Source organism: Schistocerca cancellata, chromosome 2 (assembly GCF_023864275.1).
Source record: "Schistocerca cancellata isolate TAMUIC-IGC-003103 chromosome 2, iqSchCanc2.1, whole genome shotgun sequence".
Taxonomy (NCBI): Eukaryota; Metazoa; Arthropoda; class Insecta; order Orthoptera; family Acrididae; genus Schistocerca; species Schistocerca cancellata.
This window is the reverse complement of record NC_064627.1, coordinates 866,814,982-867,103,339: the sequence shown is the minus strand read 5'-3', so window position 1 is coordinate 867,103,339 and position 288,358 is coordinate 866,814,982. Positions and strand designations below refer to the sequence as shown.

The window sequence follows — 288,358 nt, the reverse complement described above, 5'->3', positions numbered from 1 at the left end:
AACTTTTCAAGATTATGGTAACAACTTTTCCCCTTTATATATTATATATATCTTTATGAACCGCATATATTAAAAATTTTCTGCCCATGTCCATCCGAATGTTTATTAATCTTGTAAAAGTCTGGAGTAAATCGGTAATCTACTTTTTGGGATTTTTGGTAACAATGTTAAACAACGACTTGTCTTCATATATTAGTATAGATAAGCACACGTTGAGAAGGAATATGGGATCGCTAGCATTACGAACATTGGCAAACATATTCACCAATCACAAACTAAAGAAAAACTAAAATAAGCTGAGGACACAAGCACCACAAAACTCTACAACAAATACAGCCACTACAGTACACAGAAAGAACGGAAACACTTGTGACATTATTAAAAAAATAAATGATACACATTAACATACAAATACCATCAACTCAGAAGACAATAAATACACTGAAGAAACAAGGATTACATAAGCGTACAGAATAATAAAAATACAGTCACGTTTATAAACAAAAATAAAACTATCAGACAAATTTCAAGTGATATATCAGTCAGAATGTCAAGGAAAATCAAATTAATATGAAGGAATGTACTAGTTAGAGTGCCAAGACTCCAAATCAGTGTGTCTGGGGATGACAGACAGAAATCTTTAAAAAAGGTACAAAGAACATTTAATAAGCCGAACGTACGAAAATAGCCGTTCTACCTTCGCTGGGCACCTAATTAAGTGTGTGCATGACCTGTGTAACATGGAACAAGCAATGAAAATTATTTAATGAACAATCACAACAGAAAACTCTTAACATTATCGCAAACTTTTTTCATACAAACAGACGTTGAAATGATCAATAAGGTGAGAAATGAGGAAATGAACGTAAGAGACAACTCACTGATAACGTTAGCCACCAAAACAATAACAAGCTGAGGTGTCCATTAGAACAAAATCAGACCAAATATGAATTTACTTAGTCCCCCCACCACTGTCACTTCCATCTACATTACATCTACACACACACACACACACACACACACACACACACACACACACACACGCACGCACACACATACTCACATTCACACACACACAGACACTTGCGATTCCTTCTACTCAGATTCCTCTTTCCCCAGAGTATTACTCTCCACACACAATAACACAGAGACACTCTCACAATACACAAGTACTGTGCTGCATAAATCCACCACAACACAAATCAGAGACGACCACGACACCCAAAACGACAGTTGGCGATACTATAACTCCAAGGCAACACATATGTGATAATATGAGCTCAAAAAATCGTAAATCGAACAAATTTGTAAATTGTTTCTTACACAACAATAAGATAACAACGAAAAACTGTAATATAGCAACATATCTTGTGAGTTTACATTAAACTTTTTATATACATTTACAGAACAAATATGTAGAACAGGCTACTAAGGGTGGTTTGAAAATAAAAAGAAGCGAATCATGTATAGCATAAATTTTTATTCCTTAGGACCGCAGTGCAAAATGTCTGGTAGTGACGTGATTACTATAATGGTATACCAGTTACACAGCTCTTTATATGTATGTTAATGCGTAAATCACAATGAGCTTATTTTCACATATCACCATGTGACAAACCGGCAAAAACTTCAACATTAGATGCAAAGAAAACATCAAAGACAATGAAAACAACCAAGCTACATTGTTTCAACATCTGAAAATAGAAAAACACGACGTAAAATCCGTAAACCAAGCGCTGGACATCCTCCATATTACGCAAAAGAGAGCAATCATGACTACCCTTGAAGAAATAGACATATCATTCACGCGTAGACAATAACCCTCCAAATTTACTGACCAAACAAACCGATCTCAAGCACAAAACTGTATTGAAAACTTTATTGATATTATAAAGTAGGAAAACGGATAAAATAAACAAACCAAAGATACTAACTAACATAGCTCGTAGTAAGAGCATAAACACCGAACTACAGAGGTAGAACACTAAGAAAAAAATCACAAATCATAAACCACAAGAAAATTGTTACGTAAAAATAAAACATAAAAGTAGAACTTTATAATGTCAAAGCAAATCAGAAGAAATTTCAGGTAAAAATCATAATCAGAACCAATTCTAAGAAAATAATAATAACATAACGGAATTTCCACACATCATGTACTTCCAATGATAACTATGTAAACATGTAATCTCACTCATCCACAGTCAGCCAAGTTGTCACGAGGGAAAATAACGCACAAAAACTGAGTAAACTATACCTGAAAATCAGATATAACAGTACGCCTACAACGAAGGTCCAAGTAAGGTCTGAACACAAAGGCCAGCAAAGAGAGCTTATGGCAGCATGTTACATGTAAGGTATAAACACCAGTCGAATGTATAACACCTTTATGATCATAGTTACAGTTTACAATATCAAGAATATCGTCTCTTAATGTATTTACGGAACACCTGACGATGGCAATACGCCGAGGTGAGCTCACTGTAATTTATACAATAAAACTCATGTAAAGAGCGGTGTAACTAGTATAACGTTATCATATAGCACAAAAGCAAACAGCCTTTCCTTTATCTTCATAGACTGACTATCTCTCCAACTAGATGATAGTAATAATAGTACGTAAATTACCACATGGCTGATTCGGATGTGAGAGGAACACAGGCATTTGTTGGTCTTATAAAACTTGCGTCTATAAAATTTAAGAAATTGGATTGGAACTTACATCCTGAAAATAGCAAAATCAACTAAGCAATACCGCATCGCTATAATGAAAGAAAATACCACTACCCAGTGAAATAAAATCGTATACCCCTCAAAACATTTCAACTGGATTCGACCGTATAGTGAGGCGTGAGACACAGTATGAAAAGTACAAAAAATCTTGATAACATTCGTCGTATATTTGACGTGCTTTCTGGAAAAGCTCGATGCAACATAACGAAATTGTAGAAATCTCGCATTTCGTGAACCAGCAGGGTAGTGGGTTTGACAGAATTACGTCGGAGGGTCGGTACGGGAAAATCCTGGAAATGAATTAGAGGACAGGCGAGTGTTTCGGCGGTCTGTTTGCCAACAGGGGAAAAGAGCCGGCCGGAGCGGCGCACTCGCAGACAAATTTAATTATAAGAGATGACTTCCGTAGCTTCCGCCGCTGCGTAAAGTTTTACGCGCGGCAGTGGAGTGGTGCTCCCGGATCTGGCCGCTTTCTCCACGTCGCTGCGCGAACTAGCAGGACCCGTCTTCTCGGCACGCAGTGGATTCAGCCACGCTACGGCAATCCGTGACACAGGACTCCCCCACCGGAACACTGGGAAAGCTACTCAGAATCAGCCTCAACGGCTCCCTCAAAACACAGTAGCTGTTTAGAGCAGTAATGGTAAACACTCTAGTTCATTTGAAGTGATCTCTGATGATTCTGTAGCATGATTGATTAAATATGTGTTTTACGGCTATACAGCAGTGTGGGAGTAGGTTTTGATATATCTTTGAGTCAGCAGTAGAGTTGCGCTCTACCTAAACTATGGTAGGGTAGCAAACGGTAGGATTACCAGTAGTATTGCTAGCACTGCTAGAAACTAGGAGAGGCGACGAGTTCTCTTCGTTTTTGTATTTGTTTGTTGTTCGCCTTGCACATATTAGAACAGCAGATCATTCACCGTCAGCCCACAGAGTATTATATATCCTTACTGAATAGAAATTGCGTTTTATAAGCAATAAATATTAGTTAAGCGGGTAACGTCTGCGCTTTTATGTAACCAAAGCAAATTACTTTTGATGCAAATTCATTTTACATGCACAAACTTACAAAATATATATAATTATTATTGCTTTTTTATGCTCAGTAGAACGTTTTTCATCGTAATCAAAGGCAAGGGTTCCCTGTTATTATTTACAAATTCGAAAGTTGTTTGTTAATAACCGCAACATGTTTTATGTAAGTTCGACGAAGCACTGAAGCGACTGTTTTTTTTATTTTTTATTTTTTTTATTTAATTTTCTTTTATTTTACTTTTTTGACGAAATGCTATATATTATAAGGCTGTATTTTATCTTTTTTTTTCTTTTTCATTACTACATTCCTCTGTTTGACGTTACAAATTCGAATAACATCTGCATTGAAAGTCGAAAATTTCAATTTTGCTATAAATACTGTTAGTTTTAAGTAACAGATAGGAGGATATCTACGTAGAACATAAATGTTCCGCAGGTTACATAGCCCTTTCTATATTCTCAGTTTCTAGACTACTCACTGCTTCCGGTGTTTAGGAGAATCCAGAAAGACACTGATCGCATACGTAAAGAAAGCTGTCGATATGAAGTAAATGCCGATAGGCAACACACCAAACATACATATAAAACAGGTATGATCTTAACTGAAGGAAACTACCTGAGAAGCTACCGTAGCCTACGCTTACTTCTGACAGTCAGTGGTAGCCTACAGGCTACACAACTCTAATCACCAGTCTTCTGACTGGTTCGATGTGGCACGCTACGAATTCTTGTCCTTTGCCAAACTTTTCACCTCATATTAGCACGTGCAGCCATTTCCTCAATTATTTGTTGGATGTAATTCAATCTCTATCTTTCCCCATAGTCTTACCCTCTACAGCTCATCCTCAGCCCCATCAACATTTCCCTTCTTCTTGTCAGCATTTTTTGCGACGGTTCTGTGGAGAAGCCCCTCGTCCCTTATCTTAAGTCCTTTTTCAGCATCTTTCTACAGTTCCACAGCTCGAGAACTTCGATTCTCTTCTTTTCCGGTTTTTCCACCGACCATGATTCACTATCACACGATGCTGTGCTCCAAACGTACTTTCTCAGAATTTTTTCCCTAAGATTTAGGGCGATGCTTGATACTTAAGTTTTGCACATCAGTGTGCAATTGGATGCTGTATGGTTTGAAACACGAAAGTCACTTTATAACTTGCCACATAGAAACATTAAGAATATTTAACTCACAGGTGGTATGCCTTGTGGACTTCTCTTTAGTATGTGCAAAATTCTACTGAATTCGCTCTACGTCTTAAACAAGTACATAGGAGTTTCGGGGATGTCCTATTAGACAGCAAGTGCCTTGAAGCTGCTGGCTCCTTCGTCGAATGCTTTGTGCTGCGGGAGGTGCCGTACTGTACTTTCGACGAAAATCACGCCCCACAGTTGTAGTTGAATTGAACCTCTTGAAACGGAGAACGAAAGCGCCTTTTGTTATTGTTATGGTCACCCCACCTAGACGCACCTAGGGTAGTGAATGAACAGATTAGCTTTCTGCACCAGGGAAAGCACTACCAGTAATCACACGAGCCACGCAACTTATGGCTGGGGCAAGCTGAACTTCTAGTTTCGATATTGTCATGATAGTTTACATGTTATCATAGATCGATACCACCCTCACTGGCGTCTCACAGCTGGCAACAAGAAAACACATTTCTGACAGACGCCGATAGTGCTCGAGTGGGGACCCAGCGGATCCAATGATGCGTGCGCGCTGCGCCACGCCTTCAGCTGCTCTAACTACGAGCGCTCTCTAATGCTCCTGGTAGCTGCAAGCCACAGTCTTAGTCACGGTGTTCGGCACTCTTCAGTCTTAGCCTTTGACAGTTTGATCGTGCGTTAGTAACGGGAACCTCACTCTGCACGTCGCCCTGTTGCTTTTTGTACTAACTGGACTTCATTTCTGTTAGTTCTTTTCGTAGATTTTGTTTGAAACTCTTGAAGAAAGTTTAAAGCTAAGTAAAACTTCTTTGTACTGTGTTAACATGTTCGCCAATCGTTTCTGGTAGTGTCCATCTCCTGCGATGACAGATGCTGCACCACTCTGTAGCTCACCTCTCCTTACAGTTTGTGCACAAAGCAGTACAGAAGAGTTTACTCTAATTTTCTATCTTCTTTCACGTGGAAGATATACTTTTGTGAAACCGTATGCATTTTCTTTAACGTATTGTGATATGCAGTAGACTAAATAAAACTGAAAGCATCAAAGAGAGTGAAATGGAGAAATCGGCTACGCCCTATCGCAGACGACAGCAAACGATGTCGAGCTGGTCTCGACGGTTTGAGTCCACGGATGGAGAGGGAGCGTGGTTTCGGAACGGCGACGACGTTTATGGCGGGGGTGGCACCTCGGGGTGGGTCAGGGGGTGAGGCGGGGGGTGCGGGTGTGGCGGACGCGGCTATTCAGCCCCTAACGCGCTGCCATTCAGCCCTCACCTCACAAAGGTGGCGCCGCTCAATGGGGTGCTAATACGTGCCGCGGGGGCGGCAGACGCTCAAATATTAACGCCCGCACAAAGCCCGGGACTTCTTCTGGGACTCACCTGCGGCTAATGCGTCCTCCATCTGCCTCTCGGCGCTCGAGGAGGGCAGTGCAGTGTAATTAATTTGAGCTCATCAGCTGCCGTTTGCGTGTTGCACCTGGATAAATGTTGTGCTGCACAGTAGCTGGTTGGAGGCACGGAATGGTCTGACGGAGGTAGAACGAAAACACATGGACAAACAGACAAAACTAATTTTAAAAGATGTCATCGAAAATATGCCAGACGGAAGATGTGCCTTGACGAAGACTCCTCGGTTCCAAGCTATGTGTATTATTGATTCAAATATCTTGAAACAGCAGATAGTACTGTATCACTTTCGCTTACTGGATGTCCAAAGAAATATCATGCTTGTCAAATACCCGAAAGCTAAATGGAATCGAATTTAGAACAACATAATGTTGTGACCAGACGAAGCCTCAGTCGTCCGGCCACAGCTGTAGGTTTTTTGAGTGCTCGGTAAGGTGGCACATTAAACTACACTCATGCTCATAAATTAAGGATACTTGCTGAATGTGTCACACAATTTGCACTACACAAAACTGGCGCTAATAGCATTGGCTTATAGAGAACACACACGACACAGATCTGTAAGTCCACGGCATTGGCGATAAGTTGAGAAAACTGTCCCGAAACACGTTCGCTACAAAACGCCACTGTATACAGGCCGCACAACGGGTAGGCATACTCTGGATCAGGTGGTCGAGCAGCTGCTGGGGTATAGCCTCCGATTCTTGCACCAGTGCCTGTCGGAGCTCCTGAAGTGTCCTACGGGTGTGAAGACGTGCAGCGATACGTCGACCGAGAGCTTCCCACACGTGCTCGATGGGATTTAGGTCTGGAGAACAGGCAGGCCACTCCATTCGCCTGATATCTTCTGTTTCAAGGTACTCCTCCACAATGGCAGCTCGGTGGGGCCGTATGTTATCATCCATCACGAAGAAGGTGGGACCCACTGCACCCCACAAAAGGCCGACAGATTGGTGCAAAATGACGTCCCGATACAGTTGACCTGTTACAGTTCCTCTGTTAAATAAATGCTGGGGTGTACGTGCACCAATCATAATCCCACCCCACACTATCAAACCACAACCTCCATACAGGTCCCTTTCAAGGACATTAAAGGGTTGGTATCTGGTTCCTGGTTCACGCCAGATGAAAACCCGACTATACCTTGACTCGTCCGTGAACGTAACCTGGGACCACTATCCAGTGACCATGTACTGTGCTCTTGACACCAAGCTTTACGGGCTCTCCTGGGACCAGGGACCAGTTGAATGCACCTTGCAGGTCTCCAGGTGAATAAACCGTGTCTGTTCAGTCGTCTGGAGACTGTGTGTCTGGAGACAACTGTTCCTGTGGCTGCGGTAAGGTCCCGAGCAAGGCTAGCTGTAGTACTCCGTGGCCGTCTGCGGGCCCTGATGGTGAGATATCGGTCTCCTTGTGGTGTTTTACACTGTGGACGTCCCGTACTGTAGCGGCTGGACACGTTTCCTGTCTGCTGGAATCGTTGCCATAATCTTGAGATCACACTTTGTGGCACGTAGAGGGCCCGTGCTACGACCTGCCGTTTTTAACCAGCCTCCAGTCGCCCTAGTATTCTACCCCTCATAACGTCATCAATATGTGTTCTTTGAGCCATTTTCAACACACAGTCACCATTAGCACGTCTGAAAACGTCTGCACACTTACTCACTGCACCGTACTCTGACGTGCACCAACACACCTCTGCGTATGTGGGCTTCTGCCAGCGCCACCGTGCGACGACCGCAGATCATATGCACCGCATGATCATACCCCGAGGTGATTTAAACCCACAAACCGCCCACCAGATCGTTGTTTCACCATGTATCAGCATTGTCTTTAATTTATGAGCATGAGTGTAGTACACATGAAATATAACTTAACTTTATTACATAAATGAATGAAAGATTTACTTAACTTTGACACACTTCTTTGCCACAGGAGTAATGGACAATTTACAACTGCCATGGACCAGAAAAGCATCACGTGATGCACTACGTAACAAAATGTTCTCCTGAGATACAATGTTCAACATGAACAAAAGCATATGTCCATCTGAAACTTTAAATGTCACTGTCATACCCGATGATGTTGACCGCTGTAGCTTACGTCTCTAACTGTGGCGGAGCTGTTGCAAGCTCGACACTATGTTGACGTCAGCGTGAGGGTGCTGCTAACTTGAGACTGGAACCGTGGTCTTCAGGAGCACCTGCCATACGTCGTCGCGGATTGCAGTGAGCTCTCGTTAATCTCTGTGGTATCGATACGTGCAGCCAACTTTGATGCAAGACGTCTCAGTTGTTCACAGCAAATGCCAGCAGTTATAGTTACACATCAGGAAAGCAATTCGTAATACACCACAGTGTTGCTGTTCCATCACATGCTTAACATTAACTTTTGTGGTTACGTGGAGGTCTTTGTACGGTGAGTTGCTGTTGCGTTTGGGCTCAGTCATTCCTTTCTTTTCTTTGTGTTAGCATAAAGAAACCGCTTCTCTTCACCGGTAACGATACAGGATAGAAATGGTGTTGTTCATGCCAATTGATGATGAGCAAGTAGAGATGCACATATGGCCACCCTCTAATTTTTGCTATTTTGGCTTAGAGCATACGGTACCAATACACCCGATATTTGAACCTCCTCCATTCCATGCAACTATCACACGATGGTAGATTGATCACAGTTCCTCTGCCCGTTCTCGAGTCACTAACGTTGATCAATGTGATTTCATGTGTTTAAATGATATTCATCAAACCGTTAATGTCTTCCTGAATGTGAAGAGTCACTAATGTGAAAACGATCGTTCCTAAAATGAGAAAATCATTTTCTTGCCATCCTCCATCCAGTGGCGTTACCCCCCTACACAGCGAAAATGTTTCTGTGTACCTCCACTGAGTCACATCCCTAATGAACCCAGAACCATTTGTCGGACATATTCCTATTTCTCCAATTGGCACTCAATTTTCTACCGTCCACAACTTCACTCACGATAGCTGCAGGTAAACCATTCGGGATGTGAGGTCGTGGTCCAAAAACCTCTCCTGTTCCTCACGTTTCGTCCAGGACTGCTCTGGACATCCTCCGTCTTGCCGACTCAGTGGAGGAGCGCCTCTGAGGATGTACAGCGCAGTCCTGGACGAAACGTCAGGAACATAAGAGCTTTGGGGCCACGACCTCATATCCCGAAATGTCATCTGGGCCTGAAAGCCTTCATTCCACTCACTATCTCAAAATGACAAAACGACAATATGTCAGCTCAAGTAGCAACAGTGAACGACAAATAAAAATGACAATCGACATGCAAACTCAAACAGCCGGAATACCAACATGCAAAAGAAAAACGGTACGAAGTTATGTACCAAGCTAATACGTAAGTGGAATTTGTCGACGTTACAGGACCAAAAAATCCGCTGACATAAGAGACTTCGGCAAAATTACAGGCTGTTATAGTCCGGCGTCTGGGAACGAACATGTCCGAATCAGCGATGCTTGTTGGCTGTTTGCGTACTACTAATGTGAGCATATATGCTTGAATGACGATGAAACCACGAGTAGGCGACAAGGTGTTGGACGTCATCGCCTCAGCATGGAACGTAGAGGTCAGAGGCATGCTCACACTAAAAGCAAGGTTGACTATAATCTTTGGTAGATCTGACGACAGAGTACAGTGCTGGTGCAGGCACATGTGTTTCGGAACACATCGTTTAATAGACATTGTTGGACTGGCGCTTCTCAGCGGTTGACATCTACATCATCGCCAATAAGGATTGCAATGAGCACTGGATTATCAAGATTTGACAGTACATTTACGGAACGTGTCGCCTGGGCAGATGAAATATGTTGGTGTCGTGTCCGTATACACTTTTAACAAGGTGAACAGCGGCTCGAAACATACAACACGCCATATAGGCAGGTTGGTGGGTGCAACATTATCTTATGGGAAACATTCAACTGGAATTTTATAAGACATGTGGCCATAATTGAAGGCAAAAGGCCAACTGTGGAGAACGTGGACAGTATTACAGACCAAGTGCCCTCTTCGTGCTTGATATCTTCCTCGGCGGCTCTTCCAACAGGGTGACTGTCCGTGTCATAAGGCCGGAAATATGCTACCGTGTTTTAGGAAGCATAATAGTGAACACAGTGTAATGCATCTGGACACTATCGACAGCCAGCTCTGTGACTCAAATGACTGTCCAGTAATTTACGAGGATTGCGTCACCGATGCCTAGACAAACAGTGACACATGTCTCCGGGAACCTACTTAGGTCTTTTCGGATCAGAGTTCGCTGCTGTATTGCATTCCAATGACGGACCAACGGCAGTGAATCAGGTGGTCATAATGAATCGGCTCACCACCGTATTCTTATGCAAACGCCCCTTCACTGTTTGGAACTGGGACACCAAGAAGTTTTACCCAGAGGCTCCATGTACCGCCTGCTGTGGGTATCAGGTTGTCAGTGGTCCCGCGGGGATATTGCCCAGTTTTAGGGGGAATATTTGTCCGCACATATGAACTAAAACCAAGCATAGCATTACTGTTCACTACAGGAAGTAATAACAAGTTGACATATAGTGTAGCTCAAGTTTTCAAAAGCTTCGAGAACGATGTCACGAAATATTTACTTTCTTAAACCACATTATACGACGGCTGATCAACAAAGACTAGACTGATTTTTTTTAAACTTGTGTGTTAATTGATCCGTTTCAGAAGAATGTTGAAAATTAGGTGGATTGATAAGGAAAGGAGTAAGGACGTCCTCTGGAGGATCGGCGAAATTAGGAATATATTGGAAACATTGACAAAAAGAAGAGACAGGATGATAGGACATCTGTTAAGACGTCATGGAAAAACTTCCATGGAACTAGAGGCAGCTTTAGAGAGGAAATCAGAGATAGTAATACATCCAGCAAATAAGTGACGACGTAGGTTGCGTATACTACTCTGAGATGTAGAAGTTGGCACAGGAGAGGAATTCGTGGTGGGCCGCATCAAAACAGTCATAAGACTGATGACTCAAAAAAAATTATCTTTTTTGTAAGTACTTCCATCCTATTTAGATGAACTTTTTCTCAGTCCAGGCCATTCTTTGTCAGATCCTTGAGAATCGCCTCATTTTTCTCGAGCACTGCTTCAGAATTCTCAAATAGAGAGTCTCGAAGCTTTTTCTTGAGGGACGGGAATAAAAAGAATCATAGGGTGCAATATTACGGTCATGGGGCGGATGCGGTGCACAGGTAAAACTGAATGAGGTGGAAATTGCGTGACTGAATTTGCGATCTGAGGCTGCGCGTTGTCATGAGGAAGTCGCCACCATATCAGAGAAAATTCTGGTCGTTTTCATGCAGTGTGCTTCCTGAGTTCAGCCAATACCAATGCGTAGTCTGCTTCTGTAACAGTGGTGTGAGGGGGAACTGCATGTTGGTAGATCATTCCATGACAGTCAAAAAATGTGGTCGCCGGCTTTTCCCTACAAATGGAAGAACTTTCGTCTTTTTTTGTGTTGGAGAACGTAGCGATGTTCGCACAGTGCTGGCTCGTTTTCCTTCAGGATCATAATGATGCAGACATGACTCGCCACCGGTGATAATCGATCACGTAAAAGCATCTCCTACTTCAGCAAACAAACGCAGCACAGCTATGTGTTCGGGAGTCAACAGTTGTGGCAGCCAACCGGCATACGCACGGGTCGTATGGAGATCGTGAAGATACTGTCATATGAAATTCTCAACACTGAGGTTATGCAATGTTATCCGCCAGTCCTCACGGACAATCACAGCAGCTGTGTTGATGTTCACTTCAGTCACAGCAGAAGTCGAGACACCAGGTCCACCTTGCTTGACACACAAAAGTCGGCCTTGTTTTGAGTTCTAAACACTGTTGCACGAGGTATAAATTGATAGAACAATTTCATTTACATGCTGTAATCCAATATAGCATAATTTAACTTACTACGGACTTACAAGGAAATGTAATTCAAATTCTAGAAATACAGACATGCAAAAAATTGGATAAGGTCACATTTGCTCCCTCCCACTCTTTCTTACGTTGCGAAACAGAAAACTGTTAAAAGAGTGTAGGGCTCACGATTTATTGCTAAAAAAACGACTATAAGCTCAGAAAATACACAAAACAGTGAAGACGGAAATGGTGGTTGGATGCTCCCTTCCTCAATAACTGCAGGAGCCAATCCTCCGCTGCACGCTTTAAAATTTTCTGCCCATCTGTTCTGATAGGTCAGATGTAAGTAACACAAAATCTTTTAAAACGTACCCCTTCATCTTATCGTCATTTATAATTGAGCGCAGATATGCCAATAAACTTGTCTCTCGCATAATAGAAAACATATTCATATAAAATGCGACGAAATATAGTCAGTACGGGTTGGCTTGCTGACAATAAGCTACTGAAACCCTCGGTAGACAGATGGTGAAACAGTAACTCGTCCACAGCTGGTAGCCTAGAGGATGACAGTGCCACAAAGCTTGGGGCACTGTTACTGAACCGTACGACTACATTTTGGACTGCATTGGAAGCACGGCAATCGAAAAAGCTAGAGCATTTACAAATGTCTTCTTACATGAAATACTGTAAAATAAAAGAAAACTGGTGCACCGCGAATTAGAGGTCCTTTACAGGGCATTCTAATTTGTACCGTTGTTGAGTAAACCCCTTCGAATTTTTAAAAGAAATTGTGCTTTTGTTCTACGCTCGAATGAATGTTTACTCCCAGAACAATTACTTTCCACAACAAAAGCTTTATGAAGTTTCCGACCATCCAGGATCCAAGTTTCTTAATTATCTCTCTTCGTTAGCGTTTATTAGGATTTTTTCTTCCACACAAGCGACGCCGCGCCCTGAAACCGTTGTTGAGATAACTGGATGTGAACATAAATGATTTCCTTTATATTCGATTTTATTAAGAAATATGTGCTTTGTCTATTGCGTTTTTACTATCCCTGCAAGAGTCAGAGCAAAAATTATAAAACTGAGCCTGTTACACCCTATTTCCATTTATTAAAATCTTTCAGACTGAAGTAACAAAACATGCCTCAAGAATAATAGAAATACAATACCGCGTATTACATGAATTCAGTTATTACATGGTCTATAAAATTCTAATTTTGAAAGAAATTACGAATTATTTACCTGTTTCTTGTGTACTTCAACCGTACATAATACTGTAATTTTTGTATTTCTTTACTTTTTACTGAAGTAAAATGTACTCTAAAACGTAAGTTATAACGAGCGGAATTTTCTACATCATGGCTCACTTCTTTTGGATTTAAGCCGTGGTCACAGGCAGAAAAAAGGGTGTTGTACCTAGGGAGACTATTCGTCTCTACACACCTCGGTATTAAAAGTTTAATCTATTTTCTTATTCCATTTTTAAATAATGACATTCGCTTTTTATGTGCTGAGGTTTTTTTCTCAAATAAAAAAAAAATACTCCGGAAAATTAAGGTTTTCCCTAACACATGTTCCAGGGTACAACATGGTCGTGTATCTATGAACTTTCTATTGAAATATAATAGGGCTGCAATCGAGATAAATCTTCTCAGTACTGTCTTTAGTCGTCTACTTGTTAGATTACTACCACACACCAATAATCAGTAAGTGAAATCAAACTGAGCTGAAGTATTATCAAAAACCAGTTAAAATTTCAATACATTTTGAAACTAAAGCTATTGTAAACCAACAGAACTTTCCGTATTCAAGACGTAAAATTGTTAAGACATTAACGAAAACCAGTTAATTTGCAAATATCCCACGTTCCATCTTCTTCTGTTTCAACACGTACAACATGGTGCACGGCCGATGAAGTATGGCTGTACCATGCATATCTTATATAATTAACACGTATAATTTTACTTGCCACAAAATTCTGTAACTGAAGAAGTAATAATACATTTCAAATATGTAAAACTCGAATATTTACAAATGCTGCACAAAATACAACCTCACGTCTAGCCGCAACAAGAACTACAGAAAATGTCGGAAACTGCATATGGCGGATCAAGTGATTATAAACTAAGCCACTAGACCGAAGTACCGAGCAAAAAACAACATGTATCCCTAGATACAGTACCCTCTAGTTTCAACACTTTCCCCTACCGAATGCTTCGGTTACTGCTGATGAGAATATGCAAAAACTGCTGATGAGAATATGCAAAAACTATCGACCTTTAACTGTTGCATACTTCACACTGATTATGAAACGAGATTAATCAATTAAACAAACAGCAAAGAAAATAGGCGAAAGCATTCAGATAACCAAGATTTTAGAACTCATTTCGTGTAAGTAGCTTGGAAGATAAGGACTAACAACAAACGCGAGTGGTACTGTCACTAATTTATACATATAGCTAACTTGCCATTACTTCATGCTCTGTCAAAGAAACTAAGAATGCAATTAACTCTTTCAACATTGAACCCTGATACTATCTCTAATACGATACTAATATCCTCAGTTTCACTTACATGTTAGTCAGATATTAAATACCTTACTGTCATTGGCTTATCTTAGAAGATAGGTCAAGGAAAGTCAAACCTACGTTTATAGCATTTGTAGACTCAGAGAAAGCATTTGACAATGCTGACTGAAACACTCTCTTCCAAATTCTGAAGGTGGAAGGGGCAAAATACAGGGAGCGAAAGACTATTTACAATTTCTACAGAGACCAGATGGCAGTTATAAGAGTCGAGGAGCACGAAAGGGAAGCAGTGGCTGAGAAAGGAGTGAGACAGGGTTATAGCCTATCCCCGAGGTTATTCAAACTCGATGTTGAGCAAGCAGCAAAGGAAACAACAGAAAAAATTGGAGTAGGAATTAAAACCCAGGAAGAAGGAAAAAAATATTTTGAGGTTTGCCGACGACATTGTAATTCTGTCAGGGACAACAAAGGACTTGGAAGAGCAGTTGAACGGATTGGACAGTATCTTGAAAGGCGGATATAAAATGAACGCCAACAAAAGCAAAACGAGGACAATGGAATGTAGTCGAATTAAATCAGGTGATGCTGAGTGAATTAAATTAGGAAATGAGACAGTTAAAGAAGTAGGTTAGTCTTGCTATTTAGGAAGCAGAATAACTGACGATGGTCAAAGTAGAGAGGATATTAAATGTAGACTGGGTATGGCAAGGCAAACGTTTGTGAAAAAGAGAAGCTTGTTAACATCGTGTATAGATTTAAGCGTAAGGCATTTTTTTCTGAAAGTACCTGTGTGGAGTGTAACCGTGTTTGGAAGTGAAACACGGACGATAAGTAGTTTAGACAAGAAGAGAATGGAAGCTTTTGAAATTTTGTGCTACAGGAGAATGCTGGAGATTAGATGGGTAGATCACGTAAGTAATGAGGGGGTACAGAAGAGCATTGGGGAGAAAAGAAATTTTTTGGCACAACGTGACTAGGAGAAGGGATTGGCCGGTAGGACACATTCTGAGACATCAAGGGATCACGAATTTAGTACTGAAGGAAGGGTAGTGGGTAAAAATCGTAGAGGGAGACCAAGGGATGAATACATTAAGCAGATTCAGAACGATTTTTAGGTTGCAGTAGTTACTCAGAGATGAAAAGGTTTTCACAGGATAGAGTAGCGTGGAGAGCTGCATCAAACAAGTCTTTGGACTGAAGACCACAACAGTAACTGTCTTCAGCTACCGGTACCCGCCAAGATGGGTATAACAGATGCTATAGCCGGATACCTGTATATGAGAAATACACTCCTGGAAATGGAAAAAAGAACACATTGACACCGGTGTGTCAGACCCACCATACTTGCTCCGGACACTGCGAGAGGGCTGTACAAGCAATGATCACACGCACGGCACAGCGGACACACCAGGAACCGCGGTGTTGGCCGTCGAGTGGCGCTAGCTGCGCAGCATTTCTGCACCGCCGCCGTCAGTGTCAGCCAGTTTGCCGTGGCATACGGAGCTCCATCGCAGTCTTTAACACTGGTAGCATGCCGCGACAGCGTGGACGTGAACCGTATGTGCAGTTGACGGACTTTGAGCGAGGGCGTATAGTGGGCATGCGGGAGGCCGGGTGGACGTACCGCCGAATTGCTCAACACGTGGGGCGTGAGGTCTCCACAGTACATCGATGTTGTCGCCAGTGGTCGGCGGAAGGTGCACGTGCCCGTCGACCTGGAACCGGACCGCAGCGACGCACGGATGCACGCCAAGACCGTAGGATCCTACGCAGTGCCGTAGGGGACCACACCGCCACTTCCCAGCAATGGGACACTGTTGCTCCTGGGGTATCGGCGAGGACCATTCGCAACCGTCTCCATGAAGCTGGGCTACGGTCCCGCACACCGTTAGGCCGTCTTCCGCTCACGCCCCAACATCGTGCAGCCCGCCTCCAGTGGTGTCGCGACAGGCGTGAATGGAGGGACGAATGGAGACGTGTCGTCTTCAGCGATGAGAGTCGCTTCTGCCTTGATGCCAATGATGGTCGTATGCGTGTTTGGCGCCGTGCAGCTGAGCGCCACAATCAGGACTGCATACGACCGAGGCACACAGGGCCAACACCCGGCATCATGGTGTGGGGAGTGATCTCCTACACTGGCCGTACACCACTGGTGATCGTCGAGGGGACACTGAATAGTGCACGGTACATCCAAACCGTCGTCGAACCCATCGTTCTACCATTCCTAGACCGGCAAGGGAACTTGCTGTTCCAACAGGACAATGCACGTCCGCATGTATCCCGTGCCACCCAACGTGCTCTAGAAGGTGTAAGTCAACTACCCTGGCCAGCAAGATCTCCGGATCTGCCCCCATTGAGCATGTTTGGGACTGGATGAAGCGTCGTCTCACGCGGTCTGCACGTCCAGCACGAACGCTGGTCCAACTGAGGCGCCAGGTGGAAATGGCATGGCAAGCCGTTCCACAGGACTACATCCAGCATCTCTACGATCGTCTCCATGGGAGAATAGCAGCCTGCATTGCTGCGAAAGGTGGATATACACTGTACTAGTGCCGACATTGTACATGCTCTGTTGCCTGTGTCTATGTGCCTGTGGTTCTGTCAGTGTGATCATGTGATGTATCTGAACCCAGGAATGTGTCAATAAAGTTTCCCCTTCCTGGGACAATGAATTCACGGTGTTCTTATTTCAATTTCCAGGAGTGTAGTTAGGTATTGATAATTTCTGACTAGTTTCACTGCATACTTCTTCCTCGAAGACACTGGAAAATATTATGTACCCACAGACAATAACTTCTCCCCAAGGTGGATTTCCAACGATTATTCTGTTTCAAATGCCATTTTTCGGATCACAAATCAGATTACCTAAAATTTAATTAACAAACTTTTGCCATGTGGGGACGTCTGTGACTTATCAAGAGTATTTGTCTAAGCATTTCACAGTATGCCTTTAGTTTACACATCTTGGCGAATACTGATTTCCATTATGTATAATTTAAACCTGCAACTTAATATTAGAACGTTCTCGGAAAGTCTTGGAATTCCCGAGACCGATATTTTGCCAGTATCGTGAGTGACAATAGGTATAAATCGTCGAGATTTTCGATTCATTTAGACCTACACTCTAACAGTTGTAAAGCTCTAACCAGTAAATATTGGACGTGTGTCCAATGTTTTAACGCCTCTGTACGAACAAGCCTCGGAAGACCCAAAGGTACCGACCGACCGCCGTGTCATCCTTAGCCGAAAGGCGTCACCGGATGCGAATACGGAGGTACATGTGGTGGGTACAGCGCTCTCAAGCCCGATGTCAGATTTTGTGACCAGAGCCGCTACTCATCAATCAAGTAGCTCCTCAACTGGCCTCAGAAGGGCTGAGAGCACCCCGATTGGCAACAGCGCTTGGCAGTCCCGGACGGTTATCCATCCAGGTGATAGTCAAATCCGACAACGCTTAACATCGATGATCTGACAGGAACCAATGTCACCACAGTGACATGGCAGTTGGCCCAATGTTTCAACGGATATTTTATTCGAATCAGTCTATACTATCACCTCCTAAAACACACTACTGGCCATTAAAATTGCTACACCAAGAAGAAATGCAGATGATAAACGGGTATTCATTGGACTAATATATTATACTAGAACTGACTTCTGATTACATTTTCACGCAATTTGGGCGCATAGATCCTGAGAAATCAGTACCCAGAACAACCTCCTCTGGCCGTAATAATGGCCATGATACGCCTGGGCACTGAGAAAAACGGAGCTTGGATGGCGTGTACAGGTACAGCTGCCCATGCAGCTTCAACACGATACCACAGTTCATCAAGAGTAGTGACTGGCGTATTTTGACGAGCCAGTTGCTCGGCCACCATTGACCAGACGTTTTCCATTGCTGAGCGATCTGGAGAATGTGCTGGCCAGGGCAGCAGTCTAACGTTTTCTGTATCCTGAAAGTCCCGTACAGGAAGTGCAACATGCGGTCGTGCATTGTCCTGCTGAAATGTAAGGTTTCGGAGGGATCGAATGAAGGGTAGAGCCACGGGTAGTAACACATCTGAAATGTAATGTCCACTGTTCAAAGTGTCGTCAATGCGAACAAGAAGTGACGGAGACGTGTAACCAATGGCACCCCATACCATCACGCCGGGTGTTATGCCAGTATGGCGATGACGAATACACGCTTCCAATGTGCGTTCACCGCGATGTCGCCAAACACGGATGCGACCATCATGATGCTGTAAACGGAACCTAGATTCATCTGAAAAAATAACGTTTTGCCATTCGTGCACACAGGTTCGTCGTTGAGTACACCATCGTAGGCGCTCCTGTCTGTGATGGAGTGTCAAGGGTAACCGCAGTCACGGTCTCCGAGCTGATAAACCATGCTGCTGCAAACGTCGTCGAACTGTTCGTACAGATGGTTGTTGTCTTGTAAATGTCCCCATCTGTTGACTCAGGGATCGAGACGTGGCTGCACGATCATTTACAGCCATGCGGATAAGATGCCTGTCATCTCGACTGCTAGTGATACGAGGCCGTTGGGATCCAGCACGGCGTTCCGTATTACCCTCCTGAACCTACCGATTCCACATTCTGCTAACAGTCATTGGATCTCGACCAACGCGAGTAGCAATGTCGCGATACGATAAACCGCAATCGCGATAGGCTACAATCCGACCTCTATCAAAGTCGGAAACGTGATGGTACCCATTTCTTCTCCTTACACGAGGCATCACAACAACGTTTCACCAGGCAACGCCGGTCAACTGCTGTTTGCGTATGAGGAATCGGTTGGAAACTTTCCTCATGTCAGCAAGTTGTAGGTGTCGCCACCGGCGCCAACCTTGTGTGAATGCTCTGAAAAGCAAATCATTTGAATATTACAGCATCATCTTCCTGTGGGTTGAATTTCGCGTCTGTACCACGTCATCTTCGTGGTGTAGCAATTTTAATGGCTGGTAGTGTATTTACTGTCCCTCCTCAAACACCCATAATGACAAACAAATGTTGACCTTGGTCTTCGGGTCTCAATAACTCCTCACGGGATATGGACCAACGATCAGAACGACGACTGAAATCCTCTGGTGCTGCCGGAGTCGATAGCTCTCGAGGCGCGCAGGCTGCACGCAGAAAGTCATGCATTAGCAATGAGCCTTTCTGATGGGTTCCGAAATTAATGGCAGGCCTATCGGAAACAAGAGGCCTGCTGAAGGGGGAAATGGTGCCGAGCAAGTTGGCGCGCGTGTTTGCAAGGCGGCGGCGGCAGCCGCGCTATCGATTGCACATTTGTCTCGCGGCGTCCGCCTATGGTGCGCGCGGCGCCAGCGCGGCGCCACCAACAGATGTTTGCGTTTCAATAAAGCGGCCGGCGGGCCGCGGGCGCGCGCGCTCCACCCACCACACAGGGGCGCGCGCCCCGGACCGTGCCGGCTGATTCAGCGCCTGCTCCGAGCACACACTGAATAGCTGTGCTAGCTGAAATTCACAAGGAACGGTGCCAGGAATGAAGCAAGAAGGACGTATTGCGTGTTTAGTGGACATTTTGTGTGTCCCTTTCACCGATCTACCGTACGAGTATATTACTAAACGAGTATCCGGAACCTGGAACGGCCGGCCGTGGTGGCCGAGCGGTTCTAGGCGCTACAGTCAGGAACCGCGCGGCCGCTGCGGTCGCAGGTTCGAATCCTGCCTCGGACATGGATGTGTGTGATGACCTTACATTAGTTACGTTTAAGTAGTTCTAAGCTCTAGGGGACTGATGACCTCAGAAGTAAAGTCGCATAGTGCTCAGAGCCATTTGAACCTTTTTTTTTTTTTTTAACATGGAACCCTGTAGTAGTTACAGGTTGCAGATATAACAGCTTACTTTGAATATTTCACCTAATTACGGACCACATTTAAAAATTTGAAATGCTATAATAATCTACTCATTAAGAGGTACAATCTTATGCTAAAAGTTTTACATAATAAGGCATTTATTACTGTTAGAAACACTGTATTTGTCGTAAGGAAGCGTAATTGACGATGCGCAAATACCTGTGACTTCTTCATCCAGTATTTGACAATGAAAGTAATTAGCGACTATAAACAAACCGTACGCTTAATGTCAAGTCCTTAAGAAACTTTTTCTCCCTGACGCCCCCAAAAAAATGATGGAAGTAAAAAAGTGTGGTGTCACCACCAGACACCACACTTGCTACGTGGTAGCCTTTAAATCGGCCGCGGTCCGTTAGTATACGTCAGACCCGCGTGTCGCCACTATCTGCGATTGCAGACCGAGCGCCGCGACACGGCAGGTCTAGTCTAGAGAGACTCCCTAGCACTCGCCCCAGTTGTACAGCCGACTTTGCTAGCGATGGTTCACTGTATACATACGCTCTCATTTTCTGAGACGACAGTTTAGCATAGCCTTCAGCTACTTCATTTGCTACGACCTAGCAAGGCGCCCTATTCAGTTACTATAAGATCTATCTTCAAGAATGTATTATGAACAGATAATATTGTGAATCATGTACCGTCAAGAGCGACGTTCATCATTAATGGATTAAAGTTACGTATCAAACTAATTACGTCCGCTCTCTGAATTCTCATTTCTTGTCATGTTCCAGACCTCACGTCAGTATAGGTCTTCCCTCTACACGCCACTCTGCGTGAGCTAAAACGCGTGCATTTCGGCCTCCACTCGTAACACGGTGTTGGCTCTTCAGCTAACACAAAAAAAGTTAAAAAGTTTATCGCTTATTACATTTTCGCTGTTGCAGTACAACTTCAGCATCAGACATCACGTTTTAATTTACTACTTCTGTACCATAAACTTTATTCACGGTATGGTTTGCAGGCAGTATGCAGTATCCACATATACTACCGAATGTACCTCAAAAATTATGTCATTGTACAACACATAGTTCAGTAGGTACGATGCCATAGATATTTAGATGCCTTTACAACTAGCTTCAGCTTAAAATATCAAACAGACTACCCAGACTACATTCATCCCCTGTATCAAAATGAGGGAAGGTACCGACCTAAGCATAATTTCAAATGTCTTATAACTTTCTCTCGCTCATATGCTTACTTCCAAATACTTGACACATTAACTCATTTGTAAAGTAGTCTCAAGTTTGAAGCTATTTTGTACGTGAAATATCTTTTCTTCAAATTACGGGATATTACTGGTCTCTGTAAAAAACGTGTTTCAATAAAAGTGTCTTCTACGCCAATAAAGGTAGATCTACTAAGTTTTGTTTCTTAAAAGAACCATCCGTCCGGTTACACAAGTATGTATCTTTTACAAACATGCACATACAACCTTGCGGCACTTTTCTCATTTACGTTTAGGATCAAAGTTATTCATTCTCCTTTGACAAGCTTTCAATAATGTACGCTGCACCGGTCACTGGAGGAGCAACCAGGCCGTATTCATAATCGCCCCATAATTTTTGAGGCATAGCTGGGACAATCGCAATCAATGCTGTTGTTGTGGCGCGTAGCATATCACCCACAGTTGTAGAAAGGGAACACACGTACACCAAGTCTACCGAAAATTTCCTTTCAAAGTAATCACATAAATTGAAAGATGCGTACCTAGCGACTGGAAAAAAACTCAGTTCATTCCCCTTACCAAGAACGATCGCAGGACAAATGTACGAGGTCGTGTTGAAAAGTAATGGCTCCGAATTTTTATGTGAAAACGTTCTAAGCATTTAAAAAATAAATGATGTCATCTCCTCGAATGAAGCACTCGAATAACGAATTGACACACTTTATGGCTAAAGTATACCAGTACCGATACATCTGAATGTCTATGAAGTGCGTATGGGACCTGAAGACGGCATACTGATATGCCGAAAGTGTTAATAATAAAATAACTTCTCGAATAATGTTACTTAAAATCCCTGCGAGACATAAAGTTCAAGCTAGCGCTGGCTTGCTGGCTTTCACTTTTTATCTAGACTTGGTGGAATGAAGAAGGCGGAGTGATTTGCGGCCTTAGTAGTTGGTAGCGGCGATGAAACTTGTTTTTGTTCGAAAAACTTGACATTTTCTGTTTAACTTGTGAGATTTTTGTGGATATAATTACTGTGAGTCATACGTTAAAACCATCAGCGTACTACCTTCGCAACGAGGTCATAATAATAATTTTAATACCGTGTGGGGGAAATAAACCACGCAAAATTTTTCACGTATCTTAAGAGAGGCAACCCAACATTGCCTCGGTGTGGATGATGCAAGCTGAGTTCCCAGCTTAAGCCACATCTAATACACTGCCATACACCAACGCTGGAACACTCGCAAGACATGACTGTATATTACTGTAACTTCGTACAAGTACATATCATCAGTGGCTATGTAGATGATTAAAGCTACGAAGGTGAGTCAAATGAAAACTTAAATTTGTAATAACAAATCGAAATTTCGCGCCGTTATCCTGTAAGTTAGTAAGCGTGCTACAAACAGCGTGCAGAATGGCCTGTAGGTGACAGGATAGTGCAGATGCACACATACCGTCGCAGTATCAGTGTAAAGATGGCCGCCCCACTTGCGACTTGCACCAGCGAAAAACAACGTTCTGTTATTCGGTTTTTGCGTAGTGAAGGTGTGACACCTATTGAAATTCCTCGACGAATGAAGGTTCAGTACGGTGATGCATGTTTGTCACAGCAGCAAGTCTACGAATGCAGTAGGAAGTTGCAAATGGTGTGACTTCAGTGGAAGATGCTTCTCGTCCAGGTCAGGCACAACGAGTTGAATATTGCAGCAGTTGAATCCATAGTGAAGGAAAACCGCCAAGTGACACTGAATGACATTGCAGCATGTTTACAGATTAGTCATGTGGCAGCACACCACATTGTGCATGATGCGCTCCAGTTTCACAAAGTGTCTGCAAGGTGGGTGCCACAGCAGCTGACTCCTGAAATGAGAGAACGACGTGTTGATGCTTGTGAAGAACTTCTTCGGCGCTTTGAACGAGAAGGTGATGGCTTCCTTGCAAGAATCGTTACTGGCCACGAAACCTGGGTTCACTTCCACCAAAAGGAAACGAAGAGAGCGAGCAAGGAACGGCGCCAATCGTCATCACCACAACCAAAGAAGATTCGAACAGAACCATCAGCAGGGAAGGTTATGCTGACTCTCTTTTGGGACGAAACAGGCGTCATTTCGGAGGATTATATGGACAGTCATCAGTGAATCATACACAGATCTTCTAAAAAAATCATCTGCGGCCTGCAATCAAATCAAAGCGACGTGGATTGCTGCCAGCAGCCGTCCTTTTGCAATATGACAATGCAAGGCCTCACACTGCCCGTACAACAATTGCAACAACCACAAACCTGCATTTTGAGTGTCTTCCTCATCCACCATACTCACCAGACCTTGCCCCAAGTGATTTCCGCATGTCTGGACCACTCAAAGACGCAATGGCAGGAAAGAAGTTCCGTTCTGATGAAGAGGTACGCCACGCGGTGCGTGAGTGGTTGCGCGGACTACCAAAAGAATTTTTTTGTAAAGGAATTTATGCACTTTGTAAGCGCTGGAGGACTTGCTTTGAGCGTGGGGGAGATTATGTTGAAAAGTGATACAGCTTTCTACCACTTCTGCAAAGTAAATAATATTTTAAAAAATATTTAAGGTTTTCATTTCACTCACCCTCGTACAAAGAACTGTCACAATAGAATGGACACCCAAGGGCACTAGTGTTCTGTTTAGTGTCGTTACTACGCCTCGTAGGGTATGTAAGGGGATAAACAGCGTCACATGTTGAGTAATCACTGTAAAGGACATGTAGATGCCGAGTACGAGCGTGAGACAGCTTTATCAGCTTCTGGCAGAGTCTGAAAGAGGCGTCATCGTGGGTCTCCATCCTGCCGGCTGATCAAATCGTGAAATAACCAAATTTGTGAGGAATTTACACGTGACAGTGGCCTGATGTTGGACTGCATGGGAACGTAACAACCGGCACACTCGTGGTAGAGAATCCGGTCCACCACGTCTGTCCACCACAAGGTAGGATCGCAATATTGTCCACCAGACACACTGTAAGTTCTTCACATCGTCTCCCGCCATCCGAGAACACGTAATGGACTCCCCTCAATATTCTGTGTCGCCCAGCACCATTGTTCGGAGACTAGCAGCGCTCGGACTAGCGAAGTACCATCCGGTGCGTAGGGTGCCGTTAACGCCACAACACAAACGGCTGGGTTTAGAGTGGAGCAACGACCGAGAAGTAAGTACTGCTGATGAATGGCATCGCATCGTGTTCAATGATGAATAGCAGTTCTGCACTGCCACTAATGACCCCGTCTTAGAGTATGACGGTGACACGAGCAGAAGTTGGATTCTTCCAATCTTTTGGATAAACATAGCGGAGTTACTCTCCACTACTCCTGCGCTATGATTGGAAAGGCTACAGGCGACTAAGCGTTTACGCCCTGACAGCAATACCTCTAACTTATACGCCTTCCACTTGTCTACTTGGCCCAAACGTCTGCTAAATTGATTTTGCCCTTTGTCAGTGGTTGTTGCTAGCCTGCATTGGAGGTCATCACTTTTATCAGAATCTAAATAAAATTTGAATGCTAAAATAATGTAATGAAATGGTGACCCTTTCATAATTGTAGTCACTTACTGATGGGTGACAGTAAATCAACACAAGATTAATCTTTGATAAGAAATTAAGGCATGAGTTTATTGATCACAAAATTAAGACAAGCTACACAACTTAAGCGAGATGACAAATAATCATGAACTTTTGGCAGTACAAATAGAGGCAACAAACAGTTAATGCTCCACTGGGTGGCAATTGGTTGTAAAGAATAACATTTCTCTACTGAAGAGCCCAAGATACTGGTACACCTGCCTAATATCCTGTAGGGCCCCTGCGAGCACACAGAAGTGTGGCAACACGATATGGCATGGACTCAACTAACGTCTGAAGTAGTGCTGGAAGGAACTGACACGGTGAATCCTGCAGAGGTGTCCATGAATCCCCATGAGTACGAGAGGGTAGCGATCTCTTCTGAACAGCACGTTGTAAGGCATCCTAGAAGCGTTCAATAATGTTCATGTCTGGGGAGTTTGGTGGCCAGCGGAAGTATTTAGAATCAGGAGTGTGTTGCTGGAGCCACTCTGTAGCAATTCTGGACGTATGAGGAGTCGCACTGTCCTGCTGGACTGCACAATGGACATGAAGGGATGCAGGTGATCATACAGGATCCTTACGTACGTTTCACGTGTCAGAGTCGTATCGAGATGTATCGGGGATCCTTTATCGCTCCAGCTGCACACGCCCCTCATCATTGCAGAACCCTGCTGTCTTGCGGGGTCTATGGATTCATGAGGTTGTCTCCATACCCGTGCACTTCCATCCGATCGATACAATTTCAAACGATACTCGTCCGACCAGGCAACATGATTCCAGTCATCAACTGTCCAGTCTCGGTTTTGCGGGCCCAGGCGAGGCGTAAAACTTTATGTCGCGCAAAGGTACACGAGTGGACCTTCGGCTCCAATATCCCATATCGATGATGTTTCGTTGAACGGTTCGAACGCTGACACTTGTTGATGGCAGAGCATTCAAATCGGCAGAAGTTTGCGGAAGGATTGCACTTCTGCCACGCTGAACGATTCTCTTCAGTCACTCGTCAGATCTTTTTCCGGCCGCAGCGATGTCGCAGATTTGCTGTTTTACCGGAGTCCTGACATTCACGGTACACTCGTGAAATGATCGTACGAGTAAATCCCCACTTCATCGCTACCTCGGAGAGGTTGTGTCCCATCGTTCGTGCGCTGACTATAACACGACGTTCAAACTCACTTAAATCTTAATAACCTGCCATTGTAGCAGCGGAAACCGATCTAACAACTGCTCCAGATACTTGTTTTATATAGGTGTTGCCACCCGCAGCGCCATATTCTGCCTGTTTATATACTCTGTGTTTCAATATGCACGTTGATACCAGTTTCTTTGGCGCTTCAGTGTATTTACTCTAGCTCAAAACGTGGATAGCGTTGTCTGAAATTATCTAATGCTGAATAGACGTTGACGAATTTATTCTATACAGGAGTTATACTACGTTGGTGCAATTGAGAACAGTTGGTGTGATTGTGATTCTGTTGGCCCTAACAAGCTGTAGCAGCAATATTATTCACCTTTCTCGATGTGTAGTGCTGTCCCAGATGACAGTCGTGAGGTAAGCGTCTGTAGAGTAGCGATATGCGGCGCGTTTATCTCGCTATCGTGGGCACGAAATATGCAAAGTTGCAGGCTGGCGATCTTTCAGACGGATCGCAATTACTTTTTAATGCAGCCCTGAGTTCTCGGTAGATTCCACCGTGTGACACTCCCGTTTTCCAGCCATCCAATCTGATTCATTCATACGGCAGTGCGCGATAGGAGATCAAGCGTCAGGACGGCAGACCTGACACCAACTAAGACTGCCCTCGGCACAGCGTGTTGCCCGAGGTGACTGAGGCGTATACTGTCGGTTGATAATTTCCTGTCCTCTCGCAAAAGTCATGTCTATGGTGTAGTAACAACATTAAACTGTAGCCCTGAATAAGAACAACAGTGAGAGAGTGACTTGTCCTCTCTCAACTGCTGACGTCATTGTGTGGACACACCGGTTCTCGTCAGATCACTGAATCAACGCCGGTCGTGGACGGTGCATGGGTGGGTGACCGCCCTGGTACATCACGCGCTGATGGCAATTTCACATGTGGTGGAAAGACATAAGTTGACTTTGTTCCAGTATCGTGGATTACATTCCAAATCTGTCTACAGAGTCTCAGAGCTATGACATGTGATACTGTTGATGGTGATATGTCCATCATCTGGGGACATTAAGATCAGCGGCCCCATTCGTAGTATTCGAGAGGAGCAGGCTGTGTACCCCCCCCCCCTTCTCTCATTTTCAAACAATACAAACATGATAAACACACACACACACACACACACACACACACACACACACACACAAACACACACACATTACAGTCATCTACACGCATCAGATATCATACTACACGAAGGAAAGGTGCCAGTGTGTAACGAAGGATAGGAAAAACTTTTAAAATTAAGCGGCTGAACCCGACCCTTAGGATCTACCAGCCAATCATGCCAAAGGACTTTACCTTTACTTCTCATGCGACAGGATGCAGTTCATCCACACCAAGCACGTGACTCCATGAACTTCCTGCATGAAGTTGAGGTACTTTCGTGGCCTCCAAGATCTCAGAACTGTCCCTGATAGAACTTATGCGGGACCAGCTCGGACCCCAGCTCCAAAGAGATCAAGGGCTAGTTACAACAGATGCGGACCAGGTTGCCTCGGGAGAGGGTACAATGTCTTTACGAAACCCTTCCCAACCTAAGCAGTGCATCTATCTGGGCCGCAGGCAGTGCAACTTCATATTGGTAAGTAGACCCCTACTACTAAATTTTTTGTAAATTTGACTCTATTTTGAAATCACTTACCCTACCAGTCCACAAAGTTTCATTTCGTTTCCTTCTCCAGGTCTGGATGCTTCACTTTTTTTGTCAAGCAGTGTACTTTCCAGGTCAGTTTTAGTTTGGCCACCTTGTATGGGTCACATTTTTCTGGCAACTTCCTCTTGTTGCGTGTCGGCCCTCACGTTCAGGGACCAACCTAGATACAAACATATGTACTACGACCCGTCCCACAGAAGCCACGAGTTGCAGCCAAGTCTTCATAATATCCAGAGACAAATGACCCCAGTATGCCAACATCGATAGATAATCTTTGACAGCTGCGCATGGGGCCTAAAGATGGCATGCTGAATTGTGTAAACTGATAGTGAAAATAAAGTAAAGTAACTTCTCAAATTGCATTTCTGTTTAGCGAATTCCCTTGTTAAATAAAGGCGTTTCGTTTCCCTTTACAGAGCAATATGAGAACTCCGACAGTTCTTATCAGACACAACGTCAGCAAAGGCCAACGCAAAGTAGATGACACTACACTGCGCTATACAACACTGATCACTTAAACAAAAGCTGAGAACATCCATAGTGTCTCATTGTGTGCAGTTTACGTTTTATGTTCCACATAACAATTTATCAAGAACTATAAGAGATTGCTATGATCAAACGGAACGAGTAATACAATGCGCCTTTCCGGTTCAATTAATTCTGTAAATACCGCGCCAGGAACGACAGTCACACCAGCATCTGGGCCGCCCATCGGCTTGACAAATGTTTGTTACCGTGGAAAATAAATGAACCGCAAAGTGGCGACGTGGGTAGGCCGAGACAAAGCCCGCAATAGTTTGATTTAGCCACGCTTAATTTTATGACTGGCAGACTTAGGTAATTACTTGGAATCCCTCCGCCGACGTTCCGGGTGAAATATTGCCAGCGGAGAACAATGGCGGATGGAAGCGGCAGATGAATGTGGCGTTCAGCGCGACGCGGAAAAATTGCCTCGGCCGGAGAAATGGCGAGAGGTACTTTCATTAGGCCAGCCGCGGCCGCAGCTGATGAATGTAGCGCAACAAGTCGCCAAACTCATTCTTCCCGAGCTCATCCTTTACCCTACCCCCTGTGTGCCTCGATAGCTCAATATCTAAACAGGCCTCCGTCTTCCATTCGCGCCACGACACGTGATATAACTCAAAAGTGTTTAGAGTTCTAAAGAGATAATCCGACAATAGAAGATGGTTCATATTTTTGCCTGTAGGTAATTCTTGGGGATAGGTTGAATCATTAATTATGAACAATAAGTTAAAACGTTCCAGTTCCAGTCAGGTAACAGATCCTAGAAAGTTGAAGACGAGAAATGTAGAAGGACTGCCTTTTGCAGTTCAACGTGTCTGCTTGATCACAAATACACGTGCGCATAAACATAACGAAAATTCTGCAATTGTTTAATCACATTAACGTGTGGTTGATACTAAGTATATCGTTGTAGTCGTCTTCAGCCCGAATACTGGTTTTATGTACTGCTCCTCATACTCACTGGACGCTTATGCCTTTGAACTACAAAACGTATTCAGTCCTCATCCTCCCTGTACCATTTTCACCTCTCCATTACCTGACTGAATATCACTTCATGTCTTAGGTTGTATGTTATCACTCAATCATTTTTTTAGTTTGGTAATAATATGAATTTCTTTCTTCCCGATTCAGTTCAGTAACTCAATAGTTATTCAAGCTACATGGCTAATTTAGTAATCTTCTGTATCACTACATCACAAAATCTTCTCTGCTTTTCTCGTCTGAACTGTTCATTGTGCACGTTTCACTTCCTTATAAAGATACACTCCAGATCAATACTATCAGATACGCCTACCTAACACATTTATATTCGGTGTTAACAAACTAATCTTTTCCCGTAAAGGTTTTTCTTGGAATTGCAAGGCTGCATTTTCCGTCCTCTCTGCTTCGACCATCATCATTTACTTTGTTGTCCAAATGTAAAATTTCATCTAGTACTCTAGCGTCTCATTTCTTAATCTAATTCCCTCGGCGTCGTCTGATTCAATTCGATTACATTCCATTACTCTTGATTTAGTTTTGTTAATGTTCATTTTGCAACCCTTTATACCCACTCATTTCAACTGCACCACCAAGTCCTTTGGCGTCTCTGACATAATTACAGTTTATTCGTAAACCTCAAGTTTCTTGTTTCTTCTCCCTGAGCTCTCTATCCAATTTTTTTCTCATTTTCTTCCACAGATTTCCCACACTTCAGATTGAACAACATCTCAGATAAAGAAATGATTATTAGAAAGATGCAGCAGAATAGCTACTTATAGTAACGACAGACTGTTTCGTCATTTATCGCCATTATCAAATACTTGCGAATAAAATATTGGTAAGAACATATATAAATGCGAATGTCGTTTATATTAAAGTGACTATATTGTACCCACGTCTAGACTGATGTGACGTCCATATTACGTCGTTATGGAACAGCCACTGCCACTATTTTGATAAAATGGTAAATGACGTAAATATATTGAAAATAATTCGTTAATTATGGTTTTACAGTTCTACTCTTACGATGTGACTTGTTTACAAAGATTAGACAGGTGAACATCGATATTATTTTAGTAACTAAATTTTGTGACGTTATCTTTGGTTGTTACTTTTTTTATTTTCGATTTATCCATTTTCTTTTTCTAAAAGTTAACGAAAGTATTTAAGGTAGTGTTTATGTCTAAATGCTATATGCTTGTTTAATATTTCTTGCGGTTGTTGTATGTATATAGATCTCCAATTCTTCAGGAATGTCCATTGCAATAGTTTTTGGCGTTCTGTGCCGAATGTGGAGTGCCGGCCATGTGGCCGTGCGGTTCTAAGCGCTTCAGTTTGGAACCGCGTGACCGCTACCGTCGCAGGTTAGAATCCTGCCTCGGGCATGGATGTGTGTGATGTCCTTAGGTTAGTTAGGTTTAAGTAGTTCTAAGTTCTAGGTGACTGATGACCTGAGTAGTTGAGTCCCATAGTGCTCAGAGCCATTTTGAACCGAATGTGGAGTGTATTTTCGGTTGTATCAGCAGAGTAGTTTTGATTTTTCATAAGTAGAAAGAAGCTCGACAAATTATTCTCGCTGTCTCTAATTTTTTCCTTATATCTGTCATAGTTTACAAATCTATCTCAACTACTAGTTCCGTTTCATCTTCTTCGACTCTAGAAAAAGTAGATAACATTTCGCTCCCTGTTTTTTATCCCTGCTAATTTTAGTATCCATGAATGCTATAAACTTCTACTATTTTTACTGCAGTACAACTGCAACTCTACAAGTACTGAATCTGTGAATAAATTAGGTTTTGTAGCTGATCTTTTAAGCCTCTTTAGAGCTAAGGTAGCACCAAAGCGAAAGACTGGGTATAAACACTGCAGAGCGAGTGGAAGCGATTTACCAGACATGAAAGTACAGACGCTCATGCATGGCAGAAGTGTCAGTGTTGACAGGAGGGGGTGAACTGGGAGCGAACCGGCAACCGCCTCCCCGGTCTGTGGTTCCCTCCCTCCCTCCCCCAGCTCTCCGCGGCGCGACTGTGGGCAGACACTCCTCCGTCTGTGTCACCGCCAGAGCCGGTACTGTCTCTTGTCGCGAAGCTCATCGCAAGCGTTAATTACTTAATTTAGCGAACCCTTTGTGTCCCTCGGCAAGCCACGTTCTGCTAATTATAGGTGCAATTCTACTGCTATCACAAATACGGCGCAGTTTTGAATTATCATTTCACGCCGCGCGGCGAAATTACCTTTGCCTTGGATGTTTGTCGGCAAATGAATTGACGTTAGCACCAGCCCTCCTCTTATCTGTATCCATATTAAAATTTCACAGAGCCCTGGGTATTCCAGCGACACCGCAGCACAAAATCTTTTCGACAAAAGCGCTTGTGATACACTACAACAGACGCTTTTTTCCTCACTCCTTTCCGTTTGTGCCTACTTAGGATCATTTTGACTTTTTATACGGATCTTCTGTTTCTTCTTAGCCAGAAAAACATTCAGTTTCTGGTTGTGGGCAGGCTTCCCCTCCTCTGTCCACTTCGATCTGCTGGTTCCTGTGCTCTTTTTGTTCTTGAGGGACAATAAGAAAGCCTACTGTACAGTGGTCTGTCAGAATTTGGAGCGGTCCTGTATGGTTTGTAGTGGAATTTTAAGTTGCTCCGGGTCTGATTTTCCTGCGCTGATCCATCTGCTCTTGGAGGTTTTCCCTATATCACTTGTGCAGGGGTTCATGCGGCTCAAATTTCCTCAGCAGGCTAGTCGACTTTTCCTCATAGACGTGATAATGTCTTCTTGGACTTGGTACAGCTCGTTGTTGTGTCTGATGCTGTAGTTGCAATCCTCTTACTGTTTCAATCGTACTCCTCATGATTTTCCCTTCCATCAGTTATTTATCGCATTAGGAAATAAAATGGTGATACATTCAAAGCTATTGAAGCTGCTCGAAAATAATATTATTTATTATTATTATTATTATTATTATTATTATTATTATTATTATTATTATTCCGCGCTATTCACCTCCGTACATTCTTTGGAATTCTGGAGGTTGTAGAGCAAAACTACAGAGAGCGAAATGTTATCTACAACTTGAACAGAAACCAAGCTGCAGTTGTAAAGTGTCCGAGGATATGAAAGGGAAACAGTAGTTGAGAAAGGAGTTAGACAGGATGGTAACCTATCCCCGACGTTATTCATTCTGTACAATGAGCATGCATAAAAAGAAGACAGTGAGAAATTTCTAAGGGGAATTACAGTTTAGCGGGAAAATTTTTTTAAAAAAGTAAAAAAAGGGTAATGGAATCAAATCTGGTGACACTAAGGTAATTAGATTAGAAAATCAGGCACTAAAATTAGTACGTGTTTTGCTATTTGTGCGGCACTAACCGACGATTGCTTAAATAGAGAAGATAGTAAAATCAGACTACCAATAGAATCAAATAGTTTCTGGAAAATATTCTTAACATTTATATAAATTAATCTGATAGGCAGTCTTTTCTGTAGGTATTTGTCTGAACTGTAGCCTTGTAAGAAAGAGAAACGCGGACGAGAAATAGTTCAGATAGGAAGAAAATAAAAGCTTTAGAAATGTGCTGCTACAGAAGAACACAGGCGGTGAGTTGAGTAAGTGGCATAAGTAATGATGAAGAGGTACTGAATAGAAATAAAGGGAATTTTATGTCATTACTTTACTAAGAGAAAGGATCGTTTGACAGGACATATCCAGAACCAACGACGGTGTAGCGTTGGATACAATGAGAAGGTTCAAATACGAATATGTAGGCTGCTGGAGTACTTACGCAAAGATGAAGAGGCTTGTACAGGATAGACCAGCCCGAAGAACTGCATCAAACCAATGTTTGCACTTACGATCACAACAAAACATTATCACTATAGCTTGTCTTTAAAGGTGAGCAGCCTGAATACACAATGATTGTCGAACTAGCGGTGGAGTTGTTTGAGTTTGACAGTCTACGACTTTAATTCGTGGAAATGCACGATGGGAAGGTTGCGAAGTGAAACATCAGTTTCTGTGTCCTCGGCTCCATGCCGCGCCTTAAGTAGCATCTACTGTAGTTTCGTACATCGTTAGATGCATACTGAGTTAAATTTCTTCGTTTATACGACAGAACCTCTGTGGATGTTTTTACGTGATTTCCTCACTGGATTAAGAAGTTTCTATTAACATTGATGAAACCCCTAATAACACATCTTTCAAAACTGCGTTTTACAAGTTCTATAATTTTCCATTTTTTGGTGGAAATATTAACTGGAACTGTGGAACTTACGAACCAATATAGAGCGTTTTTTAAAAAAAAAATCATCCGATGTTAGAAGACGACATCTTCTACGTAAATGGAGATACAAACATGGCGTTAAATTTAACTCTCACACCAAATTTAGAATTTTATTTTAATGCCAGTTGTAACACGTCGGTTCATGAGGTTACATGGATTCCACATCATCCCCGAATTTGTACAAATCGTCCCTGAAAAGCATTTTCATAAACGAACATCGCACACGTTACTACCATTAGAAGCCATGTTTTTGGTAGATACCACAGTTTACATGCACATATCCTTACTAAGGTGCCTTTCGTGAGAATCTGAAAGTAGAGACTGAGTTGTCATTTCTTGGTTTATCTTGGAACCATCAACAATCACAAATAAAGCGCGTCACGTATCTTGTTTTGAATGCAATAGATCTGCTTCTCATTGACTGTTCTTTAGTGTTGTTTACAGCTACATCTTCAATCTTTTGTGTATATTCGGAACAATAGAGACGCTGTTACGCTTCCTTAGACACACACCTGATCTTATTTTCGTTCCTGTAGAGCATTCGGTATCCAGTATAACAAGCTGTGTTTTAATAAAACATTCATCGAGCCAGTCACATGCAGGGTGTAAACGGTATAAACTGCCAAATTTACACAGACGGTACATCTCGGTGTGCTTCACAAAATAGTCAAGTGAAATATCGTTGTATCATATTCTTTATTTTTATATTCCTAAAAGACAGATATTTGTAGCAATTATAGTAGACAACTGACGGTGCACGATCTTGCTTATGTATTACCGACATCGACGCGGCCGTCAGAGAAAAATTCAAATGGCTCTGAGCACTATGGGACTTAAAATCTGAGGTCATCAGTCACCTAGAACTTAGAACTACTTAAACCTAACTAACCTAAGGACATCACACACACCCATGCCCGAGGCAGGATTCGAACCTGCGACCGTAGTGGTAGCGCGGTTCCAGACTGTAGCGCCTATAACCGCTCGGCCACCCCGGCCGGCTTTCTAGGACAACCGTATTACCAGAATTATTAAATCAATTTCTAGATTTCTACTAATAGGATTTTTTTTTTTTTGGCAGCTGATACCGTTTACACCCAGTATATTCAAAGATAGTGTGACGTGGTTTCCGTTCATTGGAATGTTTTATTGTTCTAACAAGTCATAACTATATTTGTTCATTCAGGTTTGTATTTAATTCTTTGTGCTATCTTTACAGCATGAAATAAAATAGCAATTTAATTTTATAATTTTTTTTTTAGAAGTTGGTATGTTTCCCTAGCAAGCGAGGTGACTCAGGCAGAATTTTGGAAGGTCCGCCAGAGGATCTGTTCTTTAGCCGGCTCTTTAGCGACATCGTGTTTACACACGTCCGTCGTTGGCGCCCCGGAAAAGCGGTAGACGTCTAAAGCAAATTTCCGGGACTCGTCGATTTCTCGCCAAAGCCTATAACAACCCAATTTCCGACGAAAATTGTTTTTTTTTTACCAATAATTAATTTCCTTTCTAAGCAGTAGGGTTTACCTTGCAGAACTGCCTTAGTAAAGCACAAAGGACGCAGTAAACATGAACGCACACGACCTGTATTCCTCTAGTACATTTTTTTGCATTGAGTTTATTTATTTCGTCACCAAACCTACAGCTCCTTAACATCTACTTCATGATCACCAGTTTTGATGTTAAGTTTCTCGCTGTTCTCATTTCTGGTGCTTCTCATCACTTTCGGCTTTCTACGATTTACTCTCAGTCTGTATTCTGTACTCATTAGAATGTTCATTCCATTCGACATATCCTGTAATTCTTCTTCGCTTTCACAGAGGACAGCAGTGCCATCAGCGTACACCACCTACTGCACTCCAAATCGACCTGTGTGCTTTTTTTAGGGATAAACAATATTTTTTCCGGCGAGTGTAAGTGAAATGCCCAAAACATCCTTAGCCAGGCACAACTAAAAGACAAAAATTGCGAGAGACTACACTCCAAGAAAAGTCAGGAAACTTGTTTCTTCCTTCTGGATACATCACATGTAATGACCAAGACAAAAGAAAGTCTGTGCTAATGCAGCAAAGTGGCGAGAGATGTTCCTCGTATAATGCCATCTGAATTATGAGGCAGAGGGTTGTTACAGGTGTACGTATACATGGTACTCATGGAACTATACAAGTAAATATTGGAGAGAAATATTTTAATGATTTATTCCGATGTGATATTCGTATAAATTAATTTTTTGCTAGTCAAAAAATGTGCTACAAGCTTGAGCGTCTACCGTCCTGGGGAATGAAGACGCGCGCACTTCTGCGCAAGCGCGCCCGTGTCGCCGCTATACTTTCAGCATTAGTTCGCCGCGCCGCAATCCCGACATTCTTAATCGACAAAAGCGTTCACGCCTGCACGCTCAGCCGAGTTCAAAGAAGCGACAGCGTGAATAATCGCGTTTCGAAGCGTGTGACATCGTCAGCAGAACGCAGCCGCCGTTCGCGCCGCTGCTCTGGGCAGACGCGCAGCTGCCAGCTCGGAGCGCGGGCTCCACTAATGCTAATCCGGCACTGCCTATTCGCCTCACGCGCCGTACTCCCAACACGCCGCGTCTAATCGACTTAGAAATCGCGATGTGCCGTTGTGTTGCTTTATTCATACCGTCTGCTACCAATACCACTGATCCTGGAGGTCAATGTGCCATCAAAAAGAACAACTTCGGCTTTTTTTGCGATTACTCTGCAGTCTACGCTTTTAAGTTCAAAGGAAATATTTTTTAATCTTACAAAACAACTTTCAGTAACTTTTTATCATCATTTTCTGGCATTGTGGTTGCCCCTTGGTATCGTTAAAAACACAATGTAAGAATAAAATGCTGCTATTTGAGCATTATCAGATACTGTGACTATGTATCCCCTACTGTTACATTTTTCAGTAACGAAATGCAGTTAGTAAATCTGTACAAATGAAAAACTGTGCTCTGCACAAAAAATGCAAGAAGGGTGCATTGCATTACTTCTTTTTTATTTTCAATATACAGGGTGTCCCAGCTATCTTGTCCACCCAAAATATCTCTGGAACAATAACAGCTATTGGAAAACGACTTTCACCGGTATCAATGTAGGGCTGGGGCCCATGAATGTACATATTTGGAAACATTCTAAAACGAAAGCATTTTAACACAAACTTATGTTTTTTTTTAAATGGACCTCCTATATTTTTTCTTCAGCAATCCATAGCATGACAAAGCACGTCTGAGGCTCAGGCGTGAACCCCATGCTGCCCGTAATCGCGATGTGATTGACATGCGTAATCACGCTTCCGTACTTATCAAGAGGTCCGAAACGAATAATACAGTCTGCTGCCATCCTGCATTAACGTCGTACATTCCAGCAGGTATTTATCCCATAGGCTAGGGGTGAGGCGGTTCTGTAACATATCTGTGTACCGCAACGTTAGTCACAAAGTTAACTTCGCTCATCGTTAATCCGTTACTAAAAAGGTAATGCCGTTCAACGTTACAACTTTACTTTACTGTAGATCTAGCGCAAGTGACAGTTAATCATTCACTCGTAATAGTAAAATTCATGTTGATGGTTTTAGTGAAACGAGCAAGTGGACTAAAAGTTTTACCGTTGTTTAGGTAAAAATGTTTTGATTTGGGAAGTTCAGGTAGGACATAGAAGATGAATGTAAACATGTTTAACCAATTAGTTTTATCATCACATAATTATCAATGTTATGTTTATCTAATGTGTTAAATGACAAATTGTTGCAAACAAATGTTTCTTAACATCACTGGGTAAAATGGTCCTTTGTAGAAACTTCCACTGTGATACCAGCACTACATACTAAACATAGCGTTCACATCTCATGCTCAAAGTGATGCCCATTGGCTTGCATACATAGGGTCACTCTGCGGATGAAGGATGCCCTACTTTGTGCTACTGTTTCCTCTTTGATGGCTGTACAAGCATCAATAATGCGTTGCTTCATGTCCTCTGGTGTTGTTGGTTCATGTTGGTAAACAGCATCCTTCACTGCTCCCCAAAGAAAATAATCCAGCGGTGTAAGGTCCGGAGATCGGGCAGGCCACCTAACTGGGCCACCTCGTCCAATCCACCTACCAGAGAACTTACGGTTCAGAAGTCTTCGTGCTCTTAGGCGTTATGTGCAGGGCATCCGTCATGCTGATACCACATGACCATTCTCCGGTTCAGAGGTACGGTGTCCAAGAGAACAGGAAGATTGTGTCGTATAAATCTGGAGTATTGTCAGCCATTTTGGATGCCATATATAAAGAAAGGTCCGATAATGGTATCTCCAATAATCCCACACCAAACATTAACTTTCCACGGACGTTGATGCTCTACCTGACGGTGCCATTTTGGATTGTCTGCGGACCAATAATGCATATTCCTCATATTGACAATTCCTTTGTTGGAGTATGATGCCTCGTCGGTAAAGAGAACATCTGCAAAAAAATTTGGATTAGTCAGAAGTTTTTGCTGAGCCCACCGACAAAATGTTGCCCTATTGCGGAAGTCATTTCCATGAAGATCCTGGTGTAAAAGAACATGGTAAGGATGAAATTTATGACGTTTAAGAATACGCTGTGCACTTGATTTCGACACACCAACTTTACGTTCGATTTGACGTGTGCTGATTTGAGGATTCACAGCTATGGTAGCGGGCACAGCAACTTCAGCACGTTCATCTGTGCGTGTTCTAGGACGATGTCGAGGTGTGGGATTTAAGCTTCCCGTTTCACGTAGACGAGATGTGAGACGACCAAACATCCGCCGCGAAGGCGACGGCTTTTCAGGAAATCGTCTTCTGTACAGTCGCTCTGCCTGAACAGCATTTCGTCCACCTACAACAGGGTACAGTACAGGTATGTAGAGTAGGGTAGAAAACAGACATATAAACTTAATAATCATAATGTTCGCTAACAGTACTATCAACGAACAAGCAATCTCATAACGTATTTCCCGTCAACGTACATTCTCCATAGATCAGCAGCATTTCTATTATATCTTCATGTGTGTACATTATACTGTACAGTATAAGTTCCACAACACAACGTTTATTCACAATGTGTACTACCTCCGTGCCGTCACTAGATTACTCTGATGCACGACTACACTGTCAAGTGGTGTACTGCACGCCAAAGCAACAACAAATGGGATGCTCGGAGTACAGGAGTTTGCATGGGTTGCAAATCATAAACAAGGCTAAGTAATGGGAACTACGTTGGACACTTGACTAGGTAGAGCCAGGCCCTGCGCGACAGGCACAATGGGTCATATAACGCATTAGATAAACCTTATTTTGGGTGTGCAGGATAAATAAGACAACCTGACGTGTATACATCGATCGGTACTGGTTCATATTGTGTACGTAGATACGTAAAAGGTGCAAGAGGGAAACCATTATGTGCTTATGAGAGTTGATGGCAGCAGACCGTATTATTCGTTTCGGACCTCTTGATAAGTATGGAGGTGTGATTACGCATGTCAATCACATCGCGATTACGGGCAGCATGGAGTTCACGCCTGAGCCTCAGGACGTGCGCAAGCAGCGCATGTCGGGTGTTTCAAGCGTCAACTTCGCGTCTCAATATCTCGGGATGTAATGGGAATATTGCGATGCAATCAACGCCATTGTGTATGTGCTTAGTCACGCTATGGATTGCCGAAGAAAAAATATAGGAGGTCCATTTAAAAAAACGTAAGTTTGTGTTAAAGAACACATATGCTTTCGTTTTAGAGTGTTTCCAAATATGTACATTCATGGGCCCCAGCCCTACACTGATACCGGTGAAAGTCGTTTTCCAATAGCCGTTATTGTTCCAGAGATATTTTGGGTGGACAAGATAGCTGGGACACCATATATATATATATATATATATATATATATATATATATATAAGCTTTCGAATTGTGGTGCTACAGAAGAATGCTGAAGATTCGATGGGTAGATCACGTAACTAATGAGGAGGTTTTCAATAGAATTGGGGAGAAAAGAACTTTGTGGCACGATTTGACTAGAAGAAGGGATCAGTTGGTAGGACATGTTCTGAGGCATCAAGGGATCACCAATTTAGTATTGGAGGGAAGCATGGAGGGTAAAAATCGAAGAGCGAGACCAAGAGATGAATACACTAAGCAGATTCAGAAGGAAATGCGTTGCAGCAGGTAGAGGGTGATGAAGAACCTTGCACAGGATAGAGTAGCATGGAGAGCTGCAGCAAACCAGTCTCTGGACTGAAGATCACAACAACAACAACAAAAACAACAAAGTGGAGTAAATCCGACCTAGAAATTTCTTGTGACTATAAAACGCTTATCCGAGATCAGATCTTAACGTTATATACGTTAAATTTCCAAAAATGGTGGGGTAAATGCGACCCGCTATTTGTTTGGCAGATTGTGCACAAAAATAATTCTAAATGAATTGTTTTTTTGGGAAATAATTACAAGCAAATATGTTTTTTACATAAATGAACAAAATGTATTCAAACAAATAACAACGTTTAGAGTACTAAATGTACTGAAAGTTAAATGAATGTAAATTTCAATTGAAAAAATATGATTTCATTGCACGGCGGTGCAACAGCAATGTCGATCTCGGAATGTTAAAATCACGAGCGACAGCTCGTAAAGACATTCCCACTTGCATTGCAGCAACTACTCGGCGAATATCATTTCGATTGCGTTTTGTCGTTTTTCGTTTGTAAATTCGCACCATTTTCCTAAAAGTAAACAAAAATTCACTTTGTTTACATACATCAAAATGGTTCAAATGGCTCTGAGCATTATGGGACATCAGTCCCCTAGAACTTAGAACTACTTAAACCTAACTAACCTAAGGACATCACACACATCCATGCCCGAAGCAGGATTCAAACCTGCGACCGTAGCGGTCGCGCGGTTCCAGACTGTAGCGCCTAGAAACGCTCGGTCACCCCGGCCGGTGCTGTTTACATAAATAAATAATTCCATACACATAAACAATAAAAAACATGCGGTCGGATTTACCCCACCATTTAGCGGTCGGATTTACCCCACCATGCCATGTTTCATTTAATACACATAGCAACAATTTACACGGCATTTCCAACAAAAACGATACATACACTGAATAGGTCATTAAATGCATTACAAAAATCACTTACCGTTTTTTGCGATCGTTTTATTTAATAAGGTAAATCTAGTGATGTAATGTGCACAGAAATTAAATTGAAACAATCGAAAACACACTTGTTGTCTTCTGAGTGTCTAAATGTCAAATTCGGCAAAGCTGTCAAGGTGGCATTTTCGTTATTGCGAATGCTCTATATGGTAACACTAATGCGAAATCGCTCCGCTTTGCCGTTTCTCACAAATAGAGGGCGGCTGGGTTTACACACCCGGTCGGATTTACCCCACCTTACCCTATTTATTTATAATGCATGTAACGATATGTGGGGATATGACCTGATTACATAGCCATTTCTCACAAACAGAGGGCGATTGGGTTTGCACACCCGGTCGGATTTACCCCACCTTACCCTATTTATTTATTTGTTGATAATGCATGTAACGATATGTGGGGATATGACCTGATTACATAGCATGAACTGTAGATGGAAGGTGGCAATCTTTGATTGATTTGTAGGATACTGAAGGAATTCAAAGTCTGCAGATAACATTGTTTACAAACGTTCGTGCGGCCCATTCCATAATACCGTTCAAGCCTGCTGGACCCGTGCCAAATAAGACTAGCAGAGGCTCTTCAACGTGTAGAAAGAAGGGCAATACGAATGGTCATAGATTTGTTCGAACCATGGGAGATCGACACGAAAACGCTGAAGAACTTGTATGTGTATACATTCATACATGTAATAGGGTGATTCTTGTTAACATTTTAAAAAGCCCGAAGCACCTTAGGCGGCGCTCAGACAAGTAATTTGTTATAAGACACATGGGGCCGCAAATGACGGGAAATATCCCAAAACTGGATGAAAAATGTTGAACGTGTGACGTAAGCAGATGATAATACCTCGCCACATGAGCAACCGCTGGGCTTGTCGACCCTAGCCTCGCTGGCGGGGGGGGGGGGGCAGTGTTGCAGTTCGTTCAGCTAGGCTACTCTTGCAAAGTGGTCTGATGTAAACGTAGAAGCAAGCAAAAATTGTTCTCATTTCGTGTTTCTTTCCTTTTGTCCCTTCTTTTGTTTATGGACTTATTTAGTAAGGAAAACGTAGATCATTTACTGGTAGTGACGCAATTCAGAAGCTTATACTCATTTACTTGTGACGCAATACGCTAGGTATCTGTTTTACTGGACTTTGCAATAAGCCAGTGGAGGCCACGAAACCGGTAAAAAAAAAGTAAATCGTATGTCAATGTCAACACATAGTTGTCCAACGCAATGTAAAGAAGTACTGCCTGCTACACGGAAGATTCAAACCCTTATTCTGGAGTGCTAAATTCTCTCACGTGGGCTCAGAACCACACCGACGTGAATACTAGACTTAGATTGGGATGATCAGGAGCGACAAACCGATAGTGATGTACGTAATTTTGTGACGTCACATGTTGAGCACTTGTCATCCACTTTTGGGGTATTTACCGACGTGTGCGGCCCATGTGTCTCATACTAAATTACTTGCCACAAAGACGTGAAAATTACTTCGGTGTTTTTTAAATGTTAACAAGAATCTCCCTATATGCATACACATGTATACATATACATTTACATCTACACTGTTTTTACGGGTACAAATTCAGATATTTATGTATTTGGTGCCTTAATAGGTACACACATCAGTGTGTTTTCTGTTTTTTTTCTCTGCGTCGAAGAGCCTTTCCACAAGCTCGTCACAAACTTTACGACCTGCTGTCTTCTGCATGGCCGTAATGCACCACTAAATAGACTGTGCCCGTCTGTATAGACTAACCGTTTTGCGTCCATGCGCCCACAACAGCCGACCTGTTGCCTAAGGGAAAATAAGTACTAATAGCTTGCTCTTGCTACATGTATTTGTAAGTACTACCCAACCTAAAAGAATGCGATTTGTAATAGCTACCGTTATTAGTATGGAAATGACGTAAATACTGACGTAATGTTCTCCAGTACAACGTTCTCAGTCAATAGAAATATCTGCACTTATACCCATTACACCCTGCATAAATTCATGCACAAACAGACCAGTATTCAGTGCTAACCGATCAGTCATTGCGTTGGTCATGAACAACGGTTGCAGCAGGTCTTTGGTTACAGTTACATACTCGTGTACTCGCTGATACAGACCGCTAGTACCCGATAGCAGGCTCTAGTGACGAGATTTTTGATTAAACGAGCAGCGGTGGAGAATGGCGAGTGGAGTCACCAAGCGTACGGAGACGGCGAGTTCGGAGATGACGTCATAAAACCCACTGTGAATGTGAAGCGACTGTACTACTATAGTTCGATCCATGAACGATGGAGATTCGCGCAGGTCGAGAAACGGACGGAGATTGCATTGTTGCCGGGTCCAAGCGACAGTTGCGGTACGCGCATACACGTGCTCCGTGCTTAATACGATTGTGTATCCTGCAAATTATGTCCCTCACTTACTAGTGTGGAATTTGTCGCTTACAACAACCATCAGCCATAACAAATCGCCACAAATGGAATAAAAATTTTCCAGATAGTTCGCTACAATCACGTTTAATGCTCGCATTGGGTACGACATTCACAGCAGAGAGTACATAAATTTACTGAACCTTCAATGGCTGCCGGAGAATACGTGACAAATGTAAACGATAAAGCCATACCTTAATAACGGAAATTTTTCTCCCTCTGGAATGACATGGCAGGTCAACGCCCCGCGAGAACGGCGGGCTGTGGATGGGATCACAGAAAATATTTATTTGCAAAGCCGCAAGCAGCAGCCGACGCGATGGCAGCAGAAGCGCTCCGCACCCAGGGGACTGTCCGCGGGCGACACGTTTGCTCAGAGCGGCCGCCGGCAGCGGGCTGGCGTCGAGTTGGCCAACACAAACAGCCGCGCGACAGAATGGATGCCAGTGTCAATACGGGCCGCGCCGCAAACACGACAGTTCCTACAAACTTAAATTAACGCCGGTCCCGCGCCGCGGCCGACGCGCCCCGCCGCTCTGGCTCACACAGATCGAACGGCCGCAAAGCAGTCGCCGCCTAGCGCCGATCGCTCGCCACCCATAACACTAACACTGGCTTCTAAAATATTTATGCAACTGACATTAATTTCTTTAATCTTGCTCATGTCGTGCTTCAACAGTTGATCGATAAGAGTCATAAGAGAAAACCATAAAATCTCTAATTTTACACTACTGGCTATTAAAATTGCTACACCAAGAATATGACGTGCTACAGATGCGAAATTTAACTAACAGGAAGAAGATGCTGTGATATGCACATGATAAGCTTATCAGAGCATTCACACAAGGTTGGGGCCGGTGGCGACACCTACAACGCCCTGACATGAGGAAAGTTTCCAACCGATTTCTCATACACAGACAGCAGTTGACCGGCGTTGACTGGTGAAACGTTGCTGTCATGCCCGTGTAAGGAGGAGAAATGCGTACCATCACGTTTCCGACTTTGATAAGGGTCGGATTGTAGCCTATCGCGAATGCGGTTTATCGTATCGCGACATTGCTGCTCGCGTATGTCGAGATCCAATGACTGTTAGCAGAATATAGAATCGGGGGGGGGGGGGGGGGGGAGTTCATGAGGGTAATACGGAACGCCGTGCTGGATCCCAACGGCCTCGTATCACTAGCAGTCGAGGTGACAGGCATCTTATCCGCATGGCTGTAACGGATCGTGCACCCACGTCTCTATCCCTTAGTCAACAGATGGTGACGTTTGCAAGACAATAACAACTAGTTCGACGACGTTTGCAAGAGCTTGGACTATCAGCTCGGAGACCATGGCTGCTGTTACCCTTGACGCTGCATCACAGACAGGAGCGCCTGCGATGGTGTACTCATCGACGAACCTGGGTGCACGAATGGCAAAACGTTATTTTTTCGGATGAATCCAGGATCTTTTTACAGCATCATGATAGTCGCATCCGTGTTTGGCGTCATCGCGGGAACGCACATTGCAAGCGTATATTCCTCATCGTCATACTGGCGTATCACCTGGTGTGATGGTATGAGATGTCATTGGTTCCACGTCTCGGTCACCTCTTCTTCGCATTGACGGCACTTTGAACAGTGGACGTTATATTTCAGATGTGTTACGATCCGTGGCTCTAACCTTCATTCGATCCCTGCGAAACCCTATATTTCTGCAAGATAATGCACGACCGCATGTCGCAGGTCCTGAACGGGCTTTTCTGAACACAGAAAATGTTCGACTGCTGCCCTGGCCAGCAAATTCTCCACATGTCTCACCAACTGAAAACGTCTGGTCAATGGTGGCCGAGCAACTGGCTCGTCACAATACGCCAGTCACTACTCGAACTGTGGTATCGTGTTGAAGCTGCATGGGAAGTTGTACCTGTACACGTCATCCAAGCTCTGTTTGACTCAATGCCCAGGCGTATCAAGACCGTTATTACGGCCAGAGGTGGTTGTTCTGGGTATAGATTTCTCAGGATCTATGCACCCAAATTGCGTGAAAATGTAATCACATGTCAGTTCTAGTATAATATATTTGTCCAATGAATACCCGTTTATCATCTGCATTTCTTCTTGGTATAGCAATTTTAATGGCCAGTAGTGTAGTTGTATTTATTAGTACTACTGCACGATGTTGCCATCCGACAACAAACCGTAAATTTGCGTATAATGTTAAACAAACCACTTACATATGCATGATGTTGCCGTCTCGCAACACATAGAGTCTGGTGGCTGCCTAGAGCTAGACTCTGTGTAGTGTCATTATTTTGGTAGATTCACTTAAAAATCGATCATTTTTACTGAAGTTCGAATGTACGTAAACACACCCGAAAGCAGCTGACACAGTGAATTGTTTCTGCTACTTAGATCACATCTAGTTGGATTTCAAGATATGTAAAATGACGCTTAATGACAGCACAGATATTGTTTCCATGTCTCTGTAACAGAACGAAAAATAATTAATGGCAGTAAAGTAAAATGTTGAATAATTCAAAATTTCTATGTTCAAGCTGTAGCACAGCATTTTGTGCGAAGGACCCTATCACTAGATATTTTTTTTACTAAAACTGGTTTCCTAAAAACAAGTCATACAATAGACGGTTAAGCCTCGACGGGTTTCATTCTTACGAACATCTCACGGTACCTGCAGTCGATAAGGCCAAAGTTAGGATAAAAGACACTAAAACATGCCTATACACTGACGAAAAAAACGGCAACACCAAAAACTAATTAATGTAGAGTAACGGAATTATGGAAATACACTTGTCTAGATGACATATTCAAGTGATCAACATTGTAAGATCGGAGGTTAAAATAAGCAAGAATTAATCAATTGCCAAAGTGAAATGTTAGTACATTAATAACCGGTGTAATGGCCAGAATGCTGAATGCAAACGTGCGTGCATTGTGGTGTACAGGTTCTGGATGTCATTTTCTAGGATGGAGTTCCATGCCCGTTGCACTAGCTCGGTCGTATAGGGGCGGTTAATGCCGGTTGTGGATGACACTTTAGCTGACGTCCGAGTTTGTCCCATTTCTGCTCGATTGGAGACAGACCTGGTGATCGAGCAGGCCAAGGCAACATATCCGCATTCTGAACAGCATGTTGGGTTACAACAGCGATCTGTGGGCTAGCGTTGTCCTGTTGGGCAACACCCCCTGGAATGCTGTCCATGAATGCCAGCAAAACGGATTGAATCACCAGAATAACGTATAAATTTGCAGTCAGGGTGATCGGGATAACCACGAGAGTGCTCCTCCTGTCATAAGAAATCGCATTCCAGACCATAACTCCAGGTGTCTAACTCGCACACAGATTGGTTTTCAGGCCCTCAACTTGCCTCCTTCTAACCAAAACACGACCACCAATGGCACCGAGGCAAAACCGGCTTTTGTCAGAAAACACAACATGTCTCCACTCTACAATCCCATGAGCTCTTGATTGACGCCACTGAAGTCAAAAGTGGTAGTGATTTGGCGTTAGTGGAATGCACACTAAAGGGCGTTGTCCTTGAAGTAATAGAGTCGTAACAGTTTGTTGTGTCGCATACTGCCAACTGCCACTCAAATTGCTCCTTCGATGCCGGAGCCATACTCTGAACATGATGGGCCTTCCTCTCAGCAGTGCCGTGTGACTATTCAGAGCCTAGTCTTCTTGCACTCGTACATTATCATGACCACTGCTGCCAGCAGCCATGTACAGTGGCTACATTCCTGGCAAGTCTTTCTGCAATACCGTAGAAGGAACATCCAGTGTCTCGTAGCCCTATTACATGACCTCGTTCAAAGTCTGTGAGGCACTGATCATGGTGTCCTTGTCGCCTTAAAGACATCCTTGACTAAGATCAACTCACCATGTAACAAACGCTTACGACTGTTACAGGGTGTATTTAAAACAAACTTGATATGCATCTGCATAGTGGCGCAACTAGCGTCACTCTTACGCTACAGGCGCGAAATCTAAATAGACATCATCTTTCAGATGTGGAAACACGTCTATCGATTTTCCTTTTTGTTGCACAAGTCCTTCTTGATGTTGCGATTTTTCCGCCAGTGTAATAGCTACTCACTCTGAACCCACTGTATCGCGCCATTTGCTCTTGCCTGATTACTTGTTGCTATTTTTATTTTCATAAATGACTCATTAGCATACTGATGATTCTTTTTTGGGTAACACGTGCCATTTTGCTCTTGCCTGATTACTTTTTGCTATTTTTATTTTCATAAATGACTCATTAGCATACTAATGATTCTTTTTTGGGTAACATGCATTTTGGATCCATTTTATGTACTGCTTTTATTCCAGTGATGAAGATTATACAAACAGACCGCTAAAGAATAAAGTTGAGTGTGCACAGTTTCAAACATTAAGCAGCTGTTGCAAGTTGCCTACGTTGTTACTGTGGTCTTCAAAAAAAATCTAATGGCTCTGAGAACTATGGGACTTAACTTCTGAGGTCATGGTCATCAGTCCCCTAGAACTTAGAACTACTTAAACCTAACTAACCTAAGGACATCACACACATCCATGCCCGAGGCAGGATTCGAACCTGCGACCGTAGCGGTCGCGTGGTTCCAGACTGTAGCGCCTAGAACCGCTCGGCCACTCCGGCCGGCTGTGGTCTTCAATCCAGAAATTGGTTTGATGCAGCTCTCCATGCTACTCTATCCTGTGCGAGCTTATTCATCTCCGACTAACTACTGCAACCTACATCCTTCTGAATCTGCTTAGTATATTCATCTCTTGGTCTCCCTCTACGCTTTTTAACCTCCATGCTTCCCTCCAGTATTAAATTGGTGATCCCTTGATGCGCCAGAACGTGTCCTACCGACCGATCCCTTCTTTTAGTCAGGTTGTGCCATAGATTCCTCTTCTCCAACAATTCTATTCAGTATCTCCTCATTAGTTACGTGATCTACCGATCTAATCTTCAGCATGCTTCTGTAGCACCACATTTCAAAAACTTCGATTCTCTTCTTGTCCAAACTAATTATCGTCGATGTTTCGCTTCCATGCAATACTACGCTCCATACAAATACTTTCAGAAAAGACTTCCTGACACTTAAATCCATACTTGATGTTAACAAATTTCTTCAGAAGCGCTTTTCTTTCCAGAGTCAGTCTACATTTTATATCCTCTCTGTTGAATGGTCAGCTCGCCAGAAGGGTTCGATTTCCGGACGGGTCGGAGATTTTCTCCGCTCAAGGGTTGCATGCTGTGTTGTCTTCATCATCATTTCATCCTCATTGACATGCATCAAATAAAAAGGCTTGCACCAGGCGACGGGATTACGCGACAGGAGGCAAAAGCCACACTGACGTTTAACTTTATTCATAGGTGTTAAAAATTCGTAATCACAAATTATCGAGACTATCCTTATGTAGTTGGGATAGGAGAAAATATTTCATACGTTTTAGTACGATTTAAAAATGTATATTCAAAACTCATTTTTATTAAAATAATTCTTTTTTGTCCTTTTTGGTGAAAATAGAAAGTGTTATAGCTTGCAACTCGAGTTCAACAGTCATAAAAAAGTCAAAATATTGTTGAGACGTTAATCATATGACGGGTATTAAAGGGACAATATTTAATTTCACTAGGATATTCTGATCATCATTTCATTCGTTGGTGCAACGAACAGCGTCCGAATGTCATATTGACGATTTTTTTTTTTTTTTCGTTATGCGTGAAAGAGATGGTGTGTCAGTTCACGAAAAGTGCTGGGTGTAGGCAGGTATGGAAGTAGACACCTTCCCATCAAATCCCAGACATGCTCTATGGGTAACTAACGAGTCACGGCAGTCAAGGATCCGCAGTGTGAACTGCAGTCTTTGGTGTTGCGTCATCGTGCTGGAATACGCCATTTGTTAACCTGGTCAGGAAGAAAAAGAAACAGGTTTACCATTCTTGGCCTTTACTGGCGAGCATATAGCCTTCCTTTAACAATTATTAACACAAGTTTTTGTATGTCGATCCTTGTGACTGGAGGTCTGAGGGACTTCGGTCGTTCACTTCGGTAATAAAATGGAACACCTACAGCCGTCCTAATGATGTCATTTAATATACGGCTATCAGTTTCGGTGCTTCAGGCCTTAGCTGACGCTGATACAAATGCTGGGTGATGGCGTTGAAACTGCATACTAATTACGGGAGGCGTCGATAAACATATGCAAATTTACTCTCCAAAATTGTGAATGGGGAAACATTACTCTTAAATGAAACAATGGTTATAATTACTTCGATTTATTTCAATAAAATGATTATTAAACAAGTGGCAATCTGTGGCAGCATTAATATGATAATATTATCGATAAATAAATGACAGCCTATGGCAACATTAAATCCTTAGCATAGAGAAAATAAGTGGTCAGGGGAAAGATGCTAATACTCACAGAAGAAAATTATTTTTAACGACCGAATGAATAGTGACGGTTCCAAAGCTTATGGAAAGAGAGAGTACTACGAGAGGGAATACGTCACATCTGTGGGTATATTTGAAAGCAAGCTATTCATTAAAAATGAAAATCTTCAGAATGAAGCTTAAAGTAATCGGAATAAAAAAGTGACTCTAATTTCCTTACACCTCATCTCGCAAATGCGGCATGACCTCATCATAACATAGCAGGTGGTGGGTGAAGGGGATGCAAAACCGATCACTGGTGGGACCAATGATCCACCCCAGTTTCTGCCCAAGTTAGACCGAAATGCTTCTAAGACACAATTTACCTGTTCAGGCAGCTCTGCAGTGAGTCGCAGCTTCGAAGTCCGGAAGCAGACACTCTGGATCATGATCTTGATCCGACTTATAATCAAATGTGAATTAAAAGAACACTTTTCACTGCCACATTTGTTGTCGCTCACTGAATTCTGATTGGCTCGGCTCCAGATCTTTCGAGTGGTAACTTATCTAACTGCTCCTTATAACACACTCGCCTCTTTCCTCCGACAGATTGACCAGTGACTTGGATCCTACGATACTCTTCCGAAAAAAGTCACATCCCTCTCCATGTCTCTTTCTCTGGCCAATAAGATGTTCTGTCTGTTCATTGTCCAGTATCTCTTTCTAACTTAAAATCTATTTAGGCCAGCCAGTAATGGTAGGTTTTACACCAAGTAAGCATTCAGTTTTGCAAGGTCGAAGCGTTCGGCAGCCCTCGCGTTTACAGTGGCCCAGGATCGATCGTCCCCTATCCATCAGTTAGATGTTTATCTTTCGTTTTCTGTGCTTTTCTGGAAACAGCTAGCTTTCTACATGTTGAGTACAATGGTTTCTGCCTGGTAAATTGGAGAGTCTACCCACTCCATTTGTTGGTCATAAAAGGTTTTTGCCAGGCGTTTTCTCCATGGGTCTTACATCTGTGAGTCTATACAGTAGCCTGAAATACCACTGTGGTTCTCCACAGGAAAAGCTGTGGGGCGGTGGCCAGTTATCCATGGCCTCCTCCTGCAGCTTCCAAGAATCTGGCGCTGATGGTGGCTCTCTTTTACACCTTCTAGTGGGTTCCCGTCCGTTCTAATCATCTAAGGTGTTTGTAACTGCTGTCAGTTTGTACATGTGGGCCAAACATGCAGGAATTTCAGAACCAGGTATACAGAACATCTCAGAGCAGTGAAAAGCAGTAGCTCACACTCAACACTTGTAGACCACCTAGTAGCACACAGTCACCATCCGACAAACACTGAAACTGACTTACACATCCTGAAAACTAGTAGCAGCTTACACAAAAAATTAACTATAGAAGAAAGCCATCACATCCAAAAATCAGTATCCCGAGGTAAGAAAGTACAAAATGAATACACGTCATTGTGCAATAAAACACTCTTCGCCACAATAGAAGAACTATACAAATAACACTCACACCAAAACTACGAATGAGAAAAAAAATCTCTCTCTCTCTCTCTCTCTCTCTCTCTCTCTCTCTCTCTCTCCTCCCTCCCTCCCTCCCTCTCTGTGTCTCTTCCCCAGTCCTGAAAACACACACACACACACACACACACACACACACACACACACACACACACACACACGCAAACCAAACACCATAAACGCCTCACCCAGCCAAACACGCCACGAAACAAATGAATATTACATAGCCACAACAACACGTAAAGACGGCGAAAACTCTGCCTATGTTTTGAAAAATCGGAGAAAGTGCAGCGTCAAGGGACCATAGGCCACGAAATGAGCCTGTCCACCTCACCAACAACATTTGAGAAAGCACTAAAACATCAAAGCCGTAAGTTACACACACAAAACGTGATATATACTCATTTCCGTTTGTAAATGCATAATAAATAGAAAAATAAAAATTACGTTTTGCTCTTTGCGGATGAGAAGTTGTAGATTGTGTGGCAGACTAGCTACCAACATAAACGTTCAATAAATGTATGTAAACTATTGCATACATCCGCTCTTTTGCCAATTAAGCTATAACTCGAACTTTAGACATAATGCTATAAACAACATACAGTGCATCAGGTCGTTAATACATATCTCAACTGTGAAGTATGAACAAATGATGTATAACATTTTACAACAATTATTCATTCACAAATGTAAATATTATGTACCAAAAAGTCATTACATGTTTATATCTAACAACAACTTTACAGTAAGAAAATAAAAAATAACCCACTGAAGATAGCACAAAAAGTGTTGAAACATGTCTGGACAAAACTAAACTGAGAAAGGTGCCTTGCATAAGGCGGAATACCTCGTCCTACTGCATTAGTTAATTACCATCAGTCACCAGTGCTGTAGCGTATGATTTTCATCAGTGTGAGTATTCCGGTCAAATACACTACTGGCCATTAAAATTGCTACACCCCGAAGATGATGTGCTACAGACGCGAAATTTAACCGACAGGAAGAAGAAGCTGTGATATGCAAATTATTAGCTTTTCAGAGCATTCACACAAGCTTGGCGCCGGTGGTGACATCTACAACGTGCTGACATGAGGAAAGATTCCAACCGATTTCTCATACCCAAACAGCAGTTGACCGGCGTTGCCTGGTGAAACGTTGTGATGCCTCGTGTAAGGAGGAGAAATGCGTACCATCACGTTTCCGACTTTCATAAAGGTCGGATTGTAGCCTATCGCTATTGCGGTTCATCGTATCGCGACATTTGACTCGCGTTAGTCGAGATCCAATGACTGTTAGCAGAATATGGAATCGGTAAGTTCAGGAGGATAATACGGAACGCCGTGCTGGATCCCAACGGCCTCGTATCACTAGCAGTCGAGATGGCAGGCATCTTATCCGCATGGCTGTAACGGATCGTGCAGCCACGCCTCGATCCCTGAGTCAACAGATGGGGACGTTTGCAAGACAACAACCGTCGGTACAAACAGTTCGATGACGTTTGCAGCAGCATGGACTATCAGCTCGGAGACCATGGCTGCGGTTACCCTTGACGCTGCATCACAGACAGGAGCACCTGCGATGGTGTACTCAACGACGAATCTGGGTGCACGAATGGCACAACGTCATTTTTTCGAATGAATCTAGGTTCTGTTTACAGAATCATGATGGTCGCATCCGTGTTTGGCGACATCGCGGTGAACGCGCATTGGAAGCGTGTATTCGTCATCGCCATACTGGCGCATCACCCGGCGTGATGGTATGGGGTGCCATTGGTTACACGTCTCTGTCACCTCTTGTTCGCATTGACGGCACTTTGAACAATGGATGTTACATTTCAGATATGTTACGACCTGTGGCTCTACCCTTCATTCGATCCCTGCGAAACCGTATATTTCAGCAGTATAATGTACGACCGCATGTTGCAGGTCCTGTACGGGCCTTTCTGGATAAAGAAAATGTTCGACTGCTGCCCTGGCCAGCACATTCTCCCGACCTCTCACCAACTGAAAACGTCTGGTTGCCGAGCAACTGGCTCGTCACAATACGTCAGTCACTATTCTTGATGAACTGTGGTATCGTGTTGAAGCTGCTTGGGCAGCTGTACCTGTACACGCCATCCAAGCTCTGTTTGACTCAATGCCCAGGCATATCAAGGCCGTTATTACGGCCAGAGGTGGTTGTTCTGGGTACTGATTTCTCGGGATCTATGCACCCGAACTGCGTGAATATGTGAATATGTAATTACATGGCAATTCTAGTATAATATATTTCTCCAATGAATACCCGTTTATCATCTGAATTTCTTCTTGGTGTAGCAATTTTAATGGCCAGTAGTGTAGTTGTTTCATTACTGATTTGTATATGTTGCGAGACTTGTTCCGAAAAAACTGTCCCGTAACGCAAGATATAGGTGAAAGTGCTGCTCCACTCTTCTCAGACTTCAGTGGGCACCTGTGTCGGAAGCGGCAGAGCTTACGGCCGCGCCTGAGGACTGGGGGCCAGGTGGCTGCCTCCAGCTCCCCGCGGCGCCCTAATGAAGCGAACACAGCCGAGTGGCGTTCGTTACCGCTAACAGCCCCCCACTGCCGCCGTTCCGTGGGCGCTCTGCAGCCTCTCCCGCGTCTGCTACTGCACTCCCTACCCCCTGCTCCCAACTGCTACGTCACAATAAACATAACCTCAAGATAATGAGCAAACCCACCACTTCCAGCATCTCCAAATCTTTCCATAGAACGGTCCATGTTACTAGATTCACCAGCGTTGTCATGCAACAAACAATTCCTCCAGCATTTTCAACTGAGAGCTCCTTGCTAGTAAAAAAAAAAAAAAAAAAGATCGGTTATATTGTGCAGAGGGAAGAGTAAGGAAAAGAAGATGTGATGAGAGATACGGTAATGAGAGAAGAATTTGACAGAGGGCGGAAAGATCTATATCGAAACAAGGCCCCTCAGGATTATTGAGAAAGCAAGCCATGACGAAAATATTCCATCGGGTGTGGAAGGTGAAATCTCAGACTTCAAGAAGAACAAGACCAGTAGTTTAGAAAGGTCTTATGGGCCAAATTGCTGAGGTCATCGGTCCCTAATCTTACGCTCTAAATTAAACTAACTTACGCTAAGGACGACACACACAGAGCCATGCCCGAGGGAGGATTCGAACCTCTGACAGGGGACGCTGCGCGGACCGTGACAAGAAGCCTTAGAGCGCTCGGCTACCCCGCAAGGCTCAAGGCCAGGGCTGACAGGTACGTATGTTATCAAAATCAGCTAAATAAGTCATCGTGGCAAAATACTGACACGAGTATATCAGCAGTAGCCACCCACCTGCATAAAACTAAGCACCATGTTAATAACATGAGTATCTACATAGTCTGCCTCTTATACCATTCGAAAGAAACAACACGTATCGCACACATTATTAGACAACAAATATTTTGCATCATGTTGTCATTTATACAATGAACGGGGCGCTTTACTGGTGCTCTGTAAATTACAATTAAATCTAATGCGATTTTAAGATTAGAATAGTCAAATGCAGTACTGACTACTGAATTTTCAACACCAGGAAGGAGAGAAAATAACAAACTTTCATTAACTGTGAGTGTACTGTATGGGACTAATAATAAGTATACAAATTTTAAGGTGATTTAGAAGTGTACCGGCTCTGAAATTTATTGTAATATACAAAGCTATCGACACCGGCGGCAACATCAGCATTATGCATAGTGGGTATTGTGTCGAACTGAGCTTCGATAGCATATGCTACAACTTCAATCCATGCTGTACCAACCCTTTGCCAACAGTACAATCTTCTATCTGATGACTGAAGCCGATCGAGTCTCTCGCCAAACCATGATAAGATGATTCCAATAAATGACAGATCTGGAGAATCAGCTGGTTATGGAACAGTCGAAAACGCTCTCTGTCGAAGTAGTTCAGAACAGCATGTGGTCTTGCGTTATCTTATTGAAAGATGACGTCACGGAAACTTCAAAGATAGGGTACAGCGTCAGAAATGTGATGCCTACTGTCCAAATTGCCAACATTGCGAACAAGACGCTATCGTTTTTTGAGTCCATTGATACCTCATACGATCACGCCAGGTGCTGCACGCATATGGTGCTGCCGAATGCAGTCTGGCAATATTTGTTCTCTCAATACCTTCCACACATGGTTACGTCCATTGTGACGCCGTACGCAGCACTGTGACTCGTGTGGAAAGACGAGGTGGCGCCAGTCCTCTGTCCAGCGTCGCCGTTCGGTGCAACACTGTCTACGAGCCTTTGGCTGTTGCTGTTATTTTTTAAAATTCGCCATCATGACGTTGCAGTTTTATTGGCTAGCACTGTAGATGACAGCGACCGCAAATGAGGAGCTGGGAGTGGTAAGGTGTCAGGCCACAAAAAGCGTAATACATCAGCCCGAAATAATAAATGGATTTTACCTGACAAATTCCACAAACTGTTGTAATGATTTTTCATCACATGTAATTTGACTATCTCAAATTATTGCTATTGTTAATGGCAGTCTAAGAAAATCATTTCTTATTTCAATTCCAATCAATATTAATCTGAGATTTCAAATCTAAACACTGCGTAGAACAGTCGTTCCCAACCTTTCTGAGACCATTGTCCCAGAACGAGAACGCATGCCATCCAGTACCATAAACATTAGATTGTAAAAAAATTCGCACTCTTCTTTCTGAAATGACAAATTATATATTATATATATTTATATTACATATTATCTGTATTATATATGACAAATTACATATTATAATATTTAGTTAACGTTCGAACAGCTGAAACTCGTGCGTTTCCCATGTTTTTGGCTAAACAAAAAATAAGTCAATGAGGTATTTGATTCTGTTTAGTTCTAACAACCCCTGTTTTTATATTTGGTTTCATGTCCGCTGTTGCCTTCACAAGCCACGTACGAAGTTGATTCAGGTCTTCAATTTTGTTGTTGTTGCTACTGTATTGCAAAACCTCCTTTCACACCCGCAGGACGTGGCGAATGCAATCGGAAATCGGTATTCTTTTACGTTCTAACAGTAATAATAGCTACTAACACCAGACATTCCGCTAAAACATTGCCAGTTATGTTGTATGAAATTCTGTTAACACTGGATTGCCTTTTCAGGTTCCAAGAAGTTGTACTTTGACTGAAATTTTATTGCTTGCAAATATTCCTTCATGCACTGAAACTGATCTTAGAACCCAGGCCAATTTTCCAAATCTGAAAAAATAGTTTCTATTAAAATTTATTACTAATGACAAATGGTTACTGTAATCGGATGGACAGCAAAAGCAGTAAATAAACGAGTGAAGCTGATCTTGAGAGCTGTTGGTAAAATAAATAAATTTTCAAAATGAAACTTTCGCTGCGTATGAAAATGAACGTTAACAAACAGTTCGTATTAAGAGTTTTGACTCACGACGGTGAGACGTGACGTCGGTAGTACAAGTTATTGAAAGAGCATTGATATTGCTAGGTGTGTGCCAAAAGATATCTTCAGGTTCTGTATCATACTTACACATCAGAACCTATTTAAAAAGTATGTTGTTAATATAATTCAACAGCATTTAAAGAATTTTTTAAAATTTTTAGGGATGGGCTTAAAGTACCCCCTCCCTCCCTTCGTAACGCATGTTATGGAAATTGTATTGGTGTTGCTAGGGTTAACAGCTGTAAACATAGCAGACCTCAAACCAATGTGAAATATTTTAAAAATAGTCTTAACCACAATAAAGTATTTGTTTGCAATGGTTAATGAATTCGGTCAGAATTTGACCATCTTCAGACCATTTGCCCTAGTTCCACGATGGTAGACGATGGCGGTGAAGGGAGCAGGTGTTACGTCTCCGCGAACTTCGACTTCTTAACAGCTTATCTAGCGGTCATCTCATTAAATAGCCGAAGATTAGGAACAAACAGTCGAACATGGAATTAGGTAGAGTACTAATCTCGTCCAAGGGAATATGTGTCAATGAAGGTAGCTTGATATTAAGTTGTGATAACTCAGGCTAGTTCTACAAAAGAGTGTGTAACGTAAATTTAAGCAACAACAGTCACGTGGATTGAACTAAACCTGCAGGAAGTAAAATTGAATTTAGACTAATTGTGAATGAAAGATAAATCATACAGAACGTGAACGTGCACACATAATATTCACAAATTACCAACGTATATCAAACACAACTGAGAAGAACTAGGAAAATCCACCAACAATAACTGCTGCATAAACCAATAATTCCTTTAGGTAAACCAGGAGCTAGCTCAAATCTATACACAGTAAAACATGTCTTTTAAAGAACCTACGGCACGGTGGACCGACTGGAAGTTTGGAATAACTTTTCTAACAGTCTGCGCACTGAGATGCTTATCAAATAAGTCCAAAAAGAACTGATAACTACGGCTTTCCAGTCCTACTTCCCCGTTGAACTCTGTAGACGTAAATAGCAGACACAGTTTCAATTTCATGTTCCACAAAATCGTAACGACATGCTTCTCGGGCATGTAAGGTGGTAGAATAAAGAATCACACATCCACTGGGAGTTATATTCATATTTGGCAAATGCTCGTATCATCCACGTGCCACATGACTGACGGTACTTGTCGTTGGATGACCATCATGCAGTTATCAGTGGTAAACAAGTACAAGGCTATCAAAGATAAGACCACACTGTAGCAAAGCGGCGTGGTACGAGGCGCCGCTATTAAGCATAGAACATTTGAACTGCAGTGGCACGAAAAAACGTAGCAAATTTTGTATTTAGTAGTCCGGCAGCCTCCGAGCAAAATGGACGAAAGTGACGTGGCTGTGAGAATAATTTCTTTCTTATGTGAGAAAGAAGACTATAGATTTATATACGTAAACTTTGGTGACAGTGGAAAGAATGGCGATGCGGGGATCCTTTGACGGTCAGATTTAGCAACAAATATGGAAATATTACCTTGCATGTATAAGGCCCCAAAGAATTACCAAGCACGAGAGTTCACCTCACGTGTTTATTGGAGACGAAGCTTTTCCAATAAATGCCTATTTGACGGAACTTATTCTGGCACACAATAAGAAAATATATAGTTACAGACATAACACAGCCCGAAGAGTTTCAGAAAATGTTGCTTTTCCTTGTGCAATTCATATAATGTTGATTTTGAAGGTCATATAATTTGGATATCCACTTAGACATACAATTAACTTTTCCTCGTCTGATGCCAATTTGATAAAAAAAACCTTTGGTTTCACACGTCATTAGAGCTACGATCTGAATGATGTGCAGTGTTGCGACACTTGCTGTACCCCACTAGCGATAACTGAACTCCGCGATGCTGCGTGGTGCGTCCTAGTTGGCCAGTAGGTGAACTTCGGTCCGCAGTGCTAGGCCGCGCGCTTCCACTACCAAGTACCGCGTTCTGTCTCATACGGTTTCTTACAAACAATATTTGCGATATTGTAGTACCTGTATTATTCCGAACTACATGCATGCGTGTCCGAAGGAACTTTGCATCCTAATTCTGAATAATACAGACACAGCAATATCGTATTTATACGCCGACACTGGGCCAGAAACTTTCAAGTAAAACGTTTCTCCAGACGAGAATATACATAATATATGTACGACTCAGGCTGTACACATATGGTTGACGGCATATGGAAGCTTGTGTCTGACCGCGGGTCGTGTTCGGATAGCCTAATGGTAAGGCGACAGCGATAAGCAGGAAATCCAGGTTATTGTCCCGGTCCGGCGCAAACTCTCACTGTCGTCATTCTGTTACACACGTGATGGTAGTCAGTATTCGCAACTACGAATACACTTAATGGAAAACAGTATTTTGTGGCGTCGTGACGTGCCGCTCTGCTGCAGTGCAGTTGCGTTCAGTGCGGTCTTAAGTCGGCGCAGTGAGGAGTGCATATGCTCCCTGGCGGGATGCGAAGGAGACGGTTTCTTAGCTACACAGGTAAAGAGATTATACTACAGTTTCGAGTTCATATCGAAGCAGCACATGGAACAGTAGATAGCAGCAGAATTAATGTTGAGCCGGCCGGAGTGATCGAGCGGTTCTAGGCGCTACAGTCTGCAACCGCGCGACTGCTACGGTCGCAGGTTCAAATCGTGCCTCGGGGATGGATGTATGTGAAGTCCTTACGTTAGTTAGGTATAAGTAGTTCTAAGTTCTAGGGGACTGATGACCTCAGAAGTTAAGTCCCATAGTTCTCAGAGCCAATTAATGTTGATGATATTAAGCACAGTTTTCAATAGTGTGATTATTGCCACAACATATTTCGGGGCAACATTACACCATTTTCAAGCGCTTAAAATTTTTTTATGCCTTTAGGCCTCGTCACAAATTAAAAACAAGTACCACACGTGCGTTGTCAACTCAAAGCATAAAACAAAAATACATCACAAGCTGGCACATCCACGGTTCCCGAGGTATAGTTTCAGTTTGCAATTGTACCTCGGGATGCACCGGCTTGTGATATTTCATGTTTTACGGTTTGAGTTGACAATGCACGTGCGGTGCTTGTTTTTAAGTTGTGACGAGGCCTAATGGCACAAAATAATTTTTAAGCGCTTCAAAATTTGATAACCTTGTCCCGGAACAAGTTGTGGCAATAATCGCACGATTAACAATTGTGCTGAACATCCTTAGTATTGCTTGAATAACAGTTGTATGATGGTTTCACATCATTAGCAACATGAATGACATGATGCGGTCTTTGATAACAGCCAAAGGCCCTGTCGCAGTGGTAACACCGGTCCCCGTCAGATCACCGAAGTTAAGCGCTGTTGGGCTGGGCTAGCACTTTGATGGGTTACCATCCGGTCTGCCGAGCGCTGTTGGTAAGTGGGATCCTCTCAGCCCTTGTGAGGCGAACTGAGCAGCTACTTCATTGAGAAATGACAAAATTGCCAGGATAGTGGTTTGCTGATCATATGCCTCTCCATATCCGCATCCAGCTATGCCTGTGGGCGGAGGATGACACCGCAGCCGGCCAGTACCATTGGGCCTATATTGCCTGTTCGTGCAGTGTTAAATTTTAGTCTTTGATAACGCGTTTTTATCGGGCGTTTTGTGTCCATAAAAAGTTTAAAGCAAACCCTATGTTTATTCATGCGTTTTCTAACAGTATTTAGAGTACACTACTGGCCATTAAAATTGCTACACCAAGAAGAAATGCAGAAGATAAACGGGTATTCATTGGACAAATATATTATACTAGAACTGACATGTCATTACATTTTCACGCAGTTTGGGTGCATAGATCCTGAGAAATCAGTACCCAGAACAACCACCTCTGGCCGTAATAACAGCCTTGATACGCCTGGGCATTGAGTCAAACAGAGCTTGGATGGCGTGTACAGGTACACAGCCCATGCACCTTCAACACGATAACACATTTCATCAAGAGTAGTGACTGGCGTATTATGACGAGCCAGTTGCTCGGCTACCATTGACCAGACGTTTTCAGTTGGTGAGAGATCTGGAGAATGTGCTGGCCAGGGCAGCAGTCGAACATTTTCTGTATCCAGAAAGGCCCGTACAGGACCTGCAACATGCGGTCTTGCATTATCCTGCTGAAATATACGGTTTCGCAGGGATGGACTGAAGGGTAGAGCCACGGGTCGTAACACATCTGAAATGTAACATCCACTGCTCAAAGTGCCGTCAATGCGAACAATAGGTGACCGAGACGTGTAACCAATGGCACCCCATATCATCACGCCAGGTGATACGCCAGTATGGCGATAACGAATTCCAATGTGCGTTCACCGCGATGTCGCCAAACACGGATGCGACCATCATGATGCTGTAAACAAAACCTGTATTCTTCCGAAAGAATGACGTTTTGCCATTCGTGCACCCAGGCTACAATCGACCTTTATCAAAGTCGGAAACGTGATGGTACTCATTTCTCCTCCTTACACGAGGCATCACAACAACGTTTCACCAGGCAACGCTGGCCAACTGCTGTTTGTGTATGAGAAATCGGTCGGAAACTTTCCACATGTCAGCACGTTGTAGGTGTCGCCACCGGCGCCAACCTTGTGTGAATGCTCTGAAAAGCTAATGATTTGCATATAACAGCACTTTCTTCTTCTTGTCGGTAAAATTTCTAGTCTGTAGCACGTCATCTTCGTGGTGTAGCAATTTTAATGGCCAGTAATGTAGATATGAAAGGTTTCCAGAGATTTCAATATCTCTATTACCAGTTTCATCCTAGTTCGCTTCAGCCAAGCAGGCGACTAGTACGTGAGGGAAAAACCTGCAGCTGAGCGGTGGAGCTCTCGGAAGAGTCGCGCCCGCTTTTACTTCCTTTTTCTGAGCGCGGCAGCTGTGTGCTCCGCCCACGGCCGAGGTGTGTGACGCCGCTGGCCGTGATTCCGGCAGCGACCGGCCGGAAGCCGCTGTTTGGCGACGCGGAGGCGGAGGTGTGCGGCAACAGGTGGCTGCGCCCAATACAGTCGCGGCTGCCGCTGTCTCTGCTCCCACGTCTGCTGCCAAGCCGCCGCTGTTTAAATCACCGTCTACCAGGTCTAGTCAAACGGCCCAAACACACCTCCATTTGTATGAAGATATTAACTGTTCTCAAAAGGACAGATACCATTGATGACCGTACAGCTTCTCTAGAATAAATGATAATTAATTGAACCCTCAGCTGCCGACAGGTGTTGTTGATATATCTCGATGAGGACAGCTGAAAATGTGTGCCGCGACTGGGACTCAAACCCGGGATCTCCATCTTTCATGGCAGACGCTCTATCCATCTGAGCCACAGAGGACACAGATGAATAGCGCGACTGCAGGGACTTATCTCTTGCACGCTTCCCGTGAGACCCACTTTCCCAACTGTCCACAACCTACATACGTGATGTACCTAATAGATATTTGTCCATCCACTCAGGATGGAGACTTGGCTTTTGCAAAAGAAGACCTTACTGCGCGCTACTGAGAAGAATGCTCGCGACAAAACTTGTCGCTATTAATATACGTCTTAAAAGCACACCTATCGTTAATCTAGCATACCAGATTATGTCTCAAGCTCTTATCTTTGATGTTAGAGGGAACAGTTTCATTCGAAGTGCTTTTATTCCTTCATGTTTACATTGGTCAGATTTACGTTACCGTTTAACGAACTTAATATTTTTGCAAAGACTGTCTACTAATAACTACTGCATGTTTTACACCGAGCGACCGCTACGGTCGCAAGTTCGAATCCTGCCTCGGGCATGGATGTGTGTGATGTCCTTAGGTTAGTTAGGTTTAAGTAGTTCTAAGTTTTAGGGGACTGATGAACTCAGCAGTTAAGTCCCATAGTGCTCAGAGTCATTTGTACCATGTTTCACATATTCTCTTTGCACATCGCTTCGTGAGATTCAGTCTGTCATTTTGTGCCACTCGTTCACGTTTTTTGCCTATGACACGTTAGAGAAAGATGTGTTGACTATATTCAAAAGGATCACTACACTGAGGTGACAAAAGTCATGGGAAAACTCCTGACACCGTATCTGATCTTCTTCGGCATGCACTAAACAGGTCCTTGGAGGTTCCCTGCCTAAATATTGCACCGTGATGCGAAAGTCTTGCCGGTGCAGGATTTTGTGCACCAACTGGCATCTTGGTTATAAACGTGCGATGGGATTCATGGCGAAAGATCTCGGTGGCCAAATCAAATGGTTCAAATGGCTCTGAGCACTAAAGGACATAACATCTGAGGTCATCAGTCCCCTAGAACTTAGAACTACTTAAACCTAACTAACCTAAAGATATCACACACATCCATGCCCGAGGCAGTATTCGAACCTGCGACCACAGCAGTCACGCGGTTCCGGACTAAAGTGCCGAGAATCGTTCGGCCACAAATGCCGGCTGTGGCCAAATCATTCGCTCGAACTATTGAGGATGTTCTTCAAACCAATAGCGAACAATTGTGGCCCGGTGACATGGCGCATTGTCACCCACAAAAATTCCAACTTTCTTTGGGTACAGAAAGTCCATGGAAGGCTGCAAATGGTCTCCAGGTAGCCGAACATAATCACTTCCAGTCAGTGATCGGTTCAGCTGGACCAGATGATCCAGCCCATTACATGTAAACACAATCCACACCATTATGGAGCCATCACCAGCTTGCACAGTGTCTTGTTGACAATTTGGGCCAATGGCTTCGTGGGGCGTGCACCACAAACGAACCGTACTATCAGCTCTTGCCAACTGAAATTGGGACTCATCCGACCAGGCCATTGGGACTCATCTGACCAGGCCACGATTTTCCAGTCGTCTATCGTCCAACCAATACGGCAACGAGCCCAAGAGAGGTGCTGGAGGAGATGTGCTTTTAGCACAGGCACTTGCATTGGTCATTTGCTGCCGTAGCTAATTAACGCCAAATTTCGCAACACTCTTCTAATGCATATGTTCGTCGTACGTCCCACATTGATTTCTGCGGTTATTTAACGCACTGTTGCTTGTCTGTTACCACTGACAATCCTACGCAAACGCGACTGCTCTCGGTCTTTAAGTGAAGGTTGTCGACCACTGCGTTGTCTGTGGTGAGACATAATGCCTAAAATTTGGTATTCTCGGCAGATTTTTAACACTGCAATTGAGTTCTCTAACGATTTATGAATGTCCTATGCGTCTAGTTCCATCTACAATTCCATGTTCAAAGTCTGTTAATTCCCGTCGTGTTGCCATGATCACGTCGGAAACCTTTTGAAACGTCCCCTTAGAACAATTGTACAAGACTGTGCTTAACCTGGCACACAATAATTTTTAGCGCAACGCAATCTGACTTTCAATAACCCCTACAAAACAATGGCCCTGACTAACTTTAACCTATACCTTTTACAAATCACTTACCCCACAAAAATCTTCGCTGCTCGAACTACTGCAATACAGCGAGTGCCACTACTGCCAGCTAAATAAAAGATTCAAACTACTGGAGGCACTAACTACTGATAGGGATAGTTAGCAAATGAAAGATATTATTAGAGAACAAACAATGTATTTACCTTAATATTCATAATTGACATCCAGTCTTACAGATTATCAAAACTCGGCCATCTCTCTCCCCACGTCCACCACTGCTGGCGGCTCACCTCCAACTGCGCAACGCTACGCGCTGTTAACATCCAGCTATAGCAGTTCATGACAACAATGGCAGACAACAATGCAAACTAGCCACAGACTGCACACAGCACAGCCAGTGATTTTCATACAGAGCGCTTCGTGGCATTACCCATATAAAAATCTAAACAGCCTACTTACATAGCCCCCATGCTCCCCACAAAAAATTTTACAAAATATTTTTGGGCAGTGGCCAATAAAGATTTGATAAAATTTTTCATAATTACAATAACAAAGATATCAAATGCACACACTTATTGATACAATGTTGGTCAACAGCTAAAATTTTTTCACAGTCAATAAAGACAGTCCTGATCATTCATCATAAGAGTAAACCTGCAGTTTGTTTGCTCAAAGTCTGAGCAGTAAAATACAATGCACACAGAAGTAGTGGATTTCGATGCAGTCTTGAAGAAGTAGTATTGTCCTTCCAACGGTAAGACAGTGCTGACTCTTGACATGCTGACAGGTAATGGGCCACAACAGAGCAAACCCACAGCAGAGTCAGTCGACGTTTCGAAGAATATTGGTAGGTAGGTCATCACAGAGTAGACCCACTGTAGTCCTGGTAGAGATTGTGGTATTTGTGGGCCACCAGAGGTGCAGACCCACTGTAGTCCTTGTAGAAATTGTGGACAGGCCCACTGTAGTCCTTGTAGAGATGGCCAGCAGCCATCTGTTGCGACTGTGCAGGTGCACAATCACCATCGAAGAGTCTTGCAGAGAAGATAGCAAGTCCATATACCCCCACTTGTGCACTCACAAAGTTTGTGGAATTGTCCTTAGAACCAGCAATGCTGTTATCCAGTCCCTTGCTGAATTATCAACACACGTGCAAACACTATCAGTCCCTACTTCTCACATATTGTCCATATACTATGACCAACAGATATGTGTGCAGTGAGATGGAACTTACAAGTTACTTAATTTGATGAACTGCTGTCAATTACAATTTTATAACATAAGAATACAATGACAAAGGTACAAAATACATAATTAAAAACATAACAATACAGATAACATTTGTAGTACAGGCTTTACAAAAGAATAGAAATAAACATATACATCAGTGTTACAGAAATTATGACATGAGTACAAAAATAAAAGATCAGAATCACTTTTAGAACGTCAACTTCACACATGAGCATTAAAACAACACAGAATAAATAATGTCTAAGCATCTTTACAAAGAAAATAACAGAGTATTAGAAAAATTCTACAACATAGCTCTCATCAGCACATAAACACATCAACACATAAAGACAGGAAAACCACAAATACACAAGGGTACACAAACATATAGTGGGATAACACAAAAGGAAAGGACAGGGTTTGTTTTACTGCAGTATTTTGCATGGAGATCTCCCTTCGTTCATCATTATTTTCATGAACAATGGTTTGCAGCTCTTTTATGGCTGCTTCGTGATTCTGTAATGCATTTTCATGCCGCGAAAAAATAGGCTGAAAATGCTCACAAATTTGTGTTTTTACGTCATTACAGACTTTTTGACATTTCGATTCAATGTTATGTAATTCAGTAGTTAAATCTTCACGTGTTTGTTCAAGTGTGGTGTCTAACTTCCGAAGATTTTGTTCCATTGTGTCTAACTTTTGCTGTGTTTGTCTCTGGTGTTGTTCCATTGTGTCTAACTTTTGAAGATTTTGTTCCACTGTGTCTAATTTTTTAAGATTTTGTTCCATTGTGTCTAACTTTTGAAGATTTTGTCCCATCTGTCTCTGATTTTGTTCCATTTGTTGCATTAATTGCAATAATAATGTATTAGTGTCTGGAATCTGTTTCTCTATGCTTTTTAGCAGTGCATTTTGACCGGCAACATTCACATTTTGACAAGCAGAAAATGTGTCTTGACTCATTTGAGAAAAAGGTGAGGACCCAAAACCTGAATCTACAGTATTTGCAAAATTGTGTCCTATCATTTCGGATTCCTGAGGCGAGCTGTTGCCGACCGATCGATCGATAATGCTTCCCTGTTCACTACCTGTTTGACTGTCTACGCCATTGTTTGACGCCCGCTCCATTTCCCTATGCACAGTTACCAAATTACTACTTTGAACATTAGTTAACTCATTACACAGTGGCGCTAACACATTGCTTTCGTCTTCACTGTCGTTTCTTAGTTTACTTTGGAGCCGAGTGTTACGTTTTTCACACGCCATTATTGAGAGAATATTTCACACGATAACACACGAAAACACAATTTGAAGAGCAAAAATAAGAGAACACATTAACATAGCACTGAAAATAATATGTAGTTAATTACAAGCGCAGCTGCGAAATACTTGTTGCAAATCTACATGCATGCCACAACTGTTTTACATTACAACAATGAAAGACTGCAACTACAAAGGAGATTCTCTCTACAATTACGCGCTAGCAATAAACAAAAGCTACACTAAATACACAAACTACAAGAAAAAATCAGAAGATTCCAGTGAGGTATCCTAGGCTAAGGGTCGACATATGAAACGTCCCCTTAGAACAATTGTACAAGACTGTGCTTAACCTGGCACACAATAATTTTTAGCGCAACGCAATCTGACTTTCAATAACCCCTACAAAACAATGGCCCTGACTAACTTTAACCTATACCTTTTACAAATCACTTACCCCACAAAAATCTTCGCTGCTCGAACTACTGCAATACAGCGAGTGCCACTACTGCCAGCTAAATAAAAGATTCAAACTACTGGAGGCACTAACTACTGATAGGGATAGTTAGCAAATGAAAGATATTATTAGAGAACAAACAATGTATTTACCTTAATATTCATAATTGACATCCAGTCTTACAGATTATCAAAACTCGGCCATCTCTCTCCCCACGTCCACCACTGCTGGCGGCTCACCTCCAACTGCGCAACGCTACGCGCTGTTAACATCCAGCTATAGCAGTTCATGACAACAATGGCAGACAACAATGCAAACTAGCCACAGACTGCACACAGCACAGCCAGTGATTTTCATACAGAGCGCTTCGTGGCATTACCCATATAAAAATCTAAACAGCCTACTTACACTTTTCACATGAATCATCTGAGTACCAGTGATGTAGTGCCCTTGTATACGTTGTGTAGCGATACCACCGTCATCTGTATATGTGCACATCGCTGTCCCATGAATTTTGTCATTTAAGTGTATATCTATGAACTGTTTGGAGATTTAAACCCCTAACTGCTGTGTCTATACAAATGCGCCAGTACACGTCAAGCTATCTCGTAACGCGTCATTCTTTCATCACTGTTTTTTGAAACACATTACTCGAGAGTAAAATGTTACCACTTATTTTGACGCAGTGGATTGTCTGTTAGCGCGAATCTTTTCGACAGACATCTAAAATGAGTTGTTCACCACTCGAAACTAGCTAAGCGTTTGCAAATAAATAACAATAAAGCACAATGATTGTTTGTGGAAATAATATTATTATATAAAACTATTAATACACATGTTCTCCTCAAGCAATTGTCACGTTCAAAATAGCTTGCGGAGCAATTTTTCTGGTTTTGTAAGATTTTGCTGAGGAATAGGAAAAATTTAACGCTGATTTTTCACTTTAAACTGCGCTACACCACAGCGTGATAGCGTACCTGACTGACACAGCAGTGCTAAGAATTTTTTCTAGATGGGAATAATGGAAACGAGGTGCACTCAACCTCCTGCGGCCGACTCAAAGGATTCTTGAAGGAGATGTAGCGGCTCATGTTTAGAAAAACTAACTTTAAGTACTGAAAGAGTGGTGTGGTATCCACATTGCTTTCCATGCAAAAATATTACTGAGTATAGAATGCACTTCGGAACGCAGAAACACGGCAATATGCGAAGTAGCGCATCACGGGGTAGCCTACATCGTAGGTGATTCCAAGACCTATTCCGTTTGATGCGGTGTTCGTGAATTCTACGCATCGTTTCCTCCGAAACCGTTGTCACTATTTAAGATTAATGTACAGGTTGCGTATGATTCGTTTTATTTCTAGTTTTACCCATTAGAAGCTTCGCTCAGTATCATCGTTAACACAAATTTTATTATATTTTACAGTAAAGATCGAGAATTTATTTGGTTCAAGCAAATAATGCTCCACAATGACTAAATGAGAGAAAGAAAGATTAATAGTTAGACTTTTTTCTCTCAGCTGGTCTATTGAAGGTTGATGACACTGTTTCTTCCATTAACATTATGTTTCCTGAAAAACTTTCCTTTATTGTATCAACGCGATTGACCGCGAGCAACCGAATATGCCACTTGCACGTGCTACCAAGTAAACGAATGAGAAAGAGTTTAAAACTGCTTCCAGAATTTCAGACAACATTGTGAGTATCGGACATGTAAGGAATTCGTGTGCATTCAGACACAGGTAGAACGTTGGCACATTTTTAAAAATGGTTTACTAGACAGCAGCAGTAACAAAAACAGAAACGCTGTGCAATAGACAAACTGGTGTGGTTGTAGGGCATTCATACAACAATGAGCAGCGTTTACACTAGCGCCAAGCTCAATTAGTAAATCTTAGCGTTTATCCGCCCAAAATCAAAATCATCCCCGGGATCCAAATGGCGTCTTACTGTTGACCTGCTTCAACCCCGTCACGTCGAACTCTCGTGGCAGGCTCCGCCGTGCAGCCAGAAGATATACCTAAGCTCTTAAGATAAAATTTATTTCCTCTTGATCCTACTTTAGATACCAGAGATAGAGGCTCAGATGCTATTCTTGTGAATGGAACTATATGCCAACTTTAGCGTAACAGAAGATGCTTAGGATACTATTTCAAATAAGTTGTGCATCCTCGCGTTTAACTGAAGAGTCTTTGTGGAAACAAATATACAGTCGATAGGCTATATACATCGACGGCGCGAGAGCCTCGTTTCGCATTGTATAAACAGAAGTAGCCGATTCCGGGAGCCTTGCCTTTCAATTTTAGTACAAATTTCACATATATTTTGCGATACGTTTCACCGTTAACGTTAACAAACTCTATATCAATCTGCTTGTCTTTTCCAAAACTGTTAAAGAGTTTATCATTCCATTTAAAAGAATAAAATATACTTGTTTCATTATCTCGGTTGACTCAAGAGTATTAAACAGAACATGCTCAAAATTATGTGCCTCGCTCCCTACCGTTATTTGAGATAAACTTCGTTACGATGTATTCAACGAAAAGAGGTGTCAAATCTTATGCGACTCACTCTGTATCTATGTAAGGGACAGTCAAATGAAAGTACTGAAGATGGAGAAAAGTTAAAAAGAAACTCTTTACTCTTTCAAAAGTAAAAGCAAAGTAAAGGGAAAAATGTTTGCGGTTGTCTATGGAACCATGATTGCACCCAAGCGGACACCTCTTCGTCCGAGGTAAATCAACAGCCACCTAAATGTTCAGGGCTCGAAAAATACGGAAATCACACCAGTGGGTCCACATGTTGTGAAACTTGTTTCCACGATACTGCATCGTTTCGCTGGGAAGCCTTTACACATCCTCCATATAGTCCCGATCTCTCCCCTTGCGATTACTGTATTTTGGAGCCCTGAAGAAAGACATTCGTGGCTGTCGATTTGCTTCGGACGAAGAGGCGTACGGCTGGGGACAGTCATGGTTCAGTCGGCAACCGCGAACATTCTTCCGTGAGGGCATTGACCGTCTTGTTTCGTAGTGCTAACAGTCATGACGATTCATTTTGAATTAACAAACAATGTAATTACATTTTTCCATCTCCCTCATTGTCATGCTTTATGTATTCTCTGTAATTATAAGTGAAACTCCCAGTATAATTGAGAGTGTGTTAATGTGTATTTCTTTTGTTGAAGATTCATGTTTGCATAAGTTTCAGCATTCTCTTGATGTGTGTTTATTTTATTAGTGATTATGTTGTACACCTGCCAGTTTCTGGATTTTCCTTAACGTTTTCTCACGTGGTTCGAACGCGTCAGCATGCTGGTGATCCTGCTGAACTGCGTCACGCTGGGCATGTACAGGCCGTGCATCGACGACCCCTGCACTACCAACCGCTGCAAGATACTGCAGGTATGTATAACTCCACTTTCATCTAGTACTCATAAAACGCAATTCGTGGCACCTCTGACTTTTTGTTCACAAACTAATCACACTAAAAATGTGAAACAACTGTCACTTCTCGACGTAACACCCCTTCAGCCATACAATTTTTTCAAAACGTCGACGCCATCATCCCGCAGCCACTGCAAGAGCTTTAGGTGTCTGGGTTGACCAATGGAAAATCGCTGATGCACTAGCGGCTCAGCTAGTGCATGAGTGACCGCGAAGATTGCTTTTCATCGTCGGAAACAGCCAAAAGTGAGTAACAGGCATCAGAAATCACTTCAGAGTTGTTGTCGCGAAGAAACTGCAGCATCACGTTCGATCGATGCACTGGTGCGTTGTCTTGATGAAAGTGCGCACCTACAGCCTTTTCTAGCCGTTTTTTCGTGCAGTGCTGGAAGGAACTTGTTCTTCAGAACATCGTGGTGGGATCCACTTGTCACCGTACTGCCCTTTGGAACACAATGATCAAGGATTGCACCGCAGCAGGCCAGAACATGTACACCGCCATTTATTCAACACTGGCGCTAACCCGAAAACTTTTGGTGGCGGTGAGTGCTTGTGCCTCCACCTAGCTAACTCTTCAGAAGTGAAAAATGGCATCCATGTCTCATCCGTTGTCACAGTTCCACAGTCTCTCTCATGCCGTCATCACGCGTCAGCATTACCTGGGAACGAGCCACGCACGCATACTTGTGGTCGTCCGTCAGCATTCGTGGCACCCATCTGGAGGACACTTTTCGTATTACCAGGTCTTCATGCAGGATTGTGTACACAGATCCCACGGAAAAGCCAACTTCGGTGGCGGGGTATTTCATACTCTTTCGGCGAACATCTAAAACAACTTGTAAGTAGGCTGTTTAGGTTTTCTTATTGGTAACGCTCTATGAAAATCACTGGCTGTGCTGTGAGCAGTCTGTGGCTAGTTTGCATTGTTGTCTGCCATTGTAGTGTTGGGCAGCTGGATGTTAACAGCGCGTAGTGTTGCGCAGTTGGAGGCGAGCCGCCAGCAGTGGTGGATGTGGGGAAGTGAGATGGCCGATTTTTCAGAATGGATAATCTGGAGGTGTGTCCATCAGAAACAGTACATTTGTAAGAATGGATGTCATGAAATGCTATATATATTATGACTATTAAGGTAAATACATTGTTTGTTCTCTATCAAAATCTTTCATTTGCTATCTATGCCTATCAGTAGTTAGTGCCTTCAGTAGTTTGAATCTTTTATTTAGCTGGCAGTAGTGGCGCTCGCTGTATTGCAGTAGTTCGAGTAACGAAGATTTTTGGTGAGGTAAGTGATTTGTGAAAGGTATAGGTTAATGTTAGTCAGGGCCATTCTTTTGTAGGGATTTTTGAAAGTCAGATTGCGTTGCGCTAAAAAAATATTGTGTGTCGGTTTAAGCACTGTCATGTATAATTGTTCTAAGGGGACGTTTCAAACTTCCCGATCTGGCTCGATCATGTCGCCATACCAGCTGCTGCGAAACTGAGATTGTCGTCGTTTGTTGTCACACTACGTTCTGCCTTCTTTGAACAGTCATACCCACGAACGCACATTTGACACATCGGTGAGACCATTCTCACATACCTCACTCAGCTGGCAACAAAATTCAGTCAGTGTCACATCACGCAAACGGAGAAAACGAATGACTGCACTCTGTTTTGTAATGAAAACGTTGCCATTTTAAGTGTCGAAAACAGCCGTCACTCGCTGCTGTCCCTAGAATTGAGTGTGCCTTTCAGTCCTGGCACGTCTGCCACGCATTTACAATGAGTGCACGCGTATTTTAAAACAAACCGCATTTTTCTATCTGCTTCGAGTCCTGAGGAAAACATTGGAGGTGTTATAACTTGAATATACCTCGTGTTTCCCGACAACATGAGAACGTAGGGAGATGCTGAGCTACGTTCAGAAATCAAGAATCCGAGAAATCGGGACTTGTTAAATACAGCCTCACAAATAACAAGAGAACAATATTTAATGAAACTAATATCTTGTCGTGCGTTTCTTCATGCCGGCGTTATGTTATTACAGAAACAGTAGCAATTAGAATGTGCAAAAGCAACTTCAAATGGAACAGTGGCTGTAATCTTAGTGGAGTGTGGAAGCGAGCTGTCGACGCTAAAGCGGCACATGGAAATGTGCTGAATTGCTTACATTCCTACGAGACTTTTGAGAACACCAGTGCAAACATGGGTGCATATTCTGTCAGTATGACGTAATGGTGATATTCACCGACCTGTCACAAGCCCTCTATAAGCTAAGAATAGTCACCACAGCAGCAGTCAAGACAGACAGTCGCTCCTGATGATGACGATGGCAAGTAAAACGAAAATTTTTTACACCGGACATTGTGAGGCGTGGGTGAGCTGTTTCGTATAACTCTAAGATGCTGTAAGCCCGATCTCCGGTGACCTACAAGGAATTGGCGCTCCTCATAAGATCATACAAATTTGAGAAAAAACAATGTCACGCAATGGAAACATTTTCTCAAAGGAAAACTACTAGGGGTGGCCTAATTAGGCATGGAAGTACAGGTACCACACCACACATGATCAAAGCAATTCAGAGCAGGCTGCCAGATTTGTTACCGTCAGGTTTTAATAACATGCAAGTATTACGGAGATGATTCGGGAACTCAAATGGGAATCTTTGGAGGGAAGGCGACGTTCTTTCCGAGAAACGCTATAGAGAAACTTTAAAGAACCGGTATTTGAAGCAGAGTGCCGAATGATTCTACTGCTTCAAACATTGATTGCGCCTAAAGACCACGAAGATAAGATACGAGAAATTAGGGCTGATTCGGAGGCACATAGACAACAGTTTTTCTCTCGCTCTATTTGCGAAAGAACAGGAAAGGAAATGACAAGTAGTTGTACAGGATATCCTCCGCCAAGCACCGTACGGTGGCTTGCGGAGTATCGATGTAAATGTAGACTTATATATTAAGAAGGGACTCATCTAATTGCAAAAGAAGTCAGTACTCACTGTCACAGTTGGGTTTATTACAATAAGACATCAAATAAATGATTAAGCATGTAAACATTTAATGAGTGGATAAAAAAATTGTGATTATGAAATACAGCTTTGGGACAGGCGGGTGGACACATGAAAGAATAAAATGAAACTATGCAACAGATGTGACTGCGAAAATGATTAGTGGTTTAAACAAATAACCCAGAAAAATAAGTGCGAACACCATTAGAATCGTCAAAGTGCATAATGGAAGCAACTAAAACTGATGTAAAACGAAACTTCATGGCAGATTAAAACTGTGTGTCGGACCGAGACTCGAAATTGGGACCTTTTGCCCTTTCGGGAGAAATGCTCTACCAACTGAGCTACCCAAGCACGAATCACGACCCGTCCTCACAGCTTCAATTCTGCGAGTACCTCATCTCCTACCTTCCAAACTTCACAGAAGCTCTTCTGCGAACAGTGCAGAAATAACAATCCTGGAAGAAAGGATATTGCGGAGACATGACTTAGCCACAGCCTGGGGGATGTTTCCAGAATGAGATTTTCACTCTGCAGCGGAGTGTGCGCTGATATGAAGTTTAGAAGGTAGGAGACGAGGTACTGGCAGAAATGAAGCTGTGAGGAAGGCTCGTGAGTCGTGCTTGGGTAGCTCAGTTGGTAGAGCACTTACTGGCGAAAGTCAAAGGTCTCGATTTCGAGTCCCGGTCCGGCACACAATTTTAATCTGCCAGGAAGTTTCATATCAGCACAAACTCCGCTGCAGAGTGAAAATCTCATTCTGGAAATCTGATGTAGATCAGCCAGCCTTGAGTCTGCCTCAGTTTACTGACTGCATTGCTGGCTCATTTCTGTCTCTCTAATACAGTGTGAATGTGGAAGACGGCAGGAATAACGGCTGGAAATTTTGAGTCTAACTCGACCTCCATACTCAGTTCTAATATGGGGACGTGCTTCTGTGTGACCTTCAGCAGCAAGAGTCTACTCTTCAGTGCCCCAGCAGCATGTATGTACACAATGATGTCTTGGCAGCAAGCATATTCTGACCTAATTACTTGAAACCTGGCTGGATCTGCCAATATAGGAATCTCACCGCCAATTACAGCAGGCCTTGCGAGTTCTAATCAGTAATAATAACATAACTAAGCTTAACAATGTCCTACTCTTTCGGATTTTCTCGTGGTTAACCAGTGATAGTCTGATTTGAAGAGGGAGGCAGAAAAGCTCTCCCACTCCATGACAAGTCTCAGCCCCAGCCAACCAAAAGTCTTACAAGAGGACACCTGCAGGTTACTGTGAGCTAATTGCACTCTGTATTACTACGATTTTAAACGGATGTTCTTTCATGTTGTGGTCCACGCTCTCCTGTCCTGAGGGCTACACTTGGCTTTTAAATTTTATCTATCCTAAAAGGATTTCTCCTAGCATTTCAAACAAAGTAATTTTACAATTTACAGGCTTGTCCCCGAAGTTCTTGCTGTGCATAAATGGAAAACAGCTAATTCTTTGACATCTAATAGCTTGGGAGGGCTGCTTTCAGCTCCAAACACTTTTTTGACTGGTCAGTGTCCAGAGCCATATAGGAAGAGCTCCCAAGGCTACAGAAAATGGCAAGTTCCCCTCACCATAGTAAATGGAAAGTAGAAGAATAAATAAGGAGCTGTGCAATCATTGGTAGTAGTGAATATTGTCTGCAGTAATGATGCGGCATTAAGGATCAAATATATTGATTATCTGGATGTGCATATTACATTGTAAAATATGTTATGTGACAGTTTGGGAATAAATTGGTACGTAACACTGTCATCATGAGAAACTTTGATCTCATATCAGTTTGTAATAATACTTCTCTCACTTTCAGAAAGAAATGCATTGTTAATACACACGTAAATCATGGGTTCTTAATCCGCTTATTAGACTCTGTGAAAGACATTACAACACTTGCCAATATAAGCAGATAAGAATTATTATTCATGCATCCTCTTTTCGTAAAACTGCTGACCTCACCTTTGTCATTTTTGAGTAATAGGGTCCCCAGGAGGACTCTGAGGACAATGTGATGATACAAAGCCTTAAATCAAATTTCAGTTGCTGAACAATCATCATTAATCAGCGCATTAGATGTTTCCGCCAGTGTGTATTTAACAAATGATGGAACATCCTCGAATAAACACCTTGTTTCCAAAGAATGTTTTATGACTTACTTTACTGCACTAGAATATCACTATAAATATTTCATATTGCCAGTATGTTAATGAACGTAGCACTGAGGTGTTGATCTGGCGCTGTATCGAACTCAAAAGACTTCCAATGAAGGGAAATTTTATGTGCCACAGGTAAACTCAGTACGCCATTATTTGCTGTTGTAGTGGTTGCTGTGGCCTTTAGTCCACATACTTGTTTGCTGCACCTCTGCATGCTAGCCGGTCTGGTGCAAGTACCATCATTTCTGTGTACTTATTGCAGCCAACGTCGATTTGAACCTGCTTAGCATATTCAAGCCTTTGTCTTACCCCACAGTTTTTACCAAACCCCCACTTCCCTCCATTACCGAATTAACTAATCCTTGATGCCTCTGGAAGGGTCCTACAGAACTGCACCATAAGCAGCTTTACCCTTTGACTTAATTCAGTATATCTTCATTGGTTACCAAATCCACACATTTTGTCTTCAACATTCTTCAATGACATCACATTACAAAATTTCATCTCTTCTTGTCCGTGCTGTTGAGACAAATGTTTTCAGAAAAGTCTTCCTACTAACTATGACATCATATTACAAAAATTCATCTTTTCTTGTCCGTGCAGTTGAGACAAATGCTTTCAGAAAAGTATTCCTACTATCTCTTAAATTGCTGCTTCATTTCTTGATTTTATACACTTTTCAGTAACGCCATCATCAGTTATTTTGCTACCTAACTAGAAAACTTGTTTACTACCTCTGGTGCCTCATTTGGTAATATAATTTCCTCTGTATCACCTGACTGAGTTCGACTACAGTCCACTGCCCTTTTTTTTAAATAGTATAGTGAGCGAGAAACTGGGTGTGGTAAAGTGCCAGGTCACAAAAACCTAGCATTTAGATCAGAAAAAAAAATATTTTTAAAAGGGTACTCCACTTAATTGTTGTGGGTTCCTTTAGCAATAATAAACCCAAACTAATGCAAACAAATGAACACTTCAATTTTAGAATCAGAAATTGAACAGGTTAACTTGGGATATAAAGGCATTGAGTTCCACTTCACTCTGGTGAACCTACTTCAACACAGATTAAATAAATAGTATGCACTAAAACAGAGAGAAATACATTTCAATTAACAAATGACAACAAATCCAACATTAATCAACATTATTTTATGAGGTAGAACAGTAAGTGATCCACTAAAATACTGTGAAATAAATGGGTAACGATAAAATATGTACAAATAAAATTTAAGAACATCATCCAGTTGGCTTCAACAACAGGTAGTAGAATCAACCCTGAGAACCAGATCCAGCACAAATACACCGATATACTGCAAACCTGGCTCAGAGATGATAGACTAGAATACCTGTAACGTGGCTAGACAGAAACCTTTACCAACGTTCAAAAACTGATTTTAAACTGAAATTACTGAGACCTCTTTTTTTGTGCCATCAATCTTCTGAGTGGTTTGATGTATGCCGCCACAACTTCCTCTCCTGCACTAACTTCTTCATCTCAGAGTTGCAGTTACACATTTCTTAGATGTATTAACATCTTTGTCTTCGTCTACAGTTTTTACCTTCTATACCACGTAGGTTACTTCCTTGTGCCTTAATACGTGTCTTATCACCCCGTCCCTTCTTATTGTCAGTGTTTTCCATATGTGGCTTCCCCCAGCATTTTGCATTCATTTTCCTCAACCCTTGACGGTTCGCTATTTCCTGACGGAATGCCGTTATTTTAATCACTTACGTTCTAATTTACATTTGCCGTCTGATTTACTGGCTGCTTTAGCGAATGGCACTCGGGCTGTCGACCGCGGTTTACTTTTTATCCGTCGTAGCAATACGGCGAAGGACATTTAATCTTAAGTTCAGGACCTCCGTTGTCTCTATGCCGTATTTTATGGACCTTTCCCTAACTCTCGGTTTTTAGGTGTCTTTCCTTCCGTCGATTGGCCTTAACCCGCAGTCGATTTTAATTCGTTTTTCGTCTTCGTGTTCTACGGTTCTGACATGGGCGCATATGGCCTTAGTATTTTTTGTGCCCTAAAACAAAGCAAAATAAAACAATTCCTTATCTTATAGCCGGCAGGTGTGGCCGAGCGGTTCTAGGAGCTTCAGTCTGGAACCGCGCGACCGCTACGGTAGCAGGTTCGAATCCTGCCTCGGGCATCGATGTGTGTAATGTCCTAAGGTTAGTTAGGTTTAAATAGTTCTAAGTTCTAAGGGACTGATGACCTCAGATGTTGAGTCCCATAGAGCTCAGAGCCATTTGAACCGTTTTTGAACCTTATCTTATAAATCCACTTGATTTTCTACATCCTTCTGTAACACTACATCTCAAACGCTTTTTTTTTTCTCTTCTGTTCCAGTTTTCCTACTGACCATGATTCACTACCATACAATGCTGTGCTCTAAATGAACTTTCTCGGAAATTTCTTCCTCAAATTAAGGCTCACGTTAGATAGCAGCAAATGTGCCTAGGCTAGGGATGCCCTCTTTGCTAGTCTGCTTTATAAGTCCTCTTTGCTTGTCCGTCATGGGTTATTTTGCTGCCTAAATAGCAGAATTCATTAACTTTATCTAATTCATGATCCCCAATACTGATGTAAAATACCTCGCTGTTCTCAGTTCTGCTACTTCTCAATGGTTCCGTCTTTCTTCGATTTACTCTCAGTCCATATTCTGTACACATTATACCATTCCATTCAACAGATCCTGTAACTCCTCTTCGCATTCACCGAGAATAGCAATTGCTTTCTTGTCTTTCTCTGCGCCTTGTCCCGCGCCAACGCGGGGTCGGCGTTGTTATTACCGATTTGGCAGTGTTAGTTGCAGAGGGTACCCGGATGCCCTTCCTGCCACTACCCCGAACCTCCCGTGACGTAAGTGGTGTACCCCAGCTGTCTGCGTCTAGTGTAAGCCATGAAATAGTTCAAATAGTTCAAATTTGTGTGTCGTGTAACTGAGGCGGAACGTGTAGACCAGCCCGGTATTCACCTAGCGGGATGTGGAAAACAGCCTGAAAACCACAGCCAGGCTGGCCAGCATATCGGCCCTCGTCGTTAATCCGCTGGGCGGATTCGATCCGGGGCCGGCGCGCCTACCCGAATCCAGGAAGCAGCGCAATAGCGCTCTTCACCGAGAATAGCAATGTCATCAGCGAATCTTGTCATTGATGTCCTTTTCGGTTTGATATGTAGTCAAACTCTTGAAGTTTTCCTTTATTTCTGTCATTGCCTCTTCGATGTATAGTTTGAACAGTAGGGGTGAAACACTGCATCAGTTTCTTACGCATTTTTTTAATCCGAGGTCTTACTTCCTTGTCTTTCAGTCTTATTATTCCCTCTTGGATCTTGTACAAATTATATATTAATCGTCTATCCCTATAACTTATTCCTATTTTTCTCAGAATGTGGAACATCTCGCACCATTTTACACTGTATAACGCTTTTTCTAGTTCGACAAATGTTATGAGCGTGTCTTGATTTTTCTTTTTTTTTTTTTTTCAACCTTGCTTCCATTATTAAACGCAACGCACGTACAGTCTCTCTGGTGCTTTTACTTTCGCTAAAGCCGAGGTGATCGTCATCTAACTATTCCTCCATTTATCATTCTTGTCAACAGCATAGATGCATGAGCTGTTCAACTGATTGTGCGACAGTTTTCGCACTTATCTCCAGTGTCATCTTCGGTATTGTGTGGATCATATTTTCCGGAAGTATGGTGGTATGTCGCCCGTCTCTTAGATTCTGCACACCAACTTGAATAAACATTTTGTTGCCACTTACCCCAGTGATTTTAGAAATTCAGATGGATTGTTACCTGCCCCTTATTTTATCTAGTATTCCAGAGTTTTTTTTTTAAATTATGACTCTGATACTGGAATCCCTACGTCATCCCTACAGACACCAATTTCTTCTTATAACACGACATCAGACAAGTCCTCCTCCTCATCGAGGCCTTCAATGTACTCTTTCCACCGATCTACCCTATCTTCCGCGTTTAACAGTGGAATTCCCGTTGCATTCTTCATGTTACCACCCTTGCTTTTGATTTCAGTTAAAGCTGTTTTGACTTTCCTAGTAGCCGAAACAATCCTCTCCATTTGTTTTCCGTTGTCTTCACATCTGCTCTGCATTTGATGTTTATTTCTTTCTTAATTTATTTACTCTGCTATATTTCTGTCCTTGCGTGAACTTTTATTTTTACTTTCTTCTTTCATCGATCAACTGATGTAGTTCACCAGTTACCCAGACTTTCTTCGCAGTTATCTTCCCTGTACCTATGTTTGTCTCTCCAACATTCGAGATTGCACTTATTAGAGATGTCCACTATTTTCTACTGAGCTGCCTACTCTGGTGTTTCTTATCGCAGTATCCGCATCCTTAGCGAAATGCAAACGCGTCTCATCACTCTTCAGTACTTCAGTATTCCACTTTCTTCCACAATGATATTGTCGGACAATTCTCTTAAATTTCATTCTGCTCTTTGTCATTACTAAATTGTTATCCGAGTCCATATCCGCACCTAGGTACGATTACAATCCAATATCTGATTTTGGAACTTCTGTCTGACCAAATTGTAATCCATGTGAAACTTTTCCGTGTCTCTCCGTCTTCTACAAGTATACCTTCTCCTCTTATGCTTGCCATCTTTGTCCTCTCTCATTCATATTGCCAAGCTCATATTCTCCAACAACCTTTTATTCTTTCCCATACAACAGCGACCCAATCCCCTTGACTACCTCCCTTTATGTGTTGAATTAGCCGTTCACTGTTGTTGTTGTTGTTGTTGTTGTTGTGGTCTTCAGTCCTGTTGTTGTGGTCTTCAGTCCTGAGACTGGTTTGATGCAGATCTCCATGCTACTCTATCCTATGCAAGTTTCTTCATCGCCCAGAACCTACTGCAACCTACATCCTTCTGAATCTGCTTAGTGTATTCGTCTCTTGGTCTCCCTCTTCGATTTTTACCCTCCACACTGCCCTCCAATACTAAATTGGTGATCCCTCGATGTCTCAGAACATATCCTACCAACCGATTCCTTCTTCTAGTCAAATTGTACCACAAGCTCCTCTTCTCCCCAATTCTATTCAATACCTCCTCATTAGTTATGTGATCTACCCATCTCATCTTGAGCATTCTTCTGTAGCACCACATTTCGAAAGCTTCTAGCCTCTTCTTGTATAAACTATTTATCGCCCATGTTTCACTTCTTTACATGGCTACACTCCATACAAATAATTTTAGAAACGACTTCCAGCCATTAAAATCTATACTCGATGTTAACAAATTTTTCTTCTTCAGAAACGCTTTCCTTGCCATTGCCAGTCTACATTTTATATCCTCACTACTTCGACCATCATCAGTTATTTTGCTCACCAAATAGCAAAACTCCTTTACTACTTTAAGTGTCTCATTTCCTAATCTACTTCCCTCAGCATCACCCGTCTTAATTCGACTACATTCCATTATCCTCGTTTTGCTTTTGTTGATGTTCATCTTATATCCTCCTTTCAAGACACTGTCCATTCCATTCAACAGCTCTTCCTAGTCCTTTGCTGTCTCTCACACAATTACAATGTCATCGGCGAACCTCAAAGGTTTTATTTCTTCTCCATGGATTTTAATACCTACTCCGAATTTTTCTTTTGTTTCCTTTACTGCTTGCTCAATATACAGATTGAATAACATCGGGGAGAGGCTACAACCCTGTCTCACTCCCTTCCCAACCACTGCTTCCCTTTCATGCCCCTCGACTCTTATAACTGCCATCTGGTTTCTGTACAAATTGTAAATAGTCTTTCGCTCCCTGTATTTTACCCCTGCCACTTTTAGAATGTGAAAGAGAGTATTCCAGTCAACATTGTCAAAAGCTTTCTCTAAGTCTATAAATGCTAGAAACATAGGTTTGCCTTTCCTTAATCTGGTTTCTAAGATAAGTCGTAGGGTCAGTATTGCCTCACGTGTTCCTATATTTCTACGGAATCCAAACTGATCTTCCCCGAGGTCGGCTTCTACTAGTTTTTCCATTCGTCTGTAAAGAATTCGCGTTAGTATTTTTCAGCTGTGACTTATTAAACTGATAGTTCGGTAATTTTCACATCTGTCAACACCTGCTTTCTTTGGGATTGGAATTATTATATTCTTCTTGAAGTCTGAGGGTATTTCGCCTGTCTCATACATCTTGCTCACCAGACGGTAGAGATTTGTCAGGACTGGCTCTCCCAAGGCCGTCAGTAATTCTAATGGAATGTTGCCTACTCCCGGGGCCTTGTTTCGACTCAGGTCTTTCAGTACTTTGTCAAACTCTTCACGCAGTATCATATCTCCCATTTCATCTTCATCTACATCCTCTACCATTTCCATAATATTGTCCTCAAGTACATCGCCCTTGTATAGACCCTCTATATATTCCTTCCACCTTGGTGCTTTCCCTTCTTTGCTTAGAACTGGGTTTCCATATGAGCTCTTGATATTCATACAAGTGGTTCTCTTTTCTCCAAAGGTCTCTTTAATTTTCCTGTAGGCAGTATCTATCTTACCCCTTGTGAGATAAGCCTCTTCGTCCTTACATTTGTCCTCTAGCCATCCCTGATTAGCCATTTTGTACTTCCTGTCGATCTCATTTTTGAGACGTTTGTATTCCTTTTAGCCTGCTTCATTTACTGCATTTTTATATTTTTTCCTTTCATCAATCAATATTTCTTCTGTTACCCAAGGATGTCTACTAGCCCTCGTCTTTTTACCTACTTGATCCTCTGCTGTCTTCACTACTCCATCCCTGAAAGCTACCCATTCTTCTTCTACTGTACTTCTTTCCCCCATTCCTGTCAATTGTTCCCTTATGCTCTCCCTGAAACTCTGTACAGCCTCTGGTTTAGTCAGTTTATCCAGGTCCCATCTACTTAAATTCCCACCTTTTTTTGCAGTTCCTTTAGTTTTAATCTACAGTTCATAACCAATAGATTGTGGTCTGAGTCCACATCTGCCCCTGAAAATATTTTACGATTTAAAATCTGGTTCCTAAATCTCTGTCTTACCATTATATAATCTATCTGAAACCTGTCAGTATCTCCAGGCTTCTTCCATGTATACAACCTTCTTTTATGATTCTTGAACTAAGTGTTAGTTATGATTAAGTTGTGCTCTGTGCTTCCTCTTTCATTTCTTACCCCCTATCCATATTTACCTACTACGTTCTCTTCTCTCCCTTTTCCTACTACCGAATTCCAGTAACCCATGACTATTAAATTTTCGTCTCCCTTCACTATCTGAATAATTTATTTTATTTCATCATACATTTCTTCAATTCATCATCATCTGCAGAGCTAGTTGGCATATAAACTTGTACTACTGCAGTAGGCATGTGCTTCGTATCTATCTTGGCCACAGTAATGCGTTCACTATGCTGTTTGTAGTAGCTTACCCGCATTCCTATTTTTTTATTCATTATTAAACCTACTCCTGCATAATCCCTATTTGATTTTGTATTTATCACCCTGTATTCGCCTGACCAGAAGTATTGTTCCTCCTGGCACTGAACGTCACTAATTCCCACTATATCTAACTTTAACCTACCCATTTCCCTTTTTAAATTTTCTAACCTAATCGCCCGATTAAGGAATCTGACATTCCACGCTCCGATCCGAAGAATGCCAGTTTTCTTTCTCCTGATAACGACGTCCTCTTGAGTAGTCCCCGCCCGGAGATCCGAATGGGGGACTATTTTACCTCCGGAATATTTTACCCAAGAGGACGCCATCATCATTAACCATACAGTAAAGCTGCATGCCCTCGGGAAAAATTACGGCTGTAGTTTCCCCTTGCTTTCAACCGTTCACAGCACCAGCACAACAAGGCCGTTTTGGTTAGTGTTACAAGGCCATATCAGTCAATCATCCAGACTGTTGCCCCTGAAACTACTGAAAAGGCTGCTGCCCCTCTTCACGAACCACACGTTTGTCAGGCCTCTCAACAGATATCCCTCCGTTGTGGTTGCACCTACTGTACGGCTATCTGTATCGCTGGGGCACGCAAGCCTCCCCACCAACGGCAAGGTCCATGGTTCATGGCGGAGGCCGTTAACTATCATCGTATATTATATATATTATCTGTATCTCTTGCTTGAGACGTTGACATCTATACCTTGCTATTCATAACTCCTGTTATGCTATATTTGTTTCTGTTGATGTCACTACGTTTTTCTCATCAGAAATCCTTTTTCTCAAGGTCACCTACCCTTTGGCAGTCGCCTCCCAGATACCCGAATGGGGGTTCATCCGGAATCTTTTATCAACGGAGTGATCATCTTGATACTTTTTCAGTTACGTGCCACATGTTCTGTGAATACACATTATGTGCCTTTATGCAGTCGTCTCCTCACCGTGCTTTTGTTCACTACCAGGTCTCCGTAGACATGCTGCAAGCGCCTATGAATATCTGAGATGCACTGGTTTTCCGTCAAAAGAAACTCAATGACAGCTCCGTGCTTGGAACGCACTTCCGTTACAGACGCCATTTTGAAGGCTACGTATGTCGCCATCTATTGAAATTTCATGAAGCTAAAGTGGGAATATTCCACACTGACCCACAACAAATTATTTTTTCACCTGAAACTGGACCAGAAAAAAAGTGTTGCATTACTTACTGAGCGCCCCTCGGACAAACTGTGAATGTACGTTTGAAGTTTCTCAGTCTAACTCCTGATATCTCGCACGGGTAACACTTCCTCGCTTGATTCGAATTTTCTCTGGAACCGAAACTGATCTTCCCCCACTTCGACTTACCAGTCGTTCCTTTCTTTAGAATTGGTTCTCGATATTGTATTATAGAAAAGAAGAGCAACATTTTTCCAGGAGGTGGGGTATATTTGACAGTACAAAACTGGATGAGCCGGGGTTTTTCGAAGTTTAAAGCTAGCCTATTTGTGCAAACCAGAAAGTAACTCTCTCGAAAACGTCGTTTACTATTTCTTCTGTTGATGGGTCTTTGTTCGGCTTTGCAACAGTGCTTGTATCAACTGCACACATTTTGCCTCTTAAGCAAACAAATTGGTAGATCTTTGGCATGAAAACGATGAACGTTCCAATTAGTTAATTTTGTATTCCTTCCTAAGTCACTGATTAACATTTTCTAACATTCTCGTTTCAAAATTGTCTGTGGATGGCTCACGCGGACAGTCAGCAGCTCGTACCGCTATTGGACCACAGCTACAATTAATAGGATTCGATGCAGACGCGTACTTAGCGAGGCTATATGCTCGAATATCCAGCCCATTACGTCGCCTCCAGCAGAATGGCGGCAGCTGTTGACACACAGATACCGTCGCATGTTGACACTACTTGTCGCATTTGGAACGGCTTACTGTTCCCGTTGCATTATCGCACGTGGCTGTAATTAATGAACTTACTGACTCGAATTCAGAGCTTCGGAGTGGATATGGGAAATTTGGACGCCGTTACTGGAGATCTCCTAACGCTGTCGGCGATGTATAATAAACCCCACGAAAGTAGTTTCTAGCGTAAAAATATCTAAGTTTGGAAAACGTAGTAAGCTTTAGTCTAAGTAGAACAATTTCCAAATGTAAAGTTTTGTATTGAAAGGTAACTACAGTGTTATTTAGACGCAGTTCATTCGTAATAAAACAAGCTAATCCTATCTGTATGGAGCCAGCTAACACAATATTAGCTTTATTAAGACAACAGGTATGGGAAGAGGAGGTTGGCAAAGCTTATAGGTGACAGCATAGGTGGGGTTGGTGGGATCACTCATGGGAAAATTCCTACAGTAGTGGGTGTTAGAGCTGCACCTTTTTTAGATTGAAGTCAGCTGATAGGTATTCCTCCTTAAGGGAAGTCTCTCTAACAAGGGAATCACTTTTGACAAAGCTTAGGTATCCGAGTAATGAGGGAATTAGTATATTTCATCAAAATATACAAGGTATTAGAGATAAAGTTAGTGAACTGTTTATAGATGTTGACTCTGAAATTATTGGTATATCTGAACACTTCTTAAATAAAGAGATAATTCAGAGGCTTCCTTTACCAGGATACAGGTTGGCTGGCAGCTTTTCGAGGAGCTCTTTGCGGTGTGGGGGAGTAGCCATGTATGTGAAAAACGGCATCCCATTTGAGTCAATTGATGTTTCAAAGTACTGCACTGAAAAGGTGTTTGAATGTTGTGCAGGTGTGGTTAAATTTAACGGAGCTAAACTTCTAACTGTTGTTATTTATAGATCCCCAGACTCCGATTTCGCAACATTTTTGCTAAAGCTAGAGGAGGTTCTTGGTTCACTTTATAGGAAATATAAAAAGTTAGTTGTATGTGGTGACTTCAATTTTAATTGTATAAGTGATTGTGCAAGGAAGCGGATGCTGGTAGACCTCTTTAATTCATATAATCTTATGCAAACCGTATTCTTTCCAACGAGAGTGCAAGGGAACAGTAGGACAACCATAGACAACATTTTTATTCATTCCTCATTACTAGAAGGGCATTCTGTTAGCAAAAAGGTGAATGGCCTTTCAGATCATGATGCACAAATTTTAACTTTAAAAGATTTTTGTGCTGCAACACGTGTTAAATATAGTCATCAGCTGTTCAGGAAAGCTGATCCAGTTGCTGTAGAGACCTTTGTAAACCTTATAAAGGAACAAGAGTGGCAAGATGTTTATAGCGCTGATACAGTAGACGAAAAATATAATGCTTTTCTCAAGACTTTTCTCATGCTCTTTGAAAGTTGCTTTCCGTTAGAACGTTTAAAACAGGGTACTAGCACAAACAGGCAGCCTGGGTGGCTGACTAGAGGGATAAGAATATCTTGTAGAACAAAGTGGCAGTTATATCAATACGTTAGAAACAGTCAAAATCTAAATGCAGCAGCCCATTACAAACAGTATTGTAAGGTGCTTAAAAATGTTATTAGGAAGGCAAAAAGTATGTGGTATGCAGATAGAATAGCTAAGTCTCAGGATAAAATTAAAACCATATGGTCAGTCGTAAAGGAAGTTGCTGGTCTGCAGAGACAGGTCGAGGATATAGAATCAGTGCGTAGTGGAAATGTCCGTGTTACTGATAAGTCTCATATATGTACAGTATTTAATAATCACTTTCTGAATATAGCAGGTGAACTAAATGGAAACCTAGTCCCAACAGGGAATCATATAGCGCTCTTAGAAAAAAGTGTTCCGAGAATGTTACCTGAAATGCTCCTCCATGATACTGACAAGAGGGAGATTGAGTTAATAATTAAATCACTAAAGACCAAGAATTCTCATGGATATGACGGGGTATCTAGCAGAATACTGAAGTATTGTTCTATGTATGTTAGCTCAGTTCTTAGCCATATCTGTAACTTTTCCTTTAGGAGTGGTCGGTTTCCTGGCCGATTAAAGTACTCGGTAGTGAAGCCACTTTATAAAAAGGGAGACATTGATAATGTTGACAATTTTAGACCTATTTCTAAGCCATCGGTGTTTGCTAAAGTTATCGAGAAGGTTGTATATACAAGGTTATGGAGCATTTAAATTTACATAATTTGCTGTCAAATGTTCAGTTTGGTTTTAGAAATGGTTTAACAACTGAAAATGCTATATTCTCTTTTCTCTGTGAGGTTTTGGACGGATTAAATAGAAGGTTCCGAACGCTAGGTGTTTTCTTTGATTTAACGAAGGCTTTTGACTGTGTTGACCACAAAATATTACTGCAGAAGTTGGACCATTATGGAGTAAAGGGAGTAGCTTACAATTGGTTCGCCTCTTACTTTAAGAACAGAAAGCAGAGGGTAATTCTCCGCAATATTGAGAGTGGTAGTGATGTTCAGTCCCAATGGGGCACTGTTAAGTGGGGCGTTTCCCAAGGGTCGGTGCTGGGGCCACTGCTGTTTCTTATTTATATAAATGATATGCCTTGTAGTATTACAGGTGATTCAAAAACATTTCTGTTTGCTGATGACACCAGCTTGATAGTGAAGGATCTTGTGTGTAATATTGAAACAGTAACAAATAATGTAGTTCATGAAATAAGTTCGTGGCTTGTGGAAAGTAATTTGATGCTAAATCACAGTAAGACTCAGTTTTTACAGTTTCTAACTCACAATTCAACAAGAACCGATATTTTGATCAGACAGAATAGGCATATTATAAGCGAGACGGAACAGTTCAAATTCCTAGGCGTTCGGATAGATAGTAAGCTGTTGTGGAAAGCCCATGTCCAGGATCTTGTTCAGAAGCTAAATGCTGCTTTATTTACCATTAGAACAGTATCTGAAATAAGTGACACTTCAACACGAAAAGTAGTCTACTTCGCATATTTTCATACGCTTATGTCGTATGGTATTATTTTTTGGGGTAATTCTTCTGATTCAAAAAGGGTATTTTTGGCTCAAAAACGAGCTGTTCGAGCTATATGTGGTGTAAGTTCGAGAACCTCTTGTCGACCCCTATTCAAAAATCTGGGAATTCTGACATTGCCCTCACAGTATATATTTTCTTTAATGTCGTTTGTTGTTAGCAATATTAGCCTATTCCCAAGAGTTAGCATCTTTTACTCAGTTAATACTAGGCAGAAATCAAATCTGCATGTAGAATGCACTTCCTTGACTCTTGTGCAGAAAGGAGTGCAGCATTCTGCTGCATCCGTTTTCAATAAGCTACCACAAGAACTCAAAAATCTTAGCAGTAGCCCAAACTCTTTTAAGTCTAAACTGAAGAGTTTTCTCATGGCTCACTCCTTCTATTCTGTCGAGGAGCTCCTGGAAGAGCTAAAAAATTAAGCAAATTCCAGTGTTACATTGTTGATTTTCTTCATTTAAACTTACGACTTGTCACCTGAATATGTTTTTTTATATTTCATTTTATCTGTTTCTAATATCGTGTTATAATTTCATGTATTGACTCGTTCCATGACCTTGGAGACTTCTCCTTAATTTGGTCCCACGGAACAATAAATAAATAAAAAATAAATAAATAAAACAAGTCCTGAATAGATTTATACATTGCTTCTTCGGTGTGTAGTCTGAATAGTACGGGAAAAAGATTGCATCCCTCTCTGACTCCTTTCCTAATATTCAAATGTTCAAATGTGTGTGAGTTCCTAAGGGACCAAACTGCATAGGTCATCGGTCCCTAGACTTACACACTACTTAAACTAACTTCTGCTAAGAACAACACACACACACCCGTGCCCGACGGATGACTCGAACCTCCGGCGGAAGGGGCGCGCAGTCCATGACTTGGCGCCTCAAACCACACGGCCACTACGCACGGCCTTTGCTAATCCTATCGCCTCGTTCTTGCTCTTCCATTCTTATCAATGACTCTTGTTTCTTGTACATAACTACCTGTTCACGACAGTGCACGTTACCAGTATGTTCCAAAAAGCCGCGCAAAACTGTGATTTTTCAGAGGTCATGCCTCAGGTTTTATTAATCAAGTGGTTTGGATAGACCTAGGCCTGCCGACCATTTGTATACCTATTGGAAGAACGGACGTACTGTAGCTATCCTACAACACAGGTTTAAAATTTAAACATTACACATTTCTTCCATGCCAGACCAACTGAGCAAATTAGTCGTCTAGGATGGACCTTAGGCGGCCATAAAAGCACGATTTGTTCATGGGAAGTTCTTAAGAACATCCCGGAAAACTGATTTTTGAGCAAGAAAAGTACTATTTGTGGTGATGGGCACTTCTATAATTGCAGTTTATGGCATACCTTCTAAATTTTTGCAATATCTTTCTAAGATGATGGTCTCGGGGAACCCTGAATTTTTTTTCTATATCATTATCCATTACGGAGATACAGAGGTTCAAATTTACAGTACTTACGCTCGTGCAAGATGCTCGTAACACTCGGTATGAAGCCTAGTTCTAACTGACGTATTGAACGCATGATAAGAGTTCTAGGGTCATCGCAAGGATTTTGAGACCACTAATCTATGTTTTAATCAGCATTTTTTTTCACCAATAATACATTATGACACGCTGTCTCTGCGTAATGGTAGATTCACGCATATAAAAGAACCAGCCCACAATGGTACATCAGCGACAAAAAGTGGGCTAAAAAGTGTCTTAACATACCTGAAAAAGACTTAAAATGACCGCCAAAAATTATGTTAAACTGAAAAGACTGTTAAGTAAAATGTTTCTAATGTCACTACTACTCTTTTAAGATACTAATCCTAAGCCGGGTTTGTCGATAAATTGCGACCGATGAGCAAAGTATCCACGAAAAATCTAAAGCAAACGATTTTTTGTTAACCTTATACTATGCTTACAGAGTTGCTGTTTATATGTGTCACAGCATAAAAATAGGTTAAGTATACGAATAAACTGTCAAAACATTTTTGACCTACAGAATTCGCTTTGTATAAACAGCACACCCTATCGTGGCACGGAAAAGAAGGGAGCTAGCTGAAAAATGCCCCGAAAGGCGAATACGTTCCTCTTCTAAAAACCGTGACAGAAAAGTGGGACACTGCCAGCGTCAATTCTCATTCTGCCTACCTAACAAAAAATTTTGGCATGCGAAAACATTAGTGCTTTTTTGTGCTGACAGTAGAAGAGAGGCAGTGATGGTGGAAGAGAGAGAAAAAATGCCAGTGGGAGAGTAAGAGAGAGGGACAGTGATGATTGGAGAGAAAAAGTGGTAGTGAAAGAGAAAGAGTGACGGATGAAGACAATATCAGTGGAAACCAAAGAGAGAGAAGACATTGAAGGTAAGTGAGAGACAGTGGCAGTAAAAGAGAGAGATGGATGGAGATAGAAGCAATGGGAGCAAAAGACAGATCAGACTGTGTAAATGAAAAATGCAGCTGATTAGAGACCATAGATAGGCTTTTGGGGTTTGGTACCTCCCAGAATGGCAAACTTTAACACTTAGGCGAAACGTAGGATGCATTTTGGGTAGAAATTTTAAACACATGGGTATAGGGGGAAAAAGACGTTGTACCATTCAGAATTTTTGAGTTGCAGACATATGGTGGAGACGGTGTCAGTGGGAAATAAAGACAAAAGTAGCTATATTTTATATAAACCGGAGAAAAACGAGACCGTGAGAGACGGATAATGGCAGTGAGAGGGTGAAGTCGAGTTCGAAAGCTTATCTAGAAGAGAGTTGGCTTAATGACTTTAAAATGTTCTGTATTAAAAGAGCGCGAACACCGTAGCAGGCCAAAATTTTTGGTGAGGAGGGTGGACTGAGCATTGAGGCAGGTGGTTCCCCACTTTTCTGTCAGGGTTTTTTAAAGAGGGACATATTTGCCCATTTTTTGCTGGTCGCATATTATTTGTCTTTTCCTACAGCTTACTCCGATTTTTCTCAGTATTTCGGACATCTTGCCACATTTTACATTATCGTACACTTTTTCGATAAATCCGATGAACACGTATTGATTTTTCTTAAGTATTGCTTCCAGTAACAAGTGCAACGTCAGTAGTGCCTCTCTGTGGTGGGATTACATTACCTAAATCCGGGCTCGTCATCAAATTGATCCGTAGTTTTCTTTCCCGTTCTTCTATATATTATTTTTATTATCAACTTGTATGTATGAGCGGTTTATACCATACACTTAAACCATTACTTTCTTGTGAAGGGGACATGACAACACTCAAGAAGGAATAATAATTCAAATATATCCAAATGGTGTGATTCAGTTTGGCGGCCCGATATAAATATAATATGACTGTAACGATATTACAAGCAAGTTGTATGTTTATAGACAGATAGTTTAACATATGAAAAATAGGAACTGTAACAGGATGTTAAAATCCGTTTAACTTTTTTTTGATGATTCGTTTTTGATAAAGTGTGAGAAAAAGTTACATTTATTTCCATCGTCTCTCAGAGCAAAGAGGAAAAATGTAATCCAGTTTTCGATTAAATGTGGATGTTTCCTACAGGAAGTGTCAAAATGGGTATTAATAGAGATATTCTACTATTAACAACCGATTTATACAAGTGAAACGCAGTTGCGAACCAAGAAATCAACACAGTCTGGCATTTTTATTAAATTCCTTCTTGGTACGACCTCTACATTTTTGTGACATATTACGAAGCTTAATAACTTTAAACAGTGCTAAATGACCATCTATACCTACATCTACATACGTACGCCTCAAGTCACCGTACCGTGCGTGGCGGAGGGAACCCTTTACCACGATGATTAGTCGTTTCTTTTCCTCTCCCACTCGCAGATAGAGAGAAGGAAAAACGACTGTCTGTATGCCTCCGTATGAGTCCTAATTTCTCGTATCTTGTCTTCGTGGTCCCTACGTGAAATGTAAGTTGGTGGCAGTAGGATCGTTCTGCAGTTCTTCAATTGCCGGTTCTCTTTCTCAGAGGTGTTCTTCGAAATGAATATCTTCTTCCCTTCAGGGATTTCCACTTGAGAGCCGCGCATGATTAGCCGAGCGGTCTGAGGCGCTGCTGGCATGGACTGTGCGGCTGATCCCGGCGGAGGTTCGAGTCCTCCCACGGGCATGGGTGTGTTTGTCCTTAGGATAATTTAGGTTAAGTAGTGTGTAAGCTTAGGGACTGATGACCTTAGCAGCTAAGTTCCATAAGATTTCACACTTCGCACCCCACTTGAGCTCCCGAAGCATATCCGTAACACTTGCATGCTGATCGAACCTACAGGTAACAAATCTAGCCAGCTCGCCACTGATTTGCTTCGATGTCTTCTTTCAGTCCAACCTGATGTGGATCCCAAAACTCGAACATTATTAAAGAATGGGGCGCGCTAGTGATCTATATGCGGTCCCCTTTACAGATGAACCACACTTTCCTGAAATTCTCCCAATAAACTGAAGTCGACCATTCCCCTTCCCTACCACAATCCTCACACGCCCGTTCCATTTCATAGCGCTTCGCATGGTTACGCCCAGATATTTAAACGACATGACTGTGTCAAGCAGGGCACTACTAATGCTGTATCCACACATGACGGGTTTGTTTTATCCACATTAACTTACATTTTTCTACATTAAGAACCAGCTGCCATTCATCACACCAACTAGAAATTTTGTCTACGCCATCTTGTATCAACCTAAAGTCACTTGTCTTCGACACCGTCCTGTAGAGAACAGCATTATCAGCAAACAACCGTGAACTGCTGCCCACCCAGTCTGCCAGCTCATTTGTGTACATAGGAAATAGCTACGGTCCTGTCACACTTCCCTTGGACACTGCTCCGATGAACAATCGTCGTAGAAGACAACGTACTGTGTTCTATTACTTGAGCAGTCTGGGAGTCTATTACCTATACACGTACTTTCCTTAACATCCTGCAGTGGGATACCGTGTCGAATGCTTTTCGGAAATCTAGAAATATGGACTCAGCCGGTTGCCCTTCATCCACAGTTCGTAGTATACCATGTGAGAAAAGAGCAGGCTGGGTTTCACAAGAGCGATGCTTTCTAAAGCCGTGCTGATTCGTGGACATGAGCTTTTCAGTCTCTGTTGAATGTATTATCTTCGAACTCATTCTCTAGAACTGTGCAGCAAATCGATGTTAAGGATATTTAACTGTAATTTTTCGGGTTCATTGCTTTACCCTTGTATATACAGAAGTCACCTGCGCTTTTTTTCCAGTTGCTTGCCACATTTCTTTGGTCGAGAGACTCACTACAAATGCAAACTAAGTAAGGGGCCTATGACGTAGAGTACTCCTTGTGAAACCGAACTGGGATTCCATCCGGGTATCGCGACTTACATGTTTTCAACTCTTTCAGTTGTTTCTCTACGCCATGAATGCTTATTACTATGTTATTCATACGGGACACTGTGTGATGCTCAAACGACGTTACGTTTTTTCGATTCTTCTGCGTCAACGACTTCTTAAATATGGAATTTAAAACTTGGGCCTTTCTTTTGCTCTCTTTTGCTGCCGAACCAGACGGCCAACGAGTAGCTGGATGGAAGCCTTAGACCCGCTTAGAGATTTTACATGGGACCCGAATTTTTCGGGTTCTCCGCCAGATCTTTAGTTAAGGTATCTCTACTAACCTTTGCTTGTAGTCATTTGCGCGTCCTCTTTGGAACCGAGAGTGCAGCAGCCTTTGGTTCCTCAGCATTTTCCGAATTTCCTTATTAAATCATGGAGGGTCCCTTGGGTCTCTAATCCACTTACTAGGCACGCACTTGTCCACACCACGATTTACAACCTGTTTAAACTTTGCCCATAATTCCTCTATTCCCATCATTCTGGAACTAAATGATTGCAGTTCTAAGTGACTGCTTTTTCTAGCAGAAACACATTCCTAACCCTCTTGACTGATTTATAAACTTTCGTAACCATAATAGATGTGACAAAATGATCACTAATCTCCGACTCTATAATGACGCCGTCGGGTCCCGCCTGTTTCTAGCTATAACGTCCAAGGTTACTTCCATTGCATATGGGCTGACAAACTAGCTGCTCAAGACAGCAAAGTACGAGAGTGGTTTGAAAAGTTCTCAGCACGAAATAGAATAAAACTACTTCCATCACTGAAACTTTTTTATTTTTCAATGTAGTCTCGTTGTAGATTATTGCACTTGGTCCAACGACGTTCCAGTGCCTTGATTCCATCTGCAAATAGCTGTCAATTCCGGCTATCAATTCTTCGTTTGAAGTGAATCTTCGTCCAACAAGAAAAATTTTCAGTTTTGGGCACGGTGCCATATGAGGCGAATAAGGTGGGCGTGGAAACAATTCATACCTTAGTTCGTAGCCCCGGCACCCATCTTGCAGATATTTTTTCATTTCTAATTCTTCAGTTAAAATGTGATATACACTTTCAGATGACATCTGGTAAACGTGAGCAATTACATGCACTTTCAAATGGCGATCCTCCATGACCATCTAGTGCGCTTTTGCAATGATTTCTGGAGTAGTGACACATCTTGGCCGACCACTGCGCGGATCATCATCTGAGGTCTCCCAACCAAATTTAAATTGATTTGTCCGGTTGGCAACAGTTGAATATGAAGGAGTAGGGTCCCCCGGTGTATTCTGGAAATCAGCATGAATGTCCTTTGCTTTCATAGCTTTCTTTACGAAGTGCTTAATCACTGCTCGAATCTCGATATTTTTCTTCTTCGCAAATCACTACGTGGGTACAACAACAACAGAGCCACGTCACCGCCACAAATTTCTTCCGAGAGCACTGACGTGGCACATGTTTAAAGGCAACAGTCCAATGAATATCACGTTAACAACTCGTAGCGCAAGCGCTGACCTCTCGTGGTGATTCCAAGAACTTTACAAACCATCCTCGTACTTGACAAGATTGTCTGTCTGTACATCCCGCAATGAATCCATACATGTCCCGGTCTATACTCGGTAGGTTAAAGTCACCTCGAACTAGTCTGATCTGGGTATTTATGCCCAACTGACCATAAACTTACTTTGAATGACATTAGAACTGTCACAGCGGAGTCACAGTGGTCGGTAAAAACATCTAACAATTACCTTGGTTTCACCTAGACCTGTAATGCGCGACCAGATAACTTCACTATCACACTTAATTTCAACCTCAATAGAGACAATATTTTTGTCGACTGCAATGAACACACCCCCTCCTAAAGCGTCTAATCTGTCTTTTCGACAAACATTCAATTACTCGCTAAATATCTCAGAGCTTTTTACTTCGGCTTTTAGCCATCTCTCAGTCCCAAGAATGATTTGAGGTTGAGAACTTTCCAAGACGACGGTAAATTCCGAAACTTTTTTGCGATTTTTAGAGTCGAATTGTCTTTATCTGAACATGGTCTGATTTCCCTATATGTGTATCGACCGGCCAGTGTTCATGAGAGTACCTCAAACTAGAGCCTAGCCTAAAAATCCCCCGTATGCACTCCACAAGTACTCTAGTATAGCCGGCCGCGGTGGACGAGCGGTTCTAGGCGCTTCAGTCCGGAACCGCGCGACTGCTACGGTCGCAGGTTCGAATCCTGCCTCGGGTATGGATGTGTGTGATGTCCTTAGGTTAGTTAGGTTTAAGTAGTTCTATGTGCTAGGGGACTGATGACCTCAGATGTTAAGTCCCATAGTGCTTAGAGCCATTTAGCCAACTCTAGTATACAAGTAGCTGCTTCCTTTGTGTAGTGCATCCCTGACCCATCAAGGGAGTCCCACAAATGCCCACCCGATAACGCAGATCCAGTAATCTGCAGCCAAGACCGTCACAGAGAAGTCGAAGCTATTGGCTGAGACCATCCACTCGGGTCCAAACCAGAGGACCCCGATCAACTCTGGAAACGATGCTGCAAATTGTGAGCTCCGCTCGCACCAAGTGTGCAAGGCCAGCAGTCTTCACCACCTGAAATTTTTCTTCCTAAGGGACTCAGCCTAACGCTGGAGCTCCCAATAACTAGCAAACATGGCAAACAAATTCGCACACTGGGAAGGGAGTTTTCCGAAGACAAAATAATTCACATTTTCAATCTCATAAATTATTATCACGGTATTTGTGTAGAATTTAGTACTCATTCATACATACCTTTCACAAACAGCATAATTGTGAATGTCATCCTTGACTGGTTATGCCTCAGAATATGATGACTCAGATAATTACGTCGTATGAGGAGGGATAGCTTGTGCACAATTACGAATTTGAGATCACAACCTCCGTAAACAGTTGATAACCAGAAGGCATCTGTGCGCGCCCTGTGGATCAGAATAATAATCGGTTCAAAATCGTATTATTCCTTCTGACAGCAATATTATATTCTCAAATGTCAACAGTATATAACAAAGGAAGAACAACAACATAGTAAGATTTCAAAATACACTCCTGGAAATGGAAAAAAGAACACATTGACACCGGTGTGTCAGACCCACCATACTTGCTCCGGACACTGCGAGAGGGCTGTACAAGCAATGATCACACGCACGGCACAGCGGACACACCAGGAACCGCGGTGTTGGCCGTCGAATGGCGCTAGCTGCGCAGCATTTGTGCACCGCCGCCGTCAGTGTCAGCCAGTTTGCCGTGGCATACGGAGCTCCATCGCAGTCTTCAACACTGGTAGCATGCCGCGACAGCGTGGACGTGAACCGTATGTGCAGTTGACGGACTTTGAGCGAGGGCGTATAGTGGGCATGCGGGAGGCCGGGTGGACGTACCGCCGAATTGCTCAACACGTGGGGCGTGAGGTCTCCACAGTACATCGATGTTGTCGCCAGTGGTCGGCGGAAGGTGCACGTGCCCGTCGACCTGGGACCGGACCGCAGCGACGCACGGATGCACGCCAAAACCGTAGGATCCTACGCAGTGCCGTAGGGGACCGCACCGCCACTTCCCAGCAAATTAGGGACACTGTTGCTCCTGGGGTATCGGCGAGGACCATTCGCAACCGTCTCCATGAAGCTGGGCTACGGTCCCGCACACCGTTAGGCCGTCTTCCGCTCACGCCCCAACATCGTGCAGCCCGCCTCCAGTGGTGTCGCGACAGGCGTGAATGGAGGGACGAATGGAGACGTGTCGTCTTCAGCGATGAGAGTCGCTTCTGCCTTGGTCGTATGTGTGTTTGGCGCCGTGCAGGTGAGCGCCACAATCAGGACTGCATACGACCGAGGCACACAGGGCCAACACCCGGCATCATGGTGTGGGGAGCGATCTCCTACACTGGCCGTACACCACTGGTGATCGTCGAGGGGACACTGAATAGTGCACGGTACATCCAAACCGTCATCGAACCCATCGTTCTACCATTCCTAGACCGGCAAGGGAACTTGCTGTTCCAACAGGACAATGCACATCCGCATGGATCCCGTGCCACCCAATGTGCTCTAGAAGGTGTAAGTCAACTACCCTGGCCAGCAAGATCTCCGGATCTGTCCCCCATTGAGCATGTTTGGGACTGGATGAAGCGTCATCTCACGCGGTCTGCACGTCCAGCACGAACGCTGGTCCAACTGAGGCGCCAGGTGGAAATGGCATGGCAAGCCGTTCCACAGGACTACATCCAGCATCTCTACGATCGTCTCCATGGGAGAATAGCAGCCTGCATTGCTGCGAAAGGTGGATATACACTGTACTAGTGCCGACATTGTGCATGCTCTGTTGCCTGTGTCTATGTGCCTGTGGTTCTGTCAGTGTGCTCATGTGATGTATCTGACCCCAGGAATGTGTCAATAAAGTTTCCCCTTCCTGGGACAATGAATTCACGGTGTTCTTATTTCAATTTCCAGGAGTGTATATGGAAAACAAGTAAACAGAACAGGAGCTAAAGGAGCAGACTTTCGTAGAACGATTTTATTGAAAAATCTTGAGATCTAACATAAACTGACAAGAAAGGGAGAATCATAATGGTCAGTAACAGACCGCTGATCCAAATCACAGGTAGAATACGGTAATGGAACCAGACACAATCATAAAATTAAAATTATATTAATAGTCCCACTTCATTAGTTCTCTTAACACAACGGAATAAAATGGTAAGTGCTTAAGACGCAATCACAAAATAATTTACCGGACCATCATATTTAAGCCGAATGACGGTCACAGAAGCGGTATAAAGAAATTGTTCTGAAAGTCGAACGAAGGTCATTAGCGAAAAATACATTATTTAATTCAATTTTTAGTCTGCATTCTAATGAAAACAGAAAGTACACAAATACGAAACCGATCGCTAATTTCGAAAAATTAACATCATTCGTTTTGTTTTCCTTTTACGCCATTTTCAGGTCTCAAATAACAACACATGGTTTCCTAAATCTGTTCATTCCTCATTACACATTAATTCTATTGGAGTGCGTTCCTAAACGATTGACGATGATGACAATGTTTCAGTTTTAGTATCGTTGCCCTCGATACTCTAATCACTACAGCAATTATTTTATACACACCCTGAGGACATAATTCACAAGGGCACAAGCTGGCCACCGTTTTAAAATACGATTAATTTTCGCAGAAGTATGGAGCATCAATTATCGTTCCACATCACAAAAGCTTTCATTAAACCTACAGTTTGTGTTATTTCAGCTCCACTGTTCCGGAAGCCTGCTCACGCTTTCACATCGGGGAATATTTTTCATTCTCTGTGACAGGCGACAGCAAAACCAACATAAGTTAAAATACCAGGCGTGCCGTTAATATAAAAATACGCGGCATTTCTCTTGTACGTTTGGATAACATTTCACTCCAGCTGTTCGCTGTATGTTCTGAATTCTTCACTCATATTTTTTTCTGTATAATCGAAAACTCCGAACGATTGTATATCAGTCAGGGAAGCAAAGTATAAATAACACTTCAGTTCACCTAACAGTTTGCCTACAAAGGAAAATTCAGGACGGAAATACATGATGCTGCTGCAGGAAAGAATAGGCTAGTTCTTAATTGAGCAAAAGAGGCTTTATTAATTAATTCTTTGCGCCAAGGGATTTTATTTGTCCAGATAAATTGGTCATCATTTATGAGTGACAATGTGAGCGGTTCGGAAGCGGCAATTCTGCAGGAATAAAAGATTGGCCTTGCCGAGGCAATTTTCCTTGAGCCGGAGTTAACTTCTTTTTCTACTATAATGCCTTTTGTTCTAAACGACCGACACTAAAAAAACCACTGCTCCGTCGGGATGTTTCAACTACTATATCCTCCAAGGCTAGCCGGCCGGAGTGGCCGAGCGGTTAAAGGCGCTACAGTCTGGAACCGCACGACCGCTACGATCGCAGGTTCGAATCCTGCCTCGGGCATGGATGTGTGTGATGTCCTTAGGTTAGTTAGGTTTAAGTAGTTCTAAGTTCTAGGGGACTTATGACCACAGCAGTTGAGTCCCATAGTGCTCAGAGCCATTTGAACCATTTTTCCTCCAAGGCTTAGCGCAATCGAATTACATTCTCTCGTAAATCGTGAAGTACTGAAGTTCAAAAATTTCCCTCAGTATTTTTCTGATCAGTTTATCGTAAATTCTAGGATTCTCACAGCAGAACCCACATGTGGCTAATTAAACGGAATGAGTAGTCTAAGCAGACATGAGTTGCACATCTAATACTGAAAAAATTTTATATCCAACTAACTGCCTTGACGGAAAAGAAAGGTTAAGCAGCGGGTTTAACATTCAGGATGAAAGGATATCAGTGATTTCAGGTGATATTGCTATCCAGTGAAAGTAAAAGAGAACTACAGGACCTATTGAACGGAATGATGTAATGAATGCATAAAGAAGGTCGAAAGTAATGAGGAGCAGCAGAAATAAAATTGTCTACAAATGTAATATCAAATTTGAGGACACATGGTCGAAATAATGAAAGAATTCTGCTACTTTGGAGGCAAAATATCTGAGGACAGACTAAGCAAGGGATATGTAAGAAGCACACTAGTACAGAACCCCCCCCCCCCCCCCCAAGTCCTCACCGACCTCCAGCAACTTTAATTTACGATATCGGGGTTGAAAAGTCATACCTCCTGAAGAGGCCCCTACACTACCCTGGAGCAATGTTGTCTGACCATGAACAGTACGCCATGTGGCGCATTAAAAAGTCCGGAATGTTCTAAAAAAAGAAAGAAGCTGTATCAGCAGGAAGGGGGTCGATATCAGTAACTTCAAAAGTTTGTTGTACAGAAATTGCTCTATTATTGGCTGGATATTCTTTTCTGTCTTCTCTAAAGCCAATTGTATAGTCATGATACTGTATTTCCACTCTTACGTCGTTCGAAACCCGATTCTGTGCACGAACTGTTGGTGTCCCGTCAATGTATTATATATTCCGGAACACCACGTCTCTGGGCTATTGTAGTAGCAGCACCAAACTCCAATGACTCCGTTTATCAATGCCAGTACAACATCTCAATCTCCTAGGTTGTGACTAAGCCATTTCTCCGAAATATCCTTTCATTTCCACTGCAGAGTGAAAATTCGTTCTGGACGCACTGTTACATGCTGTAGCTAAGCCACGTCTCTACATAATTTCTCCATGGGGTGCTAGATACGCAAGATGTACATGAGAACGCCTGTGAAGTCTGGGTGGTAGAAGAGATACCTGCGGAAATGGAGTTACGAGGGTGGATCGTGAGTCTTGTTTAGATAACACAGCCGGTAGAGTCCTTGCACGGAAAATGCAAAGTTCCCAGTTTAGAATCCCGACCTGGCACACACTTTTAATGTGACGTAAAATTTCACATCTGAGGACACTCCTCTGCAAAGCGAAAATTCGTTCTACAAAGTAATCACATTGTGTGCAAGAACCAATGGCAGGTCAATACGCAGAATATTGACGACTTCCTGTATCTGAATAATCTCAGGAGAGAATGAATGTTTTATTAATAATATAACTCAACGTAGGCAGGACGTCTGTGAGGCAAGCACGACGTCTAAAATGAAAATTCGACTCCCATTCGTGTTATCATAATACAGATTACAATGTAAGGGATGTTACAATAGCGGAAGAGTGACATTTCTGTCAGCCAATAGCAGCTAATGATCAGCCAGTTGCAAACATCCCATTACTGACGAAACAACAATTATCTGAAATTTAATGAAACTTCGGACGTGGATAAATGTGGATGCTCGCGCGCCTGTGGCCGATAAGGTTAACCGTGTATTTCCTGCAAACGTTTATTGCTGTATCAGCTGTAACCACTCGGCACCTGCTTGGATGTGCTGAGCTACTGCATTATGAAACCAGGCACTGGAGCGTGCCTCCACCAGAGGCCAGCGGGCATTTTCATCACAGCGGAGACCCTGCACGCTCCAGTAATTGGATCACGCCGTATCTTAATGAAATGTATTCCGGCCATAGCATTGATCGGGCGGCATCTTATCTCCCAGGTCACCGTCCTTAGCAACGTCACAGTACTTTGCGTGCGGCTCAGGTAATGGCCTACATCTGCAGCTATAAACAAAGTAGGCCAGGAATTTTTTAATTTACTGAGTGTTCTCTCGCAAAGGAAACTATTATAACATTGTATAAGCAATAGCTACATATACATACTAACTATGAAGAGTATCGTGGATGACAATGATTAATTTTCAGGGAAAAATGTTTGCAGCCTAATTTGATGTGCCTTACAGAATGGCGAGGTGTAATTTCACAGCAAACTACAACGTGAAGAATGGACAGTCAAGTGCACAAGAAAGAGGAGTGAGAAGGCAGGACTATATCTAAGATCTACGCAATGAAGAAGAGCGAGCGCAGGATGGGCTATTAGGAGGAAAAGGTGAAACAAATGAATGATGCAGCAATGTGGCCAGAGTTTGACAAAGGACTGAATTATTTCAGTATAAACATTTCAGCAGTAGTCAGTATATGTCAGAAGCTGCTGAAGTCAATGACAGATGCGACTCCCAGTAGTTAGTTGGATGTCCTGCCAAAACACTATGAAACTAGCGACTTGCCTCTCACATTACCAGATGAACGTTACCATAACATTAACTAAGAAGCTATCAATTCATAAACGCGACACTCTCGCTGCTAGACAGATAAATATGAAAAAATAAACAGAGAAAAATTGAATAAACCAAAATTCTAGACTTGAGAGGTGATCAAGGTATCAGAGAACAAATTTTAACATCGTATTTAAAAATGAAAGGAAGAAAACAGAAAAAAACATGAATTTTTCAATATCTTTTGGAGGCCTAGAGAAAGTCTTTGCCGATGTAAAATATTCAAAATAAAATACAGTGACAGATGAGTAATTACACATCTACAACAAGCGTTACTATCACATTAACCAAGAGCTAAATGTTGAACTATGTGAAATGCATCGGTGAATCAAACTGACCACAATAATGTACAAAAAAGGAGATTTTTTCATCCATAGTAGTTTTCGCAAATATTTCTGAAGAAAAAATGCAACCAGTCGCACTTTTTGAATGAATGAATTGTTTCAGCGTGGTTATTTGAGGTCCTTGGCACATCGTCGTATGCCAGCGAGGACTTCTCGTACAAATTTCATATTTTTGTCCCATGGTGCAACACAATTCGTAATTTTCTGGTTTACAACAGTTTTTACACTACATACAAGATATTTACATTATACAAAATTTTGTGAAATATTTCTGCATACCACTGCTATACTGCAGATCGCCAGTTCAATACTAAGCACTGGAAATTATTTATTATTTAAAATTTATCATGTTTGCAAGGTTCTCGAAAGTTCTTATGTTTGTAAGTTCCTATGTTCTAGAACATAAAAAACCTTGCAAATGGCTCTGAACATTATGGGACTTAACATCTGAGGTCATCAGTCCCCTAGAACTTAGAACTACTTAAACCTAACTAATCTAAGGACATCACACACATCCATGCCCAAAGCAGGATTCGAACCTGCGACCGTAGCCGTCGCACGGTTCGAGACTGAAGCGCCTAAAGGTTTAAAGAGCAGCTTTCTCTGTAAGGATGTTTAGTTCACTTCTGTTCTGGCTGTACATTGATGTTTGTTGTAAACCCGCTTCTAGTTCTAAGTTTTATACGTCAATGACGACCCTGATTTCGGATTTGGATTTGGTACCGGTTACGAGGTGACACTGCTTGGTAGAGACGCCGGTTACTCCAAAACACTAACATCTCCGAGATTCCAATCAGGCAAAGTAAAACCCATCTCCTACACGCACAGGAGCCGGAGTACAAGCACTACATCATTCCCACGGTCCGCATATTCAGAAGACCAATGCATTCTGAAACTTAACAACTGGAATAAATTCCAGGCCTATCTGAACAGAACGTGGGACAACAATCAGTAGTAATTCCGCTTAGTGGAATAAACAACGAACAGGATCCAATGTCATATGGAAACGATAGTGGGAAACGACATAGTCCGGAATGATTTGACCGTATGTTACAGTGTGAATTCTAACAATACAGAAGCTGAGAAAATCTTACAATTGATTAAAGGAGTTGCGGAAAACAAGTAAAAACCTCTTCTGGTAAGGATGTCACAAGAACCAAGGAATTCTTAAAGCGGTGCCCAGCTGATTGCTGAAATGAAGAGAAAAAGTTCACCCGAACGAGGTGAGACGTACTCCCAAATGTGATTCCCATGGCAATTGTGGAAGAGAACCATGGTCTCACCTGTCATACTCCGTCTTGTACGGGAAGAAATACAGCACTTTATGGCAGCCAGAAATGTCGGACCGAGTAATCAAGAAATAACAGCCATGAAAGTCGACACTAACGTTAGGAGGTAATATAGAATTTTGAAGAAGAGGCGTATCAATCTTTAGCACCAATCCACAGTCGAATGCACCAGGAAGAATGGACTCTGCCAACTCGGACTTCAGTCGTCAAACGACAAATCAGCACCCATCTGAGGGTACAGCTAATTTCTGCACCAAGCATATCGCCTGCAGAAGAACAGAAATTTGGATTGGTTGGTTGATTTGAGGGAGGGGACCAAACAGCGAGGTCATCTGTCCCACCGATATTTGAAGGAAAGAGGACAACACATCGGTATGTTAGCAATGCGGACACCCTGGATAGTAATATGCTACTGCAGAAATAGAAAATAGGTTTTTGCCGATGAGTACTCCACTAGGCGTCAACCGCCACAACATCCCTATTCACGCTAGGCATCTGCTTACGGTTACGCACTGAGGTGACAAGATTCATGGCATACCTCCTAATATCGCGTCGGACCTCCTTTTGCCCGGCATAGTACAGCTGCTCGTCTTGGCGCGAACTCCACAAGTCGTTGGAAGTGCCCTGCGTAAATAATGAGGCGGGATTTTGTGCACGAACCGATCTCTCGATTATGTCCCATAAATGTTCGATGGGATTCATTTCGGGCGATCTGGATGATCAAACCGTTCGCTCGAATTGTCCAGAATGTTCTTCACACCAGTGATGAACAACTGTGGCCCTGTGACAGGATAAATAGTCATCCATTAAAATTCCATTGTTGTTTGTGAACAAGATGTCCACTAACGGCTGCAAATTGTATCCAAGTAGCCGAACATAACCATTTCCTGTGAATGATGAACACAGCCTACTCCATTATGGAGTCTCTACCAGATTGCGCAGTGCCTTCTTGACAACTTGGGTCCATGGCTTCATGCCACACTCGAACCCTACCATCAGATCTTACCAACTGAAAACGGGACTCATCTGACCAGGCCGCGAATTTACAGTCGTCTAGGCTCCAAAGGATATGTTCATGAGCCCAGGAGAGGCGCTGCGGGCGATGTCGCGTCGGTCGTCGACTTCCATAGCCCATTAACGCCAAATTTCGCCGAACCGTCTTAACAGATACATTCGTCGTACCTTTACATTAATTTTTAAGGTTATTTCATGCAGCATTGCTTGTCTGTGCCGCGCGGGGTAGCCGCACGGTCTGAGGCGCCTTGTTGCGGTTCGCGCGATTCCCCTCCTTGGAGGTTTGTGTCCTCCCTTGGGCATCGGTGTGAGTGTTGTCCTTAGTGTAAGTTAGTTTAATTTAGTAGTGTGTAAGCCTAGGGACCGATGACCTTAGCAGTTTGGTCCCATAGAACTTACCAGAAATTTCCAATTTTGCTTGTCTGTCAGCACTGACAACTCCGTTGCTCTCGGCCGTTAAGTGAAGGCTGTCAGTCACTGAATTAGTCGTGGTGAGAGGGAATGTCTGAAATTTTATATTCTCAGTAGAGTCTTGACACTGTGGATCTCGAAATATTGTATTCCTTCCTGCTCCCTGTGTCTAGCTTCAATTACCATCCCACGTTCAGTCTGCTAATTCCGTCTGTTAATTCCCTTTGTGCGTCCATAATTACATCAGAAACGATTTCGCAGGTGTCATCTAAGGGCAAATGACAGCTCTGCCAATGGACTGCAGTCCGAAAGAGAGGAGGGGTTTGGCCATGGTCAAATACAATTGCAGATGATCGCTACATTTTGCAACAGGCAAGTAGGTAACTATTTATGGAAATGAGGCCGTTACAGATAAAAATCCTCCATGAACGACTATCAGCAATATGTATGGAAATCTCATTGGTGTCTTCATCGAAGGCTAACCACTCCAAGCGCCAATCGACTCAGGGGCAATCATGTCGAATGTTTACCGTCACCAGTTAAAGAAGTATTAATTCTGTGATACGAAAGCGATTGCGCCGAAAGTCGCAAGTGGGTAAAATGTCCAACCAACCGGAACTTTTATTTCAATCATAACTATCAATGACAGAACACAACTCTTTGCTGTTTTATCAGAATGTAGCCGTAATCTTCCTCTGGAATGGAATTTCTTGCAGTAACTGCAAGAAGTCATTAACTGTGGAATAACAGAGCTCCAGACTCACAAATCTATTTCAACAATTAAGCATAATAAAGATTGCTCAAGACGGTTGTCAGTAGTCCTCCTGTTATCTGCGAGACGAGTTCCACTCATTAATCTAGAGCCTCAGTTAAACTGCGAAGCTTTTCTCGATTGCAAAAGTTACTTTCGTTCAATAGCTCTGAGCACTATTGGACTTAACTTCTGAGCTCATCAGTCCCCTATAACTAATTAAACCTAACTAACCTAAGGACATCACACACATCCATGCCCGAGGCAGACTGTAGCGCCTAGAACCGCTCGGTCACTCCGGCAGGCAAGTTACTTTGGCTCAGAGAAGACATGTACATCATACGGTGACTGCCATAAACATTGTAGCTGGTCAAGAACTTAAGATTACTAACTGTCACGAGCAACCACAACTCATTCCTAAACGTACGTGTGTCGATACAGTTAAACTAGCCCAGGAGGCGCAGCTGAAAGCCATCGGCGAAGAATGACAGCTCGCTCATATTGCAGGCAAGGTAGAGGAGGAAGCTGCTATCGAACAGCACATAGGATCGGGCCTGAGGAACAGCGTTGGTGAGTGTTATTCTTTCTGCGACAATTGCCGGATGCTTTCAGATCTGGAGTGGAGGAAAGACAGATCAAAAGGCTTATGGTAAAACACCATATCAACAGTGGCAATCATTGACCAATCAGCCAGCGCTCGTATAAGGCGTTGCTGTCTGAACAACGGATAATCCGGAAGGAATTGCTGCAGGATGATATCATTTAACCTTGAGAGAGTCCTCAGTCCTCTCCTGTGATCTTTGTGAATAAGGATGGCACATGGCCTTCTGCATTGACTACCAGTGACTGGTGAAGAGCGTGAAAGAACATGTCTACCGATTGTTTTGCATTGATAATACCCTACACTACTTGAGAGGTGCAAAGAAATACAGTCAGCCTATTGACAAATCGAGGTTGACAATTTTGTCTGGGAAAAAATCCCAAAATCATGATGGGATTTTTTCCCAGACAGACTCCATAAGTTCTAAGTTATGCCGTGTGGACTATGTAATGCTTCAAGTACGTGATAGACAAGGTACTTCGACACCTTACGTGGACGATGTGATTTTACTCTCTGAATGACTTTTATTTTTTCGAAGACATTTTAAGGAAATTTGTTGAAAAATCAGCAATCGTTGCACAAAAGAAATTTTATTTCTTGCCAGTTTCGGGCACCTAGTGCCCTTCTTCACAAGATTCGAATTATCACAAATACGATAAAAGGACACTAAGCAGCAAGTGCAGACATTATCATTGTTTCCAGTATTTGTAATGTCCCTGCACTTGTCGCTTGGTGGCCTTATACCATACTTCTACATAAACAATGTTCTGTATATCTGCCTAGTTTTGATACTCGTTAATAATGCGATAATTCTAATCTGCTGAAGAAGGGCACCAGGTAAAAAATAAGTAAAGAAATAATACTTCTTTGTAGATCTGATAGCTGATTTCTTCAAAAACTCCATTTTTACAGAAAACGGGTGAAATAATAAATCTGAAACCTTGTTGGACTGTGTGCAGACTGCGAGTCTCCAGCTAAATCTGACAAAGTGCGTCTTCACGGCCCAAGAAACAAAAGTCTTGAGGCCCTAACTAATTGTGATGGTGCCCATCCTGAATCAGAGAATATAAGAGTACTCACATATTTTCCAACTCTGTGACACAGAAACGATGTGAGAAGTTACTGGCGATTCATAAACGACTTCTGTTCTATCGCATGTCCCTTGCAAGTACTACTGCAGGAAGACGCCAGATTTTCCTGGAACAAGGGGGTTGCTTGTTGTTAGGGATGTACAAGGTGCATTCACGTTCTAAGGCCTCCGATTTTTTTTTCTCCGGACTGGAAAGAGATAGAAACATGCGCATTGTTTTAAAATGAGGCCGCGTTCATTGTCAATACATCCCAGAGATGGCAGCACAGTACGGCAGATGGAATTTTACCTCCAGAGGCGAGAATGAGAATTGTTTTAAATACTTAAAATGGCGACGTTTTCCTTACTTGAACAGCGTGCAATCATTCGTTTTCTGAACATGCGTGGTGTGAAACCAATTGAAATTCATCGACAGTTGAAGGAGACATGTGATGATGGTGTTATGGATGTGTCGAAAGTGCGTCCGTGGGTGCGACAGTTTAATGAAGGCAAAAGATCGTGTGACAACAAACCGAAACAACCTCGGACTCGCACAAGCCGGTCTGACGACATGATCGAGAAAAAGTGGAGAGAATTGTTTTGGGGGATCGCCGAATGACTGTTGAACAGATCGCCTCCAGAGTTGGCATTTCTGTGGGTTCTGTGCACACAGTCCTGCATGACGACCTGAAAATGCGAAAAGTTTCATCCAGGTGGGTGCCACGAATGCTGACAGACGACCACATGGCTGCCCGTGTGGCATGTTGCCAAGCAATGTTGACGCGAAACGACAGCATGAATGGGACTTTATTTTCGTCGGTTGTGACAACGGATGAGACGTGGATGCCATTTTTCAATCCAGAAACAAAGCGCCAGTGAGCTCAATGAAAGCACACAGATTTACCGCCACCAAAAAAATTTCGGGTAACCGCCAGTGCTGAAAAAATGATGGTGTCCATGTTCTGGGACAGCGAGGGCGTAATCCTTACCCATTGCGTTCCAAAGGGCACTACGGTAACAGGTGCATCCTACGAAAATGTTTTTAAGAACAAATTCCTTCCTGCACTGCAACAAAAACGTCCGGGAAGGGCTGCGCGTGTGCTGTTTCATCAAGACAACGCAGCCGCACATCGAGCTAACGTTACGCAACAGTTTCTTCGTGATAACAACTTTGAAGTGATTCCTCATGCTCCCTACTCACCTGACCTGGCTCCTAGTGACTTTTCGCTTTTTCCAACAATGAAAGACACTCTCCGTGGCCGCACATTCACCAGCCGTGCTGCTATTGCCTCAGCGATTTTCCAGTGGTCAAAACAGACTCCTAAAGAAGCCTTCGCCGCTGCCATGGAATCATGGCGTCAGCGTTGTGAAAAATGTGTACGTCTGCTGGGCGATTACGTCGAGAAGTAACGCCAGTTTCATCGATTTCGGGTGAGTAGTTAATTAGAAAAAAAATCGGAGGCCTTAGAACTTGAATGCACCTCGTACTAACGTCTTCTTCAGTCCTAGCTCTGCATGACGAGCATTCCGAGAAAGAATTTCATACAGATGCTAGTAGTTTCGGGAAATATACAGTTATAGTACAAATTCACAAAGTTGCTAAAAAAGTGATATCTTGTGCTTCCACAGTACATCCCACACCCCAGTGTAACAGATCTACAATCTAGAAAGAGCGTCGTACAGTTGTTTTGGCCATCAGCAATTTCCACCTACATTTATTAGATAAAGGATTCACAACTGTGAAAGGCAACCAATCCCTATGCTGGCTGACCACCCTGTAGGAATCACTGGGTCGACTGAAGAGATTCGCACTGAGGCGTCGGAAATACGACGTCACAGAGTTGTCCCAAAATGGACAGAAAAACGAGGTCGCTGCCTCCTTTCAAAGAGGTTTCCCGTGGCAGAACACCGTACCTTGAACGAAATTTCAGTTATAGGTCGATTACATTATATTGCTACAGAATAGACGGAAGGTCAAGCATTGCTGAAAACCTTAGACGCCTTGAAGAATGAGTACCCGATCAAAGGAGAATTCGAATTAATAAACAGAGTGTTGTGTAGTTGTATAAGAAGAAATACGATACGATATGGCACAAATGATTGTTCATCATCAAAGCTCGTCTATGGTCAGCTATTCTGAAGTTCTTCCGTGATCCTTCAACATGTCGTCAGTTGTAATTCTAGAAGACTCTAGACAGAATCAGATGCAGGTATCACTGAACAGGTCTCTACCGATCCGTCATACATTGTGTGAGTCACTGCAAAGAATGCCAGTGAAGCATGTGGCGAAATTACGTCTGGAGCATCAGGTCCCAACTCCACATACAGCAGAACCGTTCCACCGTATCGGAATCGACCTCTTGTGGAAGATCACACAATCGACAAACAGGATTTTACGGACAATAATCTGCACTGAGTATTTTATCTACTTCGCCATTACCAAAGCTGTACCGGCCTGAATCTCTGGAATTTTCGATGTTCGTTGTAGAAGATCATTCTGATGCACGAAGCACCCCATGTGACGATCTCTGATCGTGCAAAAGTTTTCCACGCGACACTAATATCAGAGGTAGGTTCACTTTGCGACGTCACCCAACTGCCTTTCATGCACAGATGAATGATCTCACAGAAAGCTTTAGTAAAACATTGTCGGATATGCTCTACATGTTAGATGATGTCGAACAGAGACGGGATAAACACTACCGGTCTTGCCATTTGCATACAACGAATCGAAGGAAGACACTACAGACTTCACCTCTATTTCTGCTCCACAATCGTGAGGCCAATAAAACAATGGATACACTGTTCCTGTTTCAATCACACAAAACTCACTCATCACCGACGAAGCTAGACAAGTGGTTTGTATACTGACCCCGGACGTCCAGAAAAAGCCCGAAAGCGCTATCTCGCCAACCATCTGCCAGTAAGATACATCTCGTGAGACTTGGTATGGATTTTTACACCCGTGCGGAAAGTGGCACTATCAGAAAAGTTATTAAAACGCTACTTTAGTCCTTATTTCCTTCGATTTTTGTCATATGTCATATAACGAAATCGAGGATTATGACGCTTCATCACCGAAGATAACAGCGAGATGTTGAATATATCCTTTATATGAATCCCTTGTACACCATGAGGCGCATATCGATGATGGGAGCTGAAGACTTGTTCGTTGATCTCGAAATTTCAATGACAGTGGATATATTCAGTACTTCATAACAAAGACGATGTAACAATGTGCCCAAGATGTGCGTATCTTCCATCGTTGCCATAGGACCATTGACAAGATCTAGACTGAGGGTGCGGTAGTCGGCTCCAGTGAGCTCTGAAACAACAAGTGTCTGTTTCTCCAGGAGAGGGAGCAATGCTGTGAGCTGTGTGGCGTACAGTGTGTTGAAGCGGTTATCATCGCTGGTTGGTGAGCTACAGGTCTCCATTTCAAACCCCAACGTCAGTAGTTATTGGTTACGTGCTATTTATCATTTCTGGTAGCTTCTCAAAAGTTCCTCTGGCTGTACTATTGGTATATTCTGGAACGTTCGAGGGTCGTATAAATAGCATAGGAGCTTAATTCTCTTCTGGATGTACATCGGTGATCGTAATAGAAGTACTTTCAGTGCAATGTGTGACGACCCTGCTTTCGGATTTGGGTTTGATTCTGGTTAAGGCGTGATTATCTTGTAGGGCAAAAAAGTGAAATTGTAGGAAAGATCCTTGCTGTCCTCTAACGTTGGGTGGAACCTGAAACTAGTGGAACAAATCATTTATTCAAAAAGTGTGGCTGGCTGAAATTTTCTATTCAGCGATATTTTAAAATTAAAGCGGTTCTAGGCGAAGATGGTTTGTGCCTCAGAGGAAGACAAGGTATCAGTGAAACAATTCTGATATCTCCAGCAGTAATACGAGCACGAACAAAAAAAAAAAAAAAAGAATTTCTCAGTAATATACCGAGACGAATAAAATAACAGAAACTGTGACAAATGAGTAAATACAATATTTACGAAAAGAAGTGGGAATATGTTTTTAATTAAAGTGTAAAGCAGACCTCGAATTTATTGCTTCTTGATATTTAACAGGTAAATGGAATAATGGAGGATTCGAATGAGAAGATATGAAGAGGAATATTTGAGGGGGAGCAGAAACAAGAGGTTCAGTGACGACATAATAATAATGAACAGTCTTCTTCGTCATCGTCGTCAGCCTCTTACATATCCACTCCTAGAAATAGGGCTCTTTCAAAGAGCTGGGCTATTTTGACCCATCTTTTTCCCTAATGTCGAAGAATGTCGTCTCACCATCTCACGAGAGGACGTCCGACACTTATCTCTGAGACCCGAGGATGCCACTGAACCAGTATTTTGGTACGATTCAGGTTGTTCTTGGGCACATGTCCTCCCCACGTCACTTCAGTCTCGCTATCCGCTCGACAACACCATACAACCTTGATCTTCTCCTTATCTCTTAGTTTTTTATCCTGTTTCTCAGAACCACTTCAAACATTCCTCTATTACTCTTGAACAAACCTGGAGTCAATTTCTGCTGCTTGTTGTGTCACTGTTTCGAGCCCGCAGTTTGTTGCAGGCAGGATGCATGTGACATAAAACTTCCTTTTTAAGCTTATGAGGACACCTGGTTTGCGGAGAATGTAACCAAGTTTCCCGAATGTCATTCAGGTGAGGCGTATGGGCCGAGTGAACTCTGTTGTTTGGTCATACGTTCCAAATCGGATTTTATGACCTAGACAATTTTTTTTTTTTTGTCGTCAGTCTACTGACTGGTTTGATGCGGCCCGCCACGAATTCCTTTCCTGTGCTAACCTCTTCATCTCAGAGTAGCACTTGCAACCTATGTCCTCAATTATTCGCTTGACGTATTTCAATCTCTGTCTTCCTCTACAGTTTTTGCCCTCTACGGCTCCCTGTAGTACCATGGAAGTCATTCCCTCATGTCTTAGCAGATGTCCTATCATCCTGTCCCTTCTCCTTATCAGTGTTTTCCACATATTCCTTTCCTCTCCGATTCTGCGATTCAGACAGATTTTTTCGTTTACTGCTTGCAGAACATGGTTTCCGATGGAGACCGTAACACTGAAGGGGCTCATGTTGGGTTAGTTTTTTAAGGTTAATTTTGAGGTCTACAGCTTGGGAAGCATCTTTGAGCTCTCAGATCATTGTTGACAGTTCTTTTGCGTCGTTCCTAAAGAGAGGAGTAGCATCAGATGATATCTACTCAGGACAAAACCTACTTTACGAATAAAAAGACTGAAACAAAGGTGATGAAGAACAACAGAACAGAGAATAGCCATCACCATGATTCGGAAAGACACGGTAACAGGACAACTTAAGGAATTATACACTCAAACAAACTGCACAAAGCGGTAGAAAAACCGAATACATCGAAGTCCGAGGAGGCAAAGAAACTTTTCCGCGACGAAGTATCTAGTGGTATCATGTATTGAGTTACAGATAAAGGTGAAGTTGTTTCCGGCAAATTTAGCTAACATAAAGCTCTCTGGCTCTCAACCGGGTGAGCTCGTCTAAAACGCGCAGCAGGTCGGCAGCCTCATTCTGAGAGACAGAGACACTTATCGGACTGTCACCCCTCGGCCGGCTCGGTATAAGCTTCATAACCTGCTGAACTTTTAGGTCTGGATCAAAAAATCAACACGAAATTAACTGTGAATGATAAGGAATCCAAAAAAGAATACAACGAAAGCATAAGCACTTCGTGCCAACCACCTTGCCGCAGTGGTAACATCGGTTCCCGTCAGATCACCTAAGTTAAGCGCTGTAGGGCTGGGCTAGCACTTGGATGGGTGACCATCCGGTCTGCCGAGCGCTGTTGGCAAGCGGGGTGCACTCAGCCCATGTGAGGCAAACTGAGGAGCTACCTGATTCAGAAGTAGCGGCTCTGGTCTCGGAAACTGACGTACGGCCAGGAGAGCGATGTGCTGACCACATGCCCCTCCATATCCGCATCCAGTGACGCCTGTGGGCTGAGGATGACACGGCGGCCAGTCGGTACCTTTGGGCCTTCATGGCCTGTGCGGGAGGAGTTTAGTTTCAGTTTTATAAGCACTTCGTAGAAAATGTTATCGAAATCCGACGAAAATAAAATGGATAATGTATAAAATGAAGCGTTGCTACTAGGAGACTTCAAATACGAAGTTACATATCATTATAGCAGGCCAAGAACAAGTATTTAATGGTGCACTGCCCTTAAAAGTGACAAAGATTCATGACACTATTTTTCAACGTAGGAGCCAAGCCTCTGTAAACGACAGTCCGAACCTTCCACCAATCATCCCATTCCTCGATGACAGAAATCCGTTTCTTGATTACAGGACCAGTCGATAATCGCTGCGTGAACGTCCTCATCGTTGGAAAATCTGCGATTCCTATAGATCTGTTCCTTGACTGCCCGCATATTGTCGTCTGTGGGCGATACTGGTGACCTCCACTCCCAATCAGTATTACCCATGTGTGTGCGGCCTAGGCCAAATTGTTGCACCATTTCGTTACAGATGGACGCGACATGGCATTTGGTCCGCATATCGCCGGAGTTTCACGCTAATCTACGTGAGATTTAGACATTTTGCCCACAAGAATCGTGCCCTCCCGCATACTTCAACTTTGGAGTACGTACCCAGTGCACTGTGATGCACCTGTTATCCGTTCTGCAGCAGAACTATCTCTACAATAAATTCAGAACATGTATTCACTTCTGCCGCCACTCTTGTGCAATGGTCTTACTGTGGGACGACATGCGTAACTTAATGTTTAAAGTTCCCTCGGTGAAATAAATCCAGAGGAAAGACATCGACAGGGAGAACTAATGGTTGGGAGCTTTGGTTACTGGTGAAAATCATAGGAAAGGAGATTACATTTTTATCTGCATCTATATTCCTCAAGCCAGTTTTCGGTGTGAGGTCCAAAAGATCCTTCTGGAAGCACTAAGAATTTCCCGTATCTCCTTCCTCCCTGTTTTAATCACGAATGATGTGCGGGAAGAATGAATTTCTTTGATTCTACCACCGGCGGTCTGTGCGAGATTCCCAGAGCTGTTTAATATAAGTTGTTTGTTGAGGTGTAAATATCTGCATAAGATGGGAAAAAACTCGGTATAGTATCAGAACTGCCGAAAGGCTGATTATTTCTTTGGAAAAAAATAATTTTAACGTAGACTCTGGAAATAAATTCCATTCATTAAATATTTAATTTCAGATCATTTCCAGTATCGAAATCCAAATTAACAACCAAAAGTAACCAGCAGCTTTTCAATTGATGCTCTATGTGGGTAAAATACGCAACCAGTAGCTTTTTGAATTTGTTACGATTTGATGAATCAATAGTTTTCATAGTCACTCTAGGCTGATAATCAGATAGATGTGTTACAGGAAGATTATTTTGTGGACCACGTGCAGCTAGATAATGGAGTCGTGATATCATAAAACATTACCTTCTCGTGTCTTGTTTCGGTAACTTATGCCTAAATTTCCATTATCTCCACAAGCACCAACAGATGGACCAGAAAATAATATTCCTGTAATATCTCCATATTATGATAAGACTGCAGTTACGCGGAAACTATTAATGTATTAATTTATTACATGATTATTATAATTATGATTGTTATAAACTGTGGCGTTGCAGTGTGTATTCTGAATGGTTGTAATATAGTAAATTTAAAGGTGGAAATATGTAGTCAGTTATAAATATATTTTTGTTTAGTTTGGCTAGCCTTGTTTACATGAAAAAGTTAAAATCCTTTGTACTATACTGTCCAGACAGAAATACTGTTCTTCACGGGCCATCGCCATCGGTTTTTGGTGGAGGAGTTTTGAACTTCACGTTTACGTAGAATGATACTGCCCAACGTGGTTGTGGGTGGATAACCGCACCTATTGTACGTTGTGGTGATGCTAATCTCATGAACAGAAAAACCATGGAGTTCGGTGATGTTACTCATTTTGTGGGATTCAACTTTGATGATACGCTGGTCTTCGCACAATCACTGCCTTTTATCTTTTTCCATACCCACGTTACCTATCGTGACACAAATTGCTATATCTTATTATTTAGATGGGTTCTTCATCTATAAATAGGTCGTCAAGGTATTGCTTTACACTCCAGGGAAATACTGTGACACCGTCAGCTGAGAACTTGGAGGACTCCCAAGTGCTAAGTAGGATTTGAGATCCTTGTGGGTTTCCTTCAATGTGGTAATGACGACCTATTAAGTGATATAAAGGAAACCAAATCGTATCTTTTTATTTAGATTTGCTGTATAACCTAGGACCACAAGGTATTTATGAATATTCTTTGCATTCTGTTTTTTCTCTTAATATGTCGACTGCCGTTGGGTTTTGCGACAAGCTGTTTTTTGATGCTGTGACAACTAATTATGTCACCAATTGTGGTAGTACCTAGGCCGTAAATATGCATATTATTGTACTTCGTAGGTTAATGAGTGACATTTAACTTTAAATGAAGATAGGTCCTCATATATACAAGGGGTTTCCTCATCCATAAGAATTTTATAGGACTTTGTACACATAAAAAAGAAAAGGCAACAATGACAAACTTTTGTTTCAACGGAGCTCCTGATTGTTTACTGTCTACTTTTGATCTTTTTAATGTTTTTGCATGTTCTCTTGTACGTCTTTGGAGTTAAATAGTTTTATGACTAACAAATATGTACACATGTTTTAGTCTATTGTGCAGGATGTACAGAGAGATTTGGTTTAACGTCACTACTTTCATTTTTTATCTTTATGCGCTGTTATGATTACCTGTCACTTTCTGTAAGCTTGCTTTGTACTCCCTGATGTACACTGCATGTATACTCTTATTATGCAGGGGCCTGAAGATGGCATTGTAAATGCTGAAACTGATAGCCTTCAAAATAAAATAACATGTTAAGTCTGTTGGTGAATTTCATTGACATTGACAGTTACTTAACTAGCCGATGTCCCCTGTCCATGGCGGACCAACTGAGAAATAGACACAACTTCTACAGAAAAATAAGCGTAATACATCAATGTTAGCGATCATATCCCCTCCCGGACTAATACTTTAATGAAAGTTAGTTTAAATACTACAATTACCAAGAACAATATAATCAATAAGAAATATGGCAATAAAGGGTGACGCAATCAAGCAATAACAAGACACTGTCCTGTGTGAAACTGGCAATTATTATTCTCTTTACTGATAGAATGTTTAGTAATTTTACCGTTTGCATTTCAGATATTCGACGATTTTATATTCGCCTTCTTCGCACTGGAGATGTCTGTGAAGATGATTGCGATGGGGGCCTATGGGAAGGGGACGTACCTCGCCGATACCTGGAACTGGCTGGACTTTTTCATCGTCATCGCTGGGTGAGTGAATTTGTGATTCATTTCCTTAACAAGACAATCACTCAGTTAAAGGTGTGTTTTGTACATTACTGTGTTATGTCTTCCATTGTTTTTAATGTCTTTTGGTCCACTACGGATCTTGTTGGTGCTGAGAACTTCTAAGCAATCTCTCCTCCGTTTTCGTAACATATTCCTTCTTCCACTTTCAATATAAAATGTATATGTTTCTTAGGTAACAACGTATGTGGTTCTTTGACTTTTTTTTAGATAAACAAGTATTTTATCTTTACAATAGTATAATGGACCATACAAAGAAATAATACGAGTGTCTCTACATCCCTCGTCATTCATTGGGAAGTCATCCTTAACTGGCGCATTAATTACTCGGAGAACATTAGACACGCACTTCACCAAAATGAATAGAAAGCGACAAATCGGTGGGCCTTATAGTTCCACAGATGCGTCCATGTCTTCATTGCTGGTTCATATTCGATCTCTGGCATGCTGAGTGTTTTAATTGTGTCGTTACAGTATGCATTCTGAATGGTTATAATATAGTAAATTTATAGAAGGAAATATGTAGTGAGATGTAAAGGATGTTTCCGAAATACTTTCGTATAGTTTGAGCTAGCCTTGCTCGCATAAAAAAATTAAAATCCTTCGAACTATATTGTCCAGACAGAAGTACCGTTCTTCGCGGGCCATCGGTTTTCGGTGGAGGAGTTTTGAACCTTATGTTTGGTAGAATGATACTGCCCAACATGGTTGTGGGTGGATAACCGCAGCTATTGTACTTTGTGGTGATGCTAAAGGTAAATCTGGTCTTGAAACTTTCAACGCAAGAGACATTATTGCTTATCACGATTTTCTGATATCAGAACCTTTTAATATGGACATCGGAACATCATATTTCAGTTCTAGTTATAAGCACTCGCAATGTTCTTAAGGCCAAAGAGACTGGCGATATATTGCTACAGATACGTGTTTATATTTCATATTTGTAAGATTTGGGGTTAGACTGGTCAAAAAATTTACACGTGGATTGGTGATGAGCTACATGGCAAACGTTTTGTATCCTCGTTTCGGGAACAGGCAGGTTTAATTTTATGAGCAGCCGCGCCAACGGTTTAAGACGAGAGGCCCTACAGTTGCACCCGAACACGTTTAATGACAAAAGTTAGCTGCTGACTATTGCCGAATATCACAAACGGCTAATTAAGGAAGTTTAAGACTCACTGGTACGCCTGAGTGGGAAGAATTATGTCCCGCTCGATGCCCTAGAAGACTCTGACATCAGCATACAATTTTTCACCGAAGCAAATGATACGTATCATAGCAGCACGTGAGAAGACGATACTTCAGAGGTATTCATGTACAACTGCTACTCTGAACAGGAGACGGCGCCTACACGTCATCACCGATTTCGTCGTGGTTAATGGCGTATGCAGCACTGGCCACAAACGAAGGTGACAAACGTGGGAACTACAGATGACCAAGCGTTTAGAAAAAAATATCGTTTTGGCGAGGATCAGACGAGGCGCTATCCTTTTGTGCTAGCGTATTTTACAGACAGCGTTAGGCGTAGTGGGAAAGAAAAAAAGGATTACCCAAGGATCGTGGCGTCGAGGTCATAGGTGAAAAAATTTTTCTTTCCTTTATTTTCAGTTTCTGCTCTACTACACTGCAAATAAAGCGAAATATTAATCATTATATCATATTTATTAATATTTCCGTAAAAGACATGAAAATCAAAGGCAAAGGAAAATTTGGTTTATGAGGACGTGGAAAAACATGGGAATGTCGTAATTACTGCAAAAAACCTGGGTATTTACAACAACCTCATACAAAATTCGAAGAGTATTGCTTCCAGGGAAACAAATTCCTTCTGTCAACTGAATCGTAGGGAGAAAAAGCAAATCCACGATTATGTAACGAGATTTTTCAAGATGAAGGACTGCCATCATGCCCCCCCCCCCCCCCCGCCCCCCCAAATGCATTTGCTAGGGCAACGCTCACATGTCTGTTTTTATTATCACGTGGAGAATTTGATCAAAAAATCTTTAAAAGTGCTCTTATCTCATCTAGAGAAAAATAAATATCCCATCCCGAGAAGACTGTATCGTAATAAATTCATTGTCAATATCTTGTGAAAGGATGCATTACCCGTGGTTTGCTGCGACACTGTGGGACAAGAAAGAATCTTTTCTGAAGGCGAGCCAACTTTGTTTCTCTATGGAAACTTTAATGTCACCATGTCATTATAAAAATTTGTCGTTTATAATGTGCGCAAGATCCCAATAAAATTTTTACGATGAATATCCCCACAGAAACGTATGAATATAAACTGTTAAATAATAAAAGAATCTACTTTTATATACGAAATTCTCTTTTATGCCTTACAATCGCTTCCTCGTAATTTATTTGCAATCACAAATTTTCATTGACCTTTTCTTTTCCTGCCTTTTATTAAAATACCAATAGACAGAATATACTAACCAATAGTTTGGTTTACCTGCATTGTAAGTAACGTAAAAATTGAAAATGAAAAAAAAGTTTACGCATAGGGACTCGATCCCGCTACCATCGGAGTCCCAGTCTACCCTCTTTCCGCTGCGCCAGTCTATCCCTGCCTGCAATTCTCACACAAATGGCTCATATGTCTCCCGTCCGACCCAAAAATGCTGTTTTCTTCTAAATTTTTGACCATCTGGAACTCCCACTTCAGTTGCTTTCATTTTTGGTCAAGCCCTGCGTATACCATAAAGCTGGACGAAATCGATGATTAGGCGCAGTGTCTTTGTCAGATGAAGAGATTTCTATAAGAGAGAGATTTTTGGAGGGCAGCATCAAACCAATAAACAGATTGGTGAACACAATATCTTCAACTTGTGCAAGTTCTTTCACCTGCGGATCTTCAACCGCAGCACTGATTTTACTGTTGGCTGAATATCAAATTGTTAATCCATCATTCGTATCTTCAGCCACGTTTAGAGACGAGCCATTACTAACAGAAGATGAAATAGTAAATAATCACAGCAAATTTGACAGTGGATGAAACTCGTCATGATGACATTGAAATGATACCGGCAGGAGTTGATAATTAATATGTGAGCTATAACTGTAGATGACTGGTAGGGCCGTATTTTCACGCAGTGCAATAAAGGTAAATACTGTCTACTAGTCTCCGAGACGCGCTATACATAATATATTCCTAATATATTCCGAGCCACAGCACATAAAAACAGGTTTTTTTCCTGCGCTCATACCTCGGGTTCTATTGGTGACACAAAGGTAGGGTCAAGTATTTTGGATAGTCCTTGTGGTATCCTGCAACACAGGGTCAAAGAAAAAATACTACATACTTCCTCCAGCGTACACAAACGGAACAAATTGGTTGGTTCTTTTTGTATTTGATGTGGTCTAGATGGGCCTCAAGGGGCTTATGGAGTCATTTCTAGATCGTGGACGGTACTTTAGAAAAACCCCAAAAAACGTTTTTCAGCCATTTTTTCGTACCAAAACCGAGCCGCAGACCCCAAGACAGCTTTGCACAGCAAGTGGCTGAATTTCCTACGATCCCGCTCTGTAACAGCCTTGAAACTTTTTTCGATATGTTTCTAGTTTCCGAGATACAGGATACACACGGAAAATGCGCAGTAGTTTATAAAGTGAAGGAGCGCGGGGAAATATGCTATAAATTGTCTCCATTTTCACCTGGGGACTCCTTGTTGCACTTAAAATCCAGTCTAAGACGAGAAATTAGTTTTGCGTTATTTCAGTTTCACATAAGTAAAATTGTAAGTTCCCCAATATGTGTTTCTGTATGAAATTTAGCCGGCCGCTGTGGCCGGGCGGGTCTACAGTACGCTTGTTCGCCCACTGCTTGAATACTGCTCAGCAGTGTGGGATCCGTACCAGATAGGTTTGATAGAATAGATAGAGAAGATCCAACGGAGAGCAGCGCGCTTCGTTGCAGGATCAGTTAGTAATCGCGAAAGCGTTACGGAGATGATAGATAAACTCCAGTGGAAGACTCTGCAGGAGAGACGCTCAGTAGCTCGGTACGGGCTTTTATTGAAGTTTCGAGAACATACCTTCACCGAAGAGTCAAGCAGTGTATTGCGCCCTCCTACGTATATCTCGCGAAGAGACCATGAGGATAAAATCAGAGAGATTAGAGCCCACACAGAGGCATACCGACAATCCTTCTTTCCACGAACAATAAGAGACTGGAATAGAAAGGAGAACCGATAGAGGTACTGAAGGTACCCTCCGCCACACACCGTCAGGTGGCTTGCGGAGTATGGATGTAGATGTAGATGTAGAATACGTGCGTCAGTTTAAAACCGCGCTGCTGCTACGGTCGTAGGTTCGAATCCTGTGTGTGATTGAGGTTAGTTAGGTTTAAGTAGTTCTAAGTCTAGGGGACTGATAACCTCAGATGTTAGTGCTTATAGCCATTTTGTATGAAATTTACTTCCCGCTGTACCAAAGGTCTACGTATTACCAAAACTATGGATCCACAAACTGTTATTCAACTTAAACTCATGTGCTAACCTTTAACTAAACAGAACATAATTTGAACTGAACTGTAGTTGGTCTGAATACCACTTGTCTTTATATTAAATGCGCAACTGAACAAAAACAATTATCTGACACTTATCAAAATATCCTCTTACCTCGCGGTTTGACAAATCCTTGCAGATTTCTCGAAAGCACAAAAGCAAACAGCAATCAGGCAGCGGATAAGCTAGATTTCTACTTTTAAGTAAAATTTCCAAACTATATACAAACTGCTGCATACCACATGGTTCAATCTACATCTACATCTACATCTACATGGATACTCTGCAAATCACATTTAAGTGCCTAGCAGAGGTTTCATCGAACCTCAGCTCCATAGGTTCTCTGTGGAATTCCAAGGGATGCATAGCAGGTGGCGGGCCCAGAAAAATGGTCTCCCTCAGGGAAGCGTACTAGCACCCTTACTTTTTAACATATACACCAACGATCAACCACTGCCAGCTGGTACGGAAAACTATATCTACGCCGATGACCGTGCTATGGCCGTACAGGGTGACTCCTTTGAGAATGTTGAGACAAAGCTCACGGATGCGCTAGACATGCTCTGTCAGTACTACGCCGACAATCAACTCAAGCCGAACCCTAGCAAAACACAAGTTTGCGCCTTCCATCTCCGTAACAAGCAGGCATCCCGTAAGCTGCGTGTCTTCTGGAAGGACACACTCCTCGAACACTGCGTTAACCCCAAATACCTAGGAGTAACCCTAGACAGGACTCTGACGTATAAACAGCACTGTATTAACACCAAAATGAAGGTGAGCGGCAGAAATAATATTCTTCGGAAAATAACGAACACCTCCTGGGGCGCAAAGCCAGAGGTAGTGAGGACCACAGCACTAGCAGTTTGCTTCCCAGCAGGCGAATATGCAAGCAGTGTCTGGTACAACTCTACCCACGCAAAACAGGTCGACATTGCTCTGAACGAGACCTGCAGGCTCGTCACTGGATGTCTGAAACCGACGCCAACAGACAAGCTCTACCATCTTGCTGGGATTGCACCTCCTGCAGTGCGAAGAGAAGCGGCAGCCTATAGTGAAAGAGCGAGGGCTGAGATGGTAGAGAGCCACCTCCTCCACAAAACTCAGCCAGCCACCAAACGCTTGAAATCTAGACGCACTTTTATCAGAGCAGCTGAAGATTTTAGCGACCAACCTGGATCTAGGGTGGAGAGATGGAAGCGGTCGGGAGAAGGACACTGGATGGAACCAAAGGAAGAATTGGCACCAGGCTACGATGAGGACTGGGTGGTCTGGAGATCACTAAACAGGCTACGCACCAACACTGCACGGTCAAGAGATAACCTTCTGAAGTGGGGATATTCTACAACATCTAATCTCTGCGACTGTGGAGAGGTGCAGACGACCCAGCACATGTATAACTGCCCTGAATGTCCTTCACACTGCACTTTAGAGGATCTGATGTTGGCAACCCCAAATGCTGTCGACGTAGCCCGCTTATGGGCCAAATGCCTATAACATTTTGTTTCTGTGCACACATATTTGTATATATATTTATATATATATTTTTTCATATGCCTGTAATTAATTTTTTTTCTGTGTGCTATTCATTTTTTTATATTCCTGTATCCATGGTGCTTCTGAGACGAATAAAAAAAAATCGAACCACCTTCACAATTCTCTATTATTCCAATCTCGTATAGCCCGCGGAAAGAATGAACACATATATCTTTCCGTACGAGCTCTGATTTTCCTTATTTTATCTAGGTGATCGTTCCTCCCTATGTAGGTCGGTGTCAACAAAATATTTTTGCATTCAGAGGACAAAGTTGGTCATTGGAATTTGGTCAGAAGATTTCGTCGCAACGAACAACGCCTTTCTTTTAATGATGTCCAACCCAAATCCTGTATCATTTCTGTGACACTCTCTCCCATATTTCGCAATAATACAAAACGTGCTGCCTTCCTTTGGACTTTTTCGATGTACTCCGTCAGTCCTATCTGGTAAGGATCCCACACCGCGCAGCAGTATTCTAAAAAGAGGACGGACAAGCGTAGCGTAGGCAATCCCCTTCGTAGATCTGTTGCATTTTCTAAGTGTCCTGCCAATAAAACGCAGTCTTTGGTCACCCTTCCACACAACATTTACTACGTGTTCCTTCCAATTTAAGTTGTTCGTAATTGTAATACCTAAGTATTTAGTTTAATTTATGGCTTTTAGATTAGACTGATTTATCGTGTAACCGAAGTTTAACGACTTCCTTTTAGCAATCATGTGGATGACTTCACACTTTTCGTTATTTAGGGTCAACAGCCACGTTTCGCACCATTCAGATATCTTTTCTAAATCGTTTTGCAGTTTGTTTTGATCTTCTGATGACTTTATTAATCGATAAACGACAGCGTCATCTGGAAACAACCGAAGGTGGCTGCTCAGTTTGTCTCCAAAATCGTTAATATAGATAAGGTACAGTAAAGGGCCTATAACACTACCTTGGGGAACGCCAGAAATCACATCTGTTTTACTCGATGACTTTCCGTCAGTTACTACGAACTGTGACCTCTCTGACAGGAAATCACAAATCCAGTCACATAACTGAGACGATATTCCATAAGCAGGGAATTTCACTACGAGCCGCTTGTGTGGTACAGTGTCAAAAGCCTTCTGGAAATCCAGAAATACGGAATCGATCTGAAATCCCTTGTGAATAGCACTCACCACTTCATGTGAATAAACCCATGTTCTAAACCCCTGTTGAATGTGTGTCAATAGACCGTTTTCTTCGAGGTAATTCATAATGTTCCAGCACAATATATCTTCTAAAACCCTACTGCATATCGACGTTAATGATATGGGCCCGTAATTTAATGGATTACTCCTTTCTTGAATATTGGTGTGACCTGTGCAACTTTCCAGTCTTTAGGTACGGATCTATCGTCGAGCGAACGGTTGTATATGAGTGTTAAGTATGGAGCTAATGCATCAGCATACTCAGAAAGGAACCCAATTGGTATACAGTCTGGACCAGAAGATTTGCTTTTATTGAGTGATTTAAGTTGCTTCACTACTCCGAGGATATTTACTTCTACGTTACTCATGTTGGCAGCTGTTCTCAATTCGAATTCTGGAATATTTACTTCGTCTTCTTTTGTGAAGGCATTTCTGAAGGCTGTGTTGAGTAACTCTGCTTTGGCAGCACTGTCTTCCATAGTATCTCCACTGCTATCGCGCAGAGGAGGCATATGACCAGAATCTCTTTGGATTTTCTGCCAGGTTTCGAGACAAAGTTTCGTTGTGGAAACTGTTATAGGCATCTAGCATTGAAGTCCGCACTAAATTTCGAGCTTCTGCAAAAGATCGCCATGTTTGTTTCGTTGTTTCTGCAACAGTGTTCTAACCCGTTTTGTGTACCAAGGAGGATTAGTGGTAATGCGTGATGATAAACATTCTTTTAAGCGTGGGATGGAGAGAGTAACTTTTGGTATGAAATACACTCCTGGAAATTGAAATAAGAACACCGTGAATTCATTGTCCCAGGAAGGAGAAACTTTATTGACACATTCCTGGGGCCAGATACATCACATGATCACACTGACAGAACCACAGGCACATAGACACAGGCAACAGAGCATGCACAATGTCGGCACTAGTACAGTGTATATCCACCTTTCGCAGCAATGCAGGCTGCTATTTCCCATGGAGACGATCGTAGAGATGCTGGATGTAGTCCTGTGGAACGGCTTGCCATGCCATTTCCACCTGGCGCCTCAGTTGGACCAGCGTTCGTGCTGGACGTGCAGACCGCGTGAGACGACGCTTCATCCAGTCCCAAACATGCTAAATGGGGGACAGATCCGGAGATCTTGCTGGCCAGGGTAGTTGACGTACACCTTCTAGAGCACGTTGGGTGGCACGGGATACATGCGGACGTGCATTGTCCTGTTGGAACAGCAAGTTCCCTTGCCGGTCTAGGAATGGTAGAACGATGGGTTCGATGACGGTTTGGATGTACCGTGCACTATTCAGTGTCCCCTCGACGATCACCAGTGGTGTACGGCCAGTGTAGGAGATCGCTCCCCACACCATGATGCCGGGTGTTGGCTCTGTGTGCCTCGGTCGTATGCAGTCCTGATTGTGGCGCTCACCTGCACGGCGCCAAACACGCATACGACCATCATTGGCACCAAGGCAGAAGCGACTCTCATCGCTGAAGACTACACGTCTCCATTCGTCCCTCCATTCACGCCTGTCGCGACACCACTGGAGGCGGGCTGCACGATGTTGGGGCGTGAGCGGAAGACGGCCTAACGGTGTGCGGGACCGTAGCCCAGCTTCATGGAGACGGTTGCGAATGGTCCTCGCCGATACCCCAGGAGCAACAGTGTTCCTAATTTGCTGGGAAGTGGCGGTGCGGTCCCCTACGGCACTGCGTAGGATCCTACGGTCTTGGCGTGCATCCGTGCGTCGCTGCGGTCCGGTCCCAGGTCGACGGGCACGTGCACATTCCGCCGACCACTGGCGACAACATCGATGTACTGTGGAGACCTCACGCCCCACGTGTTGAGCAATTCTGCGGTACGTCCACCCGGCCTCCCGCATGCCCACTATACGCCCTCGCTCAAAGTCCGTCAACTGCACATACGGTTCACGTCCACGCTGTCGCGGCATGCTACCAGTGTTAAAGACTGCGATGGAGCTCCGTATGCCACGGCAAACTGGCTGACACTGACGGCGGCGGTGCACAAATGCTGCGCAGCTAGCGCCATTCGACGGCCAACACCGCGGTTCCTGGTGTGTCCGCTGTGCCGTGCGTGTGATCATTGCTTGTACAGCCCTCTCGCAGTGTCCGGAGCAAGTATGGTGGGTCTGACACACCGGTGTCAATGTGTTCTTTTTTCCATTTCCAGGAGTGTAACATTTCAAGACAACGACTTTAGAATGAAGTACGTATTCAAAGAGACAGAGTAAAACTTTGCGTGATCTTCACACATAACACTGGTCTGAACGATACTAAGCTTACCGAAGGGAACAGTGATTTAAAAAGCGTAAATTTAAACAGAAAATTTCTGTACAAACCGAACATTTTAGGCAGTTGACTTATAAATGTATGATTCAGGGATGTGGGGTGGTCTTTGTCTCAGCTATGAGCAAGTGAAAATTATAAATCAGCTGACATTATTCATCCCGACAAACTAGCTGCGCGGTCTGTTACCTACAACTGTTCAACTAAAAACGTATCAGACTGCGCAGAGGCAAAAACTGTGCCACAACAAGGCCAAGGGTTGTTTAACAGTAACATAGCTTGCTCTCCCCCTGAAGGGCATATCGATAACTTACAAAAATCAGTACGACATTCCTGCGTTACAAACTATCTAAATTTTACTCACCAACACATTTATTTTCATATGAGTTGCATTCCTGCTGCAGCAGAGAAAAGAGGGGATCCAGCAGAAAAAAATCCGAATATGTCCCTGTTTGTTTAAAAGACTCTGACTGAAAAATGGGGTACCAGGCTGCCTCATCCCACCTTCCTCAGCACCTTTAAAATTTTTCCGAAAAATTGTGGCATGAGAATATATTCTCACTTTTTTATGCTGAGAGAGGAGACAGTGGCGGTGGCAAATAGACGGAAAAGTAATAAATACTGGAAGGTAGTAGACACTTGTCGGTTTATAGAAACAGCGAAGGAGACAATGGCAGCGCGAGAGAAAGAGAGGGACACAGTGACAGTGGAACATTATTGACAATGACAGAAAAGTGTTAAGAAAAGAGTCAAGGAGACATTCCCTGGGGATTAGGGGTTTGGAAAGGAGGGGGAGAGGAGGAAAGGCAAAGATAAAGTGGAAGTGGGTGAGAGCCACTGATAAAGAGACACAGAGTATACGACAATGAAAACGGGGAAGAAGAACAGTGAGAAGAGGCAGCAGCAGTAGGAAGGAAGTAATGAGATACTAACAGTAAGAGAGAGCAAAACTAAGACAGTGACAGCGAGAGGAGATTGAATAGCAAGACAGAACGAAGGGGGCTGTGGGTGTGATACAAGGAAGTTTGAGTGAGTTAAGTGTTAAAAAGGTGCGAGTATGTTCGCATGCCAAAATTTTTGGGAAAATTTTGGAAGATGCAGAAGAAAGTAGAATGAGGCAGCTGGTAGCTCTCTTCCGGTCCGAGTCTTTTAAATAAACAGGTACACAATCGCATTTTTTTGGGATCTGACAGAAACACTTTTCAACTGGTTAATGAATGACCAGGAAGTTACTACACTTTTCTTACTATAAATTATGTTACTATAGACTGTATAAAGCTTTTCCATTCAGGAACTGCTGTCATTTGTACAGTGCGCTGCGCTGATTGGAAACACTGTCTAAGGCTGTACTGAGATTACTGGCACGGTAGCTAAGCGTATTCGGTCAGAGGGCTGGCCGCCATCTGTAATAAAAAAGCTGAGTGAAATATTCAACGATGAATTTAAAGTAGTGTCATGTAATGTCCGCTCAGACCAAATGATGAGAACAATGATGAACAAAAATAAAAAAGGTAGATACACAGGTTCCCGTTAGATCACCACCGATAAGCACTGTCGTGTGTGGCCAATTCTTGAATGGGTGACTGTCCAGGTGCTGTTAACAAATTTTCCTTTACAGTAGAAAGAGTGGGAGGGGTGGTGGCGTAAAGTCCACGATCGCCAGTCTTCGCGCCAGTGTCCTAGATTCAATTCCAAATCTCTCCGCAGAGTCTCACGAAGTATGAGGTGTTATGCTTGACGGGACTCTCTGTGCTCTTTGAGAAGAGAAAGCTATTTGCCAGCAAGGTATTCCATCGTCTCCCTTCTCTCATCATGTCGAATACTACACACACACACACTACAGTCATATAAACTTAACAGACACACTCACATACAGCTCTCATACTTCGCGAACAAGTTATGCCTGCGGCCGCGTAGCGCAGGGAAAATCTTTCCAGTTAAGGCGGCAGAACCTACCCTTTGCCGTTCTTGATATAAAACTTAACTTTAGTGAAGCCACTTTTCACACATCCACAGTATATCTTCCAAGGAGGGTGCCAATATCTCTCTACATCTACATCTACATTTATACTCCGCAAGCCACCCAAAGGTGTGTGGTGGAGGGCACTTTACGTGCCACTGTCATTACCTCCCTTTCCTATTCCAGTCGCGTATGGTTCGCGGGAAGAACGACTGCCGGAAAGCCTCCGTGTGCGCTCGAATCTCTCTAATTTTACATTCGTGATCTCCTCGGGAGGTGTAAGTAGGGAGAAGCAATATATTCGATACCTCATCCAGAAACGCACCCTCTCGAAACCTGGACAGCAAGCTATACCACTATGCAGAGCGCCTCTCTTGCAGAGTCTGCCACTTGAGTTTGCTAAACATCTCCGTAACGCTATCATGCTTACCAAATAACCCTGTGACGAAACGCGCCGCTCTTCTTTGGATCTTCTCTATCTCCTCTGTCAACCCGACCTGGTACGGATCCCACACTGATGAGCAATACTCAAGTATAGGTCGAACGAGTATTTTGTAAGCCACCTACTTTGTTGATGGACTACATTTTCTAAGGACTCTCCTAATGAATCTCAACCTGGCAGCCGGCCGGAGTGGCCGAGCAGTTGTAGGAGCTTCAGTCTGGAACCGCGCGACCGCTACGGTCGCAGGTTCGAATCCTGACTCGGGCATGGATGTGTGTGACGTCCTTAGGTTAGTTAGGTTTAAGTAGTTCTAAGTTCTAGGGGACTGATAACCTCAGATGTTAAGTCCCTGCCGGCCGCGGTGGTCTAGCGGTTCTGGCGCTGCAGTCCGGAACCGCGGGACTGCTACGGTCGCAGGTTCGAATCCTGCCTCGGGAATGGGTGTGTGTGATGTCCTTAGGTTAGTTAGGTTTAAGTAGTTCTAAGTTCTAGGGGACTTATGACCTAAAAGATGTTGAGTCTCATAGTGCTCAGAGCCATGTTAAGTCCCATAGTGCTCAGAGCCATTTGAAGCATTTGAATTTCAACCTGGCACCCGCCTTACCAACAATTAATTTTATATGACCATTCCACATACTCCCACATATTTCACAGAAGTAACTGCTACCAGTGTTTGTTCTGCTAGCATATAATCATACAATAAAGGATCCTTCTTTCTATGTATTCGCAATACATTACATTTGTCTATGTTAAGGGTCAGTTGTCACTCCCTGCACCAAGTGCCTATCCGCCGCAGATCTTCTCTGTATACTACAGCATCATCCGCGAAAAGCCGACATTATCTACTAGGTCATTTACATTTATTGTGAAAAGCAATGGTCCCATAACACTCCCCTGTGGCACGCCAGAGGTTACTTTAACGTCTGTAGACGTCTCTCCATTGAGAACAATATGCTGTGTTCTCTTTGCTAAAAGCTCTTCAATCATGCCACACAGATGGTCTGATATTGCGTAGGCTCTTACTTTGTTTATCTCCTGGAATAGGATTTTCGTTTTCGGGTCTAGAACAGTAATCTGCTGTAATGCATTGCTTGACTTACGTTGAAATATCTCCATAACTCCTAGATGAACATTTAAGCATCTTCAGATATCGGGAGAGCTGAGTCTGGGGTAACGCATATGATACCCTTATGAAATCGCCGTCTCGAAAGCATACTGATAGCAGGTTACACATGAGACAGGCTCTGCAGTATGGTAAACAGCTGACAGCTCCAGCTGTTTATTTATTTTACATAATATCTCACTTAGCAACTGAAAATAAGTACTCATTTAATAAACTATAATTAACTCCACCGTAAAAACACAAGCTCAGTGAAATATTTTGTCGTCTGACTTAAGAGAACTGCACAGGAAATGCTGGGGAGGTTCAGACTGTCTGTAACCTGAAAATTGAGCAGCGCTCAGTGTTAGGTAAGGTAGCCTCTCCCCGAAGAACGCTACAGCTGCCGTACAGGCGGCACTAGCAGTTTAGAACAGTGTGCAGAGATATATGTAGATTCTGTCCATATGCGTTTCTTGCGTTAGTAACTCATATCTATATTCAACGTAGTGTTAACGCACTTTGAGGAAAATAAACATCCCCTTGGTATGTCTGGACGCTGTATCGCCGGTGATTCATAAGGCCCGAAGCGGAAGGTCGATATAGCTTTTTGAAACATCCTGTAGTTGTCCTTTGTGATGTGGTGCGGTAGATAGGTTGGGGAATCACCTTTCGCAGGCCTATGATGGAGGGAGCTGCATGACAACATTCCGGCGACCCGTCTTCCCTCGCGCTTCTACCCTCCACCCCCGGCCACTGCACCCTGCTACAGCCCCGAAACCCAATTTATCATTACGGCTCTACTGCCCTGAGAAGTGGTGCACAAATCACAAATTTAATATTTGTTCTTAACCAAATTCGTTTAGCAATCAGCATTAATTTTACCCTTTTTTTTTTTTTTTTTTTGGTCATCAGTCTACTGACTGGTTTGATGCGGCCCGCCACGAATTCCTTTCCTGTGCTAACCTCTTCATCTCAGAGTAGCACTTGCAACCTACGTCCTCAATTATTTGCTTGACGTATTCCGATCTCTGTCTTCCTCTACATTTTTTGCCCTCTACAGCTCCCTGTAGTACCATGGAAGTCATTCCCTCATGTCTCAGCAGATGTCCTATCATCCTGTCCATTCTCCTTATCAGTGTTTTCCACATATTCCTTTCCTCTACGATTCTGCGTAGAACCTCCTCATTCCTTATCTTATCAGTCCACCTAATTTTCAACATTCGTCTATAGCACCACATCTCAAATGCTTCGATTCTCTTCTGTTCCAGTTTTCCCACAGTCCATGTTTCACGACCATACAATGCTGTACTCCAGACGTACATCCTCAGAAATTTCTTCCTCAGGCCGGTATTTGATATTAGTAGACTTCTCTTGGCCAGAAATGCCTTTTTTGCCATAGCGAGTCTGCTTTTGATGTCCTCCTTGCTCCGTCCGTCATTGGTTATTTTACACCGAACTGTTCACAGTAACACACCCTCTGCCCTACCTTCCTATTCATAACGAATCATACACCTGTTATACCATTTTCTGCTGCTGTTGATATTACCCGATACACATCTGACCATAAATCCTTGTCTTCCTTCCACTTCACTTCACTGACCCGTACTATATCTAGATTGAGACTTTGCATTTCCCTTTTCAGATTTTCTAGTTTCCCTACCACGTTCAAGCTTCTGATATTACACGCCCCGACTCGTAGAACGTTATCCTTTCGTTGAATATTAAATCTTTTTCTCATGGTAACCTCCCCCTTGGCAGTCCCCTCAAGGAGATCCGAATGGGGGACTATTCCGGAATCTTTTGCCAATGGAGAGATCATCATGACACTTCTTTAATTACAGGCCACATGTCCTGTGGATACACGTTACGTGTCTTTTATCTTATTAAGACATTATTTTTAACAATCCGCGAGTTTTCTATCCCCTATAACGCAGAAAGTACTAGCCCTAGAGAAAATATCAATAGGAACTTTTCTGCAGGTAATTTAATTATTTCAATTTTGTACTCGGAAACATTTTCACTTGAAGCAGCGGATTTCCATTTACTCAAGTGAAACGTAATGAAAGTAACCTTTAAACTCCGCCACCCTAACGCTTTCTCCCCGCCGGTGGGGATTTTTAGTATGTTGTTTACGACACTCCCTATAACTGTACAAAAATCTGCGACTATACGATTTCTTTTCCTCTAATTTTCCTTTGTTCACTGGGCTGCTAGTCGAATCAGACAGGTCAGTTTGTTCTAGGTCATTCGTAATCTTCCTTCCTGCCAAAAACGCAGAGACAGGTACTTACGGCACTTTGCTTGTCTTGCTTGTTCCAGGGCACTGGAGTACTGCCTGAACGTGGAGAACATGAACCTGTCCGCCATCCGGACCATCCGCGTGCTGCGACCTCTGCGCGCTATCAACAGGATACCAAGTGAGTTCCACTCCGTCACGCTACGCCGCACTCGACGACACTATTGTTTATTATAGGAAACTTTACAACGCAAAATCTTTTTATTTTGAAGCATGTATAATACCTACAGAAAGCTCTAGTGTAAGGTAACGAAAATACAACTTTCGGTTATCCCCACTCCAAAAACGATTTCTTCTCTTAAATGGCGCATCCCAGAATAGCGGCAGATTAGTCGAAACTTTTAACATTCTCCAACACTGATTTCGATAACGCTGAAAGTTTTATTCCAGTTCTAGGTGCTACGACAATAACCGAATACTGCTTTTGTTATTCACTTTTTTTGCAAGTTTTTAGTCATTATGGAATTCCTTATTGGACGACGGTGTAAACAAAAATAGTATATGAATCCTAGAGCAAACTTCTGCACTCAACGCCCGTGAGGCTGTAATATAGGTGTTTCTTACGATGATATACTCTGCTTTCTCAGCATCATCACCTATGTGTCTACCCTTCGTGGTGCTGTAAAAACTGCGATGTTGAAATATTAGGTACTAAAGTAAAATGTAGGATAAAAGTGGGTGACGTTTGATACTAAATCATAGCCTGCTCCATCTTCATTATCTTCATTTTTCTAACAGCGCTTTATGATATGTCGACTGGAATACTCTCTTTCATATTCCGAAGGTGGCAGTGGTAAAATAAAGGGAGCGAAAGGCTATTTACAATTTGTACAGAAGCAGATGGCAGTTATAAGAGTCGAGGGGCATGAAAGGGAAGCAATGGTTGGGAAGCGAGTAAGACAGGGTTGTAGCCTATCCCCGATGTTATTCAATCTGTATATTGAGCAAGCAGTAAAGGAAACAAAAGAAAAATTCGGAGTAGGAATTAAAATCCATGGAGAAGAAATAAAAACTTTGAGGTTCGCCGATGACATTGTAATTTTGTCAGAAACAGCATAGGACCTTGAAGAGCAGCTGAACGGAATGGGCAGTGTCTTGAAAGGAGGATATACAAGATGAACATCAACAAAAGCAAAACGAGGATAATGGAATGTAGTCGAATTAAATCGGGTGATGCTGCAGGAATTAGATTAGGAAATGAGACGCTTAAAGTAGAAAATGAGTTTTGCTGTTTGGGGAGCAAAATAGCTGATAATGGTCGAAGTAGAGAGGATATAAAATGTAGACTGGCAATGGCAAGGAAAGCGTTACTGAAGAAGAGAAATTTGTTAACATTGAGTATAGCTTTAAGTGTCAGGAAGTCATTTCTGAAAGTATTTGTATGGAGTGTAGCCATGTATGGAAGTGAAACGTGGACGATAAATAGTTTAGTTAAGAAGAGAATAGAAGCTGTCGGAATGTGGTGCTGAAGATTAGATAGGTAACTAATGAGGAGGTATTGAGTAGAACTGGGGTTAAAAGGAGTTTGTGGCACAACTTGACTAGAAGAAGGGATCGCTTGGTAGGACACGTTCTGAGGCATCAAGAGATAACCAATTTAGTATTAAAGGGCAGCGTGGAGGGTAAATATTGTAGAGGGAGACCAAGAGATGAATACACTGAACAGATTCAGAAGTATGTAAGTTGCAGTAGGTACTGGGAGATAGAGTAGCATGGAGAGCTGCATCAAACCAGTCTCTAGACTGAAGACCACAACAACAACATCGATTATTAAAGCAAACTTGACCGCGACAACTAGCAAACAGACTCTTTGATCCTAACCTTAATTGATATTACGTAATTGCTGTTTTTATGCATAATACTTGTTGATAACAACAGCACATCATTCCTAACTGCTTCCTGATTTCAAGATACCATACAATGCTTCCGAATTTATGTGAGGAGTCTGTATTTCGAATATTGTAACCAGCTAAACCTTCGTCACGCGATATTTCGCTACCATGAACTGACGATCTATAACAACTGAAGATCATAATAAGACTATAAGTTTTATTTGGCACCCATTCATTTGGCTAGTTCCAAGTATTGTTTCACGTATCAACGAAAGAGTCATGATGCAATACTGAAATTCAACTACACAACTATTTTTAAAATTAGCGGTCACTTAACTGATGTTAAGAACAAAAGGTCACGTTTTATACGTATCACAATAAACCGAGTGCATCAGCTGAGCTGATAGTAACGCAATATCAGCAAAAAATATTAAGTTCTCTAGAACTTCGTAAATATTACAGACTCGCAAAATGTAATACCAGTTTTGAAATCTACCAAAAAATTCCTTCAAGATAAGATATTTTATGCGTCATTTCACAATCGCTTTAAATTTCGTAAAAATAATCTTTATTTTACTTTACTAAGAAGTCAGAACGAGCTGTGGAAGGAATAATACGCTTACATATTGTTTATAGCACATTAATATGCATTTCTGTTAATTTATGAGACAAAATATAAACTCATTTAAGTAGAAAGTAGTGTAGATTAAAATGAGCTAGACATCAGGCTGCTTAATTTTAGTAGGAAGTATATATTTATATTTCGTTTTTGTTGCATCTCCTCTCTCAAATGGGTAGGGAGAGGGGCGCTTGTATAAAGATTTTTAAGACTCCAAAGGCAGTTCTGAGTTATATGAAATTGAGGTAGGTCGTTAGACTTCCAGTACATTATTTTTTGCTATTGCCTACCAAAGTTAGGTCGACAACACTGGAAACACATGGTTGAAGCTTGCAGTTATTGTGAAATCTGCTTGTGATCTGTGTTTAAGTAATAAATGTAATGGAGACGTGTTTCGCCTTCATCGCACACAGTGACTAGCACAAGTGAACACTGGGACCCGACTCCTGGAATGGATTGCAGTCAGTTTCATTAATTCAGCATGTTATGAAATCTTCAAGTTAGATTTGTCGCTCAGAATGTAACTGTTCATTGTTATCAAGTTTAGAAAATGCCATAATGTTTCAAAACAGCTACTATCCAGTTAAGTTCCAGCCTGCTAAGAGGGCTGAAACTGTAGTGTCGATTGACGAGCTTGTCAAACTTCCATTTTCCTCCATTAAAAAACGTGAAAATATTATTAAGTTATTTTTATGATTACCGTAATACACTCTAAAACAAAAAACAAAAAAAAACAATGCACCACTGAACGGGATGGAAACCGGTAGGTTTCTGGAAACATCCCCCAGGCTGTGGCTAAGCCATGTCTCCGCAATATCCTTTCTTCCAGGAGTGCTAGTTCTGCAAGGTTCGCAGGAGAGCTTCTGTAAAGTTTGGAAGGTAGGAGACGAGGTACTGGCAGAAGTAAAGCTGTGAGTACCGGCCGTGAGTCGTGCTTCGGTAGCTCAGTTGGTAGAGCACTTGCCCGCGAAAGGCAAAGGTCCCGAGTTCGAGTCTCGGTCGGGCACACAGTTTTAATTTGCCAGGAAGTTTCATATCAGCGCACACTCCGCTGCAGAGTGAAAATCTCATTCTGGAAACATCCCCCAGGCTGTGGCTAAGCCATGTCTCCGCAATATCCTTTCTTTCAGGAGTGCTAGTTCTGCAAGGTTCGCAGGAGAGCTTCTGTAAAGTTTGGAAGGTAGGAGACGAGGTACTGGCAGAAGTAAAGCTGTGAGTACCGGGCGTGAGTCGTGCTTCGGTAGCTCAGTTGGTAGAGCACTTGCCCGCGAAAGGCAAAGGTCCCGAGTTCGAGTCTCGGTCGGGCACACAATTTTAATCTGCCAGGAAGTTTCAATTTTGATGGTGTTTTAAATTCCTTCATTATATTTAGGAGCGTCTGTCGTTTTATGCTATCATAGAGCTTTTTAAAATCTACGAATAATATGTGGACATTTACATTGAATTCCCACGCCTTCCCAGTTACTTGTCATAGGTTGAATAAGTGATCTAATGTGGATATGTTTCTGCGGCCTAGTAACCAAAAAAAAATTTTTTTTGACTTCAGTGACAACGACCCTGAAACCCTGCAGACTTACTTAAGTATCGCACTGTTGGTGCCTGAGTTGAAAACTCGCCACGTATGCGAAGGAGTTGATGCGCATCGTCACTGGGGCTCTGGGATTCCAAGCAACGGACTGCTGGCGAGGTAGCCAACGCTGAGGCTGGGTGGCGCCCATAGGGAGGGCCCCCGTTCAGAGTTGGTGGCTCAATGGCGGATGAAGCTATTTCTTGCTGATGCCCATAATGCCCCAGCGGTGTCTATGGTAGAAAAGTCCTCCTTTTAATGCAGAGAGATGTGACTAAAATATTCCCATCCATGGCGGCATCGTGGGAGGAACGTAGGGCTAAGCGACAAGCAGACAATTACTCCCTCCAATAGTTAGTTTGCACAATAACTGATGGGGATTTCTTCTTGGCAACAAAGCCCTTATTCTTTGTGGAGAACTTAGATACAAGTTTGGGGAAGTGACAGCCATCTCTAAAATGAAAAATAGGTCAATTTTCATCCAAACAGCGTCCTCTGCCCAGTCAGGGGCGCTGCTCGCTTGTAACAACCTGTGTGACCCACCTGTGACCGTCAGTCCACATAATCAGTACACATATTGTAAAAGTGTACACTGTGCGTGCCGCTGAAACCCAGAAACGAGTCCCGGTACTATAAACGGAATTATATGGTGTGGTAGCCCTCTATCATCTTCAATGAAGAAGGGTCCCGTTTTCACCCGCAGGGCGTGTTTTTGAAGATATAAGGGCTGTGAAGTTTACCCTCTAGAAATTCTAGATCCTTTCAAAACATGCGAGAGTATTCGAGAACATTCCAGAACATTCGAGAGCATTCCACATCACTCCAGAATGTTCCGGAATTTTCCACAATGATCCAGGATGTTCTGGAATGTTTGGGAATAGTCTGAAATATTCGGTAAGATTCCACATTGTTCTGGAACATCTCTGAACTTCCCAGATCATTGTGGAACATTTCATAATACTCTCAATTGTTGTGGAATGTTCTGGAAGGTGGTGGACAATTCGAAGCCTTCTGGTATGTTCTGGAATTCGCCATTTGGAGGGGGGGGGGGGAGCAATTTGGTAGGAGTACATTAAGCAAGACCCTTCGTGGGTTCGAAAGTCAGTTTATTATCAGTGACGAAGGAAGGAACCGAAAACTAGACGAGTGAGTGAATAAAAACAAACAGAGAAGAGCGAGTGGTCAAAGTGGTATAATAATTACGTCGTGTGACGAGGGCCTCCCGTCGGGTAGACCGTTCGCCTGCTGCAAGTCTTTCGATTTGACGCCACTTCGGCGACTTGCGCGTCGATGGGGATGAAATGATGATGATTAGGACAACACAACACCCAGTCTTTGAGCGGAGAAAATCTCCGACCCAGGCCGGAAATCGAACCCGGGCCCTTACGATTGCCAGTCTGTCGCGCTGAACACTCAGCTACCGGGGGCGGACGTCAAGGTGGTGCAATGGATGGAATATAAACTGAAAATGAAGCGTGAAAAGCATTTTAAGTGTACTTAGTGTATTTTTTAATAAAAAGTATATTTGACTTATATTTTAGACAATGCCAAAACGCAAAAGAGGAGGGGATCTTGAAAATTCTGAAGCAAAACAATGAAAAAACAAAACAGACAAAATGCGCGAAGCATGTTTAAGTTCCCGACGAACGACAATGAGCACCATGAGAAGCAGAGAAACCGAAGAACAAGGAAATGATCGGATTGAAGAGTCAAGAATTGCGACACAATCTTGTAATATACGATTGCGAACTCAAACCAGCCATGAAAATATAAAAATATACCCTGCAAGAGGGACGGGCGAGAACAAGTAAATAGTACAACCTAACAAATGAAGTATTCCATTATGACCCGATGAAAGAATATAACCAGAATCAACACATCATAATCATAAAAATGGAAAACATCTGTCAATTTTGCAATGCGAAAAACCAGGATTCGTTTGCATGAATGGAAAAATTCGATTACCACCACTAGAAACACCTCCACATGAATTCTTACATTACGTGACCAGAGAAACTACTAATCAAAACACCTTCAAAATATAAAAGTGTGCAGCGCATGGTTCCAAATGACTTCTTTCGATGTCATGATCACCACTAACAAGGATGAAATACAGTATGGTTCTTTTTCCCATCCAATGACAAATCCATCACAACATGGGGTCATTACTACCACTACGCAACGAACACCATAAATTTCTGCAAGCATATTTCATCGGAAATGAAGAAATAGAAATTGATCAACGATGCACAAATATCAGTGGAATTAGAGGAGAAGTAGTCCCAGATGTACAGAGAATCTTACACAAATACGATCAATTCATTCACATATTCAAAACAGCACTAGACCGAATGATTTCTGATGGCTATAAAGTCATAATTCGAGCCGACAAAAGACCACATGGAGAACACGAACGTCCATTTAATGCACCATAGACAGACGAAGCCGCCATCGTAAATGTGGACAATGGAAATACAAGCCATGACGTAAATATACAACGAAGAAGAGAAGGATCACAACGCACTGCAGAGACACGCCGTTCATATGATGTCCTCCGGGATTTGCTAATATTTCTGCACGGAAAGGACGGATATTTATTTATTTATTTATTTATTTATTGTTCCGTGGGACCAAATTAAGGAGAAGTCTCCATGGTCTTGGAACGAGTCAATACATGAAATTATAACACGATATTAGAAACAGATAAAATGAAATATAAAAAAAAATATATTCAGGTGACAAGTCGTAAATTTAAATAAAGAAAACCAACAATGTAACACTGGAATTTGCTTAATTTTTTAGCTCTTCCAGGAGCTCCTCGACAGAATAGAAGGAGTGAGCCATGAGGAAACTCTTCAGTTTAGACTTAAAAGTGTTTGGGGTACTGCTAAGATTTTTGAGTTCTTGTGGTAGCTTATTGAAAATGGATGCAGCAGAATACTACACTCCTTTCTGCACAAGAGTCAAGGAAGTGCATTCCACATGCAGATTGGATTTCTGCCTAGTATTAACTGAGTGAAAGCTGCTAACTCTTGGGAATAGGCTAATATTGCTAACAACAAACGACATTAAAGAAAATATATACTGTGAGGGCAATGTCAGAATTCCCAGACTATTGAATAGTGGTCGACAAGAGGTTCTCGAACTTACACCACACATAGCTCGAACAGCCCGTTTTTGAGCCAAAAATACCCTTTTTGAATCAGAAGAATTACCCCAAAAAATAATACCATACGACATAAGCGTATGAAAATATGCGAAGTAGACTACTTTTCGTGTTGAAGTGTCACTTATTTCAGATACTGTTCTAATGGTAAATAAAGCAGCATTTAGCTTCTGAACAAGATCCTGGACATGGGCTTTCCACAACAGCTTACTATCTATCCGAACGCCTAGGAATTTGAACTGTTCCGTCTCGCTTATAATATGCCTATTCTGTCTGATCAAAATATCGGTTCTTGTTGAATTGTGAGTGAGAAACTGTAAAAACTGAGTCTTACTGTGATTTAGCATCAAATTATTTTCCACAAGCCACGAACTTATTTCATGAACTACATTATTTGTTACTGTTTCAATATTACACACAAGATCCTTCACTATCAAGCTGGTGTCATCAGCAAACAGAAATATTTTTGAAGCACCTGTAATACTAGAAGGCATATCATTTATATAAATAAGAAACAGCAGTGGCCCCAGCACCGACCCTTGGGGAACGCCCCACTTAACAGTGCCCCATTGGGACTGAACATCACTACCACTCTCAATATTGCGGAGAATTACCCTCTGCTTTCTGTTCTTAAAGTAAGAGGCGAACCAATTGTAAGCTACTCCCCTTACTCCATAATGGTCCAACTTCTGCAGTAATATTTTGTGGTCAACACAGTCAAAATCCTTCGTTAAATCAAAGTAAACTCCTAGAGTTCGGAACCTTCTATTTAATCCGTCCAAAACCTCACAGAGAAAAGAGAATATAGCATTTTCAGTTGTTAAACCATTTCTAAAACCAAACTGAACATTTGACAGCAAATTATGTGAATTTAAATGCTCCATAACCTTGTATATACAACCTTCTCGATAACTTTAGCAAACACCGATGGCATAGAAATAGGTCTAAAATTGTCAACATTATCAAAGTCTCCATTTTTATAAAGTGGCTTCACTACCGAGTACTTTAATCGGTCAGGAAACCGACCACTCCTAAAGGAAAAGTTACAGATATGGCTGAGAACTGGGCTAACATACATAGAACAATACTTCAGTATTCTGCTAGATACCCCGTCATATCCATGAGAGTTCTTGGTCTTTAGTGATTGAATTATTAACTCAATCTCCCTCTTGTCAGTATCATGGAGGAGCATTTCAGGTAACAGTCTCGGAACACTTTTTTCTAAGAGCGCTATATGATTCCCTGTTGGGACTAGGTTTCCATTTAGTTCACCTGCTATATTCAGAAAGTGATTATTAAATACTGTTTATATATGAGACTTATCAGTAACACGGACATTCCCACTACGCACTGATTCTATATCCTCGACCTGTCTCTGCAGACCAGCAACTTCCTTTACGACTGACCATACGGTTTTAATTTTATCCTGAGACTTAGCTATTCTATCTGCATACCACATACTTTTTGCCTTCCTAATAACATTTTTAAGCACCTTACAATATTGTTTGTAATGGGCTGCTGCATTTAGATTTTGACTGTTTCTAACGTTTTGATATAATTGCCACTTTGTTCTACAAGATATTCTTATCCCTCTAGTCAGCCACCCAGGCTGCCTGTTTGTGCTAGTACCCTGTTTTAAACGTTATAACGGGAAGCAACTTTCAAAGAGCATGAGAAAAGTCTTGAGAAAAGCATTATATTTATCGTCTACAGTATCAGCGCTATAAACATCTTGCCACTCTTGTTCCTTGATAAGGTTTACAAAGGTCTCTACAGCAACTGGATCAGCTTTCCTAAACAGCTGATGACTATATTTAGCACGTGTTGCAGCACAAAAATCTTTTAGAGTTAAAGTTTGTGCATCATGATCTGAAAGGCCATTCACCTTTTTGCTAACAGAATGCCCTTCTAGTAATGAGGAATGAACAAAAATGTTGTCTATGGTTGTTCTACTGTTCCCTAGCACTCTCGTTGGAAAGAATACGGTTTGCATAAGATTATATGAATTAAGGAGGTCTACCAGCATCCTTTTCCTTGCACAATCACTTATACAATTAATATTGAAGTCACCACATATAACTAACTTTTTGTATTTCCTATAAAGTGAACCAAGAACCTCCTCTAGCTTTAGCAAAAATGTTGTGAAATCGGAGTCTGGGGATCTATAAATAACAACAGTTAGAAGTTTAGCTCCGTTAAATTTAATCACACCTGCACAACACTCAAACAACTTTTCAGTGCAGTTCTTTGAAACATCAATTGACTCAAATGGGATGCCGTTTTTCACATACATGGCTACTCCCCCACACCGCAAAGAGCTCCTCGAAAAGCTGCCAGCCAACCTGTATCCTGGTAAAGGAAGCCTCTGAATCATCTCCTTATTTAAGAAGTGTTCAGATATACCAATAATTTCAGAGTCAACATCTATATGCAGTTCACTAACTTTATCTCTAATACCTTGTATATTTTGATGAAATATACTAATTCCCTCATTACTCGGATACCTAAGCTTTGTCAAAAGTAGTTTCTTTGTTAGAGGGACTTCCCTTAAGCAGGAATACCTATCAGCTGACTTCAATCTAAAAAAGGTGCAGCTCTAACACCCACTACTGTAGGAATTTTCCCATGAGTGATCCCACCAACCCCACCTATGCTGTCACCTATAAGCTTCGCCAACCTCCCCTTCCCATACCTGTTGAGGTGCAGGCCATGTCTAGTGAAATCCGTCCTGCTGATAGACTCCACCGACACCACTGAAATGTGACCCATGCTTTCTGTCATCAGCGCACCCCCAAGTGTCATGTTATTACGCCTGACGGCTGTATTAAGATGAGGCCGATCGTGACGCTGAAACAGTCCCACGATATGCACATTCGTGTTGCCAGTCTGAGCGGCTATCTTTTCCAGGTCACCATCTATGTCATACTCCCCATCCCTATCAATACTGTTACCAGCCCCACCCACAATCACTACCTGATCCTCTTTAGTAAAATCCCTACATAACCCCCCTATGTTAACAGTCACCTGAGCCAATCCTGCATTAGGCTTCAAAATGCTGGTGACCTGGTACTCACTCCCCAGCACTTCCTGAAACTGCTGGCCTACACCTCTGCCATGAGAACTACCTAACAGCAGAACCTTCTTCTTCCTCTTCGACTCTGCAACTGTTCTAGCCACCGTAACTACTGAGGTCTGCTGCATACTTCCTACATCTACAGCTACTAGAGATTTCTCTCCACTAGACTCTGACAGTTGGTCATATGTATTGTAAACACCAATAGTAAAACAATCTGAAAATCTTCTTCTCCTAGCAGATCTCTTGCCAACAGCCAGCTCCCATTCCCCAACCCCTTCTCCCTCCTCATCCTATCTAGCTCCTCCTGTGCGTTTTTCAACTGCACCTGAAGGGCACAGATCTTACGCTCCTGCTCCTCTATCAACTTACTCTTGCTACATAACCTGCAGTTCCAGGAGAGGATCTCACCAGAATGCCCACTGGCTTCCCCACTGCATTCCCCCCAATGAAAATACTTCGAACAAGTCTCACACCGCAATCCACTACTCACGAACCTACGGCAAAGCCCACACTTCCCACTCATGGTAAAATTTTACTTTTTCTAAGTTCCGCTTCTACAATAAGATGATGTTAAAACCCTGACTACAATAAACACAAACTTACTCTACAAGGGAAGTAACTACTATTATTAACAGTATTAATGAACAACAAATGTGAATAAAACAAAAGACTAATACAGAAAGAGAATCAAACGTCTAATGAGACAGTAACGAAGCTGAAAACAGTTCCCAAAAGGTTCTTCTGAAATTATTTCACCAGAAAACACTAAAAACTCCGGTTGAAGACTACTATAGTTCCTAAATAAACCACTATACACAAACAATTAATTAGTACTTAGCTTTCGATGCGCCGCTACAGCTGTAACTGGTCAGCGCGGAATGTAAACACAGGTAAGAGGTTACGTTGCTCGATGCGAAACACTCACAAATATCAGGTCACAACACAAGAGGGGCAGAGGTGAATGAAGAAATCACTAATAAGTCACTTATATAGTAAATATTATCACAATATTATCATTTTAATGTGAAACAAATCCAAACTGAACCAGGCGTAGAAACAGACAAAAATGTCACTTCCACGGAATTCTATGCTTACCGCTTAAAGATCGGAGACAATAAAACATACAACCACATTCTCAAGGCTAACCGTTTATTCCAACAATTCCTGGAAGATGTGTATGCAAAAACAGAAGCGGAACGGATGATTTACATAAGACTGAATCAGAAGAAACTACGCACGTAAGAATACATCCACCTTCGAGACGCAATTGTAAATGACGGAAACACTGATGACATTGGAACAATGGTAATCTTAGCCTCATACGTAGGAATTCCGAGACACAAGCACGAATACACTGAAGATGCTATGACCTACATAAGAAAATATGGACAACCTGACCTCTTCATAACGTTCACATGCAATTCGTCGTGGCCAAAAATCAAAGAACAACTAAAATACGAACAAGCCCTCATGCATCGACAAGACGTAATAGCCCGAGTTTTCCGACAAAAACAAATGAGATTTATTGAATTCATCATAAAAGCACCATAGCTTTCATTGCTGGATGTACACAATTGAATGGCAAAACCGAGAACTACCTCACACAATGTCGTATGGCCACACGACAGAATTCATCTCACTGATATCGACAAAATCATCCAAGCTGAATTTCCCAATCCCCAAGACGATCTGGATCTGTGCGACGCAGTAGTGAAAAGCATTATTCACGGGCCATGCAGCCTTTAAACCCGATTCGCCATGAGTGATGGAAAATGTACAAAAATGCCACAAACCGTGCTTGGAGACGCACAAACTGGTGTTGATGGCTATCACAAGCACAGAATACATTCGCCCAGAAAAGGTGGCTTCACAACAAAAATACGAATACGAGGTAGCGACGAACTGTAAATAGATAATCAATGAAAGTACCATATGACACACTACTTTCCAAAATTTTCCAAACACAGATAAACGTAGAATACTGCAGTTCAAATATGTCTGTATGTATGTGAAGGTAGCCAAAGGCAGCGAAAAAAAAAGAAAAAGAAAAACGGCGAGGTGTTGTACCATATTACCATATGCGAAGATAAATTAACAGCAAAGAAGCAGAGTAGCAGGTTTTCAGTTTTCCCATACACGAACGGGAACCAGCTATACGACATCTAGTGGTAGATTTGGAGAATCGACAAAGAGTTTACATCACAAAAGACACCGTCAGCGAGACTGCAAGTGAATCTCGCCTCAGAACACAACACTAACAGATTTTTACCAACAGTGCCAAATGGAACCATTAGCGAAAACACTAGTAGTGTCGACGTCCCTACCTATTATCTATTACATGTGAAACATAACAAGAAAAATATCTCAAAGACGAAAACATCTGCTTTTCCTCAAGACCTACATATGTCTTATTTATTAGTTAATTTCTTGGAAATTCATTCAAATAATGTCGACATTTCGTTAGAAATTATGGAAACAATAGAAGAAACGGGATATAATTTACGATTCCATAAACGGGTTCGAACGATGATTGTCTTGCTAATTAAAGTCCGAAATAAAAACTCATTACCTCCCTAACAGCTTTCAGTGTTAAAGAAAAGATTATAAATTATTTGGTCAAACGAAGAAGGGACAAAACACTTAAGCAATGGGAATTTTATAAAAGGAACAAATAATTACACGAAGTACGAAATACACGCCAAAATGATACTCGCTAAATTGTGCAAGAAAACTGTCTGAAAGATTTAGAATTGCTCGTGAGAATCAATGCACCTTTACCGAAAGAGATCTACGTGACAGAGCCCTCTGAATTGCAAGTAAGATTAACATCACAGATTTCTAGGTTTCTTCGATCTAGTTCAACAGATAATGAAAAAGGGAGCCACAAAATTACGGTTTTCTTGAAGAAAACGTGTAGAGAAGGTGTGATTAAAGGTAATACTATAGAGAAATTCGTAACTGATGTAAAGATTAAGCTTCTTGTTATCCCCTAAGACGCTGTGTATAAAGCCAATCAGTCCGGTTTCGTGCAACAACTGCGTGTAAACTACATTTTATCATTTCGTGAAAGAACTACAGAGTGACTATGACGCGTTCCTATACAACAACGCCAGTGATACATATCAGTGGATTATTGTCTCCGCAGCTTTGTTCCTGTCTTCAGGAACCTCAAGGCAAATTAGGGACAACAATTTAAAAAAAGTAATGTATAGTTACAAAACTGTTACAAACGACGTAGCACAATATGGAAATATGAAAGAGAATACTTTTCAGTGTTACATACGAAACCTCATCTTACCAGTTACAACAAGTAACGCATTGCTTTTGTTGGACTCTTGGCCTATACATAACATCACATCTGTCTTTAGGAGGAGGGCGAAAAGATTCAGCCTCTTAATGAAGAACTTTTTCGGCACTGTAAAGCATTTTTCAGAAAATTGTCAAACAACAGAATTTTTTGTACCTCTTGGTCATTTCAGGCTTGTAAGCGGAACAGTGTTCTTAAACTTCAGTCACTAGTGCGTTGTCAGTTTGCATCAACGGCTTTTAAGGAAAAGTATACGGAAAAACACCCATAGGTATTTCTTACTAAATCCCAGTTTTGTCTAAATAAAACTAGTAATTACTGTGACGTGCTTAAATTCATAAATCCTTCCTTTCTCAGAAGTGTATGGTGGAAAGAAAATGTTTTTTTCGCCGTCAAATAGACACTGCGCATTTTTGTAACGACTACTGGAAATAATCAAGAAAGTGTTTCATTGTTAGTAAAATTTACATTATTCAACACTATCATAAGAGAAGGGCTACAGAAATTCTTAGAAAATATTTTATATCAACATACTGATGTTCCGATCGATAGAAGTCGTCTGTAATTTAACATCATACATTGCCTTCATGTTCTTTCCTCTGCTAGTCACTTGTATAACAATTACATCTGCAACAGTTCAGTTGTCTATATGAACTGCAATTTATTCAAAAATTAAAGATTTGAGACATTTCTATATGGTTTAAGTGTTCAAAATTCCCGTGTGTACACTTTGCACTTCGAGGCACGCGGCACTAAGTTCCCTTGTCATGGCTGCGTCTATTTGTTCGCAGAGTCGCACGGCAGGCAGGGAGAGTTATGCAAACCGCTGTTATAAGCCGTTCTTGTGCTACAAAAATGAGTCGGATTGTACAATTTCCTAGTACGTGCACAGTCTAAAAAAAATGCCTCTTTCAGCACGCTTATTCAGGCACTTATGTCAGAGCTATATTCCAGTTTATTAATTGCAACTTACTTTTTTCACCATTCTTCTGCAAACGTTATAGAATTGTACAAAAATTTTTAAAAAATAGTCTAAAGAAAAGCAAATTGCATTCCTTCCTCAACGGAATATGACATGCCTAGATGATTTTCAGAATAGCCGTTCCTGGGATTATGAAACAACGCTGAAACAAAAAATCTTGCTAAAAGACGGTATTTGTCTACTTATTTTATTACTGTTCAAGCACAGGAGAACAGAATTTGAAATTATTTGACGATGTGAATCGATACTGTATCAAGTACTCTGCCGCTGAACTTGGTACTTTAATCCCATATGTCTGCCACAAGGATTTCGAAAAGTTTCATATCATTCATTTCCCGCTAGAAGAAACGAACAAGTTTTTTGTTATAGCCAGCAAAGCGAATTTTCCTCACATGCTCTTCGTGAAGAAGCGTTCGGAAGAATTCCTAGCTATAGAGTCTTAGACTCTTCAGCAATGGAGTAATTGGTGCGTTTGCAGGATAATCATGTCCTCGAGAGGAAGTCACTCAGTGACGCCTGCGAACGTAAATAAATAATCATGATGAAAGTTAGGTTCTGCAAGAGATTCCGCACCCAGAAAAGATTAGGAAAAGAACAGTCCCTACAACTCTGTGCAGAAAACATAGCTACCAATGAAAGGAAAATTCTGACTTTTTAAATCCAGCGACCGAAGATGTCGTCCGGCTCCGGAATTTTCTCGGTATGGTTGGAATCGATATTTTTGTCATGAAAAGGAAAGTAATACATGAACTAGCAAACAATATTCGAGTACTTTAAAGGATCGCCAGAAATAAATTAAGATGAAGAATGAAACGATATACGAATATACGCATTCACGTATTGAGTAAAAATGTTCATTAATAAAAGTGATTTTGATAATTATAAATTCTGTACCATTTAGTTGATTTCAACCATGTATAATGAAACTCCAACCGTTCTCATTACAGATACAGTTAGTCACAAATCCAGACAGGCTGTGAATATGTAGAACATCACCGATATAACTTTACCTATCATTTCTCGCAGCTGCTTTCTTGAACAATACGCGGAACGCCAAACAACATAAATAAAAAGTTTTTTAACAGAAAACACATTAACAATGAGAGAAGTTCGGTTTTCTAACCTGTTGTTTTCTAGCTACCTTTTTTAATGAATCCTCCCCACTGGCACACTATGCGATAGCATTTTTACATAAATGCCTTTGTTCCTGACCTAGCAGAAGATTAAATACGCGTATAATATTAAGCCGGGAAATGGCAGAGCCAGAGAAATCTGAATATTGCGAAAAACGTACGAGGAGCGAAATCCAAGCAATGATAAATTAAAAACTGTCTCCTGCACTTCTGAAGATCAAAGACAAGTTCCTGTGCGCAAATAACATTGATTTTCTATAAAATTAATCAGTTTTCGTGTTCTGATGTTACAACTGCTCTTGGATCAGGGAATTGGTTTGTTAGAACCTCCACGCACACTTACCTTGCCAGTAAGATGAATTATTGAATCATCCGGAACTCGTACAAAAACCTTGTGGAAAACAATATTCCTCAATTGGACAGTTGTAATAAAGCTAGAGCTGAACAACCGTCCAGCAAAGCCACTTAAGCTCCTTTCAGTTCTCAGAAGGGCTGCAACTTCCGTGTGTTGCTGCGCACGGGAAAGAAGTATGTACAGCCATCTACGACATGCAGTAATGGAATAAAACAGTAACGCAGAGCGCGAACTCCACCAACAGCTCAAAGTGGGCCCTCGACGCACTACACTGCCTTCTCAAGCGTAATGAGGGCATCCAGTGCGGCAATTAGCGGCTTATTAACTAGTCCACCAAGCGGCCCAACTTCACAACACTCCGTGTTCAAGGAAGTCTCTCTGCGTTGCTGTTACTTCTTTGTTTCTCTTCCGCAGTTTGCCTCCATTTCTACGCTGCCTTTCACAGTCCACGCTTTCCACTAAAGATACTAGCAAAGTTTTAGAGTTGAGTCCAATTGTTCTCCAGCTTCCGTTACATCTGGCAGCTGCATTCATTCTCGCCCCACGCCATCAGGTGCTCTTCTGTTATAACAAATTATCGTCTCCACTGATAAAAACCAAAATGTAGGAAGCAGGTTAAGATCTATCCGTTTATTGTTTTACTTAGCTTGGTGGATTAGGGCCCTGTGGTCGTCTCTTACATCGGACCAAGAACTGTACATCTAACAAGGTATTACAAAGCATTCTCAGTTTATCTGCATATTTATGGATCGAGTGTGTACATTTGCAATATTATCACGATGATAATTATAATTACTACCACAAATAATAATAGCGAATAATAGTGACTGACATTAGAATAACAATAATATTAATTCATTTATTGTGGGATTCATAATTTCGGTCGTAACTTCTGGGCTGCAGCAGCGCACTCTCCAGACACTTGCAATAACTTTGCATGATGGAAACAAATACAGAAGAAACTACTTCAGATGCTACACTGAAAGTTGAATCCGTCATTGCAACAAGCAGGTCCCGGACAAATATGCAGGGGTAAGAAATACGCGCAGGTTTATGGAAATTGGAAACTCTAAAATACAATTGGAACGTAAATATTTCTTTGGAACACATTTACACAGGTAGAAGAAATGAAACAGTTCACCAAAATTCTTGATGAACAGGTCATAATAATTTTATCTCTACAGGAAACGAGAGTCATAGATGAACAAGTAATGGATTTAAAGCCAAACCTGCGAAAAGAATAAAAGGATAACGAAAGGCATGCCGTACTTGTGAACAGCTACTGTAACCTTAATGAACGATTTTACGTCTCCCACTGAAAGGAATTCTCTGATAACAAGAAAATGTGCAAACAAAACATATACTTCAATTAAGGCTCATGCACCAATCAATGACGTTAACAGGAAGGACCCAAAAATAGTTGAAAATTTCTGTGAACTTCTAGAATCGGAAACTTCGAAAATACAAAATAATAATATAAAAATTCTACTTGGAGACTTTAACGCCCAAAGTAGGAATAGAAAACGCTTTCAAAAAATTCTTAGGGACTCCAGCACATAAACAAACAGATACAAATGACAAAGACTTGTAGAACTGAATCAATCGTTTCACCTGAAATTGATGTCTGCAAATTTCAAGAGATTGCCTCAAAAATGTCATGAATATGAACTTATAGAATGGGCTAAATATCGGAAAGACAGCTATCTCACATTTATTAGGATGAAGCTCATCCCTCAAAATTTGTTAAACTTTAAGAAGAAAAGTGTAAATAGATTTAATTTAGGGAACATAATAATAATTTCGAGATACTGGTAAACAAATATAAGAAACGAAGGGCGAGACGATAAAAATGCTGAGAAAATGGCTTCAACAAGTAGAACTAAGAAACATAGCTGGTGGAAGCAAGACTGTGAAGGAACCCTCACCAAACGGGAACAGGCATGGAGAGAGCGGTACTCGGTATTTAAAATTTAAGGAATATCGACAACAAACAGCTAAGTGATAAGAAACTTTATGATAAAATGAACTCCAGCCAGTTGAAAATTATTTTTAGGAAAAAATGACCCGAGATTTCTTCATTATAAAGACAACCTCTCAAGATACAACAGACACCCAACCCCCCCGCCCACCACCAACAACAACAAACCTTTTTTTTTTAGTGTAAAACTACCATCGTCCAATAAAGAAGTTCTGTGAATTATTAATTAAATATTTTGAGGAACTATTAAACTGCGATTAAAGAAAAGAGACTCGCCACCTTAACTAGTGAAGTGAACTTTCCAGAATCGAAGCCACCTAGACTTGGAACTACTTAAACCCAACTAACCTAAGGACGTCACACACATCCATGCCCGAGGCAGGAATCGAACCTGCGACTGTAGTAGCAGCGCGGTTCCGGACTGAAGTGCCTAGAAACAATCGGCCACAGCGGCCGGCCTGAGAGCTGTCACTGAGTTTCTTTTGGTGGAAAATCAGAGCATCGTAGGTATTTATAGGCGCTAACAGAATCTCTACGGAGGCCTGACAGCGAACAAAAGCAATGTGAGTGGTTGGGTGAGGCGTCTGTTGTGAGAACGTGCGTACACTCTCATTCGAGGTGATCGACAGATCACAATAAAACACCTACTCAACTGGATGTCTCTGTTGGTAGTGCTGACACAACCGCTCGGTACCCCGCCGCTTAACAGTAGGCCGTAAAGAGCAACGAAACATCATCTGTGTGGGACTGCTTGCGCATTACGAGGCTAACTATGGCAATTTTTTGTCGAACATCGTTACAGGCGATGAAACATGAGTTCATCACCCTGCAGCCTGGATCTCTTACCTTCCGACTGCCATCTGTTTGATCCAACGAATAATGCACTCCGCAGGTAGCAATACGTGGGTGATGGTGAGGCTATTGTATGTGTGTGTGTGTGTGTGTGTGTGTGTGTGTGTGTATGTGTGAATTGCTAACGGACCAAACTGCTCAGGTCATGGGTCCCTAGACTTATACACTATTTAAACTGAATTAAACTAACTTATGCTAATAACAGCACACACACACATGCCCGAGGGAGGACTCGAACCTCCGGTGGGAGGCCGCGCAATCCATGACATAGCGCCTTAAACCGCGCGACGTGAGGTTACTGATGCAGCAAGATGTTGGCTCCGACGTCGACCAGTAGATGGTTCAAATGGTTCAAATGGCTCTGAGCACTACGGGACTCAACATCGGTGGTCATCAGTCCCCTAGAACTTGAGAACTACTTAAACCTAACTAACCTAAGGACATCACACACATCCATGCCCGAGGCAGGATTCGAACCTGCGACCGTAGCGGTCACGCGGTTCCAGACTGAAGCGCCTAGAACCGCTTAGCCACCATGGCCGGCTTTAGGCAAATACTAATAAAAACAAAACTGGAAGTAAAATTTTTAAAAGAGATATCTGAAGCTTTTGGGGTGCAAACGACTGTCAGACAACGAAATGGTCTATCCTTTAAAAGGTGATCCGAGAAAGAGAACAAGAAATCAAAGGTTGGAGTTATAGAACAAGTGCAGTTGCTTTATAAAAGTAAGAATCTTAGAATTCAGTGTTTATCTTTTCCCAATATACTACAGTACTGCCTGGGAACATAGCAACCAAATATCGTATTTAATAGAATATATGAGAAATATAAAAAATGCTACAAATTTTATGAAAACAAGTTACAGAAAAATAAAAAGAGTTAATAAATTTAAATGTCTTGGTGAGGTAATACAGAAGAACGGCTGTGACGGCGAGGCCAATAAATTCAGGGCAAGGACGGCAGAAACGACCTTTCAGTTAACTAAAGATCTGTACAATAAGAGAACCATCTCCTCTACAGCAAAGTTGCAGCTCTGCGTGAAAGTAAGGAAACGTTAAAGTAAGAAAATTAGAACACTTACACACAGCCAAATAGTGGAACTGGCTAACGCAGGACAAACAGAAAGCTTGGAAAAGGAATAAAGAAAAATTCTATGCAAAATATAGTGACCAATAAAACACAACGGTGAATACAGAAACAGGCAGAATGAGGATCTGTACAAGAAAACCGAACATGTAAATGTAAACAAGAGAAAATGTAGGACAATATTGATTCGGGTGAATGAAAACTGTGTGTCAAGAGAGTTATTGAGCATCTGAACCAGAAAAAATCTTCCTAGCTCAAAAGATCTGAGAGAGATCAAATTTGAAGAGAATGATATTGTGAAAAGAAATATGTTTCGAAAAAAGGTTTTGGTCTCATCTCCAGAGAAGGTCAAAATAAAAAGTGGAGAGAAGTGTTTAAATTATTGGGAAAAATGTACTACGATGGAATTAAAAATTATTGGAAAAACCGGAAGGTAAATCAGAAGTATCTATTTATGTGCTACATTAATAATGTCGTATGACTAAGGCCTCCCGTCGGGTAGACCGTTCGCCGGGTGTAAGTCTTTCGATTTGACGCCACTTCGGCGACTTGCGCGTCGATGGGGATGAAATGATGATGATTAGGACAACACAACACCCAGTCCGCTAGCGGAGAAAATCTCCGACACAGCCGGGAATCGGTCACAGGCCCTTAGGATTGACATTCTGTCGCGCTGACCACTCAGCTACCGGGGGCGGACTATGTGATACATGGGCGACTCAATCTGTTAAAACTATTCCGTTGTTGTTGTTGTTGTTGTTGTGATCTTCAGTTATAAGACTGTTTTGTTGGTGCTCTCCATGATTTTGCGAGCCTTTTCATCTCCGAATACTTACTGCAACCTATATCCTTCTAATTTTGCTTACTTTACTGATCTCTCGATCTCCTTCTACGACTTTTACCTATCACACTTCCCTCCAGTACTACACTGGTGATCTCTTGATGTCTCAGGATGTGTCCTGTCAACCGATACCTTCTTTTGCTCAATTTGTGCCACAGATTTCTTGTCTCCCCAATTCTATTCAGTACCTCCTCATTAGTTACATGATCAACCCATCTAATCTTCAACTTTCTTCTATAGCATCAAATTTCAAAAGCTTCTATTCTGTTTTTGACCAAACTGTTTATCGTCCATTTTTCAATTCCACACATGGCACACTCCTTCAGAAGAGACTTCCTAACACTTAAATCTATATTCGGTGCTAACAAATTTCTCTTCTTCAGAAATGTTTCTCTTGCCATTGCCAGTCTACATTTTATATCCTCCCTACTTCGGTCATCATTTGCTGCCCATATAGCAAAACTCACCTACTACTTCAAGTGTCTCGTTTCCTTACCCAATTCCATTAGCATCCCATGATTTAATTCAACTACATTCCATTATCCTGGTTTTGCTTTTGTTGATATTCATCTTACATTTTCCTTTCAAGACACTGTCCATTCCGTTCAACTGCTCTTCCAAGTCCTTGCTGTCTCCAACAGAAGTACAATGTCATCACAGTTTTTATTTCTTCTCTGAAAACTTTCATTCCCACTCCAAGTTTTCTTTGGTTTCTTTTACTGCTTGCTCAATGTACACATTGAATAGCCCGCCCGGTTGGCCTTTCGGTCTAACGCACGGCTTTCCGGGCGGGAAGGAGCGCCTGGTCCCCGGCACGAATCCGCCCGGCGGATTTGTGTCGAGGTCCGGTGAACCGGCCAGTATGTCGACGGTTTCTAGGCGGATTTCCATCTGCCTCGGTGAATGCGGGCTGGTTCCCCTTGTTCCGCCTCAGTTACACTATGTCCGCGATTGCTGTGCAAACACGTTCTCCACGTACGCGTACACCACCATTACTCTACCACGCAAACATAGGGGTTACACTCGTCCTGTGTGAGACGTTGCCTGGGGGGTCCACCGGGGGCCGAACTGCACCATAACCCTGGGTTCGGTGTGGGGCGGCGGAGGAGTGAAGTGGACTACGGTAGTCGTCATGGGGTTGTGGACCACTGCGGCTGCGGAACGGACGGAGCCTCTCCGTCGTTTCTACGTCCCCGGTTAACATACACTACAATACAATACACATTGAATAACATCGGGAATATGCTACAACCCTCTCTCACTTCATTCTCAACCAGTTCTTCCCTTTCATACCGCACGACTATTACAACTGCCGTCTGGTTACTGTACGAGTTGAATACAGCCTTTAGCTTCTTCTACATCACCCCTGCGACCTTCAGAATTAGAAAGAGTATATTCCAGTCAACATTGTCAAATACCTTCTCTAAGTCCTCAGGTATTATAAACGTAGGTTTGTGTTTCTTTAACCTATCTAGTGAGGTAAGTCGCAGGGTCAGTATTTCCTCGCGTATTCTTACATTTCTCCGGATTTCAAACTGATCTTCCCCGAGGTCGACTTCCACTAGTTTTTCCATTCGTCATAGTATTTTGCAACTATGACATACTAAATTGATAGTTCGATGATTTTCACACCTGTCAGCAACTACTTTCTTTGAAATTACTTCATTCTTCTTTAAGTTAGAGTGTATTTCATCTGTCTCATACGTCTTGCACACCAGGTGGAAGAGTTTTTCATGGCTTGCTCTCCCAACGCTATCATTAGCTTTGACAGAATACCGGCTACATCCGGAGCCTCATTTCGACTTAGATCTTTCAGAACCCTATCAGATTCTGCTCGCAGTGTCATATCTCCCATCTCCTCTTCTCTACGTCCACTTCCCTTTCTATAATATTGTCTTCAAGTTCATCTCCCTTGTATAGACCCTCTACATACTCCTTCCACCTTTCAGCTTTGCCTTTTTTGTTTAGGAATGGTTTTCCATCTGAGCTCTTGATATTCATACTGCTGCCTCTGTTCCTCAAAGGCCGCTCCAATTTTCTGGTAGGCAGTATCTATCTTTCCGCTAGTGAAATATGCTTCTGAACCCTCCTTAGTCATCTCTCATTCCTTGTCAGTCACATTTTTTTTAAACGTTTGTATTCCCTTTAATCATTTTCGTTTGCTCCATTTTTAAATGTTCTCCTTTAAATCAGTTAAATTCAATAACTCTTGTGTTATCTAAGGATTTCTACTGGACCTCGCCTTTTTACCTATTTAATCCTCTGCTGCCTTCACTATTTCATCTTGTAAGGCTAACCATTCGTCTTCTACGATATTCGTTTCCCCTCTTCTAGTTTTCTGTTGCCTAATGCTCCTTCTGAAACTCTCAACAATCTTTGGTTCTTTCAACATAACCAGGTCTCTTCTCCTTAACTGCCTACCTTTTTCCAATTTCTTCAGCTTTAATCTACAGCTCATAACCAATGAACTGTGGTCAGAATTCACATTTGTCCCTGGAAGTTTACAATTTAAAATCTGGTTCCTTAATCTTTGTCTAACCATTTATAATTAGTCTGAAAACTTCTAGTGCCTCCAGCTCTCCTGCACGTAAATAACCTTTTTTTATGATTCTTAAACCTACTGTTAGCGATGAATAAATTATCCTTCGTCCAAATTCTACCAGGCGGCTTCCTCTTTCATTCCTTTCCCCCAGTCCATATTCATCTAATATTTTTCCTTCCCTTCCTTTTCCTACTATCAAATTACAGTCCCCCATCACAATTAAATTTTCGTCTCCTTTAATTTCTTTTATCTCGTCGTACATTTCTTCAATCTCTTCATCACCTGCGGAGGTAGATGGCATATAAACGTGTACTGCTGTGGTAGGCGTGGGCTTCGTGTCTACCTTCGCTACGACAATGATTTCACTATGCGCTTCACAGTAGCTTACCCAGATTTCCATTTCCTTATTCATTGTTAAACCCACTCCTGCATTACCGCTATATGAGTTTGTATTTACAACTCCGTATTTGCCCGACCTGAAGTCCTGTTCCTTCTGCCGCTGAACCTCACTAATTCCCTCTATATCTAACTTCAATCTATCCATTTTCCTTTCTAAATTTTCTAACCCACCTTCCCGATTAAAGGATCTAATATTCCACCCTCCGATCCGTAGAGTGCCAGTTTTGTTTCTCCTGATGAAGACATATTCCTTTGTAGTCCCCGCACGGAGATACAAATGGGGGACTATTTTACCTCCGGAACGTTTTACACAAGAGGACGCCGTCATCATTTAACCATACAGTAGAATTGCATGCCTTCGGGAAAAGTTACAGCTGTGATTTCGCTGTTGCTTTCAGCCGTTTTGATTGATGTTACAAGGCAAGCTCAGTCAATCATCCAGACATTTGCCCCTACTGCTACTGAAAACGCTGCTGCCCTTCTTCAGGAACCACACGTTTGTTTGGTCTCTCAGCAGATACCCCTCCGTTGTGGTTGCACCTACGGTACGGCTATCTGCATTGCTGAGGCACGCAAGCCACCCCACCGACGGCAACTCCATGGTTCATTGGGGGTTTAATATCAGGAACGGAAGGGATGATAGCAAAGTAGAAAGTTGAACTGACAGTTACCCTAACTGTTCAGAAAAAGTAGACTCTGTCAACAAAGGACTCCGTAGACAAAGGAGGGGGGAAAATTGGTGGGGGATGGGGTAACGTGTGTGAACTACAGTCAAGTATGAGAAAGAGACAGGTATTGTGATAGAAGATGGATAGTAAGTTGGAAAGGAGTGTAATTCTCTGCGATTTTGAGGAAGATTGTTCTCGAGTTGGGTTCTTTATCACAGAAAATGATTTTTGGCGATGACTGTGCTATGTAGTTGTATAGAGAGGATTTTGCATCGTTGAGAGCGAGTATTTCTGATATTTTCCCGCTCCTATCCATGTTGTAAGTGGAGTGGCAGATGAGGTGGAAAATTGTCAGTGACCTTTGAGGAGGAACCATCCACACCTTGTTCAGGGTGATTTAGGAATCACGAGAACAGCCGGATGGGAATTCGAACCCCATTCCTCTCGAATACGATTGCTCCCCCTCACTTATTTAGCCGAGGGTTAACATCAGTAAAACGACAGAAATTGTAAACCAGTCAGGTGGAACACTATCATGATGAAAGAAGAAACTGTCGGTTATCAATCATCGACGAACCGTGTCAAGATCCTTGCGACAAATACTATTTCCCATATACCACTTGCCGGTCGCTTTTATAGTCAAACGCATCTTTGGTGAACACTTCTCCTAACACTGAGTGACATAGTGAACATTCTTGTGTAGCTGGGACTTTTGGTTTCAGTAGTATGCATCAGCACTGAAGATATTATTAAAAATGGGGTCTTCTTTCGGACATGTTCAACATATATATATATATATATATATATATATATATATATATATATATATATATATGTATGTATATATATATTTCAGTAACCGAATCCGGCTAATACCTGTGCTTCTGTCAAGTTATAGGCAAACTTTTTTTTCCACGTGAGCGAGGTAAAGAGAACAGAAGTAAGCACACTTAACTCGCGTTCGGAAGGACGACGGTTCAAATCCAAGTCCCACCATCCTGATTTAGGTTTTCCTTCATTTTCCTAAAGAGCTCCAGGCAGATACCGGGATGGTTCCTTTGGAAGTGCACGGACGATTTCCTTCCCCATCCTTGACATATTCCGAGCTTGTGTCCCGCCTGTAATGACCTTCTTGTCGACGGGACGTTAAACCCTAATCTTCATTCCTTAAAACTGATCTCAGTAACTTTGTTAGAATTGAACTGAACGCCCAAATATTATTAGAGCGTAAATTACAACAAATTATGCATACTGTACTCCATTAACACAGCAAAGCACACATGAGACTTATTACAGCAAAGAGTCAGCTTCGACTAAAAACTGTTTCAGAAGATAGTTTCAAATTGTTGTGGTCAGCCAGGTGAGCTGCCTAGGAGCCACAACATGCACCACCAGAATACAAGTAAATGAGGGCTTCAACATCGACCCCATTGATTTGCACATCTGCTGCAGTATCGCACAAAGTTACTTGATTGTACGCAAGGAGCAGCTGTTGAACATTCAGTGGTGCGACAGTAGTTGCTCAAACCACATTTAATTTTCCACCGAACGGTTGATACACCCTTGCCCTCGACAGTGAATCTTTGTCATACCATACCACGAGTGTAGTACAATTTTTTTCTATTTCACATTCTGCTGCACAAGCAATGTTATTACAGTATGTTATCCTACGTAGCAAATACACTACGTCCGGCATGTTTGTTTATCCAACCTATCATGTTTATTTAATCGGCTACGCATGCGCAGTTGGAAACATAGCGGGCGCGTATTTATCGCGAAGCTTCAGGATACATTGTCGGTGTGTTCTATTGTTATTTATACGCAATTTGTTTATATTAAAAATTCAGCCCTGTCGGCAAAGAATCTCTGTACAGTCGAAAAACAAAATACGAAAACGCAAGGTTCCCGACAGTTTCCCATGGATTCAAAAGTAATCGGATACCCCTACGTAATGCGGAATTGACGGCTAAGTGGTAGGAGAGGCGGACACGCCAGCATTAAAAGAGACGGGGAGTACTCTGTGGTCAGTAAATAGGCAGTAACACCAGAATGCGTCGTCCAGCAGAGTTGAGTCGTCTTGGGGTTGTGTAAAAACAACGTCACTGGACACTGGACGACTGGAAATGAATGAGAAATCACGCTATTCCGTGTGCAAATCTGATGAAAAGATTTAGATTTGACCATTGCCTGGACAACGGTATCTGCCATCAAGTTTGGTGCCAACAGTCAAGTACGTAGTAGGTGATGTTACGGTACGTGGAGCGTTTTTCATGATTAGAGTGCTGTCCCGTTATTGCGCTTAATAAAACGTTAAATGTGGAGATCTATGAATACATTTTACAGCACTGTGAACTCCATACAGTATAGGATTAATTTGGAGACGAAGATTGTTTACATCAGCATGACAGTGCACTCTATCATAAAGAAACGTCCATCAGGCAATAGTTTATGGACAATGTTGTAGTTGTGGTCTTCAGTCCTTAGACTGGTTTGATGCAGCTCTCCATGCTACTCTTTCCTGTGCAAGCTTCTTCATCTCCCAGTACCTACTAAAGCCTACATCCTTCTGGTTCAAATGGTTCAAATGGCTCTGAGCACTATAGGACTTAGGCCCGCATCTCGTGGTCGTGCGGTAGCGTTCTCGCTTCCCACGCCCGGGTTCCCGGGTTCGATTCCCGGCGGGGTCAGGGATTTTCTCTGCCTCGTGATGGCTGGGTGTTGTGTGCTGTCCTTAGGTTAGTTAGGTTTAAGTAGTTCTAAGTTCTAGGGGACTTATGACCACAACAGTTGAGTCCCATAGTGCTCAGAGCCATTTGAACCACTATAGGACTTAACATCTGTGGTCATCAGTCCCCTAGAACTTAGAACTACTTAAACATAACTAACCTAAGGACATCACACACATCCATGCCGGAGGCAGGATTCGAACCTGCGACCGTAGCAGTCGCGCGGTTCCGGACTGCGCGCCTAGAACCGCTAGACCACCGCGGCCGGCACATCCTTCTGAATCTGCTTAGTGTATTCATCTCTTCGTCTCCCTCTACGATTTTTACCCTCCACCCTGCCCTCCATTACTAAATTGGTGATCCTTCGATGTCTCAGAACATGTCCTACCAACCGATTCCTTCTTCTAGTCGAGTTGTGCCACAAGCTCCTCCCCAATTCTATTTAACACTTCCTCAGTAGTTATGTGTTCTACCCATCTAATCTTCAGCAATCTTCTGTAGCACCACATTTCGAATGCTTCTATTCTCTTCTTGTCTAAACTATTTATCGTTTACGTTTCACTTCCATACATGGCTACACTCCATACGAATACTTTAACAAACGACATCCTGACACTTAAATCTATAACCGATGTTAACAAATTTTTCTTCTTCAGAAGCGCTTTCCTTTCCATTGCCAGTCTACATTTTATATCCTCTCTACTTCGACCATCATCAGTTATTTTGCTCCCCAAATAGCAAAACTCCTTTACTATTTAAGTGTCTCATTTCCTAATCTAATTCCCTCAGCATCACCCGACTTAATTCGACTACGTTCCATGATCTCGTTTTGCTTTTGTTGATGTTCATCTTATACCCTCCTTTCAAGACACTGTCCATTCCGTTCAACTGCTCTTCCAAGTCTGTCTCTGACAGAATTACAATGTCAACATCGAACCTCAAATTTTTTATTTCTTCTCCATGGATTTTAATACCTACTCCGAACTTTTCTTTTGTTTCCTTTATTGGTTGCTCAATATACAGATTGAATAACATCGGGGATAGGCTACAACTCTGTCTCACTCCCTTCCCAACTGCTGCTTCCCTTTCATGCCTCTCGACTCTTATAACTGCCATCAGGTTTCTGTACAAACTCTAAATAGCCTTTCGCTCCCTGTATTTTACCCCTGCCACCTTTAGAATTTGAAAGAGAGTATTCCAGTCAACATTGTCAAAAGCTTTCTCTAAGTCTACAAATGCTAGAAATGTAGGTTTGCCTTTCCTTAATCTTTCTTCTATGTTAAGTCGTAGGGTCAGTATTGCCTCATGTGTTCCAACATTTCTACGGAATCCAAACTGATCTTCCCCGAGGTCGGCTTCTACCAATTTTTACATTCGTCTGTAAGGAATTCTTGTTAGTATTTTGCAGCTGTGACTTATTAAACTGATAGTTCGGTAATTTTCACATCTGTCAGCACCAGCTTTCTTTGGGATTTTAATTATTATATTCTTCTTGAAGAATGGACAATAACATTCCTGAAATGGACTGACTTGAACAGAGTCCCAATCTAAAAGCAATTGATCACCTTTGGGATGTGTCAAAACATCGACTTCGCTTCAGACCACAGCGTCTCACATCAAAATCTTCTCTGGTTTCGGCTCTTCAAGAATGGCTTGCATTCGTCCACAGACATTCAGACATCTCGTTGTCCCCAACAGAGTTCAAGCCGTAATAAAGGCGAAGAGTGGGCACACCCACCATTAATTTCAGCTAAGAGGTGTCGGCATACTTTTGACGAGATAGTGTGTTCCTCTGGGCTGTAGGAAGACTTGAGTTCCTCAATTACCATAACAATGCAACTGCTGAAAAGAAGTTTTGTATGACGTGCATATCTACAAACATGTGTTGGCGCTGTGGTGTCACCGCCAGACACCACACTTGCTAGGTGGTAGCCTTTAAATCGGCCGCGGTCCGTTAGTATACATCGGACCCGCTTGTCGCCACTATCAGTGATTGCGGACCGAGCGCCGCCACACGGCAGGTCTAGTCTAGAGAGACTTCCTAGCACTCGCCCTAGTTGTACAGCCGACTTGGCTAGCGATGGTACACTGTCTACATACGCTCTCATTTGAGGAGACGACAATTTAGCATAGCCTTCTGCTACGTCATTTGCTACGACCTAGCAAGGCACCATATTCAGTTACTATGAATGTATTCTGAACAGACAATATTGTGAATCATGTACCGCCAAGAGTGACGTTCATCATTAATGAATTATAGTTAAGTATCAAACTAATTACGTCCGATTTCTTAATTCTAATTCCTTGTCATGTTCCAGACCTCACGTCAGTATAGTTCTTCCCTCCTCACGCCAGCCTGCGTGAGCTAAAACGCGTGCATTTCGGCCTCCACTAGTAACACGGTGTTGGCTCTTCTGCCAACACAACAGGCGCATTGTTAAGAAGAGAAGGAAATGAATGCAGAAGCTTTTTGGAACTAGCACTATAAGTTCACTGTTAAATGAAAACTGGCAAGAATCGCCCAAAAAAGTTTGGCACCACCTGCACATCTGTGAACGTGTCTGAGAGTAGTGTCTTGGAGAACAGAAAATGAAAGAGTAAATCTTACATAGCGGGCTGCTAAGCTTATGAAACCAGAAAAAACTGTTTCTGCAAAGAGAAAATAAACAACCAAAGTTACGTCAGCATATTCAAAATTACAAATCTTTACACATGTACAATGAAAGTTTACTGCTGGGTAACATCACTACCTTCTTTCTCCACTCTTTGGATTGTAACACGCTTATTTTGGTAGGATTGTAACACGCTTATTTTGGTATTCTTTCTTCTTGCATTCTGCGCCAGGTGTGAGAGTCGTCTTTATTTTCGTTGACTATTATCGTCTATTACAAAAATGTCCAACTTCTCTGCACATCGCCATTTTTAAATCCATCCAGTTTCCTGCATGCTTTCGTAGATCTCAGGAATCTCGGTACTGATCCCTGTACCCCTTTTAAGTTGTTTTTCACTGTCAGCCACATCTCTGAGCGGCAAAGTTGCGCTGGCACAGCCGTCACTCGTTCTAGCAAATGTACCATTAATTGTTCCATACATGGTCTGGTCCTTTCTCAGTTTGTAATCGACGTGACGTTCACTGTCCAGCTGTCTCATGCTGTGGGCCTGCAAGTTGCGCGGGCTCTTAGTTGGTAATGGGCAGTGTGGGGAAGGATGCGTCTCAAATAGCTTCTCGTTCTCAAGTGACCTTGCCCTTCTTCTCGGGGTGGATCTGTTTAGCTTACGGGTGACTGAAGAATAGGGTGCGACGGTGTGCTGAACAACTTGTACACCGATTCTGATAGCTGCATTTGCCGTGGTGGGATCCTACCCCAAGTCGGCGAAGATCGCTCGCCTTGTCTTGGGTTCTGGGGCATGCTCCGCCAAGCCGGGGCGTGGTGACATGTCCACTGTCAGGTTAGATGGGTCCAGACCCCCGAACGTCTGGGGGACCGCCCCGGCACCTGAGTGGGAACTCGGCCAAGTAGGGGGCAAAGGACGGAGAGTGAATCCGCTCTCCCAGAATACGGGCGGCATTCGCCGATAAGGGCGAGAGAGGCCGGTCAGGGGTAAGAGACGGGCCTCGATTTTTCACTCTCTTATGTATACTATGATGGCGGAGAATCAAGAGAGTGATAATGTGCTTAATTCTGGCGAAATGCAAAACGATGTGAATCTTTCTGTTGCTGAGCGACACTCGAAGTTCTTAAGACTCTGGACTCGAGTATAAAAAATGGTAAAATAAGCAATTAAGCAATTGCCAATTAACCCAATTAGAGGTTTTGTAGCCAATTGAGCAATTGCCCACTCCCAGCTAGAAGTTAGGGTTACCGAATTATAGAAACAAAATGAAAGAATTAGAAGTCAACCGGCTCGGACTTATGCTGCGCTTGCGAGAGCTCCAGCGCCCAAGGCACCGACAGCAAAAGAAACGATACAAGAAAATATTGAAAAAGTAACACCTACAGTGTTTATAAAACCTAAACCTGGCGAGGACATTAAAGCTGTTAAGTCAGCTTTTGAGAAGTGCGTTGATCCCAAGAAAGACAAAATAAGGATCAACAGTGTTCGCACTGCAAAGAATGTGCTGATAGTAGAAAAGGCCTCACAAGAAGGCAGCCAAAAGATTTTAAGCAATCAACAGTTAAGTGACAAAGTTAAGTGTGAACCTCCACGTAAGCGTCGACCATTGATGTGTCTGTATGACGTCCCTACATTCATGACAGCAGACAGATTGGTTGATGCAATATACACACAAAATTTTGATTTTTCAATGACGAGAGGAGAATTTTATGAACAGTTCAAGCTACGCTTTAAAGTAGGTCCTCGTGAAAAGCTGACAGTACACCATGTCGTGGAACTTTCACCTAACTTATGGAAAGTACTAACGAGAGGTGGCCGGTTGTATGTTGGCCACTCAGCACTAAACATTAAAGATTACCTGGCAGTACCACGTTGTACTAAATGCCAGGATATCAACCACATTAACAAGTATTGTGCGGAACCCAATATAATATGCGCCCATTGTGGTCTATATGGACATACAAGGAAAGATTGTCCTAATGAGGACAAAGCGGCCGTTTGTGTACCATGTAGGAAAAGAGGCCGCAAAGTGGTGGACCTAAAGATTGTCCAACCTACAAAATGTTTCTAGATAGACTCATACAAAGAACTGATTATGGCGATCTTTAAAATGGTACAAGCCAATGCAATGCGCAGCCAGATGGTTGCACATGAACTAAGAAAACTCGCAGAAGAAGAACGAATAGATGTCTTAATGATACAAGAACCGAACTCCTGTGCGGGTCGTGTCCCTGGTGTGCAACAACACAAGTGGTTTCCTCGGGTGGGAATCCCATGAGTGCAATAATAACAGTGAACAAAACCATAAAACTGCGAAAATAAGTTCTGTAACTAGCACATTACAATTGTACAACTTAATTTGCTGTCCTACAGTCTGTACATTGTAAATGTTTACTGTCAATGCAGGCGTGACATCAAGATTTATCTTGATCAGTTGCATTGGATATTAAGGGTTTTAGCCTGGAAGGCTATAATTGTAGCTATGGATGCTAATGCAAAATCCCCACTCTGGCATAGTGATTTCAGTACGGTAGGGGTGCGGAGCTTGTTAATTTGATAATGGAAATGCACATGCATGTATGCATGTACTAAACTTGCCAGGGCACCCCCCAACCTATTCAGGGAGGGCGGGTGCAACGTCGAATATTGATGTGACACTTGCAAGCGAGAGGGCAGCACCCCACGACCACAACTGGCAAGCAAGAGAACATGTAACTGTCAGTGATCACAACTGCATAATATTTGAAATACCGACAACCTTGGCAGATGTGCCAGGTGAGTGGGTGGAGCGGTTTAATTATGCTCGGACAGACTGGGACCGACTCGTGCAGGTGTTCAGTCCTCCAGAGTTTGGAGAGGACATAGGAAAAATTGATGAGGCTGTGGAGGAGCTTATGAGCTCTGTGCAGACAGCTATCACAAGGGCTGTACCTCGAACTGCGAGATACATCAGCAGGGAGTCCACCCCATGGACCCCTGAATTGACTGTGCTCAAGCGGTCGGTTAGAAGGGCGCGAAGCAACTATCAAAGGAGCTTTGCCCACGACGAATGACAATACCACTTGCGTATTTATGGTCGTCTCAAGCAGAGATACAAGGATCAGTTGTATAGTATAAGGCGCCAGTCCTGGGAAAGATTTGTGAACGATCAGCTAGGAACAGACCCTTGGGGAGTTCCTTAAAAAATTGTACGAGAGAAAATTAGATCACCCATTATGTTGTCTACACTACGTGCCGGGGATGGTGGCACGACCAGGTATTGGAAAGAAACAGCAAGAGGGCTGTTGGATAAGCTGCTGCCTGATGACATCGAAGACCAGATTCGCAAGAGCAGCGGGAAATACGTCAGGCGCTCACGAATCAATATGACAATGATACAAATGTTTACCCTTTCTCTGCGGAAGAGGTAGAAGCAGCCATCTACACCTTCTCAAGGAAGAAGGCACTTGGTCCTGACGGATCCCTGTGGAGATCTTACAGGGACTTGCACACTTGGTCGCCCCGGCAGTAAGTCGTATTTACAACATCTGTCTATAGAAGGGCTACTATCCACTTAAATGGAAAACGGCGGTAGTGGTAATTATCAAGAAGGGCCCTGACAAGGATCCAACGATGCCGAAATCCTATCGGCTTATCTGTCTCCTGGATTTGATGGGCAAGGCATTTGAGAAGTTGCTGGATGACCGACTGTTGAGTCACCGAACTCTGCACGATATGAGTGATAGGCAGTTCGGCTTCCGAAAGGATCGCTCCACTCAGGATGCGATCAATGAGGTTTGTCGGATTGTTCACTCAGCTACATCAAGGTACGTTCTAGGTATAATGATAGACATCTCAGGGGCCTTCGATAACCTGTGGTGGCCGGCACCCTTCTCTCGCCTTAGAGAGATCGGGTGCCCGCGGCTGCTATATGGTTGTCTGGAGGCCTACTGTGATGGAAGAACTGCTAAATAACGGCTCCTGCAGCCGTCGTAACTAAAATAATATCCCGTGGTTGTCACCAGGAGTCTGTTTGTGGCCCCATCTTCTGGGATATCAACATGGAAACACTGCTGAATGTCTTGCAGGGAGATATTGCAGTTCTGGGCGTCGTCGCATATGCGGATGATCTCGTAATCCTAGTAGAAGGTGACGCTCGCAATGTGATAGACAATCGCTCGCGGCTGGCTATTGGTCTGTTAACAGGTTGGTGCCAGAAGGCTAAAATGTCTATTACGCCGCAGAAATCGCTATATATGCTCTTGAAAGGCAGATTAAACAGGGACCCAATAGTCAGAATTAATGGCCAGATACTGTCGCGACAGAGATATGCCCGTTACTTAGGGGTATGTCTAGATGAGCATTGGAGTTTCATTCCGCCTATCGAGCAAATAACGAGTAAGTCCTTAGCTCTGTTCAACAAAATAATATCAATTGGACAAAGAAGATCTCATTTCCCGTCAAAGGCAATCAACATCTACCATAACAGTATATTGGCACCAATAGTAGGGCATGTATCCAGTGTGTGGCAGTGTGTGGGCCCACAGGTTAGCTCTGGTGCGGCCAGCCGCTGCTGTCAGGCGAATACAGAGTAATGTTTTGATGAGATGTATTGAGCCATTCAACACCAGTCCCACAGATGCACTGTTGGTAAGCATGGCTCTATGTCCACTAGACCTGATAATAAGGCAGCACGCAGCCTTCAATTGGCTGCATAAACATTGACAAAGTGCAAAATATTATTGACATCCTCTGATAAGTGTTAAAGCTACTAAAGAAAAAATGCTTGACATTTGGCAGGACGAATGGGATGGGTCTAGTACGGGCCGTAGAGTCCATAGGTTTCTACCCACGGTAAGGGAAAGACTGAAGAACAAGGTAATGAAGCCCTCGCAGGGCCTAGTTCACTTCCTTACAAGTCATGGTCCCTATCCCACGTACCTGCATAGAATAGGGAAAAGGCCAACACCAGAGCGTGACTGTGGTGCCCACGAGGGATCACCTGAACATACAGTGTTCGAGTGTCCAATATACGAAAAGGCTGTCTCAGTTGAGAGACAGCTTCTACAAACAAGAAATGTTAACGAAATATTGACGAATGGCGAATTGTTCAATAACTTCGCAAAATTAGTAAACAAAATCTCAAGCGAGGCTCAGCGAACCTACCTTGGGAGAGGGTAAAAGCGCTTAAGATCTACTGCGCAAATGTAAATATGTAAATATAATGTTTGTTTATGTCTCTGATTTGTAGTAGCTCGTAGTTGTAGGGTGGTGGAGGGAATAAAAGAGTGGTATAAATGGAGTGGTTTCTTCTAGTAGTAGTGGCCCGCCTCCACGCGGCTAGGGACGGGCAGCTCTCTGGGAGGATTCCAGAGAGGCTAAGAGGCCGTTCATTGGTATATAGTCTTATTTTGTTTATTTGTTAAAAGTGTGCTCACATAAATAAACCACTTTAGTAAAACTAATAGCAGAGTTTAATGTAATACAGCCACTCAAAAGTGTTAGAAAGTGGGTTTATGTATCAATAAGGTTGAAAGTTGTTATAAATAGGGTGTGTTGAGAAATAATTGTTAAGAAAAAACTCGATGCGTTCGTCATTTCTGAGTTGATTGTCACTGAAGTTAGCCAATGAGGCCGTTGTGCCGGAAGTTCAAGCGGCCCCCCAGATGCAATTAGTGTCAGTTGTTATCATAGTGTAGATGACAGCGCTAGAGGCTCCTCAGTCTTTTGCTCGGCTTCCATCGATACTGAAGTCGCCGCACGCAGTGGCCGCGCGGTTTAGGGCATCATGTCGCGGATTGCGCGGTCCCTCCCGCCGGAGGTTCGAGTCATCCCTCGAGCATGGGTGTGTGTGTTGTTCTTAGCATAAGTTAGTCTAAGTAGTGTCTAAGTCTAGGGACCGATGGCCTCAGAATTCACACACTTTTTTTTTTATACTAACATCTCGTGTCCAGTTATTGCATCGCTCTCTTGTTTGGTTTTAGGAAACCAAATGAAGAGCATGTTTTATGACACCGCCTTTGGTGGGCCGTAGGAATTTACTCGGGAAAAGTCCTGATAGGCTAAATTCAATGCCAATTAACTTGGAAACGATAAAATTTATCATATATTTCGTTACAATTATTTCTCAGCACAATCAACGCTGTTTCTGATTGCCCTATTTACAGGGATATATATCCGGAATGAAACAAAAGGTAAAAAATTTAATTGGCCAGCGATGCACCTATGTTAGTGGCTCACACAATGGCCAGGAACGTACAATCCATAAATGTAAACAAACATCATATTCAAGGCAAAGTTAGGTTTCTCTAACTGACGCATGTATGTTTTTTCTACAGGAATGAAAACTAGAGGTACAGTTAGTAACAATAAATTTGTTTTCACTGTCGTAAATCTCATACTTTCTGAAAGGCGTAGACTTTAAAGAATGACAATGGCGCCACACATTCTGCCCTAATGTGCAGAGCAAGGGTTGCCTGTAGCAGACTTCAAGACAGCGCAGGAACCCTCATTTCGGCATTACAGCATTACGGCAGAAACTGTGGCACAAAGCTACCATCCTTCCTCCTAACGATAACTCATGAAAGGGAAGGCAACCATCCTCTTCCACCCCCAACGTAAGACGAATGTTCGGGTGCATCGAGTTCAGATATTCTGAAAAGGCATTCAAATTCTCCCCACCATGAGGCCAAACAACAAAAGTATCTTCAACGTATCTGAAGAAATAGGCGCATTTCAAAGGCGCCGACCCCAATGCACGTTTCTCGAAGTCGGCACATCTGAACTCGATCCACCCGACCATTCATTTTACGATGAAGGTGGAAGAGGATGGTTGCCTTCCCTCTCTCGACGTTTTGGTTAGGAAGAAGGGTGATGGATCATTGGGGCATTCAGTTTACAGGAAAGGTACTCACACTGACTTGTAACTACAGGTTAATAGTTGTCACCATCCGGCTCAGCGTGAAGGGGTACTTCGTAACTTGGTACACAGGGCACATGTCATTTCCGACTCTGAGACTTTGCTAGCTGAGCTGTTCCACCTTAAAGCTACGTTTCGTAAAATGGTCATAGTGAAAGACAGATTGAACGTGCGTTGCCCTATCGACCAGCTGTGCATCGTGTAATTAATGACAATACTGAGTCGTCACCTACGTCTACTGCCTTTTTGCCTTACGTAGGAAGCACTTCCAACAAGATCGGTCGTATTTTACGGAAATTCTATGTGAAGTGTGTTTTCCGACCTCCATCTAAAATTAGAGTGCTTTTGTGTTCTGTTAAGGATGGTCTTGGTTCGCGTAAGGCGGGTGTATATCGCATTCCTTATAGCTGTGGCATGGCACATAAAGGTCAGACTATCAAAACCGTGGAGGTCCGATGTACTGAGCATAAACGGCACACACGATTACAGCAGCCAAGTAGGTCTGCTATTGCCGAGCATTGCTTGGATACTGGTCACCCCATTTTATATAAGAATACCGAGATGTTGGTATGCACGTCCTGCTATTTGGACAGTGTTATTAAGGAGGCAGTTGATATTAAATTAGCGAGCAACCTTGTAAACAGGGATGGAGGTTTTTGTTTAAACTCTGCTTGGAATCCTACTCTCTCCCTTGTCAAAAAACAGAGGGACAGAGTCAATATTACCTCATCTGCTAGTTCGTAGTCTGTCATTATCGATATCTCTGACTTTGGTGGCACTAGTGTTCAATGTATGTATATGTGTGTGTGTATTGTATGTTCCATATCTCCTCCTAAACCACTACACCGATTTCAACCAAACTTGGTAAACATATCCCTTACTGTGAGAAAATAATCGCCATGGGGGTAAGACGGACCTATCTATCTTAGATCAGGAGATATGTAGTCATAAACAATGAAATGCGTGAGAAACTGCTGCATTATGTAAGACGTTTAAAATTATTACGTCTTGCTGCTAACTCTATTCGCAACATATTTTGCAGACGATGTCCACATATGCCACTGAATGTACCTACACAAATACGTCACTGTACGACACATGCTTCAAGAGATATGCTGTCATAAACGCTGAGATGGGTGGAAAAAATGCCTCATCGTGTATGAAGTTTGAGTACTTTTATTCTTTCTACTAAGACACTCCTATAACCGAGGCAACTTAAGAAAATTCTTGACACCTGGCAGCGCTTTTGACAGCTTTCAACCGTGAAGCGCAAACAACAGTAGGCAAAAACAAACCTGTCTATAGAACTATGAAGATACGTTACCAAAGAGACGTTTACAAAACAGCGTTGTAGACATCCGAAGTAGCTGTACTCAGCCTGCAGACACTGTCCAGTATCATCTCACACCGACTCTGCTGCAGCAGTACAATAAGGTTTCGCTTCTATTAGAAACTTGGCAAAATGAATAACCTGGCCATGTCGGGCTTTTCAGCTAGTTAATACATAAAAGGAAACAATTGCACACGTAGGTTTTAGAGACCAGTTCAAAGTTTTTGTATTACTCTTGTTTTTTGCCGTAATGCGGTACGATGTCAGAGCGAAACAAATATGTACTGGAGAAAATAGTTTTGCAGCTTCAGGGTGTCTCTTATAGACATCGTTTGCAGTTCGTCCGCATTTTCCGCGCGCGTTGCCATAACACTGGTGCAGATGCCTTTATTAAAATACGCCGTCCGCGCGCGTTTTAGCCCGCACTCAGACTCCCTGAAGGGCGGGGCCGCAGCTTTATGAGGCATTCAGGGCAGCCCCTCCTCCCTCCCCCTCACCAACCCATCCAGAGGCAGGAGGACTTCCGTAGCGCTCAGCGGAAATCCGTCGTCTCGCGCATTCGCTTCCTCCCAACAGCAGGCACCCGTATTTCGGCAGCGTGCCATCGTATGCGCATATTGTCCTAGCGCGCACATTCGGTCGTGTCACCCAGAAATATTAATTAACGAACGTGTGCCTCTGTCGTTGTTAATTTAGAGTGCTGCGTGCTGGAGTTCCCTATTCTGCACTCTTTCTCGTACGCCGAGTATTTTCCTCGGCATTTCAATTTACCTTCATATGATCTGTTCCAAGTTTGATATGCTCCAGAAATCGTGCTGTCTAGGAAGCCTGCATACTCGGATCGCTAGACACACAATCGAGCCAGCCGTATTAATGAGTTTTATTACAATAAGCTAATTACAATACTTATCCTCTGCAAGTACAGAGATGTGTCGCAAGCAAACGGCGACAAAGAAAATACACTACTAGCCATTAAAATTGCTACATCAAGAAGAAATGCAGATGATAGACGGGTATTCATTGGACAAATATATTATACTAGAACTGACATGTGATTACATTTTTACGCAATTTGGGTGCATAGATCCTGAGAAACCAGTACCCAGTACAACCACCTCTGGCCATAATAACAGCCTTGATACGCCTGGGCATTGAGTCAAACAGAGCTTGGATGGCGTGTACAGGTACAGCTGCCCATGCAGCTTCAACGCGATACCACAGTTCATCAAGACTAGTGACTGGCGTATTGTGACGAGTCAGTTGCTCGTCCACCATTGATCAGACATTTTCAATTGGTGAGAGATCTGGAGAATGTGCTGGCCAGGGCAGCAGTCGAACATTTTCTGTATCCAGAAAGGCCCCTACAGGACCTGCAACATGCGGTCGTGCATTATCCTGCTGAAATGTAGGGTTTCGCAGGGATCGAACGAAGGGTAGAGCCACGGGTCGTAACATATATGAAATGTAACGTCCACTGTTCAAAGTGCCGTCAATGTGAACAAGAGGTGACCGAGACGCGTAACCAATGGCACCCCATACCATCACGCCGGGTGATACGCCAGTATGGGATGATGAATACACGCTTCAAATGTGCGTTCACCGCGATGTCGCCAAACACGGATGCGACCATCACGATGCTGTAAACAGAACCTGGATTCATCCGAAAAATGACGTTTTGCCATTCGTGCACCCACGTTCGTCGCTGAGTACACCATCGCAGGCGCTCCTGTCTGTGATGCAGCGTCAAGGGTAACCGCAGCCATGGTCTCCGAGCTGATAGTCCATGCTGCTACAAACGTCGACGAACTGTTCGTGCAGATGGTTGTTGTCTTGCCAACATCCCCATCTGTTGACTCAGGGATTGAGGCGTGGCTGCACGATCCTTTACAGCCATGCGGATAAGATGCCTGTCATCTCGACTGCTAGTGATACGAGGCCGTTGGGACCCACCACGGCGTTCCGTATTACCCTCCTGAAGCCACCGATTCCATATTTTGCTAACAGTCATTGGATCTCGACCAACGCGAGCAGCAATGTCACGATACGATAAACCGCAATCGCGATAGGCTACAATCCGACCTTTATCAAAGTCGGAAACATGATGGTAGGCATTTCTCCTTCTTACACGAGGCATCACAACAACGTTTCACCAGGCAACGCCGGTCAACTGCTGTTTGTGTATGAGATATCGGTTAGAAACTTTCCTCACGTCAGCACGTTGTTGGTGTCGCCACCGGCGCCAACCTTGTGTGAATGCTCTAAAAAGCTAATCATTTGCATATCACAGCATCTTCTTCCTGTCGGTTAAATTTCACGTCAGTAGCACGTCATCTTCGTGGTGTAGCAATTTTAATGTCCAGTAGTGTAAGTAATCTTCTCCATTAAACGATTCCAAGTCTGTGGTACGGAGAGATTACAAACGAAGTTACTAGTCTTGAAGCTAGTATTGAACTGAGCCGTCATCTGTCGGTCGCGGCCCTATGTCCTCTTCACATAGGGACCACTGCTGTTGCGTTGTCGTCCTGGAAGGAGGTCCAGTCAGCGTGCGATTGGCTGACTTCTTCTCACAGCCTTTTCTTCCCTGTCGTTCCCGACTGGCTTAGCAATAATGTCGGTCAGCTGGGCTTTCTCTACTTCTGTAACATTTGATAATGCTCTAATCTGACTTCCACAGGCAAAATACACTAGTTCGTAAAACTAATGAACGAAAGTAGCTTTGGCCTGATATTCCACTGTCAAGAAACATAGCCACATCAAACTTGAGCTACCCGTAAAGAAATGATACAGTAAAGTACAGAAGCAAACTGGAAGAAGTACGCAATGAGACGAACGGAAGCGACACTTCTATACTCAGACAGCAATTACTGGTTATTAATAGAGCCCACACCGTGTGCAATGGCATTTACGTCAGGGAAACGGACAGGACAGTCCATTTTCCAGATATCCTAAGGTCCCAAGAGATCCTCTGCCTCTGCTGTTCAGTGCGGCTGCACATTGACATCCAGAAAGTTGAAGTCAGGGCCGAATGCACCCCTGAAAAGATGCACATGTGGAAGATGTACAGTGTCACAATAACGTTGGCCGTTCGGCATACCGTGTTCAAAGATTTGTAAGTCAGTACGTCCAGGCAACATTATGACTTCCCACACCGTAACAAATTCGACCACCAAATCGGTTATGTTGTCCAAAGTTTCTGACTGAATTACTAACTTTCTCTGACGAGAGGTGGGAACGTGTAATGCATGCGAGAACAACTTCGAAGTGATCGTTTTGGTGCTCCAGGTATTACGGTATTGAGAAGCATGATGTTGCATTTGCTTATAGGCCTCAGAATCTTTCAACCGGGGACAGTCATCGCTTAACGTTATTGTGACACTGTACTGCTTCCCCGAGTGCGCTTTTCCGGGGGTGCATTCGGTCCTAACTTCCTTTTCATGACAAATCGTAACAGCATCGAACAGAAGAGGCGAAGGAGTTCTTGGAAGGAGAAGACATTCGGCAAATGGGCTGGCTTGGCCGATCACACAGTTTAAATCCCAGTGCGCACATGAAGGATGCTTTCGAGAGACGTTTTGCCGCATGTCCGCATGCACTAACGGCCATCCATCAGTTGCCAACTACCCTGGTGGTACAATAGAGCGCCGGCCACTGTGGCCGAGCGGTTCTAGGCGCTTCGGTCTGGAACCGCGCGACTGATACGGTCCCAGGTTCGAATCCTGCCTCGGGCATGGATGTCTGTGATGCCCTTAGGTTAGTTCGGTTTAAGTAGTTCTAAGTTCTAGGGGACTGATGGCCTCAGATGTTAAGTTCCATAGAGCTCAGAGCAATTTGAACCATTTTTTGAACAATGGAAGGTCCTGTCACAGGAAATCTTATGTATGTGAAATCTTATGGGACTTAACTGCTAAGGTCATCAGTCCCTAAGCTTACACACTACTTAACCTAAATTATCCTAAGGACAAACACACACACACACACACACACACACACACACACATGCCCGAGGGAGGACTCGAACCTCCGCCGGTACACAGGACCTTCTTACCAACATAGTGGCCAGCATGGAACCACGTCACAGAGCAGTCATTACGTATGTGGTGATCACACATCGTATTAAGAACCACGTCTCGCCGTTTATAATGTCCAGGGTACCGTAGTGAATAATGGTGACTTCAGTGTAATGACTTTCGTTGAATAAAGGCGTAATTTCTGTTCGTCTCATTGCGCATTTCCTTCATTTACCTTCTTGGTATACCTTTCATCGAGCTATGATACTTAGCAGTGATAAATCATGCGGAAGTTATTCGGCTTTCAGTTTTGGAGACCAGCGTATTAACCACATCTTTCGCACTGGTCGCTATGGAGCGGTATAGAAACCACCTGGTCGTGTGGCTCCACCGCTGATGAAATTCGCGGTCGTATTGTGAAGATATCGTCAACAGTGCCCAGGGAAGTGTGGTATGACCTCTCCTGCTCTCTGTATACATAAAGGATTGATAGGTAACTTGAGTAGCAATTTGCGACTATTTACTGATGTTGTTCTATCGTATGGGAAAGTGTTGGTATTCAATGATGTAGAACGATAGGGTAAGACTTGAAAGGAATATCTTTTTGTTTTGATGAATGGCAGTTTGCTCTATAAGAAGAAAAATGTAAGTTAATGAGGATGAGTAGGAAAGACAATTCTGTAATGTTTGAATATAGAATTAATGATGCTCTGCTTGACAGCCAAGTCGCTTATATGTCTATGCTGAAACTTGCAAAGCGATATGAAATTGAACAATCACGTGGACTTGGTAGTAGGAAAGACGAATAGTCGACTTCGGTTTATTGCGAGAACGTAGTTCATCCATGAACGAGACTGTGCATAGACCCCTGATACGGCCCATTCTTGAGTATTGCATGATTGTTCGGATCCCCAACAGTTCGGAATGAAGACATGGAAGCTATTTAGAAGCGTGGTGCTAGATTTATTTCTGGTAGATTCGAAAAGAAAAAGAATTACCGAAATCATTTGTGAACTCTGGAGGGAAGACGACGTTATTTTATCAAAACACTATTGTGAGAATTGAGAGAACTGTCATTATTTGCAGGTAACTGTAATACGATTATACTGTCACCAACATAGCCTTCATTTCGCGAAACGACCACAAAGAGAAGAGAAATTAGGAGTTATTCGTCAATCTTCTGACTGGTTTCATGCAGCTCGCCAAGAATTTCTCTATAGTGCCAAGCTTTTCATCTCAGAGTAGCACTTGCAATCTACATCCTCAATTATTTGCTGCGTGTATTCCAATCTCTCTCTTCCTCTACAGTTTTTACCCTCTATCCGTTCCTCCAGTAACATGGATGTTACTCCCTGATGTCGTAACATATGTACTGTCATCCTGTCCCTCCTTCTTCTCAATGTTTCGCATAGCTCTTTTTCTTCAGCGTTTCTGCGTCTCCTCCTTTCTTATCAGCCCAGATAATTTTCAACATTCTTCTGTAGCATCACATCTCAAATGGTTCGGTTCTCTGCTGTTCCGGTTTTACCACAGTCCATGTCTCAGAAATTTCTTCGTCGAATTAAAACCTATGTTTGACACTAGTAGACTTCTCTTGATCAGCAATTCCCTTTTTGCCAGTGTTGGTCCGCTTTTTATGTCCTCCTTGTTGGCCGGTCGCGGTGGTCTAGCGGTTCTGGCGCTGCAGTCCGGAACCGCGGGACTGCTACGGTCGCAGGTTCGAATCCTGCCTCGGGCATGGGTGTGTGTGATGTCCTTAGGTTAGTTAGGTTTAAGTAGTTCTAAGTTCTAGGGGACTTATGACCTAAGATGTTGAGTCCCATAGTGCTCAGAGCCATTTGAACCATTTTTTTTGTCCTCCTTGCTCCGTCCGTCATGCGTTATTTTGCTGCCTAGCTAACAGAGTTCCTTAACCTCATTCTACTTCGTGATCATCAACTCTGATGTTAAATTTCTCGCTGGTCTCACTGCTGCTAATTCTTACTATTTTCGTCTTTCTTCGATTTCTTCTCAATCCATATTCTTTATATGGAGGCTTTTTCCCCTCGCTCCATTTGCGTCTTACTCAGGAAATGGTAAAGGTAAAAGGTCCCTTCCACCACGCAGCGTACGGTAAAAATATTTAGATGAACTGGTGTGTCAGTCGGTTATATGGAATCAGATTAGTCACGAAGAGATATTTTTGGTATTAGCATATTTTTCATACATAACACTATATGCCACTGCTAGCGCGAGTATTCCACGTCAACAGTGTAAATTTTTAGCCTGATAAAGAGGACGATGGCACAAAAGAACCAATATGGCCCCTGTTTAAGTAACGCCAGAAATGTAACTTACCTATAGATAATTACGAAGAATAATTTCACGTTTACTGAAATCAGTAGTGGCTGTCATCTCACAATGTTGTAAGACAGCATTCAACAACAACAACAACACCAGGATTACGGCTGAAGCAGCAGTGCCTGAGTCATCCCATATACTTAGGAACAAACATCAAATTTTCGTTTTTTATTTCTGAATACTTAAGTATTTTTGGAAAAATATTTCGCTGAAAAATCTGTTACCTTGTATCTTGTCACATTAGTAATTTTGGATGCACAAAACTTCGTTCTGCAAAAATATCCGCTGCTACACCACAATTTAAATTACAGTAAAGATTTTGTAAAGTTTTTTTCTCATTTTGGGCTTCTACTGAACTACTTGATTCATGAAAATTACTAGGTGCTCGAAGACAATTATTTCACCAATGGCTTCCACATGTAAAACGACCAAAAATTGTGATTCATAAAAGCTGCATAATTGTCCATTTAACTTCTGTGGCAGATGATTTTTCATATAATAAAAAGTACTTCGCTCTTTAGAAGAAATCTCTCTCGACCGTCTCGTAAAACTGAAAAGATGAGTCCCAGAGGTCATAACTCGTGCCCTCAGCACACCACTGCGAGAAGCCGCGAACTTTTACTTTTCAGAAGCTCGTCATCTGCATCGTAACGGAGTAGAATGTTCGAGATTACACAACCCTCCTCATAATTTGCTTATGGCGCTATCAGAATCATGTTTTGTTTACGTTAAATCTATCTCACTTTGAAATGAACCTTGTCAGTTAATTTCTGTAGCTGCAACTTGTATATCCGCTAAATTCCCGTGAGGTTCTTGAGTTCTGATCACTTATAACACAGCATAAAAAACAGAGCAAAATTCCCGTGAGGTTCTTGAGTTCTGATCACTTATAACACAGCATAAGAAACAGAGCATATGTTGCACAAGTTTAATAGTGGGTCTTTCTGCGACAAAGGAACATGGACAGGGTCCGCGCGCTGGTTTGGTGACCTCTGTTCAGGTACACTGAGCAGTGCATGCATACCACTAAGTCGATTTACAAAAACATTTAAACAGATACCTTACTCAGATAACCAACATAAAGCAGTCATCAACCAGAACAGTAGTCTGAATCACAAACTGCTTTTTTATACTCGGTCCAGTTGGAGATGGTATGCCAACATCCGTCCCAAGAATCACGTCACGTAGCCAGTTAGAGGGGTACAACAGTATAATGCACCATTTGAAACACTGTCATGCTCGAAAGTCTCCATATACATAAAACACTCTCTAAGTTGTATGTCACACATTTTTCGTAGTGTGAGGTGGGGTGGTTGCAGTTGTAGTGTACTCAACGACGAACCTGGGTGCACGAATGGCAAAACGTCATTTTTTTCGGATGAATCCAGGTTCTGTTTACAGCATCATGATGGTCGCATCCGTATTTGGCGAAATCGCGGTGAACGCACATTGGAAGCGTGTATTCGTCATCGCCATACAGGCGTATCACCCGGCGTCATGGTATGGGGTGCCATTGGTTACACGTCGCGGTCACCTCTTGTTACATTGACGGCACTTTGAACAGTGGACGTTACATTTCAGATGTGTTACGACTCGTGGCTCTCCCCATCATTCGATCCCTGCGAAACCCTACATTTCAGCAGGATAATGCACTACCGAGTGTTGCAGGTCTTGTACGGGCCTTTCTGGGTACAGAAAATGTTCGACTGCTGCCCTGGCCAGTACATTATCCACATCTCTCACCAACCGAAAACGTCTGGTCAATGGTGGCCGAGCAACTGGCTCGTCACAATACGCCAGTCACTAGTCTTGATGAACTTGAAGCTGCATGGGCAGCTGTACCTGTACACGCCATCCAAGCTCTGTTTGACTCAATGCCCAGGCGTATCAAGGCCGTTATTACGGCCAGAGGTGGTTGTTCCGGGTACTGATTTTTCGGGATCTATGCACCCAAATTGCGTGAAAATGTAATCACATGTCAGTTATAGTATAATATATTTGCCCAATGAATACCCGTTTATCATCTGCATTAATTCTTGGCGTAGCAGTTTGAATGGCCAGTAGTGTACCTTAGAAATATCTTACGGACTCACTTCCTTGCCTGACTAGAGTCGGTGTTACACGGTATCAGCGTGATATCTCTTGGGGATAATTAATATCTTGTTCGTTGAGCTTATAGATCTCTTTTCCTCGTAACTGAGTTAGTTTACACGTAACAGCTCTGGCTGTCGAAATAGAATAATTTAGACTTCTGCAGCTACAGAATTAGTACCTGGTGTTTCGCACATTCTTTTGTATTAGACCCATGTGTATACTGACACACGTCATTTTCCGAATTCTCTTTCACGTCTTCCAACGTTTATGTATTTTTCGACCCGTAATTATGTTAGTTGCTGTAGCGACACGCGTTCAGCGAAGCCGGGGCAGGTAGGGAGAATTTACGACCTTCAGAGCTCGTAACGTCAGCCGGAAGGATCATATATTTCTCCGCGGTGGCATTGGCGGACCGCTGCACCGGCTCTGCCTCTGGAGCGAAGCACGAGAAGTATGCTCAGCTGCGGATTACGTGGCAACTCTAGACAGGCCGTAAACACCAGCTGCGTCTCCACTCCTAGCCCTCGTCTTCTTTTATAGAGGCAGCTGAACCTAGACTACGCGTTGCTGTGAGTTTTAGTATTTTGTTGCAAGTTTCACAGCGCAGCTCGCAATACTGAACTGCCACGACAGCAGTTTGTGTCACGGACGGAGTCCCACAGGGTCAATTTTGGGTCCACTGCTATTCCTTATATAAGGAATGACCTTCCACTTAACACTTATCAAGCAAACTTGGTACATTTTACAGACGACACTAGTATTATGAAGACTCCAGATGGAGATAAAGTAACACAAGAAATCTTTAATGATGTTTTTCAAAGGACTATTAAGTAGTTCTCTGAAATACGACTCTTCCTTAGTTTTGAGGAAATACGCTATATTCTGTCCTGAATAACAAAAAGAGTCATTGCAACGACATATTTAGCATATGAATAACAGTTAGTAAACAAATTAGGATGTTCCAAAGTTTTCGGTGTATGTGTTACGGCCAAAACCCGAAATGTGGCCAGTTCCCGCGTTGGCCAGCCATTTCGAACTTTGGCTGAGAGGTGTGGCCAAGGTTGGATTACTCAACAGTAACAGTATACACTCCTGGAAATGGAAAAAAGAACACATTGACAGCCGGCCGCGGTGGTCTAGCGGTTCTAGGCGCGCAGTCCGGAACCGCGCGACTGCTACGGTCGCAGGTTCGAATCCTGCCTCGGGCATGGATGTGTGTGATGTCCTTAGGTTAGTTAGGTTTAAGTAGTTCTAAGTTCTAGGGGACTGATGACCTCAGAAGTTAAGTCCCATAGTGCTCAGAGCCATTTGAACCAATTTGAACACATTGACACCGGTGTGTCAGACCCACCATACTTGCTCCGGACACTGCGAGAGGGCTGTACAAGCAATGATCACACGCACGGCACAGCGGACACACCAGGAACCGCGGTGTTGGCCGTCGAATGGCGCTAGCTGCGCAGCATTTGTGCACCGCCGCCGTCAGTGTCAGCCAGTTTGCCGTGGCATACGGAGCTCCATCGCAGTCTTTAACACTGGTAGCATGCCGCGACAGCGTGGACGTGAACCGTATGTGCAGTTGACGGACTTTGAGCGAGGGCGTATAGTCGGCATGCGGGAGGCCGGGTGGACGTACCGCCGAATTGCTCAACACGTGGGGCGTGAGGTCTCCACAGTACATCGATGTTGTCGCCAGTGGTCGGCGGAAGGTGCACGTGCCCGTCGACCTGGGACCGGACCGCAGCGACGCACGGATGCACGCCAAGACCGTAGGATCCTACGCAGTGCCGTAGGGGACCGCACCGCCACTTCCCAGCAAATTAGGGACACTGTTGCTCCTGGGATATCGGCGAGGACCATTCCCAACCGTCTCCATGAAGCTGGGCTACGGTCCCGCACACCGTTAGGCCGTCTTCCGCTCACGCCCCAACATCGTGCAGCCCGCCTCCAGTGGTGTCGCGACAGGCGTGAATGGAGGGACGAATGGAGACGTGTCGTCTTCAGCGATGAGAGTCGCTTCTGCCTTGGTGCCAATGATGGTCGTATGCGTGTTTGGCGCCGTGCAGGTGAGCGCCACAATCAGGACTGCATACGACCGAGGCACACAGGGCCAACACCCGGCATCATGGTGTGGGGAGCGATCTCCTACACTGGCCGTACACCACTGGTGATCGTCGAGGGGACACTGAATAGTGCACGGTACATCCAAACCGTCATCGAACCCATCGTTCTACCATTCCTAGACCGGCAAGGGAACTTGCTGTTCCAACAGGACAATGCACGTCCGCATGCATCCCGTGCCACCCAACGTGCTCTAGAAGGTGTAAGTCAACTACCCTGGCCAGCAAGATCTCCGGATCTGTCCCCCATTGAGCATGTTTGGGACTGGATGAAGCGTCGTCTCACGCGGTCTGCACGTCCAGCACGAACGCTGGTCCAACTGAGGCGCCAGGTGGAAATGGCATGGCAAGCCGTTCCACAGGACTACATCCAGCATCTCTACGATCGTCTCCATGGGAGAATAGCAGCCTGCATTGCTGCGAAAGGTGGATATACACTGTACTAGTGCCGACATTGTGCATGCTCTGTTGCCTGTGTCTATGTGCCTGTGGTTCTGTCAGTGTGATCATGTGATGTATCTGACCCCAGGAATGTGTCAATAAAGTTTCCCCTTCCTGGGACAATGAATTCACGGTGTTCTTATTTCAATTTCCAGGAGTGTATATGCAACTTTGGCCCGCCATTTTGCGTACTGGCTGGAAATCTCTGGCCAATGCTCGATGTGATGATACGAGACTGCGACTTGTTCTTTTCTGACAGATCGGCTTCATTGTGGATACTATAATAATTCCTGGTATTTGTGCTTCCTCTGTGACTTGTTCTTACTTAGATACATCGGCTTCATTGCGAATACTGCGGTGATTCACATTATTTATGTTATTTTATACTATACTATACAGCAGAGCCTCATTTATCCGACCTAAACTGGCCGTAGCCTGGTCGGATGAGTAGGAAGGCCGGGTGAGGCGGAAAGTGGTAAATAAAAACTTTAAAACTGACCAAATACATTAATTTTATGAATTTTTTATAGTCGCCTTTTCTCCCGCCGACCAGTTCGAACTAAATGGAAGATCGGATTAGCGAAATTCGGCTGATTGTGACTCTACTATGTTTTTATTTGTAATATTTATATTCTTGCCCACGTTTTTCTTTAAATATGGTTAATCAGCAAGCGAACATAAATATTTGGCCTTTAGCACTATCCCATGTGAAGGTACATCGATTTGTATTACTCGTATTATTCTTTCGTAGGCTGTCTAAAAGTGCTACTTAACACGGGAATAATCAGCAGGGCATTGTTGGAATACCGGCAAATCCGTAACAACATTTGATATGAAAAGCGGATTCTCAGATACTATAAATACTATGGCACAATCACTAGTACCTTCAGAAAATTTCCCTCAACAACTGCGAAAGTTTGTCGGAGGAGTCGGGCTCACTGTGTACACAAAACCTAAATAGTTGCAGTAGTAAATAACTTTAACTGAACTTTTGCTTCACGTAATTTTCTCAATATGTCTGAGAGAAGACCTATGCGTGTCTGGGTGTCCTACCCAATCAGGGTCACATATTCTGCACAGAGTTTAGGTTACTTAGACTGCACCCCAACTACACAGAGAGCTTGCACCACTAACGAAGACAGCTGGGTCAGTCGTCGAAACATTGTGGTCCACGATGTAATCGTCCTTTTTTATCTTTTTTTAAGGACTACATTTTACAATAATTTCTGTGTTCTCCCAAAATTATAAGTTCCACACGCTGTAATCGACCTAAAGTTTCCAGAATGAGTTTTCGCTCTGCAGCGGAGTGTAAGGTGATATGAAACTTCCTTGCAGATAAACACTGTGTGTCGGATCAGGACTCGAAACTAGGAGCTTTGCTTTTCGCGGGCAGGTGCTCTATCAAATGAGCTACCCGAGCAGGACTCACAACCCGCCCTCATCTGCCAACCTTCTAAACTTATTCGCAAAGGTGAGGGCCCCGTGTTTTGGAGTCCTAGTCCAGCACACAGTTTTAATCTGCCAGGAAGTTTAAGCCTAAAATTTGTTTCTGTTTTTCAAAATCCGACATATTTGGCAAAATATAGTGGTCCAATTAGATTAGTTAAGATATCATGTTGCACAATGGCGATAATAGTGTGATTTAAATGGCGTGCAGACATTCATTATTGCTGTAGGAATAATAATCAGCCTTACAAATATGAGCAATAAATTAAGCCTTATTTCAAATATTTGAACTCCATTACTCGTCTGTTTGCAGTCATAGATTCCTCTTAAAATCGTTTTGCAGGAAGTACATTATTTCAGCAACATCATATCCTTAGATCGATGGAATGCTGAGTTAATGGACGATGGTAATTCTGGTGGTAGTCTTACGATAACAAAGGAATGTCTATGGGGCAGTGGTACGGAAGATCAGGACGAGGTGCAGCAGTTATAACAGGAAGTTAAAGTCATCTCTTGCACGTAGCTCTGCAAATTGTGACAAGACGTAAACTATCGACCAAAACTGACAGCATCCACCTTCATCACAGTGGTCTAAGTCAAACTATTCCCATGAAGAGTACTGTTTCCAGAAGACGGTAGGAATATTTCTTAGGCATTGAACAGTGGAGTCGAACCGCAATTTATAATCGAGCTTGATACCAAATTTTTTGTATCAGGAGACTGTGTGAAATCTGAAACTACGTGCCAAAAACACGCTGTGGCATAGTGACGGGTGCAGGATTCATCATGAGCAAGCATATGACACTGCCCATCATCCTAAATGGTTCTCTGACAGATAGTAAGCACAGGAACTTCTTCGTCGATATTTTCTTCTACAGTATGCCACTCCAAGGCAATTTGTTTCTGCCTCGCGGGTGAAGATAGTCGTCCCAAGACAACTCCGTTATCGGGCATCGCATCAAACACAATGTGGGGACATCACTCTAAATGTGCGTTTAGCGTTTACACTTGCATCTCGTCGCCGTACGGCTGTAGCTTGCCCCGCGCGGAAGTAGCAGCGCCCATTCTGAAGACGGGTGTGAACGCAACCACTAGAACGCACAGTTTAAGGATGCTTTAACCTACGTGTGAAGCGAGCTACAGCCGCACGGCGACTGAAGGAGAGGCGCACAGGTTTGTTGTTGTTGTTGTGGTCTTCAGTCCTGAGACTGGTTCGATGCAGCTCTCCATGCTACTCTATCCTGTGCAAGCTGCTTCATCTCCCAGTACCTACTGCAACCTACATTCTTCTGAATCTGTTTAGTGTATTCATCTCTTGGTCTCCCTCTAAGATTTTTACCCTCCACGCTGCCCTCCAATACTAAATTGGTGATCCCTCGATGCCTCAGAACTTGTCCTACCAACCGATCCCTTCTACTAGTCAAGTTGTGCCACAAACTCCTCTTCTCCCCAATCCTATTCAATATCTCCTCATTAGTTATGTGGTCTACCCATCTAATCTTCAGCATTCTTCTGTAGCACCACATTGCGAAAGCTTCTATTCTCTTCTTGTCCAAACTCGTTATCGCCCGTGTTTCACGTCCATACATGGCTACGCTCCATACAAATACTTTCAGAAACGACTTTCTGACACTTAAATCTATACTCGATGTTAACAAATTTCTCTTCTTCAGAAACGCTTTCCTTGCCATTGCCAGTCTACATTCGATATCCTCTCTACTTCGACCATCATCAGTTATTTTGCTCCCAAAATAGCAAAACTCATTTGCTACTTTGTCTCATTTCCTAATCTAATTCCCTCAGCATCACCCGACTTAATTCGACTACATTCCATTATCCTCGTTTTGCTTTTGTTGATGTTCATCTTATACCCTCATTTCACGACACTGTCCATTCCGTTCAACTGCTCTTCCAAGTCCTTTGCTGTCTCTAACACAATTACAATGTCTTCGGTGAACCTCGAAGTTTTTATTTCTTCTCCATGGATTTTAATACCTACTCCGAATTTTTCTTTTGTTTCCTTCAATGCTTGCTCAATATACAGATTGAATAACTTCGGGGAGAGGCTACAACCCTGTCTCACTCCCTTCCCAACCACTGCTTCCCTTTCATCCCCCTCGACTCTTATAACTTCCATCTGGTTTCTGTACAAATTGTAAATAGCCTTTCGCCCCCTGTACTTTACCCCTGACACCTTCAGAATTTGAAAGAGAGTATTCCAGTCAACATTGTCAAAAGATTTCTCTAAGACTACAAATGCTAGAAACGTACATCTTGCTCACCAGATGGTAAAGTTTTGTCATGACTGGCTCTCCCAAGGCCGTCAGTAGTTCTAATGGAATGTTGTCTACTCCCGGGGCCTTGTTTCGACTCAGGTCGTTCAGGGCTCTGTCAAATTCTTCACGCAGTATCGTATCTCCCATTTCATCTTCATCTACATCTTCTTCCATTTCCATAATATTGTCCTCAAGTACACTGGCCTTGTATAGACTCTCTATATACTCCTTCCACCTTTCTGATTTCCCTTCTTTGCTTAGAACTGGGTTTCCATCTGAGCTCTTGATATTCATACAAGTGGTTCTCTTTTCTCCAAAGGTCTCTTTAATTTTCCTGTAGGCAGTATCTATCTTACCCCTAGTGAGATAAGCCTCTATATCCTTACATTTGCCCTCTAGCCATCCCTGCTTAGCCATTTTGCACTTCCTGTCGATCTCATTTTTGAGACGTTTGTATTCCTTTTTGCCTGCTTCATTTACTGCATTTTTACATTTTCTCCTTTCATCAATTGAATTCAATATTTCTTCTGTTACCCTAGCCCCCGTCTTTTAGCCCTCGTCTTTTTACCTACTAGATCCTCTGCTGCATTCACTACCTCATCTCTCAAAGCTACCCATTCTTCTTCTACTGTATTTCTTTCTCCCATTCCTGTCAATTGTTCATTTAACCATCGCACAGGTTTAAAAACACCTTAATGCTGTAATCATAATTCTGCATGACATTCGCTTGAATGGTGGACTTTAGGTTCACCAACATTTCCAAAGTTGCACATGGCTCCTCATAAACGCTAGCAAAAGATTCTCCAAAGAACTGAGAAATAATATCAGTGAATCCATGTGACTCAACAACAAATTTACTCAAGGCAAATAAATAGAATAAATGAGTAAGAAGTCAATGAAATACAACAGTATGAAATTAAATCCGGGAAATCTGTAGAGAACTACTAAACTTCCTATGTAACGAACTTGTGACAAATGAAATTTTGTGGGACACCAGAATTCTAAACCGAAGTTCATGCTTATGTTGGCCATTTGCTTTATTAGGCCACTAGTGCACAATACAGGTCCATGCCAAAGATTCACTATAATTTATGCTTTCCCCCTCTTTTTTTCCGAACAAACAACCGGAGGTGCGGCCTTAGTGATTAGTACACTAAGAGGAAAGTTTATAATATTGGAATGAGGCTCGTTCAGTAAGTAAGCTAACAAGAGTCTCCCGTTTATTGTAGCAAATTTATTGTAGTTAAATTTTGTACTGGGATGCGTTTTCCATACAGGCCATGATTTTCGAATTATTCAAGAAGAATGTTCTAAAATGACCTTCAAATCCACATACATTCCCACACTGAGACCCCACTAGTCATCATTTCTAGTATGTTGTTCGTGGCACTTCCTCCCACCACTGTGCGAAAATTTACGACAGCACGAAATATTCCCGATATTCGACATTTTTGGTCTCCATTGATCGCGCTGTTATGCCGCCAGCACAGGCGGCTTTTTCCGTAACGTTAATAATTTAAACGGGACCGTGAGCGTAATTAAAGAAAAACGACTTTTTTAAACTTTATAGTAAAATTAGATACGTTCACATTTCGATGCAGGCTTAACCCTTACAAGTACAGTAGCTTCGTAGTCAGGAGCCCTGACAAATACAGCGTTGTAACAGTTAATTCTGTGTTTTAAAATTCACAAAATTATTATGTTAATTTTACACAAACGTCTATTTTGGAATCTGTAAGTGCTCGACTACGCCGGTGTCGTAATAAGGAAAGTCAATGAAGATCAGAAAAGGTCAATGTGAGAATATTCGTGCACTCGCAAATTTTTGTAAAGTGGTAGCAGGGAATGCCATGAACGACATGTTAGAAATCTTGACCGGCCGAGAAGAGTGCGGCATAGGGGGAAAGACACCAACTTACAATTTCCATAATTATTAAATGCAGATACACTGAAATTCTAGATATACTGAACAAGAATTACTACTAAAATTGTATTGTGGGGCATGGTATCATTCTTTTTTCAAACACTCAAATTTTGACAGGATTTTGTAAATAAATGAACGTAAAAACAAAACAACTCAGGATATTTTAATTATTATAGTACCATATGTGTTGAATCGCACACTTGGCATGCTACGAAAATTTCATGTCTCTACCATCAGAACTTTACTAAAAAACGGGTCATTTGTTGCAAAAAATGTAGCTCAGAGATATTGAGGTTTAAAACATTTTTTATTACAAATTCTTATACACGCTTACATTTCTGCGTCTTTTATGCACTACAATTGCCCTGGCCCATAGTCTGTGTCTTCTACAGTGTCACAACAGCTCAGTGCTTGCCTCCTCCTTTGCTTTCTTGCTTCTTTGTCATTTACTGAGCAGCTAACTCTGCTTCACGTACACGAAGCTCATCCAGTTCCCACAGTCCTTTAACTGTTTCTGCCCAAATCTTACCCCTTACTTCTCCAGAACATCAAGTCTTTCATAGTTACCATCATTAAAAGTTATTACAGCATCAGACACTGCTAACTTTAGAGTCATAAGGCCAACAAATACATTTTTAGGCACATGGCACCACACAATGTTATTGAAGGACTCATTCACATTGTGGGTCATCCCATCTAGACACTTCTTTAATAGCTCAGGATTTGCCAAATCTCTGTAAATATGTTTGATTGCCTCCATTACTGCCAAAGGAAGAGAATGTTTATATGTAAATTCATGCAGGGTGCTAGAAAATTCAGCTTGCCTATATTTACATCAAGTGTTTGGGGGAGGTGGACACAAAGCATGACATGGCTTTTCATCGGTTGATCTTCTCTGAATTGTCACAGTTATCTCTAATGGCCTTCCCATAACATTCCTGTAATTCACCAATTACTTTGTCCGTTAGTTTTCCAGCACATTTTATTGTCTTGCCACCAGACAGTTTTGTGTTACCCAACTTGCTGTTTAGGTTACGCAGACGTGTTCCCATCCTTTTCTTGACATGTCCTACACACTCAAGTTTTTGTATAGGCACATCATGTGGCTTACTGTTTTGTACTGCAATGAAAGCCTTGCTGTCTCCATCACCTAATTAATTCACATATCTGACACCTCTATCGTTCTGCGAACGGTGGGAAATGTTAACTGCTCCTTTTACCTCCGTTCCTCCATTTGTACCATCATAATTTTTTATACACTGCTGCTTTTGAAGTATTCTGTTCTTCTGGTTTGCTGTACAACCTTGAGAGTGCTTACTGAGAACTTCAAAATCCAAAACTTTTCCAGTGTCAATACTTATTGCAGATGAAAAACCATTTTTAGAACTAAACCCACGCTTTTCCAGGATCCATCCACAGTAGTGCTGATGTTTGTGTCACCCTCATTTTGTTCAACAGCTTCTGATGTAGCAGCAACCATTGAATCTTCATCCACAGCGTTTACAAAGTTCCCAATTGTTGTTACATATTTCGTATACCTAGAAAGTAGTTTTGGCAAATTCAACGCAATCCAGAGATCTTTACCAACACTTGTACCTTTAACAATGCATCTAATACCATACAACAGTCTCATATTAATTTCATAAATTCATTACCTGAACACTTTGATGAAGTATGAAATGCTTTTTCGTTTTGCACTTCTGACATTTAATAATTAACACAACACAACACCTATTCTAGCTCCAATATCCTCATAAAGTGTGACTTCACCACCACAAATACAGCAAGAGATAGTTTCAGAAAGAACTTGTGCAAGGATTTGCAGATCAGTAATGACGTTGTCCATAATATCATTACTTTTATCACTGTCACCCATTTCTAAAGTTACTTTCCTTTTCGAAGCACTAGGGGGGCGTGGTCACTTCAGAAACATCATCGTGGTTTCCTTCACTTTTATCATGCATGTTTTCAAGTACTTCAGAAGAAAATGCAGGTCTCACATATCTGTTACCCACAAACTTGCCTTTCTTGAAATTACTTTTACACTTGGTCATTTCATTTACATGTAAAAAGCAATAGAAGTTAGCTTACTACAAAAATAGCCGGTAATCACACTACTTTCAACGAAAACTAGTATCAGAAACAAAGGATTGATTTGTTTATGCCAACTTCTGAGGCGTAGCAGTAGGCACAAAACAAAGAAATTCACAGATTTCTAGACTGTGTAGTTCCCAAGATATGACTGCTCAACTGTGGCAGTATATGCGTAGCCGCGAAATTTGACTGTCATATGTCAACATTCAAAGTATTATTTGAAGGTCTCACAATTGTCTGATTTTAATGTATTATATACCAAAATGTTTAGAAAAGGCTGTTGTGGACTGGCAAGACAGGCAATCCACTATGAAGGAAGCCGAAAGGCACGCGTTTAAGCTCACGCAGGCTGGCGTGAGGTCTGGAACAGGTCAGGGAAATGAGACTAGCAAAAATAGTACGTAGCTACTGGAATACTTAACTTTAATCCATAATTGGTGAACATCGCTTTTGACGGTACATGTTTTACAGCATCAATAGTAACTGGTAATGGCACCTTGCTAGGTCGTAGCAAATGACGTAGCTGAAGGCTATGCTAACCATCGTCTCGGCAAATGAGAGCGTAATTTGTCAGTGAACCATCGCTAGCAAAGTCGGCTGTACAACTGGGCGAGTGCTAGAAAGTCTCTCTAGACCTGCCGTGTGGCGGCGCTCGGTCTGCAATCACTGATAGTGGCGACACGCGAGTCCGACGTATACTAACGGACCGCGGCCGATTTAAAGGCTACCACCTAGCAAGTGTGGTGTCTGGCGGTGACACCACATTCCTCCCCCGCAAATCGGCGGACGGTTGTGGTATAAGGCTTCCGCCCGCCGTGGAGAGGACCCCCCATGTTGACGGATGCGACGAGGTGGGGAGCCAAACAACAGGCGAGGCTGTGCCACCCGCACCGTCCCATTCGGCCCGAGGGGAGCTAGGAAACGCCTGAAAACCTGCTTCAGGGTGCACGCCAACATGCGGTGTATGGGCCCTTAGAGAGACAGGAGGGGCCGAAGGGTCGACCTCCATCGGGCCGGGGCACCCGACGGGCGAAGACGACATATGGTCCGGAGCGGGCAAGAGTTCCATGGCGGAGGACAACTGGTCACGGGAAGCGATCGGCGGCGCGTGACCCAGGGAGGCGCCCGGCGGTTACAGTGACGCGTCCACTACGGGCGTCGCCGGCGGGAGAACAGGCGGCGACGGCGGCGGAGGCGCGTCGCCATGGGGCAAAATGGAATGCAGCGTCGGTAACACCTGGGGCCGAGGCGAGCCAGTAGATGAGTCCCCAGGGCGCTGACTGGACGGCACCGTCGCTGAAAGCAGAGGGGGAGCGGCAGATCCCGTGCGACGACAGAGGCGCAGCTGATTGAGATGCCGACGCACCTCACCAGAGGCCCCCAAAACCAGATACATAGCGCGGCCGAGGCAGCGAGGAATGCGCCCTGCGAGCCAACGCCGTGAACCTCGATAGTGGCGGTAGTAGACAAGATCGCCTGGGGCAAAAGCAGGTTATAAGAAATACTTTAAGTTGACAGCACAACTACACATTTTTGTCACATTCTTAACACAGTGAACCATAGAGAATCTCAAAGTGACCCAGAGAGCATCCCAGAGTGACCCAGAGAGCATCCCAGAGTGCCCCTGAGAGCTACAGCACTAAGAAGAATCGCTTCTCGGCTTTTGGCAAGATCAATGTGTAGTGCTGCCCGACTGCCCAACTTAAACTGCACAGCCTTAATGTGAACAATCAGTTACTGATAAGAAATTTGTTTAAAACAAGCGAAATACCCTTAAGACACGAGACTACATTAAAATGCCCTATACATCCTCTCGCCAAGCCGCCTGCGGAGCGACTGGCGCGCAGACCGGAAGCGCTGCTAGACCCCTGCAGCGACGTTATCAAGGAACTTCCGGTTGCGCAATCTTGATTTTCCAGCAACACGGGCTAAGTAATATATAGAGACGCTGTCACACCAAGCGCTCACAGAGTCTAAGTCCCAATCAAGGTCACTCAATGTAACAAGCGTAATATGTATAAGAGTTAACATCCACCCACCATCCCCACTCCTACAAAATACACCACCCGTAAGCTATTAATATTATTTAATTAAATTATTTAAGTAGCTTATTTAATAATATTAATAAGATAAGAAATACTTTAAGTTGACAGCACAACTACACATATTTGTCACATTCTTAACACAGTGAACCATAGAGAATCCCAAAGTGACCCATAGAGCATCCCAGAGTGACCCAGAGAGCATCCCAGAGTGACCCTGAGAGCTACAACACTAAGAAGAATCGCTTCTCGGCTTTTGGCAAGATCAATGTGTAGTTGTGGGATGAAGTAATGAAGGCAGCAGAGGATCAAGTAGGTAAAAAGACGAGGGCTAGTAGAAATCCTTGGGTAACAGAAGAAATATTAAATTTAATTGATGAAAGGAGAAAATATAAAAACGCAGTAAATGAAGCAGGCAAAAAGGAATACAAACGTCTCAAAAATGAGATCGACAGGAAGTGCAAAATGGCTAAGCAGGGATGGCTAGAGGAAAACTGTAAGGATGTAGAGGCTTATCTCACTAGGGGTAAGATAGATACTGCCTACAGAAAATTAAAGAGACCTTTGGAGAAAAGAGAACCACTTGTATGAATATCAAGAGCTCAGATGGAAACCCAGTTCTAAGCAAAGAAGGGAAATCAGAAAGGTGGAAGGAGTATATAGAGGGTCTATACAAGGGCGATGTACTTGAGGACAATATTATGGAAATGGGAGAGGATGTAGATGAAGATGAAATGGAAGATATGATACTGCGTGAAGAGTTTGACAGAGCACTGAAAGACCTGAGTCGGAACAAGGCCACCGGAGTAGACAACATTCCATTAGAACTACTGACGGCCTTGGGAGAGCCAGTCCTGTCAAAACTCTACCATCTGGTGAGCAAGATGTATGAAACAGACGAAATACCCTCAGACTTCAAGAAGAATATAATAATTCCAATCCCAAAGAAAGCAGGTGTTGACAGATGTGAAAATTACCGAACAATCAGTTTAATAAGCCACAGCTGCAAGATACTAACACGAATTCTTTACAGACGAATGGAAAAACTAGTAGAAGCCGACCTCGGGGAAGATCAGTTTGGATTCCGTAGAAACACTGGAACCCGTGAGGCAATACTGACCTTACGACTTATCTTAGAAGAAAGATTAAGGAAAGGCAAACCTACGTTTCTAGCATTTGTAGACTTAGAGAAAGCTTTTAACAATGTTGACTGGAATACTCTCTTTCAAATTCTAAAGGTGGCAGGGGTAAAATACAGGGAGGGAAAGGCTATTTACAATTTGTACAGAAACCAGATGGCAGTTATAAGAGTCGAGGGACATGAAAGGGAACCAGTGCTTGGGAAAGGAGTAAGACAGGGTTGTAGCCTCTCCCCGATGTTATTCAATCTGTATTTTGAGCAAGCAGTAAAGGAAACAAAAGAAAAATTCGGAGTAGATATTAAAATCCATGCAGAAGAAATAAAAACTTTGAGGTTTGCCGATGACATTGTAATTCTGTCAGAGACAGCAAAGGACTTGGAAGAGCAGTTGAATGGAATGGACAGTGTCTTGAAAGGAGGATATAAGATGAACATCAACAAAAGCAAAACGAGGATAATGGAATGTAGTCAAATTAAGTCGGGTGATGCTGAGGGAATTAGATTAGGAAATGAGACACTTAAAGTAGTAAAGGAGTTTTGCTATTTGGGGAGCAAAATAACTGATGATGGTCGAAGTAGAGAGGATATAAAATATAGACTGGCAACGGCAAGGAAAGCGTTTCTGAAGAAGAGAAATTTGTTAACATCGAGTATAGATTTAAGTGTCAGGAAGTCATTTCTGAAAGTATTTCTATGGAGTGTAGCAATGTATGGAAGTGAAACATGGACGATAAATAGTTTGGAGAAGAGGAGAATAGAAGCTTTCGAAATGTGGTGCTACAGAAGAATGCTGAAGATTAGATGGGTAGACCACTTAACTAATGAGGAAGTATTGAACAGGATTGGGGAGAAGAGAGGTTTGTGGCCCAACTTGACCAGAAGAAGGGATCGGTTGGTAGGACATGTTCTGAGGCATCAAGGGATCACCAATTTAGTATTGGAGGGCAGCGTGGAGGGTAAAAATCGTAGAGGGAGACCAAGAGATGAATACACTAAGCAGATTCAGAAGGATGTAGGTTGCAGTAGGTACTGGGAGATGAAGCAGGTTGCACAGGATAGAGTAGCATGGAGAGCTGCATCAAACCAGTCTCAGGACTGAAGACCACAACAACAACAACAACAATGAAATAATTCTTAAGAAAAACATGATGACTGCGTGCAAAAATAACACAGTGCATCTCCTTGACTTCTGGAATTAACCTCTCTTCTCAGAGGAAACGGTACTTTACTTTTCAACCACTGTACATATATTCGGAGCAAATCTGTTAAAATGCAGTGATATGAAACAATATCACTGAATCCTTTCATAAATGCTGAACCGACAGTACAGTCACTATTTCGTGATCCCGGTATCCCGTGGGACAAACGTCTGTAGCATTTTGAAAGGAGATGCACAACATAAATACCTCGACTCTCTTCGTCGATCCTGGAGGCGCGAGCAAGTTTCTAAATGGTGAACAAGGAAAGCAGAAGATTCAGGTTCGAATGCCGATCGGACTCAGATGTCCATTTCGCATGACATATTCATTAAATTGCAGGTTAAGTACACGGGACAAATATGTAGAAACACCAAAATTGCAACACATTACCAAGGCTAATGTGTAGTCGCATCAAAATGAATAAATACAGATCCTGTATGGTTTCCAAGGGACCCTTATACTATACTTTCTGTAAAATACTGGTAAGTTTAGGTAACGAAGATGGGGGTGGATAGTGGTAACGCAACGTTCTATCCAAAGTATACTACAAAGCCACATTAATTCTGAGGTCTGGTGGCCGTGTTAGCCAGGGGAGAAGCTCACAAAAGCAATCCTGGACAGTGCGAGCTATGTGAACAAGAGCCGTCTTGTCTTGAAACACAGCATCACCACTGGGGAACAAACAAACATGGCACCAAGTGATGGATCTGATCAGCCACAATGGTCACATAATGCTGGGCAGTAATGCAATCTAGCAGAGTAACCATGGATCCCACCGAATACCACGATGTGAACGTCCAAACCATCACCGAATCTCCGCCATCTTTTACTCTTGGAACGTTAACAAACCCATAAGTTAGAAACAGCGTGAAACAAGACTCATCCAAACAAATGACTTTCTTCCACTGCTACACAGTCCATTTTAGACCCTCGACACCACATTTGCCTATTTCAGGCGTTTGCATTACTGATGTGTAGTTTTTTAATTCCAACTCGAGCTGCAATTCCCTGCTTCTCGATCTCCCTTTGTGTTGGTTTAGGGCTCACAGGGTTCGCGAGTGCTATATTCAGTTCTGCAGTAACTTTTTCACCTGTCATCCTGTTATTTGTCATCACAATTCTTTTTAATGGCCATCTGTCACGATGGATCATCACACACTTTGTCCGTGTTTGAGCTTAGAAGATTATATTTTGTCCCTTTACCCGAAAGCGGCATAAATATTCGATACTTTAATTTTTGAAAGACCGAACACTTCGGCTATCTTGGTAATGGAACACACACCATACTAGCACCAACAATTTGCCAAAGTATGCGAAATTAAGACGGCCTATAGAACCAAGGAGATGACAGAGGTAGAAGCACGAATGTACTGTAGCACAATCTGTGGTGACTATACTGCTATACACTGAACACACAAGGAAACTGGTACACCTGCCTAATATCGTGCAGGGCCCCCACGAGCACGCAGAGGTGCTGCAACACAATATCTGAAGTAGTGTTGGACAGAACTGACACCATGAATCTTGCAGGACTGTGCATAAATCCGTAAGAGTACGAGGGGATGGAAATCAGATATGCTCAGTAACGTTCATGTACGGGGAGTTTGGTGGCCTGCGGAAGTGTTTAAACTCATAAAAGTGTTCCTGGAGCCACTGTGTAGCAATTCTGGACGTGTGGGGTATCGCATTGTCCTGCTGGAATTGTCCAAGTCCGTCGGAATGCACAATGGACATGAATGGGTGCAGGTTATCAGACAGGATGCATACGTACGTCTCACCTGTCAGAGTCGTGCCTATGCAGATCAGGGGTCCCATATCACTCCAACTGTACACGCCCCACACCATTACAAAGCCTCCACCAGCTTGAACAGCCCCTACAGGCTCCATGGATTCATGAGATTGTTTCCAAAAGAGTACACGTCCATCCACTCGATAAAATATGAAACGACCAGGCAACATGTTTCCAGTCATCAGGAGTTTAGCGTTGGTATTGACGGGTCCAGGTGATGCGTAAAGATTTGTGTCGTGCAGTCATCAAGGGTACACGAGCGGGGCTTGGGGTCTGAAAGCCCATATCGACGATTTTTCATTGAATGGTTGGCACGCTGACACTAGTTGATGGCCCAGCACTGTAATCTGCTGCAATTTTCGGAAGGGTTGCAGTTCTGTCACGCTCGACGATTCTCTTCAGTCGTCGTGGGCCCCATCTCGCAGGATCTTTTTCCGGCCGCATGATGTCGGAGATTTGATATTTTACCGGATTCCTGATATTCACGGTATACTTGTGAAAAGGGAAAACCCCTACTTCATCGCCACTTCTGAGATGCTGTATCCCATCGCTCGTGCGCCGACTATAACACCACGTTCAAACTCACTTAACGTTTGATAACTTGCCATTGGTGCAGCAGTAACCGATCTAACAACTGTGTTAGACACTTGTCTTACAAGGCTTGTTTTTTAAGTAACCACCGTTTTGAAATTAAAAAAATGCGTGTTAAGGTATCTCAATAACTTTATTTTGACATGAAAGCCTGTACCTTAATCTAGGCACTGACGCCATTACAGTCTGATTCTTCCTTGTTTTCGTTGTGTACTGAGTGTTTAAGATGCCTCCGGTAATCGTGAGTCTCGCCGACTGTGAAGTACGGGCTGTTATAAGATTTCTTAGTGCTAAAGACCTAAAAGCGATCGATATTCATCGTTAGATCAGTGCAGTTTACGGAGAAAACATTATGAACGATGGAATGGTAAGAAAGTGGGTGAGAGCATTTAAAGATGGCCGCACAAATGTGCATGATGAAAAAGGGAGTGAGCGTCCTTCAGTCGCTAATGAAAGTTTGTTGCAGGAAGTGGACAATAAGGTGAGAGACCTTGCGGGATGACTTTCCTAATGTTTCTCGTAGGGTTTTGTATGGCATTGTGACCGAGCACTTGAATTACCGAAAACTGTGCGCACGTTGGGTACCGAAAATGTTGACGGACGGACACAAAACCAAACGTTTAGACAGTACATTTGCCTTCCTTGAGCGGTACCGCAACGACGGCGATGATTCATTAAGCCAAATTGTTACGGGCGATGAAACATGGGTGGCCTACGTCACACCATAATCAAAGCAACAGTCCATGGAAGTTGGGCATCGTTTTGCTGCAAGACAATGCCCGTCCGCATGTGGCGAATCAGACCAAAGATCTCATCACATATTTTCGATGTGAAACTCTAGATCATCCTCCGTACAGCCCCGATCTTGCGCCCAGTGACTACTATTTGTTCCTGCACTTGAATAAACACCTGGGTGGTCAGCGTCTTCAAGATGATGATGAAGTCAAAATAGTGGTGATGCAGTGGTTAACAAGTCAGGCGGCAGACTTCTATGAGGAGGGTATTCAATAACTGGTACAACGTTATGACAAGTGCCTCAATATTGACGGAAATTATGTAGAAAAGTAGATTAAGGTACAGGCTTTCATGTAAAAATAAAATTATTGAGATATCTTAGAACGTCTTTTTTAATTTCAAAACGTTACTTACTTAAAAAACATGCATCGTATATAGGCGTTGCCGACCGCAGCGCCGTATTCTGCCTGTTTATGTATCTCTGTATTGGAATACGCATGCCTTTACAAGTTTCTTTGGCGCTTCAGTGTATCTTTCTGTATTCACGACCTGAATTCTGTCAGTCTGCTCATGTTCGTTGCAAGTCAGCGATGTAACTATGTAATCCTCTGGTTTTTAACTGAAACAGGATTCTGATGATTGCTAGTGCCGAAATGCGTAAAAATGGAATAATATATAAAGGAATACCGGTTTCTAGTTTTCTTTGCATCACAATTCCTTCATCTGCTACAATTTCGGCAGACTGCAGACTACGCAAATTACCAGCAATCAGTACACGTTCGAAGTCACCTAGCTCCGGTACAATGCTCTCACAAAGGAGCGCAACTCTTTTCTGGTCGCAACTGACAGGACATCGCGCAGGTGGCGTTCGTCGTCAAATACGTCAGCGCAACCTGCAGACTCGGTTAGCGTCTGCATTTTTGTTCAAGCACGCATTTCTCGCGATGTTTCCATATTTTTGTCCAACCCCCGGATTTCTGAATTGTTACGATGGTTTAGCGGCAGAATATGTACATCACAATGGTTTGCAAAGTACAGGTGTAGGTGTAAATGCAAATGTCGCGGCGAAATACGAGGAGACGGAATCTAGTTTCGCCGAGAAAAGCTGGAAAAGCGCCGTGACGGGAGGTCCGCTGGCGGCGACGGGCTCTCAGCGCGCTGACTGATGGCGACTTTTATCGCCGCGGCTGGGCCGGCGATCCGTCAGCACGGCCAGACACACAGCCATTAGGTGCCATAACAGGTGGCAGCGCCGGCCGCCGTGGCCAGCGCGCGGTGCCTCTCTCTGGTCCCCTCTGGTGACGCTCGCTTTATGTTTTAAAGCGGAACGTCTCCAGATTCCCCTAGAATGACTAGAACATGGAACTGAGTGCTGTATTACAACAAAACTAAATTGACGTACTGTCTCTAGATTCGTAAAACTACCGTAGGCTACTGTAAATTGTATGAAGTATGTGAAGACTACGGTAGTTTTCCTAGTACCTTTGGTCAGTTACGTTCGTAGCCACGTTACCTGTACGTTAGGTGTGTTGCATACCTATCAGTTGTTACTTCACATCGATCAGTTTGTTTCTGTATGCGATCACTGTCTTGTTAGATTCCCCTAGAAACAGGAAGCGGTGAACTTTCTAGAAAATGAGTGAGGATATACAAATAGTCGTGTAATCTACAGAGCATTTTCGTTCCACATATTTATCCTCCTGTGTGTTCCTTAAAAATAAGTACCTACTATTTATAGTAAAATTGAAACAGTCAGTGGTAAATTCAGGTTTTATTCGAAAATTTGTACCGTGAAACAGAGTGATGTTGAAGTAAAAAATAAAAAAAACTATTCAGATTTGTCATACAGCGCTAGAAAACCCAATGTCTTAAAAAAAAGGTAAAGTAAAAAAAACGCAAAACAAAAACATATGTAACATTGCTTCAATACTTTGACGAGCTTATATAAAACATGTTTCCATTACTCATAAACAACTTCCGCATTTATCAGTGATAATAATTACAGGAAACTCTTCCCTTTGATCATGATTAAGAACATTCTAGTGAGTACAGAAAACAACAATAATAATATAGATTTCTTATGTTTCTGTGTGTAAACTGTATTTGCATCAAAAGTACTTACATAAAAGCGCAGATGTTACGCGATCAACGAATTTTTATTGCGCATAAAATTCCGTTTGTATGCAGTGCACTGCAGTGGGATAACACTGAACGATGTTTGGATCTAATTATGTGAAACACAAACAAACAAAAAACAAAGAGAAGTCTTCCGCCCCAGTTTCTCCCTGAAACATACATTTATGTTTCTTTCCATACCAACGCTGCTAATACTACCGGTAATACTACCAATGACTACTTCATTTATGTCTTGTACCAGAGCGACCGAACCGTTGTTTTGGCAACCATCACGGTTCGTCCGCAGCTCGTGGTCTCGTGGTCACGTTCTCGGTTCCCGAGCACGGGGTCCTGGGTTCGATTCCCGACGGGGTTAGGGATTTTCACCTGACTAGAGATGACTTGGAGTTTGTACTGTCCTCATCATTTCATCATCATTCATTAAAGTGGTGAGATTGGACTGAGAAAAGGTTGGGGATTTGTACGGGCGCTGATAGCCGTGCAGTTGAGCGCCCCACAAACCAAACATCATCATCACCATCACGGTTCCAGCTCTCTATCCACAACAAACTACTCCTGTCACTAACACAGTAAAATGTTTAAGACTAATCTTGACAGAAAACTAAAGCGGAATTCACATCTCCTTTCCCAACATAAAGCCGGAAAGCCCAAAATTATCTACATTTTTCGTACTGTACATATTGACAGAAAAATGGTGGTTGACAAGTACGTTATTTTTCGACAGATTAACCTTCCTTTCCAATGCACTTGTTCTGATGGTCTACAGGCTTACGCCTTCCTCCCAAGAAGAACGCTCCGCATCTGCGGAAAACCAAAGACATCGCAAAGTACACCTGAGTGGCCCAAACAAATAAAAGTCCAAGCGATAAATACCTGTGCAGCAGGGTAGGGGTTCGAGCAGCTCAAAACTCGATTTCTTGATGGCTTCAACGGCGTGGCAAGCCGTCTGCGGGCGGATTGTCACGCAACAACAGCTCATCGATAACACACCTCATCTTAAACCGTCTAGATCTCTTAATATTTCGGTATCACTATAAGAAACCTAGGCCTCATTGGGGTGCTTTTCCATATTAACACTGAACCTTGTTTCACAACTTCTAAGTTTCAATCTGACAGTGGCAGAAGTCTAAACTAAGTCATAAGTAACGAAATATATTAAACAATGTAGATAGTTTTATTCACAAAATATGCACAATAATCGGGGTCTTATACGAGACTGTTTTTTGGCGTTTAGCTCTGCCTCTGTATAGCTGCCTACGCAAGTAAATCATAACGACTTACAACCAGCTGTGGCTACAAAAGCAAACTCATAAAAATATACATTAACGTTGGTGAGAGAAAGCAGAATCGACAGCAACTTGAAATAAAGTACTCAAATAACACACAACTATATTCTAAGACAAAAAAAAAAAGACGCACCACGAAGGAATTATCGGAATGGGGCGGAAATCTGTAGATGTGATGTACAAACGCAGACAAACAAATTATTACAATTTCAGAAAAATTGGATTATTTATTCAAGAGAGAAGGCTTCACAAACTGAGCAAGTCAATAATGCCCCAAGTTGTTATTCGGCTTGGTATTAATTGAGAGAGTTGCTTGATGCCCTCCTGACTGATATCATGACAAATTCTGTCCAATGGCGCGTCAGATCGTCAAACTCCCGAGACGGATGGAGGACCCGTTCATAATGCTCCAAACGTTCTCGATTGAGAAGAGATCTGGCGCCCTTGATGTCGACATAGGATATGGCAAGCACGAAGACAAGCAACAGAAAGTCTCACCGAGTGCGAGTAGCCGTTATCTTGCTGAAATACAAGCCTTGATGGCTTGCCACAACAAAACAGGGCGTAGATGTCATCGACGTACTGCTGTGCTGTAGGGATGCCGCGGATGACAATCAAAGGGGTCCTGCTGTGAAAAGAAACAGCACACCAGACCATCACTCCTGGATGTTTGGCCGTATGGCAGCGATAGTCAGGTGGGCATACCACCGCTGTCCGGTAAATCTCCAGACACCTTTTCGGGGCTTAGTTACAAGCGGGGCTCATCACTTAAGACAATTCTGCTCCAGTCAATGAGATTTCAGGCCGAAGACGTGTCTGGAGACACTCAAGGCAGCGGTTGGATATCAACTTGACTGTCCCCAATTGAGAACGTTTGGAACTTTATGGGAAGGCCCTCCAACCAGCTCGGGATTTTGACGATCTAACGCCCCAATTGGACAGACATTGGCACCATGTCCCTTAGGAGCACACCCAACAACTCTATCAATTAGTTCCAGGCCGAATAACTGCTTGCATAAAGTCCAGAGGTGCACCAAGGCATTATTAGCTTGGTCAATTTGTGAATTTTTATGAAATTGTAATTACTTGTTTTTATGTACGTGTATATCGCATCTACTAATTTGCGGCCCATTCCGGTAATTCTTTCGCGGTGCGTCGATTTTTATTTCTTTTGTTTTTCTTCCTCTCTCTCTCTTTCTCTCTCTCTCTCTTTCCTAGAGTATATTTAGTTTGCATGAGTTAGTTCATACCTCTCTTTTCGGCTCCCTTAGAAAGAAGTAAAATATTTTATAAGCTGCAAAGTCTGTTGTTGACAAAAATGTTCGCACAGAAGTTGGTAACTGGTATTTCTTGCTCACAACATTCCTTAACAACTTTGATATGAGGCCCAATCGATGGATGCATCCAAAAAGTATGTGATTTGTGTCTCCCACTCCACCACAATGACAAAGTGAGACAGTATGATATCCTTGCGGTGTAAGTACTGTGCATATCGACATTGATTGAACTTCAGCTACGCTGTGGTATCTGAAAATTTCCGTGAACACACAATTCCATTGGTCCCAAGGCTTGGTTAGTACCACTGGCGTTGTTTGAGCTTAGTATTTCCTTTAGTTTTCAGGGAATCTTGCCATTATTTGTCGCACTCAGGTCGAACTGTCATCTTTTATAGTCCTCTACACCTGAGGTCACCGATTTCTTAGCAAAAGTGGCTGCGACCTCGTTACCCACGACGTTGGCGCTTTATTCCAATAGATGGAGAACCTGTGACAGGCCGTCCCAGTTGTTTTACGTATGCTGTTATCTCGTTGGCTCTCGGCTGTCCTCAATGAAAGTATTCAAGAAGAGTGATCGCAGACAGAATCCGAGAAGATCACGAAGTTTTCCTCTGGCACCTCATAGCAGTTCTTTAAGGGTTTCCAAGACCGCCGAAAGTTCTGCCATCAACACTGCTATTTCCTACTTGCACATTAGTATTCCTCCTGGTTCTTTGAGTCGTCTGTGTAGAGCATCCTCGTCTGTGGATATTTGGCTCGGAGCTCGAGCAAGGCATGATTTGAAATAGTTTAAGAACTGTTTGATCAAATCGCACATCATGTTCAGCAACAATGCATAAGTAACTTTGTTCAAACATGAGCAGTCTTCGTCCAGAGAGGTCTAATCGAATGTCCAGTGCTACGTCTCCAGATTTCCTTGCTAGTGGTGGTAGATCCCTACACAACCAATAATTAGACGTGTAACATATTACACAAGGCTTTTGGATGCAAGATAATAAGGTGTCCTCTCAATATTGGGTCCTATTCATTAGGAAATTAATGCTTAAATATTTACGCCGCAAATGTAGCTGTGATTCGTTACTTTCCACAAGTAACGCATCTGTTTGTGTTGACTTCATGGCACCATGACGTATTCCAAGCCCTTTTTGTTGTATCATATTAAATTTCTATAGAAAGTTGTCCGTCATCGATCCATAGAATATACCTACGTCTGTAGTCAAGACGCGACTGCACTAGACATGTACATGCATGTGTAATAGTCTGCACCCCATATTATTCCGGCCATTGCTTTTAACACGTTAATGTTCGTCTCACACTTTGCGATTTCTTGACCTATGTGTTATATCCATCGCAGTTTACAGTCGATTACAGGTCAGGTTATTTCACCACTGGCTGCTAGAGTCGTAGCGGGGATCTATTGCATCCGATGTCTGGTGTAGATGTTTAAAGCATATTTGGTCTCTGAAATGGTCAGTCTGTTTTCAAATGGTTCAAATGGCTCTGAGCACTATGGGACTTAACATCTCAGGTCATCAGTCCCCTAGAACTTAGAACTACTTAAACCTAACTTTCCTAAGGACATCACACACATCCATGCAAATGGTTCAAATGGCTCTGAGCACTATGGGACTTAACAGCTGTGGTCATCAGTCCCCTAGAACTTAGAACAACTTAAACCTAACTAACCTAAGGACATCACACACATCCATGCCCGAGGCAGGATTCGAACCTGCGACCGTAGCAGTCGCACGGTTCCGGACTGGGCACCTTGAACCGCGAGACCACCGCGGCCGGCCACATCCATGCCCGAGGCAGGATTCGAACCTGCGACCGTAGCGACCGCGCGGTTCCAGACTGAAGCGCCTAGAACCGCTCGGCCACCAGCTGCCGGCAGTCTGTTTTCCTGAAGCCAATAGACGGGGGCTGTCATCGTAGCGTCATTTTACGGTGTCCTTCTCCTAAATTGTCGCTTGTTTTGTATATACACAAAGTATCAGCATATTGTAGTATGTTGATATTGCTGTCGAAAATGGTGTGGATATCTGCGGTGCAGATACTAAACAATATGGGTAATAGAGCTGATCTTTGCAGTATTCCCTTCCTCGTCCTCCTTGTGCCCATCCTGCTATTACCAACAGTCATAAAAAGTTCTCTATCTTTAAGTAGACAAATGAGGCTGCCAATGAAGTTGGAGGATATTGTGCCATTCCATCTTCTTGGATAGCTCAAGTGATTTTTCCCTTGTTCAGTCAAATTATACGGCATGGGGAAAATTGTGTTGTCAGGATCAGGCGTCGAACTTGCGCGAACTGACAACACTCGATTTAGTTCTGCAAAGGGTCGAAGGGAAGCACCTCTGTGTGAAGCCAGGGTAGCTGTTGGGAACCGGTGGATCATGTTCGACCATAGTAAAACATTATTGGAGTTCAGTCATTTGTTCACAAGTCGTCATTCTTTCGCACCTGCCCCGAATGATGCTTCATTCACCTGCATGTACGATTATAGCTGACATCTGTCGCGTGAGCTCAGCTTCTGCAAGTCCGGGCAATGGTGTGAGCAACATCAGCAGTGCACTGTGTTGATGGCGAGCAGGCATTGCTGTTGGCCAGCGAAGTCGTCTCATGCTGGCTGCTGAAGTGTCCTCGGTCCCACTCCACATTCTATGATGACGTTTGATGATACACCAACGGTATATTTGGTGTTTGTAGTCGTGTGATTGGTAGGTCTCCTCCCTGGAGAGTGGTAAGTTTCAGCACTTAAGATGCACCTGGATATTCAACATGGACTCCAAGAGACACTATTGATGGCTACCACGTTGAAGTTCAGCGCTAGCAGCACCTTCTGGAAGACAGTCAGTTTCTCCACCAGTAGACGATAGGCAACGGACAGCAAGAAGCTCGTCAGGTGAAGACCATCATGGAGTACGTCTTTGGCTAGTTCATAGACTGTGCTCGAGCATCTGGGACATAGATTCACTGCAGTATCGTAATCATGGAATCGAGAGCTCTTACTGTCAATGCCATCAACCCCAACGATCAATACCTGGCAAGAGCTGGAACGCTGGAGTGTTTAAAGGGAGCTAGGTGAGGCTATGACATAAGTTTGTAATGACTTTGTGTCCTTATTCTGCTGCATTAACTGAATAGGCTGTCAACTGATGTTCAGTTCCTCACTACATGTTCTTGTGTAAGAGACAGATCTTCTTGCACTATATCTTATGAGCTAACAAGTATGCTTGTCTCGTTTCCTTATTTTTATCTACATGTTATACATAATTCAAAAGGCAAATGAAAAAGAATGGCTGCAGTCCTAGTATAATACATGTTTCTATGAGAGCATCAAAAAGCACATGTTAAAAAATGTTAAATGCCAAGTTAAGCTTGCAGTTATATTCCTTATGAAGCGTAAACTGGTAGTATTTACATTTTGTTAGGAGCAGGTAAGAAGTAAGAATAATACAGTGTGATCAGAAGCAGTCTGAGAAGCTCGTAAGAGTATTGCAGGGTAGACTGTGCTGAGAAAAAAAATTAAGAAAAAAATTCGATACATTGCGCTGTTTATGGTTAATTAACACTGAAGTAAACCAATTAGTCCAATGCGCTTACAATTCCAACTGGTCCACCAGAGACGATGTCGCCAAACTTGTTCTTCGTTTGGTGTCCTAACACCGAACAAGAGAGCGATACAAAAACTGGGCATGGGACAGTAGTAAGGCTCGAACCCGATCCAAAGGCTGAGCAGTCTCGTCCACTATCGTCCGCACTACTAGAACAATTGACACTAATTACACTGTTCGACATGGGTTCTATTTCTGATATGTGCTTCTAGACCATTTTACCGTGGGAAATTCAAATATGTAAACAAAATATCGTTGTCAGGGATACTTTTTATGTAATATGTATATATATGTATATTCACAATTCATGGCAAACACAGAGACGTTATAGAGAAATACCGGTATGTTGCCGCATCCAGTAGTGATAGAACGTGATAATTTCTTGTGCAACAGCAGGTGGGAAGAATCAAACATCATTAGATAATCCCCCACCACACCTATGTCATTAAGACCACCTGAAACATTTCATTAACTCGAACGGCGACAGCCGGTTGCTGCCTCGGCAGTAAAGCTTCTCGCCTCCTAGGGGCAGGTGCATCGAGTTTACAACAGTGGTGTTAGCCGCAATTTGTGTCAGTCTTAACGAGTGGGTGTTTTGGCTGACAAGTAACTGTCATATTTCCGAGCACGGTTGAATTCTTTAGTTCCTGTGTGTATACTGATTGAGCCTGGTGCTGAAGGTAAAACGACTGCTTGTTTTTACACATCAGCGTTCCTCTAGTTCCCTACTATTAATTTAATACAGGTGTATTACCAAAGTGGTATTTTTAAATTTGCAGAAATGCCACGTCGTGGATGACGATATAAGCCGGACAACTTCTGCTACATCTGTGGGAAGTTCACTTTTGCCAGAAATAGGAAGAAAATTTCTTCAGTCATGAAGAAAGCATACAAACATTACTTTGGAGTAGAGGTAGGAGATCAAGATAAAGAATGGGCACCACATTTCTGTTGTGCTACATGTTACTGCAAACTAATTCAGTGGTGGAAAGGTAAAGAGAATGTGGCGTTGTTTGCTGTTCCCATGGTATGGTGGGAGCCTAAGAACCATGTTACTGATTGTTATTTCTGTCTAACAAAAATTCAGGGTTTTACAAACAAAAAGTCGAAGAGGCGCATTGTTTACCCAGATCTGCCTTCAGCGAGAATGCCAGTGCAACATTCCGACAACCTTCCAGTACCTTCAAGAGCTCGAGGTCAAATTCCGAGTGACAGTGAAATAAGTAGTACTGAATAAATCACAGATGATGGTTCTTTATATCACTGCACAAGTGAGTCATCGCCACATTTGTTAACACAGGCAGATTTAAGTGATTTAGTACGTGATCTAGGACTAAGTAAACAAAAGGCACAGCTGCTTGGTTCAAGATAACAAGAGTATAATTTACTGCACCAAAGTACTAAAATCAGTGTGTTCAGGCACAGAGAACATGCCTTTATTTCTTATTTTTCAACTGACGAAGCACTGACATTTTGCAATGACGTTGCTGGCCTGATGAACGTGCTGAACTTCATTTATATTTCACAGGAGTGGAGACTTTTCATAGATGCATCGAAAACAAGTCTGAAGGGTGTTTTGCTCCATAACGGAAATAAAATACCCTCTGTTCCAGTAGCTTTCGCTAGTTTGACAAAAGAGAATTACGAATTCGTACAAAGGATGCTAAATCCATTAAAATACAATGAACACAAATGGAAAATATGTGCAGATATCAAGGTAATTGCTATGGTACTGGGAATGCAACAAGGCTACACAAAGTATGTCTGTTTTCTTTCCGAGTGGGATAGTCGAGACCGAAATTCTCACTACGTGAAAAAGAAATGGCCTAGGCAAAGATGGAAAGTTGGCGAAAAGAATGTACAACGTGAAAGTCTGGTAGCTCCTGAATATATACTACTTCCACCGCTTCACATCAAACTTGGCCTGATGAAACAATTCGTGAAGACCATGGATCAAACAGGCTGTGGGTTTGCATATCTAGCTACCAAATTCCCCCGTCTTTCAGCTGCAAAAATAAAGGAAGGTGGGCCCACAAATCAGGGAGCTGCAGAAAGATGCAAATTTTGAAGCATGTTTAACTGATAAAGAAAAAACCGCATGAGACTGTTTCAAGATGATGTCGGAAAACTTCCTCGGAAGAAGAAGAGCTACTAACTACAAAGCAATGGTGAAGGATATGATCAAAGCATATCAGGATTTGGGGTGCAATATGTACATATGATGGACTCTCATCTGGACTACTTCACAGAGAGTTTTAGTGACGTGTCGGATGAACATGGGGAAAGATTCCATAAAGACATTTCTACCATAGAAAGGCGCGATGAAGGGAAGTGGGTACCTTCTATGTTAGCAGATTATTGCTGGAATATCATTCGAGAGAAGAAAGATTCACAATACAAGAGAAAAAAGTGATGTGCATTACAAGGCAGTGGCTCAATGTTTGTCAATTTTCTGGAAGTTCTCATGTCAAATAAATGCTTCAAAGTGTATACACAAATGTTACTGTGTTATATGTTAGATCCCACCCTCCATTAATGTGATGAACTTATAACATCATAAAGATGTGCATTTGTTTGTCGAATTTCACCTCACGTTTGCTGCACTATATCAGAAACTGAAAAGAGAAATAAAATTGCGATTACTCATAAACTATCCCTGACAGAAAAAAACCAAAAACAGTTTTCAATTCAGCACTCAAAATACAACTGGGATCGCAATATTTTTTTATCAGAAATAGAAAAAAAAGTTTTTTTTGTAGAACAGTGTTATATGTGGTGGGCGCTTGAATTTGCGCGCGCATCGCTCTGATTGGCTAACTTCAATACTAATTCTCTCTGAATGGGTACAACGTATCAATTTTTTTCTTAATAATTATTTCTGAGCGTAGTCTTCCCTGCAACACCCTTACAAGCATTTCAGGTAGTTTCTGACCATCCTGTATATGCTTAGAGCAGAAAGATGGCATATGTAAAACAATTTACTGTTATAAATCTATTAGGTTTCAAACATCAGTTCAATCCGCCGAGAAAGATAACGACATCACAATATACTCGGTGTTTCAACTAATTCGGAAAGTTATTTGTTTTTCGACAGACGATTACGTAAGTCATGCAAGAGTTTAACATACAGGCAGTTACCTTATATGGGGTATTACTTTTAAGTGTTTACGCACTTTAACTACTTACATGTAAAATAAATAGATAATACCTGTTGAGGAAAAAGATTTCGGCATTAGTACATTCTAGCTCCTGTTCTAACGAACTTCGTTGCTCAAAGTAAATCTCAAAACGCAACACATAAGAAAGGTTTCTTCATACTCTTTTCCCTTGACCTGTCTCTGTCTGGTGTACATTAAAACCGCCGTATCGAGAATAATGCGAAATTTCGCAGACCCTGTCTCCACGACGTCACAGCATTACAAAGGAGTTCCTCAGGCGGATTAAGCCGGGGACCTCCGTGCCACAATGGATCACTTTTACCGCTTGGCTTCCCCCATTCGCAGAGTGCCAAACAATACGAAAGGAATTTGTTAAACGACCGATTGAGCACATTATCCGCCGTCGAAGCCTGTTTCCAATACCGACCCATGATTCATGCAGCTCGCTACATCAATTCAAAATTATCTGATTGCCGAAATACGCCTCTGCGTGTTTTATAGCAGACAAGGCAGATGAAAGGCCGCGTCTTACATATTTCTACACGCTTCCGCCAGCGATACTGGCTCTTAAAATTTCTTTAGAGCAGAAAGATCCTCACAAATGTCTCTGATGTGCCGTTGCCCTCTACTTCGGTCCTGTGAAGTTTTCGCTGTTAATTTACCATATTCACAGTAGCTGTTTCCAGATGCTCTTCCTTAAAGCGTAATATCTGCTATCTTGCATTGAAAACGGAGAATGTATGCATTACTTATACCGTGTGGCTATAATTAAAGTGCAGTTACTCATGGAGGTCCACTGTGGGCAGTAATTATCAAATGGTTCAAATGGCTCTGAGCACTATGGGACTTAACATCTACTTAAACCTAACTAACCTAAGGACATCACACACATCCATGCCCGATGCAGGATTCGAACCTGCGACCGTAGCAGTCGCGCGGTTCCGGACTGCAGCGCCTAGAACTGCGTGGCCACCGCGGTCGGCCAGTAATTATCGTATGGCAGCGAAACTACGTAGTTATGCAAATACGTTTACGCTGGAAAAAAATTAGTTCCAATTTTAACCACTAGGTACAAATGTGGCGCTGTATATTGCTTGTATAAAGGTATGACATACAGGCCGCCGTTTAAGAAGCCATAACGTGATTGAACAGTATGGCTATCGAGAAGAGAGACCGCGCACTGTTAGTGAAACTGTTTTAAGTGAACGGCAGAAATTGCAGCGCTGCATTTGAGAGAGTATCACCGATTGCCAGGTCTGAGGAGAGCCCGATGTCTTTAAATAGTTTAAAGAAGATGATAATGAAATTCGAAAATTGTGTGGCACATGGAAGAGGAAGGCATCCTATCACAGTGGAAGTTATTGATGAGTTTACTGCCGAATTTGGCTTACTGTGAAACCGCCCTTCGTGCACGAACGACCATTGCTTCGCCGTATGTGATTGTGTGCGGTGGATTTAGTCACCTTTATTCTCAGTCGGTTCTTCCTTGAGGAGAATAAACCCAGAGGGCCTGTCAGGTGTACCGTGATGTCTGTACGTTTTCGAGACCTCCTTGTACAGCATGTAATTTCTGCTTTGGAAGGTCGAAACTGCGTGGAAACTTTTGTATTAACAGAAGAGCCAACACCGTGTTACGAGTGGAGGCCGAAATGCATGCGTTTTAGCTCACGCAGGCCGGCGTGAAGAGGGACGAACTATACTGACGTGAGGTCTGGAACATGACAAGGAATGAGAATTCAGAAAGCGGACATAATTAGTTTGATACTTAACTTGACAGTACATGAGTCACAATATTATCTGTTCAGAATACATTCTTGAAGGTAGTACGTATAGTAACTGAATAGGGCGCCTTGCTAGGTCATAGCAAATGACGTAGCTGAAGGCTATGCTAAACTGTCGTCTCTGCAAAATGAGAACGTATGTAGACAGTGAACCATCGCTAGCAAAGTCGGCTGTACAACTGGGGCGAGTGCTAGGGAGTCTCTCTAGACTAGACCTGCCGTGTGGCGGCGCTCGGTCTACAATCACTGATAGTGGCGACACGTGGGTCCGACGGATAGTAACGGACAGCGGCTGATTTAAAGGCTACCACCTAGCAAGTGTGGTGTCTGGTGGTGACACCACAGAAACCACTGTTTCCGTGGAAGAAGGGGCAAGTTTCACGTCGCTCGCCCAGAGAAAGATCTGCCTTACACAACCTTTCACCAACGTGTTATCTCCAGAGGTTTTCCAGATGTATGGTTTGCAATTTTACCAGTTTTGTGATGTTTTGCTCTGGGGATATCTAAAAGAACGCCTTTACGGGAGACATGTTCGTCTCTACCTGATCTGTAAGCCAGTATACAGGAAACATTGCTCAGATTCCAACAGAGCTGCTGCGAGCAACCGTTGGTCGTGTCGTTCTTCTTATGCAGTTTCTCGCCGAGGTCTCCGCTGCTCATATTGAAAAAACTGTGAAAGTATCGGTTAATAATAAAATCAACTTCATGCCTTCCTCACTTGTTTGACATTTTCTGCCCACGTCCCGTTCATAATCCACTACATTTCTATACGTCTTTCTTTCATTCACAGCGCCAGATTTTCACCGGGGGCTAAAGCTGGAAATAATTTTTTCCATCGTAAATCGGTTCCGCGTTAACGCATTAAAGTATCTACCAAGTTTCCCTGCCGTACAATAATGAAAGTCCACACTGCACCTTTTTGAGTGGCTGCAATTTAATTATAACCACTTGGAATCTTTGTGCCTATCGCTACAACTGCAGTCATTGAGAAGGTGATGTATTTCAGAATAGCTTCTCATCTTAGCATCAATAACATCATCAGCAAATCACCGTTTGGATTTCGGAAGGGTTTCTCTACTGAGAATACCATTTCCACGTTCACTCACTACATGTTACAAACATTAAATAATGAAATAGCTCTGGCTGGTATTTTCTGCGACCTCTCTAAGGCGTTTGAATCATAGTATTCTTCTAGACAAAGTGAAGTTTTATGAGACTGATGGTAGCCAACCAGTGGATAATGTCATATCTGATGAAAATAATGCAGACACTTGTACTTAGTTACTCAATCAGCATAGTTTGGGAACATAATTCTGACTGAGAGAACACACTTATGGGGTTCCCCAAGCCTCAGTCTTAGGTCCACTGTTGTTCCTCATTTATGTAAACGATCTTCTGTCTAATTTACAACAAGCAGAATTAGTTCTCTTTGCAGATGACACTAGTATTGTTATCAATCCAAGCATACATACAGAAAGAGAAGAAACGGTAAACAAAGTTCTTCTAACTATCATTGAGTGGTTTTCTGTGAATGTCTCACCCTCAGTTTTAAAAAGAGACAACATATTCAGCTCTGCACATCTAAAGGTACTACATCAACGATAAGTGCAACTAATGGCGAGAAATAATAAATAGAATAAGTTCAAAATTCTTAGGTGTCCATATTCATGAGAAGTTAAATTTGAAAAAAAGCACACTTGGGAACTCGTAAAACAACTGAGTTCAGCCAAATTTACACTTAGAATCACTTCAAATCTTGAGGAGAGGCAAATGCGGGTCACAGCAGCTGGTCGGCAGCATAGAGGTACACTAATACACGCGACACCTATTGTGAAAGAGTCCATACATTCAATTATCGATGTACATACGGCGCCCGTAATACCTTGACAACTTCTCTGCAATATAATTACACCAAGAGCGGGATTCCATGCCCCACCCAAATTAAAACCTTTATCTCTGTTTATTAAGTTATTGGTTAACGTAATGTCTATGGATTCCTTGAAAACAGAATCCCAAAAGCGAATGTAGATGTTAAAAATCTTCGAGTCACTGTAGTCCATCGAATGACCCCTATCTATACAATGTTCTGCCACAGCTGATTTGTCTGGCTGTAGTAAGCGCGTGTATCTTCGATGTTCCACGCACCTCTCATGTACGGTGCGTGTTGTCGGATCTATATATGACGTACCACAACTTTCGCAAGGGATCTGATACACACACCCTCTACCAAGCAATAAATTATCCTTCACAGGAACGAGTAAGGCTGCAATGTTCGTAGGAGCCGGAGGATCACACTAACACGGTGTTTCTCTAGAATATGGCTTGTATTCGAGATCACCCACATAAGGCGAAGACACCCCTGATCTGAAGGTATTTTTTTCTTCCAGATCACGTTCTTACATTTTAGGATTCACATTGATGCTCTGGGAATTTGTTGCTGGGACTATCCATTCGCTTTAAAAATGCTGATGAGGTATGTCAGCTCTTCTTGCAAATTATCATTATCGGATATACAGAGTGCCCTGTGCACTAAGGTCTTAAGGACGCCTAGGTTTTATCAAGGGTGATGGCAGCTAATGGGTTGTAACCAACAAGGTGACAATAAGAAGTGCTACCTTATTGAAACTCCCCCATGAACCATGGACCTTGCCGTTGGTGGGGAGGCTTGCGTGCCTCAGCGATACAGATAGCCGTACCGTAGGTACAGCCACAACGGAGGGGTATCTGTTGAGAGGCCAGACAAACGTGTGGTTCCTGAAGAGGGACAGCAGCCTTTTCAGTAGTTGCAAGGGCAACAGTCTGGATGATTGACTGATCTGGCCTTGTAACAATAACCAAAACGGCCTTGCTGTGCTGGTACTGCGAACGGCTGAAAGCAAGGGGAAACTACGGCCGTAATTTTTCCCGAGGGCATGCAGCTTTACTGTATGAGGGTATTAGATTAGGAAATGAGACACTTAAAGTTGTAAAGGAGTTTTGTTATTTGGGGAGCAAAATAACTGATGATTGTCGAAGTAGAGAGGATATAGAATGTAGACTGGCAATGGCAAGGAAAGCGTTTTTGAAGAAGGGAAATTTGTTAACATCGAGTATAGATTAAGTGTCAGGAAGTCATTTCTGAAAGTATTTGTATGGAGTGTAGCCATGTATGGAAGTGAAACATGGACGGTAAATAGTTTGGACAAGAAGAGAATAGAAGCTTTCGAAATGTGATGCTACAGAAGAATGCTGAAGATTAGATGGGTAGATCACATAACTAATGAGGAAGTATTGAATAGGATTGGGGAGAAGAGAAGTTTGTGGCACAACTTGACCAGAAGAAGGGATCGGTTGGTAGGAGATGTTCTGAGGCATCAAGGGATCACCAATTTAGTATTGGAGGGCTGCGTGGAGGGTAAAAATCGTAGGGGGAGACCAAGAGATGAATACACTAAGCAGATTCAGAAGGCTGTAGGTTGCAGTAGGTACCGGGAGATGAAGAAGCTTGCACAGGATAGGGTAGCATGGAGAGCTGCATCAAACCAGTCTCAGGACTGAAGACCTCAACAACAACAACAACAACCTTATTGAACGCTTAATCGGTACCAAAGGAAGTTAAATGAAGTTGAGCAGTGTGAGGCGCGGTACCACCGAGACTTTACGGGTTTCCTAAGGTACATAAGATCGATAAATATGAGCGTCTAGACGATTTGTCTATGCGGCAAATAGCGGGTACTAAGGGTTCACCAACCTATCTTTCTGCCAAATATTTGATTTCATTATTAAAACCATTGGTGCCGGCCGGTGTGGCCGAGCGGTTCTAGGCGCTTCAGTCTGGAACCGCGCGACCGCCACGGTCGCAGGGTCGAATCCTGTCTCGGGCATGGATGTGTGTGATGTCCTTAGGTTAGTTAGGTTTAAGTAGTTCTAAGTTCTAGGGGACTGATGACCTCAGATGTTGAGTCCCATAGTGCTCAGAGCCATGTGAACCATTTTGAAAACCATTGGTAGGAAAATATAGTCATCACATTCGTAATTCAGAGACCTAGCAACCTCAGGCTAAATAGTACCTATGTGCTGTTTACATTTGATATGGTATCATTATATACCAAGCTACCTTCAAAGGATTCTTTGTCTCGTATCAGCCAACATTTTGATAAAAGCCTCAGGTCCTTATTTGAACATGTACTTCTGTCTTTTTTTTTCAGTCTGATGGTGAATTTTATAAGCAGATTGGTGGAGTTGCTATTGGAAGCCTCCTCTCCCCTCTGTTAGGTAATTTATTTATGGGTGACTTCGAGGAAAAGTTTGATACCAACTGTCTTTTGTAGGTACCTGGACGACTCATTTGCAATTTGGCCTCACAGGAAAGATGAATTACATCGACTTCTTGAGCATCTGGATTTTATCCATGCTAGTGTTAAATTTACTATGGAATCAGAAAAAGGTGAATGTCTCTCTTTCTTGAATGTTTTCGTTCATCGTAACGTTGACATGCAGTGTATCTCAAACCAACGCATACTACCCAACACTGTAGCGCCGAAGAAAGTGGTACAGGCATGCGTATTCAAATACAGAGATATGCAAACAAGTAGAATACGGTGCTGAGATCGGCAACTCCTATATAAGACAACAAGCGTCTGGCGCAGTTTTTTAATTGGTTACTGCTGCAACAGTGGGAGGTTATCAAGATTTAAGTGACATTGAATGTTGTGTTATAGTCGGCGCACGATCGACGGGACACAGCGTCTCCGAGGTAACGATGAAGTGTGGATTTTTCCGTACGACTATTTCATGAGTGTACCGTGAATATCAGGAATATGGTAAAACATCAAATCCCCGATGTCGTTGCTACCGGAAAAAGATCCTGGAGAAAAGGGACCAACGACGACTGAAGACAATCGCGCAAAGTGACAGTCGCGCACCCATTCCGCAAATTGCTGCAGATTTCAGTGCTCAGTCATCAATAATTGTCAGTGTGCGAACCATTCAACGAAACATTATCGATATGGGTTTACGGAATCGAAGACCCACTCGTGCACCCTTGATGACTGCACGAAACAAAGCTTTACGCTTCGCCTGACCCCGTCAACACCGACATTGGACTGTTGATGGCTGGAAACATGTTCCCTGGTCGGACGAGTCTCGTTTCAAATTGTGTCGAGCAAATGGACGTGTACGGGTATGGAGATAACCTCAAGAATCTATGGATCATGCATGTCAGCAAGGGGCTGTTTAAGTTGGTGGACGCTTTGTAATGGTGCGGGCCGTGTGCAGTTGGAGTGATATGGGACCCCTGATACGTCTAGATACTAATCTGACAGGTGACACGTACATAAGCATCCTGTCTGATCACCTGCATCCATTCATGTCCATCACGCATTCCGACTGGCTTGGGCAATACAGCAGAACAATGCGACACACCACAAGTCCAGAATTGGTACAGAATGGCTCCAGGAACACTCTTCTGAGTTTAAGCACGTCCGCTGGCCACCATTCTCTCCAGACATAAACATTATTGAGCATATCTGGAATGCCTTGCAAAATACTGTTCAGAAGAGATCTCCATCCCCTCGTACTCTTACGGATTCACGGATAGCCCTGCAGGATTCATGGCGTCAGTTCCCTCCAGCACTATTTCAGACATTAGTCGAGTCCATGGCACGTCGCGTGGCACTTCTGAGTGGACGCGGTGGCCTACATGATATTAGGCAAGTGTACCAGTTTCTTTGGCTCTTCAGTACATATTGACATGCCAGTAGCTGCCATTACCCTTCACAAAACGTAAATGCCCTTAAGATCTTAGTAACAGGGCACACTGTATATCCGGTAATGCTAATTTGCAAGAAGAGCTCACACGCCTCAAGAGCATTTTAATACGAATGGATAGTCACAGCAGCAAATTCACAGAGCATACAATGTGAATCCTAGAATCCAAGAACGCGATCTGTAAGAAGAAAGTAATACCTTGAGATCAAGACTTTTTGCCTTATTTGGGTGCTCTTTCCTCGAAGATATATTCTCGTGATACACTGCATTAAAGTGATCCTCCAGCTTCCTGTGAATTTTAGAGCCTTACTAGGTTCTGTGAAAGATGATTTATTGCTTGGTAAGGCGGATGTGAATAGATCCCTTGCAGAAATTGTGATATGTCTTGTACAGGTCAGACAACAAGCACCGATCATGAGGGCTGCGTGGAACACCGAAGATACGCACACTTACTACAGCCAGACAAGTCAGCTGAGGCAGAACATTGTATAGACACGGGTCATTGGATGAACTACACTGATATGAAGATTTTAACATCTACATTCCTTTTGGGATTCTATATTCAAGGAACACATAGAAATACGATTTACCAATAACTTAACAAATAGATATAATGGTTTTAATTTGGATAAGGCATGGAATCAGGCTTTGGGTGTAATTAAATTACAGAGAAGTCGCCAAGGTGTTACCACCGCCGAACATACATCGATAAGCGAAGCGAATGTCTGAACGCTTTCTCCATAGTTGCAGCGTGTGTAAGTGTACAGCCGGCCGGTGTGGCCGAACGGTTATAGGCGCTTCAGTCCGGAACCGCGCGACCGCTCCGGTCGCAGGTTCGAATCCTGCCTCGGGCATGGATGTGTGTGATGTCCTTAGGTTAGTTAGGTTTAAGCAGTTCTAAGTTCTAGGGGACTGATGACCTCAGATGTTAAGTCCCATAGTGCTCAGAGCCATTTGAACCATTTTGTAAGTGTACACCTCTGCTGCCGATGAGCGTCTGTGACCCGCACGTGCAGTACCGGTGCCGTGGAGTATGTAACGCCGCGCTTGGCACCTTGTAGTCAGTCTTGTGATTCACTCTGAGGATAGTTGGGTGATACGCTGCTGCAATGTCAATAGAACAAGTACCATTTGCACGGCTGCGTGCCTGAAATTTAATCGCTTACTCTTTACGCCGCGAGTAATTGAACACGTACATTCTGGCTACTGTTTCACGGTATATGTATTCCCTCATGAAGCTTGTTCTAAATAATCCACTGCAGTTCAAAAGGAACAATGATGTACATAATTACAATACCAGAAGAAAAAATGACATTTATTACTCCACATTATAGTTGTCTTTAGATCAAGAAGGGGTCCACAATGCTGTAACAAAAATGTTCCATAATTTAACCTGTGATATAAAATATATAACAGACAGCAAACTAAAATTAGAAAATAAACTGAAAAAGGTTTTTCTTGCCGGCTCCTTCTGTTCCGTAGAAGAATTTCTGTTACTGTAATGTGTAAAGGGTGGTGGGTAGGACTTAGCAATTCACAACAACTGTATATCTTTCTTTTTTTCTCTTTGTGAAAAATCTTAGAAACGTGCATATTGTAACTATGTGGACAAACTAATTTGCGATGTGAACGTAGACTAACGCGTTCCATATCATTACGATCTGTGATGCAACATGATCCATGTAACATGAAACTAATTAACCAGCCAACCTCAATGAGGACTAGCTAGATCTGAAAGGAACTTTAATACACGCTTTTTCTGTCTCTTGATGTGGACGTGACAGTAGGGTGTCTGTATTCGATTGCAAAGTGGGAACACTCTTTTCGTTTCGGTTGTCTAAATAAACCTTCAACATCCTCTGCTTCAAAAACACGTTTTTCATGAACAGCACTTCCGACACTTGCGGGAAAGACGTCTATATGGCCTTACGAATGTTTGTTTAACAATACGCCTCTCACAAACATTAACCAGAATTTATCCGAAAGACAAAGACGAATTGCTGTTCCATTTTTTCTTTCTGGAACAGTTCGATTCACATGCCAGTTCTTTTTAATGATGCTCACTCCACTACTTTCTTTGTCTGTAGACCCCTATTACTGAGCGACAATCTTTTTACTCTTACATCTGTGTGTTACAATCCGCTTGTGCTTTCCAGTGTTATCATTTAAAATGCAAGCTCTCATGTTTCCAGTTGAGAGTACCTGTGACTGATATATTCATACAACGCACTTTTTAAAAAATTGTCATTGACAGGCTTTTCTGATGTATGCGGATCTCAACTATCTCAGTCGCTGCATCATGTACATTGCCAGATATATGGATTTGGTAGTCCATGGTATTATTGGTGTTTTGGGTTTCACCATCTGCTATTTTATTGGCAACTGATTTACAAGTTAATCGCTGAATTATTTCAACTGTTAGGAACTGTTCAGTAAACAAGACTTGAAACGTCCCCTTAAAACAAATGTACAATATGAAACGTCCCCTTAGAACGAATTATGCATATGAAATGTCCACTTAGAACAATTGTACAAGACTGTGCTTAACCTGACACACAATGTTTTTAGCGCAACGCAATCTGACTATCAAAAATCCCTGCAAAAGAATGGCCCTGACAAACATTAAACTATACCTTTCACAAATCACTTACCTCACAAAAATCTTCGTTGCTCGAACTACTGCAATACGGCGAGCGCCACTACTGCCAGCTAAATAAAAGATACAAACTACGGAAGGCACTAACTACTGATAGTCTTAGCAAATGAAAGATTCTAATAGAGAACAAACAATGTATTTACCTCAAGATTCATAATATATACAGCAGTTCATGACATTTTTCAAAACTCCGCCATCTCTCTCCCCACATCCACCACTGCTGGCGGCTCACCTCCAACTGCCCAGCGCTACGCGCTGTTCGCACCCAGCTGCCCCTCTACAATGGCAGACAACAATGCAAACTAGCCACATACTGCACACAGCACAGCCAGTGATTTTCATATAGAGAGTGCTACGTAACGTTGCCAATAAAAAACATAAACAGCAAACTTACATAGCCCCCATGCTCCCCACAAAAAATTTTTACAAATGGTGTTGGGCACTGGCCAATACAGATTTGAAAAAATTTTTCATAATTACAATCACAAAGATATCAAATGCACACACTTATTAATACAATGTTGGTCAACAGCTAAAATTTTCTCACAGTCCATAAAGACAGTCCAGATTGTTCATCATAATAGTAATTACAGTTTCTCATTATTAAAAGAAATTGCACACAGAAGTAGTGGATTTCCATGTAGTATTGAAGAAGTAGTGTTGTCCTTCCAACGGAAAGACAGTGCTGACTCTTGAAATGCTGACAGGTAATGGGCCACAATGGAGCAAACCCACAGCAGAGTCAGTCGACGTTTCGAAGAATATTGGTAGGTAGGTCATCACAGAGTAGACCCACTGTAGTCCTGGTAGAGAGTATGGTATTGATGGGCCACCAGAGATGCAGACCCACAGTAGTCCTTGTAGAGATAATTGTATTGGTGGGCCATCAAAGATGCAGACCCACTGTAGTCCTCGTAGAGATGGCCAGCAGCCATCTGTTGTGACTGTGCAGGTGCACAATCACCATTGAAGAGTCTTGCGGATAATAGAGCAAGTCCATAACCACCACTTGTGCACTCACAAAGTTTTTGGAATTGTCCTTAGAACCAGCAATGCTGTTATCCAGTCCCTTGCTGAATTATTAACACACATGCAAACACTGACAGTCCCTACTTCTCACATATTGTACATATACTATGACCAACAGAAACGTGTGCAGTGAAATGGAACTTACAAGTTACTTGATGAACTGCTGTCAATTACAATTTTATAACATAAGAATACGATTACAAAGGTACAAAATACATCATTAAAAACATAACAATACAGATAACATTTGTAGTACAGGCTTTACAACAGAATAGAAATAAACAGATACATCAGTGTTACAGGAATGATGACATGAGTACAAAAATAAAAGATCAGAATCACTTTTGAAACGTCAACTTCACACATGAGCATGAAAACAACACAGAATAAATTATGTCTAAGCATCTTTACAAAGTAAATAACATATTATTAGAAAAATTCTACAACATAGCTCTCATCAGCTAAACACATAAGGACAGGAAAAACACAAATACACAAGGGTACACAAACATATAGCGGAATAACACAAAAGGAAAGGACAGGGTGTGTTTTCAGTGTAACATTTGGTACTGCAGTCCACCCCACAACTTCATTCGATAGATCTTTCGTCTTATTTCAACATTTGTTTCCACCAAAAAAATCCTATCCAAGCATGCTTTCTGTATTTATGTGTTCACATATTTCTTACCTCATTATTTATTTCCAAGATAATCCTACCTATACCTCCTTCCTGTATTCGATTCATATTTCTTACCTCATTATTTATTTCCAAGATAATCCTACCTATACCTCCTTCCTGTATTCGATTCATATTTCTTTCAATATAATTATTTCTGATTGTACAATACTCATTGGGGCCCAAATCTTTCTTCGCAATGCATTCTTTACCTATTCTCCATAGTCAGTTTCTTATATAGTCTACCCCCTCTTAAGCTAACTTAAATCTACTGAGCTCAGATATATATACCAAGGGACGAGGCAATGCAGCAAAAAAAAATAATTAACACAAACATCAATGGCAAAATATAGAAATGGCAAAGCAAGCAGCATAAATTAGCAAAGCAAGTGCAATATTACAACTAATATAAGGCAATGCAGGAAACAAGAAAAACTAGCTTAGAAGAGTAACACAAAGTCAAATTCAGTAACACTATGCCTGACAAACAGCAGCAACTTATACCTAAACATGACATAGCGCAAGCAGAAAAAATATTACACTAAAATGGCCATGTCTAATACCTATGTCACATCTTAACATTAGAGTGATGCATCACAAAAACTTACGCTAGTAGATAAGTTACCAAATCATAAAAAATAATTTATACAATTCCTGTGAAGGGAAATGTCCTTTTTTGTGCTCCCTCATTTTTTTTGGATAGATCATAAAATTATATACTGGATCTGTAGGCATAAAATATTTATATTAGTGCATACATTAAATTTTATTTTAACCAATGCTGCAGTGCAGCTAGAAACTTGATATTAAACAAAATGTGTAAATAAATACATAAAGCAAGCCATATGGCATTTTTCTCAACTAGCAAGACAATAGCTGTGAAATGTTTCGCATCGTTTCATTAGGCATTTCAGTAAATATCATAAATTACGAGCTCCACAGTATGCTTTCAACGAGGAAATGTCAGTGGCGCGTACAATGGCCTTCCCTTTCTGTTTTTTTTCTACCTGTGCTTCTAACGAGGCACTCAAACTAATGGCTTGTTCTCCAGGTGTCTGACACAGCTGTGTGCCCACGACGCATGTGCAGGTGGTCACTTAACATTCTTATGGAAATATTTACGACAGCAGTTTCCGCTACAGTGACAGTCTCATATAAAAATATTTCACAGGTCAAGAATTTGCGTTACAAATCTGTAGAGACAAAATCCAATTGACATAACAGAGTCCAAAAAATTTTCGTCGGCATTGTAATACATTCACGCATTTACATACATTTCATAACTCTTAAAGTACGATTCTTGGTTTCCAACAACCTTTTTCACAAGTCAAGAGTCCCTAACCACTATTCATTACTCCTTACCTTATTCGTCGACAGTTTTTCCATATTTCATCATAACAGATACATAGCATAATCAAATAACTCATATAGCATCAGCTTATGGATCATAAACTTACCGCAACAGCATAATACACATCGTCGTCGTAAAAATAACATCATAAAACCTCAGTCAAATGTCAAAAACGTCGTAGCTGTCAAAGAAACCAAATACTAAGTCATCTTTAATCTCACAGAAAGTACTTCAAATCCTGAATCCACTCGTAAGCAAACCAAAATGTTGCATGTTAACAGTTTCTCAGTGTGACAAATTGTACAAGTAGCGTGAAGTGAAAATTGCAAAGACTAAGTTAAAAAAGCAGATTATCTGTCAATAAATGGTTTTACATGAGAAATGTGGTGTAAACCTTTTGCTCTTCTCAGTACGCAGAGTTTCAACTTGAATGCAATTATCATGCGGTATTCGTCCGTAAAGAATACGGGAATTTTGCTCAAGGTTAGCGTCAATGTCATTTTTCTCGGAGCCAGCCGGCGCACGCAGCTGCCTGCGGTGCGAGTCATTGTCTGTTTCTTTGTTGGCGCGCGCCGTTACTGGGATTAGGAGGCCTAACTTCCACAAATTCGCCTTGCCCAGAGGGCCCAGCTCTGTTTAAAACTCGCCAGTTCTGATGCAATTCAGGTCTGTCGTTACGATCATATCGTCTGTCGTCATGTCGGTAGGTTCGATAGTTTCTTTCTTGTCGGTCATGTGGTGGAGAATTTCAGCCTGAGTCGTAACTGCGTGCTGGACCGTTGCGTCTAAAGTTATTCTGTCTCCCTTGATAATAGTTATTTTGGTTCCCATATTGTCTGTTTCTCTGATTGTCTCTGTGATAGTCATTACCGCGGAAAGGTGATCTTTCCCTGTAATTATTACTACTCTGCCAACGGTTGTCATACGGGTGGTGTCTGTTTTGGTCACGATTTGCATTGTGAGAATAGCCTTGTCGCGTCCAGTTATCGTTTCTGTCGTCACGGAATTGTGACAGATGTGACCTGTAATTATTGTACTCCTGTTTTCGCGTTCCGCGATTGTCAGTGTCAATTTCCAGTTCTTGTAACAGTCCCTGAAAAGCTTCAATGTCGTCTTTGCAACGTCCTGCTAAAATAATATGTCGTAAATGTTCAGGCAGTTTGATTAAACAAATGCGGATGAGTTCTGAGGGGCTGTATGGGTTTGACAGGTATTGATTCTTGTGCAACATGTCTTCAAAATATTTCACAAGACTGGAAAATTCAGATTGTTCGAAGTGTTTCATCATTATGATGTTATGTTTTACCCGGTCTTGTGTAGCTTGAGACCAATATGCTGAGAGGAAGGCGTGGTAAAATTCTCCTTCACTGTGGCAATCGTGAATGACCGATCGCATTCTTACAGCTGGTTCATTCTCCAAGTAGCCACACATAAATTCTAATCTGTGTTCTAATGACCAGTTGGGAGGAAAACAATGAGAGAATTGATGGAGCCACGCTTGTGGATGAATGTCGTTGGCAGAATTCTTGAATGTTTTGAATTTACGTGTAGTAATGAACAGCTTATAGTCAAAGTCATCATGTCGGCGAGTCACATATCGCTCATTGTTACGTCGTGTCGGCGGTTCCATCTCAAAATTCGGTGCACCTTGCCAATTCCTTTCATAATTACCGAAATGCCCTGTGTTATTATTTTGTGGCTTTTCCGTATTTATATGTCCCTCTTCCCTTATTGGGGCGCGAGTGTCCTCTGAAATACGTAATTCTTGTATTACCTGTGTCAGCTGATCTTGTACTTCCCGCATTTCTCTTTTGTATTGCGTATTAATTTGATTCTGATTTTGTTTGAATTTTCTTATTTGTTCATACTCTTCTGTGTCAGTGAAGGCTACGGGTCTTGTGTCATTCAGATCATCATCTACCTTTGTAGATAAGTTAGTGACCTGATCCGAAAGTTCAGCTACTTTCTCCGATAGTGAACACATTTCCTCAGTGTGTTTTTCTGAACCAAGTTTCAGAGTGTCCATTTGTGTTGAAATCGAATCTACTGTGTTCTTTAAGTTTTCCTGAGTTTTTGCCAGTTGCGTAACCGAATCGGTAGATGCAACTGAGTCAATTTTAGCTTGCAAAGTGTCGTGATTTTCATGAACAATAGTTTGCAGCTCTTTTATGGCTGCTTCGTGATTCTGTAATGCATTTTCATGCCGCGAAAAAATAGGCTGAAAATGCTCACAAATTTGTGTTTTTACGTCATTACAGACTTTTTGACATTTCGATTCAATGTTATGTAATTCAGTAGTTAAATCTTCACGTGTTTGTTCAAGTGTGGTGTCTAACTTTTGAAGCTTTTGCTGTGTTTGTCTCTGATTTTGTTCCATTGTGTGTAACTGTTGCTGTGTTTGTTTCTGGTGTTGTTCCATTGTGTCTAACTTTTGAAGATTTTGTCCCATTTGTTGCATTAATTGTAATAACAATGCATTAGTGTCTGGAATCTGTTCCTCTACGCTTTTCGGCAGTGCATTTGCACCAGCAACATTCACATTTTGACAAGCAGAAAATGTGTCTTGACTCATTTGAGAAGACGGTGAGGACGCAAAACCTGAATCTACAGTATTTGCAAAATTGTGTCCTATCATTTCGGATTCCTGAGGCGAGCTGTTGCCGACCGATCGATCGATAATGCTTCCCTGTTCACTACCTGTTTGACTGTCTACACCATTGTTTGACGCCCGCTCCATTTCCCTATGCACAGTTACCAAATTACTACTTTGAACATTAGTTAACTCATTACACAGTGGCGCTAACACATTGCTTTCGTCTTCACTGTCGTTTCTCATTTTACTTTGGAGCCGAGTGTTACGTTTTTCACACGCCATTATTGTGACAATATTTCACACGATAACACAGAAAAGCACAATTTGAATAGCAAAAATAAGAGAACACATTAACATAGCACTGAAAATAATATGTAGTTAATTACAAGCGCAGCTGCGAAATACTTGTTGCAAATCTACATGCATGCCACAACTGTTTTACATTACAACAATGAAAGACTGCAACTACAAAGGAGATTCTCTCTACAATTACGCGCTAGCAATAAACAAAAGCTACACTAAATACACAAACTACAAGAAAAAATCAGAAGATTCCAGTGAGGTATCCTGGCAGGGTCGCCATATGAAACGTCCCCTTAAAACAAATGTACAATATGAAACGTCCCCTTAGAACGAATTATGCATATGAAATGTCCACTTAGAACAATTGTACAAGACTGTGCTTAACCTGACACACAATGTTTTTAGCGCAACGCAATCTGACTATCAAAAATCCCTGCAAAAGAATGGCCCTGACAAACATTAAACTATACCTTTCACAAATCACTTACCTCACAAAAATCTTCGTTGCTCGAACTACTGCAATACGGCGAGCGCCACTACTGCCAGCTAAATAAAAGATACAAACTACGGAAGGCACTAACTACTGATAGTCTTAGCAAATGAAAGATTCTAATAGAGAACAAACAATGTATTTACCTCAAGATTCATAATATATACAGCAGTTCATGACATTTTTCAAAACTCCGCCATCTCTCTCCCCACATCCACCACTGCTGGCGGCTCACCTCCAACTGCCCAGCGCTACGCGCTGTTCGCACCCAGCTGCCCCTCTACAATGGCAGACAACAATGCAAACTAGCCACATACTGCACACAGCACAGCCAGTGATTTTCATATAGAGAGTGCTACGTAACGTTGCCAATAAAAAACATAAACAGCAAACTTACAGACTTTCCGTGTGCAATGTAGCATGTGAGTAGCATATCCAGCATCAACGCTAGCTTTTTCTAGAAACACGCTCTTATGTGCTACGTATATATGTAGCTCCAACAGAAACAGTTCTCGCTCGATATGAAACAGGCTTATTGTGTTACTTCACGAGGTACTGGATTTTTAAAACAATAATGTTAACGTACAGATTAAGAAATTTGCAGATAGCTACTGAGCAGGTAACGACCTCTTTGTGCTCTTGAGATAAATTCTGATCTTGTTCACAGTTCGACAATGTGACGCAGTTCATGTTTGGTCATTATATCCGATGCTACGAAATTACTCCACTATAGCTGATCCAGTGCAACCGAGTGCTGTTTCAAGCTCCTACACTACTAGTCGATTCTAAATATAGCTATATGTTGTTGTAAGTCTAATTTTGGTTAACCTTCTCATTTCCGCACAGCTACAGCAATCTGCTTACAGTAGCCAAGCCATGGTCTGCCTCTACAGTTTTTGCCACACATGTTTCCTACCAGCCGCTGCCTACATTTAGTGAAGTTGTGACATCTCTTCCATTCAGTAACGCCTTACTAGTTATTCGATTTATCCCGCTAACCTTCAGCATTCTTTTGCAGCATCACATTCTCTAGTGAGCTGAGTTGTTTATCGTCCACTTTCACTACCGTACAAGGCAACACATTCAGAAAAGACTTCGTAATACTTTATAGTTGTCTTTAACAAATTGTTGTTTTCAGAAAGGATTTTCTTGCTACTGCCAGTCTGAATTTTGCGTCCTCTCTATTTCGGTCACCATAATTATTTTCACGCTCAAATACTAAAACCCGTTAACTTCTCTTAGTGTCTCATTTCATTCCCTCAGCACCGACTGATTTGATCTGTTACATTTGTTTTACATTTGTTAACTTACATCTTATAACCCCCTTTCAAGACCTTATCTGTTACGTTTAACTGCTCTTCCGAGTCCTTTGCGTCTCTGGCAGATTTGCAACGTCAGTGGTAAATCTCAAAGTTTTCTATTTCTTCTCCCTGAATTTAAATTGCCTTTCCAAATTTTTCGTTTCTTTATTTACTGCCTGTTCAACGTAAAGCCTCAATAACGTCTGGAATCGGGCACAACTCTGTCTAGCTCCCATCTCAACCATTGCTTCCCTTTCATGTCTTTCGACTCATATCTGTAGTTTGATTTTTGTACAACATGTAAATATCCTTTCGGTCCCTGTATTATATCACAGATACCATCAGATTTTCAAAAATTCAACACTGACAAAGGATTTCTTTAAATTTACAAATAATATAAATGTGGTTATTTTCCGAAATCCAAACTGATCTTCCTAGAGGTCGACCTCCACCAGTTTTTCATTAGTGTTGTATTTTCACACACAGCTAGGTTCCAAACTTACAGTGACTGTAAACAGAGTTCTTTAGCCACAAGTGGAATTCAGAGCATTACATATTTGAAATATTGTAACATGTTATTCCTGACTGCGCCCGCGGGGTCGTCCTTACAGCTGGATGCTAGAGCCAGTTACCACCGCCCTCTTGAAGAGGCTTTTCTCCAGCCTGGAGATGACAGGTTTTTCGTAATGCGAATAAGTGGTCTAGGGGCCCACCCGGTTAGCCGTGCAATCTAACGCACTGCTTTCCGAACGGAAACGCGTGCCGGTCCCCGGCACAAATACGCCCATAGGATTAGGGTCGAGGTCCGGTGTGCTAGCCAGTCTGTGGATGGTTTTTAAGGCGGTTCTCGATCGGACTCGGCGAATGCGGGCTGGTTCCCCTTATTCCGCCTCAGTTACACTATGTCGGCGATTGCTGCACAAACACTGTCTCCACCTACGCGTACACCATAATTACTCAATCCGCAAACATTTGGGGTTACACTCGTGTGGTGTAAGACGTTCCATGGGGAGTCCACTGGGGGCCGAACCGCACAGTAACTCTGGGTTAGGTGTGGGACGGAGGTGGGGTGAGAGGACTGCTGTGACCTGTTGTGGGGTTGTGAACCACTGTGGGCTACGGCGGGGACGAAGCCTCTCCGTCGTTTCTAGATCCCCAGTTCAATACAATACAATACAGTACAAAGTGGTCTAGGCCTAATACACTCACGTAAGGACTAACGACTTTCCCATGGCTAAGGCGTTTTCATCACCTGCCAGAGAAAAGTTCTGACAAAAAGGGCCACCTTCGAGAGTGGTGCTGTGCTATTAGTGGCGGCAGAAAGTGACGTGTGAAAAGGCTGCAGTCTGCTTCTGAGAGATCTAGGTATTACAATTTCATATAAACGCTTGTTATTCACAAGGTGGGTAACGTGCCCTTTCGAGCCCTCTCGAGCAAAGTTAGTGTTACATACAAGATGTGTCTACAAGTAATAGAAATTTTTCTGTTTTAGAAAACATTTTAGCTATCCATTTACATCAAAATACACTCAAGAGCCTAAGAAACTGGCACATTTGCCTAATATCGTATAAGGCACCTGCGAGAACGCAGAACTGCCGCAACATGACGTGACGTGGACTCGAATAATGTCTGAACTACTGCTGAATGGAACTGACACCATGAATCCTGCAGCGCTGTCCATAAATCCATAAGAGTACGAGGAAGTGGAGATCTCTTCTGAACAGCACGTTGCGAGGCATCCCAGGTATTCTCAATAATGTTCATGTTTGGAAGTGTTTAAACTCAGAAGGGTGTTCCTGGAACCACTCTGTAGCAATTCTGGACGTGTGGGATGTCGCATTGTCCTGCTGTATTGCCCAAGTCCATCGGAATGCACAATGGACATGAATGGATGCATGTGAACAGACAGGACGCTTACATAGTGTCACCTGTCAGATTAGTATCTAGACGTATCAGGGGTCCCATATCGCTCCAACTGCACACGGCCCACACCATTAAAGAGTGTCCACCAACTTGAACAGTACCTTGCTGACATGCATCATCCATGGATTCTTGAGGTTATCTCCATACCCGTACACGTCCATTTGCTCGATACAATTTGAAACGATACTCGTCCGACCAGGCAATATGTTTACACTCATCAACAGTACGATTTCCGTGTTGACGGGCCCAGGCGAGGCGTAAAGCTTTGTTTCGCACAGTCATCAAGGGTACACGAGTCGGCCCTCGGCTCCGAAATCCCATATCGATGGTGTTTCGTCGAATAGTTCGTACGGTGACAGTTGTTGCTGGACCAGTCTGCAGCAATTTGCGGAAGGGTTGCACTTCCGTCACGTTGAACGATTGCCTTCAGTCGTCGTTCTGCCCGTTCTTGCACTGTGTTTTTCATCCGCAGCGATGTCGGGGATTCAATGTTTTACCGGATTCCTGATATTCATGATACACTCGTGAAATGGTCGTACGAGAAAACCCCCACTTCATCGTTACCTCGGAGATGCTGTGTCCATTCACTTGTGCGCAGACTATAACACTTCGTTAAATCTCACTTAAATATTGTTAACTTGCCATTGTAGCAGCACTAACCGATTAACAACTTCGCCAGGCACTAGTTGTCTTATATAAGCGTTGCCGACTGCAAAGCCGTATTCTGCCGGTTTATTTATCTCTGTATTTGAATACGCATGCCTACACCAGTTTCTTTGGCGCTTCAGTGTAGTTCCCATTAAAAACGATACACTGTTTTCAGTCTCCCTTAGCTGTTCTGGGACTAGATCTTTGAGATAGTTTTTAGCTTTCTCAACGAACCGTTTTTAATCTCATCTGTACTTGTAAGACGGCAGCCCTTCAGGGTTTCCTTTGTTTTTGGAAACAGAAAAACTCACATGGTGCCATTTTTGGTGGTTTTTGAAGTTGGGACATCATTAAATTATTACTTTTAGCCAAACATTCACGAACAAGCAACTAAGTGTGATCAGATGCATTATTGTTGTGCGGAAGCCATGAATTGTTTCCCCACAAACTCAAGTTATTTTGTTGCCTCACGTAGTCAGGGTTAAACTAGGAAGTCATACTTCTTTCTGCCCATGATGCACTACACTATTAAAATAGAATAACTCAGTGAGCATAGTCTGCACATTCGATCTTACTTGTTGAGCTATTTTCGGTTTCCGTGATCCAGACTGCTTCGACAGTTGAGCCTCAGTTTCGAAAGCATATCCGTATCCCATGTTTCGTCACCTCTTATAACACTTTTCAGTTGTTCTATATCGTTACTGACCTCATCTAATGATTCCTGATCAACCTGCGCTCGCCAATTTTGTGTTCGACAGTTCTAGAGCAAACGTTGCTGTCACAAGTTTCGCTCCCAAAAATCTAAAAAAGAATCATAATATTTGCCAGTTGATATGCAAACATTATCATTAACGTCTCTGGTTGTGATGCTGCTATTGTACATAATCATTTCTTTTGCTGTATCCACTTTTTTTGATTAATTGTGTTTTTGGACGTACAGGGCGCTTGTCACTTTCAACGCTTTCACGGCCTTCTTCGAAACGCTTATACCAATTACTTGGTCCAACGCACAGTACGCTCACGAGAAGCAATATTCAAATTTGCTGCACTTCATTCCCTTCTTACAACAAAATTTAATACCAATTTTCTGATCTACATCCATATAAACTAGCTAATACCTGGCATGCGTTTCAATGCCTCTTCCAATAGTTTTGTGATTTATTGGAAGTAGATACACATTAACGAAGCAGACGCTTATATGTCTAGAAAATAAAACTATGATTTCTTCATAATAGTTTTACATGTAAGGAAGTTTATTCAAGTGCTTTGGGGTACACAATATTTTTAATCTTTCCGCCTTGTTCAAAGACAAGTTTTCCGGCTTTCCTGCTCGTGAGCATGAAATATACACTGATCAGACAGGACATTATAACCACCGACGTTCCATCATATAAATCCGTCCTGGCAGAGTCACCTGGCGAGGAATGATTGCTAGTCAGACACATGCGTGGTGCACGTAGTACCAGTGAGCGTCCTGTCCATGTGCAGAATGAGGAAGGCACGCGGTCTTGCCCGAGGGCAGATTGTGATGGCCCGGAAGCTCGGCACGAGCATTTCGGAAACCACACGACTTGTCGAGTGTTCGAGGAGTTCTGTGGTGAGAGACTTCAACACGTGGTGAAGCCAAAGTGAAACCACCTCCAGACGTGGTGGGGTTGGACTGTCATCCCTCATTACAGAGGTCGAACGTCGTAGGTTGGGCAGCGTGGTAAAACAGGACCAACGGGGAACTATGGCGGAACTGATGCTGGGCACAGTAAAGTGTATCTGAAGACATAGTGGACCAAGCACTCCTAAAAGATGGCCTCCACATCCGACACCCACGCATGTGCTATCGTTAACACCACGACATAGACAACTACAACCGAAATTGACACCTGACCGTCGGTACTGGGCGTTGGCGAAGAGCCAGACCGTTGCATGGTCTGATGAATTCCCATACCTTCTTCATCACGCCGAAGGGAGGGCGCGAATCTATTGTCTTCCATGAGAACAGTTCAGATAATGCGCCGTGTCACAAGGCCATGAGTGTGATGGAATGGTTTGAGGAACACAGTAGCGAGTTCTAATTGACATGCTGGCCCCCAGCTCACCAGACCTGATCTGATCCAACGCACCTGAGATGTGAATTTTCAAAGTTTTCGTATATCGGCCTTAACTTGTCGCCTTCAAACGGTATCATTTGAAACGCCAAATTATATTTGCGAATTTGTTGTAGAATGTGTTTAGAATCGGCAGAGTTGTCTGAAAGTAATGACAATTGAGGTTCAGGTGGTTACGCAAAGTTGGAAGTTTAATTTTGCAATTTGAATAGCATATTGCTTGTGTTTCATTATAGAACTTCCGTACACCATACTGTGCACACACTTTATCAATGTGGGCGATGTCTACACTTGAATGCAGGCTGCAGTCGTAATTGTCACTGTATTGTAATGCCACATGAGTTAAGTCAACATGCACTGTCCGTAGATATCAAGAAACACGGAAATGTTTTGCGTCCATTCTGTTAGCTGCTGTGCTCCATTCCAAACGATCTGTTAAATTTCTTCCTGCGCGTTTCCCTTTGATTCCAAAGCACGCGATCGAGCATCTCGTAAACGATCAGGTAAGTTTCTTGCTGTGCTGATGAAAGTGTAACCCATACACGATCTGATTCGTTGCTTGCTTGGCGATTCTCGCTTTCTTGAACAGCACATCATCGCTTCTTCATGCCAGGTTGCTAGATCGCCCAACTGATAGGCTTTTAGTGAGCGTTATTATTTTCACGAAGAACGCAACAACTGCACAGAGTCTCAACTCAGGCGGATGAACTAATTATATGAATGTGTGGTGTCTGAGAACATATATCACGTATTCATATAATTGATATGCATAGCTGAGCAATGGATCCACTTTCTTCAGTGCGGATGTACAAATACGTCCAGCGTCCTGTGGGAATCTCAGAGTAGCGAATGCGAGTAAAATGGACAGGGATTGCGGATAGGTGGCGTTCAGTGGGAATGTTGATCGGCCAGGAGGCGTGCAGAGATAACGCTGTGTCACGGATGGCACAGTGGTTAACGCTGCTGCTTAGTAAGCAGGAGAGCCAGTATTCGAAACCCATTTTCACTTTCCATTGCTGATTCCACATAATATCCCGCTGCAGCTGACAGCAGTAATCCCATTTAATTTACGAATGAAGCAATTATATTACTTACATATAAAAATTGCTGGATACACTACTCATTTTTGTTCTACAAACTGATATACGGGGCTACTAACACGTAAGAGCTTAGAGAAATCGCACCATATAGAAGAAGAAATGTCGAGAATTGCAGCATTGCCTTTGTCGCAGTAGGTTTTTACGGAAAACCGGTACAGTGTTGCTGGAAAAGCTATATAACGGCAATTCTTCTCCCAACAGTTTCGATTATTTTGCTATAAACCGAACGTAAATAGGGCCATTGCTTTGTGAGATCATACGTTCCGAACAGCCATACAGACATTCATTTTTCTATAGCTATAGGCAGAAACAATCTCCGATACTAACAAACAAATGTTTTCTGATATCTCACAAGAGATTATATATCGGATGTGGCTAGCAATTATAGCTTTCAGGCACTTTTACGAACACAACAACAACAATATTGCCCAAATCGTACTCGCAAAGAGCCACCATTACAAAACGCCCTTTGCTCTTTGAACACACCAAATACACTGATGAAAAGCAAATCGCAACACTAAGACGGAGTTGAGCGACATAAACGAAAGTTGATAGGCGTGTTTCTACATCTGTAAGACGATGCCTATTCAAATTCCACCCAAGTCATATAAGTGTGGCGCAAGTACCGCTACTAGCAAGATGCAAATCAGGTTTGCTTTAAATACACGCAGTCGTGACCGTTAGTTGCCTTCGCGATTGGAGGTGGTAAGTTGATGTTAGTCAAGAATATCTTTAAGGCGCAAAATACGCCATTATCAATACCTCACTGAGTTCGAACGAGATCGTGTAATGGGGCTACGAGTAGCAGAACGCTCCTTCTGGGAGTGGCCGACCGGTTCTAGGCTCTACAGTCTGGAACCGCGTGACCGCTGCGGTGGCAGGTTCGAATCCTGCCTCGGGTATGGATGTGTGTGATGTCCTTAGGTTAGTTAGGTTTAAGTAGTTCTAAGTTCTTGGGGACTGATGACCTCAGAAGTTAAGTCCTATAGTACTCAGAGCCATTTGAACCATTTTTTTTTTTTTGTTGCTTCTGCGGTACTGCAGAAGGCAGGGCTGTAGCCACTATACATGATTGCTGGCAGCGTTGGTTATGAGAAGTACGGTCGCAAGAAGACCGGGCTCTAGACGGCGACGTGGCACTACCGAGAGGGATAACCATCGCGTTGGGTGTATGTCTCTGGCGCGTTGGTCTACATCTGCAGCATCAATCTGAGTAATAGTTGACACCACTGTGAAACAACAAACTGTTACAAATCGATTACTTCAAGGACAGCTCCGAATCAAATGCCCTGTAGCATGCATTCCACTGACTCCAAACCAACGTCGTTTGCGACTTCAATGGTGTCAAGCGCGATCTCATTGGATGGCAGGGCGGAGGTCAGCTGTGTTTTCTGATGAAAGTTGGTTCTGCCAGTGATGGCCGTTTGTTGGTTAGAAGGAGACCAATTGAAGGCCTGTCTGCATGCTAAACACAAAGGATCTAAACCTGCAGTTATCATCTTGGGTGCGATTTCGTGTGACAGCAGGAACGCACTCGCGGTCATCCACACACCGTGACTGCAAATTTGTACGCCAGTCTGGTGATTAGACCTCTTGTGCTGCCATTCATGAACAGCATTCCAGGGGGTTTTCCAACAGGATATCGCTCGCCTGGAGAGCGCTCTTGTAACCCAACATGATCTACAGACTGTCGACATGTTGCCTTCGCTTGCTCTATCACCGGATGTGTCTCCAATCTAGCACATATGGGACATCAACGAATGACAACTCCAGCGTAATCCACATCCCGCATTAACCGTCCTTTTGTTGACCGACAAAGTGCAATAGCCACGGAACTTCATCCCACAAACTTACATCCGACACCTGTACAACACAACGCATGCACGTTTATATGCTTACATTCAACGTTCTGGCGGCTACACCGGTTATTTGTGTGCCAGCATTTCAATTTGCAAAGGTGTATCTTGCGCTTAATTAACCTGTAATGTTGCTATGTTAATCACGTAAATATGCTACCATGACAAATGTATCCCCAAAATTTCATTAAGCTAAACTAAACTCCGTCCGATCAGGCCTTGTAAGGCCCAGCGGTACCGACTACCCGCCATGTCATCCTCAGCCCACAGGCGTCACTGGATGAGGGCATGGAGGGGCATGTGGTCAGCACACCGGGCTCCCCACCGCATGTCAGTTTACGAGACCGGAGTCGCTACTTTTCAATCACGTAGCTCCTCTGTTTGCCTTACCAGGGCTGAGTGCACCCCACTTGCCAACAGTGCACAGCAGACCGGATAGTTACCATTCCAAGAAAATTTCATTACTCTACATTAATTATTTTTTTGATTTATAATGTTTTTTTTCGTCAGTGTAGTGATGACGCTTCTGAAGGCCGAAGTTACTGATGCTTCATGATTAACATACCTTTCCAATACTAAAATTCTACAAGAATTCCAAAGCGCATTTACAAGTGCGGGCGCGGATTTCTGGTCACTCATTTTCTGGTACTGTAAGCGAGTGTCGCGATTTACACTACTGAGTATAAAAATTGCTACACCAAGAAGAAATGCTAATGATATACGGATATTCATTGGACAAATATGTTATACTAGAACTGACATGTGATTACATTTTCACGCAATTTGGGTGCATATATCCTGAGAAATCAGAACCCAGAACAACCACCTCTGGCCGTAATAACGGCCATGATACTCCTGGGTACTGAGTCATACAGAGCTTGGATGGCGTGTACAGGTACAGCTGCCCATGTAGCTTCAACACGATATCACAGTTCATCAAGAGTAGTGACCTGCGTATTGTGACGGGCCAGCCGGCCTGGGTGGCCGAGCGGTTCTAGGCGCTACAGTCTGGAACCGCGCGACCGCTACGGTCGCAGGTTCGAATCCTGCCTCTGGCATGGATGTGTGTGATGTTCTTAGGTTAGTCGGGTTTAAGTAGTTCTAAGTTCTATGGGACTGATGATCTTAGAAGTTAAGTCCCATAGTGCTCAGAGCCATTTGAACCATTTTTTTCTGACGGGCCAGTTGCTCGGCCACCATTGACCAGACGTTTTCATTTGGGGAGAGATCTGGAGAATGTGCTGGCCAGGGCAGCAGTCGAACATTTTCTGTATCCAGAAAGGCCCGTACAGGACATGCAACATGCGGTCGTGCGTTATCCTGCTGAAATGTAGGGTTTCGCAGGGATCGAATGAAGGGTAGAGCCACGGGTCGTAACACATCTGAAATGTAACGTCCACTGTTCACAGTGCCGACAATGCGAACAAGAGGTGACCCGGACGTTTAAGCAATGGCAACCCATACCATCACGCCGGGTGATACGCCAGTATGTCGATGAGGAATACACGCTTCCAATGTGCGTTCACCGCGATGTCGCCAAACACGGATGCGACCATGATGCTGGTGTAAACAGAACCTGGATTCATCCGAAAAAATGACGTTTTGCCATTGGTGCACCCAGGTTCGTCGTTGAGTACACCATCGCAGGCGCTCCTGTCTGTCGTCAAGGGTAACTGCAGCCACGGTCTCCGAGGTGACAGTTCATGCAGCTGCAAACGTCGTCGAACTGGTCGTGCAGATGGTTGTTGTCTTGCAAACGTCTCCATCTGTTGACTGAGGGTTCGAGTTGTGGCTGCACGATCCGTTACAGCCATGCGGATAAGATGCCTGTCATCTCGACTGCTAGTGATACGAGGCCGTTGGGATCCAGCACGGCGTTCCGTATTACCCTCTTGAACCCACCGATTCCATATTCTGCTAACAGTCATTGGATCTCGAACAACGCGAGCAGCAATGTCGCGATTCTTTCTGATCGGATAGTGTAACGTAATGCATAGGAAGTCATTTAAGATCCTCGATGCCGTTACAGGACTGCGCATAGCAATTCATCACATCAAACTGAAATGTCCTCGTAGCCTTCGTGGCGTCGTGTAAAATATCATTTGCTGCCGGAGCCCAATTTCACGCCCACGTGGTGCATAAAACTAATTACGCGACGCATTGATGCGCAGATTTATTAGGGCACGCTTTTTGATGGACCTGGATTAATTCTATGCACTGTTGCTACACTATTAAAATCAGTCCATGTAAATGTAGCCAAACTCGCTTTAACAAGCGAGACAGAGTTAAAATTGTCTCTTGTCCAAAACCAATAGTAATGTGCTGCAGCTAATTAACTGCATATAGCAAGATTCCGATATCCCGCCACTGAACTCGAAAACGGATACTTGTGAGAGTCAATACACCATCTCCATTGTTCCCTATGAACTTCGGACAACCTTCACGAAGGTATAACAGGATAACAGTTCAAACACATCACGCTGGAAGGTCCCATGTAAACAATGTCACTTATTGACTTTAGTTGGCCCTCGCCAAATCCCCCTCATTTGGTAACCATCACCCCAACTAGCCAATGATTCCTTTCTTTGGTATAGTCACCCCCCTATCGAGTTCACTTGCGCTTTCTACACTACTGGCCATTAAAACTGCTACACCACGAAGATGACGTGCTACAGAGGCGAAATTTAACCGACAGGTAGAAGATGCTGTGATATGCAAATGATTAGCTTTTCAGAGCATTCACACAAGGTTGGCGCCGGTGGCGACACTTACAACCTGCTGACATGAGGAAAGTTTCCAACCGGTTTCTCATAAACAAACAGCAGTTGACCGGCGTAGCCTGGTGAAACGTTGTTGTGATGCCTCGTGTACCGAGGAGAAATGCGTACTATCACGTTTCCGACTTTGAAAAAGGTCGGATTGTAGCCTATCGCGATTGCGGTTTATCGTATCGCGACATTGCTGCTCGCGTTGGCCGAGAGTCAATGACTGTTAGTAGAATATGGAATCGTTGGGTTCAGGAGGGTAATACGGAACGCCGTGCTGGATCCCAGCGGCCTCGTATCACTAGCAGTCGAGATGACAGGCATCTTTTCCGCATGGCTGTAACGGGTGGTACAGCCACATCTCGAACCCTCAGTCAACAGATGGAGACGTTTGCAAGACAACAACCATCTGCACGAACAGTTTGACGTCGTTTGCAGCTGCATGAACTGTCAGCTCAGAGACCGTGGCTGCGGTTACCCTTGACGCTGCATCACAGACAGGAGCGCCTGCGATGGTGTACTCAACGACGAACCTGGGTGCACCAATGGCAAAACGTCATTTTTTCGGATGAATCCAGGTTCTGTTTACACCAGCATCATGGCCGCATCCGTGTTTGGCGACATCGCGGTGAACGCACATTGGAAGCGTGTATTCATCATCCCATACTGGCGTATCACCCGGTGTGATGGTATTGGGTGCCATTGGTTACGCGTCTCGGTCACCTCTTGTTCGCATTGACGGCACTTTGAACAGTGGTCGTTACATTTCAGATGTGTTACGACCCGTGGCTCTACCCTTCATTCGATCCCTGCGAAACCCTACATTTCAGCAGGATAATGCACGACCGCATGTTGCAGGTCCTGTACGGGCCTTTCTGGATACAGAAAATGTTCGACTGCACATTCTCCAGATCTCTCCCCAAATGAAAACGTCTGGTCAATGGTGGCCGAGCAACTGGCCCGTCACAATACGCAGGTCACTACTCTTGATGAACTGTGATATCGTGTTGAAGCTGCAAGGGCATCTGTACCTGTAAACGCCATCCAAGCTCTGTTTGACTCAGTACCCAGGAGTATCATGGTCGTTATTACGGCCAGAGGTGGTTGTTCTGGGTACTGATTTCTCAGGATCTATGCACCCAAATTGCGTGAAAATGTAATCACATGTCAGTTCTAGTATAATATATTTGTCCAATGAATACCCGTTTATCATCTGCATTTCTTCTTGGTGTAGCAATTTTAATGGTGAGTAGTGTATTTCTGTCATTGATAACTGACGCTTGTTATGGCCTAGAGAGCGAAGCATGAGGCCACTGGAAGACTGGAAACGAGTGTTTTGAACTGATCACACTGTATCTTGCGGCAATTCGATAAAAGTGTTTTGATCTGACGAATGCCTAGAGAACGTTTGCTGCCATTCCTAGATGACATGTGACTATTTTCCCTTAATTTGTGAAAAAGTTGTCCTGTGAATCTGACATCAATAAATCGTAAGTCTTGAAAAATGGTGAATGAGTAAATCTTGAGCTACAAAATGAAACAATAATGACACTTAATTTAGTTTACTGCATTCGCATTAAATCGCATTAAATCATCTGACAAACATAAAGAGTATCAAACTGTTAACTTGGCAAATCTGGGTAGAAAATCCGGGGTTCCGCTTCTAATAAATGCGTCCCGGTATAAAACGATAATATTGGTGAACTCGTACCGTGGTTGCTGAAATGTTACTGTTAAAAGATAGATAGCGCTACAGAAGGACGCTATTGTTACTTCAGTGACCACAGAGCACCTCCTCAAAGTAAAACTGGTCAGCCATGTGGTGTTGACCGGTGTAGCTCACAGCTGCTCCCATCTGGGAACTCGACAGGAGGTCGGCCTGCTTGACCTGACCATACCTGACTGCTTGCAGCTCAGCTTACTATATTCCGAAAGTGGCCTCTGATTTAAACTGAACCATGCGATGCAGTATAAGAATGTAAACTACGCTGATTAACTGCTATCAATCACAAGTACGTATATACACCTCATTATCAGTGGGCATTAATTGTTGTGTTACGCTTAATTTTTTAATTCTGATTCTATATTAGTTATGGGACAGTTTTGGGAAAAATAGTCACGTAACATCACTCATTCCTGTTTTCTTTTAAAGTCGCAGATGCAGTTGCACTCGGAACTTGTTAAAGGATAAACGCATCAAAAGATTTTGTCTATGGGGCACTGAGCTTATGAGCTCATTTGAGGCACTGCTTGGGGTTTGGATTTTGTCAAGAGTACACAAAAACATTTTATTCTACTACTAATTAACTCTCAAAACCTCAAAACCATCACCCACTCACTTTTTTACTTTCACTCACTCTTTTATTTTGGTGGTGTCAAGTCAATTTCATAACAGGGTCCTTCAATGTACCATTTAACAACTCATTGACTCTTCCTTAAAACTGAAGTTACAGTTCAGCTCCTAGCCTGACACACACTGACATTAAATGACTTCACAAACCATGTAATATTACTTTACTTGTTGAATCATGCACTGATTACTTATACACAATCGTACTTTCAATCCTTTAAAACATAGATTAATCACTCATTCCCACTTCAATTCCCGACACCGAACTCACTCATTTTCGAAATTATGCAGGCTAAGATATAGCAAACGTAAGAAAAATCTTGAAAAATTACATCATTATACAGTGAATTCAGATATGTAGCAATATAGTTGTTACAGAACAAAAGAGAATTCAAAACATATAAATGCTGAAAGATAAAACGAGATACATAAATAACAAACTCTGCTCGAGATAGTCTCAACTTAAGCATACAAAACACAAAATTCAGTATTCAATTCACAAATCACACTTGTGTCACAGTGTATGAAACCAAGTACACGTTTATAAGTAATATATAAATTGATATGAAGAAGGATACGTACAAGTGGAGTTGGACTTTAAAGCATACTAGTTCTCCACAGGTGATCATGGTTACTCAATTTAAAATAATAAAAATTTACAAAAATCAACAATAATGTTCATTTCAAGATCTGTAGGTCAATCTCTGTCACATAAAATGTTGTACAACCCACAAAGTACAAAATGAAATTTCCCTGAAAAAGAAGCACACAAAACTGGTCTTTATTTCAGGCACAAAATAAGTTTGTCACACACGATGTCATAGTCTTGGCTCGAGGGGTACGCGATTATTTTCAGTGCTCAACGTTAGTGGAAATAAGTGCAGGTGGTTGACGCACATTGTCTTAAATTTGAAAAACTGGTGAACTGATTGCGATGCAAGATTGTCCACAGCATAGAGTCTTTCCATATTTTCAGTGTGGCACACATACGCACGAGATTACAAGTTAAGTGTACACAACGTTGGTGACCGTAATGAGTCCAAGTCTCTGATCTGACCAAAGCTGTGCACACTGGTCTTTATAAGTACAGATGTAGAGATAGTGTCCAACAATTCCTTTTACTGCCTAAATAACGTCGCAAGCTGCATCAACATTGAGTGGTTAATATCTTTTCATTTGCTGGACATTTTGGATTGTGACTAATGTTTAGTTGAGAAGCGGCCGGCAGCCTCCTCTCATTTCACAACAGAATGCCTCAGTGTTAGTTTGGCATGAAGACACTGCCTCTTTGTTCATTATGTGTAAATACACAGTCAGTGTTCTTTAGGTATGAAAACAACAGTAAGACTCACTGAGGCATCCTGTAGTGGTTTGCTGACAGGTGCATGGAATCCTCACATATCATCGTTTGTATGTAAACAGTGTGGCTGGCGCTTGCCGGAGCCCTCAGCATACCCAGCTGTGCGATCGGCGAGCCGTTGCGCTTGTCAGTCTCCTTGAGACGGCTGCTTGCGTCGCAGATTCTTTTCTCAGCGACAGGAAATCCGCTGGGCGTCTGGCTTCAGACGGCCGTTTCCGCTGACAAGCGGCAATCCTTGGCACGTTCCCCCAACTGTCTGACAGTCAGACCTAATCTTGTGTGCTCTGTGCATGTGCCTGGCAGTCTTTAGCAGTTGCACCTCATACTTGTTTAGCCCTCTCGTTCCGGTTGGCATCTCCTCCACTCCCATGTCTCCTTCCAGTATCTGGCTGGTGTGATCTTTAAGAGGCTCCTTGGCTTTTTGCATAGTGCTCTGTCACATCTGGTGAACATAAAACAAAATAAAGCAAATCCAATATGCAATCTTCATCAGGGAAACTACAGCCAATGATCCGGTTAATGTTACACTGATGTATCTCCCTCGCCATCTTCCTGACGCCTTCTGATGACAACTGAACTTCTTTCATGAGAAAAATCTCGTTTACTATGACTTCAAAAGTCTTCTGTTTGTCATACGATAATTTCATTTAATTACTACTACTGAATCTTCTTACAACGGACTTTAAACTGGATATCACGTGTCTGCTGACTTCTTCAATGTTTCTCATTCTCTGGATACTTTAATATGGGAAATGTGATGATTTACAATTGGCTTGTGGCTTTGCGGTGTTTCTTGTTCTACGACACTGGGGTGAGCAATGTTTCGTAAGGCTCATATAATACCAACTCTTCTTGTATCTCTTCCTTGGCCATAGAAAAACTTTATCCCCCACTGTAAATATCATCTCTCTTTTCGATAACTAGTGGCTCATTTGCATTTACTCCAATTAGCAAATAACAAGAAGAAGGGGTACTCAGGAAAGCAGGAACTGAATATATATATATATATATATATATATATATATATATATATATATATATAGCAGTTCACGAGAAAATAAATGAATCAGGAAGCATTGAGATTGCAGTTACTTATTCTGAAATACTAAATTTTGAAAGTAAAGTTAAATGGAATTAATGACTGGCTTAACTTGATCTGTGTTATGCAAAAACATGACTTTCACTAACCTCAGGATAACGTAATGCAGAGTTTAGAAAAAGGCAAGCAATTTACTTGTTATTAGTGAAAGATTGAATTGAATTTATTTTAAGCAATAACAACAATAAAATACATAACCACATGAGGACTCACTCGCTAAGCTAAATAGACAATAAATGAAATTGCGCACTCTTAATTTGTGCTTCAGTTATCAGTTTTGCCAGTGAATTTTACATTGCTTTATATCAATGAAGTTAAAACTAAAATTTACGAATAAGTGTAGCCTCTGCTATGCAATACAAGAATGAACAGTTACTGAGGCTGAAAATTTAGACTGAAACTGGTCATTAGCAGACACATGAAACTGGCGGTAAATAGCTAATCAGTTTTCATATGCTTACAACACTCAGTGATTAGATGGAAAGGAAAAGGACCCTGCCATGTAATAATGTCTGAGGACAACAACAACACAGGTATCCTACAAGTTTTAACTACTGCAAGCTATTATTCAAGTTAGTCATACTTTATGAAAGAAATGTAACTGTGTAAAGCCTCTACATTCCTGTATCTGTCAGTTGATAATCGTTCGATGTTGTAGCTGTGCAGACGACGAAGAATGTAGCCAACGACATTTCTGAGCTGCAGTTGTCGCTGCTGCTGCTGTTTGAGAACCCCAAGTAGTCTTCAGAGCCACGGATAATTACGGGACAGGCAATACTTAGAATTTCAGCTTCCTCGGCCTTCCCACTGCAACCGTGCTCCCAATACTCGCGGATTAACGAATGAGGCGCGTCTGCACTGGCGCAAGCATAGTGCACGCCGCGTCGGCGGGACCCCCCAACGAACACTTTCGCACTTTCTTTACTCAAGCTGCTCTGCCTCCTCTCTGCTCGGAACGCAACAGAGAGTCTCCATATGCAAAGACAACAACGGCACAGTTACTGCCATTACGTCGTTGCTATCGATACATTAAATAAAGTTTCCTTGGGTATTACCCAGCAATTTATAATAGTTTCATTATAAATACAATCAATTATATACGGCCAGAAATAAATACACTATAACATCGATTAATTACTAAATATAGTTTCTGTAAAACAGCTTACAGATTCAGAATCAGTACAAGTTGTCAACGGATATTAAATGGCAGTATTTTTGGATGGTGTGGAAGGTATTTTTCGGTGTTACTGTCTCTTAAATCGTGCTTTCCCGTTTTCGTCTTTTTCTTTGAAAAGTGCAATTATAAAGCTCTGCAGGTTCTGTATTTCAAATTCTATAAGAGGTTGAGGTGTGGGCTCAGAAGTGGCATCACTCTGAGCTGCATCCCTGTGACCTCTTGTTTTTGAATTTCCCCTACGTATAACTCTGGTCATCTCTGCTAAATTCTACTTTGCATACTTCGTCATTAACATGCACGTGATCCTGCTTGTTCCCCATGTTATTCTCGGTTTGCGTTGCTGTTTCCCACAGCTCGCTATTATCTACGTCTTGAATATTTCCCTTTGCCGCTCCATTTCTGAACTAATGTCTTCTGTTTCTAAATTCTTTGAAGGCTCATTCTTTGTAAACGTCTAGCTCTCAATTTGGTAAGTTTTGACATATTCTAACTGCGGTGACAACGTTAGACACCATGCTACAGGTTGCGATAATCGGTAGCGGTCCAGCACTTGCTACCTCTCTGGACTGCAGCGCCGCCGTATGGCACGAACAGAGACTGGCAGATCTCACCGGCCGAGTCAGCTACAGGTCGTGAGCGAAGTCAGATTAGAATAGCCTTCAGCGCGCTAGGTTCGCAGCCTCTAGTTCGCGCATGTATTACGCACGTAATACCAGAATTATGTTATCTTGCTTGTTTTATAATCCAGTTAATGTTTGTTAATGAGTCATTTGTATTCAAGAAAGATAGTTGTTATTAGTTATGTTGCTGGAGTGCAGTAGCAGGAAAAAGGTAATGGTTCAAATGGCTCTGAGCACTATGGGGCTTAACACCTGAGGTCATCAGTCCCCTAAAACTTAGAACTACGTAAACCTAACTAACCTAAGGACACCACTCATATCCATGTCTGAGGCAGGATTCGAACCTGCGACCGTAGAGGTCGTGCGGTTCCAGACTGAAACGCCTAGAATCACTCGGCCGCTGCGGCGTCAAAGTTAAGTATAAGTTATTTACTTAAGTATTCCAGTACTAATTATTATAGAATGTTCCAGATTCCTACAACCACCCCACTCGTGGTAGCCTCTGTCATCCCAGTGCAAATCCCAGAGGTACCGATCGATCCTGCATTTGTGTAAAGTCATGACATTCTGCCATCGACCTTCAAATCACTAACACCATCGTTGAACTTTAACGCACCTCATCTTAGAATAAAACTAATCACCCTATAGTTAAATTTCTCAAATCTCACGTACGCACTGAAGTTCAATTCCCTTCTAACACACAAAAATCTGTCTTTTTCTTTAGGATGTGAGGTGGGTCCTCGACGGAGCAGCTGTGTTTCTTTTTCTAGCTTTTTCTTATTTACGTTAGGGCAGTCCTAGCAGTTCTTACATTGTGTTAAACATTTGGCTTTTGTAGTGCCAATGGTTAGCAGTATTTCACGCTTACAAAGGAGACTTGACTGTCGATTCTCATTCCTGGAGGAAGTGTATTTTGAAGAAAGTCGTGTTTTCTACGTTTTGGTCACAAAAGCATCTTTCCGGAACCTGCTGAAAACGCCGTTTCTCTTCCTTCTACACGCTGGTGGCCCTGCAGAGGGGGCTACTGTCGCTCCAATGATGGACACCATGCGGCACCCCCTCATAGTAGAGCTGGTGTTGACCTTTGCGGCTCACGGCTGGGCCCTTCTGGGGGTGCGACTCTCTTGTTGGCCTGCATGATCTAACCACACCTACTCGGTTAAAATTCAATTTAATGTTTCTAAAGTGGCCTTTATGTTACTGACTCAAATAGAGTATAAGAATGTAAAATACATTGATTAACTACTGGCAGTCACAGGTGCTGATATACATCTCATTAGCTGGTTGGGCTTAATTGTTCTGATGTGATTAGTCTTTTTAATTCCGATTTAATATTAGTTACAGGACATTTTTGTGAAAAACGTTGTGTGGCACCATCACGTCTCGTATCAACAGGGAAGTGAGGAAGAAGTGGTGTGTTACGGTATGAGTGAGTTTTTATTGATTAAAGTGTGGTTCCCTTTCTGGACTTACAAAAACATTAAACGCATAACACATTTTATAGCGTTGTGTACTGTGCACAGTAGAACAACAGTTCAGTGATGGTGACTGTACCAGTATGACCATGTCATAAAGCACTATAAGTAAAGCAATTGTTTTTGGACAACAACGGATTTGGAAACGGATTGGCCTAGCCACGGTCCTAACTGAACCCAATGGAACACTTATTTTTAGTCTTATTGACCAGGTTTCATCACTTCTAAGAGTGCCTTCGTCAGAATTATAGCAATTAAAATGGCCTATAACATTTTACAAATTTATAGGTAAAGACATTTTTATATAAAAAGTGTAAGTACTGACTAACAATAAAAGACAGAGGGAGTACTTACATGTCACATACAAAGTAATTAACTGGCCAGAAGAGCTTTAGTCACAAAATACATAAAAAGGAATGCGTCAAAGCAAGCCACTATGGACTGCTCGTATCTGTACAGCCACAGCTTGCAACATACTGAGGCGCTCTCGTTAACAAGTGCGGGCAGGTGAACATGACATTGCATCGATAGTGCCATCTAGTAGCTGCAGGTACAACTCGGCTATTTAACATTCAATTGCAGACATACAAAAATTGTAATGAATATTCTTCAGTACATAATATAAAAAGTAATATTTTGCATAACAGTGACAGATAAAGTAATATTTTGTCTGCATCAGAGCTTAGCAGTACAGTTTGAAGCATAAAAACGTCGTTATAGAAAATACAGGAAGGGTTGAATTACCCAGCTTGTAGAAAGCGATATAACATGAAATACAGCTAATAAACCATTGAATAAACGAAAAATTATGAGTTAAGTTAGAAGGAAAAAAACATTTCGGCACACTACACAAGGAGACCCGAAATTAAATGTCAAGTAACGGCTTTATATCGTTAAGGAAATTTTTGTTACGCAGCTGCAGCCGTTCATTGAGAATGAGACTATCACTTCGAGAAAGATGTTTAAAAATCTCTAATTCTTCCACAATGTCTAATTTACGTCTTTCTTCTCGGTGTGCAAAATGTTGATATCGCAAACAGCTTCAGGCGCATGACCTGTAATTAGAAGATGGTCAGCAAAAGACGAATTTTGGGGGCTAGTGCCATTTTTTCTTAAAAGGTGTTCTTTATATCAGGTTGTAAAGGAACGTTCTGTTTGTCCTATGTTGTAAGAAGAGCAGGTATCACAGACAAGCTTATAGACGCCAGAAGTTTCTAAAGGGGAACAAATCCATTTTGAATTAAGAATGAAGATTTTTTTCAAGTTATTATTGGTAGAAAATGCAACGTTGCAGTTGGCGTTGGATCTGATAGGAGATGGGCACCACGAAAGGAATAGAGAAATTTTTTTGGGGTTAGATTCAATGATAGAGGTGCCGAGCGTAGTAACTCTTTTAGTACTCTTTTTAAGGATGTCATCTACTATGTATGTGCTACCGTGCTGAGTAAATTTATTTCGTCGTTGAACTTTTCTTTCGAAAGTGGAATGGAAGTAGCTCGGTGAATAGCAGAATGAAAGTAAGCGTTTTTATGAGACTGTGGATGAATAGAGGGCGCAGGTACGATCTGATCAGTATATGTTTATTTAAGAAAACTATTCAATGCGATTTTATTATCTTCTATTGCAAGCATCAAGTCAAGGAAGTTTAATTGGCGGGCATCGTTTTCAAGTTCGATGGTGAAAGAACCAAGCAGCCATGTTTAAAACTTTCCAATGGAACACATTGGCAAAGAGTTAGAAAGTCGATTTCATTCCAGATCACAGTGTCCAGCATCACTACCTTCTCTGGTTTCAGGTTTTGAGGAGCAGCAGCCCGACATTCCTCCATAGACATTCAGACACCTCTTTGAAAGAGTCCCCAACACAGCTGAAGCCGTCATAAAGACAAAGAGTGGTCGAATTCCGTATTAATACCCATTAATAGTTGTCCGCGTATTTTTTATCAGACAGTGTATCTCACTGGATCTGAACACTTCTACGCATCCCTGTGCAAGGCTTTGAACATATGAACTGCACTGACCGGCCTATTCTCGAGTCACCAGCTGTCACATCCCACCTGGAGTTACTCTAATTTATTCAGTGCTGTACGTGGCGTGCAACTATTTCAACAACACTGTCTCGAGTTTCGAATCGGTATTAAGGAATTACCTGTCTATATGTGTGAACGCACTGTCTCCTGTGAATACGTGAACAGTGGCTTGTTGCCGGAAGGCATCTGTGACCCGCGTTGGTCAGTTTCTCGCTCGTACCACGATCACAGCAGGTATTATTCCGGAACAAGAGAGAAAATGCCGACTCTAGTTTCGGGGTTTCGGCTGTGGGAAGAGCCGTACGAATTCCATTTCCCGGGGCAGCGGGAGCAACAAGGCGCCGGCAGCGTGCCTGCATAATGCAGCCGGGAAATTGAAGCGAACTGGCGCCAGTAGCCATGGGGAGCCAGTCCCGCCGACGAACTACATTTCACTTCTTGTTCCCGTCCGCGTCGCAAACAAATTCAGAACCGTGAGGCTGAACAGCGTGACGAAATCATTTCTTGACGTGAATGCGCATATCCCGGAAATCGCTTGTGTGATTCGACCGTTGGAACATGTCTATATTTCTTTCATCGTTGTTAGTGTGACAGTCAGCACCACTTGCTTTCGCACTGCTAAAGATTCCAAGTACTCTGATCACGGCAGTAGGGAACAGGATTGTGATTGAGAGAACTCTTTTTATTTTAACAGTCCAACAGTAACAGCATTCACTACTTATCGTAGAAGTAACTTCAAGTGAATAACATAAGATGCTGTTACACTTGCTGTTGTGCTAACATATAAACGAACAGTAAGAGAGTCTGTGAATATTTTAATGATATTTTTAATGTATTGCCTATCTCTTCTTCTAGCGATGAAGCCACCATGATCGATGTTTAGGTCTTCCAGTTCTTTAGTCTCCAGACTCTATTCCACGATCGCTCATATCTTCAACATCATCCTGCTTCATATTGCCAAGTTGTTCTAACTACACTGGATTCAGGAATGCATTGCATTTTCTATAGTCAGTTATTTCTCTCTCTTTTTATCTTTTTTTTTAATCACAGTTCGTTTACTTCTTATTATACCCGAACAGTGAAAAACTAAGTTTCAGATATGAGACGATTTGGTTGGTGCCAGGTACTTTTTATGATACCACACACCAGGAACGGTAATGCAATTATTTTATATAATAGGAATGAGGATTTCCTTCTAACTTCTGTGATCTAGCATTCACTATATTGACTTCAGAAAATTTCAGTATCTGTTACATTTATTGTAGAGCTTCAGCGATTATGCAGTTCAAACCGCTTTTGCTCGGAATGAATTTTCTGCTTAAATGGGAGTCGTGTTTGTTTTTGTGAAGGTAAACTCGATAATACGTAAACAGTGTTGTAGTATTGCAACAAATGTCCTTGCTCTATCTGCCACCTTTTGTTCGTCTGCCTTACATAGCATCGATGGAGAAGAACCGTCAATGACCTTATTTTATTTTAGTTGTATCATTATTTTATTCGTTCTTATTCTTAAAACATAATTACTACACAGTTTTTCTGTTGGATTACTGCGCTGATTCTCGTGTCGTATATGTGGTCCAAAAGTTGTATCCTTCACATCTCTGAAAAAACCTTCTCAAATTTGACTCATACGTTATCTTTGGTGATCGTGCTGGTGCAATGTGCATACGGTCCCCCCCCCCCTCCCTTTTTTTATGTGCAAATGTTCCCATGAGTAGCACTGACCTTTGTGTTTTACCACTCATTCAACAATATAAGTTCAGTAATCATTGGCCTCGTAATAGTTTCATTATTTTCTTTGCCTAAGTTACTCTGTAGCCAATACATATTTATAAGATTTAGTTGTCTTCGGGCTAAAGCTTCTTGATCATGTTCAGTATTTTCATTGATCCCTGTGCCTTTCTAATTTTCATTGATCCCACTGCCTTTTTAATTTTCATTGATCCCTGTGTCTTTCTATTTCTAGTGTCATTAATCATTTCAAGCATCCTGCTCACTGCTAGGCAATATTTTTTGCAAGTAACCTAAACATTACCATACTAAAAAGGGTAAATTACAAGCTTAATTTTTATGTGGTTGACTGTTTCATGCTTATGTCGGTGACTTCATATATCAAGCTATACTTCACTCAAATAGAGCTTACATTATGTCGAAAGATTTATTAGATATCTCCAGCTATTGCTTAACTATTTTTGTAATCGAATCTACATTTAGCATTCCGTGATTAATATGGTTCCTTCTTACGACATAGGTAGGCACAGACGAGTAAGCTTACAGTTTGTCTGTCATATACTAGACTGGGCACGTTGTGATTTTTAAGGTACACCTTTGAAAATGATGTTCGTTTTATTGTATTACATCTTTTTAAAACCTTGACAGTGCGTGAACTGACTTCATAACACGATTCTAGGAGATAGTTACAATACTTTACGGGAGTCCAAATTAACTGAAAACAAAAGACGTGCGACATATTTCGTAAAACCAACTACCGTTTTGGGGCAGTGGATGGGAGTTTTATCAGGTTGTGTAACAACCGCTGACCTGAACTTGGACTCAAATACTTTTAATTAATGTCATTATCTGCTTCAATTCAGTTTCACAGTTTAATCTAGAAGTCATTTATTCTAATCTCAACTTCTGAATCAGAATCCTAAATTCAGTTCACTCTAGAGCTATTTAGATACCTCCAACTATTTCGACGTGAAAAACTGCAGGAACATTTTGACACTCCATGTTCTGTATTTGGGGGATCATTTTATTGCTGGTTATAACGATTCCATTCTCGGCGTTTTGGACTTGGTACAGGTAATTTCCGTTAGTAATTCTATGTTAGTGCACAGTCTAATACAGGTCTGAATGCTGAATGAATGGTACCTTCGAGAACGTATATGTATTGTTCATCACATGTGAAGAAAAACTATGAAACTAGACCTCACTTTTTACTTAATTTTAACTACGTATATTTTCTCTATCGATAATGTAAGGTAGTAAATATCACAAGAAAATCACAATAATAAAATATTGAACAAAGAAATATCAGAAGTAAATAACAATGAAAATAATAATAATAGAAGTACCAGTAATTTTAACATGCAGCTTAAGTGGCTCATGCGATGCATCTGTGCAAATGTAACATGTCCATATCTGGAAGTTCTCCAGTGGTTCGTTGAAACGTTAACTTTGTTGTTCATTTTGTGAATAATAAGTACAGTGGAAACTGTTCTTTAGCTGTTGTGCTAAGTAATATTTTTCTTCAGTTACGATTCGCCTTATTTATAGCTTATGTAACACTTTTCAAAAAATTGTTCAAATGGCTCTGAGCACTATGGGACTTATCATCTATGGTCATCAGTCCCCTAGACCTTAGAACTACTTAAACCTAACTAACCTAAGGACAGCACACAACACCCAGTCATCAAGAGGCAGAGAAAATCGCTGACCCTGACGGGAATTGAACCTGGGAATCCGGGCGTGGGAAGCGAGAGCGCTACCGCACGACCACGAGTTGCGGACACTTTTCAATCTAACCAATACTTAGGGAGCAATCGCTACTTACCCGCAGCTTACAAACAGCTAATAGATACGTAAAATTATTATCGTATTACATAGATTTCATGGAGCTACTTCGTCTAAATGAACGATGGTCACAAACTGAACGAAAAGTTCCAGTAGTGAACGACGCTAGCTCGCAGATATCATCGACTGAATATGGCATACCTTTCCTTGTATGTATCCACCGTATGTGGTCAACGCATACTAGGAAATCTTCCATGTAGCTACTTGTTCCATAGCTGATTTCACTGAAATAGGTTACCTGTGCGCTTTAACAAGGGGATCTGCTAGGCCTCAGCGTACAACAACATATAACACGCGCAAAGGCGGTAATAACCGCTCTACCAAGCCGCCTACGACTGACACAACTACTGAGTCACTGTGTCGAAGTTCACACTATTCATTACGGAATGAATAATATACGAAATTTAACTCCCGTTTGAAAGATATCCTACGTCAGGTACAAAATTTGCCAATTATCACTCTGAATCAAGGTACTAATCCACTTGTAGACACTTCCAAGAAATTATTCTGGATCCAGTCGTGAAGCGGCGAACTAATGCATGAGCGGTGACCATTGAAGACAGGTTGCAGACAGTTTGCTGGCACTCGTGTAAACTAGAAACCTGAGCGTCGGCTCCAGAAGTAGACCCACCGAATGACTCTCCAGCTGACTTCCTTGTCGGGCTGTGTAGCCCATGTAAATACCAGGCGGGCAGAATGATACCAAGCAACGCTCTATTTCCGCCCAACGACAGGCGATACAAAGTAGTGCGCAAACGTGTCGCCCTTTGTAGACCACACCACACTACGATTTCAGCCGCACCTGATCTCGGTGCTTAACGCCTGCTATGCAGGCAACCCAAATGACACCGCTGTACTGCGCGGAGCCTCTGCATGCCGTGGTATATAGCAGTCTGATCACCAATAAACTCTGATGTTAATTATTGACTAAGTCTATTGGCAAAGAAAATATTGCAAGAGATGTTCTCATGTGCATAATTAATTCAGCTACATACAAAAGGCCAACTTTTCAAAACACTTGACGTACACTGGTGGTCAAACTCGAGTCTGATATGAAATCGCCGGCCGGTGTGGCCGTGCGGTTGTAGTTCTGGAACCGCGTGACCGCTACGGTCGCAGGTTCGAATCCTGCCTCGGGCATGGATGTGTGTGATGTCCTCAGGTTAATTAAGTTTAAGTACTTCTAAGTTCTAGGGGATTGATGACCACAGATGTTAAGTCCCATAGTGCTCAGAGGAATTTGAACCATTTTTTGATATGAAATCATATATTTTTTGACCCGCTCTACGAACTCCTATAATCAACTCCCGTCAAAATTCGTTCTAAAACCTTCAAAAATCGCAGGTAAAAAGTAGCAAATGCAACAAATACCATTTTGTCTTCTGGTATGAATGAATAAATATGAATTAAGTCCGTTTGTTTATTTTATTTTGTTGTATTAAGCTACATTAAAATTACCGAACTATCAGTGTAATAAGTCACAGCTGAAAAATACTAACGTCAATTCTTTACAGACGAATGGAAAATCTGGTAGAAGCCGACCTCGGGGAAGATCAGTTTGGATTCCATAGAAATGTTGGAACACGTGAGGCAATACTGACCTTACGCCTTATCTTAGAAGAAAGATTAAGGAAAGGCAAACCTACGCTTCTATCATTTGTGGACTTAGAGAAAGCTTTTGACGATGTTGACTGGAATACTCTCTTACAAATTCTGAAGGTGGCAGGGGTAAAATACAGGGAGCGAAAGGCTATTTACAATTTATACAGAAACCAGATGGCAGTTATAAGAGTCGAGGGGTGTAGCCTCTCCCCGATGTTATTCAATCTGTATATTGAGCAAGCAGTAAAGGAAACAAAAGAAATATTCGGAGTAGGTATTAAAATCCATGGAGAAGAAAAAAAAATTGAGAGTTTCGCCGATGACATTGTAATTCTGTCAGAGACAGCAAAGGACTTGGAAGAGCAGTTGAACGGAATGGACCGTGTCGTGAAATGAGGGTATAAGATGAACATCAACAAAAGCAAAACGAGGATAATGGAATGTAGTCGAATTAAATCGGGTGATGCTGAGGGAATTAGATTAGGAAATGAGACAAAGTAGTAAATGAGTTTTGCTATTTGGGGAGCAAAATAACTGATGATGGTCGAAGTAGACAGGATATAAAATGTAGACTGGCAATGGCAAGGAAAGTGTTTTTGAAGAAGAGGAATTTGTTAACATCGAGTATAGATTTAAGTGTCAGGAAGTTGTTTCTGAAAGTATTTGTATGGAGTGTAGCCATGTATGGAAGTGAAACATGGACGATAAATAGTTTGGACAAGAAGAGAATAGAAGCTTTCGAAATGTGGTGCTACAGAAGAATGCTGAAAATTAGATGGGTAGATCACGTAAGTAATGAGGAGGTATTGAATAGAACTGAGGAGAAGAGGTGTTTGTGGCACAACGTGACAAGAAGAAGGGACCGGTTTGTAAGAAACGTTCTGAGGCATCAGGGGATCACAAATTTAGCATTGGAGGGCAGCGTGGAGGGTAAAAATCGTAGAGGGAGACCAAGAGATGAATACACTAAGCAGATTCAGAAGGATGTAGGTTGCAGTAAGTACTGGGGGATGAAGAAGCTTGCACAGGATAGAGTAGCATGGAGAGCTGCATCAAACCAGTCTCAGGACTGACGACCATAACAACAACAACAACAACAACAAGCTACATTTGCTACAATATAAGACTGGTAAACTGAAGACAGCCTTTAAAGTTATCAACAATGACCATTTGGGATTGGTTTTAAATATTAAAGAATCTTTGTGCAGCCGGCCGGTGTGGACGAGCCGTTCTAGGCGCTACAGTCTGGAGCCGTGCGACCGCTACGGTCTCAGGTTCGAATCCTGCCTCGGGGATGGATGTGTGTGATGTCCTTAGGTTAGTTAGGTTTAATTAGTTCTATGTTCTAGGCGACTGATGACCTCAGAAGTTAAGTCGCATAGTGCTCAGAGCCATTTGAACCATTTTTGAGAAAAACTATTAAACCTCAGATTTGGGAAATATCGGAAAGAAAATGAGGTACTGCTACTTACGTTTTTCACCTAGATTATCAGCCTTCTATGTAATGACTTTATTGCACAAGATACTGTTCGTGATTCTTAGAAGACGAGCGTGTTTTTGGAAATATAATGTGAAAACTGTCATTGGAAACGAAGCAAACTCATTTTTTTGTTTCTACTTTTGGTGTTAAGGTGCTTTATTGAGTATGAAAAAGTGAATTTTCAAAAAAATACAGAGTATTTACCAATTCTGTGTTAATTTGAACTAATCAAAATGCATTATGTCCACATTAGCTTACATCAAAAGGTTTATTGTCCAATAGAACACAAGAAACGACATTTAGTCCATCACAAAAGTCCTCAGATCTTGAAAGTAAAAAAAAAATTAAAATAAATACATTTTTATGAACAACTCTGGCTGAGTATTTTGTTTAAAGTCCGAAGAAATAAACAAAATATTTTTTGTGACATGTTTTTCGCCACTTCTTTAAAATTTTGCTTTCTGTGACATTATATGTTTTGAAAAGTTGTGCCTCATACATGTGGTGAACCAGAACGCCACTGTAAAAACTTTAAGAGGTTGTTTTGGTAGAAGGAACCCAAGGTGTCATTCGACTCATTATAGAGTCATTGTGTTTTGTTTCTTGTCCCAATTAGCCTTTTACGTGTACTGCACTGAAAATAGTGCACAAGACTGCAAATAACGACGGTGATCGTCCATTATACCAATATTGTGTTAATCGTTTTCGCAGTTCGTCAACGTTTCCCGGAAGCGGAGGAACAGAGATTTTATATTTAATGTAGCCCCATACACAGAAGTCCGTTGGGGTTAAATGAGGTGTTCGCGGTGACCAGAATATTGCTCCACGACGCCCAGTCCAAGTCGGCACATTCCTACGGAGATGCGCTACAATTTCATGACAATTAAGTGGTAGCGCACCACCTTACTGGAAAATGAATTCTGTGTCTATATCCTGTTGTAATTGAGGCATTAGATAATGTTCAATTTGTCCACGTACGACATGCCAGTTACAGCTGAACCGTAAACTTTGACGTCTTTCGACACAAAATATTTACCTTAAGGGAGTCCCATACATGTTAGATTACTTATTTACAGTCCGTATTTTGTTATACATTTCTACACAAAATTCAGCTCGTTTTTCTTTGTCACTTTCTCTTAAAGGTTGCAATAGTTCCAAATCGTAGGATTTGAATGACAGGTGTTTCGGTAATACCTTCCACTCTGTAACATTAAGCATATTCAGTTCTAGGCTGGCACGCCTCATTGATTTACCCAGACTACGAATGTATGACCACCAAGCTTGTTCAAATGCTACATCAGAGACTATTGGCCTTCCCTGACCCAGCGTCCTGTGTGATACACATCAGGTTCGGTGAAACGATTATACAAACTAAAACAACTTGCCTCTGTGGTGGTAGCTTGCGATATTTAGTCCTGAGTTGTCTCTGAACTACAGCAGCGGATTTAGATTCCTGAAACAATAGATAACTCTGTGCACGCTCTGCACCATTATACGACTCCAGATGACTATTGGATGACTCATTCGCGCACGTCACCTAGCGGGAACGTCAGTAACTGACAGTATTAGACAGGAATAAATCTAGAAGATGTATTGCATTCAGTGCTGTATCAAATATTGCTGTAAGTTATTTACCTTTTTCACGATTATAGATTACTTTTGTTTAACTAATTTATAAACATAGGACCGGTGAGTGAGTTCATAGCCTGCAGCCGTGTCACGTGGTGCTGATGTTGGCAGGCATGCGCATCCTGGTGATGCTGCTGCTGGACACGCTGCCGATGTTGGGGAACGTGCTGCTGCTGTGCTTCTTCGTCTTCTTCATCTTCGGCATCGTGGGCGTGCAGCTGTGGCAGGGCATCCTGCGCCAGCGCTGCTTCCCCAAGACCCCGCCGAACGTCACGCTGCCCAAGTGAGTCCGCCGCCATCGCCTTGCGCTGCGACTAGACACTTCCCCTGCACAGTGGTCACGCGTAAGCGATGTTTCTTGTTACCATTCGGAAGCAAGGAGTAGTAAGAAACTGAGATTTAACGTCCCGTCGACGACGAGGTCATCAGAGACGGAGCTAAGTTTCGGACTGGCAAAGGCTCTCTCCAAACGATTTAGGGAAACTGTTATATAGACTGATCAACACCCACGTGATAATAAAATTTGCTTTATTAGGTGTAGGCAGGACACCACTTAATTTTACAACAGATAACCTTCTTTGGAAAATAAAAAGGCTTTTCTCCTGCCCAAAAATTTACTATCAAACACGCCTGTATATAAGAAGGGGAGAAGGACGGATCCTCAAAATTACAGACCAATATCCTTAACATCGGTTTGTTGTAGGATTCTCGAACATATTCTCAGTTCGAATATAATGAATTTCCTTGAGACAGAGAAGTTGCTGTCCATGCATCAGCACGGCTTTAGAAAGCATCGGTCCAGCGAAACGCAACTCGCCCTTTTTTCACATGATATCTTGCGAACCATGGATGAAGGGTATCAGACGGATGCCATATTCCTTGACTTCCGGAAAGCGTTTGACTCGATGCCCCACTGCAGATTACTAACTAAGGTACGAGCGTATGGGAGTTGTTCCCAAGTATGTGAGTGGCTCGAAGACTTCTTAAGTAATAGAACCCAGTACGTTGTCCTCGAAGTTGAGTGTTCATCGGAGGTGAGGGTATCATCTGGAGTGCCTCAGGGAAGTGTCGTAGGTCCGCTGTTGTTTTCTATCTACATGAATGATCTTTTGGATAGCGTGGATAGTAATGTGCGGCTGTTTGCTGATGGTGCTGTGGTGTATGAAAAGGTGTCGTCGTTGAGTGACTGTAGGAGGATACAAGATGACTTGGACAGAATTTGTGATTGGTGTAAAGAATGGCAGCTAACTCTAAATATAGATAAATGTAAATTAATGCAGATGAATAGGAAAAAGAATCCCGTAATGTTTGAATACGCCATTAGTAGTGTAGCGCTTGACACAGTCACGTCGATTAAATATTTGGACGTAACATTGCAGAGCGATGTGAAGTGGGACAAGCATGTAATGGCAGTTGTGGAGAAGGCGGATAGTCGTCTTCGGTTCATTGGTAAAATTTTGGGAAGATGTGGTTCATTTGTAAAGGAGACCGCTTATAAAGCACTAATACGACCTATTCTTGAGTACTGCTCGAGCGTTTGGGATCCCTATCAGATCGGATTGAGGGAGGTCATAGAAGCAATTCAGCGGCGGGCTGCTAGATTTGTTACTGGTAGGTTTGATCATCACGCGAGTCTTACGGAAATGCTTCAGGAACTCGGGTGGGAGACTCTAGAGGAAAGGAGGCGTTGTTTTCGTGAATCGCTACTGAGGAAATTTAGAGAATCAGCATTTGAGGCTGACTGCAGTACAATTTTACTGCCGCCAACTTACATTTCGCGGAAAGACCACAAAGATAAGATAAGAGAGATTAGGGCTCGTACAGAGACATATAGGCAGTCATTTTTTCCTAGTTCTGTTTGGGAGTGGAACAGGGAGAGAAGATGATAGTTGTGGTACGAGGTGCCCTCCGCCACGCACCGTATGGTGGATTGCGGAGTATGTATGTAGATGTAGAATATACAACCTTAATAAAATTGACTTTTATAACTGAACTGATTTTACGTTCCTTGGTAGTGCTCTCTCGATGCTCTCCATCGGATGCCGAGCAGTTAGACGGGCGCCGCTTCCGGGTCGGAGACTGGCGTATTGAAGACGGGCACCTGGTCGATCCGGCTCCGACGATGTTTCCTCCTGGCGGCGGTCCGCGGCGGGTCGAAAGACGCCTGTTTCCTTTCCTGCCGGCTATTTAACCCGGCGGCTCTAGTCTCCTTCCGCGGATTCTGTCGTGAGGATTGGCGGCCGTTGGCGATACCCGATTGTCGGATGGTGACGTCATCGTATTACCATGCGCGTCGGAAAAAGGGGTTGCGCGCGTGCGTATTCCGCGGCTGCTTTCATGTTTGGCGGGAAACGCCTCTAGTGCCGGCTGGCGGAACGCGTCGAAACTACGTTGCAGGTGCGGCTTATTCTGCAGCGGTAGCCGCCAGTTGTATTTGCGTAGCTGTGCCCGCCATGGCAGAAACCACGGAAATCCTAAATCTGGATGAACATACAAAGATTTGAACCCTCACTGCGCCACCACCTTGCTCCACAGTCGATCTCGATGCTTGAGAACACAAGTTGTTTTGGTACAAAGGACTCATTGGTAGTACGCTAGTTCCACCAAATAAGATAACAGCACTTTAATAGTTTCATCAGAAATATTCGACAGCACTCATTTTCGTGCTTCCCCAGTCATGCCATACCCGTTGCGAAACGCTTATAAACCCAGAACGAACAGAAAACTAATACAAAGAATTGACTGATAGCAATAAAACAACGAGACTCGAGCTCTTCAGATTGTACTTCCCCTGTGGCTGTAAAACTCATAGCTATTCCACCGAACATTATCTAGTTTTCCCCTTGTCCAAGCTTCACTTGGATCTCTTTTCTATAAATTGTGCAACAAAATGTAGCGATCAAACTTTCGGGACATGTTCCTCGCACTTGTAAGGATAAAATAGAGTATCTTATTAGAACCTTCAGTTCAGTTCTAGTGTTTACAGACAAATAACAATGAATAAAGAATTGGCCTTTTTCTTGCAAGTACACAATTGTTATTTTTTTATCGCCCAAACATGATTCACCCTAGTTGTGGCATTCTCAGTGGGATTTTTTATTTTATTTTCCTGAAACTCATACATACAGACTACGTTTAGGTTATGGAATATGATACTTCAGATTTTGTTGTTATTTAAATTATATATCCACTTTATCATTTATTTTACATTGTACTAGGGCTACTCAGAAAGTGAGGAAGGAACGGTCGCGAAATGGAAACCACTGTGAAAATCCGACGAGACTTTTCGCAGAGGTTTTGATCAGTGTTTCTAGTATGCCCGTCGATCGCATCAAACAGCTCTTTTCAGTTGTGACCGACTAAAGGTGCCTAGAACAACGATGTCTCCCGCCAAGTAGGAGGGCCTGCTGAGAGGCTTCGCCTTAATGAATGCAGCCCACCTAACACAACTGCCACGCACTTCCTTCTTCATGGCAATTCTCAGCCGCACTCTGCAGGGGTAGTGAAGACGATCCTGCAGCCTTCTCGATGGGAAATGTTCGATCACTCACAACACAGCCCTAATTGGCTCGTCCTGAGTATCATCTCTGTTCACATGAAACGCTGGATACGAAGACAACACTTGGCCACAGGCTGTGCCCTATAGACCAGCGTAGAGAATTATCGGAAAGCACAGGCGGCTGCCTTCTAGAACGACGGTGTTGGAAATTTGGTATAACGCTCCGATAAATGTCTAATTCGGAGCTGCGACTATGTAGATAAGTACCTGGAAGGTGTAGCTAAATGCAGAAAGAAAACAGTTTCGATTTTCACTGTGGTTTCCTTTTCGCGAGCGATCGTTCTTTACTTTCCGAACAACCCTCGTATATATCCTGTGGCTGCCAACCAAAATCCGTCACAGGTCTAAATCAGCACACCATATCATCTAAAAACATGAGGGTTGTTGGAAAAGCGTCTGCACTGAATTTTTGTTTATTATCCAATCTTTAAAATGTATGTTCTGGGAACATTCGTGGCATATGCCCGTTTTTGGCCTTACCATTGTAGTGTTTGGCTAGTTCTGAGCTGTGACAATTTTGTTTTAATGTAACACACGTGCTCTTGTGTAGCTGAGTTGAACCTGTGAACATCGGTAAAAGTTCTGTGAAGCTTAGTTATGGTGAACTATTTCCTGTCGTTTGTTATTCATACGCTGCCTGTTTGTGAATACTGCGTGTTGCTCTGTTCCTGTGGCATAGACACACGTTTCACTGCACAAATTTACGTCTCTGATGCGCTTGCTGATGCTATGGCAAATAGCTCGCCGGAACTAAGCTTCACAATACTTTTTCCGATGTCCACAGGTTGAGCTCAGCTACAGAATAACACGTTTAGTACATAAAAACGAACTTGTCACAGCTCAGAACTAGCCAAATACTACAAAAGGTAAGAATGACAAAACACAACACTCAACATCGTACAACGGTAAAGCCAAAAACAGGCATATGCTACGAATTTTACCATAGCACAGATTTTGTAGCTTGCATAATAGACAAAAATTCATTACAGACTATTTTCCCACATCCCTCAGTTTGCAGACGAAATGTTGTGCTAATTTAGACCTATGACTGATTTTGGTTGGCAGCTACTGGACACACACAATGTAAAATAAAAGGTAAACTGCATATACAATTTAAATAACAACAAAATCTGATGTTTCGCATTCCCCAAGCTAACCATAATTTTTATGTATGTGTTTCAGGAAAATAAAATTAGAAAAAACCGCTCAGGATGCCACAACTGTGGTGAGGTACACTCCTGGAAATTGAAATAAGAACACCGTGAATTCATTGTCCCAGGAAGGGGAAACTTTATTGACACATTCCTGTGGTCAGATACATCACATGATCACACTGACAGAACCACAGGCACATAGACACAGGCAACAGAGCATGCACAATGTCGGCACTAGTACAGTGTATATCCACCTTTCGCAGCAATGCAGGCTGCTATTCTCCCATGGAGACGATCGTAGAGATGCTGGATGTAGTCCTGTGGAACGGCTTGCCATGCCATTTCCACCTGGAACCTCAGTTGGACCAGCGTTCGTGCTGGACGTGCAGACCGCGTGAGACGACGCTTCATCCAGTCCCAAACATGCTCAATGGGGGACAGATCCGGAGATCTTGCTGGCCAGGGTAGTTGACTTACACCTTCTAGAGCACATTGGGTGGCACGGGATACATGCGGACGTGCATTGTCCTGTTGGAAGTGCAAGTTCCCTTGCCGGTCTAGGAATGGTAGAACGATGGGTTCGATGACGGTTTGGATGTACCGTGCACTATTCAGTGTCCCCTCGACGATCACCAGTGCTGTACGGCCAGTGTAGGAGATCGCTCCCCACACCATGATGCCGGGTGTTGGCCCTGTGTGCCTCGGTCGTATGCAGTCCAGATTGTGGCGCTCACCTGCACGGCGCCAAACACGCATACGACCATCATTGGCACCAAGGCAGAAGCGACTCTCATCGCTGAAGACGACTCGTTTCCATTCGTCCCTCCATTCACGCCTGTCGCGACACCACTGGAGGCGGGCTGCACGATGTTGGGGCGTGAGCGGAAGACGGCCTAACGGTGTGCGGGACCGTAGCCCAGCTTCATGGAGACGGTTGCGAATGGTCCTCGCCGATACCCCAGGAGCAACAGTGTCCCTAATTTGCTGGGAAGTGGCGGTGCGGTCCCCTACGGCACTGCGTAGGATCCTACGGTCTTGGCGTGCATCCGTGCGTCGCTGCGGTCCGGTCCCAGGTCGACGGGCACGTGCACCTTCCGCCGACCACTGGCGACAACATCGATGTACTGTGGAGACCTCACGCCCCACGTGTTGAGCAATTCGGCGGTACGTCCACCCGCCCTCCCACATGCTCACTATACGCCCTCGCTCAAAGTCCGTCAACTGCACATACGGTTCACGTCCACGCTGTCGCGGCATGCTACCAGTGTTAAAGACTGCAATGGAGCTCCGTATGCCACGGCAAACTGGCTGACACTGACGGCGGCGGTGCACAAATGCTGCGCAGCTAGCGCCATTCGACGGCCAACACCGCGGTTCCTGGTGTGTCCGCTGTGCCGTGCGTGTGATCATTGCTTGTACAGCCCTCTCGCAGTGTCCGGAGCAAGTATGGTGGGTCTGACACACCGGTGTCAATGTGTTCTTTTTTCCATTTCCAGGAGTGTATTTTTGGATGATAAAACAAAACAATAATTTGTGTACTAGTAAAAAAGCGGACCCATCCTTAATTCATTATCATAAAATGAAATATATGCTCATCGGTACGTAAATGCTTTATTTCCATTCTACACTCTTAACAATACATCAGTCACGATCAAGAGTCAGAAAACGAACGTACCAGCATACCACATAACACTTTCTTACATGAACTGTACAAAATTCCCACTGCTACCATTAACGCTTGAACCAACCCACAGCACACTTAATCTCTGGTGTGCTGGCGACCCCCTGGAGTACGTATTCCCTACTGTTTCGCAGTCCGAACAAGAACTTCCAAACGCCTGCCCAAATGACTGGCTCAGGTGTGGAGAAAGCGAAGGCGAAAAATTCCGGCTACCCTTTCCAAACTACCTGGCGCTGAATCTGCCACTTAGAAACTCATGGTATTTACAATTTACTTAAACCGATATAACAAAGAAGGAACTTGAAACGTTTATGTGCTACGTACGCTCCCTTCCTAGGTGCCTCCCATGATTAAAATACTATGAAGGTCTGTAGGAAAAAGTGGAAATTTCCAGATCCATACATGCAATACATATTTTCCTTAAATGTGTGAATAAAAAGCCCTGAAAGGTTGGCGGTTCTCTTCTGTTACGCCTTAATACGGCATGCAGCTTTAACAATGCATTCGTAAGATCACGTGCCACATGCTGAATTTTGCAGCAAAAGTCCGATATACAAATTTCAAAATTATATCATAACCTCGTAAATCAACACATCAGCTGCTATTCCGTACAGTGCTTTATTGGTTACATGCTTAGAACATTATGAGGTGACATCTGCCCATATACTGACTGATAACGCTTAAAGTGGCACACTCTAAAAAGGGAGTTCTCTTATATACAGTTCACCCATTACCAGGTATGTTTCAGTTAGCTTATCCTACCGGGATTACCTATTCACCATTAACAGATACCTTTCAATTAACGGACGTTCTCTTTTGTATAGACCTCCCAAGTAATGCATCTCTTTCACAGCCTCTTGGAAATATTACCTGCAATTCTGTCTCCCGCTCTCTCTCATTTTTTGCGTCCCCGTTATCAGCAATAAATAATTCTACAGAACGGCAGTTGCGGTATTTATTTACGAATTTATGTTACCATGTAGTAACACAGTTACGCTCAAAGTCCATAAAATTCCTTAATTTATAGATCAGCGATGCCCGTCTTTCGTAGAAGAAAACTCGTAGCTTTACTTCCCAGAGCGAGCTATTGCACAGGAACGTTATAACTCCAGGGTGAACAACAACAGTTACACATCCGCCTTCCATCACTTATTTCTAAATGAAAGAAATTCCTTTTTTTAAGTTCCATCTAGTTAAACAGTCATTTGAAAATAAATTTGGTTTGAAAATTCCTGCTGCTGATTCACGTGTTCTTGAATGTGACACCACAATTGCCGTGTTTGTAATACATTACCTGCCTTAAACTTTATGACCCCTCTGCCGCAGCAAAAAGACTCAAAACATTGTGTTTTAGGGTGGTAAGTAGATGAAAAAGTATTTTTTTTTCAATCAAGGTGCTCGTTGGCTCCACAAAATTAGTTGGAGAAGGCCATGCCGTTCATTGTGATGTCAAATTAATAATTATGTCTTAAAATGCATTGTGGCATCCTACGAATGAACATCAAAATGAGTTCTAAAGGAGTCTCGAGTAAAAAATTAACTGCATTACACAGATCAAAAACCAATTTCAAATAATTTATGAACACGTAAATTGAACTCAAATCTTCACTACGTTACTAACGTCCGTCTGAAGCACCCTGCAATGTATCGCCGATCGAACACTGTTTCTTCAAGCCTGTTTGCACTCCCAACAATGATAACTGAAATAACAATACTATAGACTGTACCAGTTCGCCTTCAAGTGAAAGAGGCAATTTCCCAAAAGTTTCTATTAGGGAGATTTTTCATTTAAATTCAGTGAACAAAAGACTGATTAAGTACAATATCAGACTTGATTAGTAGATTATAGATGTAAGAATAGGAAGTACATATTTTGCGTGGTTATGTGCAGTGAAGCTTCCGGTAATCACTTTATTACCATTTACTGAACTATTCTATATTCCACTCAGTGAAACTGTGCGAACTAAAATAAATTACCTAGCTTTTTCCAGTCAGCGAGAGAGAGAGAGAGAGAGACAGATAGAGAAATTTTGCGAAAAGCCACAAATCGATCGACTAGGAGAGTGCCTGAAATATGCATCGAACTGGATGCCATGCATCGTGCTCATCACGTTTTAACAAGAGACGTCGCTTTAGAATTTGATGAATCTCGTGGGTACAACACGCGCTGAATTTGTTCCTTCCTCCAATTGAGTCTGCTCTAACAAACACGCTAACAATGTCAACATTACGAATTATCAATGTTTGTTTGCGTGTAGTACGTCAAAAAATGAGACAGATAACTTGCGGAACATTGGTGAGGAGATTCATGTTGTTTTGGCCGTTCCCATTACTTTTTCAGTTGGTAATATGACAGTCTATGCAAAAATGGACTTGTAAAATGAGTACTGTGGTGAACCTCTAAAATGCATCTATCAGGTAAATAAATTTTATTAAAATACTTTTGCATATTGCAGTTATTCCATACTGTTACGTAAAACATTATTCAGAAACATCGCTTGCGTTGATCACATAATAATACAAAAAATATTAGTGCACTTAGCTTGATTTACTGTTTCCTGCTATCTGCTTAACTTCAAGCCTTTGTCAGTGTTTTTGCTGAAATCTGCTTCTGCTTCTATGCTTTAAATGTTCTACCTACTCATTTCACTAAGTTTCAATATCGGATCATCTCTCAAGTATTAAACTATGCAGTATATATGTATTATGAAGTTCTTACATACATAATAATAAATGTACACTTATGCCATATCATACTCTTGTAAATAAATCAGTACGTTTTGTTTGAAGTATGACATCGGCAGAAAAAGTAATTTTTAATATTGTGCAGATTTACGTTACATTTATAAGCAGCTATTACTTTCTCATCAAAATACAACTTTAAAATATGTGTGTTTAAAACTGGCTTTGTTTCCTTAAACTAATATTGATTTCAGGAATGTTGAAAATTGAATTTTCCAATGTTGTTAGTATCTAAGAAATCTTCCATTCATTTTGTCAAGTGCAGAGTGTTTTTTATTTGTTAACCTCAAATTAGCTGTCACATGTTTCTTAAATCCACAGAAATAATGAAGCATAATTATAATAGTTAATAAGTAATGGATAAATTTTATAATACTAAATGTTGTATAAATAACAGACATGTATTGAATCGATATAAATATATACCTTTAGCTACTGAAAAATGAACGTGATTACAGTAATGGTAAATATAAACATTCTCATCAAATGAGATCCTAAGTTAAAGCCACAGGATCATGTGGTAATTCACTTAAATACTATAATATATTAACGATATTGAAATTTAACTGCATAAGTGCTAAATGAGAAATTACGTATCTCTAGACAGACATCAATAATCTGTCATAGCACACTACATTGTAAATACCATATAAAAATGATTATAGACATAAAGCCATCATAAGGTATGTACCATAAATCATACATTTTTCAGTGATTGCACAAATGCTTTCCCCTGTAATTTCTTTAACCAATTGGCATGTAAAATATTTATAATTGAAGGTTCCCTTATGATCCAACTGTTTCCTATTAATGAAAATACTCTGTCTAGCTACTGTCATGACCAAACACAAAGTGTTTTTAAAGCATGTCCGTGTGACCTCTAAGCTCAAAGTCACCCAGCATGGAAGTAATGTGTACAGTGTACAGTAACGATATTTTGTCGTGAAACGTAACTTTATAAACACTAACTGATACAGTCCTCAGTGACAATTCGGTGGTTGTGGTAATGACTAAAAAATAATAATAAATCCTAATCATATATTATATATCCTTAACAAGGAAGCCGAACAAGCAGATAAGCTGCAACATTCTGTTGAGTTTATTTGTTGATTTAGTTGATTTGCAGGTGACCACTGACAGCTCCTGCTCTTTCAGAAATGTTAACGTATTACTTACTATTCCTAGCTTCCGCGCCAAGAGCCATGGTACAGGGACCATTAAAAATCACTTCATGTCTTTAATAAATTTCTATCGATGATATGCTTGCAACAGTACAACTATTACTTGCGAAGTAAAAATATGATGAGGCCAAATGGGATAAATTGGATCTCACGGTCGAGTTATTCCATACATGTACATACTTTTCTTTTCATACTCTAGCAAATTTCTACGAACCTGAGCAGGACGGTGAGTAGGGATGGTCAACCAGACAAGTGCAAAGAAAGAAGAATTCGAATGGAAAGGAACACATTCTTTTAAACAGAGCTTAAAAGTAAGTGTGATAGACCGAATAAAACGTTTTCACGCATATTTGTGGAAATTTATGACAAGACATCTAGTCATGTGACACACAAGTACTCTTCAAATACCTTAAAAAGCTCCTATCGTCTATGGCGAAAAGCAATTTGTGTTTATTACTGCCGATCGTCGATTCTGTTTGCCTGAGAAATGCCACAGGCAGTAGAAGACGTGGACTCTATCGATTCGAAAACATTAGTTTCGATTGCCACAGTAATTGCTACGTGGAAGCCTGAGTACCTTCACACTATAATTCGTGGCGTTTTGTTCTCAACATGCAAAATTCGCCAAAAGCAAATATTTTGCTTTAGATTCATATGTTACTTATAGCTGATGCTGCACCAAGACGAAACACACAGCAATAATGGACTCAATTGACATAAGCCTTGTAAAGTAATCTGAATTTTTGCCACAGGATGCGAAACACTTACAGAAATGTTAACTTATGGCGTGAATATGAGTTTTGAAGTACGGAATCAGAAAGGAACTGTGAAAAAGCCATCATATTAGTGTCATTCGAAACTTTGGCGTTACTGGAATATATTTCAGAAATTTATATTTCACTAGAAGATGCGAAAAGTGTAGAAATCCAACAATTTCACAAGCTTAAGAATCTAGAATTCTTGAAGAAAAGATTTCAACACATTTACAACAACATAAGCGAATTCTTTTAAAAACATTGAACATACTGTATCAAACCCGCGTAAAATAATAAATGGTGAATCTAGAAAATATCCAAGGAATGTTTGACAGCACTTACTGACCTCATCCTCTATACATCAAGTAGTACAAAAAATTAATTCACATCCTAATCATTTTTCGAATTAAATTCGTAATTATCATTAGAAATTTCTTAAAATAATCTTAATGACTTCGATTTAAAGCAGGTAAATTAAATACACAAATTAATTCATTTTAAGTAGTAATATTCTTAAAAGAAAACCTTTTAAATTTTTGTTTCTCTGATAATATATTACATCACAACAAGGTAAATCATTTCCTTCTGATTAATACAAAGACACTTCCAAAATTATCCTTTAAAATGCGCTTCAAAAATGGTAGAGTGGATTTACATGTGAATATTGCTTATCTGCACTGAAATTTCAAATGTTTCAGATGGCTCTACGCAGAGACACCCAATCATAAGTAAGCTGCAAGTTAAAGCTCTCATTCCTCCACTCCAAATAATATTTGTATATTCAGCCTAGCTAATAGTTTTGCCTTGGAAAGAAGATCACAATATTTTACTGACATAGATTTTTCTTCCTTTTAATTTTGATTTTGATAAACAATAAATGTTAGATTTACGCCTGCCTCCTATATTTTTCTCTTTTTTTGGTCCCGACTTGTGATTGGTTGGCATGTCTGGTACACACATTGATTTCAGTGTAGCGTTCTCTGACGAGATGCGCATGCATAATCGACTTTTCAGCTTGTCTGAGGTTGCCGGACCCGAATTTGTGAAAGAGTTCTGCTGCCGCCCCGCACACGAGCCTCTGGGACGTGACGTGTGCACCTCCCCCTACCCCCTAGCACCCCCTACAAGGAACTCGAGCCGGCAGCCGCCACCCTCTACCCCACAACCTAACATCCCATGCATCCACCCCGCCCCACCCACCTTCACTCTCGTTTCGTCTGTTGCAGGGAGCTCGACGAAGAGTTCACGATCCATACCAGAGCTACTCTGTAAGCAGAAAATTAAATGAAAACACCCCTCCACGGTCATGTTCTGTTTATCTTATAAAATAACGTATGCCGTTGACGGAAAGCAGTCCTACATTTCCTGTGTTTTGTAAAAATGTTTGCCTTTAGGGCTTAGTTTTGTATGTGTGTGTCTCTCCGTGCATATTCTCTCCCTTGGTGTCGAGTTGCAGAATAATAATTGTTCCTTCCAGGCTAGGGTAACATCATTGTCTACTGGAACGCAGCAATTCGAAAGATGCTAGAAGAGCAATATCATAAATGTGATGTTGTTATGCAGCTTTCTGAAAACTGCTTGTTTCGTTAAAATATCTTGCGGAACAGTGATTCGTTCCAAATTTCTTATAGTCACAGTTCAGGACGCTGCGTTACCTTATACAACCCTGCACGATTGTTATTGCAACTCGGATCAAGTTTGAGAGGAATTTTGCTATGTTTGCATTTATGTGTCAACATGTTGCCTTGTCTGTCAGTGATAGGACAGTACGTTCATGTTTAAAACGTGCGTCGCATTTTCCTGATGTTTGCATTGTGTCATGGACTGTATACCTTATCACAGCAGCCTACAGGTGCTCGAAATGACTCCTTTGGCTTCCATAGCGTATTAAAATATCGCTGCTATTACTTGATGATGTTTGAGACAAGAGAAATATTCCGCCCCTTTACGAGGATATTCCATTGAGTGATGTTATTTGTGCTCATTCAACGATTATAACTTTTGATATTAACACAGATACACACAAGAATGACTTTCAATTTTTGCACACATAAGGGTTTATGGCGGGTCATGGCCCATCGAACATAGGCCGGTGTGAGGTGGAGCGTACACCATTAAGTTAAGTAGTGGTTTTGACTTTGTACATATGTACTGTTTGTGTTTTCCTTTTTTTTCGTTTATAAATGTATAGCTATGGTGTTCTTTTAATCATTGACAAAGGTCTTCTTAGGCATTTGTGGGTTTTATTGTTGTTCTGAAGAAGGTGAAGTTATCTATGCCGAAACCTAGGTTAACACTAGATGCTTTTTTCGCAATAGAGGCGGGATTTTAGTTTTTTAATATAGTTTTTTAATAGTTAAGAATGACTTCCAATTTTTGCACAGAGGTTCACGCTCCCGAGTTGTATTTACGCTGCAAAAATATCTATGATCTGTCTCAAATGGTTGCGATACTTACGGACGTCGAATACACTGTAATGGAAAAAGAGAGGAAAACCCTTGTTGTTTGGCATGTCATAGCAGGATTCTGAAGATAGCATGGGTAGATCGAATAATGAGGAGGTACTAAGTCGAACTGTGAAAAAAGAAATTTATGGCATAACTTGCCTAAAAGAAGGGCTCAGTTGGCAGGAAATATGCTGAGGCATCAAGGAATCGTGGGTTTGCTGACGGAAGGAAGAGTGGAGGGTAAAAATTGTAGAGGGAGTCCAAAGAATGAATACAGTAAACAAGTTCAGGCGGATGTACGATACAATAGTTATTCGGAAATACAGCGGGCACAGGATAGACTATGGCGGTACTCTGTCTAAAGAGTCTTCGTACTGAAGGCCACATACCAGGAGTGACTACAGTAAATCACGATTCATATTAGGTCAAAAGATAGAAGAAAAAATAGATTCACTACATACTTGCTTTTGATGATGGAAAGGACCGGAAAATACGTCTATAAGTAATGAATAAAGCCAGGATGCTAAGAGAGATATATGCCACAACAATAGTTCAGGAAAAAGATAGCAATGTATCATCAAATTTATTTCAAAAAACTTCACTTGTTTTATGCTTGGAAAGAAATATGTGTGCGCACAAATGGAAGCGAGCATCTACAGGGTGTTTCAAGGTGTTGCCGTAAAATGTCTAAGGGTGATCGATCACGTCGTAGGAAACGACGTTCGACGCTTCCTGGCGACGCCAGACATCTTCTTCTGAATTCGCTGGCAGTGAGTCGACGAGATTATAGCGATCTGTCGGGGTCTACTAACTAGATGAGTTGAATCTGCATGCTTCCTAACCCCATTGAATTGACAGAGTGATTTTCACCAAGAAAACCTTAAGAATGATTGTCTAAGTAGAGAATGATATTTTGCGATCTTCACTACCGCCTTTCAAACGGAGCAGATGACTGGCTTGTAGGCAGCACACAATGCATATGAACGCCGCGAAGTGCCTATACCTTGCCCTTCTCAGGGGAATAACTAGAGTTGCACTCACCGAAATTACGATTCGATAGTTTTGGTACACTACGTAAATGACGTAGGAAATGGTAGGATTACCTTTAGTATTGATAACATTGGCAGGGGAACAAAACAGAAATGAATGTGTTAGAGAGAAACTGGGAGCCAATAATTTCACTTTTTTTCTTCGATTAGCGCATAATTCAGTGTTAGTCCATTGCGTATCTGATATCCTTACAGAATGTAAACAGCATTTCATAAGTAATACAAATTAGTTGGTCGCATATCTTTTGACCTTTTATGTAATCAAAGCAATTACATTCATACAAGTAGAGGTTACGTGCACAAACATAAAAAAATCTATATAATAACAGTTTTATACTCAGTACAACGTTCTCCATCATGATCAAAGGCAAGAGCTTCCTGTTATTATTGATAAATGCGAAACTTGTTTATCAATAACAGAAACACGATTTATAACAGTTTAACGAAGTATTGAAATAATGTTTTATATAGTTTTCTTTTGCAGTTTTCTTTATTTTGCCTTTTTATTGAGGAAATCACGTTTTCTAGCGCCATATGATAAATATGGAGTGATTTCTTTATTTTTACTGCAATACCTCTCAGCTTCACGTTACAATTTAGCAGTTTTCGAATAAAACCTGAATTAAATACTGACAAGTTCAATCTTGCTGTAAATACTATTTATTTTTTAAAACAGACAGGAGCATTCAGAATGAGATTTTCACTCTACAGCGGACTGTGCGCTGATATGAAACTTCCTGGTAGATTAAAACTGTGTGCCGGACCGAGACTCGAACTCGGGACCTTTGCCTTTCGCGGGCAAGTGCTCTACCAACTGAGCTACCCAAGCACGATTCACGCCTCGTCCTCACAGCCTTACTTCAGTAGAGCACTTGCCCGCGAAAGGCAAAGGTCCCGAGTTCGAGTCTCGGTCCGGCACACGGTTTTAATCTGCCAGGAAGTTTCATATCAGCGCACACTCCGCTGCAGAGTAAAAATCTCATTCTGGAAACATCCCCCAGGCTGTGGCTAAGCCATGTCTCCGCAATATCCTTTCTTTCAGGAGTGCTGGTTCTGCAAGTTTCGCAGGAGAGCTTCTGTAAAGTTTGGAAGGTAGGAGACGAGGTACTGACAGAAGTAAAGCTGTGAGGAGGGGGCGTGAGTCGTGCTTGGGTAGCTCAGTTGGTAGAGCACTTGCCCGCGAAAGGCAAAGGTCCTAAGTTCGAGTCTCGGTGCGGCACACAGTTTTAATCTGCCAGGAAGTTTCAAGACAGGAGGATATCTGTGTAGAAGAAAAATGTTCCGTAGCTTACAGTTCTTTGTATATCCTCACTCAGTTTCTAGACAGTTTACCGTTTCGGTTTTTGTTGAAATCTAGTAAGACACTGATCGGACAAGAAAGCTATCATTAAGAGGTAACGCCCGTCTGGTATGCGACACACCTAACGCAAATTTAGCGTGGGTACGACCTTTACTCACCACAGATATTACGAAAATTCAGTAGCCGACGGCTACTTAGCCTACGGTAGCCTATAGTAGTTTTACAACTATAGACATAACCAATAATAAATGACGCCTATCGTCACTGGGAACCGTTAGTGAAAATTTTGTCTCTAGCAAAAGTTGTTCCGCATAACGTGATCTGTCTCCCCTAAACGTTTGATTTACAGATTTTGGAACGCCCTGTATATAGTTGCTTCCACGTATGTTTATGCGTATCTCTTCTAAGCAAACACTTGTAATGTTTGTTAAAATAAATTTCAAAAATATGTGTCATTCATAAAGCTTTGTTTTAGTCAGAAACTAGATACAGGCTATGTGGTGGCATGTTTACTGCAGTCGCGATCGCTAAACGGCAGCAACAGGATGAAACTCAAGTGCTAAACATGAATGCTTAGGGTTCGAAACTGGTACCTGCAAAACTCTCACTTCTTCGTCGATATTGAGGCCATTATATTGCTGATTATCAAAAGATCATCATCAAGAGATCAGAGAACATTACAGAAGGTTTACTCACACCACAGACGATCAAAAGATAGGTAAGGAAATAGTAACGGATTTGCTGAAGCAAGTATTAATGCCATCTTCTGGAAATCCAGAGAAAATCAAGGTGGCTTGAGGGGCTGACCAGTTTTGAAGCATAAACCGTGCACCCCGAGGTGTCAGGTATACGTCATCAGATTGAAAAGTGGGTTGGTGTTCCTCTTTGTGCCTTGCTGGGAGTCTTGATTGTGACTTTACTCTGTGTCGGTGTATCAGCAAAATGATCCTTATAATGAGAATTTCTGGGCATTACTTACCTTTAGGAACCGAGATTATTAGTACATATAAAAGTACACGAAATAACTACAGATTTCGGAACTATTATTACTTTGGGGAAGACCATAAAGGAAGAGTACGATATAAAATATCTTTGTAAGTGGTGCTCTACAACTGTAACAAGTTTAATGAAATATGTATTTCTGGAGCTACAATATCAGCTGCTATAAAAATTTTACTGAGATGTGCTACTAGTTTCAGTCTGTACGGCGTACCTTCTGGCTATGAATATAAGATCGTTTTAGTATCTCGCTTTCTAATGTATTACACATAGTTACCTCAATTTTTTCTTAAACAGGCATCTGCAAAAAGCGCAAAAATTGTTAGTTCAAACAGCAAATAACTAGTCGAGAGCTTCCTGGAGGATTTAGCATCTCGTGCGGGTCCGTGCAAAGCATTTTAACCGATAATTTGCAGTGAGACGTGTGAGTGCAAAATTTGTGCCCAGACTTTCATGTGATGAACAGAACGAAAAGCGTGAGTCATATTGCGTGGAATTGAAGTATCATCTTCATTACGATCCATACTTCACGTCGAAAATTATAACTCGAGATGAAAACAAGTATGACTCCGAGACGAATCGAAAATCAAGGAATCTCCTCATCCTAAAAAGGCACGTTAGTCAAAATCGAATGTCAAAGTCATGCTCGTTGTTTTTACCGCTATTGAGGGCATAGCGCAATCAGAGTTCGTCCCAAGGGGAACAACTGCAAACGCCGAATTGTACAGCGGCATACTATAACGTTCGCGAATGGATTAACGGAGGAAGAGGCCGGAAAAATTGGCCAATGGCTTCCTTCTTCATCACGACAACGTGCCGTGCCACACCTCGCTTTTGATTCGCGAGTTTTGGCCGGAAAAAGTGTCCCTGTCTGTCCACATCCTTCTTATTCACCAGATTTAGCACCATGCGACTTCTTGGTCTTCCAAAAATTGTGCTTCAAAGAAAATGTTTTGGTACCATTTCTGATTGGAGGGACACGTCAGAGCAGCTGAATGCCGTTCTAGAAGTAGGCTTCTAGACATGCATCCAGTCATGGATACAACTTGGAATAAGTGCATTGCTGGACAGGGACAGTACTTTTAAGGAGGTTAAATCAAATTCCATTTAAACGTAAATAAAATTTTCAAAAAAAAAAAATTTCAGATTTTGGCTGTTAAAACTTTATTTATTGCGATTGCAATTTAGACATGTTACTCATGTTCAAGCATTTTGAAAAGGGTTAGTCGTCAAATATATTATCCGTAGGTATGAAATTGACAAACACTGAAAGTGAATATTTTGAAGCAACTTACATGTAATGTTGTAACCCACTCAATAATATACAGCTGTTCCGTCTACTGTATACATTTTAGAGCTGGTGAAATAATTACATGAACTTGAACTTTAAATTTCATGTCGTAGGCGTGGATCACAAAAGCAGCAAAGATGTAAACACAGCTATGGGGTCCAAAGATCCTAATAAATGAAGTCGACATGATGTGCTTTGGGAAATGCGTGCACAGAAAAGTGAGGGAAATATCTGTGAAATAAAAAGGAAATCTACAAAAGATAGTGAGAATTTATTTTCAAAATAGGTAAATATGAAGTGACTATTAGGTCAAAATAAACCAATATCCAAAAATAAAGATATAGAAAAGGATCTAAAATCTCAGATATAGATGAAAGCTGTGGTCCACATACGTACAACAATTGCAAGAAACACATGAACGTAGGAGAGTTATGAAGTATTATTAAGCGTAGCGCGGCCTACAACATTTGCTAGGACTAACTAGATTATAAGATGTTCTTGGAGTAGACCAGGAATTTGGCGTTGGTAAGGTCAGTCTGTTCATTCAAAATGCATTCTGGCTGTTCACGAAATGCCCTACCGATGTCTTCCAAATAACCAAGCCGTCTTCCTTTTCCTGAAAATGACAACCTGTCGCAATTGCAAATCACAATAAATACTGTTTTAACAGCCAAAAGCGGAAAAAATTTTCACAAAGGCTGTGGACCCAGTAACCATCAAACGTCTAATAAAATTAATCACGGTATTTTTTGATCACACCTCGTATGGGTCTATCAGCAGTTAGTACTCGTCAGGATTTCTGTCTCATACTTTTACAGTTTTCTACCCTGAATTTTTCTTTGGTGCACATATTTAGGCTATTTATGATGAAGTATAGATCGATGTACTAAGAAATTAGAATCAGGTTACCCTGACTGAATGGAATGGTAACAGAAAACCAAAATTTAAAGAAAACGTCTAAACTGACTGTGTAGAAACCTCATAACCTGCCACGGAGTCAGCTCGGGCGCCTGTGGCGGCTGCACCCGACTGCTGCATGTATCACCCCCTCACCGCCCCACGGCACCCCCGCCCCCTGCTCGTGTGCTGCCTGCTGTGTCGTGTGCACTTGGAGACTACGGACTGCGGCCTGCTCTTCTCTCTCTCTCTCTCTCTCTCTCTCTCTCTTCTCTCTCTCTCCTATTCTCCTTCTCTGTCTCATTATGTTTGCCATCTCTGTGTCTGATTATCTTGTGTCTGCCGATCATCTCCTGTCACAATTACATGCACATGTGTACTCAGTGTTCGTATTAGTTTTTAAGAATCATCTACAAAAGTACAAACTTGTTAATGCTCTAGAACAGAAAGAAAAACTGAAAAAAATTCTAATTTCTCATCTCTTGTTGGAATTTGCATCATAGATTAAACGTATGTGTTGTATGAGTAATTTAGTCAAGTACACATAAGTCAAGAAACGTTTCTCATGTTATTTAGTGTTAAAGTTTTTTAACGGTATGACTGAAAATGCAACACGAAGGAATGCAATTATAGACTAGAAAATGCATTGTATCGCTGTGATTGTGAAAATATTATTCATTGTACTTTTGTTTCAGAAAGAAATAACATTTCTTTTCCATATACAGGGTAATTCCATGATTATGTTACAAACTTTCAGGGATGATTGAGATGGATAAATGTATCAATTCGAGTTAAGGGACCCCGATCTGGAAACGATTTGGTCGAAATTTATAAGCGAAAAACTCTCTGATATCTCCGTGAAATACGTCTACCGTTACCGTTGTTGCTAAGACTGTAGAGTGGGCGAGTTTCAGAAGTGGTAGAATGGACCAAAAGGATAAAAACATTTTTAGTTATCATGGGCTCTCAAATGCATACCTTAATAGCTACGAGCTCTTGTTCATCTTCTATATTGCGGACACATCTCTTCCATCGAACAAGTGTCCATAGCTCTTAAAGTATGCGTTTAAGAGCCCAAGTTTACTGGACTGTTTTCCTTGTTTTGGTCGATACCACCACCTCTGAAAGCTGTCCATCCTAAAATCTTAGTAACAGCAATACCGATACATGTATTTCACTGCCAGAGGTGTCAGAATGACTTTCGCTTATAACTTTCTACCTGATCCTTTCCGGACGGGGGACCTGACCTCAAATTGATACTTTTACTCTTCTCCATCGTCCCACTAACTTTCTAGGATCATCACGGAATCACCTTGTACACAGTGGACAAAATAAAAGTGGTCTGTGAAATAGATAGGCAATCCCACTTACATAATCTGCATTTTAGCCAGGTGGTGTAAGCTGGGCTGCCTATCTCAAGATGCACTATTCAACAGACAAACTGTATTTTGCCCACCTTACATTTGCCACACACGGTATTACACCTGTCTTGAAAATCTCAGTAAAATGTTAACATATGGTTCACTTTTCTAATGTTTACACATTAATAATGGCTCCATTACGTTCTTGTTTTAAAAAATCTAAAATTATACATAATATTCCAAAAGGACCTTACAGTTTTAAGTGAAGAATAAGATCAGTACACGATGAGCTGATTGATAGGCAGCACACCGACGTTCCAGGTGAAGTTCTGCCACTGATAATAATAATTATCGTAGTTACATTTGCGAAAAAGGTTTCCAAAAAATGAAAAAGAAGTCACACGTATCGCGTAGGCTGCCAGCGTAGCCGCCCCATGCAAAAAGCGTACTCTTTCAGTGAGCGACGTTTTTCACATAACAATAACATCAGAAAATTTCAAAAGTAAAACTGTCGTTCTAAAACAAAATTGTCCCAGCATTTTAACTTTTAATGTCACAACTAATATTAACAACACAGTTAAGATTGTAATCCGACACAAGTAATGAGGAATATCAATACACTACCACGAACACAATCCTAAATCTCTAATCCTAACAGTTTCAGCAGTTTAAGACTGTTACACAATCATGTAGTTATCAATTTGGCTACTCTGTCGTATCTGGCAAAAACTATTTCCAGTTTTTCTACGTGAAATTTTCGAAGAATGCGCACGCAGATAAAGTACACAGCATGAGGTTCATCGTGTAGAAATACTATTTTTAAACAAAGATTTGTTTCCATGGAGCAGAATTTCGGGGATTTTTAGTTAAAAATTGGGGCTCTCTTAAATAAAAGCTTTGTAAACGATGATGGGCCGTAAGTACGCTGTGTAGCTGTTACGCGGCTCATGAAATATTTATTTCTCATCCAGGAAATCAGTACCGTAGGCGTCTCTGAAATGCGATTTTCATTTTTAAACATGTTATATAATTAATAAGCCCGTTTTACATACACGCTGCTCACTATACGGCTTCATTAGCGAATATATTTCAGTCGGTGGCAGGTTCGCTAAATTATGGCGAATCGTTCGTGGTTAAGTGCATCTTCTCGATCTATGCAAACTTTTCAGTAGGAACAGAACTGCCGTAAAACCTGATAAATATGAAAAGATACCTAAGATCAATAATACAAAATCATATACGATTCGAAAGGAGAACTGAGATAGAAACAGAAGTGACATTTAATCTTCTGCCAAAAATTGCGTATGGTTTCAAACTTATCTAAGTTTTTCAGGAGCACATCATGACCTGTAACATGATGGTTTCTCATCAGAGTTGTGTTTTTCAATTGTTGATAACATCACTGTTGTTCTCAATGGAGAGACGTCTACAGACGTTAAAGCAACTTCTGGCGTGCCACAGGGGAGTGTTATGGGACCATTGATTTTCACGATATATATAAATGACCTAGTAGATAGTGTCGGATGATGCTTTAGTATACAGAGAAGTTGCAGCATTAGAACATTGTAGCGAAATGAAGGAAGATCTGCAGCGGATAAGCACTTGGTGCAGGGAGTGGCAACTGACCCTTAACATAGACAAATGTAACGTATTGCGAATACATAGAAAGGAGGATCCTTTATTGTATGATTATATGATAGCAGAACAAACACTGGTAGCAGTTACTTCTGTAAAATATCTGGGAGTATGCGTGCGAAACGATCTGAAGTGGAATCATCATATAAAATTAATTGTTGCTAAGGCGGGTACCAGGTTGAGATTCATTGGGAGAGTCCTTAGAAAATGTAGTCCATCAACAAAGGAGGAGGCTTACAAAACACTCGTTCGACCTATACTTGAGTATTGCTCATCAGTGTGGGATCCGTACCAGATCGGGTTGACGGAGGAGATAGAGAAGATCCAAAGAAGAGTGGCGCGTTTCGTCACAGGGTTATTTGGTAAGCGTGATAGCGTTACGGAGATGTTTAGCAAACTCAAGTGGCAGACTCTGCAAGAGAGGCGCTCTGCATCACGGTGTATCTTTCTGTCCAGGTTTCGAGAGGGTGCGTTTCTGGATGAGTTATCGAATATATTGCTTCCCCCTACTTATGCCTCCCGAGGAGATCACGAATGTAAAATTAGAGAAATTCGAGCTCGCACGGAGGCTTTCCGGCAGTCGTTCTTCCCGCGAACCATACACGACTGGAACCGGGAAGGGAGGTAAAGACAGTGGCACATAAAGTGCCCTCCGCCACACACCGTTGGATGGCTTGCGGAGTATACATGTAGATGTAGATGTAGATGTAGAAACCGAAGTTACTGACTGGGAAGAGCATAAATTTCGCAGCGGAGAGAGTTAATCAAATATATTTGCACAAATATTTCCTGAGAATTGCGTACAATACGCGGCTGAGAACCGGTGTTTCATTACTAGGACTCGATCAAAACTCAGGTGATAAAGTCATAGGATACCTCCTAATATCGTGTCGGACCTTCTTTTGTCCGGTATAGTGCAGTAACTCAACGTGCACGAACTCAATATGTCGCTAAAAGTTCACTGCAGGAATGCTGAGCCATGCTATCCTTTTAGCCGTCAATAACTGTGAAATTGTTGCCGCTGCAGCTTGTTGTACATCAACTTGATTATATTTCATAAATGTTCGATGTGGTTCACGTCGGACGATCTGGGTGGCCAAATCATTCGCTCTAATTGCCCCGATTGTTGTTCAAACAAATCGAGAACAACTGTGGTCCGGTGACAACTCCATCGTTGTTTGGGAACATGACGTCCATGAACGGTTCCAAATGGACCCCAAGTAGCTGAACATAACCAATTCAGTCACTTATCGGTTCAGTTGAACCAGAGGACTCAGTCCATTTCATGTAAACAGTGTCCACACCATTATGGAGCCACCACCAGTTTGCACAATACGCTGTTGACAACTTGCGTCCATGGCTTAGTGGGATCTGCGACACACTCGACCTCTGCCATCAGCTCTCACCACCTGAAATCGGGACTCATTTGACCAGGCCACGGTTTTCCACTGACAACTCTACGCAAACGCCGCTGCTTTTCATCATAAGGCCGTCGGCCACTACATCGCTTGTGGTGGAGGTAATGCCTGAGATTTGGTATTCTCGGATCTCAGGGTCTCAGAACATTGAATTCTCTAATGATTTCAGAAATGTAATGTCCCATGCGTCTACCTCCAACTACCAGTTCGCGTTGAAAGTCTTATTCCAGTCGTGCAGCCATAATTATATCGGAAACCTTCTGACCTGGATCACCTGAGTACAAATGACAAATCTGCCTCTGTCAAAGCACTGCCTTTTATACTTTGTGTACGCTATACTGCCGCCCTCAGTATATGTGCATATCGCTATCCCGTGATTTTTGCTACCCTACGGACCCCAAACTGTATACGATTTCGACATTCATTTTGGTGTGTTTCCTTCGCATATTGTAGTCCGAGTTGTGTGTAACGCCGTGGCCCAATAGGTCCTCGTAAGATACTCCTTACTGACCTCGTATCCTCCATGAGCGTGTAGTATATACACGTCACCTAACGTGGTCGACAGCAGGTCTTTAATTCCGTCGTTGCTGCGATAGAGCGTTTTAATGTGCAGACGGTTAACAAGTTCCCCCACACATAAATGACTTCCTGCGTATACTGTAGAAGAGCAAGTCATTTTTGCCCTCGTCTCTGTCTCTCTTCTTATTTTCGGACATGATTTTTGCATACGTTTTTCGTTGTATCCCTTAACTCTGGGGAGGGTACATAGCCTCTCAATTTCCACATTTACGTGGTCCAATATTGTACAATGACATACGCAACGTGGAGATTGACACTGCCCGAGAAAACATGTGAACTAAGAAAAGTCTTAGGATTGGCACTAAATTAATTTACCACGCACTTGAGGTTTCTGATCGCTCACAGAAAAAAAAATGTTTGGCTCTGCTGAGACTAGTAAGTTTGGGAACGATCGTATTTCAAGATAACACTGAGTGTATCTCACAATTCCCACATCCACTTCTTTTAATGATGCTAGACATTGAAATGTGAACTGGGTGAAGTATTGGCTCTATTTTAAGAATATGTTCTTTTATTTTTGTATCTTGTGGCAGTTTTACATCTGCGTAGTAGAGCATTTTCACCTACTGTCCACATGTAATCAAATCAATTCCGGACTTATTGTCAATCTTATTAAGCGTTTATCTCACAAAGAAAAAGAGATTATGCTTCAGTGTTCCTCTGGAGGCAACATCCAAATGCAATTTTTCGTTCCTTTTTATACACATGAAAATTTCCAATGGCAGCTACAGCAGTTTTTAGTGGAAACTAGTGTATAGGAACTTTTAATTTAGTCCGTTCCAAGAGTTGGTGGCGCCGATATTGTTCTGGTGATTTCCTCTACTGTACAAGACTTTTTTAACGTCGTTCTTTGACGTTCCGAAATTATATTGAAGCATTCTGCGCGATACCGTTTACTGCTACATAAATCCAATCCTTCATGAATAACTTCATGCATTTGTAAATGGAACCAATGCCAGAAGAAAATTGATAACTCAGCAAAAGAGAAATTGGATTTTAATATTTAACTGTAACAGCAGGACATTTCAATTACCAGACAATGAGATTGGCTGATACTGGATTGATGCGCCCGCTGTGTTGTCCTCTTTATATTATTGCGTGCACGATGATTAGGCGGAAATAGGTGCAACCGTATGAAATTCGTAAAATAACTCCACCATTACTATTGCCTAAATTCCATCCTAGCAGGTGCTGTGGTGCACTTAGGGACACTCGTCTGAGGTGTTTGGTCACACATGCTGTGGGATTAACACGTGTCCCAAGTCCTCTATGGTCTACAAGGAAGGCCATGGGCAAGCTCTCACCGTTCCCATGACAATGAGCAGAATACTTTTTGTATTTTAATCATTTTATCGCTGGTAGTACTAAATTTGGATGATGGCTACAAATCGTTAACGGCACGGGACGCAGGGAGGGCTGCAGTTTAGATACAGTTGACACAAGCAGCTAAACAAAAAGGTAATCTCGGTCTTCCTCATGGGAAGAGCTGTTAGAGCTAGTAACGAGACAGTGGAATCTGCTTGCAGTTTTCGGGCCTGAATGGAAAACAGTAATAATAAATATTGGACAAAACAGGCAACGGGCACAGATATCGATCAAAGGATAAAGTTCTTATAAATTGCCTGTATCATTTCTGTTCCTAATTGCCTTAAAAATAAATTTCTTTCAAAACAATTGCCTGTATGTTATGGAGACGGAAAGCGAAGATGGCACGAAGGTTAACGACATTCTGGTACTGCAATTTAATCTGCTAAGAAGTTAGTCAGGATCCGATTTGGTCTCTGGAGTATCATGTGTCACTTATGATGAACGTGTGAGAATGATTTTGTTTTGTTGTTTTGATCGTACTTGAGAGAGTATGGATCTTGAAATGGTGTGACGTCACAAGTAACGTTCATACGACGGCACTTCAGAAAGTATGTTACATATTATTATGTCAGCCCAAGTAAATTTTAAAAATTGCTTCGTATAACACACAGCTATACTACTTTATTTTTGTTAAAGACGATCGATTTCAGTCATGAATCTGACCATTTCGTGTTGCACAGTAAGTAGTGGAGCGAGGTCTGGTTATTAAATTGCAGAGTGACAACTAAAGATATTTACGAATTAACACATACAATCTGTTACTTAAAAATTTTATAAAACCAGATTTGTAAACCAAGGAATAGAGAAAAATAGTATAATAGAATAGTAATTCAATCAGTAAGGTTGGTAGCTATTTAGACGGAGGTGCATCCATAACTACAAGACGTCAATACTTAAGTTCCATGTGGCCAATCACTTACAGATTACTTAAGAAAATGACTTCGGCCATCTGAAGAAAAATACCATTGGCCAAGAGCGGTTACAATGCTTATCGAAAAAAATTTCATCTGTGTTTATTGAACTTCCATCTAGCCCCGGCCGAGAAATGGATATTATAACTCGGTCCGAACTTAAAGTTAACTCTTCAAAATACATTAACAAATCCAGAAACCACATACGGGAAAATACGGCTAAATACAAAACTCACTCAGATAAAGGCTCAACATTTAACAAGCATACTACTATCATGAGGAGCCCCACTTACATTCTAAAACCACAGAGGCAACACAGTTCATATAAAATCACTTATAAGACCGAACTACAAACTGTTACAAGACATCTCTTAATACACAATACATAAATTTTTTTCATCGCACATCCCGCCCAACACTGTGGTGCAGAAAAATTAATCAGTTAAATACACCCAACACCATGGTAAAACATACGTCAAGATACCACTTCTTACAACTGTGCAGTACAACGTTAACCCCAAACAACCACAGTGGAGATAATCTCATGAACACAAGCCATAGTGGCTAGCTAGCTACGTCAGTAACGGTCACTACCAAACCCGCGGCAACGCCTGCAATGTCTGAACAAATTTCCTTCTTTAAAAAGAACCACGCGAATTAGAAAAGGAAACCCCAGACAGTCAGTCTACAAACCTGGGACGGAATACGCTCAAACACTTACCACATCAAACAACTCACTTTAGTTACCAGAAGAGACGTACGGCTTATCTTTAATTTTCCTGGAAGGGCCGTGTATCACAAAAGATTTCCGCCCTGGAGGTTCAGCTGCACACGCATAATATTCCAAGGTATCATAGACAGTGACAGTTCATATAGCGCTGGGCACTAATCCGGATTCCAATATAAATGCCACTCAACAAAGTGCTGCAGAAAACGTGACCAAGATTCAAACCACAACACGCTTTCCACTGCTCCATCAGCTGACTGCAGCTTGCAAGCATTCCGGCATCAGGAGTGCCCGAGGTAAATGTGATAGAACCACTATTATTTTCTATATACATAAATGATTTGGCGCGCAGGGTGGGCAGCAATCTGCGGTTGTTTGCTGATGACGCTATGGTGCACGGGAAGGTGGCGAATTTGAGTGGCCGCGGGTGATTAGTCGAGCGGTCTAAGACGCTGCAGTCATGGACAGTGCGGCTGGTCCCGGCGGTGGTTCGAGTCCTCCCTCGGGCATGTGTGAGTGTGTTTGTCCCTAGGATAATTTAGGTTAAGTAGTGTGTAAGCTTAGGGAATGATGACCTTAGCAGTTAAGTCTTATAAGATTTCACACACATTTGAACATTTGAATTTGAGTGACTGTAAGAGGATACAAGAAGACTTGGGAAAAAATTTCTAGTTGATGTGATGAATGGCAGCTAGTTCTAAATGTAGAAAGATGTAAGTTAATGTTGCGAGTAGGAAAAACAAACACGTAACGCTCGGATACGGCATTAGTAGTATCTTGCTGGACGCAGTCATGTCGTTTAAGGGGAGGTTTCCTATCTTTAGCTCGAAAAAGAAAGTTCTTTGAGAATTTTTTTCTCAGGATGTGTTTTAGATACCAATGTCAAATTAGGTCAAAATTTTTATTGATATTTCCTTTACAAACTGGAATTTTTTCGACCGGAAATGTCGAAGAGCAAAGGCGGAAATTCTGTCGGAACGAAACAAAATTTCGATGTAGACCTCCAAGCGCGGTATGTCACAGGTAAGCCGGCTCGTCTGAAATTAAAATTGAGTTGAAGTTAGCGAAGTATATAAGGTTCTTTAGGAGTTGTACTTCGCTTAAGGTACTTGGACCGTAGGAAACAAAATGGCGGTCATTTGAAAATAAATGATTTTTTCATCGATTTTTTTAATTCGTCGGCCAAGTAAAAATATTTATAGTTGATGGATCGGAATAAAAGTGGTACAACTCCTGTTGTTGTTGTTGTGGTCTTCAGTCCTGAGACTGGTTTGATGCAGCTCTCCATGCTACTCTATCCTGTGCAAGTTTCTTCATCTCCCAGTACCTACTGCAACCTACATCCTTCTGAATCTGCTTAGTGTATTCATCTCTTGGTCTCCCCCTACGATTTTTACCCTCCACGCTGCCCTCCAATACTAAATTGGTGATCCCTTGATGCCTCAGAACATGTCCTACCAACCGATCCCTTCTTCTGGTCAAGTTGTGCCACAAACTTCTCTTCTCCCCAATCCTATTCAATACTTCCTCATTAGTTATGTGATCTACCCATCTAATCTTCAGCATTCTTCTGTAGCACCACATTTCGAAAGCTTCTATTCTCTTCTTGTCCAAAGTAGTTATCGTCCATGTTTCACTTCCATACATGGCTACACTCCATACAAATACTTTCAGAAATGACTTCCTGACACTTAAATCTATACACGATGTTAACAAATTTCTCTTCTTCAGAAACGCTTTCCTTGCCATTGCCAGTCTACATTTTATATCCTCTCTACTTCGACCATCGTCAGTTATTTTGCTCCCCAAATAGCAAAACTCCTTTACTACTTTAAGTGTCTCATTTCCTAATCTAATACCCTCAACATCACCCGACTTAATTCGACTACATTCCATTATTCTCGTTTTGTTTTTGTTGATGTTCATCTTATATCCTCCCTTCAAGACACCATCCATTCCGTTCAACTGCTCTTCCAAGTCCTTTGCTGTCTCTGAAAGAATTACAATGTCATCGGCGAACCTCAAAGTTTTTATTTCTTCTCCATGGATCTTAATACCTACCCCGAATTTTTCTTTTGTTTCCTTTACTGCTTGCTCAATATACAGATTGAATAACATCGGGGAGAGGCTACAACCCTCTCTTACTCCCTTCCAAACCACTGCTTCCCTTTCATGTCCCTCGACTCTAATAACTGCCATCTGGGTTCTCTACAAATTGTAAAAAGCCTTTCGCTCCCAGTATTTTACCCCTGCCACCTTTAGAATTTGAAAGAGAGTATTCCAGTCAACATTGTCAAAAGCTTTCTCTAAGTCTACAAATGCTAGAAACGTAGGTTTGCCTTTCCTTAATCTTTCTTCTAAGATAAGTCGTAAGGTCAGTATTGCCTCACGTGTTCCAACATTTCTACGGAATCCAAACTGATCTTCCCCGAGGTCGGCTTCTACTAGTTTTTCCATTCGTCTGTAAAGAATTCGTGTTAGTATTTTGCAGCTGTGGCTTATTAAACTGATTGTTCGGTAATTTTCACATCTGTCAACACCTGCTTTCTTTGGGATTGGAATTATTATATTCTTCTTGAAGTCTGAGGGTATTTCGCCTGTTTCATACATCTTGCTCACCAGATGGTAGAGTTTTGTCAGGACTGGCTCTCCCAAGGCCGTCAGTAGTTCCAATGGAATGTTGTCTACTCCGGGGGCCTTGTTTCGACTCAGGTCTTTCAGTGCTCTGTCAAACTCTTCACGCAGTATCGTATCTCCCATTTCATCTTCATCTACATCCTCTTCCATTTCCATAATATTGTCTCAAGTGCATCGCCCTTGTATAGACCCTCTATATACTCCTTCCACCTTTCTGCTTTTCCTTCTTTGCTTAGAACTGGGTTTCCATCTGAGCTCTTGATGTTCATACAAGTGATTCTCTTATCTCCAAAAGTCTCTTTAATTTTCCTGTAGGCAGTATCTATCTTACCCCTAGTGAGATACGCCTCTACATCCTTACATTTGTCCTCTAGCCATCCCCGCTTAGCCATTTTGCACTTCCTGTCGATCTCATTTTTGAGACGTTTGTATTCCTTTTTGCCTGCTTCATTTACTGCATTTTTATATTTTCTCCTTTCATCAATTAAATCCAATATTTCTTCTGTTACCCAAGGATTTCTACTAGCCCTCGTCTTTTTACCTACTTGATCCTCTGCTGCCTTCACTACTTCATCCCTCAAAGCTACCCATTCTCCTTCTACTGTATTTCTTTCCCCCATTCCTGTCAATTTTTCCCTTATGCTCTCCCTGAAACTCTGTACAACCTCTGGTTCTTTCAGTTTATCCAGGTCCCATCTCCTTAAATTCCCACCTTTTTGCAGTTTCTTCAGTAACTACAGGTCATAACCAATAGATTGTGGTCAGAGTCCACATCTGCCCCTGGAAATGTCTTACAATTTAAAACCTGGTTCCTAAATCTCTGTCTTACCATTATATAATCTATCTGATACCTTTTAGTGTCTCCAGGGTTCTTCCATGTATACAACCTTCTATCGTGATTCTTAAACCAAGTGTTAGCTATGATTAAGTTGTGCTCTGTGCAAAATTCTACCAGGCGGCTTCCTCTTTCATTTCTTAGCCCCAATCCATATTCACCTACTACGTTTCCTTCTCTCCCTTTTCCTACACTCGAATTCCAGTCACCCATGACTATTAAATTTTCGTCTCCCTTCACTATCTGAATAATTTCCTTAATTTCATCATACATTTCTTCAATTTCTTCGTCATCTGCAGAGGTAGTTGGCATATAAACTTGTACTACTGTAGTAGGTGTGGGCTTCGTATCTATCTTGCCCACAATAATGCGTTCACTATGCTGTTTGTAGTAGCTTACCCGCATTCCTATTTTCCTATTCATTATTAAACCTACTCCTGCATTACCCCTATTTGACTTTGTGTTTATAACCCTGTATTCACCTGACCAGAAGTCTTGTTCCTCCTGCCACCGAACTTCACTAATTCCCACTATATCTAACTTTAACCTATCCACTTCCCTTTTTAAATTTTCTAACCTACCTGCCCGATTAAGGGATCTGACATTCCACGCTCCGATCCGTAGAACGCCAGTTTTCTTTCTGCTGATAACGACATCCTCTTGAGTAGTCCCCGCCCGGAGATCCGAATGGGGGACTATTTTACCTCCGGAATATTTTACCCAAGAGGACGCCATCATCATTTAATCATACAGTAAAGCTGCATGCCTTCGGGAAAAATTACGGCCGTAGTTTCCCCTTGCTTTCAGCCGTTCGCAGTACCAGCACAGCAAGGCCGTTTTGGTTATTGTTACAAGGCCAGATCAGTCAATCATCCAGACTGTTGCCCTTGTAACTACTGAAAAGGCTGCTGCCCCTCTTCAGGAACCACACGTTTGTCTGGCCTCTCAACAGATACCCCTCCGTTGTGGTTGTACCTACGGTACGGCCATCTGTATCGCTGAGGCACGCAAGCCTCCCCACCAACGGCAAGGTCCATGGTTCATGGGGGGGGGGGGGGGTACAACTCCTAGATAATTTAAAATCATGCCAATCGGTTCAGTAGACTTGAAGTTACCATACCGAGCGATAAAAAAGCGTCATTTCGGCAAAAAGGCTTTTGAAGTTTTGACTACACATAAATGCAATATTATGCACCTTACATTCAATCTACTATTCCGGGTCCATAAACTAGTCCTTCCTCTTCCTCACAGAGGGCATTCTGCTCGATCTGGGCCATCCTGCGTTGCTGAGAGCCGCTCGTACGGCCGGTGAAAAGCGGTTTTCGGCCGCCTGAATCCGGTGGTCGTCCGAATGCTTGGCGAACTGCGTCGAACAGAGTCCTAGGGTGACGTCCATAATTGTCATGGTCTTCAGAATTGCTGAATACCCTTCGCTGAAGATGCGCACTGCCAGGAAAGTAGCAATCTTCACAGTTTTCGCACCAGAATGCAAATGCTTCGGGGCTAACTTCCAAACACACGCGTTCAAACTTTAATCTGAATTTGGTGTGTTTCCTCCCAAGCACCGGTACAATAACTCGTCCTCCGAAAGGAAAAAACTTGTGCGTGAAAAAGGTCGGTTACAGGCAGGTGCATTTTTTGTTCAAGCGGATGATCTTTCAGCTTCATGAATATTCTGAGGTGAAAGAAATGGAAAGGAAACGGGATAGGAAAGAGATGGGAAGGGAACAATGCCTTCCGGCCGCGCAAGGCATTGCGGCAATGCAGTTGCGAGAGTTGAAAACTTGTACCAGACCAGGACACGAACCTAGGTGCTCCGGTTCTATAGAACGGTTGCCATAACAGCCTCGGCCATCGGGTCACGCTTTCCATCAGATCCGAATTCTCAGCGTTCTGCTCACCGTATGGAACGACCCCAGCCAATTAACCCCCTACTCGAAGATTTCTGAGCCCCGTAGGAGTTGAGGCGATGGTTGTGCATCCGCAATGAAACTGTATCATCAGACGGGCGTCGCGTTCGTGTCCACAGCTATTTGATGGAAAAGTTTCAATGTGGATGCACAATCAACGTCCGAAATCCTACAATGCTCGAAAATTTGCGACTAGGGGGCTAGTAGGCGGAGGCCGAGGTCGGTGCGGTGCGGATTCGATTGCTGGCCGGGTTGCGATTTTTCTCCACCCTGGGAGTTTATGTTTCTGTTGTCCTCGTTATTTCATCTAATCATCGTCGACGCGCTACTTTCCGAAGTGGCGTCAAATAGAAAGACTTCTGTGGCCGAGCTATCCCAGACGTGCCGGTCTGACGAAAGCGTGTTCTGGAATGCCGAGGCGGTCACGGAAACCATTCTAGAGAAGCGGAGCATCAGGACTCAAGTCCCGATCATGCACAGAGCTTCAACTCTCACCGTTCCGTTGCCGCAATGCCTTGTGCAGTTGGAAGTCATTATTTCCTTCCCATCTCTTTCCAGTCCATGCACCCCCTCAAAAACACAAAAATAAAAATATTCATTTAACTGTCCTAACCCGCTGCTTCATCATAAGTAATGTCTGTTCTGTCGGAACAGACTCCACTCATTTCTATAATTCTTTCAGCCTGTGAAGAGATGGGTTTCGCTTGGCGAAAGATCTGGAGTATATAGAAGATGCTCCCAAACATCCCATCGAAAAGTCGAGGCGAAGCTTGTGTTGGCGCGCATTGTGGGGTGTTCCGTTGTCGTGCAGGATAACAATACCTATTCTTAATTTTCCACAGCACTTACTCTTTATGGCCATATACCTCTTTGCCTTTTGTGTGCTTAATTTTCCACGGCACTTGCTCTTTACGGCCGTAAAACTTTTACCTTTTGTGTGCAGGTGACGATGGCTGCAGGGTCCAGATTGAGCATAATTTCCGATACTGCAGACGACCTCGCTCGCTGATGTGATCACTTCCTATTGTGATACGCATCTGCGGAGC

At 42.3% G+C, this 288,358-nt stretch overlaps 2 protein-coding genes across 2 annotated transcripts in view; both read left to right on the top strand.

The window, feature by feature from the left end:
- Positions 1 to 70,611: 70,611 nt before the first annotated feature.
- LOC126159449 (voltage-dependent T-type calcium channel subunit alpha-1G-like) lies at positions 70,612 to 255,163 on the top strand. The gene is made up of 4 exons (XM_049916551.1): positions 70,612 to 70,704; positions 116,995 to 117,128; positions 132,496 to 132,593; positions 254,988 to 255,163. The coding sequence occupies exons 1-4, from the start codon at positions 70,612 to 70,614 to the stop codon at positions 255,161 to 255,163; spliced, it is 501 nt and encodes a 166-aa protein (XP_049772508.1).
- Positions 255,164 to 267,124: 11,961 nt separating this feature from the next.
- The window catches only part of LOC126159435 (voltage-dependent T-type calcium channel subunit alpha-1G-like), a 633,155-nt gene continuing 611,921 nt past the window's right edge, over positions 267,125 to 288,358 (top strand). Inside the window, exon 1 of the mRNA XM_049916549.1 lies at positions 267,125 to 267,216. Within this exon, the coding sequence (XP_049772506.1) occupies positions 267,125 to 267,216 (92 nt within the window). The remainder of the gene's footprint in view (positions 267,217 to 288,358) is intronic.

What these genes read in the sequence shown, in the direction of transcription:
- LOC126159449 (XM_049916551.1), top strand. Translation starts at nt 70,612, where the DNA reads ATGCTGGTGATCCTGCTGAACTGCGTCACGCTGGGCATGTACAGGCCG. An exon ending in ACCGCTGCAAGATACTGCAG is followed by an intron (nt 70,705 to 116,994) that starts GTATGTATAACT and finishes TTTGCATTTCAG; the next exon opens with ATATTCGACGATTTTATATT. An exon ending in CGCTATCAACAGGATACCAA is followed by an intron (nt 132,594 to 254,987) that starts GTGAGTTCCACT and finishes TGATGTTGGCAG; the next exon opens with GCATGCGCATCCTGGTGATG.